Below are 274476 nucleotides of genomic sequence, written 5' to 3'. Positions count from 1 at the left end.
AGGGACATGTGGAAAATTGATTTCTCTTTCCTCTCTCCCCTTTCTATCTCTCCCTCCGTTCCCCGTCCCACGTGTAGGGTAGCATACTTGCCGTCGCCTAGTTGATTTCGCTTCCTTTTTTGTCTTTCTCTCTCTCTCGCTCTCTCAATATCATCCGCCCACCTAACTTCCTGCCGCCCCCTGCTACACTCCCTTTCTTTGGAATCCAGTCTGTTACACATAAGGACAATCGGTTTTCTTTCATTCGCATTACATGCCCTGCCCAATCCCATTTTAAAGCGTAGCTCCAGTCACCGGGCTGCAATTTCGGAAAACGCCTCTTTCCGGTTCTTTGACCTTCAAGGTCATCTAAAGTCATAACATAATTTCCTCGATTTGGCTACTGTTTAGCTGTGTGCCTAAGCATTGTATATGCCACGTCAACAACCATGAGTTTGGATCATTGCTTAATTCTGCAGTTATGTCGAGCAATTACTAGGCCGAATGAATTTTCTTTACTAGTTAATTGCAAACAAAACCAGCCTTTGAGCTCAGCATTGAGTCATATACAGCTGAAAATAGGTGCAGTGCAAATGCGCAGTGCTAGTTAGCGAGCCGAAATAATTTACGTTGAGTTAATTGCGACTAAATCCGAACTTTGTGCTATAGCATCGAGTCATATACCGTTTAAAAGATTAGGTCAAGTGTGAATACACTGTGCTAGTTAGCGACACACACTAATTAGAATAAATAGGTTAATTGCAATCGAAATCCATTCATAACTACTGATGCGGTGTTCCCGGGTTCGAACCCGACCGCGGTGGCTGCGTTTTTATGGAGGAAAAACGCTATGGCGCCCGTGTATGTGCGATGTCACTGCACGTTAAGGATCCCCAGGTGGTCGAAATTAATCCGGAGCCCTCCACTACGGCACCTCTTTCTTCTTTCACTCCCTCCTTTATCCCTTCCCTTCCGGCGCGGTTCAGGTGTCCAACGATATATGAGGCAGATACAGTGCCATTTCCTTTCCACAAAAAAATTATATATATATATATATATATATATATATATATATATATATATATATATATATATATATATATATATATATGTATATATATATATATATATATATATATATATATATATATATATATATATATATATATATTATAGATATATATATGCCTCACTTCGTTTGCCTTGTCTGCTAATAGCTTAACGGGGGTCTCGGTTCTGGCAGTCTTGATGCCATAGGTAGCATAGGAGGGCTCTCGCACAGTTTCTGCCCTCGCCGTTAGTTGACGTTCTACGTCACACTTGCGGTATTACAGGACGTGCTACATCCACCGCTATGGACGAGGGTGGCGCTGGTGAACACTCTCAAGGTTCGCTTACACGCAAAACATAAATACCCACGAAAGCAGCAGATGGAACAGCCGGCGCCGTAGCTCAGTTGGTAAGAGCACCGGACGCGATATTCGGATGTCGTGGGTTCGGATACCACCGCCGGCATGGTTGTTTTTTCTGCTGCTTTATAAGTAATTTTCTTTAAAAGCTAATTGATTGGCCTTAGATATTAAGAAAAAAAGACACATTCCCCCTTGCACCTTGGTTTCGGTGACTGTTGGATTCCTTAATATGTCTGTCAAACAAGCCCCTCACTTCATTTGCCTTGTCTATATATATTGTGAGCACAGTGCGTGACCCTCGTCTTCATCTGTGAATATTCATCATCATCTCGCATCTTCGTCTCTTGAGGAGTGGCCGCCATATTTGCCAGCGGGAATAAAGAGTTCGCCTGGTCCACAGTCTCACAAGTGGTGGAGGCTGCTCTAGATCCCGCGTCCTCTCCGTCGCCACACTGCAGCTCCGTTCCGGTCGTCACCTCGTCGGACCATCTCCGAAGATGGAAACCGTCGACCAACAACGCCGTGACGATTCCGCAGGCCTTGCCGGTGCCTAAGCAGGTGTGCTGCCCCTACCTGCTGATCCCTCCGCCCGCAACCCTGACTCCAACGCCCCCGCTGCTCCTATGTCACCTGGACACCCGACATGGACCGTCACGACCCTTCAACGCGAGCCTCCTACATTTGCGGGTCTCCGTGGTGATGATGTCGAGGACTGGCTCGATCAGTACAATCAGGTCAGTGCCTACAATCGCTGGGACTCTGCCATGAAGCTTCTCCACGTGCCATTCTATTTAACCGCCGTGGCTAAGACTTGGTTCGTAAACCATAAAGATACCATCCCGGACTGGACCCACTTTACATCGCAGCTTCGGCAAATTTTTGGCACTGTTGGTGCCAGCCCGGCCATCTACAAACAAAAGTTAGATGCGCGTGCCCAGCTGCCCGGCGAATCTTGCACGTCTTACATTGAAGATGTCTTGAGCCTGTGTCGACGTGTCAACAGTGCCATGTCCGAGTACGATCTGGTCCGTCACATTCTTAAAGGCATCGGCTCCTTTGCTTTCACCACGCTGGCTTGCCAACACCCTGCCTCAGTCAACGATATCCGCACCACATGTCACCGTCTTGGCGACCTCCAATCCCTCCGCTTGCAAGACGCTTGGGACCCTCGCCTTTCAACTGATGTGGACTTGCGCTCTCTCATCCGCTTCATCATCCGCGAGGAGCTGCACGGCTCCACCTTACCGCCGCTGGATTCCCATCAGCACCGGCCTCCGACCTCGCCATTGCGTGATCTAATCAAGGACCAGCTCGCTTACGTCACTCGTCCCGCGGCGTCTGAACCATCTGTGCCTCTTTGTGCGCCCACGTATGCCCAGGTCGCTGCGTCTCCTGCTCCTCCCGTCTATGCCTCACATTCGCCGCCCGTACAGCCGACTGTCGCCTCCTTATCCCAGCGACCCCCAATGTAGCCAGCGGTTTGGCGGCCGCCTTCGCCTCGTCATATCTGCTACTACTGCGGAATTCGTGGACATGTTGCCCGCGTTTGTCGTCGGCGTCAGCGCGACGAGCGTAACCAGTTTGGTACCGTTCGCAACGACGAAACCTACTCATCGTGTGGTTACCGCCCTACTTTTGCCTCCAATACTCCTCATCACGACGACACATACTCATCGTTTCCTTACCGGCCAACGTTTCACCCCAACGATTCTCCCCGCTTCTTTTCTCCATCGACCTCTCCCGACCGTTCGCCGATTGTCCGCTCGTCGCGCCGCCGCTCCCCGTCACCGTTCCGGCGCTCTTCATCGCCTCTACGTCCAGCTTCTCAGGCACCTGGTCGCAATACGGGAAACTAAATTGTACACTTTACGGAGGTAAAGCTGCACCACTCGCCCACCTTTCAATTCCTCCTACGCTGCCATCGAACTTGTTAGATGTTAATGTTGAAGGCAGTATTGTAGACGCATTGATTGACACCGGCGCCGCTGTTTCCGTCATCAGTTCTGCTTTGTGTTCCCATCTTCGTAAAGTGCGCACTCCTTACTGCGGTCCTTCTCTCCGTGCTGCTAATGAAGAATCCATGCAACCTTCCGGTCTGTGTACTGCACGCGTCCTTATCAACGGCATCCTGCACCACATCGAGTTCGCTGTACTTCCATACTGTGCTCACCCTCTCATCCTCGGCTGGGATTTCCTCCACTCCGCGCAAGCTGTCATTACATGTTGCCCTCCTACTCTGGGAGTTGCTGACTCCGACCCTTCTGACGCTCCTGCAATTCAATCTCATCACTTGATCAACACCGCGGACCATGTGCTTTCCCCCGGCTCCGAAGATGTCATCTCAGTTGCTTCTGCTTACGTACATGCTGGGGACGTTTTCGCCACAGCCGTGCCCCGTCTTCTCTCCAGGGGCATTCTCCTCGTCGCATCCCTTCTTCGCTTCGACAATGGGACTGCCCTTCTGACTGCGCTCAATACTACGTCGGAGCCCATTCTTCTGCGCGCTGGTACTAAAGTGGCTTCTGTGTCTACCATTCAACCTGTCACCGTTCTTTCCTCGCCACCATCCAGTTTCGCCATTTCGTCCCATCCTTCTTCTCCGGCAGCTATTTCCGCTACTATCAGCGACGATCTCACGCCTGCTCAAAAAGCAGAATTGCTTGCCCTCTTGAACAAACACACCGCTTCTTTCGATACCCAGTCGAAAATTTTGGGCCAAACATCGGCAGCTACGCATCGCATCCACACTGACGGTTCGCACATCATTCGCCGCCGCCCGTATCGTGTGTCTTCTAGTGAACGAAACATTATTCGAGATAATGTCACCGACATGCTCAAGCGCCGCATCATACGACCTTCTTCAAGTCCTTGGTCCTCACCAGTCGTGCTGGTACAAAAGAAGGATGGTTCCGTACGCTTTTGTGTCGACTATCGCGCCCTCAATAAGATCACTCGAAAGGATGTTTATCCACTTCCTCGGATTGACGACGCCCTCGACTGTCTCCAAGGTGCTCAATTTTTCTCTAGTCTTGACCTCCGATCCGGCTACTGGCAAATCCCCATGCATAAAGAGGACAAAGAGAAGACAGCTTTCGCCACGCCAGATGGCTTATATGAATTTAACGATATGCCGTTCGGCTTGTGCAATGCTCCGGCCACGTTTGAACGCATGATTGATTTGACACCGTACTCCGCGGGCTGAAATGGAAAACTTTCCTCTGCTACCTGGACGACATCGTAATTTTCTCCTCGACTTTTTCTGAGCACCTCGCCCGCCTCGATGAAGTTGTAAGTGCTCTTTCCGCGGCCGGACTTCAGTTAAACACAAAGAAATGTTGCTTTTCTTCCACTTCTATCAAAGTTCTCGGACACGTCGTTAGTTGCAGAGGCATAAAACCAGATCCTGATAAAGTTGCTGCAGTACTACATTTTCCCCGCCCCACACGGATTAAAGACCTGCGCAGTTTTCTAGGACTCGCATCATACTTTCGTCGTTTCATCCAAGGTTTCGCATCCATCGCCGCACCTTTGCATCAGCTTCTTGGAGTCAGCACGCCCTTCGTTTGGTCTGAGGCCTGCGAGGCCGCCTTTACTTCTTTAAAGCAGGCTCTCACATCTGATCCGATTCTGGCTCATTTTGATGACAGCGCTACAACGATTTTGCACACTGACGCCAGTGGACACGGCATTGGTGCCGTTCTTCTGCAGAGCCAGCAATCTTCGACTGAGCGCGTGATTGCATACGCAAGTCGTACCCTGACTGCAGCGGAGCAGAACTACACGATCACTGAACAAGAGTGTCTTGCAGTTGTCTGGGCCGTTCAAAACTTTCGCCCCTATTTGTACGGTCGCCAGTTCCCCATTGTAACTGACCATCATGCGCTGTGCTGGTTGTCGTCACAGAAGAACTTGTCTGGGCGCCTCGGCCGCTGGATTCTCCGACTCCAGGAGTATGATCACAGTCACCTACAAATCGGGAAAAAAACACAAAGACGCCGATGCGCTCTCTCGTTGCGCCCTCGCCTCCGCAGAACCTCTGTGCTCTCCTCCTGTTTCTTCATCCCTCCCAACTACTAATTTCATCGCTACCCACGCCTCGACGGCCGCAGCCACTGATCTGGTGCCCGCTCCCGCTCTCGGCGATCTCGCTTCAGCACAGCGGGCCGACCCCTACTGCCGGACTCTCATTGAACGCCTGAGTGGCGCTATGCGGCCTCCAAATGCCCGCCTCCGACGCCAACTCAACTGTTTCAAGCTGGTTGACGGCACCCTTCTTTGGCACAATTATAGCCCCCTGGGTCACGCCTGAGTGCCTGTCATTCCCCATTCTCTTCGCCGTGAGGTTTTGCGGGCGCTTCATGACGACCCCGTGGCCGGCCACTTAGGATTCCAGAAAACGTATGACCGTATAAAGCGCCGTTTCTTTTGGCTTGGTCTCTCCATTTCTGTCGCCAAATATATTGCATCTTGCATCCCTTGATAACGCCGCAAACGCTCCACGTCTCCTCCTGCTGGCCTTCTACAACCTCTTCTCTGTCCTTTCTCACCCTTTGAAGTCGTTGGTATCGACCTGTATGGTCCCTTGCCACTAACCTCATCGGGCAACAGCTGGATCGTCACAGCAGTCGACCACTCAACACTGTACGCTGAAACAGCCCCCGTTCCGTCTGGCTCTGCCTCCGAAATCCCCCATTTCTTCCTCAACGCCATTCTTCTGCGCCATGGAGCCCCACGTGTCCTTATCAGTGACCGCGGCAAGTCATTCCTCTCCAGCATCCTTGCCGAAGTTCTTCATGCTTCCCGGACCGCCCATAAAACAACTTCAGCATATCACCCCCCGACCAATGGGCTCGCCGAACGGTTTCGCCGCACCCTGTCAGATATGCTGTCTATGTACTTCACCCCGCCCACACCAACTGGGATGCCATGCTCCCCTTTGTAACCTTTGCCTACAATACTGTCGTGCAACGAACAACCAGTTTCTCCCCGTTTTTCCTTGTGTTCGATCGCCCCCCCCCCCCCTACCTTCACTCTCAAAGCATCTTCTCTGCCAGCGCAACCTCTTCCGGCCTTTCCTATTACGAATTTATTTCCCGTCTTGCCTACTGTCGCACCATTGCCCGCCTGAACACTGACGCCTGCCAAGCCTCCCGGAAAACAACCTATGACTTCAAACACCGTGGAGTGCGTTTCTTCCCTTGGTGATGAAGTGTTGCTGTGGACTCCTGTGCGTACCCCCGGATTGTGCGAAAAATTTCTCAGCCGCTTTATTGGTCCGTACACTGTACTCGAACAAACGTCCCCCGTGAACTATCGCGTTGCTCCTGTCCATCCTGCCCATGACCGGCGTTGTCGCGGTGAAGAGATTGTTCATGTGTCGCGCTTAAAGCCCTTCACCCGTCGCCCTACTTCCCTCTAACGTGCGCCCGGGACGGTTGCTTTCGCCCATAGGGGGAGAAAGCGTGAGCACAGTGCGTGACCTTCGTCTTCATCTGTGAATATTCATCATCATCTCGCATCTTCGTTTTTTGAGGAGTGGCCTCCATATTTGCCAGCGGGAATAAAGAGCTCGCTTGGTCCACAGTCTCACAATATATATATACAACCACAAAGGTAACGCTCTACGAACTTGGCTTAGCAGAGTTTAAACTTTTTTTTCACCTTATTTCGACCAGGATGTCATTAAACGATGTTTGATCACTGGCCCACTCCGCCCTCTTCCGGTCTCTTAAAGTTACAGCTAGCATTTTTCTTACCATAGCTCGATGAGCAGTCCTTATGCTGAACCCTTTTCGTTAGTCTCCACGTTTCCACCGCATAGTGAGGACCACTAAGATACAGCCTAGCAATAGAACATGCATTAAATTTTCTGATCATTGCCACGCAAATTTATAAGTGTCTCATTTGTATTTATTTCTACCAAAAAAAATGGTGAAGTTGGCGTAAAAGCTGCACAGGACAGCTTGAAATTCGCCACTCGTGAATACTAGCTGGACTATTTTTAAATCCAACGTCAACGAATTGATATCAAAACACGTACCGAAACGTGTATTCACTTCGGATGCTAGCACACCCTGGTTTAACTCCTCCTTGCGCCGACTATCTAACCGAAAGAAGCGCTTTTATCGAGCGGCTATGCTGGCTCCTTCTGGTGATCGTTGGACAGTGCATAAAGAAGCTAACAAAACTTACGCTGTGGCATTGAAACAAGCAAAAACTTACTTCATGCAGACGACACTACCACGCATGCTCACTGATAACCTTAAAAAATTCTGGCGAGTTGGTAATCCTTCTTCAAAGACCTCAATAACACTAACTTATTCTAGCGGAGCTTCTATCACTGAGTCTGAATGTCCAACCATTTTGAATAGTATATTTTGCAAGAATTTTGTGTCTTGCGACGGGTCATTTTTAACGAATCCGCCCTTTTACAAGTATTTGCCTATGAATTCAGCTGTTATTAATACTTGTGGTATCGAGAACATAATTGAGTCTTTGAAGGTTTCTGCAAGTCCAGGTGTCGACCTTTTTAATGTCAAGTTTCTGAAGGGTACAAAGGTATACTCTTCACTGTGTTTATTACGAATTTTTCAACAGTGCATTGATTCAGGTAAAAGTACCGACGACTGGCGAGTTGGGAAGGTGGTACCACTTCTTAAATTCGGTAGTTCCGCTTCCCCATAATTACCTTCCAATATCACTTACCAGTACCATGCAAAATCTTAGAGCACATTTTTTGGTCTGAAATTTTCCACTTTCTGGATTCAAATTCATTTTTTCCATCGCACAACACGGCTTCCGAAAAACATTGTATTGTGAAACGCAACTAATTACCTTTACGCATAAGCTCCACCAAATCCTTGACCGACGCTCCCTCGCCGATTGCATTTTCTTAGATTTTGCCAAGGCATTCGACAAAGTTTTCCACAAACTACTACTCTTAAAATTAGCGCAACTTAACCTTGACCCCAAAATTAATACATGGCTAGAACACTTCCTTTGTCATCGTTCTCAGTTCCGATCTTGTAACGAACATACTTCATCTTGTAGCGCGGTCAACTCTGGAGTGCCTCAAGGCTCGGTTTTGGGTCCCCTTCTTTTCTTAATCTACGTTAATGACTTACCCCAGCACGTTACTTCTAACTTGTATCTTTTTGCCGATGACTGCCTTGTGCTCAGAGAAATTACTATTTACCAGAATGTTAGCACGTTACAAACTGATCTTAACGCTATTTTGGATTGATGCAATCACTGGCTCAGTCACGTAATATCAAGAAAAGTAAAGTCTTGCGCGCATCTCGTAGAGAGTCGAATCCAGGTGCTTACCTCCTTAATGACAATATCCTTGAGTCAGTACCATCTTACCGCTACCTTGGCGTACATATTACGTCAGAACTATCATGGTCCTTTCATATTAACCAAATAATATCAAAAGCTAATTGAATGCTCGGATATCTCCAGCGTAATTTTTCTTCTGCCCCAGTATCACTAAAATTCCTCCTTTACAAAACATTACTCCGCACTAAACTTGAGTATGCCTCCCCTGTAAAGGATCCGAGCTGTGCTAGGGTTACTCACTCGAACTTATTCAGCATAATTATACTCGGTTCATTCCTCATAACATACAATCGGACTGCCAGTATCTGTACCATGAAACAAACCGTAAGTCTACCGTCACTTGCCTCTCGGCGCTATAATTCTCGCCTTTGCCTTTTTCACAAAATATACTTCCATAACACCCACCTGCGCAATGAACTAACCTCTAATCCGTCCTAATGTTCTGCCCGCGCTGGCCACTCTCAAAAAGTTGGTATTATTTCTTGCCGCACGAATGCCTGTTCTCAGTTTTATTCCCCGCACATCACAGGATTGGAACCGCCTTCCCGGACTTATCGCCGCCATTGAAGATAAGCATTGTTTTAAAAATGTACAAGCTAAAATTGTATAATTAAGAGCCTAACAACTTGTATTTTTTATTCTTTCTTGCGTTGCTTGCTTTTGTTTAATGTGTAATGTTTTTAATCACTCCCGTCTGCAATGCCAAACGGCCCTCAGGGTATTATTAATGAAAATGAAATTAAAGCCTAGTACAATGACAGCAGGGCAGAGCACATACAGGATGTCCCAGCTATGTTTAGCCAGGGTTTTAAAATATGCCGATGCACTCAATGATGAAGCGACTAAATGCATGTTCCTGACTACTGTATGCAGCAACTCACTCTGTTTTCTGTACTGGACTCGACTGCATAATTGGTCTATATTAATTACCCTACTTCGCAAGCAACGAAGATAGGAGAAAAATTCCGATGACAAAGTTGTAGAACAGGTCCGCGAAATGTGCCGCTGGACAGTTTCTAACTTTGCATCTATTTCGTATCGGCTTTTTTTCGCTCTCTGTAGACGACCACGACACACAAAGAATTTTACGTGAAATGTCCGCTTGCGCACCACGATTGCGGTGCTCTCAAACGTTCCGCCCAACAAGCCAACAGCTCATTTAGCCGCGTGTTCTGTTTCTTAATAAGATGGCAGGGCTGCGACGCACGCGCTGGCTGTGCGATTTACGCGAGCGCAAGCAATAACGACTCTGCTTGTCGCTATCATCAAACGCCGCCACGGAAGCACACCGCTGACGTAAATCGCAGTCAGCTGCGTTGTCGCTGCCCTGTCACCTTTTAAATGGCAGCACATCGGGCAAAATTATCTGCTCGTTCCTACGCGCAACGTTTCACAACACTGCAATCGCGGGCATCTCGCGTGGTATTTTTTGCATTTTGCGAGCACTTGCAGTGGGCGAAAAAAGCTGATGCGTTATAGATGTAAAGTTAACGACTTCAACCGGACGTTTTGCGGGCCATTCTACAACTTCCTCATTGGACTTTTTCGCCTATCTTCGTTGTTTCTGGAGTTGGTTAATTAACCTCGACTAAACATCGAATTAAGCACAATACAAAAATAATTCGACTTGCTCCATACAATAGCCAGCACCATGTATTTGGTCGCGTCGCCTTACAGTGCCTCGGCGTATTTTCAAACCGCGGCTAAATTTGGCTGGCGCACCCTGTATATACACAAATTTCTGCGTAACAGTGAGCAGCAAAAAATGAGTAAGTTCTTAAATACTTGTAAGTTAGTACATTGAAAATATTACATCTATTTCGCACATATGTGCAAATATTGTTCTGGAAGTTTCGTGTTAATGCAAATAATGCGCATATAAAACAATACACACATTTTGCGCGCATTTTCAAAGAAAAATAGACAGCATGGAATATAATTTAGGAAAAATTTGTAAGCTGGGCTCAGTGGAGTTTAAATTTTAGAGTCACCAAGAAAAAGGCTGGTGACATAGTAACCTAGTACTAAGGCTAGCGAAATATGAGCTTAGTAATATGAGAACGTATTAGCTGGCTTGTGATACCAATAATTAGCGAATAAGGAACACTGTATATTACGAGAGAACGAGTGACATACGAAGTAAAATTTTCATTTAGATTTGCCACCTCTAATAGCGTCGCGTTATTGCGCTTGGTGTGCAATATTTTTTTTTCAGCAAGCTTTTCTTTAAGAGGTGTACCTTCGTTATATTGCATTGTTTAAACAAGTGATTGCAGTGCTCCTCGTAGAAAGCGTTCGCTACAACACAGTTTTTTTGTATTGGGAACTGTTTCTTTAGGCTTGTGTCATTGGTAGTTCCCCTGACAAGGTGACAGTAACGAATATCTGTTTGGGAGAGTGCGTGGTACACTAATCATTTGACCTAAATAAATTCTTCTTAAGTTTTGTAGGCTGGTGGAATGAATCATCTTCTTCAGAACGCAATCAACATCTTCGACCCAGTTTAGTCTGTTTTTAAAGATAACTACAAGAACTTCTACTTTTAAGACCTATTTCTATTTAATACCTCTATTTTTCTTGAGCCCATGACTATGCTGCGGACAACAGGAATATATGGACCTTTTGTACGAAGAATTGTGGCTTAAGTGTTCTACAAATTCACATTTACGGCATATTCCATTGACGAAACGCAAAGTTTATATCGGAATTCATATGAGTGACTGATCAAGCTCAAATAAGAGTGGCGTCCAAAAAATATACTGTATCGTTGACATACATTAGAAACTTTGCTCTACGTTTATGGACACGATATCATTTGTATACAATATAAAGTTTGGAAATTTTTATTATAGAACCAACTTTAATTTGTAGATTTCTCATGCGTTATACAGTGAATGATGCAAGATTATTGAGGTTATTCACAAGGAGGCATTTTTTTTTCGTGCGTATTGCGGGCCTCCTTAAGTTCCTAGCCTAAGCTGTGGAAGGTTTTTTCGTTATGGAGGGTTTAACGTCCCGAAGCGACTCAGGCTATGAGGGACACCGTAGTGAAGGTCTCCGGAAGTTTCGACCACCTGTGGTTCTTTAACGTGCAATGGCATCGCACCGTACACGGGCCTCTAGAATTTCGCCTCCATCGAAATTCGACCGCAACGGCCGGGATCGAACCCGCTTCTATCGGGACAGCAGAAGAGTGTCATAATCACTGAGCCACCACGGCGGCCGTGTGGAAGGGTTTTGAGTGCCAATTCGTGTTCTATATCATTATGTCGCAGACTGTACCCTGCCGTTTTTATTCCCTGATCACAAGAAGAATATTTTCAGCTGATGGATTTCACAGAGGCATCTAGCGTTCGTTGTTAATTGCGGTAGTCATAACCAACTAGCTCCGAAGATGTTTTGCTAACTGCACTGCTGCTTTTGAGTGCCTTATACTAAAATGCTCTCCATATTCAGGATTTCGCCAGTATGCTCCAAACGCACCAAAGAATGATGTGAGTCAGGGTTTTTGTCATTCGGTACAAACCTCTAGCCAATAATTCACCAATGAGAGAAAATTTTCAGAGTGTCATGATCAAGCGCAGCAGCACATCTCATGATGCTTGAGAGTTAACTCACCGAGTTAGGTGTGAAAATATAAGAACAAGAACTTAATTACTTTCAACATAGAGTTCAATTAGTTGTAAAACCTCTTGTTCGTGGTAACCGGTTATATACTCATTTGGTGGCAGTCGGCACATGTATTCTCAGAGATACGGCTGAGGATAGGGCGAGGAAAAAGGTCGGGAGGGCAGCGCATGCCGTCTTTCATCTCTGCAGCCTGTTCGGTTCTTAAGCCGCGAGCCGCTGGAGGAGAGCGGTGTGCGGATGACTTGACAGGCGGCTGCAGATATGTTCTATCGGGTTCATGCTGGTACGCGGGTGTTCTACGCTAGCTCGTAAGGGAATGCAATGGTTCTTTATCGTCGCATCAGGAGAGATTCTGGTGTAGACGGCCCATGGTCAGCGCGAATTCGACTAAAACGCCATAGAATTTCAAGCCTTGTAAAACGCGCGTACTTTTTGTGGTTATAGACCAATAGCGTATTTACAAACATTGGAGGAGCTCGCACACAGCGGAGTCGTCCGTGTTACCGTCACTGTTGTCGTCTAGTGCACTGTGTTGTTCACTTGCCATGTCTTTCGAGAACTGCCTTATATATAAACCTATGTAGGCAGTCTAGTTTCAACAAAATCGTTTTTTCAGAAGTATAGTGCACGCATCATCTTGTCGGACTTGACGAGTAGCTTGTACTATTCGCAAAACCACCAAGCTTACTGAGCGTCTAATACATACTGATGTATGCTAGATTTTTAAGGAAGTGCGATGGTTTATTGTTTATTCAGGTTTAACGTCCCAAAGCAATTCAGGTTATGAGGGATGCCATGGCAAAGGGCTACGGATAGTTCCGACCACTAGGGGTTTTTTAACGTGCACTGACATCGCGCAATAAGCAGGCCTCCAGAATTTCGCCTCCATTGAAATTCAACCACCGTGGCCAGGATCGAACCCGCGTCTTTCAGGTCAGCAGCCGAGCGCTGTAAGCACTGAGACATCGGGGCAGCTCCTTAAGGAAGTGTGAGTTTCTTGGTTATAAAATTGCCTAATAAAACTGTGGAGATGGATCTCTAAAGTGAAACTAACATGAAACCTCTCAGTATAAATGGATGAAGATTGTGCTCACACACTGAACTCCCAGGGTCGTTTTTTTTTCGTAGCGATTCGTTATTTATATATTAAAAACGCAAAAAAAAATTATATGCCGCTAATAACTATTCAAACAGATTGTTATCATGCATAGCTGGAGCGCACAGAATTTTGGGCAAAAGGCGAGTAGCTGTCAAATTTTGTTAAAAATTTTCATACTTGCTTGAGCAGGCGGGAGTTCGGCAGGCACCAGGAAAATTAACACGCCGAAACTGTGATAATACTTCCACATGAGAGACATATCAGGTGTAGATAGGCAAGTAGGGGCAACCTGTTTTAGCAAGCGGCTTCCAAAAGATATCCTAATCTCTTACACATCCAGCTGTAGCTCCGGGTCAAGTAGCTTTGATACCCGTATTCGCAAGCAAGGAGTATGCTGGTCTTGAGCAACACTTCGAGAAAAATTATGCCCCATTAGCGAAACTGATGACGGAATTCCTAAAAGTATAGTTCTGCTTGAAGAGAAAGCAAAAAAGACGAACTGCGCAACAAGAACACGGACGAAAGGGAGGCAGACACACACTAACGCAGTGTTAGTGTGTGTCTGCCTCCCTTTCGTCCGTGTTCTTGTTGCGCAGTTCGTCTTTTTTGCATTATGATCAACCAACTAGCCCGACAAGTCCTGTTGAAGAAAAAGTCTTCCTCATTTAGTTTTAAAATTCGCCGAATATTGCTGTGCATTTGGGAACTAATGAGAAAAATGAATCGAATCTTTATGCAGTTGGATACACTTTTGTTCATTTGAGGCTGAATATTTCTCTTCTACCAAGAAGAAATGCTCATCAGCTGAGTACATGATGAAAGGTGTTCGACACACCACAAGTGTTCGACACGCCACTTCCTTAAAACGTTGGTTGTTTTTTACTGAAGTAGGCGACCGATCCATCTTAGCTCTATACACAAGTGCTGACCTTTTGAAAATAAGTCCCAATGAGGCGTAATCTTCCTGATTCCTTGAAATGGTGGTTCAGCGGCAAGGCTAAAGAAAATTTTCGTGATCGAGACCTATTTATTTTGCTACAACGCCAGTCACTTAGAGAGCGACACCAGCTACCATGTTTACGTCAAAGTACTTCAAAGCGAAAACACACTCCATCCAGTAGTACAAAAAAGAAAACTCAGAATGACGCATAATTTTAGCAGATGATGTGCGCAATTCTTTCAAGTGTACAAGCCCTGGAAGTGAAAGAAGCAATACCTAACGGAAACCTTTTGTATTATGCATAAAATATGTTTGGACACATGATCGCCACACACACACTGCACTATGACAATTAGAGTGTGTAGTTTTTATTTCGTCGCTATAGGACACTTGTATGCATCATTTATATTCACATTTAATGTCGTTTTAGTCTGCGATTATTGTCGCCTCCAACTTAAATTTTCACATACGCTGTAAACCCGGTGGTAATCGTGGTAGATCTGATTGTATGCATTGATACCTGTCTCATAGTAATTTGTTATTATTATGTAAGCTTCATTTCACAAACTACGGGAGAACTAAAAGACGTTAGAACGGATGCTTGAGCGAGTTGGTAAGCCATTTTAAAACAGAACAGCGCACACTTTGACAGGGACACGAGGAAAACACGACACAGACGAGCGCTGACTTGCAACTGAAGTTTATTTCTTGGAACGAGGCATATATACACTTCCAACAAAAAGAATAAAACACACAACCATTCATAGATTCAAGACATTCAAACATGCTGCACAAAACAGGGACGATAACTGAAATTGTAATTTCCCCCCCCCCCCCGCTAAAAATGCCAGTTCTTTGGGACCAATCGATAAAGAGGGGCTGCTGACGCAGGCGTCTTTTGACCAGGCGATGTGCGCTGCTTCAATTATTTCACGTGTTAGTTGGTTACTGTGCTTGGTTAAAACTTGTGTGCGAGTGAAGTCAGGGTGGCAAGTCTTGCTGTCAAAGTCTCTACAGTGGATGCCAAGAGGCCTTTTAGAGTGTTATGCACATTGTAGTTGTGCTCCTTCAGGCGTTCATTGAGGCATCTCCCCGTCTGAGCTACATAAAGCTTGCCACATTACAAAGGAATAGCGTAGACTACACCTTCTTCACAGGAGACGAATTGGTTTTCATGATTGATGTCGCACTCTCTAGGAACGAAATCAGTATTAACCATTTTGCACATCTTCTCAAGCTTATCAGGAGCCGAAAAAATGACTTTGACACATGCTCTATTTGCTATCTTTTTTTAATCTGTGGGAGAAATGATGAATGTAAGGCACAACAGTGGTTTTTTTTTCCTTTCGCGTCAATGAGCCCACCCGTTCCCCTTTTCTGTTTTTGCTCAAACTACTCAAAATAGATTCTGACACTGACACTAGCAGCTGCTTGGGATAACCAGCCTTTATGTGCCGATCAGATTGATAAAAGAAGCTATCGTGCATGGAGTTCATGCAAGATTTGTTAAGCGCATTGTAAAAGCATGATTTTGCCACGGCATGTTTAACCAGCTTAGAATGAGATTACATAAAGGGGAGCAATGCCTTGCTGCTTCGTGGATCGTAAGACTAACCCGTGTGAAAGTACATTAATCTGAGTTTCATGTCTAAAAACAGGATGACATGATTCTCTGGCACTTCAGTAGTTAGTATGAGGAGATGGAGGCACTGAACAAAGATAGCTTTGACCTGCATAAAGACTGCGTCAACATTTTCTACACTTGTGTATATAAGAACAAGAAAGTCATCAACATAGCGAAAACACTTTACGACCTTAGAACCTATCAGTTTTTCTTGAAGCCTTCTACCCTTTTCTGCTAACAACAAGTCACTAAGCACAGAAGCTATGCATGACCCGATGCAAACTCCTCGTTTTTGCAGGTAAAACTCGTCATCCCAAGAAATGAAAGTAGAAGTTAAATACACGTGAAATATTTATAAAAAAAACTCGCGACGGAAATGCCGTTCTTGTTTTGGAATTCAATTAATTCTTGCCTGTCAATACATTTTTCTATGCACGCTAAAAGCTCATCATGTGGTAGTGAATAATTTAAGACTTTAACGTCAAAACAGCAGGCCATCAGTCCTTTGTTCTTGTTAGTTTCTAAAAACTGGATTGCATCCAGCGAATTTTTTACCTGGTAAGGATCGTCCAACGTGAACGAATTTAAAATCTTCTTTAGAAAAACAGCTACAGTTTTCTGCCAAGTGCCTCTCTCTGATACGATGACACGAAACGGACACTCTGGTTTGTGGGTCTTTGCGCTAAAAAACACTTGTAAACAAAGTCCTTTACTTCTATCGGCTCCCTTCGTTAACAATTCAAGGTTAAGTTTTTTGCACACTTTCTTGGCCTTAGCTTTAATTTTTTTCAAGGAATAATTCTTGGCCACAGAAAACGAAGACAAAATAGCTTCCCTACCTTTCTTGACGTACAATTGAGAGGGTAGCTTTAGAAATCCTCCTTCCTTGTCGGCTGGGAGCAAACGTTTTCCTCGTGTCCCTGTCAAAGTGCGCGCTGTTCGGTTTTAAAAAATACAGACAATTTTCTGTTTTTTTTACTTACGTGCAGTTGTAATGAACGCCCCAACTAGCTCAGATGCCCACCCAGTTGAAGAAAATTTCGTGCGTAAGATGCCATGATTGCGCACAAAAGATACAGCAAAAGGTATTCTGTCAAATAATGTACACTACTGAGAACTTTAGTATCAACATTTGGTGCCGAAGGATTCGAATCTCTCTTCCGAGGATGAAACTAGGTAGAAGAGTGCCAAAGCATTTTGCCCTTGTAGAAATGATTATCCGGTAATAGCACGCGACTACACTAATTCATACAAATTAAAAGCGCTTGAAAGATTCTTTTAGTTGACGCAGGAGAAAAGTCGGTGTTCTAGCCTCCTTTCAGTGTCAGTTTCTGTGAAGCTATGTCTTTGCACTGTGATAGTTGAATAAACACATGTGGAAATTTGTGCGTGATTAAACCGACCCAGAGGAAAAGAAAATAGAATGAAATCGTAAAAGGGCAAATTCGCCACGCTTCCAGCGCTGCTGCGCCGTCGAAGTGTAATAATCACAAAGGACTGATTAGAAAAGATATTAAGAAATAAATTACATATCCATTCAGTCGGACCATATTGGTAGGCACCTCCTTCGTGTACCACACCGCTAAGTAGACTACGGAATCAGATAATTTATAGAAGCCAAAGCCACTTGATATGCACCTGCTTGTTGTACCACAACGCTACGAAGACTACAGAAAGCAGACAATTTATAGAACGCCAAACCACTAGCACCTCAATCCTGCGAAAGAGATAACTTATAAAAGCCCAAACCACTTAGCATGTACCTCCTTGGTGTACCAAAATGAAGCCAAGACTACAGAAAGCTTAAAATTTATAGAAGAAGGAATAGCCACTTAATATGCACCTCTTCGTGCACGTACCACAACGCTAGAAAGGCTACAGAAAGAAGACAAATACTTGAGGAACTTCAAACCACTTTCTTAGCACCTCGTTGGTACAACACAATGTTACAAAGACTAAAGAAAGCAGACAATTTATAGAAGCCCAGACGACTTGGTATGCACCTCCTTCGTTGACCACAACGCTAGGAAGACCGCAGAAAGCAAACAAATTACAGAAGAAGCCAAAACCACTTGCTGAGCATCTTGTTGGTGTGCCACAGCGCAATAAAGACTAAAGAAAGCAGAAAGTTTAAAAATGCCTAAACCACATGTATGCACCTCCTTCGTGTACCACAACGCTAGGAAGACTGCAGAAAGCAGACAATTTATAGAAGAAGCCCAAACCACTTTCTGGGCGTCTTGTTGGTGAGCCACAACGCTATAAAGACTAAAGAAAGCAGAAAATTTACAAATGCCAAAACCACTTTGTATGCACCTCCTTCGCGTACCACAACGCTAGGAAGACTGCAGGAAGCAGACAATTTATAGAAGCCCAAATCACTTGCTGAGCATCTTGTGGATGTGCCACAACATTATAAAGGCTAAACAAAGCAGAAAATTTACAAATGCCCAATCCACTTTGTATGCACCTCCTTCATGTACCACAACGCTAGGAACACTGCAGAAAGCAGACAATTTATAGAAGAAGTCCAAATTACTTTCTGAGCATCTTGTTGGTGTGCCGCAACGCTATAAAGACTAGAAAAGGAAGAAAATTTACAAATGACCAAGTCAGTTTGTATGCACATCCTTCGTGTACCACAACGCTTGGAAGACTGCAGAAAGCAGACAATTTATAGAAGCCCAAACCACTTGCTGCGCATCTTGTTGGTGTGCCGCAACGCTATAAAAACTAAAGAAAGCAGAAAATTTACAAATGCCCAAACCACTTTGTATGCACCACCTTCGTGTGTCACAACGCTAGGAAGACTGCAGAAAGCAGACAATTTATAGAAGCCCAAATCACTTGCTGAGCGTCTTGTTGGTGTGCCACAACGCTATAAAGACTAAAGAAAGCAGAAAATTTGCAAATGCGCAAACCACTTGGTATGCACCTCCTTCGTGTACCACAACGCTAAGCAGACGGCAGAAAGCAAAAATTTATAGAAGCCCAAACCACTTGCTGAGCATCTTGTTGGTGTGCCGCAACGCTATCAAGACTAAAGCAAGCAGAAATTTTACAAATGCCCAAACCACTTTGTATGCACCTCCTTCATGTACCACAGCGCTAGGAAGACTGCAGAAAGCAGAAAATTTATAGAAGCCCAAACCACTTGCTGAGTGTCTTGTTGGTGTGCCACAACACTATAAAGACTAAAGAAAGCAGAAAATTTGCAAATGCGCAAACCACTTGGTATGCACCTCCTTCGTGTACCACAACGCTAAGCAGACGGTAGAAAGCAAAAATTTATAGAAGCCCAAACCACTTGCTGAGCATCTTGTTGGTGTGCCGCAACACTATAAAGACTAAAGCAAGCAGAAAATTTACAAATGCCCAAACCACTTTGTATGCACCTCGTTCATGTACCACAACGCTAGGAAGACTGCAGAAAGCAGAAAATTTATAGAAGCCCAAACCACTTGCTGAGTGTCTTGTTGGTGTGCCACAACACTATAAAGACTAAAGAAAGCAGAAAATTAACAAACGCCCAAACCACTTGGTATGCACCTCCTTCGTGTACCACAACGCTAGGAAGACTACAGAAAGCAGACAATTTATAGAAGCAAAAACCACTTGCTGAGCATCTTGTTGGTGTGCCACAACGTTATAACGACTAATGAAAGCAGAAAATTTTCAAATGTCCAAACCACTTTATATGCACCTCCTTCGTATACCACAACGCTAGGAAGACCGCAGAAAGCAGAAAATTTATAGAAGCCCAAACCACTTGCTGAGCACCTTGTTGGTGTGCCACAACGCAATAAAGACTGAAGAAAGCAGCAACTTTACAAATGCCCAAACCACTTTGTATGCACCTCCTTCGTGTACCACAACGCTAGGAAGACTGCAGAAAGCAGACAATTTATAGAAGAAGCAAAAACCACTTGCTGAGCATCTTGTTGGTGTGCCAAAACGCTATAAAAAATAATAAAGCAGAAAATTTACAAATGCCCAAACCACTTTGTATGCACCTCCTTCGTGCACCACAACGCTTGGAAGACTACAGAAAGCAGAAAATTTATAGAAGCCCAAACCACTTGCTGAGCAGCTTCTTCGTGTGCCACAACGCTCTAAAGACTTAAGAAAGCAGAAAATTTACAAATGCGCAAACCACTTGGTATGCACCTCCTTCGTGTACCACAACGCCAAGCAGACTGCAGAAAGTAGACAATTTATAGAAGAAGCCCAAACCACTTGCTGTGCATCTTGTTGGTAGGCCACAACGCAATAAAGACTAAAGAAAGCCGAAAATTTACAAATGCCCAAACCACATTGTATGCACCTCCTTCGTGTACCAAAACGCTAGGAAGACTGAAGAAAGCAGACAATTTATAGAAGAAGCCCAAACCACTTGCTGAGCATCTTGTTGGTGTGCCGCAAAGCTGTAAAGACTAAATAAAGCAGAAAATTTACAAGTGCGCAAACCACTTGGTATGCACCTGCTTCGTGTACCACAACACTAGGAAGACTGCAGAAAGCAGAAAATTTATAGAAGACCAAACCACTTGCTGAGCACCTTGTTGGTGTGCCGCAACGCTATAAAGACTAAAGAAAGCAGAAAATTTACAAATGCCCAAATCACTTTGTATGCACCTCCTTCGTTTACCACAACGCTAGGAAGACTGCAGAAAGCAGACAATTTATAGAAGCCCAAACCACTTTCTGAGCATCTTGTTGGTGTGCCACAACGCTACAAGGACTAAAGAAAGCAGAAAATTTACAAATGCCCAAACCACATTGTATGCACCTCCTTCGTGTACCACAACGCAAGGAAGACTGCAGAAAGCAGACAATTTACAGAAGAATCCCAAACAATTTGCTGAGTATCTTGTTGGCGTGCCACATTACTATAAAGACTAAACAAAGCAGAAAAATTGCAAACGCCCAAACCACTTTGTATGCCCCTCCTTCGTGTCCCACAACGCTAGGAAGACTGCATAAACCAGACAATTTATAGAAGCCCAAACCACTTCCTGAGCATCTTGTTGGTGGGCCACAACGCTATAAAGACTAAAGAAAGCAGAAAATTTACAAATGCCCAAACCAATTGGTATGCACCTGCTTCGTGTACCACAATGCTAGGAAGACTGCAGTAAGCAGATAATTTATAGAAGAAGCCCCACCCACTTGCTGAGCATCTTGTTGGTGTGCCACAACGCTGTAAAAGACTTAAGAAAGCAGAAAATTTGCAAATGCGCAAACCACTTGGTATGCACCTCCTTCGTGTACCACAACGCTAAGCAGACTGCAGAAAGCAGAAAACTTCTAGAAGCCCAAACCACTTGCTGAGCATCTTGTTGGTGTGCCGAAACGCTATAAAGACTAAAGAAAGCAGAAAATTTACAAATGCCCAAACCACTTTGTATGCACCTCCTTCGTGTACCAAAACGCTAGGAAGACTGAAGAAAGCAGACAATTTATAGAAGAAGCCCAAACCACTTGCTGAGCATCTTGTTGGTGTGCCGCAACGCTGTAAGACTAAATAAAGCAGAAAATTTACAAGTGCGCAAACCACTTGGTATGCACCTGCTTCGTGTACCACAACGCTAGGAAGACTGCAGAAAGCAGAAAATTTATAGAAGCCCAAACCACTTGCTGAGCACCTTGTTGGTGTGCCGCAACGCTATAAAGACTAAAGAAAGCAGAAAATTTACAAATTCCCAAATCACTTTGTGTGCACCTCCTTCGTTTACCACAACGCTAGGAAGACTGTAAAAAGCAGACAATTTATAGAAGCCCAAACCACTTGCTGAGCATCTTGTTGGTGTGCCACAACGCTTTGAAGACTGAAGAAAGCAGAGAATTTACAAATGCCCAAACCACTTTTATGCAGTTCCTTCGTGTACCACAACACTAGGAAGACTGCAGAAAGCCGACAATTTATAGAAGAAGCCCAAAGCACTTGCTGACCATCTTGTTAGTGTGGCACAACGCTATAAAGACTAAATAAAGCAGAAAATTTACTAATGACCAAACTAGTTTGTATGCACCTCCTTCGTGTAGAACAACGCTTGGAAGACTGCAGAAAGCAGAAAATTTATAGAAGAAGCCCAAACCACTTGCTGAGCAGCTTCTTCGTGTGCCACAACGCTATAAAGACTTAAGAAAGCAAAACATTTACAAGTGCCCAAACCACTTTGTATGCCCCTACTTCGTGTACCACAACGCTAGGAAGACTGAAGAAAGCAGACAATTTATAGAAGCCCAAACCACTTGCTGAGCGTCTTGTTCGTGTGCCACAGCGCTATCAAGACTAAAGAAAGCAGAAAATTTACAAATGCCCAAACCACTTTGTATGCACCTGCTTCGTGTACCACAACGCTAGGATGACTGCAGAAAACAGACATTTTATAGAAGCCCAAACCACTTGCTGAGCGTCTTGTTCGTGTGCCACAGCGCTATCAAGACTAAAGAAAGCAGAAAATTTACAAATGCCCAAACCACTTTGTATGCACCTGCTTCGTGTACCACAACGCTAGGATGACTGCAGAAAACAGACATTTTATAGAAGCCCAAACCACTTGCTGAGCGTCTTGTTGGTGTGCCACCACGCTTTAAAGACTAAGGAAAGCAGAAAATTTACAAATGCCCAAACCACTTTGTATGCACCTCCTTCGTGTACCACAACGCTAGGAAGACTGCAGAAAGCAGACAATTTATAGAAGAATCCCAAACCATTTGCTGAGTATCTTGTTTGTGTGCCACAACGCAATAAGACTAAAGAAAGCAGAAAAATTACAAATGCCCAAACCAGTTGGTATGCACCTGCTTCGTGTGCCACAACGCTAGGAAGACTGCATAAAGCAGACAATTTGTACAAGCGCAGACCACTTGGTATGCACCTCCTTCGTGTACCACGATGCTTAGAAGGCTACAGAAAGCAGAAAATTCATATATAACCCCAAACTGCTTTGTGTGCTCCTCCTTGGTGTGCCACAAGGCTAAGATGACTACAGAGCGCAGAAAATTCACAGAAGCACCAACCACTAGGTACGCCCGTCCTTGGTGTACCAAAACGGTACAAAAATACAGAAAACAGAAAATTTATACATCCGAAACCACTTGGTAAGCACCCCCTCGCTGTACTCACAATACTACGAACACAACAGAAATAAGATTATTTCTAGAAAAAGTGCAAGTTAACTCTCACTTCCCATGGTTTACGGAAGAACGCCTAAAGTTACAAGACACTAATAATATCCACTGAGCAGAAGCTGTTCAAAACGCCAGCCTCTGAAGAGCAGGCGCCTTAACACGCCTTGAGCTGAATACTAATGTAACCACAGCTATATCCTCCTTAGACCGTAGCCCAGCTTCTCGCACCGGCCCTAACTTTTCCGAAACTGCCATAGTGGATTTGGCGTTTGCCTGCAGATCTCAAGACAGCGGGCTCTATCTCTGTCGCGGCAAGCCTTTTTCTAAAATGCAAAAGCTGCCATTTTATATGCGATCCTTCATTTCCTTCCGTTAACCTGTGCTTCTTAAGGACTTTAAACGCGACAGCGTTAAGGAGCTCGCGTCCCAGAGAATCTGGCGTCATCGGCATCGGCGACGATGTTCGTGTGTAAAATATCCACGTAATATGCCCAAAAAACTAACCTCGAAGGTAGGCGGGCCAAGTAGGTGATGTTACCTAGTTAATCACTGCACCACTGCGCCAGAACTAGTATGAGGACCCCCCGTTGTCTATGAATGTAAAGGAGAAAATCGCAACTAACCTATCAACCCTTAAGGAGGCGCTTGAGTGCCGGAGTGGACTCCAAGAGAAGGCAAGAGCAGCAGGGGCGGCAGAAAGTTAGGTGGGCTAATGAGGTTAAGTTTGCGAGGATACGGTGGCAGCAGCTGGAAAAGGGAAGGGTTTATTGGAAAGACAAGGGAGTGGGAGCGGCGTTCGCCCTGCCGTGGGCTTAGTGAGGCTGATGATGATAAATTTCCCCTGCTATTTTTTATCGCAAAAGCACTACTTCACTAGCAATCCTGGGAATCCGGTGTCTGTCGAAAGCCTCTTTCATAGCTGCAGAAAGAAAATGCATATTGCCGCGACTAGGTTTCGAAGCGCGGCGGTGTAAGCAGATAAGCTTCGCAGGCCACTGCACGAGAGTACTTTTCTAGCGCCGCAGCCATTCACTCCGTGTGCTAAAGTGCGACTCTCTCTCGCTGTGCATTGTACATCGTCTTCGTCAACTTCCATCCGTGCGCAAAATTATCGAAGGAAAGGAAACGTTCATAATTGCAGCTCCCTCAGAGGGCACCTCAATCGCGCTTTCAGTTGCGTGGCTGTGGTACAAAACTGTAAAAAACTGCTTTCGCACTTTATTCCGTGCCTAGCAATTCCAGACCGCCAGCAACAGTTTTGCCTCCTTGGTATTATGCGGATGGCATAGAACACGCGGAATGATGATGTGTTGTTTGTGACAGAAAAATGCCAGTAATGTCACTTGTTTAAAAGCGCCAGCCTCATGCAGCATTGGGGGGGGGGGGGGGGGGGGGGGCAGCGTCAACGAATTACGATCAAATTTTTCGGTTGCCTCCCTTTCGCCCCAAAAGTTTCCAATGTGAGGCAGAATTGACTTTTTGTTGTTCAGCAAGATCGGGTTCATATTCTTTCATTCTTAGACGCTGTTTGCCTGATTTTGCTGAGAATAAGGACAAAAAGGTTCTTTACTCCTTCTTCATTATCAGCCGGACTACGCTCACTGCAGAGCCAAAGGCTCTTCCATATCTCGCCATTAACTCTGTCCTGTGCGATCTGCGGCCCCTTATCCCCACGAACTTCTTAATCACATCTGCCCACCTAAGTCCCTGTCGCCCCCTATTAAGCTTACCTTCTCCTGGAATGTATTCCGATAACCATAAAGACCAGGGGTTGTTTTGCCTTCTTTCGTTTTAGCCTTACTGCGACGCTCCTCTTATAGGTCGCTGATGCGAGAAGCAACAATGCCGCGTAGTTAATATTGGTCCATGTGATACTGGCATGCACTGAAAATATCAAAAACAGATTAAGATATGGAAGACGTCGACACAGGCATCCAGTTAGCAACTGTTTGTTCACAAGGCTGCCGGGTGTATAGGCACGCATCTAAAAACGAAAACAAGTTTACAAAGCACGAAAAAAAAGCAATGCTGCTTACTTTCTGGTAAAAACACGTTTTTCAAGTACATAAATCCTTCTTTTTACATTTTCCGAAGGTGCACTAGGCTGTCATCCATAATTGTAGCGTGCGGAAAAGATAGTTTTAAGAAATTCTCGGCGCATTTATCATCATTGATGGGAATTCGTGCATTACTGCTCCCTCGCTATCTTCAAGGAAAGAAATACAAATAGGGTATTGGAAATTGAGTTGAAACTTCACAGTACATACAACCTTTGTCCATAAAGTTTCGAGACATTTAGTTTCTTCTCTAGAAATTATTCCCCAAAACTAATATTGGTCCGTATGTGTAGCGCCAACTTTTCGGACTAACCTGACCTATTTATGTTAATTGCTGTGGCAGCCGCTAGATTGCACTACATGTAAAAAATACGTTGTCACTAGGCGTCTGCTCACTCTACTGTGAGTGAAAGCAGAGAGATGGACATCCACCTCAAAAGACCATGTAAACATAAAATTTTGTGTGAAGCTTGGCAAGACACCCACACAGAGGTATGTTCTCCTTCGTGACGCTTACGGCAGCGAGACATCGCAGGCGCTAGTTTTCGTGTGGCTTAAGAGGTTCGTTTCCGGGAGAACATCGGTGGAAGACGACACAAGGCAGGGGCGCCCTTGAACCTCGCGTAATGAAAACAACTTGGCTCGGATCAGGTCAATCGTACAGCAAGACGCCACCATTACAGTCCGCATGCTATCAGATGTTCTCAAAATTATTAAGACAACATTCCGCCACATATCTGCGTGAGAGCATGGGGAAACGAAAGCTGAATTCCAGATTTGTGCCGCACTCCCTCACACAGGACCAGAAGGACACGCGGGCATCAGTGAGCACTGATTTGCTCGACGAGGCTCAAAAGGATGCTGCTTTCGTTGACAGCATTATTGCTGAAGACGAAACATGGCGTTTTCAATACGATCCTCAAACAAAGAGGCAGAGCGCCGAATGACGGTCCACAAGCTCTGCGGCGTTGAGAAGGGTGCGGCGACAGAAGACCGAAACAAAGACGGTGCTGGTATTTTTTTTTATGCCACAGGTGTCATACACCAGGAGCTCGTCCCACAAGGGCAGATGGTGAATCAGGAGTTTTATATCTGCGTGCTCCAACATTTGTGTGACGCACTGCGACGCCATCTCCCTTACTTATGGGCATCTGAAGAATGGAGCCTTCTTCACGATAACGCAAGGCCGCACACTCCTCTCAGCGCGACAAAATTTCTCGTCAAGCATAGAATTACTGTACTTCGCCATCTGCTATACTCGCATGACCTCTCCCCATGCGATCTTTTTCTATTTCCCTGTGTGAGGAGAGGCCTAGAAGGTCGTGGGATGGCGAGTGTGGAGGCCATTCAAGACGCCACAACAAAGAAACTGACAGCCCTGCCAAAAGAAGCGTTTCCCAACTGTTTCCAAGACCTCTAGAACCGTTGGAAACTGTGTATAGACTGCAAGGAACACTATTTCTAAGAGGTGCTGCACAAATGATTTAAATGTTAAGCGCATTTTTTAATAGACTCAGTCTCGGAACTTTAAAGCCAAAGGTTATGTCACATTATTGTGTGAGGCCCGTGTACTGTGCGACGTCAGTACACGTTAAAGAACCCCACTTGGTCGAAATTTCTAGAGCCCTTATCTACGGCGTCCCTCATAGCCTGAGTTTGGTTTGGGACGTTAAACCCTATAAACCATAAAGTATAAACTTTATTGTGTGTTTATTTCCTTGCATTTATCTTAGGCTGTTAGGCTTTTGAATAAAGAGCTGAAAGTTTGCGCTACATATCGCCACTGCGTAGAGTTTCATTTGTTTCCTTCGTTTTTCCTATAGACAATACCACGCAGATTAAAAGCAATTTCTTTACTCTGCCAACGCTGCCATGTGTACTTGAAGTTACTCTCTGCCTGGCGACCACATGTGAATGGCGCGTAGTGTACTTGCTGCCACCAGTTATGTTCTCTGCGTGATCTGTGCTTGGGTTGTGTTGGAGAAGGGTTCATCTGACTGGCGTGAAGTGCTGTGATACCTACACCAAAGATAGGTCTTTCTATGCAAAACCGCATAGAAGCTGGTCAGAGACGCATTTGACGGAGGTCAAGTCGGCGCTTGTAACTGCATTTTCTCGGGAGATCTCGCTACATTGACGAAGCGTGACGCCCCCAGCTTTTAAGCGGCGCATAAATTCCGCGCATACACGCGGAAGGCAGGAGCCGCCAAACCAGCTCCTGAGGCATTAGCCTAGAAATATTGCCTGAAACAGCGTAAAATATTTTTTTCTCTGAATAAGACTCATACCATGGACACACCGCGGAGCTCTTGAACTCATATCATATTGACACGTGTACTTATCTTTATCGGGCGACCACGCTCCGCCGCCTAACAAGTGTTACCGCAGAGCGCGGGAAGCGCCTGCATCTATCCGAAGTATCTGGCAAGTCATCGATGCTTCTATTCGCTGTCCGTTGTAGCCGAAACTTATGTTATCTGATTTCATCGCCTGACGCGAATTGTGTAGAACTTTATGGAAGGCGCACGGGTCCCAACGATTAGCATGGAACATTCGACGACTGCTATATAACAGCCGACGCGCTTGACCCGCGGATCAGATTTTCGACGATCGCCGACCGTGTTCGCCGCAACCGTTGTTCTGTAAGTGTAGCCTCTTTTTGTGGCCACAGGTTCACCCAATAAAAGTTAGTTTTGTCTTTCACAGTATTGCTACTGTGTTCTTCAACGTCACCACCACGTTACATCTGGTGGAGGTGCTTTTTCTTTGTTCATGTATCGGACGCCCCCGACAAGCCGTGATCCAAGCCCGGACCGCAAAGAGAACACCAACGTAGTCCCGGACAATCGAGCAAGCCGCCGTCTTCAACAGCTGCCCCCGGAGCACGGACTTCTACCTAAGAAGACCAAGAATATTGTGGCCGAGGGAACCCCAATGGCAGCCCCAGCGTCCCCCATCGTGCTGCAGCAGCCCAGGGAACCACCGATATTCCGCGGTTCCACATTTGAGGACCCGGAAAGCTGGCTGGAAACGTATGAGAGGCTCGCTCCGTTTAACAGCTGGGCAAGCGACGACAAGCTGCGACATGTCTATTTCGCATTGGAGGACGCCGCCAGGACGTGGTTCGAGAATCGAGAAGCCACCTTAACGACGTGGGACCTGTTCCGAAGCAGCTTCCTGCAAATATTTACAAGCGTCCTACGAAAATAGCGAGCCCAAGCTCTACTGGAGCCAGAGTGCAGCTGCCGAATGAGACGATCGCAATCTTCACTGAGGAAATGAGCCGTCTGTTCCGCCACGCCGACCCGCAAATGTCCGAAGAGAAGAATGTCCGCCTACTGATGCGTGGTGTAAAGGAGGAACTTTTCGGCGCAATGATACGAAGCCCACCGACGACCGTAGAAGAGTTCCTTCGCGAGGCCACCAGCATTGTAAAGACACTCGAAATGCGGAACCGACAATTCAAACGCCACACGAACTCGACAAACTACGCCGGAGTTCAGTCACTGGCCACCGAGAACCTGCGCGAGACCATCAGGGCAGTCATTCGTACGAGAGGAGCTTCAAAGGATCTTCCCTTCATCGCAACCTCAAGTGGCCTCAGTTGACGAAATTGTCAAAGAAGTCCAGTGATCGCTGGGAGTTCCCGAGGTACAACCACAATCATCGCAGCCCCAGCCAGAAGCGATGACATACGCCGCCGTCGCCCGACGTCAAGGTCCCCCCCCCCCCCCTCCACGACCGCTCCAGGACCCTGTAACGCCGCAATTCCGTCGACCACCGCCGCCGCCGCCAACACGCCCACCCGTCGCCCAGCGCAGCTACCCGAGGAAGACCGACGTTTGGCGCGCACCTGACCACCGCCCGCTCTGCTACCACTGCGGGGAAGCCGGCCATGTGTACCGCCGATGCCCATACCGCGACCTGAGATTGCGGGGGTTCGCAGTGGACGCACCGCGCCCTCGGGGAGGCGAACGCCCTCGTGACATCGCCGACTACCTCGCCGCTACTCAGTGCAGCCCTCGATGGCCGTCTCGGTCGCCGTCTCCAGGCCGCTACCTCTCGCCGCAGCGCCGTCCATACACTGGCCCAGCACAGGCCCGCTCTGCGAGTCCATATCCGGAAAACTAAAAGCAGCAACCGATGGAGGTTCGGTTGCTGTTCGTCGAACTGACGAAGATCCTCCACCGCCGACGAAGACGACGCCGAGACCATCTCGACGACATAATAACGCCATGCCGCCGTCCCGACGAAGTCAGCAAGCCAAGACTACACCGACGAAGGACAACTTGACGACGCGACGTTCCAACTTCAGTTCAACACGACGCAGCCATGATCCGGCGCCAAGACCTAACTGCAACGCCAGACAAAGAACCACCGACCTCGACGTGCATCTCGACGGCCACGCAGTTACCGCCTGAGTGGACACAGGGGCTGATTACTCCGTAATGAGTCGACACATCGCCGCCCAGTTTAAGAAAGTTAAGACCGCATGGGAAGGCGCTCAAATTCGGACCCCTGGAAGACACCTCATCACGCCGACTGGAATCTGCACGGCAAGAATAACCATTCATGACCGCACTTACCCTGCCACCTTCGTTATTCTCCAAAAGTGTTCACGAGACGTCATTCTCGGTATGGACTTCCTGAACCAACACGGCGCAATCATCAACCTGAAGTCGAAGTCAATAACACTGTCGGAAGATAAATCAATACCGCCGTAGAGCCCTCGTAGTCACCACTCTTTGAGTGTGCTCGAAGATCAAGTGAGCATCCCGCCTCGCTCCAGCATTGTTATTTCGGTCGGCACCGAAACACCCGCTGACGTAGAAGGTGTCATCGAAGGCGACCAACGTCTACTGCAAGACCGTGAAATTAGCGTCGCAAGAGGGATCTCTCGACTGCATGGAGGGAAAACTGAAGTGTTGCTGACAAACTTCAGCCAGGAGTTCAAGCACATCAACAAGGGCACCATGATCGCGTACATCGAGGAAATTCTGGAAACCAGCATTGCGTTTGTCCTCTCGGATTCCGCCGCATCTACCCTGACGACCATGGTTCCCGAACCAGACTACGACATTAATCCAAGTATCCCCGTGATTAAGCAACAGCAGATCAGAAATCTGCTCCGACGATATAAAGGCTGCTTTTCGACATCATCGAGGATTCGACAAACACCAGTCGCCAAGCATCGCATAATCGCCGAGGAGCGCGCTCGACCACTCCGCCAGAGCCCTTACGGAATTTCGCCGCGAGAACGTGAAGCTATAAGAGAACAAGTCGACGAAATGCATTGCGACGACATCATCTAGCCATCGAAAAGCCCGTAGGCATCCCCTGTTGTCCTGGTGAAGAACAAGGACGGAACCCTACGTTTCTGCGTCGATTATCGTCGCCTGAACAAGATCGCGAAGAAGGACGTATATCTCCTCCCACGGATAGACAACGCATTGGATCGGCTCTGCAACGCAAAATACTTTTCGTATCTGGACCTCAAGTCTGGCTGTTGGCAAATAGAAGTCGACGAAAAAGATCGCGAAAAGACCGCCTTCATCACCCCGGACGGCGTCTACGAGTTCAAGGTTATGCCATTTGGACTGTGCTCGGCGCCTGCAACGTTCCAGCGCGTGATGGACACGGTTTCAGCAGGATTGAAGTGGCAGACCTGTCTCGTTCACTTGGATGACGTCGTTGTCTTCGCCGCAAATTTCGACGATCACTTTAGGCGACTTGCCACAGTACTAGAGGCCATCAAGTCATCAGGGCTTACTCTGAAGCCAGAAAAGTGCTGCTTCGCTTACGATGAGCTTCTGTTCCTAGGCCACATCATCAGCAAGTCTGGAGTCCGCCCTGACCCGCAGAAGACAGCTGCCATTGCACAGTTCCCGCAGCCCATCGACAAGAAGGCAATGCGTAGATTTCTTGGCATGTGTGCCTACTACAGGCGATTTGTCAAGGACTTTTCACGCATCGCTGAGCCGCTGACACAGCTAACTAAATGTGACATCGAGTTCAAGTGGGAAACGCCGCAGGCCGACGCATTTCAAGAACTCAAACGATGCATGCAGTCGCCGCCCGTACTTGCGCACTTCGACGAGCACGCCGATACCGAAATCCACACTGATGCCAGTAGCCTATGCATCGGTGCCGTCCTAGTCCAGAGAAATGATTGGCATGAACACGTGAAAGCTTACGCTAGTCGGTCGTTATCAAAAGCGAAAGGCAATTATTCTACAACCGAAAAGAAATGCCTCGCCATCGTTTGGGACACAGCGAAATTTCGCCCTTACCTATATGGCAGGCCGTTCAAAGTGGTCAGCGACCATCACGCATTGTGTTGGCTAGCTAACTTAAAAGACCCTTCACGACGGCTGGTACGGTGGAGCCTCAGACTACAAGAATACATCACTGTAATCTACAAGTCCGGACGAAAACACTCAGATGCCGATTGCCTATCACGCGCCCCCATTCACCCGCCGCCTCAAGATGACGAGGATGACGACGCCTACCTTGGAATAATAAGCGCGGAAGACTTCGCCGAACAGCAACGAGGAGACACGGAGCTAAAAGCCCTAATCGAATATTTGGAAGGGCACACCGACGTTCTCTCTAGGGCATTTAAGCGTGGATTGTCTTCGTTCACGCTTGAAAACAACCTACTCGTGAAGAACTTCTCACCAGTCCGCGCCAACTATCTTCTTGTTGTTCCGTCGGCGCTGCGTGCAGAAGTACAGCACGCCCTACATGACGATCCGACCGCTGGGTGCCTCGGTTTCTCCCGGACGCTATCAAGGATACAAGAAAGATATTACTGGCCGCACCTAACCGCCGATGTCACCCGTTACGTCACGACATGCCCAAACTGTCAGCGACGCAAGACACTACCGACAAGGCCAGCGGGATTACTACAGCCGATCAAGCCTCCTTACCGACCTTTTCAGCAGATCGGGATGGACTTGTTGGGACCGTTTCCGACATCAACTTCCGGAAATAAGTGGATCGTCGTGGCGACGGACTAACTCACCCGCTTCGCTGAAACTAAAGCTCTGCCGAAAGGCAGCGCAGCCGAAGTGGCGAAATTTTTCGTCGAGAACATCTGCTGCGACATGGTGCTCCAGAAGTCCTCGTCACCGACAGAGGAACTGCTTTTACAGCAGAGCTCACGCAAGCCATTCTGCAATACAGCCAGACAAGTCACAGGAGGACAACTGCCTGCCATCCGTAGACGAATGGTCTCACGAAGCGCCTGAACAAGACCCTCCCCGCTCATGCAAGCAATGTACGTCGACGTCGAGCACAAGACATGGGATGCGGTCCTGCCGTACGTAACATTCGCTTACAACACGGCGGTGAAAGAAACAACACAGATCACACCATTTAAACTGGTTTACGGCAGGAACCCGACGGCGACGCTCAACGCCATGCAGCCGCACGTCACCTACGAGGAAAATCTTGACGTCGCTAGCTATCTCCAGCGCGCTGAAGAAGCTCGACAGCTCGTCCGCCTACGGATCAAGAACCAGCAGCGTACCGACAGCCGACACTGCAACCTGCGACGACACTTCGTCGAGTACCAGCCCGGCGACCGTGTTTGGGTATGGACCCCGATACGCCGACGAGGACTGAGTGAGAAACTATTGCGACGCTATTTCGGACCTTACAAGGTCATTCGACGTATTGGCTCACTGGACTATGAGGTCGTGCCAGACGGCATTTCGCATTCACAGCGGCGCCGCGCACGATCTGAAGTAGTCCACGTGGTGCGCCTTAAATACTTTTACGGACGATGACGAACTTCCTTATTTCTGTTGTTTTCTTTGCTACGAGTGCTTTTCTTTATTTCGTTTGTTTGCAGCATCGGGTCGATGCTTTTCAAGAGGGGGTAATGACACGTGTCATTTACCTTTATCGGGCGACCACGTTTCGCCGCCTAACAAGTGTTATCGCACAGCGCGGGACGCGCCTGCATCTATCCGAAGTTTCTGGCAAGTCATCGATGCTTCTATTCGGTGTCCGTTGTAGCCGAACCTTATGTTATCTGATTTCATCACCCGACGCGAATGGTGTAGAACTTTGTGGAAGGCACGCGGGTCCCAACAATTAGTCTGGAACATTTGACGACTGCTATATAACAGCCGACGCGCTTGACCCGCGGATCAGATTTTCGACGATCGTCGACCGTGTTCGCCGCTACCGTTGTTCTGTAAGTGTAGCCTCTTTTGTGGGCATAGGTTCGCCCCAAAAAAGTTAGTTTTGTCTTTCGCAGTATTGCTACTGTGTTCTTCAACGTCACCACCACGTTACAATATTCGCTAGAAATGCTACTGTTCGGAAATTACAATACTTCACAAATTTGTCGGAACAAACGGCGCTAACAATAGCGTATTATATAAACATTGTCATCATCTCGATATGCATTGTGCCGTTGTTCCTTTAATTATTTCGTAAGGCAGGTAGCAGTAACGCTCGTCGTATCCTGAGGATAGCACCTGTGAATGGTTTCGGGATATAGCAGTATAGTATGAGTTGCGTTTCCCCTTCCGGTGGCGATGAGAGGAAACTACTTGATGATGAAATTGGGGTTTCTTGGTGACCCGGTGGTTCTACTCGCAAACATTCACATTACTCAAGGAAAGGAGAAGGTTAACTATTTATTTACAACGTAGGTAAAAAAAAAGGAGAAGAAACAAAGCAAGGAGAAAACTATTTACATGACTAAATCGTGGATCAGACGAATTCTGCCCCCGCTCAACCCAGAGCGCTTGGTTTTAAACCCTCTAGCGGAGACAGCAACCAATAAGATAACAAACGACCCATCTCGCCAATCAGTGGTTAGGGAAAGGAAAGTAAGGTCCGCCCACTGATCAGAGATTGGGGAAAAAGTTCTGATTAAAACATTTGGGAAGGAGGTTTCAAATTACCACACAAACAACACAAATGCGACTTCAGTTCCCCACGCCACCCACGGCACCACAGATGCTAGAAACATGTGCCGACGAGGCGATGACTCAGGTTGTTGACAGCAACAAAGAGAACACAGTCGTTAAGGGAATAATCCGTTTCCTGGTCACCCAGCACTCGGTCCCCACCCAGCTGTATCTCTCCCGCATCGCCGAAGTCTCGTCACCCCTTGACGACGCACACATGTCGACAGCTGTATCTGGTTAGGCTTTTTCAAGGCGGATTATGCCCGAGGCGGCGCGGGTAAACAAGGACGTCCGCTGCAAGACGGAGGAAGTAGGGACCAGACGGCTCCCTTTGATGCGGCACGCGGCGCCGACACTGGCGCGGCCTTTCTCAGTCTTCGTTCGAAGAACGGTCAGCGAACTCCACACCTCCCAACCAAGAATGTCACGCGGACACTTGCTGTCAGTGTGACATAAAAGTTCAGTCACAATTGGCCGGAACACAAAAAAATCACACAACCGTGCACACACACACGCATATTGTGGTTAATACAATCCGCCCACACCAGGTTAGGACACCAATCTGCACATTCCAGAATCCACCATGTCAGATCGGTGCACCAAATTAGCAGAAATGATTTCTAGCCGCCTACATCTCGAAACAGAAGCTTATGTTTCTTTTTAGTTTCGTCAACCAGATTGGCTCTACATTTCGAATTATCCGGCACATCGCCGGTTGCAAAGGCTGCCGCCGCTTTCGGATTTGCATTGTCAGCTTGCCCAAAATCGACAGAGCTCACCAGCTCCCTGAACTCCACAAAGATTGCTGCTGTCATCGCGTCTGCATTCTCCCGTTCTCTGAATCTCGCACTAAAGTTAGTTCTCAGATCTGCTACTTCACATGCAGCTTCACATCGGGTTTAAGGTGAGGCGAGCTCTTTGCAGAGCCTGCAGCCGATGTTCTCATGAAGAAAAACCATCTCCTCAAGCATTCTTACCCCACAATTACCTTGACCAGCTTGGTTCCGCACTTCTGGTAGTGAGGTATCATGCTTCATGTTTAGACTTACAGGTATGAATGCAGTATCCGAATCTCCGATTTCCCTACCTGCTGTGAAACTCTTTGCAGCTATCGCTGTTAACTCCCAATCTGCTGCAGAGACATTTGCAGCTTCCGAATCTGCTTGAAGCTCTACTGAAGCCTCAGGTTTGTCACTAACGGATTCGTGCGGAATTTTGAAATGCTCTTTGACATCAGCTTTCTCATTTTCTTCCTGCAGCTGCACCTTTTCTGGCTGCTCTAGCAGCGCGGGCGTCTCAAGTGTTATCAACTTCCCTACACCTGCAGCTACATCTGCTGTCACTGCGCACAGTGTCAGCTCCAGCTTGCTAACCAACTCATTTTTGGCAGCTAGCTTACCTTCACCTGCAAGGAGTGTGCCCGCTATCAGATCCTGATTTACATCTTCCTCGCCCGTTCCCGCTGCCTCAGAGCTAGCGCCGACCTGCTCTTGGGCAACGCTGAACGCTTGTTCACGAGAAGTCCACTCCTGCGCCTCCTGGGTCAGCTCTATATCTGCTCGCTCTGACAGTGCGTGCTTCACAGGTGTTTCTAACGCCTCTATGCCTTCAGCGATCTGTTCTGGCATGGCACACAGCGTTAGATCAGCTTGTGCTCTTTGGAGAACCACACATTCCCGTTTTGTTATTTTGTTCCCTGAATCCACACAGGCTTCAGAATTTTGACCTTCGGATTCCAAGTTGCGGCATGCCAGATCGTCAACCCTATCTGGTTGACTGACCTTATCAACAGCCATCTCCGACTGGGAGCTTGGTTTATCAGGCGCCGGTATCTCCACATGAGATACTAGCTCGCACACCTCTTTTCTCACCGCGGTAATATCTTGTTCCTGCTTTTTCGGACACTCAATCATCGAATGCCCAAATTCCATGCAGTTAAAACATTGAACTGCTGCGAATAAGGCCTCGCTATCGACTTTCGCCCCCTGCCTTAACTTCAATTGCATCTGTGCAAGTTTTTTCTTTTCTAGTTCAATTTAGAGTTTCAAATTTTCAATTTCACTCAGCTGTTCAGCCTCCTCCTGCTCAACACGCCGCATCCTGCCCTCCTGATCATACCGTACGGCAGCCACCTCCGTTTTCCGTGGTATCGTTTCTAGCACTAAACACTACACCGATATGGTGAATTCGGAGAAAGCAGAAAGGTCTCCTACCTTACTGGTTGCTCTCTGCCCCGGTGATCTCGTCTTCCTCAGTGATTACGACAGGCTCCTCGATGCGGACGACTTGAGCTCTGGATCTCTCAGCAGCTCGCTGACTTCTGCCTCGTTTGACTGGCCTGACTTGGTCTCCTGGTTACTTTTCAGCAGCTCGCTGACTCGAACCCTTTCGAGGTGGACGCCTGGTTCTTTTCAGCAGCTCGCTGACCCGAACCTTCGATGGTTTGTTGTTGCCCGGCTCCTTCAGCTCCTCGCTGACCTGAGCCTCCGACGTCCACTCGACCACGACCAGTGATCCTGAAGCTCTCGACGTCGCCTTTTGACGCAGCTTCACGTTTTCTCCTTTAGGACAAACAGCTTGTCCACCGACTTGTTCTTCTCACCTTCCGTCCAATGCCTCGAGTAGAAAGAAATTGCGATCCTGTGTCGACTGCGCCAGTTGCGTTTCCCCTTCCGGAGGCGATGAGAGGAAACTACTTGATGATGAAATCGGAATTTCTTGATGACCCGGTGGTTCTACGCGCAAACATTCACATTACTCAAGGAAAGGAGAAGGTTAACTATTTATTTACAACGTAGGTAAAAAAAAGGAGGAGAAACAAAGCAAGGAGAAAACTATTTACATGACTAAATCGTGGATCAGACGAATTCAGCCCCCGCTCAACCCAGAGCGCTTTGTTTTAAACCCTCTGTCTCCGCCCTTAACGGGGACAGCAACCAATAAGATAACAAACAACCCATCTCGCCAATCAGTGGTTAGGGAAAGGAAAATAAGGTCCGCCCACTGATCAGAGATTGGGGAAAAAGTTCTGATTAAAACATTTGGGAAGGAGGTTTCAAATAACCACACAAACAACACAAATGCGACTTCCGTTCCCCACGCCACCCACGACACCACAGATGCTAGAAACATGTGCCAACGAGGCGATGACTCAGGTTGTTGACAGCAACAAAGAGAACACAGTCGTTAAGGGAATAATCCGTTTCCTGGTCACCCAGCACTCGGTCCCCACCCAGCTGTATCTCTCCCGCATCGCCGAAGTCTCGTCACCCCTTGACGACGCACACATGTCGACAGCTGTATCTGGTTAGGCTTTTTCAAGGCGGATTATGCCCGAGGCGGCGCGGGTAAACAAGGACGTCCGCTGCAAGACGGAGGAAGTAGGGACCAGACGGCTCCCTTTGATACGGCACGCGGCGCCGACACTGGCGCGGCCTTTCTCAGTCTTCGTTCGAAGAAAGGTCAGCGAACTCCACAGTATGATTGACATTCTTTAGTATAAGCGACGCAACCATTAGGCTGTAGGCCGTGGCAGTAGGTCGGGATAGAAGACGGCTTTCTCTACCAGCCGGAAAAGGAGCATTGTCAATGAGATATTTTGCTTATCATGAGCAATGCTATCACAGCGTAGAAACGTATTCCATCTTCGCTTCGTTGGACAAAATATATTGCACCACCCCACTAGTTAGCAGAGACTTTTAACACCACCATATCATATCAGAATTCGGTGTAGTGTGGAGCACGCAAATACGAGAGACATATACGTCTCTGGTTCTATGTCTCCCGTCCTTGTGTGTATCGTGCTTCAAAGTCAATATAATAATGTTTCCCGCTTTTACCGAGAAACGCTGCCAAACGAAACATCCAACATTCTTCTTCCGCATTAGGTCGCCAAGTCCCAATCGCCTTCCCCAATCTGTCGTCGAAATATCTGTTCATACAGTTGTTAAATCTGCTGTAAATAACCCGTTGCTGCCTTAAGCAGGTGTTATTTTTTCTGTCTGCACATTTGCGTTGATTTTAGCTCTTAACTCGTTGACCCAATGCTTAGGAATTCTCTGTTTCCTTTCCTGCTGTAGGCATATGGCACTGGTACCCTTTCTTTAGCGTCCATTTTATGATGACAACGACAATCCGTATGTGTGTTTCATAGTCAAAAAAGGATCCATAGAGTTCAAACTGATTGCGCAGTATGTCTACCCCTCCTCTCAATTGGACTAGGAGGGTTTGAAGACAATTATGGAGGCAACCCGGGCTCCTTGAATCATTAGCAGAGATTTCAACGCCCACCACCAACTGTGGGGAAGTCTTATAGTCAACGCCAGAGGGAGGAATATGGCGTTATTTGCTTCAGAAAAAGAACTTTACGCAATGAATAGCGGCTGCCCGACATACCTGCGAGGCAGTTGATATAGTAGTTGCTTAGACCTGACGCAAGTTTCGCGGTCCCTGCGCCGGCGTGTCCAGTGCTTTTGTGATGTGGAGACACATGGGAGTGACCACATACCCAGGTGCCTCAAGATTGCATGTCTTGGGGCTTCCGGCCCAGCTCAACACGCGCACATTGATTGGACGGCATTTAAAACTCGAATGGAAGAGGCGTGGAAAGAAGCCCTAACTTCCAGTTTGGAGGGCATTATAGCAACAGCAATGAAGGCTGCTATAGGCTTTCTCACGTCAACTAGAATGCGCACCGCATTTGATATCGAGTGAGACCACTTTCGTGCCATTCGTCGGCGTGCAGAAAGACGTTACAGACGGACCAAATACGTAAGGAACCTCAAAGAGGCGCGTCGTTTCCAGAGGGAATTCAAGCGACGAATGGACACGCTGACGAAGTAGCGCTGGAAGTCCTTCTGTCAATCTCTGGATCCTCGAAAGGCCCGGTCCCTCATTTGGCGGACAGTTCGGGAGCTTCCAACGCTTTCACAGCAAAGACAGTCTTTCTATGCGTTGGCTTTACATCAAAACCGTCACCAGATTGAAGTTGCAACTGACATCTGCAGGACAATTGCGGGTGCAGTGACTACCTCGGGTTCCCAGCGTGTTCCTCCTGATTCACGGGATTCACCGATGGATGTTGTCTTTACTCGTGAGGAACTTGATGCTGCTCTTGCAGAATGTAAGCGTTCGTCTGCACCAGGTCCAGACGGCATTACATATGCTGCGCTGTGCCACCTTCGCCGGGACGCGCGTAGAGGGCTACTCAACCTTTACAACCACTCGTGGCAAAACGGAGTTGTTGCCCCCAGTGGAAATCCAGTCGCGTGATACCATTACTAAAACCAAAAAAATCCCCGCTCGAGCTGTCATCATACAGGAAAATAGCTTTGGCCAGTTGTGTGGGAAAAGTTATGGAAAGAATGCTTGTGGCACGTCTTGAGGGGTGTCTTCAGCAGCACATTAACGTGTATCCTAATGTCATGGCGGGTTTCCGACGGGGTCGCTCCTCTATAGAGAACGTCATTGATCGTGTGTCCACAGTACAGCAACAGGAACGCCAGAAGCGCATGTGTGCGGCACTTTTTCTTGATATCAAAGGTTCATACGACAACGTGACACATGAGGTCATTCTTGATGCGCTACAGGCTGTTGGAATCGGTGGACGGATGTATAGGTGGATCCAAAGCTATCTCACCAAAAGGAGATTCTTTATTATGTGTGAAGATGGCTCCACACCCGTTCGTTACACCTAGCGGGGCGTGCCCCAGGGCGGAGTGCTCAGTCCTACTTTGTTTAATCTAACAATTAATTATAAGACCCCCATAGTACCTACCTAATACCGTCCAAATCTATGTATGCCGATGACATCTGCATCTGGGCCTCCTCTCTGACGCGTCTCCAGGTGCGAGCAAGACTTCAGAGGGCAGCAAACATAACTTCCTCCTATCTCCGAGAGCAAGGTCTGAGCCTGTCATTTATGCTCAAAAGTATGACTAGTTATCCGCTAACTATTGACGGCCATGTCTTTGCCTATCGTGCATGTCATCGTTTTTTCGGGATTGTTATAGATCGTAATTCATCATGGAGCCCGGATTGCAGCATCGTAAAGAAGAAGCTAATCTCTATCAAACACCTGCTCAGATTTCTTGGCGACAAATCATGGGGCTTGTCGATTCTATCAATGCTGCAACTCTATAGAGCACTCTTATTAGGATTTTTGCGGTATAGTCCACCAGTGCTTTCAAGCACATGCAATACGAATTTGCGTGCCCTCCAAACAATACAAGGTCAGGCACTTCGCACATGCCTGGGTCTCTCTCGAAGCGCATCAACAGTTCCTGTCATTGCAATCGGCCAGGACTTCCCACTCTCGACGTATATACCCCTTGAAAGCCTGCGGATCCACATGCGGTACCTAACAAGGATTCCCCAGCACCACCTTGTGTCAGTGCCGGATCAATTACCACACGCAGTGTTTTCAAAGGTTATAGCAGCCCACCAGTCGTCCATCCCATCACAGTTCACCCCAGCAGCACGGCCTTCCTCTGCGCTTTGGTGTCTGCGGGAGCCATGCCTGCGCCTTACAATTCCGGGCATAACGAAAAAACCGAACTTATCGACACCGGCCAATAAACAGGCCTCTACCTACTCCACGGCGCATATAGTGACCGCGCTCATGTATATACAGATGGTTCGGTCTCAGGTACAAGTTCAACCTACGCCGTGGTCATTCCTGCGAGACATACCAGTCCTATCCAGCAAACTTTGCATCGGACAACCTCTACCGAGTCAGAGTTGGCGGCTCTTCGTGCGGCTGTGCAGTACATCGGTGCACAAACACCCCCCAAATGGACTGTGTTCTGCGACTCAAAAGCAGCCCAACAGTGTCTTAATTCTGCTTTACGCCATGGCGATCACAATCAACTCGTAGCTTAATTAAGACATCTCCAACACCAAACGCAGGAAGAGGGTCATGGTATCGTTTTCCAGTTGATACCGGGACACTCTGGCGTTTATATTATAAACAAAAACGTAGCATATGGACGGGACGAAGAAGGGCGAAGACAGGACGGTTGCTACACTCACAACTCAAATGAATGAAATGCGACAGTAAACCACACCCCATCCCAGAGCAACAACACGCATGCGCATAACATAAAACAAGGTAAAAACAAACTGATAATATTAAAACGTGTGGGAAAAGAAATAAAATTGGAAAAGAGAAAGAGAGATAGATAATAAAAGGTGCTAAGAAAACTCAATGGCGTTTTAAAAACTTCAATTCCATCTCCATCAGATACACAGATGGGGTACTAATGCACGTGCGTTCACTACATTTCGAAATTTCCTGGACTTCCAAGATTTCCATAGCCAATTGGATTTTACCACGCCCTACAATCTTAGTACGATTAAGCAGGGGAAAACAACCATTGCACCTCTTGCAATGCACTGGTACATGTTCCCCAGTTTGTTGGCGAAGTGAAGAGGCATGTTCACCCAGCCTCACGTTTAGACACCTGCTCGTCTACCCAACGTACACAGACCCACATCGGAGAGGGAACTGATAAAGAATATCTGTTGCGCATGAGACGTACGGTTTTCTATGTTTTGTGCCACAACCTGGTTCTCTTTCTCTCTCTCGATCTGCTGAAGCACATAGCATTGCCAGCTTGAGGGGCGTAGAAAACACGACGTCAACCCCAAATTTCGCTTCCACTCTCTTCAAGTTGTGGGAGAGCCTGTGTACATATGGCATAACCTCAAACTTCCTATTCTTTTGGTCACCTGGTGTGATATGTCGTAACAGAAGCTCTTGTTTTTCTTTTAGCAGTTTCTTTCTGAGAGAATCTGCAACTGCCACAAGAACATCGGCAAGGAAGCCTGCTTCCTTAAGTCTCTCGGCCTGAATGTCAAAACTTTTTCCCTTTTCGGAACTTTTCGGAAATGATGCAGCTGACGGTAGAGCTCGGGCGGCTCACGGCAGTGCCAACATTGTCCATATACCGTTGACAAGAGCCGACGCAGCAAGACATCTACGAATGCTTGGCCGAAGAAAGCTTTTAGCGTCATGGTCTTTTCCTGGCAAGTCCACATGCCGTCTGCACCGCCTAGACCCCTTACTTTAACTCAGTCCTCCATCCGGCCTCTCCCGCTGCGATGCTACGCACTTGTGTCGCCTGTGGCTGGGAGTGGCATTCACAAATGCCTACTCCCAATTATCGCAATGGCAGACTTTCCTGCGTGTGAGATCTGTGGGTTCGACGAAACTATAGAACACCTTCTTTGTAACTGCCCTCCGTTTCAGCGTGAGCGTGCCCTCCTGCTGCAACATTCCGCCGTTTAGATCCTTGGCCCCATACTGAAGCCAAGATTCTGGGTCCTTGGAGTAAGCCTGCATCGCAGAAGACAGCTTTGAAGGCACTTTTCAAGTTATTGAAGGACTCAGGACTGACTGAAAGGTTGTGAACTATCAGTGTGTGCCCTGTGTACCCTGCAAGTAATGGCCAACGGGCATGTGGAAAAGCGATCATCTCCCTTTGTTCTCTCCCCTTTCTATCTTTCCCTCTGTTCCCCTCCCCACGTGTAAAGTAGCATTCCGGGCGCTGCCTAGTTAACCTCCCTGCCTTTCCGTTTGTCTTTCTCCCTCTCTCTCTCTTTATTTTGTTGTTTATCTCTATGTGTTTTTTCAATTTTTTATTGATGCTTTCAATGCAGTTTGTACCCTACATTATTGATCAATTGTTTATGCAGTTTGTACTTTTCGTGTTTATTTCGATTAGTTTTGCCAGCCTAGTCTAGTCTAAGTGAGCCTCATTCATATATAAATGTATTTAGTTCACTCTGCTGCTACACATTATATACTTATTCTACTGTCCTTCTAATTACCATTGGGGACAGGGTACCAGCAAAATAAATAGGTCGTGAAATTTGCTGCATTGACGTAAGAGAGAGGGTGCTTGACGAAGTCAACCTATTGCTACCAGTGCTTGGTCGCCAAAGAAAGGTAAAATTCTCATGTATTTGTTTTCATTTTATTGGTATACATAATTATACCCAGAAAATTGCAATTCTCATCGGAAAAGCACAAACAGGAGGATTTTTTTGTTTATTTTCTGGACCGTTTTCTCCTGATTTCGCAGGACAGAATCTTTGACGTCTTTGGCAACTATTTTAACCGGCACAGGATTTTTATAGGTTCCTGAAACGTTGACTATAGATGTGGATGCTTTGTCCAGGACAGTTTTGCCTGTACAGAGATTGGCAATCAAATGGACATGTGGGTCCACTGTGCTCTCGGTCTGAAGCAGTTGGCAAGTTCCGCATAAAAGAGAGAAAATACAGAGATTTCATTACTTCAGTTCACTCACGACTACATGAATGAAGATTTGACGGAAACCTACGGAAAAGCATGGTCAAAACAAAATAAATATGTTAAAAGTTGTTGAAATAAATGTCCGCATTTATATAGTGGCTTCATTGCAATTTCCTTTGAAGGTACCGACGCTATCTTTAAAAGCATATGCAGTGAGCGCCTGTTCATTAAAAATTCGTCTCCGCTCCTCCTTGATTACTTGGATCGTGTTATCAAATTAATAATATAGAGCAGACCTTAATTCCTCTATCCACCGCGAACATCAGTCAAATTCCTATTTCTGTGACGACGCACTCTTTTATTGGGCCCTAGAGGTATAAAAATTACAAAAGTCGCTGGGCCTCTGGGCATTTATATGTATGTTGATATATATGGATGCAGTTGCACCTTAGAATCACAAGCCTAAATGTCATAAAACAACAAATTTTGAATACTCTACAGTGTGCTTTTATTACAAAATTTCGGTAATGGTTTCTTCTAAAGATGTATTGCGTTTACCTCATTGTTTTATCATCTATATAATGAGGCGCTTTAGGCAGCGCACAACACTCTTTAATTCCTGATGCGTTGAAGGATCTCAGCATTACCTACAGAAACAAGCATTAGTACCATCTATCACACCACTTCTCATAACAAAAATAAATTATCCATCTTTGTGACCCGACTCCAATCTCTATTTTGCCTCTTCGAAATAAATTTTTTGCTTCATCATCATCATCATTATGAGCCTGACTACACCCAATGCATGCCAAAAACCTCTCCCATATCTCTCCAATTAACTCTGTCCTTTCTCAGCTGCGCCCACCCGGTGCCTGCAAACTTCCTAATCTGATCCGCCCACCTAACCTTCTGCAGCGCACTGCTACGCTTGCCTTGTCTTGGAATCCACTCCATTACTATTAAGGACCTGCGGTTATCTTGCCTTCACGTTACATGCCCTGCCCAATCCTATTTGTTCCTCTTGATTTCGACTAGGATGTCATTAACCCGCGTTTGGTCCCTCACCAACTTTCCCCGCTTCTTGTCCCATAGCGTTACACCTATCACTTTTCTTTCCATGACTCGATACGTTGTCCTTAACTGAAGCTGAACTCGTTTCGTTAGCCACCACGTTTCTGCCCTGTAGGTGAGTACCGGTAAGATACAGCGCTTATACAGCTTTCTCTTGAGGGATTTTGGTAAACTGCCATTCATGATCTCAAAGAACCTGCTATATGCGCTCCACCCCATTCTTATCCTTCTAGTTATTTCCCTCTCATGATCCGGGTCAGCTGTCACTACCTGTCCTAAGTAGACCTTTACTACTTCCAGCACCTCGCTGCTAATTGTAAACGGCTGTCCTCTTGCTGGAGTGTTGAACGTTACTTTGGTTTTCTGCATGTTAATTTTTAGACCAACCATTCTTCTCTACCTGCCTTACTCATTGATCATGCTTTGCAGTTCACCTCCTGAGTGGCTCATCAAGGCAATCATATCACCGAATTTCAGATTATTTAGGTATTTTTCATTAACTCCTATCACCAACTGTTCCCAAATTAGGCCACGGAATACCTCCTGTAAACAGGCGGTGAATAGCATTGGCGAGGTTGTGCCTCCCTGCCTAACGCCCTTGCTTACAGGAATTTTATTGCGCAATTTATAAAGGAATATAATAGCTGTTGAGTTGCAATATATATCTTCCAGTATTTTTACATGAGCGTCTTCTACACCTTGATTAAGCAATGCCTCCATGCCCACCGAGGCTTCAGCTGAGTGAAATGCCTAAAGTCAAAAGCACAATACAGTGATGGCGTAGAGGCAAAGCGTCCGCCCCGCGTGCAAGAGGGCTGGGGGCCGAATCCCGGTGCCGCGCAATTCTTCACCGTGTTTGAAAAAAAAAAAAAACTCCGCGTGTGGATGGAATTTCATAAGCAGGCCTGGGGTGCGACCTGACCTCGGTGATCAGAACCGAAATCGCACTCCCTCACCAAACTGGATTTTGCCGCCCTGGTGTAGTACTTGGCCACAACCTCCTATCATCAAACCAATTAACCCATGGTCCTCAGTCGCCAGCTCCTGCGGAGTAACTGATCAAGGCGGCGGCCAGTCCTGTGATGCAGCGGAGGGTGCTAAGAATCTCCAGCTCCGGACAGGTCGTCATTGGAATTTGAACCTGCAAACGTTTAACGCTAGAATCATATCTACTGAGGATAGCCTAGCAGTCCTGTTCTAGTAGCTAGGGGGCATTATATGGGATGTCATAGGGCTTAGTGAAGTTAGGAGGACAAGTTAGGCGCCTACAGTACTAAAGGGCGGGCACATAGTATGCTATCGAGGATTAGCGACTAAATAAGGAATAGGTGTGGATTTCCCCATCAATCAGCATATAGCTGGCAACATATAGAGTTGCGAAGCATAACGATAAGGTGGAAGGTCTGGAAATTAGGCTAATCAAGAGGTACGAGCTGAAGGTGGTACAGGCCTACGTACCTGTATCAAGTCATGATGACCAGACTGCTGAACGCTTCTAATAAGACGTGGAATCGGCAATGAACAAAGTAAAATCACGATGCACTATACTGGTAGACGACTTCAGTGCGATGGTGGGCAAGAAGGCGACTATAGGTTATTTTCTAGGAATAGCAGGGGAGAGTTATTAGTGGAATTTGCAGATAGAAATAATTTACGGATCATGAATACCGTCTAATGCAAACGAGAGAACAGGAAGAGGACTCTATTTTAATGTGCCCTGTTATATCGGTGAACTGATGGCCAAAATACCGAAGGTGAACTCTGCATTTTGATGCTTTTAAAGCCGTAATGACATTCGAAATCAATACCGAAGGCTTAATATACCTTTTCGAAGCTTGTTCAGTTGTCTTTCCGTATTATCAAATCCAAAATAGCGGCACAATGCCTAGTAATGTCACCGAAAACAAATTGCCGTCCTTTAGATTGTCATTCCTTAAGTATAACAAGTGTTAGAGACACCTCGAGACACAGTTTTATAGATAGACAATGCTGGAGAAGCTAATCAGAGTTTTTAAAGGCTCTTTTTTAACGTTCCATATTTGGAAACACGTTGGTCTTTAAGGTAATTTCAAAACGCAGCCCACCATTGTTTCTCACGGACATCAATTTCGCAGTATAACCTTGCTCCCTGAAATCAACGCTAACAATGGTTATTTGTTAATTTTAGTTATTTATTAACCGTAATATATGTCCGTCTGAGGCACATTACGGTCGCATTGCTGTACGCTCTAGCTCACCAGAACGCATCACGTTCCTCTCACAGTTATTAAAATAAAAACCATGAATGCTAAAACACGTCCCCATGCACATCCGTTCGACAAGTGATTTGCACATGGGCTTGGTATTCTAGCACTATTACAAAGCATTAGCAGGCATATAGGGTTAAAGAAATGCAAAGGAGAAAATATCCATCTAAGATTCTCGAAAACGGGCCACAAGGTACGTAAGCAGCCTGCAAGAAATGCTCTTGCGTGCCAGCCCTGGACAAGACAAAGGTCCCGAAAAGATATCACGAAAAGCGCACACATGAGATACATGAAGCTTACCTAATTCAAAACCGGGGCGACACGTGTGTCAGCAGTGCATCCATCAACCTGATGTCTAAGGAGACTGCCTATCTAGGCAAGTGATTTTATCTCGCTTTTTAAGCTTTTAACTGTTTTACACCAAGTGTTAGCCACGCTCCCGTTTTTTACCTTACCGCATGCCCATCTTCCATCCTTCACCTGCATCTTGTTGTTTGCTTTCTCTCATATCACCCTTCCCACGGGCATCGTTTCTTGTCAAAACTTTGAAACATTTATAGCTCTTAAGATTTTATCGCTTTTTTCCGGCCCTTTACACCGCCCCTGACGTTGACTCAGCTGACAGCTTGCCGCGAGACTATTTATGTTTCTGCACCTTTCGAATAAACATCAGTTGTAAGTCAGCGCCTGTGTCGTACGTTCCTCTCTTCGTCCTGTGTTCGCGCTGTTCCCTTTTCAGCAATCATTATGAGGAACCAAGTACTCTTATGTTAGCTTTGTAACATTCTTCATGGTTCTAAATGTTATTCCTTTCATTCACTTTTGCATCCGTCATGGTGGCTCAGTGTTTATGGCGCTCGACTACAGATTCGGAGTTCCAGTTCGAACCCGACCGCGGCGACAGCGTTTTGATAGAGGTGAAACTCAAAAGGCATTCATGTACAGTGCGTTGTCTGTGCACGTTTAAGATCATCAGGTGGACGAAATTATTCGGATCCCTCCACTACGGCACCTCTTCGTTCTTTTCTTCTCTCAGTCCCTACTTTATTCCTTCCCTAACGGCGCGGTTAAGTTGTCCGCCGAGATATGAGACAGATACTGCGCCATTTCTTTTCCCCAAAACACCAATATTACAATATTCATTCACATTTGCCTGGCCGCTGTGTGGTCCACAGATTAAATACTTTTCGAGTACTGGTCTGCAATACGCTCAGCATCAAGGTTCAGAGCTCTCTGGACAAAGACACCGTAAATATCTTTGTCTTTGTTGCAAAGCTCTCGGATTCTATATGACCTTTTTAGACACATGAGGCTGGTTTTCTTGGTTAATATCCGCATTATGAAACTACACGGTGAATTGCACAGATGAACAAGTTCTCGGCCACTTTCGCGGCCTATCACACGATGTCATCAATCTTGCAGCCTGTCGTGCTAGCGTTGGTAATCGTCGTATTCCTCGTCTTTCCGCCGTTCGTTCCCCTCTTTTATGCGCCTGGTGCAAACAGCAGTTCCACAGTGGTCGTGCAAAGGAGCCGTTTGTGTCAAGAGACAGAAAATTGCGATATTTCTTCGAAAGCCCCTTTGTGCAACCACACGCAATCGTAAGAGTGGTTTGGCCAGGTCGGCCAAACACTTCATTAAAACCTTTGCAAAGTAGGTTTTAGCAAAGCTGCGTAAAACTCGGAAAGCAATGGGAGATCCTGAGCGCACTGTTTTCTCCGAAGAGCAGATACAACTTAACTCGTTGGTACGTCAAGCGCTAGAAGCGGCAACGGAAGCAGAGCCCTGGCTTGCGCTAAGCAAAGCGGCTTTTTTCAAGGGCTGTTCAATTTTTGAATGTAGACTAAGATACTACGCATTCTGCATAGCTAGAAGTACAGAACAGGGTGAAACCGGGTGCACGTATAATAACGAATGCCTTTAGCTATGCCATACCAGTGTGTGGCTACCACCATGTATAAGTTGTTCTAGAATGCGCTACGCACTCCGAAGTGTCTTTCAGTCTTACAGCGGATCTCGAACATTAGACAGGCAAATTGATGTACCTGGATTTTTCTTACCGTGGTATTTGGTGTTTTAGGTTAATATTCGGGTTACAGAGACATCTTCTGTCAAAATTTTCGTTGCGTTTCATCAGCCATGCGCTTAAATTTAGTTGGCAGGCTAAAAAACTTCGTTTTTTATACCATATATATTTGTTACTAGCCGTTGTATTTTCGTATCTGGCCGCCGCGGTGGCTGAGTGGTTATGGCGCTCGGCTGCTGGCCCGAAAGACGCTGGTTCGATTCCGGCAGCTGCGGTCGAATTTCGATGGAGGCGAAATTCTAGAGGTCCGCGTACTGTGCGATGTCAGTTCACTTAAAGAACCCAAGGTGGTCGAAATTTCCGGAGCCCACCACTACGGCGTCTCTCATAGCATGAGTCGATTTGGGACGTTAAACCCCCATAAAGCTTAAAACAAACTATTTTCGTATTTGTGCCTGCATCAAACCCATCTTACACGATCACTTGTATAAATGATCGTAGAGGGGAGCATAAGCGCACACAAAGAGATAGGGATAAAAACGCGAATACAGAACATGCGAATGCAGGCCACGACTTTGAGATTACAATTCTTGGCAGCAATGTGTGAAAAAGCCAGTGAAAAATTTTAGTACCTGGCCACAGGTAGGCACAATATTGACACGTGTACTTATCTTTATCGGGCGACCACGTTTCGCCGCCTAACAAGTGTTATCGCAGAGCGCGGGACGCGCCCGCATCTATCCGAAGTTTCTAGCAAGTCATCGATGTTTCTATTCGCTGATTTCATCGCCTGACGCGAATGATGTAGAACTTTGTGGAAGGCACGCCGGTCCCAACGATTAGTCTGGAACATTCGACGACTGCTATATAACAGCCGACGCGCTTGACCCGTGGATCAGATTTTCGACGATCGCCGACCGTGTTCGCCGCTACCGTTGTGCTGTAAGTGTAGCCTCTTTTGTGGGCACAGGTTCGCCCAATAGAAGTTCGTTTTGTCTTTCACAGTATTGCTACTGTGTTCTTCAACGTCACCACCACGTTACATCTGGTGGAAGTGCTTCTTTTTTTTGTTCATGTACCGGACGCCCCCAACAAGCCGTGATCCAAGCCCGGACCGCTAAGAAAACACCAACGTAGTCCCGGACAATCAAGCAGGCCGCCGTCTTCAACAGCTGCCCCCGGAGCACGGACTTCTACCTGGGAAGACCAAGAAGATCGTGGCCGAGGCAACCCCAATGGCAGCCCCAGCGTCCCCCATCGTGCTGCAGCAGCCCAGGGAACCACCGACGTTCAGCGGTTTCACATTTGAGGGCCCGGAAGCTGGCTGGAAACGTATGAGAGGGTCGCTACGTTTACCAGCTGGTCAAGCGACGACAAGCTGCAACATGTCTATTTCGCATTGGAGGACGCCGCCAGGACGTTGTTCGAGAATCGAGAAGCCACCTTAACGACGTGGGACCTGTTCCGAAGCAGCTTCCTGCAAATATTTACAAGCGTCCTACGAAAAGAGCGAGCCCAAGCTCTACTGGAGCCAGAGCGCAGCTGCCGAATGAGACGATCGCAATCTTCACTGAGGAAATGAGCCGTCTATTCGGCCACGCCGACCCGGAACTGTCCGAAGAGAAGAAAGTCCGCCAAATGATGCGTGGTGTAAAGGAGGAACTTTTCGGCGCAATGATACGAAGCCCACCGACGACCGTAGAAGAGTTCCTTCGCGAGGCCACCAGCATTGAGAAGACACTCGAAGTGCGGAATCGACAATTCAACCGCCGCACGAACTCGACAAACTGCGCCGGAGTTCAGTCACTGGCGACCGACGACCTGCGCGAGGCCATCAGGGCAGTCGTACGAGAGCAGCATCAAAGGATCTTCCCATCATCGCAACCTCAAGTGGCCTCAGTCACCGAAATTGTCAAAGAGGAAGTCCAGCGATCGCTCGGAGTTCCCGAGGTACAACCACAATCATCGCAGCCCCAGCCAGAAGCGATGACTTACGCCGCCGTCACCCGCCGTCAAGGTCCCCCTCCAAGACCGCGCCATGGCCCTGTAACGCCGCAATTCCGTCGACCACCGTCAACACGCCCACCCGTCGCCCAGCGCAGCTACCCGACGAAGACACGTTTGGCGCGCTCCTGACCACCGCCCGCTCTGCTACCACTGCGGGGAAGCCGGCCATGCGTACCGCCGATGCCCATACCGCGACCTGGGATTGCGGGGGTTCGCAGTGGACGCACCGCGCCCTCGGGGAGGCGAACGCCCTCGTGACATCGCCGACTACCTCGCCGCTACTCAGTGCAGCCCTCGACGGCCGTCTCGGTCGCCGTCTCCAGGCCGCTACCTCTCGCCGCAGCGCCGTCCATACACTGGCCCAGCACGGGCCCGCTCTGCGAGCCCATATCCGGAAAACTAAAAGCAGCAACCGATGGAGGTGCGATTGCTGTTCGTCAAACTGACGAAGTTCCTCCGCCGCCGACGAAGACGACGCAGAGACCATCTCGACGACATAATAATGACATGCCGCCGTCCCAACGAAGTCAGGAAGCCAAGACTACACCGACGAAAGACGACTTGACGACGCGATGTTCCACCTTCAGTTCAACACGACGCATCCGTGATTCGGCGCCAACACCTAACTAACTACAACGCCAGACAAAGAACCATCGACCTCGACGTGCTTCTCGACGGCCACGCAGTTACCGCCTTAGAGGACACAGGGGCTGATTACTCCGTAATGAGTCGACACATCGCCGCCCAGTTTAAGAAAGTTAAGACCGCATGGGAAGGCGCTCAAATTCGGACCCCTGGAAGACACCTCATCACGCCGACTGGAATCTGCACGGCAAGAATAACCATTCATGACCGCACTTACCCTGCCACATTCGTTATTCTCCAACAGTGTTCACGAGACGTCATTCTCGGTATGGACTTCCTGAACCAAGACGGCGCAATCATCGACCTGAAGTCGAAATCAATAACACTGTCGGAAGATAAATCAATACCGCCGTAGAGCCCTCGTAGTCACCACTCTTTGAGTGTGCTCGAAAATCAAGTGAGCATCCCGCCTCGCTCCAGCATTGTTATTTCGGTCGGCACCGAAATACCCGCTGACGTAGAAGGTGTCATCTAAGGCGACCAACATCTACAGCAAGACCGTGAAATTAGCGTCGCAAGAGGGATCTCTCGACTACATGGAGGGAAAACTGAAGTGTTGCTGACAAACTTCAGCCAGGAGTTCAAGCACATCAACAAGGGCACCATGATCGCGCACATCGGGGAAATTCTGGAAACCAGCATTGCGTTTGTCCTCTCGGATTCCGCCGCATCTACCCTGACGTCCATGGTTCCCGAACCAGACTACGACATTAATCCAAGTATCCCCGTGATTAAGCAACAGCAGCTCAGATATCTGCTCCGACGATACAAAGGCTGCTTTTCGACATCATCGAGGATTCGACAAACACCAGTCGCCAAGCATCGCATAATCACCGAGGAGTGCGCTCGACCACTCCGCCAGAGCCCTTACCGAATTTCGCCGCGAGAACGTGAAGCTATAAGAGAACAAGTCGACGAAATGCTGTGCGACGACATCATCTAGCCATCGAAAAGCCCGTAGGCATCCCCTGTTGTCCTGGTGAAGAACAAGGACGGAACCCTACGTTTCTGCGTCGATTATCGTCGTCTGAACAAGATCGCGAAGAAGGACGTATATCTCCTCCCACGGATAGACGACGCATTGGATCGGCTCTGCAACGCAAAATACTTCTCGTATCTGGACCTCAAGTCTGGCTATTGGCAAATAGAAGTCGACGAAAAAGATCTCGAAAAGACCGCCTTCATCACCCCGGACGGCGTCTACGAGTTCAAGGTTATGCCATTTGGACTGTGCTCGGCGCCTGCAACGTTCCAGCGCGTGATGGACACGGTTTCAGCAGGATTGAAGTGGCAGACCTGTCTCGTTCACTTGGATGACGTCGTTGTCTTCGCCGCAAATTTCGACGATCACTTTAGGCGACTTGCCACAGTACTAGAGGCCATCAAGTCATCAGGGCTTACTCTGAAGCCAGAAAAGTGCTGCTTCGCTTACGATGAGCTTCTGTTCCTAGGCCACATCATCAGCAAGTCTGGAGTCCGCCCTGACCCGCAGAAGACAGCTGCCATTGCACAGTTCCCGCAGCCCATCGACAAGAAGGCAGTGCGTAGATTTCTTGGCATGTGTTCCTACTACAGGTGATTTGTCAAGGACTTTTCACGCATCGCTGAGCCGCTGACATAGCTAACTAAATGTGACGTCGTGTTCAAGTGGGAAACGCCGCAGACTGACGCATTTCAGTAACTCAAACGATGCATGCAGTCGCCGCCCGTACTTGCGCACTTCGACGAGCACGCCGATAACGAAATCCACACTGACGCCAGTAGCCTAGGCCTCGGTGCCGTCCTAGTCCAGAGAAAAGATGGGCATGAACACGGGATAGCTTACGCTAGCCGGTCGTTATCAAAAGCGGAAGGCAATTATTCTACAACCGAAAAGGAATGCCTCGCCATCGTTTGGGCCACAGCGAAATTTCGCCCTTGCCTATATGGCAGGCCATTCAAAGTCCATCACGCATTGTGTTGGCTAGCTAACTTAAAGGACCCTTCAGGACGGCTGGCACGGTGGAGCCTCAGGCTACAAGAATACGACATCACTGTAACCTACAAGTCCGGACGAAAACACTCAGATGCCGATTGCCTATCACGCGCCCCCATTGACCCGCTGCCGCAAGATGACGAGGATGACGACGCCTACCTTGGAATAATAAGCGCGGAAGACTTCGCCAAACAGCAACGAGGAGACCCGGAGCTAAAAGCGCTAGTCGCAGATCGGGATGGACTTGTTGGGACCGTTTCCGACATCAACTTCCGGAAATAAGTGGATCGTCGTGGCGACGGACTATCTCTCCCGCTTCGCTGAAACTAAAGCTCTGCCGAAAGGAAGCGCAGCCGAAGTGGCGAAATTTTTCGTCGATAACATCATGTACATCAAGGACATGGCCCGTCTATTCAAGCGTGCCGACCCCAACATGACGCCATCTGATGCGAGGGGTTAAGCAGGAGCTCTTCGCAGGCCTCGTACGCAGCCGACCCCGCACTGTAGCGGAGACGACGCTCCAACAACGGGCCCGCCAGTGCAATCAGGACATCAACAGCATTGTGCCCAAAACCTTTTCGTCGTGCCTCGGCGGCACTGCAGGCACCTTGCGCGAACTGATTCGGGCAGCTGTCCGGGAGGAACTCCAATGGTTCCGCCTGCCCCAAGTTGCGCCTGCATGACTGGCAGCGCTGACAGAAGTCGTCAGGGACGAAGTGCGGCAGGTTGCGCAGGCACCTCCTGTTCCCGAAGCGCCGGCCCAGTTCGATTCCAGATCCACATACGCATCACAACCAACTCGCCCAATCCTCAGTTCTTCGTTGTACGTCACACAGCTGGCTACGGTCCCGCTACTCCGACGCCTACCATGAGCAGCACCGGCACATGTCACACAACCGCACCTGGCAACGGTATCACCTCGCCGTCTCCCGTCAGTAGCACCGCCCCATATTATGCAACTGCTCCTGCTAACGCTGAGCCAGGTCCTCAGAAGTCGGATTTGTGCCCTACGCCGGGCCGTAGGCCTCTGTGCTATCACCGTGGGGAGCCCGGTCATCTCTACCGAGCCTGTCCGTGCCGCCAAGTTGGTCTTCGCGGTTTCCGTCCCGACGCACCTTTTCCTCAGAACGGTGAACGGCCGCTACAGATTTCGGAGCATCTCTTGGCGCGCCAGAACCGTGTTTACTCTGGAAGGCGCGAGTCCCGTTCGCCTCTCCGCTATCGTGCGTCCAGCCCCGGCCGCCAAGTAGCTCTACTGGCCGTCGCTCGCCCAGTCCTCGTCCGGAAAACTAACACCAGCGACCTCTGCAAGCAAGGCCGCTGACGTCGAGATGTGTCAAGATCCTGCATCGCGGAACCATCGAGCCGACGATACTTGGACAAAGAGAGGCAGCGACAGTACCCGATACGCTGCATCCGAATTGCGGGTGAAAATTGATGGCACTGAGGTTACCGCGCTGCTCGTTACCGGTGCTGATTATTTCGTTATGAGCCCCGCATTTGCTGGAGACCTTAAAAAGGTTCTGACACCGTGAACGGGGACCCCCATGCGCACCGCTGGTTGCCACTTAATTTTCCCTGTTGGCAAATGCACGGCTAGGGTTGTAATTTGTGGTTTCACGTACGTTGGTGAATTTGTAGTGCTATCTCAGTGTTCCAGAGACTTGATTCTGGGGATCGATTTTCTGCAGGCGAACGGTGCTGTGATCGACTTTACGGACGCACGCGTCACGTTCTCGACCAAACGGGCCGTGGCCCGCTTTTACTCCCGAGATCCTTGCAGCAACGCTCTGCGCATTGTCCAGAATGACGTCACGGTGCCGCCGCGGTGCAGTGCCCTGGTGCTCATGCGGAACGACCTATTCCACGACTACGAGGGCCTGGCAGATGACCATATTCCACTGCTGCTTGAGCGGGGCTTTGTTGTTGCCCGAGGTCTCGTCCAACTACGTGACAGCCGTACCAACGTCCTCCTGACCAACTTTTGCAACGAATATCAGCACCTCGACAGAGGCACGGCTATTGCCTTCCTTCACGACGTTGCTGAGGTCCAAGGTTTGTGCACCGTGGGAGGACCCACTCCAGAGAATGCTGGCCCAAACCACGCTCTTAAGTCAGTCAAAATAAATCCGGCCTTGCCATCTGTTCTGAAGGATCTTTTGCCGGACCTCTTGGTAGACTTTGCGGACTGTTTCGCTACGTGTTCGTAGGTCGGCCGCACTCCACTCGCCAAGCACCGTATCATCACTGATGCGCTTACGCGACCCGTCTGCCGGCGCCCCTACCGTGTTTCGCTGATGGAGCGAGAAACCATTCAAACTCTAGTTGCCGAAATGCTTGCGGACGATGTCATTCAGCCGTCCACCAGCCCATGGGCATCGCCTGTGTTTCTTGTCAAAAAAAGGACAACACTTTCCGTTTCGGTGTTGACTGTCGAAAACTTAATAACGTGACCAAAAAGGACGTTTACCCACTGCCCAGGATAGACGATGCGCTCGACCGATTGCGGGACGCCCTATACTTCTCGTCCTTAGATCTTAAGTGGGTACTGGCAGATCGAAGTGGACGAAAGAGACCTGGAGAAGACAGCTTTCGTGACGCCCGACGGCCTCTATGAGTTTAAGATGCTCCCATTTGGTCTGTGCTCAGCACCGGCCACTTTCCAACGCATGATGAACACCGTTCTCTCCGGCTTGAAGTGGCAGTCCTGCCTGGTGTACCTGGACGATGTCGTTATATATTCGACCACGTTTGACCAACACTTGGAGTGGTTGCGCATTGTGCTACAAGCACTCAAATCCGCACAACTCACCATCAAAGCCGAGAAATGCAATTTTGGCTTTGAAGAACTTCGCTTTCTTGGTCACGTTGTCAGCGCACAAGGTGTTCGCCCGGACCCTGACAAGACCGCTGCCGTCTCAGGTTTTCCACGCCCAAGTGACATGAAGGCCGTTCGCCGGTTTTTGGGTGTGTGCTCGTATTATCGGCGCTTTGTTCAAGATTTTTCGCGAATCGCCGAACCGTTAAACTCACTGACTCGAGACTACACACCCTTCGTGTGGGGAAGCGACCAAGAGGCTGCATTTGTCGAGCTTCGCAACCGTCTACAACGTACTGCGATACTCGCCCATTTCGATGAACACGCTGCCACGGACATCCACACTGAGGCCAACAATGTTGGCCATGGTGCGGTACTGATCCAGTGGCAAGACGGTGCAGAACGGGTCATCAGTTATGCCAGCCGAACACTTACGCGCGCCGAGACCAATTATTCTACGACGGAGAAAGAGTGCCTTGCAGTGATATGGGCCATCAGAAAGTTCCAGCCGTACCTCTACGGGCGACCCTTCTGTGTGGTAAGCGACCTTCACTCCTTATGCTAGCTAGCGAGCCTCAAAGACCCCTCAGGACGCTTAGCTACATGGAGCTTACGCTTGCAAGAATACGACTTAACAGTCGTCTACAAGTCGGGCCGTAAGCATCAGGATGCAGATTGTCGCGTGCGCGTGTCACAATCGGTCTCGAGGAACCCGCCGATGATTTTCTTTTCCTGGGCGCTATTAGTACCACCCGAATGGCACAGCTTCAGCGGGCGGACTCTGAGTTCGCGCCGCTCACCGATTACCTCGAAGCCGTCGACGCTCGCATCCCGCGTGTTTTTCGTCGCGGGCTGCACACCTTCACTTTAGAATCTAATGTTCTCTGCAAGCGCAACTTTTCCCGCTACAGAGAAGAGTTCCTGCTTGTCGTACCAGCACAGCTGCGGCCAGAGATTTTGAGTGCCTGTCATGAAGCACCCTCCGCCGGCCATCTCAGATTAATTCGTACACTCGCGCGCATTAAGCAGAAGTGTTGTTGGCCCAGGTTACTCCCATCAGTGCGGGCCTACGTAAAAACATTCCGCGACTGCCAACGTCTTAAGTCTCCTCCGTTGAAACCAGCCGGATTTCTTCACCCCGTCGAACCACCGAAGACCCCTTTTCACCAAGTGGACGTGGACCTCCTTGGCCCTTTCCCGAAGTCTTCATCTGGAAAGCGTTGGATCATCGTTGCCACCGACTACCTGGCACGGTACGCTGAGACCACGTCTCAATTGTCAAAGGCACTGCTGCTGAAGTGGCGCAGTTCTTCGTACACAACATTGTCCTGCGTCATGGAGGCCCCGCTGTTCTTGTTACCGACCGGGGAGCTGCTTTCACTGCCCGCTTAACCCAGTGCGTAATGACTGATGCACACCAGCCATCAACGTGCTCCGGCCAATCACCCACAGAAAAACGGATTGGTAGAGCAACTCAACCGCACTCTAGCCGACATGCTTTCTATGTATGTTGACGTCGAGCATTCAACTTGCGATACCATTCTGGCGTACGTAATGTTTGCGTACAACACCGCCCTGCAGGAGACAACCCGACTGACCCCCTTTCAGCTTGTCTTCGGTCGGCAAGTGACCACTCCGTTGGATGCTATGTTGCCCGTTGACCCCTACGGCGACTCTGACGCTGACCTCGAAGCAGACACCTTCGTTCAGCGTGCTGAGGAAGCGCGGCAATTAGCTCGCCTGCGAATTAACCGCCAACAGGAGACTGATGCCGCTAGGTACAATCTCAGACGCCACTTCGTCAGTTACACGCGTGGCGACATGGTGTTGGTGTGGACACCTGGTCGTCGCCGCGGCCTTTCTGAAAAGTTGCTGCGCAGATACTTCGGCCCTTACGAAGTAGTGCGCCGCATCAGTGATGTGACGTATGCAGTTACTCCCGTCCAAGCGGCTTGCTCATCGCGCCGGTCGCACATTGTTCTCATGAAGTCTTACCACGACAGACTCCCTGACTGAACAGCGGTTCACTGCAGCTGTATTTTGCTGATATTTCCCTCCTAGCCGCATCGTGGCAATGCTGCAGAAGGGGGAGGGCAGTGATACGTGCAACTGTGGAAGAAAAAGAAAAAGCGCCTGCATCCGTGGAGAGAGAAGGTGGTTCTCTCACGCTCGCGCGCTAGGACCACTTAGGGACGGCCAAAGTTTTGCGACTTGTCCCAGAAGGTTCTCCTGCGAATTGCCCGTAACAATATATATATATATATATATATATATATATATATATATATATATATATATATATATATATATATATATATATATATATATATATATATATATATATATATATATATATAATAGAGAGAGAGAGAGAGAGAGAGAGAGAGAGAGAAGGGCGGTTTATTTTAGAGCTGGAACGGCTGGCGGTGTAATCGTGGAATAAACTGACCCAGGCACCGGAACGGACTTCCAGGGTAAGCTCGAGCTCTCCAACGCGCACGGCAGCCGGTCACCGGACGAGGTACTAAGAATTCGACGACATACAGAAACATCCGCGATGATGACACGTGCTGTGCAAGCAGTGGAAGGATGAACCGTCTCGGCGCTAGCGGTGCAAAGAGATAGTCCTGAAGGTGTGGTGGTGACTTTACGCAGCGAACGACAGAAGTTTTCGTATATAACAGAAACGGTAGCACCTGTGTCCACAAGCGCAAGTGCTCGAACGCTGTGAACTAACACATTTAAAAAGTTCTGTGGAGAAAGGCGAGGACTTGAGCTGGTCGAAGTGTGTGCAGTTCGTGCCCCAGGAACTGCGGCTCCTAGTTTTCCTGTTCCGCAGGAACACATCGACGCCGCATGGATGACAAGGAGCGACGGCGAGGGGAAGGTGAGCGGTGCGAAGCGAATGGCTGGCGGCCGGGAGCAGGGTCAGAAGGGGGCGCTCGGGATGGTGGTCTTGAAGATAGGTGAAAGGTGTGGTATGACGGCGTGTAAGCCGGCAGAGGTGGCACAAGGGAAAGCAGAGTACGGCGACATAGGCAAGCGACATGGCCCGGTAAACCGCGAACGTAGCAAATCGGCCGGTTATCAGCCGTGTACCAAGGATTGCATGCAGCCGGCGCTGGCTGAAATCGGGGAGCAACAGGCGGATGCATTGGGGCGAGATCGTAGGCCAAGGCCTACGGCTGCGATGGGCGTGCGACGACTTCGGCATATGTGAGAGGCCCAGGCATAGGGGCAGGAGGCTTCGCAACGGTTTCACCGTAGCCCAAAGGTGCAGCAACGGGAGCGGGCTGCATCCCGAGAAGGTTGACTTGAGGAGTTACGGGAACCGGCTGCCGACGAACAGAAAGTGCATCGGCTACCTCCTGGGTGATGGTGTGCCGCAACTCAGGAGTCAGGACCGGGGGCGAAGAGTGTGTGCCCGAGAGGTGTGAAAGCTGCCGGACCACCTCGTCGCGTACGAAGTCCTTGATTCGACCCAACAGGTCACTGTTGACGGCCAGGCTGGATATGGACTAGCCAGGAACGACGGGTGAGCGACGAGCGCCAAGGCGTCGCTTGCGCAAATCATCATAGCCCTGGCAGAAGTTGTACACGGAAGCGACGGTAGTTGTACTTTTCGCCACCAGCAGGTGGAAAGCGTCGTCGTCAATTCTCTTTATAATATGAATGATCATGTCGGCCTCAGGCATAGACGGGTCGACACGTTTGCAGAGATCGACGACATCATCGATGTAGGCGGTGAAGCTCTTACCCGCATGCTGAGCCCGAACGCGCAAACATTGCTCAGCGCGAAGTTTCCGTACTGTCGGCCGGCCAAAAACTTCTGCAAACGGCGTATTGAAATTAGCCCAGGTGGTTTCAGCCTCGTGGTTCCGAAACCAGGGGTTGGCGACGTCTCTCAGATAGAATATGACATTGTTGAGCTTCATGCGGTCGTTCCACTTGTTACGGCGGCTCACCCGCTCGTACGAGACCAGCCAGTCTTCAACATCTTGATCGCAGTGCCCGTTGAAGACGACGGGGTATGGCTGCCGGACGGCACCGGAGCAGAGGACGGGGGAGACAACGTGCACGGCTTGGCGGTTGGCTACAGGCTGAGCAGGCATAGCGGGGGTCGGTAGTGTGCGGTTGCGGAGGTACAGGGCGGTACGAGGACGGGAAACCAAACCGCCACCATGTGAAGAGCGGTTTATCGTAGAGCTGAAAGGGCTGGCCGCGTAACAGTTGCACAAACTGACCTGGCAGCGGCACCACCAGAACGGACTTCCAGAGCGAGCTCGAGCGCTCCAACGCGCGCGGCAGCCGGTCGCCGAGGCTGGCCGAACCTCTTCGTCGTTGTTGATGGTGGCGCACTGTCGTCTTCTTCATTTCAGTATATATATATATATATATATATATATATATATATATATATATATATATATATATATATATATATATATATATATATATATATATATATATATATATATATTAGCAGACAAGTGAAGGTAGCTGAGGGGCTTGTTTGAAAAACATACGACGGAAGCCAACAGCCATGGAAACAAAGGTGCAGAGGGCACTGTTTGTATTCTTTTTAATTTTCAGTGCTTCACAATGGTAGAATAATATTTTCATTACTCTGTCGCTTCAATAAAATTTACGATACAGCTGTAGAAAAAACAACCATGGCGCCGGTGGTATATATAACCCACGACCTCCGAATTTCGCGTCCGGTGCATTCGATGCATCCGGCGCACTAGGCCGTTACCATTGCTTCGGAAAACGAAAAGCCCATAAGCTAAAACATTATTTTCATTTTCTATAAAATTTAATCAAGTAATTTGACAAGCAGTGCCGTTCAGGTTCAAAACTACTGCTGTAAACGCGAACAGCCTAACTTTTTATCATCGCATCAGCGATACTACGACGGTTTCTCATGGTAACGGGGCGGCCGTTGTTAAAGGTCTCTACCCACATTGTGGTAGGCAGAATTTGCACCGTGGAAGCCTCCACACATCCACAAAAGCCTTTTTATCTACCACTTACCTCCTGGCAACTCCACCCCCTATCCGTCTCCCCCTGGAAAAGTCTTAAACCTCAAGACAGTGGGATTACGGTAACAAAATTGCATTAAGCTTTGTTTTGAAGATACTACGACAATTTGTCAATGTGCCTGGGCGTCCACCGTGATTAACAACATTGAGCGAAGCCAATGCGGTGTGCACTCGAGGTGGAGAAACGCCCCCCGAAAGTGCTCCTGCTGCGTGCTCGCACAGCTCTCCTCCAGTGTTTCGAACTCAAAGATTTAGTGATGCCTACACATCTGGCCCAAACGAAAGTGGTTGTTCAGTAAAACATGCTGCTAGGCAAGTTTGTATTAGATCGTTAGCTCTTCGAGTTTGTTCCTCCGCTTCGTGCCGTTGTCATCGGCGTCCGCAATACTCCCTGCCCCGGTTGGCAGGTGACGAAGTGCAGAGAAGGAAATTTCTCTCGGTTCTCAGGGGAATTGAGAGAGAAAAAGCAGGAGAGGGAAGATTGATAGAGAGTGGGAAGCAATGACACGCCTAGTGGCTTCAGCGTCTGCCTCGGTTGGGAAGTGGTTCGTTCGAAACTCACCGAAACACAACGTAAAGCATCACTGCTGTCCTGGACAGCGCCATATTCACTTCTGGCTGATATTGAGGGGAAAAAATTATTTGCTATCGCACCAGACCTAACGTTCAAACATCCGCGTCACACACTCGTAATCTTCCTATGTTTTAGAGCGTTAGGTCTGTTTAGCTCGGTCCTCTGTTTGGCACATTCGTCAGCATCGGCAGTTTCACCTGCCACGATTTGCAGATGACAAAAGTGACCTTTTCATATTCAGAGGAGAGGAAGAGAGGAAGAGAGAGCGAATACGAAGAGAGGATTAGAGGTGGTGGGTAGCGACGTGAAAATGGAAAGAGGAATCCCCGTCTCTCCAGATTCAAAACAATGAGGAAGATGATTTTAGGCTTAACATCTCAAAGTGACTAAGGATATGAGAGGCGCCGTAGTGGATTCCTACGGATAATACCGACCACCTGGGATTCTTTAACGCGCACTGACATCGCACACTGCATCGGCCTCTAGAATTTCACCTCCATCAAAATGCGACCGCCGTGGCCGGGATCAAAGCCGCGTATTGCGGGTTAGGAGCCAAGCACCATAACCATTGAGCTGTCGCGGAACTTGGAGGCCACGGGTGGCCTAGTAGCTTTAGCGTCCACGTCGGATGCCAGAAATCGTTGTTTAGACACCTACCGCTGAACAAGGATGGATACAAGCGTCCCCTGGAATGGTGCCCAGGTTTTTCTTCTTTTATTGCTAATCTTTAAGACCATGCAGTACACACACATTTGGTTGGACCCATATCCTTAGGGCTAGCAGTGGATACAAATGTTTAACAAGCACAATAATACTGGTAGACTTCACTATGACAGGACACAATCACAGCACACTTCAGTCATGCCCAAAAAAGTGGAGGGCTGAACTACAAAACTATGGGGTATAGACAATTAGATGACAACAAAGTCAGCTGTAAGCAATATTTCCCAATTATATCACACAAACTTCATCATTCCTACATTTCCATGGAAAATAGCAAAAAATGTCTTAAAGGTGAGGAAAATGATTTTTTTGCTTCATTCGGGACTTCATTCCTTACATGGGGTCCGTTATATTCTAAGATTTTCTGCCCGTACGTATTATGACAAGACGGTAAGTTAAATAGTTACTTGTTGCTTTTCTGTGTTTCACTGGTAATATATTTTGGTAATATAATTGTGTGTTTCACTGGTAAGTAAACTAAGGGGCAAGAGGTTGTTATATCTTATTATAGCGCTTAATATTCCAGCTGTCTTCAATTTATATGCCATCGATAGTGGTTGTATACGAAAACGCTGAGAAACTGGCCTCCTGGTGCAGGTATGGCTTGAATAAGTCGTTATACGAAGAGCACATTTCTGAAGAAATTACAAAAGCTGCCACCCTCTCGATAATACTGTGCAACTCCTCTAGAGTTACCAGCTATATCCTTATTTATGAGGAATCCCACACCTAGTTCTCGTCTAACCGCTTATCAGCGCTAGCACAGTATGTGCCCTTCCTTTAGTACTGTATATGCCCCACCTGTCCTCCTAACCTCGCTAAGCCCTATGACATCCCATATAATGCCGAATAGTTCCTCAAGCAGCACTGCTAGGCTACCCTCACTGCATAAGGTTCTAGTGTGAAAAGTTGGAGGTTCAGATTCCAATGGCCGCCTGCCAGGAGCCACTGATTTTAGTACCCTCAGTTCCGTGACAGGACTGGAAGGCGTCTTGGTCAGTTGATGCGCAGCTGCTGGGAACTGAGGGCCGAGGGTTAATTGGTTAGGGCAGGAAGTGACCGCTGGTCTGGATCATGAAAGGGAAATAATTAGGAGAATAAGAATGGGGTGAAGTGCATATGGCAGCTTTTCTGGGATCATGAATAGTAGTTTAGCAAAATCCCTCAAGAGAAATGTATACAACAGCTGTATCTTCCCAGTACTTCCCTACGGGGCAGAAACGTGGAGGCTATCGAAAAGGTTCAGCTTAACTCAAGGACAACCAAGCAAGCTATGGAATGAAAAATGATCGGTGTAGCGATAAGGGAGACCGGAAGCGGGCAGAGTGGAGAGGTAAAAAACGCGGGTTAATGACATTCTAGTCGAAATCAAGTGGAAGAAATGGGAATGGGTAGCACATGTAATGCGAAAGCAAGATAACCGCTCGTCTTTAACGGTAACGAAGTGGATTCCAAGAGAAGGCAAGCGTAGCAGGAGACGGCAGAGGGTTAGGTGGGTGGATGAGATTAAGAAATTTGCAGGCATGCGATGGGCGCAACTGGCAAAGGACATGGTTAATTGGAGATACATGGGAGAGGCCTTTGCCCAGCAGTGGGCCTAGTCAAGGTGATAATGATTGTGATGATGGGAGTAATGATGACATTTTTGAAGGCAAGAAATGGGATCTGGACATGTTTTATATGTATTGCCCCATGTTTCCGGGCAGTATGATAATTGGCTCTGCACAAAGGCGAAATACAGAAAACGTAAATTAAGAAGACCAAAGCAGTCTCTGACCCTAAGTTAAACTTGCCAACCATAGCGTAATTTGGAGCAGACAGTATTAATTTGTTCTTTCTGGTGCGTATCAGACATGAACAAGACACCAAGATACATGCATTTAGTAATCCTCAGCTGATTTGTATTGTTGACAGTGGTATCTGTTCTGCATTTATGTTCTTCCTGCGCGAGTGCGACAGGTCCTACTTTATTTCCTCAGTATTAAGAGTTAGCCGGTTACTTTCAAACCACTGTGAAGCTTCGCTAAATTATTCCTTGAAAAATAATGGAGTGTAATCAACATATATTACACCTTTGGAATATTTCAGCGTTGATGGGAGATCATTTGTTGATACGAAAAAACACTGGTGGTTGATATTAACTTTTGGGGCCTGAAACCAAGCTGATTATGACCAATTAAGTTATATTTATTTCGAAAATTTTGTACACGCTGAGCAAAGCACCTTTCAAAAACTGTATTATTGCATTTAACACCGATATCTGTTAATAGTTTCACAGGTTGGATCGCTCACCACCTTTATACATAGGTATATCCTTTGCAAGCTTCAGTTCGTCAGGGTGCATTGTATTTGCCGATTAATGGTTATATTTCGGATCTTTGGGATGAGTGCTCTTAAGTAGCTCCGCCAACCCAGCTACGCCCCTTCCAAAGTGCCCCTTTGGAACTTTGAAACATCTCAACGTCCAACTGCGCTTCGTGTTAGGACTGTGTGCAACTCGAATTACTCAGCGTTAGGTGCGGTGTGAGAGCAAAAATATCTCACACACATGTTATGTTCTTTTTTTTTCTCGCAAGTCAAACAGGCGGAGGGGAATCCAAACTTGCCCGGAAAAGCAGTGAGAAATTGAAGTGAACCATGTTCTAATCTCCGCTTACAGCAGTGGCAGTTAACCGATACATTTTGTTAGCTACCCCGGTGAGCACGTGTTCACACTCGAATAAAAGTTCACTTTCCTACGTGCTCACCGGCGTAGCTAAAGAAATGTATCAGTTAACTGTCACTGCTGTAAGCGGAGATTAGAACATGGTTCACTTCAATTTCTCACTGCAGTTCTGGGCAAGTTTTGATTCATCTCCGGCTGTCTGACTTGCGAGAAAAAAAAACTTAACATGTGTGTAAAATATTTTTCTCTCACACCGCACCTAACGCTGAGTAATTCGAGTTGCACACTCGCAGTATTCGTGTGTTTTTTCGCGTTTAATTGAATTAAATGCAGTAAAAATAAATTAAACAAGAAGACAGGATGAAAGAAGACAGATATGAAACAGTCACAAGTAAATTAATTCCTGTATTGAAAAGAATAGAGCCTCATAGGTGCGAATCGTCTTTTCTTGGGCTAGTTGGTTTTTCATGCTGTAGGTGTTTGCAGCGCACACGAAACACGGACGAACAGAAACAGCGCTGTGTTTCTTCCCTTTTCTGTCCGTCCGTGTTTCGTGTGCGCTGCAAACACCTACTCATAGGTGCATATGTGCCGTAGAAATCCTTCCCTTCTCGAGTAGTTTTTTAAAGGTATCTATGCATTTAAACATATAAACACGGGTGCAAAGCACGTGTTTTTACTGTCCCGTCATCGTACCCAAGTGCACAAATGCAATTTTTTTTATTATTGTACTTAGTGTAAATATTGTAATTATTCTAATTGACACTGACGGCAAATCTGTTTGGGTAAACTCAGCTTGGGATCGCAGTGGTAAGCCCAACAGATTGGTGGGTGATTTGCTGATGATTCGACGCAGTTTCTACGGCGTAGGTACAAACGACATAATGAGAAGCGCACCATATCTGCTGAGATATGAGCTTATTTTTTATTGTATAATGACTGTCTCAGAAGAACGTGAGATTCTGACTAAGAGCGGTTATAGTTTCGTGCGCCTGTCATATCTGCTTCATTTCTTTGTTATTAAATTCCGCAAAAACGCCGTTAAAGACCGTTTCTCTTTAATTCGAAGCTACTGTGCTTTGCAATCAGAACGGCGCTGGTATTCGTTTGAAACAGCACACTCATCGGCACACAATCCCGGTAAGGCAAAAAAAAAGCACAGGAAAAAAATATTGTTCTTCCAACCTTCCTATCTCTGCAGAAATCGAAAGACAACCTGTGCGGTACAACGTACCCTCCTGCTACTTCATGTTACACCGCATGAAACAAGATGCATCGGAGGAGTATAGGAGCTGCCTCTGTACCCTATACCCATGCACAGATTGGCACCTCTAGCTTGCAGCCTGCTTCTATAAGGCATACTGCTATACCGTGGAACTGGGTTGTTCAATTTGGTCGCTAAGAATCAACTCTCGGCCAAAAATAGTATTCTCTCGGAAATGAGGTTTCAACTTGTCATCTGCTGCGCTTCGCTTCTTTTAACGGGTAAGTGTTTTAACAAGTAACAGGTAAGTTAATGGAGTGGAGCGCACATAGCAGGTTCTCTCAGATCATGAATGGCAGTTTACCAATATCCCTTAAGAGAAAAGTGCAAAACAGCTGTATCTTACCGGTACTCACCTACGGGTAAGAAACGTAGAGGCTAACGAAAAGGGTTCAGCTCAAGTTAAGGACAACGCATCGAGACATGGAAAGAGAAATGATACAGGTAACGTTAAGAGACCAGAAGCGGGTAAAGTTGGTTGAGGGACCAAACGCGAGTTAATGACATCCTAGTCCATATCATGAGGAAGAAATGGGCTTGAGCAGGGCATGTAATGCGAAGGCAAGATAACCGCTGGTCCTTAAGGGTAACGGAGTGGATTCCAAGAGAAGACAATCGTAGCAGAGGGCGACAGAAGGTTAGGTGGGCGGATGAGACTAAGAAGTTCGCAGGCATAGGGTGGGCACAGCTGGCCACGAACAGGATTAATTGGAGAGACTTGCGAGAGGTCACTGCTCTACAGCGAGTGTATTCAGGCTGGTGATTGTGTTTCTATGTGGGGCGAAATGTGTGTCACCGTGCTTTGTGCGTAGTATTAACTTCATCAAAAGGCTTTCTTTTTTTCTAAACGCTGCAGGTGACGCGAGCACAATCAATGACATCGTTACTACTGTAAACACAAAGAAGGTATTCACGAGCAAAGGAAACCCTAGCTGCGACCTCAAAACAGATGGTATAAGATGGCTTAACCACAATGTGACAAAGCTGCGGCTTAGCGGACCAGCTTCGGTGGAAGTTCTTCAAGTGAAATCAGATGCCAAGCACACAAGAGGACTACTTCGGCTGAAAGTGGTGAGCCATGTAGTATTAATAACGGTATTGAATAAAAAATTCGCAAGAATTATACGTACTGTATGTAGTAATTTTCAGTAGCTCCTGTTCATTTTGCATACCACGCCGCCTCTTTGCGGTGTTTTTGTGAAACAGTAAATCCTACGCCCCTTCTGGTATATCTCGTTTTCCGGAACTTTTTTGTATGCTTAAACCAGAGTTGAGCACATATCGCTTTTTAAAAACCTGCTTCAAAAATGTACGGCTAGAAACTATATTTACATTAGGGGCAAGAAAATATGGAATAAGGGCCTATTGTCATACCACATTTCACTTCCAGATCAAAGTGGAATGCGCTATAACAACTGACTTTTGGCTTGAAGAACGCACAAATATTGTTAATGCAAGAATAGGAAGCATGGACATAGAGGTAAAAATTTCCACCGATTCACCGAGAGCACCTCCTAAGATTCTGGTGAGTTCGAGAGTTCGTAAGAACATAAGTGATAGCCTAGAATTGCGGGCCACTCTACTTTATTGCTTGATTTGTTCAGTTATATGTTAAGAAATGGTGCATGTGCATTTTGTAAAACTTCTTGAGAGCAGCGCGTGGCAAGCCAGCTATAATTTGGCTTTCTGTTATTTGTCATTTGTGTTTGAACACAGCTACACAGAGAAAGAGTTTTCGACGATAACGCAGGCGCTCACTTTCAAAAGCCTGCTTCGCTGCCTTCTCACCTTTAAGCGCCAGCGCATGCGGTTAAATCATCTGATAGTGTGTACGCAGAGTGTTTTGGGAGCACTGCAATCGTGGCGCTTAAGCGGAAATACCAGGTGGTATTTTTTATTTCGCCGGCATGTGCAGTGAACGGAAGAAAATCTAATTCTTATTAGACGAAAACTTAGAAGCTGTTCACTTGGGCGTTTTGTGGATCGTTCTACATTTTTCTGATTGCAGTTTTTTGCCTGACTTCGTTGCTTGCGAAGCTGGTTAGCTAATCTTCAGTAATTATGAAACTGACCAAGATACAAAAAATAGGGTGCCTTATTTCTAACAATAGCCACCGACATGTGCTTGATCGAGTCATCTTGCCACGGCATATCTTTATATCTTGCCACGGCATATTTTTAAACCCTAGCTAGACATAGCTGGGACGCCCTGTACGTAGCCTTTCTAGATTACGAATAAGCATTTGACGCATTCGGAATCTCAGCATCTATGCATGCATTTTGGAACCAGGATGTTCCCCCGCACCGGTGCCTCAGTGGTTAGGGCACTGGATTGCTGAGCCCGAGGACGCAGGCTCGATGCCGGTCGCGGCTGCCGCGTTTCGACAGAGGCGAAACGCAAAAGGCGCCCATGTGCTGTGCGATGTCGGTTTACGTTAAATACCACAGATGGTCGAAATTATTCCCGAACCCTCTGCTGAAAATGTCGCTCTTAGGCCATGCCGCTCTCGGATGTCAATACTAAGGCTAAGGTTGCACGGAACCAGGTCCCATAAGACGCGTATGTAAAGCTGGAATGTATCCACACAGGAGACCCATCCTGCACAGTCTTCCTCAGGTAAAGCGATAGAATCTTAATCAGAATGAATGCCAGCGAGGGAGACCCGATCTGTCTATTACTATTTACTGCGAGTTTACAGGAGGCGAATAAACTGGGCTGGAAAGATTTTGGTATCTCTGACTTTCTGGGGATCTTGATTTGCTACTTAACCAAGCGGACGAATTTAAAAAAGTGATACAGAACCGGGAAAGCATAACGGAGGGCTTAAGCATTATTATCAAATATATAAAACGATGCTCAGAAATGTCGGAAGGGCACAGCAAGTCTGGATATCCAGAGAAGCATTGAAAGTAATTGCAAAAGAATGGATCTGCTCAGAACAGGTACTAACCGCAGATCTCTGCTACGGAAGTCAAGAAATAAAGAATAAGAATGATGTAGACAGCCATCAGTAGGTACTCTTAGGTAACGAATAGCAACCCCGTCATATCCCCCAAAAAGAAAGTGTACAATGGTTTTGTATTTCTAGCATTCAGCTGTAAGGCGGAAGTTTTGAGGCTCACGAAAAAGCTTCGAAATGAAGTTGAGAACTGCGCAGTCAGCTATGGAAAGAATGGTTTTTAAGGTTAACAGGGAGGAAGAGGGCTGAAAGGGTCAACAACGAACTCGAGTTCATGACTTCGTTGTTGAAACCAAGTCCTAAATAATTTCAAATTACTAAGACATTGCTAGGTCGTTACTTACTGTTTACTGACACATATTTAGCGCACATAGTAGGCGCTACTATTTTTTTACTGCCACAATCTGGAGTTCAAGTAGTAACCAGCATTTGTACTAATCAAGGTAGGATGCGTAGTAAAGATAACTAGTCGAACAATACATTACAGAGCAGCTAGTAAGGAATATTCAGTGCTATGAAATGCTCCAAACCGTTTTATAACGTTGTCACGTTATGTAAAATATTACCTATGTTATGCACCAAGAGGGCTCCCTGAGAGAACCAAAACCATGCACATGAATCGTACTTCAAAAGAGGAATGTTTACCTCGGATTTTATGTTACACCATTCAAAGGAGGCTGCCAAAAGCTTGGAAGTGGAATTGTTGACTAAGTCTTTATTCTTTGTTACTTCCCTTGACGCAATTGACGCACTTAGGCTGCTACTGATGTTGGTCATAAAACATCTTACGAACAGGAAGAGAGCACCGCAGTCTAACCCTCTCACCACCTGTTTGATTCCCGAAGACGGTTCTAATGTGAAATGAAATTGAAATTGTTGTTTGAAGAAAGCAAACGGCGCTATAATTCTGTAACATCTTGGTAGACACCCGAAACACGCTGTAAGGGAAGAGAGGAAGGTAGGAGTGAAAGAAGAAAGAGAGAAAGAAAAGCCGTAGTGGAGGGCTCCGGAATAATTTCGACCATTTGGGGACATTTAACGCGCACTGACATCGTACCGCACGCATGCGTCTTTTGCGCTGCAGCTCCATCGAAATGCGGCCGTCGTGGCTTGGTTTGAACCAGGGACCTCCAGTACCAAAATCATCATTTTTTAAGTAGTCATACGTTCTAATGTACTCTGATCCTGAAAATATAATACTTTATTGGTTTCTTGTCGGGATTATTACAAAAATTAAGAGAAAGCGGCTTTTGAGAACAGCTTTCCCTGAGCACATGCATTCTTGATGGGTTACAACGTACACAAAGGCTCCATTTTTATTTGGTTCGACATGCTGTAACACGCTGCAAAGTGCATAGAGGTGTGTTCGTCCTAACACAAATAAGGTTTCATCATTTATAATTTACGTGCCCTACACAGCGCATCAGTGTCGTCACTGTCGCTTTGGTCATCATCTGAAGCTCCAGTTCGCAAACGAAGTCAGAGCCACTGTAGCAAACAAATTTTTGCGCATTAGCAATGCTGCTGTCCAAACTTCGCCAATAAGTAGCTCTTTTTCGTGAGAGATCACCGCCGCCGGCACTACTCACGTGTGACGCCAATGTTAAATGACTTGTTAGGCTTAAAATATGAGTTAAAGGCGCCCTCTATGGTTGAAAATTGCAAGTTACGACATACGCAGCCGCCACTCATCTCAGGAGGTGGGAGTAGCACAACATATGGTGAAGCGAGTATGTCTTGTCATCGTGATATTGGTAAAATCTCCCACTACGTGGATAGCTCGAAGGTGGTCGGGTTAAAGGGTAAGTGACAAATACAAGAGGATGATATCGTCACCTACAATCATGAAGCGCAAGTGTTCGAGGGTGGTACAAGACTCGCAAGAGAGAAGTGGCGATTAGGTAGAGTACCGAGGTGGACTCAGTCTCGGTGGCCGTAAGCTGTTGCGAACTTTGCGCAGACTTAGTGGGGCAGCTGCAGTAGGATGTGGCTAAAGGGCAGGCGAAGAGCCCTTTGTCTTCCATTTGGTTTGCCCGAACTGACGATGGTGATCATGCATATGAGGCGGACTCAATTTGTCTAAAACATGGGAAGCAAATTGCATTTGAGCGGATCCACTGCAAGCGCCATGAGAAGGCGCTGGATTTGCATGCCACGTTCTTAACCCAGAATATTAAGGCCCTCTGAACGCGAGTTCGAGAGTGGTTTAGTAAGACCGGTCAACTTGAAGCATCGAAGACAATGCCAGAAATTCCCACCTATGAGCCGAGTATTTCATGAAGCTCAACTCTATTAGTTCTGACCAGATGATCCTCTTAAAGAGCACATGCTGGACATTGGCCAAGTATCTTAGTTTCGGGTCAAGCAGCTGGACCTCGTGTAACAAGGAAGTGATTGGGATTAGGCTAGTTGGAGCAGCATTGTTATGAGAGCGGCGCTGCTGTTACTGACACGTACATACACAACATACATACATACATACATACATACATACATACATACATACATACATACATACATACATACATACATACATACATACATACATACATACATACATACATACATACATACATACATACATACATACATACATACATACATACATACATACATACATACATACATACATACATACATACATACATACATACATACATACATACATACATACATACATACATACATACATACATACATACATACATACATACATACATACATACATACATACATACATACATACATACATACATACATACATACATACATACATACATACATACATACATACATACATACATACATACATACATACATAAATAGGAACAGTTAAGCGTTCTCAGTGCGCTTAATCGTTCCTGCATCTGTCTGTCTGAGCTAGCTGTGTGCGTTTCAATTCAAGCAGCTTAGATCCCGTAAAAAAGTAGCACACGAAACTCTTGATCATGGGCCTAAACCAGCCAACACAGCATAAAGCCTCAACCTTGCATATACGCTTATCTGGCGCCACACACAGTTCACTTCCATGCCAAGAAGATGTTGAATAGGTATTCAGCAACTCCTAAGCCACAAACCAAATGTTAGGAATGTGGCTCATTTGCCATGCATTTCTGTCTTTTAACTAACATTAGTAGCGTGACCTAGTCTAAATAAATTTTCTACTCTTTTCTGACTAGAAACCAGTAAGACTCAGAGCCTTGAATAAGTTTTTTATTTATTTTCGGCATTCTATGTTCGCTCTTCACTTGAGAATGGCAACTTTTCATTGCGATGTCAGCGCAAGTGCAACTTTTGCAGGTCATCAACGTGGAAGACGTCACTATTTCCGAAGTACCTCTCATACTCAGTGGAGTACTAAGCCAAGCTGAAGATTCTCTCAACGAGAGCGGGCCAATGATACAAGAGAGCATCGAAGCTATTGTTAACGCAGCTCTAGGCGCAAAGAAAAGCCCGCACTGCCTGTAAAGCTGGACTTGCCATTGCGCCTTTTTTTTTTACCCCAAACATCTAATTTTTCTTCTCGCATCGATAGGTCATGACTGCAATACGCTTTCATATTAACTATACCCTGCAATTTCTTTCATTATTGGCAACTCAGGGGCATCTAATCAAGAGCTGTACTCTACAAAAGCAACAAACAAAACAAAATGTCAACCATGTTGCCGTAAGCATTAATGTCTTTGCGATATGACTGCTCCGTCAGCATTAGATCTCTGATAACTGTTTCCTGGCTAAATAGCAGAAACATTCCACTTCCTTAGGACTCCGGTGGCTACCGGAAAAGTGGTAAATTAAAGTTTTATGTTCCTGTTCGTGGTCAACATATTTCTGTGAATCACTCAAAGCAGCCGACTTTCATCAGATGAGCCATGAACTATGAGCATTTCCACGAAGAATTAGAAACAGTGGTAACTACAGAACATTTCAGTAAACATGAGCAGCAAAAACCTGTAGTCAGTAAGGAACTCCACAGTTTCTGTCAAAGAAATAAACCTATAACGGGAAAGATATGCGTCACGCCATCAAAATCTGTGATGTGCAGAGTTCTACAGTGTTATCCTATATGCCCCTCTATGTACAGGTTCAATTACTTCCAGTGAAGCACTTGGGAAGGGTTATTTATAATTTTTAAAGTACGACCATTGCGCATATAGTTTTTGCAAACATGTGTTATTAAAATTTTCGGTAAAACTGATTCAGAAAGCTTGCCCAGTTGCGCAGTTACACAGAACAATGTTTAATTCCGGTGTAAATCATATATACAGTGCCTAAAACTTGCTGGCGGTGTGCCTGCTGTGACCTAGTCGGTTTGGGGACAGTCTGCAAGCCCGTGCACTCTTTGTTTTGTATTATAATGTTCATTTGCCGACAAATGTTTAGTTTCAGCTGCAAATAGAGCATCTTCATCTCGCTCAACTGTGCCTTCTATGTTGGGATGTTAAATTACGCTCCAGACAGCAAGTAAACTATCTTGGCTCAAATACAGTTCGGCACACCAGGAAAGATGGGACAGGATCCCTGCTGTAGCGAACTGATGGTTGAACACAAAATCCTCGGACGTACACCGAAGGTATTTGGCCTAGACAAAGGTTATATTTCTGTAATAAACGATTTGCGGTGTACTACGTGGTACGCGTGTACTATGCCATGCAGGAATGCACGCCTACTACGCCACGATTTATTGCCATGTATACAAACAGAACGTTTCCAGTAAAAAAGCTTTCATGTACTTCTGTCTTCGTGCTTGTTTTTCGTGCCGTCGCCCAGAACGCCGTCCAGGTGATGACCTGTGCAAACCTCGCCTGCCGGTCCGGCTTCCGCCGTGGCCAAATGCACAACAGCTTCATGAAACCTGCAGAGCACAATGCGAGAAAGCGAAAGCACCTCTTTATGAGCCAAGGAAAAGGAGCAGCGCAAAATCATGCAACCACACAATAAGAAATGACAAGACGCAAGAGCAGCGCTTGTGTCGTGTCCTTTCTTCTTGTGTGGTTGCATGCTTTTGCGTTGCTCCCTTTCCTTGGCTCAAAATGCACCAACTAGCCGAAGAAGAAGTTCTACTGAAGTATCTTTACGAATTCCGCTTCTTTCCTCGGCTCTCGAGTACTTCCTTGCGAAGGCACTTCTGTGCTTGCTCTGACGCGACAGAAGCTCTCACTAGGGACTCATTGCGCCGTGCGATATAGCGCTTCCTCCTCTATATTCGATTATTTCCAGCACCCTAACGAAGGCTGTACGTTGAAGAGGGAAGACATGGTAAAGCTGAATGTCTTGGCTTCTTGGGGCCGAACCTGAATATTTAGAGATGCACTGTTTAACTAACGCAAGATATTGCAGAGCACATCCAACAGTTTTCGGCTCTAATCTTAGACTGCTGCGCACTAAGCTTATTCGTTATTCCCGCGTTGCGAAAACTTTCACGTTACACGTCAAACCGCAAAAAGTGGTAGGGACGCCGAAAGCGTAGCCTCGCTTGACGAACTGCGGCTGGCGGCGGCGGCTCCGCAACCAACGAAATCAGGCAGGCAGACCATGTTCGCTGCAAAGCCTGATAGAACACAATCAGATGAAAGCGTTGGTACTACGAATTGCCAAAAGCAGAGCTCTTTGCTGGCCTCGTTTGACTGTCATAATATTTGAAGTTTCTTTGCGCTATGTTCAACAGAAGTCACGGGATAAACCAAGAGGTTAACAGCGACAAAGCAAAATACACAATGCGAAACAAGCGTTTGCCTGAAAAATACGGTTTTTAGCCACCACCACGACATTTTCCTGCTATCTTAGAAAGTATCAAAGTGTGTTGCTGGTCGAGTTGATGACTGAACGTCTTGGAATGAGAAAGAGCGCTGAAATACTAGACGAAAAATGAGCAGGCACGCACGATCGCTGACTGGCATTTGATTGTATTTAGTGCGTGGTCGCATAAATACCCTGAATGACAGGTGCGCGGAAACGTTTGAAGGGAAGCAACAGCGCCCACAGCAATAAAACACAAGGCTCGTCAAACATTAGTAAATATATGTCAACGTTTGGCGGGAGAGTAAAATTGAATGTTTTCTTAAACATGAAGCCCCTTTGCGCACGATGACAACGGTGTCATAGACTTCCTTCGTGCGTTGCTCGGAGTAGCATTTCAGGAATGCGCCCTGCTCAAAAAGCGGAACGCAATTTGCGCACGATTTATAGTGGAGCTATGGGTTTTTGGGAATATTATATAGAGACGATGCATGTTATCTGAAGCGATCATTAATGCATCGCTTTTTCTGACCAACATACCAGGCCCCGCAAGAAAAAGGCACATCGTAAACTACGTGCGTTCGGCCGAAGACAAAACGCTTTTCATGCCTCTTGCCGCATACTACCCATCAAGGTCCTGAAAAATTCACTTTTCTGCACAGATGCTGTAGTTTGTATGTATGGGGCGCTAACCACAACATTTAACCCCCTCTACGCGCTACACGCTTAAGCTTATGCGATACCTGGTGAACGTATGACACTGCCGCAACATTTTCCTATTCCTTGATTTATTTTTTTTTATTGTCCAGGAATAGCCCACGAATAGTCCAGCCTTAACCACGAATCGTCCACTCTTCACTGTTTCAAGCAGAAACTTAAAAGCGAGACTTATTTTAAGCCAAGCTGACATAAAGCGACAAAACCATTACACACCAGGCAAGCCACAAAACAGGCAGCTGCGCTGTAGCATGGTGAAACCGAAAAGCTGTTGCTCTCGGTTCTAGTGGATGTCCTTGATGGCTGCTTTCGAAGAATCATTGCTGTGGGCACTGACACATGCATAGAAAAATGTTGCCTGATTTTTTTTAATGTTTTCAGACGGCGCCTGCCGTTTGCAGGGAAACACAAACAGTATTATTTCCGTGAAAGAGTTCACAGGAAACAGGTGAAAGGGGTTTCACCACCAACGGCAACCACTTTTTGATGCTAAGTGCAGGCACTTCCCCGCTCATGTGCAACGTAACTATGATTTCTTCTATATGCGAGACACTGGAAATAACGAAAATCGAAAGCTGGGTTTCATACTATAATAACAAAGTGGATATGAAACTGCAATGCCCCCACGTGATGTATAGAGCTGAACAAGAGGTATACCTTAAAGGTAACCTCTATTTTACAGAAAAGTTATTCTTCAACTTGAATTATCAGCGATTGGAAAAATATTTTTATCGTTCGAAACGAAAGGGAAAATGAACAACAGTTCTGGTACTCACAAAGATTAAATTTTGTCCTATAATTTCGGTGTTATTTACGCTACAAAACGTGACCACATAATATAACTCCGGGTGACGTCTGTGCTGTTTAAGAACAGACAGGTGCATTATTTTCACAGCCTTAAGCATTTCTGTGTATCGCGGTAACAGTGTGGTTTTTAGCTGCTATTTATTAAAATTTGATGTTCACAAAACAAAGGCTCCCAGTTAGCTATAGCTGACGATTTCCGGTATGCCAGGTGTCTCAGAGAAGACTAAGTAATTTTAAATAACCGGCTTTGTGAGATAAAATTATGGATTTTGCAGCATAGCATTGCCAGTGTCGGCGGACACTGAAAAGCCGGTGAATAGCCTTAAGTAGTAAGCTGGTAAAATAATTTCTGATAATTAACTCTTTAACTATCACAGGTAGGCAACTGGTTGCAATTAAAGATTTGTTGCTGGTCGTTTGTAATAGGCATATCAGTTTTTACAGTATCGAAAATGCGATTATTCCCGGCGCTGTGCCTCTATAAATTATGACTACACAATGTCAAAAAAGCACGCACTCAAAGCAGCCTCTCCAGTGCACGTAGCTAGACTAAAAAGCCAAATTTTGTCGCGCCACATCGACAAGGGCAATCACGTTTTCTTTATTATATAAACTGACATGGCTATTACTAACGGCAGGACACAAATTTGTAACTGCAACTAGGCGCCTAACTCTATTAGTTAAAAAGAAAATTATTAAATATTATGTTAACCAGCTCACTACATAAAATGATTCACCGGTTTTCTTGTGTCTGCCAACATCGGTAATACTATGCTGGGAAAGCCATATTTTGGCCTGAAGAAACTTATTTTTGAGAAATACACAGTCTTCGCTGAAACACCTGTTATAGGGGGAGGCACCGTAACCTCCCTGTTGGAAGGTAAAACGTGGCGGCTGGATCGGACGCGCTTGGCGCGCTGTGATAAAGTCATCTCATTCTCTAGGCGCCACATAGTAACCTTTAGCTCAGCGCCCGATTTTGGCGCCTTATTTGAACCTGTTAAGAACCAGCTGGTAAGAACCAGCGCTTTCATGACAAAACAGTAACTCTCGCGTTGTGTTTTTTTTTTTTTATTTTGGAGTCCAGCGCGTTTGTCTTGTGTCCTAAACTATACATCCCACAGAGTGATTCGGCAGCATGCGCTGAGGTCCACGTTGATCGCAGCACCGTAACGCATAGACTATGGAGAGGAGCACGCTTTTTTTTTTTTTTGGAACACAGCTTTTCCACACCACGTGTCTCCGCTTATAAGAATAAGCTTCGGCGCTCTATCGAAGCCACGGGCCGGTTGATTAGCCTGCGCCGAGCGTATCTAGGCAAGGAGTGCTATCAGCTGTGCTCAAATTTTCAGCCGTTCGGAACATAGTCGCGCGTACGTAGCGGGCCAAGCGGCTGCCAGAAGCAGTCTTTAGGTGCGCAGTGGAAGGACTCCTTTGAAGCCTGGACACTGGAGGTTGCCTGCGGGCAGGCTCATTAATCATACCAGACTGCACCTTCTCCTAAAAAGGCCATCTTTTCCCCGAAGCCGCTTTTGCGTAGGTAACCAGACGGTCACCCCGCCAGAGACCTGGGCTGCCTGCTATCGCTGACGCCATGCGGCTTTCATTTCTCTGCTATTTTCGTGTTCCGAACAGCGCACAACAAAGCATCTGAATGATGCCGACAGTCCCAGTTTTGGCCTAATCAGTGCCTGCTTGCACGAACGCGAGCCTCAATGCGCAGACTCTGATGCGAACCAAGTATCATTCCAATCTAAAACAATACTGGACTATCCTTCAGACGCAGTGGAAATGCACGAACCAATAATGCTAATCTAAAATCTACGCCTACTGATGATTGTACGTATTTTTATATGCAAGCGCAGAACCTCACCGCCGGCAGGGAATGAAACGTGGAATGCCCCGGAAGTCGGACGCAGGCGATCGCGCTGTCCAATAGCTGACTGCAAATCGACATGAGCATCTGATCACACTCTCACGCTTTTTTAACAGCTGTTTGGTTGGAAATGACCTCTGGTGTCGACACTGGCAGTGCGGCTTGGCTCAGATGCGTTTCACTCTCCCTTCCCGATTTCAAAGCTGGGAGGACGTATTCCACCTGAGGAGCAGTAGCTTAGAGGAGCAGTGCTTACTCCGATAATACCGACTGGAACGCAGAACAGAAATATGTGGAGCCACGTTTACATGAGGCTGAGAGCAGAGGTGGAGTCATGCGTTCAGCTGAGCAAGTTTGCTCCAGAATCGATGACTGTCTGTTTACATGAAGCCGATCTTAGCAAGTCAAGACGGGGGCAACTGCGGCAACACACAGCGTCGAGTAGCGCTCTGCGAGCATGCAATGCTAGTTTCGTAGAAAAGAGGCGTGCTACCGTGGTCTCTAAAGTGTGACGGCGGAAGCGAGAAGCATGTTGCCATTATTTTATCCTCCCAAATAACCTGACTTTTTGGGTCCACGGCGTTTACAAGCACCTCGTCTACCGGGCCGGGCTTAGTCACCTTACCCCGTGCAGTCGAGCTGACTCAACTCGACCCGACCATCCGTTAGCCGTACCCTTAAAGTATAAATTAGGCCACAGGCGGCCCAGAGCCGACATCTTCGGGCTCTTGTAAACGCACAGTAGGAAAGGCGCTCTGCATTATCCGAAAATAGATGCCTTTCGATCTAGAATCGTCCAAAGGATTTACTACTGGAAGAGGTTGCTGCTAGGGGCCTGGCATATTCAAAGCTCTCCGAACAATGTACGCACGATGCAACCTCGCCCTTATGTATGAGCCTGGACTTCGCTGCGTGTTCTCACAAATGTAAAGCAACAACATGCTGCACCCCTCGCCGCAAACCCCTCGCAAAAGTTACCAGGGCACTCAAGTCAGCTTACGTGCAAGAATGCGAATGCATGGAACGTCCTAGAACGCGATTTTTTCCCAGTATGCGTTCTTTTTCTATTTGTTATTTACCTTGTTCATTAGATTTTTTATTTAGAATCTTTATTCTTCGATGTATTTTAATGTGTCTTGTTTTTAAATATGTTTGTTTTTTACTTAATTTCACTTTTCACGTCCAGGTGCAATGCCGACGTCAGTGGCTATTGTGTCGTCGAAGTGTTATTAATTAGGCAATAGCAGTTCATCAAGCAAATGTTCTCCACAGCAAGATCTCATCACGCAATATCTAACCCAATTCAGCTTTTGCACATTTATCTTCACAGAACGAAGTAATCGTGCGGAGAAAATTTTGCTGACATGAAACACGGAACATAGACATAGGCTGTTGTGACGTCAAAGTGTAATTTTCGCGTTTAATTTTTAACTAACAACAATTCATCAACCAAACAATTCCCACAGCAAGATTTAATCACGTATCATCTAACACAGTCAAACTTTTCCACATATATCTCTATAGAACGACACAATCATGAGAACAAGCTATGTCGAAGTCCGTTGCTATTGTGACGTCGAATTGTAATTTTCGCTTTTAAATAAATACCTGATTGTACGAAATCGACCAATTTTTCTCACAGTGAGGTCACATCATACTCTATCTGACACAACCAAACATTTGCACATTTATCTTCACAGAACGGCGTAATAGGGCGAAGAAATTTTTGTTGTCACGAAACTCGGGACATAGCCGTCTAATGCTTCCGCATCAGAAAGCCACAACGACTGGCAGCCGTGTGACTGAAGTCTAAACCATCTCCCTAATGTCCACAGCACTGCTCTCCGCTCCCAAGCTTCAATTCGGTTTATATCGTAAGAAAAAAAACGGCGGCTTTTTTAACCTGGTAAAGTTCAGCTGTGATTGGAAAAGAAAAAGGTGAGCAAGCTTGGCCACGCTTTCGCCAAAAACTAAAGTCTCACTGGTTGTCCAGAACGAAGAGAAAAGTCAAAGGACTAAAAAGTCCGCAACGAAATCCCAAACAATAGCTGAAGACGGCCCTTCAGCGCATTCGCTAGCATGAAAGGCAAACTGGTAAAGGATTTCACAACCCCTTCTCTTTGCACATGGGACAATATCCGCTGCGTTACCGATTCCTGCGGCCCATTTTGTGCAACTTGAACGCCTTAGAGGACTGTTTCAGTGCTCGCGATATCGCAAAAAAAATTGTGGCTTTCTGCACCTGCATTGAGAACATAGTAGCGCTCTGGCACGTGGCTTTCAAACGATTCGTTCAGCAGATGCGCTCCGCTTGACGGTGTAATGAAAGCGCTGCTCAGAAAGCGGAGTTGCGCCATGGCTTCCAAAGCGAACTTTTGCGGTTTTCCTCCACTCGACCGCACCTGGCTGAAACATTCTTCACTTGCTGTTGTCGTTCTTGTCGTCGTCGTCGTCGTTCTTGTCGTCGTCGTCGTCGTCGTCGTCGTCGTCGTCGTTGTTGTTGTTGTTGTTGTTGTTGTTGTTGTTGTTGTTGTTGTTGTTGTTGTTGTTGTTGTTGTTGTTGTTGTTGTTGTTGTTGTTGTTGTTGTTGTTGTTGTTGTTGTTGTTGTTGTTGTTGTTGTTGTTGTTGTTGTTGTTGTTGTTGTTGTTGTTGTTGTTGTTGTTGTTGTTGTTGTTGTTGTTGTTGTTGTTGTTGTTGTTGTTGTTGTTGTTGTTGTTGTTGTTGTTGTTGTTGTTGTTGTTGTTGTTGTTGTTGTTGTTGTTGTTGTTGTTGTTGTTGTTGTTGTTGTTGTTGTTGTTGTTGTTGTTGTTGTTGTTGTTGTTGTTGTTGTTGTTGTTGTTGTTGTTGTTGTTGTTGTTGTTGTTGTTGTTGTTGTTTCGTTTAATGGCACATAGGCAGCTATAAAGCCATCATGCGCCAAGCACAAGGTACAGGAAAGTTTACTGAAGAATTTTAGACAAATGTGCACAATCATCTACGCTTGCATCAGTCGAATGTAAAGCATGCGAACACCGCAACCCAGCGCACTGCTCGGCTTGATGTAGACTCGTAGGCCCTGATCATGTCAGCCGTGATAATAAAAAAAGACGATAGCAAAAAAAAAATATCAGCGCCAGCATGACGTGCAGCTCGGCGTCCTCGGGTGCTCGATCTCAAAGTGAACAAACTCGCAGAGAAAGGCCGCCACTCAGCTCCAAGTGTAAATGTCGCTGCAGCTTTTCCTCGCTGAACCCGTTTAGAGGGTTTGTCCTGTCGAAAAATACGCGTTTGCTGCACAACAGGTGTTGGTCGGGCGTCTTGAGAGGAAACAAGCAGAGAACAGTCATGTTGAATGACTGGTCTCAAGATTCTTATCAGAACGCTCGAAGCTTCCTTCTTTTCAATATTATTCGAGTGTTCACTTCCTGCCTTGCTTCCGTCTATTTTGTTTTGTAGAAGTACGCTATTGGCTGGGGAAGATTTATACCCCGATGAAATCCCATCAAGCCTGAAGATTAGAATAAAAATTAGGAGGAAGCTATAGCGCCTGTTCCTTCTTTTTTCATTCTTTAATTACTATAACAGCAGTGCATATCTCCAACACACTTAACCGTCCTCAAATTGGCTCACTTTGTGCTCCTCTAACACTCTTGAATCAACGACCTTTTGTGTCATAGGAAAAAAAAGAGAATTTTTGTGTTCACAGTAAATTTCCGCCTTTGTGATGTTAAAGAAACGATTTAACATTGTTTCAATGATTGCCAATATGCAGTACTTCTTTGTGATATTTTCCAATCGACATTGAAAAAACATTTAAATGACTGCATTCTCGACGACACCTCACTGCACTGCCACTTGTTGATGAGCCCTTAGACATGTTGTTTCTCATTGGACTACACAGCCGCTGGAAAATGCGCATGATGGACAGACATTGCGAATCTGTTGTTTCTTCAAAAGTCCACTTCAGCAAACTGATTGTTCCTCGAAATCAACCGTACGCCAAACGGAGTTTGAACCGGAGCAGGAACCACTGCTACTGCTGCGCTCTCCATTGCCCTTTCTCTAGTACATCGTTGCTAAGATGTGTCGAATTATGCATTGTATTGATTTGCGTTTGATTTCTTCGTGGTTTGTTTATGGTTAATGTACATAGAATACTGCTTCACTTCAAAAAATGCAGCGTTTCAAAAAGAAAACCGCAATGCCGGCGCATTTTTTTCATTTTAAACTTCTGGCAATATTTCTGTCCTGTTTCTGAGGCCTTCATGCCAATCCTAGGTCACGACAGCGGTTTTTCTTCGGAGTCAGCTGTATAAGCTATCGCGTAAAATTGGATTAGATTACGCAGCTCTGTGGAAGCTAGCCCAGTCTGCCGGGTGTCAATATATGGGCGCAAAGGTGAACTTCGCTTATGCTGTTATCAATGTGCGTGTGAGTAGTGCAGATTTTGCGTGGCGTGAAGAAACAACAGGTTTAACGATGGTATAGTCGGATACAACGCGAGAACGCAGCGTCCTTTCCCCGTCAAAGGACCCTCTTCCAGCCAATGGCTTCGGCCCATTCTCATGACCCTGCTAGAGTGAGAGTGCAGGGAGCGGCGCTACAATAGGCAGACTGGTCTATAAGGATTATCCCCTTTCATTTACCCCTCCCTGGTTTGTCACACAGGGTCACGAGAATCACCCGACGCCATTAGTTTGAAGGGGGTCCCTTGACGGGGAAAATCCGCTGCGTTCTTATGCTGTATGCGACTATAGTGTTACTTAAAATCACAATGGAAAATCTACCAAACGCTCTAGAGCTAGGATTGTTTTCTGGCGGTCCAGTCGGTGTGATTCGTTCGTCTTCCAAACTGCGCGACAGCACGAAGATAAAAGGAAGAGGACACACAAACACAGCGCACGCACAACACAGGTGCAACGGAGGATCCTGTGCAGATACCTCCTTTTCAACGCAAATGTGCTCTTCGGGGCAAATCGCCGTCGAGGCAAGCTAAACGTCCAGCAGTTCGAGGCAATAATTCATGCAGTTGTCAGCTTCATTCCGCAAGTTGACTTCGCCATGTCCTTCAATGTTTCACCTGGTCGCTGTAAACAACGTTTCATGCGGAATGGAATAAAAAGAAACTTTGAAAGTCTACCGAGATGGGCTAGTGCTAGATGTCATGTCAATCTTATGAGCAGGTACAAATTCTTCAAACTGCGTGCCAGAAAACAGCCCGGCTGCACTGATTTTTTCGATCGATCTTTAAGAAACTCCTCCTAAACGCCGCCAGCTGCCTTATTCGAAACTTTCACCCGAAAGGCGAAATAAACCTCTACGGTTTTGACAATGAAATCCGCATTGCAGGAAGGCATTCAGATAGCCCTTAACAGCTTTGGAGTTGAAATCAACCATTATCTTCTAAAAGACATTCCTGGCACCTTGTTTTTCACTCTTCTTGCAAAATTCTAAGTCCCAAATACTTTCTGATCGTCTGAATATCATTTCTTTTCATACAATCTAGCTAGGATAAGAATAGAGGCACCTCCTTTATCAGCCGCGATAATTCTAAGGCCTTCGTATTCCAGACAGTTTCTTTGGCGAAGGCTTCTTTGATGGCTACTTACCGTGCGGCTGAGGCAGTCCACACCAGCGCCGATAATACGTCCCTTGTCTTGTTTCGGTCCAAATTTGTCACACGATTGCGAAAAGTTTAGAGCGGCTGCGTCACAATTAAAATGAGAACTTCAGGCTCTTTGCCACGGCACTATGGATATTTCCAGGGATAGTATTGTTGTCGTGTTTTCGTATCGTGCTGGCTGCCTTGCTTTACAAGTCTTCGAAGGAAGCATCACTTTGAGCTGCTGCCATAGAAACGTTCGGTGGAACAGTCAGCCATCACTTCCGCAAGGGATAGTTTGCCAAGAACTGATCACCTTCTTCCTAGACAACATTGCGCAGCTAGTCAATGTAAGAAACCCACATGTCTGCAATATTCTGCTTTTGTAGTCCTCCTCTTGTCACGACGGCTAAAACGTGGGGAATATAATTCTTTATAGTCTGTATGTACTGGTGCGGACAGAAGAAAACGGAGCGCGCCGCACAAGAATGGATGGATGGATGGATGGATGGATGGATGGATGGATGGATGGATGGATGGATGGATGGATGGATGGGCGGACGGACGGACGGACGGACGGACGGACGGACGGACGGACGGATGGATGGACGGATGGACGGACGGACGGACGGACGGACGGACGGATGGACGGATGGATGGCTGGATGGATGGATGGATGGATGGATGGATGGATGGATGGATGGATGGATGGATGGATGGATGGATGGATGGATGGATGGACGGACGGACGGACGGATGGATGGATGGATGGATGGATGGATGGATGGATGGAAGGACGGACGGACGGACGGACGGACGGACGGACGGACGGACGGACGGACGGACGGATGGATGGATGGATGGATGGATGGATGGATGGATGGATGGATGGATGGATGGATGGATGGGCGGACGGACGGACGGATGGATGGACGGATGGACGGACGGACGGATGGACGGATGGATGGCTGGATGGATGGATGGATGGATGGAAGGATGGATGGATGGATGGATGGACGGACGGACGGACGGACGGACGGACGGACGGACGGATGGATGGATGGATGGATGGATGGATGGACGGACGGACGGACGGACGGACGGACGGATGGACGGACGGACGGACGGACGGACGGACGGACGGACGGATGGATGGATGGATGGATGGATGGATGGATGGATGGATGGATGGATGGATGGATGGATGGATGGATGGATACGGCTCAACCCTTTAAATCGGGCGTTGGCTTAAGCCACCTAGCCATGACTTATGAAAGTTTACTTTTCGCTTAATTTTAGCCACCAATCAGATAAACTTCGCTTGGTTACTTCTACCCACTTAATATCTACTTTCCTTTCACTGTCCTTAAACCCCAGTGCCTTGTATAAATCAGCCCCGCTGCTTTCCACTGTAGGGTGACGCCCTGTGCAGAAAAGTATCAAGTGTTCAGCCGTTTCCTCCTCCTCCTCTCCGCACGCAACGCGCAACGTGTCTATTTCGTGGTACCTGACTCTATATGTCTTAGTCCGCAAAACTCCCGTCCTGGCCTCCAACAACAAAGAGCTTCGCCTACAATTATCATAGATATTTTCTTTGGCAATTTCCAGCTTATAAATCCTGTATGTTCCCAGTGCTGATTTCGTGAGCATTCCTGTTTTCCACAGAGCCCTCTCTGTTTCTTTAACCATTTTCTTAACCGATAATTGCTGATTTGCGCTGCTGCTGCTGTCCAGATATTTGCTTGTCAATTTTCTAGTTCGCTTTCTCCATTTCGTATCAACATTCCTTACATACAGGTATCTGAAAACTTTCCTTGCCCACTGCTTTTCCCCATTTCTCTCCATCGCTCCTCAAATGCTATGTTACTGCTAGCTACTCTGCTGTCGAACGACGCCCGTCCCATATCACCTTGTACCCCCTGATTTGGTGTATTGTCATGTGCTCCCAAAGCTAGCCTCCTTACGCCACGTTGTTTCATTTTTAACCCTGCTTGAACATCTGGTCTCATGCACAGGTCCGCATTACCGAAAGTCAGGCTAGCAACCATCACCCCTTTCCACATCCCCATTACCACTTCACACCTACTGTAATTTCACAGTGCCCTAATTTTCATGACAGCTGCATTCCTACTAGCTTTTTTCATCACATATTTTTCATGCTTTGTCAGATACTCAACACCGTTATTTCTCCACACACCAAGATACTGGTACTCATCCACTACTTCTAGCGTGAACTTCTGTATTCTATGCTCGCCGACCTCATCATTAAATATCATGACCGCAGATTTTTCTTTACTAAACTTGAAACCTAACCTCTCTCTCTCTCTGTACCACATATGTCTATCAACTTCTGAAAATCTTCCTTGTTGTAAACCATTAGCACTATATCATCGGCGCATGTCCGTCCCGCTAATGACTGTTTAATCCATTCTCCTTGCTTTGAAAAAGAAAGGTTGAAGCCTAGACCGCTCCTCTCTAGCTTGGTCTCCATCCCTTGCAGGTACAACATTAACAACAAAGGAGACAGAGGACGTCCTTGCCTAAGCCCCCGCTGTATCTCTACAAGCTCTGATAATTTTTTTCCTATTTTATAAGCACTCTAGTAACTTTATATATATCTTTTAAAATATTATTTACTCCATCTTCCCCATCCAATTCGCCCAGTATGTCCCACAGATACTCTTGAATACCGTTGTCGCAGGCTCCCTTAATATCCAGAAATGATGGCCATAGTGGCCTGTGTTCCTTTTCAGCAATCTCTATACACTGCGTCAATGAAAACAAATTGTCCCCCAACCTCCTCAGTTTCCGGAACCCATTTTGTAGCTCCCCTAGCACCCCCTCCTTCTCCACGCAAGCCTGCAATCTGTCCTTTATAATCTGCATCACCACCCTGTAAACCACAGATGTCACAGTTATGGGACGGTAGTTACTTACGTCAGCTTTGTGCCCCTTTCCCTTATATATCATGTTCATCCTACTTAATCGCTATTCATCGGGTACTTTCCCATCCACAATCATTTTATTCACTACCTGTATTAATGTTTACTTGAATTCTGGTCCTAGCTTTTTTATTAACATATTCGGAATACTATCTGGTCCTGTTTATGTGCCCCTAGGAACCTTCTTCTCTGCCTTTTCCCACTCTCTTTGCTCAAGTGAATCTATTGAAGTAACCGGTCTATCCCCCATCGATAAATTATGTGCAACATTTCTTTCTTTAAATTTTTCTGTCATCCTTGTTCCTCTGTGTTTTATCGCTTCATACCCTTTTAGTCGAATACCCTGTACTGTAACAATAAACCTTTGTTCTAGCCTAGTCTTATTACTCATTGCATTTAGATGCTTCCAGAATTTCTGAGCTGCTTTTCTATCGTTTTGATTTAAGTTTAACATCCATTGGGCACCCTTTCTTCTAATTGCCTCATTAATCAAATAAGATGCTTCCCTTATACACTTAATGAAGGTATCCCATTTCCTGTCTACTTCAACTTCTGGTTCCCCCCTCTTCTCGGAATATCTGTGTTCCCTGGACGCTTCCTGACGTTCCTCTATCGCCCTCTTGACCTCCTCATCCCACCAACTCTTGGGTTTGCGTGTTTTCAGCTGCGTGTCAACGCCTCCTAGCCGAACCAGGCGACAGCTAGGAATCGCCGCGCGAATGTGCAGGCCCCCTACCGGTGCGGCCCTCTCATTGCTCCGCTTCCCTCGCATTCATACGGAGCCTGTGTCGTGCTGGTGATGATCATGATCGGATGGTCGCTGTCTCTATAGCTAGTGGGCATTTCGGAATATTCAGACCGCTGTCTTGATAAGGCAAATTGCGCGGGTATGAATCAACCATTAAGCCGCTTCGTGTGATACTGCTGGAGGCGCGTTTACGCAGCAAATAAGCCGCGTGTTTCGAACTTCTGCGTATCGTTCACAACCAAACGAGCTCGAAACACTCGGCGTACTGCCGCAGTTTCGTGTTAATTTTCTATAGTCATCACACTAGTCTTGTACTGCCAGGCGCTCACCCAGCACCAGTGCATGCACCCTTCCTGTCTCCCGCGAAGCACACTGTCCCTATATTTGAACCTGCTCTTATCGCCACCGAGACAGGGCGCTGCGTATCGCGCTGTCATGTGCGGAGAAAAGCTCAGGTAATCAACTTGCGTGCACCTTCGGATCTGAGGTTGACTACAAGCACCCGGGGGCCTATTCTCGACAATTCGCCATTTGCTATAAATTGCGACGTAGTCCTGACGTGACCATCAACGCTGCGCCAGGTTACGTACCCACAGAATGTGATTACGTTGAATGAAAAATGTCAAAAGTTGATCTATAAATAAATACCCGTCGCCTGCTACTATTTGCGCCAGGTACGAAACAGAACGCCGCTACGGGAGCTTGCGCTGAGCCTCTGCTTTGCAATCTTCGGTGCATACGCGTCGAGCGGCAGTGCGAGACAGTGAAATATGTTGCGGTCTCTTGCGTGTCATGTCGGACGTCCGACAGCAGCTATGAACAGACCTAGTGGGTTTACTCAGTGCGAAAGACTCGCACGCCGGTTTTCAAACGATTCATCTAGTTCGATGCGGGGGTGCGAGCGAGGGCGCAGCCTAGACGACTTTTCAGTTGAGGTAAAGTGATGGCGTACCCGCGAGTCACGAGCATAGTCACCCGCGTGCGTACTGTTGCGCAGAGAAACTGGTGCACATCTGGAACGGGGCCAGGTTATTCGTAATGACGTACATACCGAATGGGAGCGGAAAGTGAAAGCTTTGGCCGGCATGATGTCTTCATGGCATTGCTCCTCATACGGATCGACGACAGCTTCGCACATTCGCTTACCAGCCACAGCTGAATGCAGCAACTGGGACGTTATAAAGCACTTTTCTTCACGAAAAGTAATCTCGTCCGGGACAGGAAAGGAAGCAGCCACAGCTAGATTTTTAGAGTGATGCCGCGACTGCTGAAAAGGCCGCCCGAAGTGGCGCCTAAATCCGCACAGGCCAGCATCCCCTGCCCGAGGACAACACTCGCATTATTCTTAGCCTTGGCAACTGGCTGCGGAAACCCACTGTTTCCTAAGCGCCGCGTCAGATACCGTCAGGTCAGCAAGAGTGCTAAAGTTTTGAAGCGCTGCGTATCGGCCCTAGCGGAGAGCGGGTGCAGCGGAGTAGTATCTGTGTGCGATTGGAAGGCCTCCGCGATGTGTTTTGTCCTGAAATGCATGCTTAGCAAGGCAAGCCGGTGTGTACATTTTAGGCAACGTATGCACCAAACTCTGTTTTTGGTCCAGTTTGCATGTACCTGCGCAAGAAAGGAAACTGCAAAACGCGAAACATCGGAGTAAATCTTGTCAAGGAGAACGCACAGAGCGCGCATCCCTTATGGTCAACTCAAATATGCAAAACAGAAAAAAGGTTCTTTTCTGGCATTAATAAAAACGATATAAAACAAAGCGAAAACGCCCCCCCCCCCCCCCCCTAACATAATTTCAATAGAGCGTACCCTCACAACATTCAGTTAAGTACTCATATTTTGCTTTGTAAGCCTGCATGCAGTTTTGTGGTGTACGTGGCACATATATTACTTCATAAAAATGAAAAATGCTGTCAGCAATTTTTCTTGTTTTTTCCTTCCTGGAAAGGCATAAATTTTTTCTACTTGTTCGAGTGAATGCGTACCACTTACCATAACCACACAGGGGCAGCTGCACTGTACAGGTGCGATATAAAGAAATGCGAACAGCGCGGCGCCGACGCGTTGCGCAGTTGGAATTTATCTTCAATGCACTTGTACCTGGGTGGTAACAAAAAGATGCTAGAGTGGTACATTATTCTATCGTGGATGTCTATAGAACATCTGTGTTGCGAGCCAAGTATAATCGTGATGCTAATGGTATAGGAGCCGCGCTGTTCGCATTTCTTTCTATCGCGACAGTGCGTGCGATGCAAGTGCGCACAACATTCTATGAGCTGGAGCAAAACTATCGTCTTGAGCCTTCACAGGCACCCTCACCTCCCTTGCTGTCCACACAAGCAGCACGAGTCAGGCAGTGTCCTGAAGTTTCTTCGTTGTAGGATAACAGTTATGCGCCTACCATAAAATCAAGCAGCTCGTTTCAATGCCTCATCAAGCACAGCACAGCAAGTCTCCATGAAAGAGAGAAGGATATAATGCCAGAAAATATGAAGATGTCGGATACAGAAAAGATTCTTCACCTGTTATTCAACAAAGGGGCAGGGAAGGAACATAGAGGTAGAGAGGTAAGGTCGGTGGTGACGCCATATTACAGTGAGACGCATGCACTGTGCAAGATGCTTGCTTTATTTCTTTGGTTTTATGGGTTTTATCATCCCAAAGCAGCTCAGGCTATGAGGGAGGCTGTAGTAGAGAGGTCTCGATAACTTCGACCCCTCGAGTCCTTCGCCGTGAACTGACATCGCACAGTACACGGGCCTCTACCGCTGCGGCTGGGTTTGAAGCTGCGTCTTTCGGGTCGCAGCCAACCAACATAACCACTGAGCCACCGCGGCGGCTTTATTTGTGTTATGCAAGAAACTGTTACTTTTTATGTTCATGTATGCACACCCATTGCCTAGCACATGTCACAAAAAGCCTGAACATGTGTTTTGGGGCCAGGCATTCTGGCTGGTCTGGCACGCAGTGTTTAAAGCTACAACTAAGTGGCACGATAAGCCGAAGAGCTGAATTAAGGAGAACAAAAACATGAGAATAAACTTATGATCACTACACACAAGGAGGAAATGGAAATAATATATTTCCATACTCTGAAGGCATGGAGGCATACAAAGAAGAGTGGGGAAACATAAAATTGGTAACCGCTTTTTCGAATTTAATACAGCCAGTGATTGCACCAATTGAGGCAGGAACATGGCAGCAAAAGCACAAGCATAAGATTCGACAGAAAATAGGCAACACGTTCAAGGTTGATGTGGCCCACAAGACAATACATGGGAGGCACCAATGCAGACAGCGGTAGTGTTCTGGTTAGCGTACTATTAAGATAAAGGCCTCCAGGATGCACAAAAAGCAATCTAGCCAGCGAGGGTAGCCACTGGCTTTCAATACTTTCGGTAGGTTTTTTGATGTGTTCACCTCATAGTATGTATCCATGACAATTAAAAAAGCAAAGGAGAATGTTCCAAACGAAACAAAATGTCCTCACAGCACCATACATTAGACAGCTGAAAGAAGAGATGAGTAGTAGAAATTGCAATGATACAGTGCATGTACACCCCTACGTTAAGACTTCACGAAACAGGGTTCAGTTTTTAGCTGTGTAGTGGAGTATTCAAGACCCCCATCTCGCTGTAAATTTCTGATGGATGAGGAAAATCCTTGTATAAGCCTTTCAAGGCCCTTTAAACTTCAAGGACACTGAGTGTTGCACTAAGGGAAAAAAAGCAGACCATGTGGCCTGAAGACTTTTGACTACAACCCTACAATTCATTAAAATTGAGAACAGCTGGCGCAACATTCGAAACCAAAAAAAAATTGAGGACGCTTATGCTTAGCCTTTAAAAGTGGAACGCGAAAACGTGTTGCAGCAAAGGCAGGTAGACCCGCCGCGGTGGCTCAGTGGTTAGGGCGCTCGACTACTGATCCGGAGTTCCCGGGTTCGAACCCGACCGCGGCGGCTGCGTTTTTATGGATGAAAAACGCTAAGGCGCCCATGTGCTGTGCGATGTCGGTGCACGTTAAAGATCCCCAGGTGATCGAAATTATTCCGGAGCCCTCCACTACGGCACCCCTTTCTTCCTTTCTTCTTTCACTCCCTCCCTTATCCCTTCCCTTACGGCGCGGTTCAGGTGTCCAACGATATATGAGACACATACTGAGCCATTTCCTTTCCCCCAAAACCAATTATTATTAAAGCCAGGTAGGTCACGGAACGCCATCGCCCGTTCGGCGCCTTGCCGAAACGCGCGGGACACAAGTTGCAGCCGTAGTTCGTCGGCAAATCGTTCTCGACAAACCCGATGCCATGAACGCCACCACAGCTTCCGCTACGAATGAACGGGCAGCAACCCGCAAGCTTCGTGGTGAACGCGCTTTGGATGTGCGCTGCGTTGTTCGCTGCTTACCGCGTGATTCCTGCGTGCCCGCACGGCCCCACTGCGCCCAAACGAGAGATATGTAATCCGCGTCACTTTCTTTCCTTAAAACCAATCTTGATTTCATTTTCCTTCCCTTGCGGTGCGGTCCGGGTTGTCCACCGAAATATGTGACAGGCCTCTCTTCCTTTCCTTAAGCTGCCGTCGCGCGCTATCTGTTCGGGCAGTGGCGTACATTGCGAGGAGGAGGAGGAGGAGGAGGGATTTTTCGCTCACGGGCAGGAAGAGGAATTATTCGCTCACGGCCAACGCCGACAACACCGGCATTTCTGCAACACGAGCTCCTTAACGCTCTCGCGTTAAAAGAGATGTCGAAAACGGAGCACAGCAAACGTTCCTAACCCGCCACGGTGGCTCAGTGGTTAGGGCGCTCGGCTACTGATCCGGAGCTCCCGGGTTCGAACCCGACCGCGGTGGCTGCGTTTTTACGGAGGCAAAACGCTAAGGCGCCCGTGTGCTGTGCGATGTCAGTACATGTTAAAGATCCTCAGGTGGTTGAAATTATGCCGGAGCCCTTCACTACGGCACCTCTTTCTTCCTTTCTTCTTTAACTCCCTCCTTTATTCCTTCCCTTACGGCACGGTTCAGGTGTCCAACGATATATGAGACAGATACTGCGCCATTTACTTTCCCCAAAAACCAATTATTATAAATTATTGTTAGCAAACGTTCCAATTTTTTATCTAGGTATTTTTTTAGAAGCATACATACCGGATCAGTTGCTATGCTGTTGTATTCTGAGAAAGAAAAGTGCGCCGCAACTGTAAAAAGCAACCTATTTAGAGGACGATGGATGCTAAATTTAACAGAAAAAAACAAATCAGTGACAACTAGAGCAAAGTGTGAAAAAAATGAGTTCGCAATGTACGCAGTTTTGTAAAAAGTGCCCTCAATGGTAGAAAGAAATTTTCTCGTGCATTTAGTCTTTTGTATACTTTTTGCCGAACATCAACATAGCCACGCATACACAGATAATTTTACACAGACGCGGGATTAGACATTGGTGACACTGACACAGTCAATCGCAAAGGAAGGCTCGCGTACTGGGTAAGGTAGAGGATAAACTGGTCTGCAGGATATATGTAACTGAAGCTGGTGCGTTTCATGGACTAAATAAATCAGCAGTAACACAGCGGCAGAAAAAACTTTAACACGTTAGTGAAAATTAAGTGCAGCGGAAGTAATACTGGATGAAATTTAAGCACACTGAAATATTAGCTTGTACTAGAAAATTAACTGTTTTGCTGCTAATTTTGATTTTAAACTCAAAGAAAATATCAGAGCAAGTCAGCAGTAGAACAGACTTCCGTTCTGCAAAGTGTCACAACTAACAAATTTGTTTTTGATACACAAGAAACTTTCAAGACTTCTGCAGGACATGTGATGGCAATGACAATAGTGAGTCAACTGCTGCTACCACAAAGCAAAAGTGGTAAAGGCCGCACACATCAGGGTCACAGAGGCAGATTTCTCCGGGAGCAAGACAAGTTGCAACGTGTAAAAGAAGCGTGATGCGGTATATGTGCGCATTAATACTACCCATTTCACAAAGTGGCAAACCCAGTAGATTCTTTGTTGCACCAAAAAATTGCAATGCGTCCATTGATACCCCAGTCATAGCAAAGAAACATAGGGTGAGCAGATTATCTAGGCTTTTTGTCAAATTCGCCTAACAGCATTAGCAGCAGCCGAGAAGCAAAGCGCCAGCATCAAGGTTGGTAAGAGCGGGGCCTTACACAGCGAAACTGGTCGAATAAGCAGACAGCTGCCTTGTCTTTCATTCACACAAGCTTGGCAGATAGAAAACATGAGAAAGTTGCCTCACTTTTTGCTGAGATCAAAACTAGTGGATTGCTTTATCACTACACGTAGCATGTATAAGCAACCGTAGAAAACAGGCACAGAGGCAAATAAATGTCAGGGGACAAAGCGTGCTTTGTTCTGTGGGCATATGCAAATGACACATTAGGGACATTAGATGCAGTAAATGCCTGCATACACATCCCTATGGTTTGTGCATGTAAAAAAATTTCACTGAAGCAGTAATCACGTCATGAAGCAGAAACTTTTAACAGAAATGAAAGCAAACAGTGAAGTACTGGTTGAAAGTTCTGGTGGCAGCAGAAAAACATTTTGGTGACTTAATTCGTTTCACTGCACTGAAGCACCAAGTAACATACACATTCTGCATAAAGCGAGCATACAGCAATGCAGTACGTCAAGAAATGGCAACTCTTCAGTACTGTTAAAGCACACATCGGACCAATTTGCAGATGGTAGGAGAAAAGTTCCTTAGACGCTTCCTGTCGTGTGAAGAACTGCAGCACTAATGAAAAGCCTAGTCTACGCATCAAACTCACCTACCATTACACACTCTAGTGGCAAACTGAAGGCAAAATTTTATCCTTTTTGAAAGAACAGCGCCAAAATAGACTTGAATAGCTTTCCTGCTGCTTGCAATCAAACTTGAAGCATTAAAATTGTTCACATAGACTGATCGTAACATGACTACATGCGCAAACTATGGCAGCTGAGTGCGGATTCATGCAATGTGTCACACAGTTCATGTTGTGAACACATCTGAAAAGAACCCTATTCCATATGTAAAGCACTTGACACCTGTGAAGACATCCGATGCAACCCTTCCAAAGAATGATTCCCCGCTTGAGAAGCACTCTAGCTGAGAGGTGAAGGATGTTGAACCTTGCAGCAGTATTCCCCAGCACATCACTTCCTAGGATAGCAGCTTGATGCCTCAGTGATGAAGGGGTTTACTTGATGTAACAGGATGTCTATAAAATAATGGCATGGTGTAATATTGACATGGTTTAATGACATAAACCATGTCATAATAATAATAATGACATGGTTTAATATGGTTTAATATACACATTAACAAGAGAAACTCCATTAATTTGCTTCCGCCGTCCTCATTGGCACATTGCGGTGTGATCCCATCTTTACGTGCACAGTGATGACTGTCGAAAATTTAGATGCACCAGTGGCGATATTTCAAAAACCTGAAGTGTCTAGGACTGTTATCTTACTGGCACTTTCAATGGACACTCTCCAGCCGCCGCGGTGGCTGAGTGGTTATGACGCTCGCCTGCTGGCCCGAAAGTCGCGGGTTCGATCCCGGCCACGGCGGTTGAATTTCGATGGAGGCGAAATTCTAGAGGCCCGTGTACTGTGCGATGTTAGTGCACGTTAAAGAACCCCAGGTGGTCGAACTTTCCGGAGCCCTTCACTACGGTGTCTTTCGTAGCCTGAGTCGCTTTGGGACGTTAAACCCTCATAAATCAAACCAAACTAAGGGCCACTCCATATCGAATACCTCGCTGAGCCATTAAGAACTGGTTTTGCAATTATAAACAGATAAATATCAATCTATCGCATAGCACTTCGTCAATCTGCATTGAGATATGGTGCAACAGTCTATGGGTGGACTGCGCAGTGCAGGTTGAATGTCTTGGACACAATGTTACATAAATAACACGAAGGAATGCTTATATAAAAAAATAAGAATAACCATGTCATTGCAGAACATACGAAACAGCTTTCAGTACTTGCAGTTCAGGAACTGGTATTAAATATTGTACGCACTAAGTATTTCCTTCACAGTAAATTGAAAATAAAAAAGACGAAAATGGCACACTGCGCACTTTAGAAACGCTTCTTTTGCCTGGAGGCTCCACTAACTGTGGCAAACTAGAGAATTTAATATTGTATCTTACTTCAGTCACAAAAATGTACATCCGAGAAAAGCCCGAGGCGAAAAGCCAAACTTATAGTGTATGAACGGTTTTCGACGAATATTAAGTAAAAAGAGTAGAGTTCGTTTTCTACTTCTTTGTTGATTTCGCAAACCTTGATGTCTGTTGTCATTTCGCTAGTTTTAATGGACACAGACAGAAGCGCTCCTCCTTGTGCTGTTGAACACTGCCTCCGTATGAACACTGCCTCCGTATACCGTTGGTCAGCAAAAAAGTCGCCGTTCTTGAATTCGGCACTGCTTATCCACTTAAAAGATAACGGGGCCTGTTACAACCATCTAGTTTGCGGTACCAGTTTGCAGCACACCTGCAGGAGGCCTTCATAAGATTTTTCAGCCAACGTGTGGTCCAAAGAAGACCGCACCTAGGCTATTATTGGTTCCGTGCGTTGACGAAGCAGCTGGGCAAGGCCTCCGCCTCTGGCGCTGCGTCGAAGGTCAGAGCTTGAGGCTTCATACACACCGCGGGCACTTTAGTCTTGTTTGTGAAGAAGTGCTTTCGCACTAAAAAATAAAAGTGTGGTGAAAGTTCTAGCGATCAGTGCGATTGAAATGCGAAATTTAGTGGGTGCAAATCAAACACAGGGAAGACCGGAAGACCGCTCGTCCAGTCTTGTGTGTCTCTGTGGTCGATTTTCGCCACCACAGTTTGCATACAAGCTTTGCGACAACATATGTCCTACTGATGTAGAAAACGCCGGTTTGCAAAATGATGAAAGGATGCGTAAGCATGAGGCACAGCAACCGCGACACTGATGCGAAAAAATGTTTGTTTATTAGGGTGTTTGGTAAACCTACGTAATACGCATTATAAATAAAGAAATGGCCGCATTTTAACTTCTGTGGCCACCTTTCCTTACACATTGAAGAATTAACTGCGTCAAACAGCTGGCGTCCATCCAACGAAGCAGCATGAACAATAGAAAGTTTACAGTGGCGCCTCCTCGCGTTGTCTGTGTGGCACTGCGCGCGTCTGGGTTGCCATTCGTGCCAGTCGACGATATTTCTACTTCAGCGTGCGCCCCATGAATACATATAATTGTGGTTGCGTCACAATCCTAAGGCGGGGATTCTACTCGGAAAATCTAACGTGTATTCTTAGCCCCACTCAGCGCAATTACTGAATGAGTGCAGTCACCTTAGTAGCCCCCAACCGACGGAGTTGCAGTACCAATTGACGAATACACGCGGTAGACCAATACACCCGGCAGACCCCAATATACCAGAACCTATAGGCTTGAAGGCAGAAATTCGATGTCCCGCGTTCACCTTTTAGCGTTTTGTGTTAACGTATCACTACGCTCTAAAGAATTTAAACTCGCGTTACATGAAATCGATGGCCGTCTTTACCGACTGAAAGGGCTTAAAGTCGTTATATCGCTTAAACGTGCACTGTCGGGGTCACTCATCCACCGTCAATGTTAAGAACTCGACAGTCATTTTCTTTAAGTTTGAAAAGCACGCAGAACAAATGGCGATAACACGTTCTTTGTAACCCGCATGATGACAGCTAACTAGTTTCACCTGTGTCTGGCGGGCTGGTTCTACTTAGAGACTTAGAGAAGCAGTACATGAAGATCTTTACGCCTTCCACTGCTAGCTTGGAGCCCTCAGGCCCGCACCTCGGGGATCGCCCGAGCCTGAGGTCTGGCATCGGCGCATTGCGCCTGCCGCGAATGCTCCTGTGAATATGACGGCCGTTACACCGCTTGAGATCCCCGGCGGCTCATTTATTCATTCATGCGCCGCGTCCTTCACCCGAGGTTCTGCATGACGTTGTCACTGCATGCGAATGACCCACGAGGCAACTGTGGAACAGGCTACAAAACGTCACCGCAGACCCGCTGCTTGTCGACGCAAGCGCATCACTCACATTCGGTATAGGTGGCGCGCCCTCCACTCCGTTGCTACTCTCTTCAGATCTCTTCAGATCAACGCGGCGCCAAGCCGGAGGACACGGGTTCATGCCCGGACGCGGCGGGAGCGATTGAATGGATGCTTAACGCAAAGATGTCCGTGTGCTGTGCAATGTCAGCGCAAGTTTAAAAAGTACAGTTGGTTCTCCTTTTTGTTTAGTCCGTTGGCACTTCTGTTAGCGCTCTACCGCTTATGCTTTGTCCGTGGGATCCCTCTGTGTTCTCGTCGGGTTGTGGACAACCTGCGCTATGTGGACCTGCGGTGGCAGATGGGTCACCAAGGTCATGTGACCTTGTGATGGCATCACGGCTTGTTCACAGTATTTTCAGAAAACTGGCCGCTGTGACAAGTGGCGGTACAATAACTGATTGGTCGCAAGAGGTTGCCTGGGTCTCACAAGATCCATCGGGGGCAGCAGCTGCCATCGCAGGGCAGTGGCACCGCTTAACCGCTGCACCACAGCGCGAGGAGTGGTATGACGACTACTAGAGATCTATGAATGTGATGTATAGGATAACCAATTCCCCTCACCCTTGCTACCATAAACCATAAACCTTATTACCCTTCAGGCGAAGCTGAATACCGATTTCGTCGATCTTTGTCAGAAGCCTGCTTGACCGTGAAAACTGAGCATCGAACAGAAACCGAAGTGCGAGAACACTTCATTCTTATTTGGCCTAACAAGGCTAAATCTTCACTGATCTTTGCCTTGAAAGAAACCTGAAGGGTATAGTAATCATAAAAGTTAGCCCTAAACACCACAGCGCCGACTGATCAATTAATTATAAACGATTATGTTCCAGCAGGGATCACCCTAAGCGCTCAAGTGCACTTTAATGCCACGGTCGACCCTACAGCCTGGCCTAGCACAATGTCGGCGTCGCCCGCATGCGTTGGTTCTTCCTCTTAACAATCAGATTTTGGGCAAAAGCACCTTGAAGTCGCTCGATGCTGCTGGAAATGCCGAGCCGTTCCTGGGAAAACATTCGAAATCATGTAAAATATAGTTCCACTGAACACCAGCGACTGCAACTAGCTAGAATGCCTCTCTTTACGCCCTCAAAACAAATCATGTCATTTGTTTGCGTTCAGAGGTCTGTGCCGGTAGCTCTTTCAGTCACAAAATGTAGTCTAAATTATGCCAGATAGCTCCACTTATGAGCCTCATTCTGACTTCCTTCTTTCAATCATTACCTTATCACTTCTCCCCCTCCCCCCGCATTTCATCTGGTATCAACCGAAAAGTAGGAAAGAGACTGCTGCTATCCTTTTCAAGAACGGCTTATGATGGGCGAATGCTTGGTGTTTCCAGGCTCGACTTCTGCACTGAGAGAAATTATTGTGTCCCCACAGGCTGTTCAAAGCAAACATATCATCTCCCTAGGGGATCACACAAACAGAGAAAACAGTGCGATACAAATCACATACACATAGGCCGGGAACCTCCGCCTTAAGAGCTAGCTCTCTAATAACACGTCATACATGTGCACACGCTGTTTGCTCGTGCGCCGCGAATGGTCCCGAGCTGGCTAACGCAAAAGTGCTGGTTAAGCAAAAGTGTGGAGTGAAAGCTCCACAGAGAGCTTCAGTTCAATCGCCAACAGACTAAACTACCCTTAACCCTTTTTAGGGCACTGCAAAATACGAGAACGCCTTCTTGCACATCGAGAACATATCATTACAAATTCAGAATGATGAGATGCGTAATGTAAAACTGTAAACCTTTAACCTGTCAGAAAAGGGTTGCTGGTAATGCTTGCGGATAGTTTTCGTGACAGCGCTTATTGCTCTTCCGTCACCTGTCTTATACTTCTGCTGTTTGGTGAAATCACATTTTTCCTGACTGCTTGGTCTGGAGTCTTCTTTTAAGGGGACGGGTGTCTCAAAAACCCGCCACAGATGAAATCCTTAAAATAGTGGTGAAATACAATTACAGCACTATTTCGGTTACGTTGTTGCGTTGAAAGTCAGTTAGGTTACAAACATCAACTAAGTCAGGAGCATTGCCACAGTAACTTTGTTTTTAAATGAAGGTATAAGCAGGCACCGTGGACTACCGGGTTATTCACTAATGATGTGCGGTAAAATTTAAAAACAGCCTTCTTGAGTTGGCGGACCGCTTGTTTTTTGCGCGTCGGATTGCCAGCAATGCATCGCATCCGACTGAATTTAAGACGTGCTAACTAGCAGCAAGCTTTATTAATAGCGAATTGTTAACTTTTGACTACTGCTATTAGTCGCCTTGTTTAATGAACGCTGTGTAGCCCACCGTAAGTAATTCTCGTACATTTTTAGCACTTTGAAGATGCAGTTACCACGGCGCCATGGCCCAACAAAATTTGGCCACATCGCGCCAAAAAACATGCGGTTTCCAGAAGTTTGTATGCAAAGCAACCCCTCTAGTGCCGGTGACTCGTCGAGGTAGTCAAAATTTTGTTGCGCCATAGCCCCGGGGGTAACTCTTTTCGGAAATGTAAAACCTAATATAGCTATTGCTTACGGTGGGCTACATCTCTCTCACAAATACGGAGACTAACACTACTACTTACAAAGTCACTACTATATATTTCTCAAGCTAGCTAGTAAGCACGTTTCAGGTGCATTCTGACGCGCTATACCGCTTATACTGCTATGCCGAAAAAATACCCCTCCACAATCAAGAACCCTATTTTTAAAAATTGCAGAACATCTCACATGAAACACTCGGTACATTCCGCTACCCTTCAAGATGGTGTGTTTCTGGCCACCGGCTTTTTCTGGATTTCCAAGAAAAAGTTCAATAAGGTATAGATAATAGGATTTCTTTTTTATTTCGTGTGCCCTTGAGTACAGTCTTTTCAGACAGGCATCTACGTTTTGTTGAGAAGTGAAGTTGCCCGCAACCTGTCGCACTATAGCTGTTGTTTAAACAGGGCAAAATGCGGTATTTATTGCGATGGCATAAATCTCTGTAGGACGCTCGTGATAGAACATATAACGCATAACACATCCTTTCATAATCCGATTACCTTCTATATAGACAGCTCTCTAACTGCGCACGTAGATTTACGGCTGACATCCACGCTTCACAAAAAAAAACTAAAACTAGAGAAGATTTTTTTTTTTGCTTGTGCTATTTTTCTTCCTCGCAGCGACCGATTTATTCTGTGAAACAGAGGTTTCGACATAACCTGCGCTCGTCGCGCAGAGCTGAACATAGAGCGCTAACTACCAAAGTTGTTTTTATTAGCGTTTTTTCTCATCAGCGCCGAATGAACCAGTTTTTTGTAGCGATAGCCACTTTACACTAGCACTTCGAGCCTTCACTGTGGCACCCCTTCAGCTGCGTGGCCACCCTTGAGCCCCGTGGCGGCGCCACTTGATGACGTGTTTTGACACGTGGTGCGGAGCAGCTGCCGGCGGTGCGGAACGCCGACGAAACCGAATGGGGGTGGTATGGCGATGGGGAGAGAGAGTGAATCCACATTCAGAGACGAAGATGAAGAAGGAAACGGCCAGCGAAACGGAGCGATAGCCACACCTGCTTTCCGAAAAACCTGGAGTGACGCGATAGCTACAGCTGGCCGCGAGGAATTCGCTCAGTCTAATTGCAAAGTCAGCCTTTCGCCGCTCCGTTTGTTGTTGCCTCAAATACGGCGGCACCATGGGTATGTTCTATCGCATATGAGGCAACAACAACGAACGGAGCGGCGAAAGGCTGACTTTGCCATTCGACTGAGCGAATTCCTCGCGGCCAGCTGTAGCTATCGCGTCACTCCAGGTTTTTCGGAAAGCAGGTGTGGCATTTTTTAAGCCTTTATACCTGTTCCTCCCATGCTGAAAAAAATTGGGGCAGACATGAAAAAATTCGCGAAACAAGCTCAGACGCTACATAATATCAAAAAGAACAAAAAGTTCGCTATAACTGCAGCAGCTTATCGGCCTTCATAAGCGCGTGCTAGCGGCAGCAACACTATACACTGCACAAACATGCGACGGTCGTTTCATGACGAGGGTTTTTCTATGTGGGTCCTCGGTGTTCTGTTCGCTTTGCAAGGTTGCAGTTGGAGCGTTTCTGGCACTGACGTGGACCGACAAGCCAAGCTTACTACCGTGAGTTTTCCGTATTACAGTCCTTGGTCCCCGTGTGGGGATAACAGAGGTGTAGTTCTTTAGAGCCACAAGAAGGCAGACACACACGTCGATGTGGTGCGTGTGTTTCTTAGAAACGCCGCGCGTTATAACGACTAGCCAAAATGGCAGGCTGCACAAAAAGCTAATTGCCATCGTGCGGTTTCAATACCAAATTCCCATCCCCTTTTCGTTTTGGTTTCATGTCGCTGCAGGAAATCTACGTAGCAAAACTGTGCTATTTTTCTGTTCTTTTGCCGAATTCTTAGCGCTTAAATATTGGGTTGTGTTTGTGGATTAAATGTGAAATACGTTTAATGGTTAATCTCGGTAGAACCATGCCAACATTCTTCAAGAGCGGAGGTGAATATGATGCCAAACATGAAGCCAAACTGGATGACGGAGTTTCCGAATCGTTCTCTTCGAATGGTATCCAGGTTACCGGCTGCGATTCCCTATCCATATCATTCGGAAGTCACGCAGTTGGGGCGACTCATACGACGAGGGGAGGGTGAGAGCGCGTTTTAGCCATCATGGTTGTGTTCTAGTTAGCCACAACTAAACAACAAAACGACGCAGCGAGCCACTAAAACAATAAGGCTTAGTAGAGATAGCTAGCGCGTTCACTTAATACATCGTTCTGCGCGTGTACGAACGGATGCTACAGCGGGACAACCGTGTAAGCACCACTCCTGCTAAGTGCGTCGAACCACAGGAGAAAATCGCTCCTTTCTTGGAGCTAACATATTCGAGATTTAACTCCTCAGGAAGATGCTACGCCTTCCCTGCAATGCATTTCATGCTCAAACCTAATTATAATGAAGAAATAAGTCTCAACGTCTTTTTCTGACAACTCTTTTCATCTCAAAGTGCCTTACACACGTTGTTTTCAAAATATGCTGTGTTGCCCAATCCTTTCCTCAAGACTGTCATTAATGTTATGCTGTGTTGTTACGGGGTTAGTTTTGTGCGAGGTATGTACAGGGGTCAGAATTCGCAAAACCGCTAGAGGGCTTTCCGCCTGGACTCCTGAGCATTGTATTTACATTTTGGGGAGCATGTCTAACCACCGGGTGGCTGAGTGGTTAGTGGTCTCGGCTACTGAGGAAACAGGTTTAATAATTGATTCATTCACTGAAGAAATTTTTATTCATTCGTTACTTAACTGATTTGTTTGTTTTATATATTTGTTCACTTAATGTGTTAATTTTAAAACGGTACTTACGGCCAAATGGTCCGCCTCCGCAGCGGATATGTGAGAATGTCGCGAATCGGTAACGGGTCCCCGACTTTCCGGAATACTATCGCGTGCAGCTTCGAACAAGAAAACAAACAAATCAAACAAAACAAAACGAAGCCGTATTTATAAATTAAAAAAGCAGCCAATAAGAAACGAAAACACAAATAAAACACACACTCAACACGCGTACAACACCACAGAATAAAGGAAAGAATTCACCAGGTACTGAGCGTCCCAGGTGAAGCGGGGATGCCTTGCAATGAGGACGGAACGCTGGTTGATGGACTGCGACGTGTAGCTGGCGTTGCGTCGACGTAAGTGGCGTAAGACAGCCAGGTGGTATCAGGAGCGGAGAAAACTGCACGAAGACGCCGGTGGTCTTCAGTCAACAGCCCAAAGAACTTGGCAGCGGCAGGAAAAACGTAGCCAGGTCTCGTCGACGGCGTCACGAAATGCCGGAGGCATGAAGCAGGCTATCCAAGAGTGCCTTTCGGCAGCAGGGACCCTCAGTACATCGGCCGTCACCTCCACGCTTGAATGACACGATCTTCGCTGCTCTGTCTTCCTTAATAATAATAATTGGTTTTGGAGGATAGGAAATGGCGCAGTATCTGTGTCATAAATCGTTCGACACCTGAACCGCGCCGTAAGGGAAGGGATAAAGGAGGGAGTGAAAGAAGAAAGGAAGAATAGGTGCCGTAGTGGAGGGCTCCGGAATAATTTCGACCACCTGGGGATCTTTAACGAGCACTGACATCGCACAGCACACGGGCGCCTTAGCGTTTTTCCTCCATAAAAACGCAGCCGCAGCGGTCTGTCTCCCTTCACACCTCGGTTTTCTGACACGTCAGCTCTCCGCTCCTCGTGCTCGCCACGCTCTTAGTCGCCGTCGCCTCGCACACACTATTCGCACGCCCACACGCGCAACGCTGGGCTGGCACGCACATGCTCCGCTGTCCGACGCACCACGCACCACTGTCGACGCACCGCGTCTGAAAATCCCCCGCAGATTTCGTGTGCACATCAAAGAGAACGTTGCCCTGTTTTTGGCCCAGTTATTCAACGTATACAACAGGGGCGACGTTCATACTTCTTCGGAGATCTCGTCTCACTTGCGCTCCTTAAAATTCATTGCAGTCTCGGATAGCTGTTTTCGCCGAATGGATCATGGCCACTATAGCGAAAGCCTAGCGTTCTGCTTCTGCCGCGAACGCCCCATTCATCGCACGAGACTTCCCAAACTGATGACTTCTACCAAGCCTATGCCGTCTTCAACTGCGTGCTTCCCTGGAAAACAGTTACTCCGAATACATTAGTGATGCGGGTGAGGCTCCCTCCTCTCAGCTGCTGGCTACACTATCTGTGCTTTCCTTGCATCGGCATAAGGTCTAGCCGCCGATCAGCTGAGTTGCCCTGGCTGCGTGTCCTTTCGGCTATTTTTCTTCCCTTTTAGTTGCTCTAGAACATGTAAACTGCAGGTTTTTATGGCTATAGCCTTGAATGGCTCATACTCGCGGTGACCGTCCGTCCGTTACATTACCACCTAGGTCACGTGACATTCTGAAGTCAAGTGAGCTTGTGGTGTCACGTGATCTTAAGGTCACGAGGCCGTAAGATCACCGGAAGATCTATAATTTGGGTAAAAATTGCAAAAGGCTCTCGCCTTCTGCGAGGAGCGCCTTCCAAATTTTTTTGTCATTCCATCCCTAAGCTTCTTTCTTCAATGATTATACCCCTCATTTTTTTACCGCTAGGCTCATCGCTGTCTACCGCCTATTATGCCAATTCCGGCCTCTTTCGCTGCTTCGTACCAATCAGCCCACATATCACAGGTGGCGGCTGCTACTCGTAGAGGGATGCAAGAATTATCCTGTAAAGGGAACGCCTCGAGCTTTTACTGGTCTATGTTTTTTTGTTGTTGTTGTTGCAGTTACACCTAGAGATGGGTCGCTCAGGAGTGAGCCGGATCTTCTGAGCCGCTCTTTTAAAAGAGCCGGTGAGCCGTGGCTCAGTAAAAGTGAGCGGCGGTTCTTTTGGAGATCCGGCTCACTGATCCATACGACCGTAGTCCCGCGTAGTGATCCGTGCCGAACGGCGAACTGTCCCGTCAGAGCTGGGTCGCTGGGTCTTCTGCCGGGTGCGATTTGCGCGCCATCTGTTAGCAGTGCGAGAAAGCTGGTTTGTCGTTCAGTTAGCCGTGTCGAGCAAAACTTGGTGCTGGACTAGTTGGTTAAGCATTTCGTTTGAAACAGGTCAGCGCTAAAAAAGACAAACACGGCGAGAGAACGACGACACAAGGGATGAGCGCTCATCCCTTGTGTCGTCGTTCTCTCGCCGTGTTTGTCTTTTTTAGCGCTGACCGGTTTAATAGCCGTGTCGAACCGTCCGTCAGAGCTGCTGGGTGTAGGGTGCCTCGATGCGCGCGCCCTCTCCGCCGCTCCGTGCAGGGTGGGGACAACCGCGTCGTCTGCTGCAGTGTCCGCCATATTTGAGCCCACTCGTTTCAGAACACTGGAGGTAAGCTTCTCTGCGCAGCGAAGGCCCCTTCACCATCGCGGCGAAACAGGTTTTGGAGGCAGAAATAGGGTGCATCGCTGGGGACATCTATTGTTGCCGAACCCTTTCCTACAGGCTTCTGCCCTGTGTTGCTTTCACAATAAAGAGATTAGGGGCCGCTCTCCCAAGCCATTGCTGCGGTTACAATGCACCCTCCCCGGGCTGCATTCCTGAAGGAAATTTGAAACGCAGCTGTGCCAAGGTGCTCGCCTGGCCGTGCACACCATAACATAAAGGAATAAAAGTCGTTTGCGCTGCACCCAACTCTTCTCCCTCGGACAGTTCGCGTCGCAATCGTAAAGGTGTTTTTTTTTTTATGCAGAAAAGCTGACTTACGGAGTTTTGTAAATTGTCTGGGACTCAGTGCGCTGACTCGCAAAAACAGAGTTTATCTCGTTCGCCGCAACGTATTAGTCAATATTAAATGCTGAGAATGATAAGGCTTATTAATGAAACATTTTACCCCCTCAGAATCAAATGGACGCAATCTGTAGGCCCTTGGACATTCGTAGTCGTTTTATCCTTGGCATCGCTTGTTTTTGTTTGTTAATTTGTGCAGGTAAAAAAAAAGAAACAATGCTGTGGTACAGGAGTTTGCACTGTAGCTGTAATATACAATGCAGCTGCATAATTCGTGCAGCTTTTTTTCATGTAAAGTAACCACTTTAACAAAGCATGGGATAATTTCGGCGCCTTCATACCTTCACCGAAAACATTAAGTGAACGCAAACTTGACTGTGAAAAATACTCTCATGAAAAGGCAAAAAAATAACATCTATCAACAGAGCCTATATTGGGAAAATGCGCGTGTCTCATCGACTGAGGAAGTTTTTCTTATATAGTGTGAAGAGTTAATGAGAAACGTAAGTGCATAAATTTCACTTACTTAGGAGTTGTAATAATGCAGTTTATTTATGTTGTAAATTATTAAAGCTACTGTCAAAAAATATGAGACAAGCGAACTATGGTGAATTTGACATTTATACACAATATTTACAAATCTCTTCACGGCAAGCTGACGCCAGCACACGTTTTGCTTGCATGTCCATTGACTTTTTTTTCTTCCAGTTGTCGCAGGTGAATTCGCAGCCTCGTTCGAGCGTAGGTCGAGTATAACAACTTCTGAATGATTTCGTTGTGAACCTGGCATGTTTCAACATTAAACGGAACCATTTGTCTTAGGTATGTTATCACAGCCTGCACTGGAGATTTCATAGTTAGAAGGCTTTCCGCCCATTCTGTGATGCCCTTAAAATGCTCCTCGCACGACTTCAGCACTTTCATCACTTCAGGACTGGGGTAATGCAGGTTGTCGCCATTTTCGAGGTACTCCTTCAGCCTTGTGAGATATGCATTTTCAGCGTCACTAGAACCGAGCAGAGTAGCTTTGCACTGCTCGCAATTATTTATGGCTTTCAGAATACCTTTAACGAGGAATCCGGCAATATGGAACAGAATGCTGCATTCAGTCGATGTTAGCGCTTCAATGAAAAGAACCTCCGAGTCATCGATTTCCTTTACCTCGGCTTCAGCGAGTTCACGTTTCCCGTTTGACAGAAGGTCAACCAGGTACTCAGAATCGTCAACACTGTAGCTGGTGGTAGACGGCGTGTGCAAAAATTGGCTTATGCACACAAGTTTCAGTGCGCATTTTATATCATAGGCGTCTGGGACAGGCTTCCTGAGACGAACCACATAGAAAAGATTCTCAAGGCAATCTTGTAGCAGCCTGCTGGTGAGTAAGAAGCTGTAGCCCTCCGAGTTCAAAAGAATGTCTTGCAGGCGAAGCACGACCGTTGTGGAGATCAGGAGGCCCGCCTGCGATGGCTTCCACTGAGACGTGCTGCCCATGCTCATCCCTTGAAAGGTGTTTAGAGCCAGGTTTAGAGTTTCCAGAGCTCTATGATGCTTCGCCACATCGTGCAGACTTAGGGCAACAGATGGATGACGCGACGACATTAATGCGTACCATCTTGATACCAGCTCTAAAAACCAAGCTGTTGTTTCTGCCTCTATGTCCAGCACTTTTTCCTTGATGAGGTATCGGATTGCACTGGGAGCTTCTCTGAAACATTGCACGGCAAGTCCGACTTTCATTTTCGTAAAATGTCCAGATGAGACATGGGCTTCAGAGAGCTTCGGTGCGAGCTTTAGCTCCCTTTCCTTGTCAAACTCCAGCACAGCATGCACATGATCCAGTTTCACTTCGCGTGAGGGAAGATCGCACTGGCTGGCTGTTGCTTTACTTAATGTAAATGCATGAGATGTTATCAACTGACCTTTAATATTCTTCAAAACATGAGCAGCGTCTGCGTTGAAGAACAACTCCATATCATTGAGCGAAGGGTGTGGTATTGAGCAGGTTGTCTTCGAATTTCGGTGGCTAGAAAATCCCAGCTCACGCCACATCGCTCGATTTGAGGCGCCCATGTCGGACGTTACAACCCGAACTCTGAGGGAAATATCGGCGCAGAGTTGGACAACTTGCAGAACAATGTCCTTGAGCGTGCGGCCATCCACATGGCTTCCAGTGAAATGATAAGCTATCACCTGCTTCCATCGCTGGTTGAGACCTCCAACCATAAACACCAGAGCGTGATTAGCAGGCTCATCTGGCTTTTGTGGCAATGTCACTCCCCCATACACAATGTCTTCAGCGCGGTCAAGCTGAAACCCTCTGGCAATCTCCATCTCATCGATAAAGAGGACGCAGTCTTTTTCTACATCTTCCATGCCTTGTGCCTTCGCTTGGAGAAGTTCTACAACGTCTGTAAGAATTCCTGGTGAGAACTTGAGCCAGTGGAGGCGACGAGATAGAGTTCTTTCTGCCGGAAGTGGATAGCCGAGCTGTCTGAGAGTTCTGTAACCAGACTTCCCACAAGAAAACTTCAGTTGAAGCCCCTGTTTAATAGTCTGCGGCGACCAGATGCTTCCCTTGTTGCTTTTTCGGGAAAGGGCACGAACTTGATCTTTATTTAAAAATTTTATCCTTTTTTTAAAGTGCTCTACGGCGCTTTTTAGCTTTCGCACCTTCTTTCTAAGAGAGTTAATAGTCAAGTTGGCTTTTTTATGCACTTCTTGAAGTTGTCTGTGGTTCTTTCTCACATCTTCCAGTTGTTTTCTCAGTTGAGCGCAACAACTACTGGATGAATGTGCATCGCAGCCTTCATTTTGCTCTGTTTGTCCATCGCTAGGCTGATAGACAACCTCTTCACTTAAGTTCGTTCCCCCAGGCTCATCGCAATCCGCAAAAACGCCAGGTCCTTGTTCCTGCACTGTTGAGTTTGATGTAGCTGGTAGAGCGGGTGTGCCTCTCTCCTTAGGAGCCTTTCTTTGGTGGTGGACCATAGCTGCACAAACAAAAGGAAATGCAAGAGCAGAAATGAGTGAAGTTCGTCAGAATTGCTCAGTCTCGGCAGTTATTTCATAGCTGCGCGAACCATAACCTAAAAGCGAAAATTTTAAGCTTGAAAAGTTCCAATTCCAATTCAATTCCAATTCCAATTTATTTCAACATCAATACCCACAGACACTGATGTCACGGACAGTGGGCAAAAAGCCACAAAAATAGGGCTTGGCAGCGCCCACTGACCGTCTTCTTGACAGCGACACAGCAGTGCAAATATACATTAGATATGAGCAAGACATGAAATCAATGAAAAGAACTTGTGCAAAAAAACTAGGCAGGTAACACTTTGCATACAAAAAATAATGATAGGAAAGTAACAATATCACCACACATCTGAACAAACAGTCAATAAATAAGTGCAAAAAACACAGAGGCGAACGCGTTGTAACTTGAAAAAAAAAATATATATATATATATGTGTGCGTAATCAGTTAAGTAATTTCGGCAGTTGAAATCGCAGCATCTGGTCACCATATTTTGTGCGGTTACACGGAACCTCCCAAATCTCGTGATAGCGAGTGTCCCGAACATTTCTGTTTAGTGTTAGACTCGATATAATTTCAAGAGTTTTGTTTTTCTTTCTGATACCTGTTTGATAACGCTTTCTGAGAGTATGGTGATAAAGTTCAGGAAGCGGCACTAATTTTAACTCCCTGAATAGTGGTTCGGAATGAGCAAGGTATGGGACATTCATGATCGCTCGAACAGCCTTCTTTTGTATTATATGTAACTGATTAATGTTTGATAAAGTGGTTGTCCCCAGACTAAATAACAGTAGTTTATTATTGACATAAAAAGAGAGTTATATATAAAGCGTTTTACACATGTAGGGAGGCAATGTCTCAATTTAGAAAGTACTCCGGATACTCTGGATATTTTCCTAATGATTGTATCTACTTGCAGATCCCAAGACGTGTGCTGTTCAAAGAGCACTCCCAAACATTTGGCAACAGGCACAATTTCAATGACAAAGTTTTAAAATTGCAATTGGTAATGCAATTGGTACTGCATTTAGAAGGCCAGATTTTAAGCGCTATTATTCTAACTCATGAGTCACAACAGTGATGCACATCATATTTGCCATCAATAATAAAATATAGTGCAACTTACGTCTGAACGAAAAAATGGTTGGAACAGCGTTTGACTTTAGCAGCTTCCTTCCATCCGCGCGGTGATTCTCGTAGCAGTTGTCTTCGAAATGGGCCTGCATAAGAAAATTAATTCAGGCGTCCAGTATGTAGTACAAACAGAAAGAAATGCCCCTTTTGAAAGATACACAAGTTCTGGCACTGCTCCAGCGATGTTAAGGAGTCGCGCACACTCGGCAGCTGCATTTATCAAATCCTAAAAGTCAGACTAATAATGGCTGCGCACAAGGGAAATAGCCGGCACTGCACAATAACTGCGCCAACGTTAGAAATGCCAGATAGAAGCAACAAGTTCTTAGCGAAGCTACTATATACGAAAGCTCACATTCACGGGAGTTTTACCAAAAGTAACTAATTCCTGGCTTCGTCAAACAGCCTTGGAACAAATAAAAACTCTACAAAACTATTGTCAAAGTTTCTGACGCTTCTGACGCATGTCTCTTGATGCGTTTGCTTTTAGGGCCATTTGAAAAATTAATCAAGAACCTGTCGGCTCTAAGCTAACCGACTACAAGCAAGCAGTCTGTTATTGCATAAATGCCGAGTGCTTCTGCAACGCTTCACTGTATATAACTAATATTACCGTTAGTTGTGTTTATTAGCCTGTGCACAGAAATACAAAATCCATGTCCACACCTGCGAGTTATGAAAATGATTTTCCGCCACTCATCTGCTGTATAATTCCTCCTTATATATGTTTCATAAAAGATGTAGTCACGTAGCGTGCGTAGTTACAGCCTTTCCAGGAACACTAACACAACTTCCAGCGCACATATTAAATGTAAACCTGCAGCGACAGACATAACTACAAAAAATCGCAACCGTCCAAATAATCACTGTACTTACATTGCATATGCGCGAAGAGTTTGCAGGCTGCCATTTGTCCCGCTTTATCTTCACCGTCCAGAGGAGCCTTCTTTTAGGGTCTCTTGGGAATGAAAACATTCTCCAGCCATTTCTGGAGTGGTTTGAGCACAGTGGCACGCAACAGCCAGGCATCTTGCGAGTTTTGAAACCGAAGAAAACTGCGACCGGGCGGACGCGCGACCACGCACGTGCAACCGGCCCGTGGGGAAGCGAGGAGTGGGCTCAAATATGGCTGCCCTCTTCCGCGGCGGCGGCACTGACCCTGTCAAAGGATGGCTCCACCCTGCACGGAGCGGCGGAGAGGGAGGGCGCGCGCATCGAGGCACCCTAGCTGGGTGCGATTTGCGCGCCATCTATTAGCAGTGCGAGAAAGCTGGTTGACTGAACCACGGCCGGTCTTGATGCGCGCTTTCTCTCTCCGTACGGCCTGAGCAGGCTCCAAGGGGACAATGCGTTTTTTTCTTCGCTGCTCCGCCGCTGATGTCCGCGAGAGGGCGCAGCGAGCCAACCCTTGTTGCGGGGGCGCCGGAGCCGGTTTTGAGCAGCAAGTCGCCGCGCGCGTGTGCCCATTTTTTCACGTGCTGGTTTTGTCGCTGTGCTTAAACGTGTGAGCGAAAGGCTTGCCACGTGAAGTTATCAATACTCTGCCTCATGCTTCGCTCGCCATGCTGACAAGGTCACCTTTCCCACTAAGTTTCTGCGTCGGACTTCTCATGGATACTCGTCTCACAAACTTGTGAAATGAAGCTTCGCTATAGTGTGGCCATGGTGTACTGTTGTGTGCCATTCTGTCAATCGAGGGCCGGAAGAACCCCCGGTGTGTCGTTTCACCAGTTTCTAGTTGACCAGGAACTGTGCACCAAATAGCAAAAAAAAACATTCCTCGGGAGAATCTCGTCATTAATTAAAAATCACCGTCGACTACAGTATGCAGCAAGCATTTCTTAGTGTGTGACTACGTAAGTGATTCTAAAATAAGAAAGCTGATTCTCGGTGTGGCTCCAACCGTATTTTAAGGGCATCCTTCAACTTAGCACCCACTGCAAAGAAAGCACGCAGGACTCTAAAGGTCAGAGACACTGCTCCTTCCAGGAAGCCAGAAAAACGAAAGGCAGAGCCGGAAAATTGCGAGCATGCATTAGAGCCGCCGGAAGGTGAAACCAAGCAGATGGCTACTATATGCACGCAAACAGCGATGCGCAGCGAGCTAGCCGATACCTTTTAACGAGAGCGAGGCTTCGTTCACAGGTAGGGTACTATCGCTCCAAGGCCTCAAAAGCACAGCAGCAACTAGAAGCAGAAAGGAAGGTGGTATTCACATATCGCGACAACAAGCTCTACTCATCTCTTAAAAATATTGCTTAAGACGCTGAAAAGGGGGAGAAAAAGGCTGTCTTCCTGCTTCACCAAATCGATGGGTATCAGAATAAATTCCAGTCTTATCCCGAAGAAGTAATCAGAGATTGCTTCATATGGCGATTTCTTTCGCCGAAGGGTTATGATCATGCCCGTGCTACTCTGCTAACACTGCCACATAAGTGCACACTGCAGCGCTACGTTGGTCCTAGCTCAACTTCTTCTGGGATGAGTTACGCCATGAAAGGAAGGTTATTTCAGGAGGCTTCCCTTCTCAGCGACACAAACAGCACATGACTTCATTAATAATCTATGAAGCAGCAATAAAGCCGAAGTGCATACATGATCGGAAGTCCGACGTGGATTTTGGGATAAGAGACAAGCCAGGAAACGGTGCGCCACGTACCAAGAACGAAACGCTTGCTAACCGAGTGCTATGTTTCGTGCTCCACGGAGTGGTCAGCTGGTACAAGATACCATGCTCATATTACTTTACGAAGCAACTCAGCGGGAGAGACTTGTATGCGTGCACGAAGGACGTCATCTCTGCAGCTGAGGAATGCGGCTTTGTAGTCATTCGTATCGTTACGGATAACTACTCAGCCAACAGAACAATGTTTAAGCACATGGGGAACGGTTCATTGCCAACTATAGTGAATCATCCTCAGGACGATGAAAGAGTAATTTTTTTAAGCTTCGATCCTTGCCATGTTTTCAAGGATGTCCGCAGACAAGTTTTAGAACGGGAGCTCACAGACTGCACTGGCGTCATCAGCGGTGCATTTGTGCAGAAAATGTATCAGCACCAGAAGGAAATGACGGTAATGTTGGCCAGAAATCTGACACGAAAGCATGTGTATCCGCCAAACCTAGAGAAAATGAACATGCTACGCGCCGTGCAAGTGTTTTCGCTCCAAGCCACCGCGGCTCACCTCCAGCAGAACTGGCGAGTCAGCTCCATTCTCTTTGCTTTCAAGGACTCAACATCTACTATCAAGTTCATGAAAGTGATGAAAAAATGGTTAGACATTCATGACACAACATACAAGGGAAGTGACTGCAAAACGCCCATCTCCAAGGAAGACGATGGCCGGCTACCTTGGCTGCAAACTGAGTTTTGCGGCTACGTGAAAAATATTCAAGACTGCTCCATCGCCACTGGCGTTGGGAACTTCACAGAGGAAACGTACAGGGCCCTACTTTTCACCACGAAATCCACAGTGGAGGTAACTCAATTTCTACTGAGAAGAGGCGTCAACTACGTTCTCACTAGAAAGTTCAACAGTGATCCTGTCGGGGCATTGTTCGGAAAATTGCACTTTATGTGATTAGGTAACGACGCGCTGGACGCAAGAGCCGTTACAGCAGCTCTGGATCACATTGTAAAGAAAAAAGCACTGCCATCGAAAGAAGCCACTAATCAAGGTGAAAACGCTTAAGAAGCGGCCGCCTCTGTTCCCCAAGATGTAGTTGAAGAACTGAAAGCTCTGCGAGCACATCTTCCAGCTCCGCCTGCGTCTGTTGCTTATTCAGGCATGGTGTACGTAGGCGGCTATATTGCCAAACTTATCAGTGATCTTGGGTGTGACGCCTGCGTTATGCTTGTGATGACGAACAATACTACCAGCCCCTTTTAAAAACTTCTGCGTGCCCAGGAGAATGGTGAACTTCACTATCCAAAGCCAGAATTTCTAGCTCTCTTGGAAATTGTTTCGACGTTTTTTTGAAAAGGCGTTCAAGGATATTCCACGATCAAATATAATTTAAACCTAGCAACTAATCTTTGAGGCACATCTTGAAGGCTCTCCCCGCCTATGCTGCCCGGAAGGTGTTGACAGGAGCAACGCCAAACGCTTAGCACATCTGATCCCTGAAAAGTTTCTCCGATTTCTTCTCGTCAATTACACAACGAAATTGACAGACCAAAATGACAAGCCGTCTGGGTTTATCCACAAACCAACGCGAAAGAATTTCAGGCTATAAACGACCTCACTCGGAACTGTCAGTAACATGACAATGTTGTATAATTCAATACATGCAGTTCTTGTTATTGGTGTAAGTTTTTTTAAGTATGTGAAACGTTGTCGGAGTTTCAAAGAGCAAATGGTCTGTCTTATCTTATAGAGTTTCGTACAGTGCGAACACATTGAACAGGTGCGTTTGAGCACATTGCAGTGGCAAATGCTATTATCGCCAGAATACATTTTGAAGTACCGACAGAGGCTGTGCCGGCCTTTGAGATGAAAGAATGTTTCCTAACCATGGTTGTTACTGATATACCTTGCTTCAATTTTACTCGAGCCAGTCCCAAATGATCCAGCCGAGCTATGCGCCATCATTGCATGCCAACTTCAATGTTTTGAGATCCATCTACTACTTCCCTGCTTTGCATGCCTACAGCGATGGCTGCATACGACACGGTTGCCAAGTTCTTGTTTAACGCTGGGAGCAGCCGTTCAGTAACATGTGCAAGATGTCAGAACCAGCGCGCCGAGGCTGCCTCCAGCGAACATTTCAGCGCCTCTCTTCGAGCGGATAGGGTTGGCTCGCAGCGCCGCCGGAGAGATGCGGTGGTAGGTCGCAACTTCCCCTCTTGCGCAGGCCGTAAGAGAGAGCGCGCGCTCCTCTTGAGACCGGCCGTGACTGAACGGGTCGGGTCGCCCGCTCGCTGGACGAGAGATCCGGATCTCCAAAGGAGCTAATCGGCTCACTGAGCCGAAGACCCGGCTCTTCAAAAGATCCGGATCTTTTGAAGAGCCGGGTCTTTGGCTCAGTGAGCCGTTTGGCTCCTTTGGAGATCCGGATCTTTTGAGGAGCCGGGTCTTTGGCTCAGTGAGCCGTTTGGCTCTTTTGGAGAGCCGCTCTTCTGGTGAACCGATTCTCTCGTTCAGTGAGCCGTTTGGCTCTTTTGGAGAGTCGCTCTTTTGGTGAACTGCTTCTCTCGTGCAGTGAGCCGTGCGGCTCTTTTGGAGAGGCGCTTCTCTCGTTCAGTGAGCCGTGCGGCTCTTTTGGAGATCCGCTTCTCTCTCGTTCAGTGAGCCGTGCGGCTGTTTTGGAGGGCCGCTTCTCTCTCGTTCAGTGAGCCGTTCGAGGAACCGTTCAATCAGAGCCGGCTCTTCTGGCAAAGTGCGTATTTCTGGGCGAGTTGGTTGAGATACATTCTGAGCAAAAGAGCGCTCGCAGAGCTTGTCCTCGCTTTGTGTTGTCCTGCGGTGTTGTGTCTTCCTTGTTGTCGTCCGTTGTCTGCGAGCGCTGTTTCGCTCAGAACGTGTCTTCTGGCAAATCATTGGCAAAGGATGGCGCCGTTCGTTGACAGCTGTTGTTCGAGCGATGTCTCACTACTCCCACCGATCGTGCATCGTGAGCTGGTGCAACATTTCGAGGGTATTAGTTAAAATACCTATAACACGGTTATTCTACTAATGCACATATCGTTTTTTTTTAAAGCCAAATAACTAAACTCTATAGCAGAGGTTACAGTGTAATCTGCTAGTTATTTGGCTTTCATGAAAACAAAACGATATATGCATCAGTAAAATAGCCGTGTAGTAAATTCAGGCATGGTCTCTTCCTTTTCTTAAGAGAGAAACAGGGCCTCTCCAGGCAGTGTTTGATGATGGGGACGATTGTCGAATGCAGATTATGAAGAGAGGAAATATATCTACATAAATGTACAAAGGCAAACTGAGTTACAGAAGCAGATCTCACACAGACGGTCGAACTAACTGTAACTAAAAAAAGGTAATTCTCACACAGAGAACATACACTACAAGACCTTACTTATCGACCCACGTGTTAAAGCCTAGGTATATTTGCAGAATTACAAGCCACTGCACGGAGCCTCTAGCTAAACTAGGCAATACCGACTTGTGATTTGTAATGCACTTGCTTGCGTTTTTGTAAGTTTTATAAACAAAGAAATTAGAGCGGCCGTATTTCGAGGCCCGTCCCAAGTTTCGATAACCAATGAAGGTAGCCACGTACAGCCCTGAAGTTTGATACAACCTCGAGCCCAGGGCTTGGATAAAAGAAAAACACATAACGAAAATTTCCGAAAAACCTATTATTACGGGAGCCCTTACCTTTCCTGCGTGATGCTCTTTTCCTTCCCCGCCCCACCTGCGCGTCGCCTCTCGAAGGATGACAACTTTTCTTTCTTTTTTTTCTCAGCTAACTGGCGGTGCCACTAACCCACTGTCTCGTCCCAGAAATATCAGATAGCGGAGGCCCGCGACGCCTCGGCGCCATCAAGAATGCCAGCAAAGAAAAGGGCCCTTCGCGGAACACGTGGAAGTGCGCATATTTCCGCAGAATAAGCGGCATCGAGCAGCAGCAAGCGAACGAAGTGCGGAACGGCAGCCGCGCGGCGCCTACGGTCCTACGCCCTGTCTCGATCGTTTTCTTTTTATGCCGACTCAATCTCCCCCCCCCCCCCTTCTTCTTTTCTCTGCCGCGTGTACTTTTTTTTTCTTGTGCTTGCGCGCGATACTGGCGACCATGCCGTCATGCGCCTGTCCTATTACAGCACAACCGATGTCTGGCCTCGTTTTATTGATGTGCTAATGATACACGCTTAGAAATTGCACAGAAGCGGATGACAAGGGCGACATTTTCACGACTACACTAATGAGAACAAATGAAGACCAGGACGTAAAATGTGCTTCACCTATTGTATTTAAACACACGGAAGACTTCGTCTTCGAATAGTGTTGTTGCACCAGCGCACGTTCAACTATTGTATTTAAACACACGGAAGACTTCGTCTTCGAATAGTGTTGTTGCACCAGCGCACGATGCACGACCGGTGAGTGGCGTAAGACGTCATTCGAACAGCGCAGGCAAAGTACGGCGCCATCCTTTGCCTATTAAGGCTTCTTTATTCCTCCCTTCAGTGGTATCGGGTGTCACACTATAAAACGCATACAAAACCAAACAGACGGCCATGCACACCGTACACAGCGGGTGAGTACGAGTAGCACGAGTCTACACACGCCGACCACCACTCATCGGTCAGAAAACGAAACTACAAAACTTCAGGACAAAAAAAAAAAGAAACCAAAAACTCGGCGCCAGCGGCCGTGCACCCGCGGGGATATCCGGCTCTGGCTGAACGGTTCGGCACGGCTCACTGAACGAGAGAGACTGGCTCTCTAAAAGAACGGCTCTGTCTGAACGGTTCAGCGTGGCTCACTGAACGAGACAGCCACTCTCCAAAAGAGCCGCCGCTCACTTTTACTGAGCCACGGCTCACTCGCTCTTTTGAAAGCGCGGCACAAAAAGACATCTCAAGGCGAGGAGGTGGTTGCGACTGCTAGGGGAGGGGATGGTCGCTGCGCTGTTTGGGGGGGGGGGGGGGGGGACAGAAAGGAAGGGAAGTTAGAGGATGAATGGATGGATGGATACGGCTGAACCCTTTGAATCGGGCGGTGGTTCAAGCCACCTATCCATGACTTATCAAATTTTACTCCTGTCTTGATTTTAGCCACCAATCAGCTAACCTTCGCGTGGTTATCTCTACCCGTTTAAAATCTACTTTCCCTGCGCTGTCCTTAAACCCCAATGCCTTGGATAAATCATCCCCGCTGCTTTCCACTGTGGGGTGAAGGAAGTGCTCGCCGCGCGCCACGTCGCGGGGGAGAGGGGGTTAGAGTGAGAGAATGAGGCGGAGGTGCAAGGGAGAGAAAAAAAATAAAGAGCTAGAGACGCGCTTGAAGGAGCCGGTAGCATGCAGAAGGAAAAGAAAAAAAAGTGATGGTCCCTGCGCCGCACTTGTGGAGAGAAGGAGTGGAAAGGAAAGAACCACGGCTCACTCGTTCTTTAAAGGAGTTGCTCAAAAGACCCGGCTCTTTCCTGAGCGACCCAAGTGAGCGGGTGAGCCGTTCAAATGATCCGGCTCACTTCAGAGAGCGGGGCCGTTCTAATCTGAGCCGCTCACTGAAGTGAGCCGTGCTGCCCATCTCTAGTTACACCTACAGCTTTTCCATGTATGTGTCTCTGTGTAGCGATATAGAAAATCCTCGAACTTCTACACTCCTGTTCCTCAGCGACCAGAAACAATTCACCCCTTGTGCTGGAATCATACTTAGCTTGAAACGCTGCCTCCTATTATGAGGGAGACCCGCCGCGGTGGCTCAGTGGTTAGGGCGCTCGGCTACTGATCCGGAGTTCCCGGGTTCAAACCGACCGCGGCAGCTGCGTTTTTATGGAAACAAGACGCTAAGGCGCCTTTGTGCTGTGCGATGTCAGTGTACATTAAAGATCCCCAGGTGGTCGAAATTATTCCGGAGCCCTCCACTACGGCACCTATTCTTCCTTTCCTCTTTCACTCCCTCCTTTATCCCTTCCCTTACGGCGCGGTTCAGGTGTTCAAAGATATATGAGAGAGATACTGCGCCATTTCCTTTCCCCAAAAACCAATTATTATTATTATTATTATTATTATTATTATTATTATTATTATTATTATTATTATTATTATTATTATTATTATTATTATTATTATTATTATTATTCATAATAATAATAATAATAATAATTTTTATTCACAAGTCTACAAATGCAATCACAGATACCAGGCTCGCCTAAGCCATCACATGTGGCTTGTCACGCGAAGCCTGTCAGTCGACAGCAAGACTCGGCCGCAAAAATTGACTATTTTTGGGGGGGAAAAAAAGGTAGAAACCGAAAATTTTCACAATGGCATAAATAATAATTGTTTTTTTTTGGTGGAAAGGAAATGGCAGTATCTGTTTCATATATCGTTGGACACCTGAACCGCGCCGTAAGGGAAGGGATAAAGGAGGGAGTGAAAGAAGAAAGAGAAAAATAGGTGCCTTAGTGGAGGGCTCCGGAATAATTTCGACCACCTGGGGATCTTTAACGTGCACTGACATCGCACTGCGCACAATGGCACAAAAATCAATGTGTACAGCACAATCATTCTAAGTACAATTTCTTTAGTTTTATGCGAATATCACGTACAGACTCACAGGAATTAATTTCAGGGGGAAGAGCATTGAATATATCTGGAACATAATAAGCTCGACTATATTTACCAAATCTGGTCCGTGTCCGAGGAACTGAAAATGCAGGCACATGACGTAAAGGCCTGGGAAGCACAGTAGGGACTTTAAATGTATCGCTCCAGAAATGTTTGAGTACAACTGTATGGACAAAAAGGGATCGAAAATTGGGCATCTTTAGCATCTGAAAAAGGTTCACATTTTGCGGAGTACACACATCGTAAGTAACACTTTTTAACATGCATTTTAACAATCTATTTTCACGTTGATGCCAGATACCAGAACAATGAACAAAAGTTGTGATTCCATACCTGAGTACACTGTAGGCTAAGGAATGAACCAATAATTTCCTCACCGAAATTGGTAGAAACATCTTAATACGATACAAAATACAGACGACTTTACGAAGTTTTGCACACACGTAGGATAAGTGAGTAGAAAAAAGAAGACCGGAATCAACCCAAATCCCTAAATACTTAACAGAATCCGAAAACTGTACTGGAGGGCAAGTGCAGTACTTACATCGGGATGAGTGTAGATAAAGGGGGTAAGAAAGTGACACACTCTTGAGTGGGCTGCGTAAGCAAACTAATTTTGATTTAGAATGATTAATATCTATTAAATTCATATCAAACCAATCAATTAATTTTCTGACGTCAGTTTGAAGCATTGAAAATGCGTTAGAAAAGTTCACGTAGCTATTATTATTATTATTATTATTATTATTATTATTATTATTATTATTATTATTATTATTATTATTATTATTATTATTATTATTATTATTATTATTATTATGAGGGCACGATGCTCGAACAAGACGGCATTTTTGCAAGGAAGAGAGCAGCCCTAATTTTATGTCACATCGGTTCCATTTTTTGCTGTTCACAGCCCTGGCTGAAATAATCGCAGCCACACGCAACTGATTCCGCATAGTTCCAGACTGTTGTAGTTACCTTGGCGCCGTATCTCGATGACTCCTCGCGAGCTTTAAATTAAGCGTGGCCGAGAGCGGCAAACATTATTTCCGTCCGACGACCGCCGAGCACGCATGCTGCTATATCGACGCCGCCAGGCCATTCAGTTTTTTGTGGGCAGCAGTCATCCCAATGAAGAAATTATTTTGGAACCCTTTTCGATGTCTTCGCTGTGGCCGAACTGCCGTCACTACACTGTGATAATATATTCTCTCTCTGAGTGGCTAACTGAAACGGCATAGCTCCGAATGAGCTGCAAATTTTCATAATACATAACACGCTTCCTTCTCCCTCTTTGGCAACGTTCCACATCTTCCCTCGTCCTCTACGTACATCAGAGTGCCCACGTCCCGCACTGCCGCTACTTTCTCCACATCAATGCGATTCCGGCGATCGGCGCGTTCATTTGGCGCACGACTCATATTATTGAAAGAAGTTAGGACGGCGCTAAAACGACAAAGAGGCACGAACACAACAGGACGGGCGCCAACTTGCAACTTGCAACAGTTGCAAGTTGGCGCCCGTCCTGTTGTGTTCCTGCCTCTTTGTCTTTGTCGTTTTAGCGCCGTCCTAACTTCTTTCAAGATATGAACCAACTAGCCCAAATCAAAGTACTTCTTGACTCATATTAAATGAAAATTCTCGGTTTTGCCATTCATATTCTTCTGGTATATCCTGTCGCCCAGCTAGGCCAGCTCTGGAATGCTCCATTGCTTTACAAAATTGCAATTCTTATTTTACGGTACGTAAAACTGGACGCCTGTTTGGTTTTTCAGATTAACCTTAAGGATTAGACAGTAACCTGGGGTACTGATAATAGATTGCGTAACAAAACTCGTGGGCCTTGAAGTTATGGCTTGGCGCGTCTAATAGCCTGAGTCAGATGTTCTCATAAGAACCTTTCAAAAACGTTAAGTAATTTTGGAGACCATAAGCAATCTACATCTAGAACCTATAATGAATAAGAAATTTTACCGAACACATGTTGTATAGAAATCACTGCCATTGCACGCAAAGTGGGCAAAAAGTCTTTACCAACAAAAGCATCATCAAACCAATGATGAATAAAATTTTGCTACATAAAGCGCAATCTAAATTCATTTCAGCAACAACCTCAAAAGAACTGACTATCTGGAGGTAAGAAGATCCCTACAATCATCAGCGTTACGGACTGGGGACGCCAGGAGCTAAAAACAGCTCTGAACAAAATGAAAATGGTAATAATTATTGGTTTTGGGGGAAAGTAAATGGTGCAGTATCTGTCTCATATATCGTTGGACACCTGAACCGCGCCGTATGGGAAGGAATAACGAGGGAGTGAAAGAAGAAAGGAAGAAAGAGGTACCGTAGTGGAGGGCTCCGGAATAATTTCGACCACCTGGGAATCTTTAACTTGCAATGACATCGCACAGCTCACGGGCGCCTTAGCGTTTTGTTTCCATAAAAACGCAGCCGCCGCGGTCGGGTTCGAACCCGGTAACTCCGGATCAAAGAACCGAAAAGCTTTAGCTGTGTGCGAAGTCACTTACAGATGCTTTGGAACGCCATCGTATTGACCAACGGCCCACCGCCCCAATGGCTCTGAAACAAGTCCTCAAGTCGCTGGTCAGACATGTAACAGATGTTAGACATTGCTGTTCGCTTGAGAAGGGTTAATTGCGGGATGCGGTAGAAGTCTGTGCTGTAATTTTTTTTTCTTGGGATGTAAGTTGTTTACAAGCATTCATTAACGTGAACAGGCTTCCTTCTAGAATGTTGCTCGTAGTTTTGTAGCGATAGCTAAATCACAGTAGCATTTCGAGCCTTCAGCGTGGCGGCGGCACATGACGGTGGCTGCGCTGCCACTGCCACGTGGTCACCTAGTTAGTCACGTGGGGCGGACCAGCTGCTGCTGCCGGCGGCGCGGGGCGCCGGCGAAACCGCGCTGCAACAGCTTTGCGCATGTGCCGTGTCAAGTCTGACGAAAATGAAGAAACGCCCAGCGAAACAGAGCGGCAAAGGACTGACTTTGCAATTCAACTGAGCAAATTCCACTCGGCCAGCTGTAGCTATCGCGTCAGTCCTTGGATTAACCAGAGCTAAACCATCGCCAATATTTTAGCAGTCGTTTTACTCATTGAGTTCTGTTGCGTCGGGTTTTATAACGACTAAGCAACTGGGGTCATCATGCGCCAACCACAGGTCATTTTATTCATTGTTCAACTGTTCATTCTTGTACTTTTCTTTTGACTTAAAATGACATTGTTTTCTAAAGATACATCGATCTACGGTGCACACAACTCTCCAGCGTGTCATTTTACCCCCTCCCGTTTTCAAACCATCTCCATAGATGACAGGGTTTCAAGCGGTCGTTACTGTATTTCATGATAACCTCTTTAACTAGTCATAAATGGCATTGCAATTACATCGAAATGTGCGATTCGGCATCAGACTCTTCCAAAGTCAAGTACTTGCCAAAAGATATTGTGTTCAATTAACGAGGCTGGTGCACAATAGTAAATATTCTTGGGAGGGATTGCGTAGGTAAGTACAGAACAGCCCCTAGAAAATTTTTAAACATATATAATTTATTCTACTTGAAATACGAGTCCCAAATAGGATGTCTCTGCAAATAGACATAATTAAAACACGCAATAAAAACCGCAACGGCGTCATTCACATGGCCCATTGAAAAGAGATTGCCTCACAAGGGTTCAAATTATTTCACTGAAACCGTCATTTAATTTTCACTAATTCACCCAATGGCTATGTAAACTAAAACGTTTCCAATATGTGTCGGCCCGCCGCGGAGTCTCAATGGTTAAGGCGCTCGTCTAGTGAGCCGGAGTACTCTGGTTGGAACCCGAGTCCGGAGAGCGCGTTTCGATGGAGGCGAAACGCAAAGGCGCCCGTGTGCTGTGCAATATCATTGTACGGTAAAGATTCCCAGGTGGTCGAAGTTAATCCGGAGCCCTCCACTACGGCGCCGCTTTCTCCTGTTTCCTCTCACTCCTCAATTTATCCCTTTCCTTACGGCGCAGTTCAGGTGTCCACCGATATGTCAGATAGATACTGCGCCGTTTACTTTCGAGCCCTCGACTACAGCACCTCTTTCTCCCTTCTCTCACTCCATCCTTTATCATATTCCTTACGGCGCGGTTCACGTGTCCACTGTTATACGAGAGAGATACCGCGCCATTCACTTTCATCGAAAACCAGTTCTATTTTTGCCAATATGCGTTGCTCAATCTGGGTTCTGCCTAGACCGAGGTTTTTGACGTTGGAAAGAAGGTGTGCATGTGCATTCTCTCTTGTGGCTAGGCTGATCAATTTTTTTGTCGACTATCAGCGCAACGCCGTGGCTTCCTAATACATCGGCCGCACCGGCCGGTGTTTACATTGCTCTAAATTAAAGGAAAAGAGTTGACCATGACACCCTAGGCATTGTTGTGATGTATGCTGCGTTGCTTGTACTGTATTTAGAATGTTGTTGCTTGTGAAACGCAAAAAATTGGCGGTGGTTTAGCTTTGGTTAAACCTCGAGTGACGCGATAGCTTCAGCTGGCCGAGTTGAACTTCGTCACGTGACCAACCACGTGACGAAGCCACAGCGCCGCGCCGGCGGCTGCTCCGTACCACGTGACCAAACACGCGACAGCGTGGCCACAGCGTGGCGGCGCCACCCCCGCTACGGCGCCGCCACGCTGAAGCCTCGATATGCTACCGTAATGTAGCTATCACTAGAAAAACAATCCAGAGAAGGACGCGGCTCTTATAATACGGTTGTCTGATTTGTACTGAGCCCTCTTTTGCTTAGCTTTGTAACGTTATATATGCTGCATAATGAATGGGTCTATTCCGGTCTCTATGTCCATTGTTTTGACTGTCGATAAATGCTGTAAAAAATGATTGCTTCTACTCGGCGGTTTCTTGCCTATATCGCGAACGGCTGATAGTCTATCCAGTGGTGCAATATATTTGAAGACGAGGCACCGTCAGGCGTGCACTAAACGTCTTTTTCCTCATCGACCATGGCAGTATTCTGTGAGTTATCTAAGTTACTCCTACATTGTAGTAGTTCCGTCAAAATAAAACAACAGCAACAGCACTCTGACATTAGGCAAATTTTTGTGCTGCCGCTAGTGCTGCAAGTCTATTTTCCCTTTCTAGGTGGCAGTACGGGCACATAAGGAATGTTTACCTTTTACTACAATTTAAAACACGGCGTAAAACTTTGCCTGGTGGCAACATTCTTCATTTTATGCAAGACCTCTTGGGTGCAGGCCAAAATTACAGGACAGATATTCATTGCAGACAATATTTATTTTTTTGGTGTTGTATAAATTCTCTCCGGGAATAAATTCAAGCAGGGCAGCCCGCAAAAACACTGCTATACAATCATAGGTACTGTAATTTTTAACCTAGTTCTCAGCGAGTTAAACCAGAATCCGTCGACCTATCTCTTTTATACTAGCAGGACCTCGCTTTCACAGTGATTTGTTTCTTATTCCTCTCTTTATCCCCCTCCCCCCGCTTCCACTGCAAAGCCTTATTTTCCGGTCGTCTCCCAGAAACTTCTATCGTGTTCCACAACACTATCTTGTTCATCACAAAGTGTTACCATTCTTTTCAGGCCAATCCCCCAGCTAAGGTTAAGCCATGTTAGGTTAGGTTCGAAACAGGTCTCATGGTTACTTCTTCACTTGGATCGGAAACCGAATTCGCGCAGTAAGGAAGGTGATTAAGGATGTTTAAAGGAGAATGAACCAGAGAGCGGTACAAATTCATACCACACAAGGTATACAGCACACTAAATGAGTCCAAATTCACTAGCGCTCGGGACCATGGCATAGCAAATCATTACGCTTCTGCACGTGGCAGACGGGGATGCTTAGGTTCTACAATGGGCATGACTTGTTAGCGGCGACGCACTCGCGTTATCTGGAAAATGTTGGGATATACTTATACTAGATCTGAATCCCTCAGCCGTGAATATTGTGATTAACACGGCTCTAAAGCCTGCATTGCTGTCCTCACCGAAAAGCTTTATTTTGCTCTGATCACAACTTCGTGCAGCAGGGAGGCCGGGCCCGATATTCTTGTCCGCCTTTATCCCTGAATGCTTTTCTACCACGCGCCCGCGTAGTTTCATCATAATTTTATCTCATATTTTTATCAGTACCCATGCAAGCTAGGCTTAAAAGTGGAGCGCATGCCGTGTGTGCCAGAGAAATTTTTGTTCGAATCTCAGTGCTTTCGTAACTCTCCATCAGTCAAAAACCCTTATTGCAATGGCAGTGAAAAACATAGCGTAGAGTGTGGCCCGATCCTGGCTAAGAGCACCACTACATATGAGGATGTGCTTGTCAAAAGTACGACCCCCGTAGGAAAGGCTAATTGAATGAACATCAAACACACGCTCAATCACTAAAGCTGGAGCTGTCCGTCGTGCTACAGTACTTGGCCACCTTCTTAAGACATTCGAATGTAAATAATTACTAGTATCTTTCATTCGCTCTTCTGGCGCTTTCTCTCATTCACAATAAATTGGGCCCTTAAATTGGACCCTTAAATAACTTTTTTACTGCGCAGTCAATTAAAGCACAGGTCCCCGCTACTACGAGCTAAGCGGCGATGGCTGCGGCCGTGAAGCCAGAGCGTCGCCCATGATGTCACCATTCCGTGTAGATAGGCAGTGCCACGCGTCTTGCACTAAATTCGTAATCACGTGCAGCGCGGGGTCGCAAGAACAACCTTCCAAAGGGCTTGAAACGCTACCGAACGAAACTTCCTGAAATTATTGGATGGCGTGCCGGAGCAGTGGCAGTATCCGCTGCTATTATAGTTGTGATGAAATCGCCAGCTGCTACGCGCCACATCAATCGCGCTGGTAGAACGCCATTGTTTCAGTCGAGGCGAAGTGTCTTGTTTTGAACTCTGCGCGTATGAGAAAGGCCAGAGCCACAAACCTGTGGCGGGTCCAGGACAAACGCTCTCGGGACGCCGCCTTCGAGTGCGAGGTAAAAGTTGCTTAAGTGGCTGCCAACGTATTTCTCACGTCGTAAACATGTTTGGCCTTCACAAAACGGAAACACTATTGTCACAGACTCCTGTGCCATGGCACCAGCATTCCAAAGAAATGTAACGTTTTCTTTATCTCAGTGCGGACAAACTAGCGCTGGTCATTATTGCTATCGGTGCAATCGTCATTTATTATCCTATTCTGATAATCGACCAAGCATTGAAAATCATTTGCAACTACCTTATGCACGAAGTACTTTGCCTTGCACCGCCGTTGTTCATAATCCTCCGCTGCAGCCGAAGTTTACCTAGCTGAGCGCACAAATAACTGTACAGATGCCCCTAAGCGGCAATTCACTTTAAGACCAGAGTGCCGAAGCTCCAGAAAAACTACCACCGCAAGCCAACCAGGCGCATTGTGAGGAAGAGTGAGAGCCGCTGTACAAGGCGGATACCTTCTTTGTGCTTCGTCCAACGAAACTCAGAAGTCCCAGAAATGCCCTTTGCCACTCTCTGTCGTCTTAGCGTGCAAAACTACGTTGGCAGCAAAGGCCTCAACCAGCTTTTCGCCCAGCATTCGTCGCAGATGTCTGTAATATATTGGCGAACAATTACGACCCCGTACAAGGGAACCAGGCGCGAAGAGATTACGGCATCCACGAACACACGCATTGGGTAAGGCAGCCACTTTTTTAATGGCGTGTCGATTATTGCGAATACTGCCGTGAAGTCATGTTAAGTTCCTTTATTTGAATGTCGTACCTCTTTGCCATATCCAGAGCTCGGTCTTATCGCTCTGCCTTTGTCATGAGGCACGATTTATCTTGAATGTGCTCGTGACATGCAGTTGACCAGTTTGATAAGGACTGCGATCACTCGTAGTCATCCTTAAAGTCCTCGCTTAAGTTTAGAAAGAACGTGGCCGATAGCAACGCCCGTTCTCATCCCGACGACTGCGATCTGCAAGTGAATTCATCGTTCCCGCTCGTATGCTTTTATATTTCAGAGATCACAGGTTGATGAAATCAATTTCTTTTTGCCCTGATGTTCATCCGCATTCCCACTCGCTTCCATTGCCACATTACCATATTTTTAACTATCCCACATATTTTCCTGCACGTGTATGCCACAGCTCTGCAAGTGTATGGATAATTCACCTAGAATATTCCTCTCTCTGGAATATATCTGGAATTGTGGAATATTCTTTCTTTTTATAAATTATACGCTCCAGTCGACGCTTCTCTTTTCAGGGTTATTTTTTCTTTACATCGTCCACTGTGGTGTCTTTTGTATCACTTTAATATTTTTGTCCACCTCGTTCCATTTCGAGTGATGACAAGTGGTAAGATCCGTTTATGCCACTAGTGTGCTTCGCCTCTATTGTAATCGAGCAACAGGTGATATCGAATAAATCGAAGCCACACAGCTCAATTTCACTGCAATTCCACTGTCAGAAAGTTGCTTTAAAAATGCAAATTAATGGTTGATCGCGAGACGTTCGTCACCCAGTGACCGCTGTGGCCTAAATATCCCCCGGACTGACAGCACAACGGCAGTTTCTATCGCCTGACATCACGCGGTTGTCACGTGACTATTCTACTGCCCTCTACCGGCGAATCGAAAGGTCAAAGGTCCAAGGTTGCCACACCAAGGTGGTTCACTTATGGTAAGGCTAATATCCACGCTTCACCTCTGGCTCACTAAAGGTCAACCGGCAACTAACGGTGAAATCGGCTTTACCTAGTGTAGTGAAGCTTTCGCTTCAGAACTCGGAATTCATCTCGGGTGTTGTGAGCGCATCTGTGCTAACGTTAAAAATCTTCGGGTGAGACAGGCGCTCGTCAGACACAGCAAACGCTTCAAAATGCTTTCAGCGTGGTCCGGGCTTTGAGGGAGCACCCAGTAATAGCCCAGTCACACGGGCACTTTCGATCCTCATTGAGTCAATGCTCATCGAACTCAGTGCACATCGACGGTTTTCACACGGCCACTTTCAAGCGCAACCGAACTCGATCCTGCTTGACTAAATGCCGATTCCTCAAGAATGCTTGAGGTTCCAAGCACAATCGAAAGCACTCTCGCTCTCATGAAGCTATAAAAATAAGCACAAGTTAACAAAACAAAACTACAACTGTTGTTGCTGTAATCAATTAAAATGTACGACAGAACATTTTTCAGGTACTATGCCTGCTTATATACAAACATTTGAAAATAATCCTTACACCACGCTCCAAGCTTCGCCGTCAGTGTGAACAAAGATGGCGTCCTTCTGCTCGTCGACGCGGAAAATATAGAGCGAGCGCGAGACAGCCGCTCTCATCGACTGCTGTCAGGACCGCCTAAATGATTTGCAGCGCCAGAAGAGAAACTGCGCAGTCTATGTAGAAATTGCAGAGGCGTTGCGGACCCTCGGGTTCCATCGCACAGCAGCAGAGGTGCGCCACAAGTTTAGAAACCTGACGGAGATGCGCAGATGTACCTATTTGGCTACGGATTTGGCTGCCGCTGCCCCCGACTGCACACTGTTGCCGGACATCGTCATGTTATGACTGTCGGCGGAACATTTGGCGCCACCTAACACACATGAGGGAAACTTCTCAATGAGCATTGAAAATGCCCGTGTAGCACCGGATGTTTCGAGCGTGCTCGAAAATCTCGATACAGTTCGAGTTCAATGAGGATCGAAAGTGCCCGTGTGACAGGGGTATAAAAATCCTACCAATGGCGTCGATCTCGTTGCCGGTCAGGCGCAGCCGCACCTCTGTTTGACAAGCCGGTGTGCACAAGGTCTGTGCTTGAGGAGGCCAACGGCCGCCGCCTACAGAGGAGGAATATACACAATGTCTGCTTCTATATGAATTGCTTTCAATAAACGAGGTGCCGCAATAATTGTCTCACTTTTATGTGGATACCTCAATCGTACCCTGAGCGACGTGGCTCAGTTGTTAGGATGTTCAGCTACTGATCCGGTGGACCCGGATTCAACCCCGGCCGCGGCGGCCTCTTTTCGATGGAGGCGAAACGGTCGAGGCACCTGTGTGCTCTGCGACGTCTGTGGCCGTTAAAGATCCCCAGTAGCTCAAAATTATTCCGAGACCCTCCACACCAGCAGAGCCAGGACCCAGCTAGGAGAAATATAGATATTCCATATTGTGCAAAGACAGAAGTTCGCCCCACAAACAATTACGCAGTACGTCCAACACGAAATATGACTCCATGATGTGGCAACTCGGAGCAACACAAGTGCTTCGCTAAGGCGCACAACCGTAGTATAGCGCACAACCCACCGGCTACTACCGCCATCCATATACACCGATGTGGCAGAGACTCTAATATACATGGCCGGTGAGACAATAACAGCGAGAATGTAGTTCCCAAGGTACAGTGGCGTGTGTTGACATCACCTATCGCGTGGTTATTGCGGTTATACTCCCCATCACAAACGACGTCGCCACTATGCAAGTAGAACTTGCACCTTTCCTAAAAGCAGCGCAGCACGCCTTGCAAACATTTCTGCAATATGACTCTAGGCACAGACTCTCCCTCCTCTTCACGGATTCGTCTCACGCATGTGACACGCGCAGACAAGTGACCGCAGGCCCGTCTACGTACCTTACCATTGTCGGTGATCTATCAACGATGTTTCCGGAACTCACCCTTAAACTAGGCATTTCAGCGACGATTTCCTCGGGGCCTGCACACGAAGCCATCGAACGCAGTGAGTGGACTAACAGCGAGGCGCGAGCAGGAGCACACAAAATAGCAACCACACAGACCGAAAATGCCACTTTGGCAGGTATACACACACCTGCCTGCTGTACCTCTAAGCCTTCAAAGAAATCCCGAAGAAGCAACGCCGCAATGCCGTTCAGAACCTCTGCGGAGAAACAAAGAAACGCGCGTAGAAGCAGGTGTGTTCTTTTTTCCTGTGCCGTAGGAGCTATATACCCAGGAACACGCTGACTCTATAGTCCGCCGCCTCGCAGGCAAGACCTACGTGAACCCCGTCATTAAAATGTTTAACAATGACCCCAACGAGGAGATGGGCTGTCGCTGCCGAAGTCCGCTACTACCATTGTCTGGGAAATCACGAATATAAGGAGCTTCGCAAAGGAAAGGTCGCAGAAGTTCCTATTACGCGATAGCATAAGAGCATCGTTGGAACGAAAAGCCGGCATCGTCTGGTGACCAGTGTCGCGCCGACTATATTGTGAAACAAAAGAATAGAAAAGTATTTAGAAGTTAAAATAGCTTCAATTGGCGTTTCTCAGTTGCTGTGGCAAAATACTTGGTCTGTCTTATATATTATCATCATCATCATCATTTATTAACCGTTAAGGGCCCCGTAGGGACATTACATAAGGGGAGGGGGATACAAAGTGTCCGACGGTCATACATATGAAAACGCAAACAAAATTGAGAAAACTAGGCAAAGCAAAAGAGAACCAAATTATTATAGTCAGTTGAAGAAAATTTGAAGAACAACGCAGATATACACGCTACAGTAATAAAACGTGTCCAATAACGTGTTTTATCGTTTTGCTGTGTATCGTAGCGGACAAAGGGTATAGGAATGTTTTATTCTTCTTTGAAATGGTCAATGAGTAGCTCCTAAAGTTGGAAAGATTTGTTTCAACAAAAATTTTTTGGGGCAGGTTATCCCAGAATTGATATATGAAATATGATATATGTTCAGAAAGGGGACGTAAAATCTTGTCCTATGAAGCGGTTTTTGTTCATAGAGTGTGCGCACTCAAAATATCACCCGACTGCGGGAGATTGCGTCCGAATCTGCGTGAAACGTAGCACAGAACTCCTACTCGCAAGTTGGGTCAGCCATCAGCCGTGAGCCGCGCCATCAGCCAACACCTGCGCGGATGTCAGTCGGATGGAGATAGATTAAAGTATGCGCAATGTCTCAAAAAACAATTATGCGAAGGGATACGCTAAGGATTGCGCTTTTGTCGTGTGTGTGTGTGTGTTGTCTTCTTGTGCCGCTTTTAGCGCATTCCTTCGCATAATGATCAACCAACTGGCCCCGGTAACAGCTGTGCTATCTTCAAAACACAATGTGTGGTATGCCGCGTCGTCAGCCAACACATCCGCGGATGTCTGTGGGAGGGAGATAGATTAAAATATGCGCAATGTCCCATCAAACAATGTACGGTATGTGGTGGTGTACAAGGGCACACAACGAGGCTATATGCCATCGCATAGTTTTACGTGATCAGAGATTACTTGTCCCCCCAATTTCGCCTTTCTGCCCGGTTATGTATATCGACTGCGTCCTTCCACTAACCCACGAACGCACGTTGCCCACTGTTCTGTGGTCAAAGCTACATGAATTTTTGGCAAAAAGCCCGAGCACCAAGTTTCACGGTAGTCGGCAACGCCCTAATCAGCGCCTACCACGGCCAACGTGACACTGTAAGGTAACATGCACGCACAGATGTCTGGAGCAATGCGCACGTGATGGATTTAATTAAATGACGTCTTTAATTCGATAAATGAACTTTCACTCCCATCTCATCTCTGCTCCCGCAGATAGCTGAATTGCACCTATGTCATCTTGTAAAGAATCCTTTTCCTCCATTAACATTATTTCCATAGATAACCTATACGACTTTCGTTTATTACAAGCAGCCTGCTACTCCTTCCCACAAATAAAAAGCACTATAGCATCCATTGTTGGCGTCTTTAAAACAGCGCATTACCAATTCAAACAGAAACACAAGAAACAGACACAAATGGGCAATCCCGCGCTTTCGCACTTTTTATAAACATCAGTCCTTGACACATAACTTTCCTTTTGCGCTCAACAAATACTATTGTATTCATGAATACAATGTCAAGCAGCTGCATTCCTATTTTGCTAATATATGATTTATACTCCTCTTTTTGTTCTGTTACCGATATTTCATATTGAATTTCACTTTGATGTTATTGCTCTTTTGTTGTTGTTTTGCTTTTTGTGAGATCTCTTTTTTGTGATATGCATCATGTATGCTAAATGCTGTTTGTATGCTTTGGAAATACAATAGAAGTTTTCGTTTGTGAACTTTTTGGGTGAATGTTTATTTATCTCTTTTTTTAAACACACGCTACTGCTTTCTATTAGGTCTCCTGGGCCTAGTCAAGCTTATAACGTTTAGCTCTGGAGGCCTTCCCAATTTCTGGAAAAAATAAAATGTGTAAGTATAAAAATATATGTATATGTAATGTCCACCTGCTTCTAAGCAGTCCGGTACAACTGCAGCTGGCCGAACCCCTGAGGATATCTTGTGTAATGAGCCTTGTTTAAACAGCGATCGCAGTGAAAGGCGCGCTAACCACAGAAACGCTAGCGTCGTCTTCCCAGACCACGCAACCCGCTGCAGGGATTCAGTGGCTTTGGCGATAGGCTGCTGGCCCAAGCCGCAGGACAAAATTCCGGCCGCGGCGGCCACATTTCGATGAAGGCGAATTGGAAAGACGGCCGTGTGCTGTAGGATGTCCAAGACCGGTGAAAGCTCCATGCGGTCTAAATTTAATCCGGAACCCTTTACTACCGCACCCTTCATAGACAATGAGTAGCTTGGGGCACTTAAACCGTACATACAAATACCACTAAGTAAACGTTCCAGGAAGCGCTCAACGGCCAATAGGTCAGCTGGTTGAAGAGTATCTCGACCAAGAGCGCGAACACAAACTCTGAAGAAGTGGTCTGAGGAGCTGCTGTGCGTCTTTTAGTTTGTCGTAGATTTTTTTTTTTTTTGCACGGTTGCTCATCACTTGTTAGTGACTTACTTTCTGTTTTTCATAGATCTTGGAATTCTCTTTCGTGTTAGTCGGCACAGAAAAAAAAAGGCACTTATGCTAGCTACATTGTGCACTACGCGGCCTGCGGTGTTACAGCCGCAGGATATTTCGCTAGTCACCGCCGCAATCCACTACTTTCAAGCGTATACTTTCACATTGCTGGAAAAAAAGATGCATCTTTGCTGTCACTTTTTCCCTGATAGTTGTTGGCCAGTCACTGATATGGCGGTCACAACTACGGCAATTGCGCTGGCAGAAGAACGGTTACACTCTCATCTTGAAGCATTGCAGTAACTGTTCAAACTAAAAGCAGCAAGTGCACGGCATTACCATTTTGTGACGGGAGGTGCGACGAGGTTTATCTCAAAGGCTTGCCACCGCATACAGCTCCTTCTACACTGCTCGAGGCTATTGTAGCTGCTTTTGGCGTTTTATGTCAAAATTTCTTAGCTAGCTTAAAATGACTTCGGCTGTGAGCGGCGAAGAATCTGCTCTTCGACTACAGCCGAGGATGCGGCTATCGCCGCCGCCAAGTCGTTCGGTTTTTTGTGCCCCATAGAGGTTTTGTTTCAGCGTCCTCTGTCTGCTCCTCTGTTCTCTTTGCGTTGTCATCACCATGTATCACTATCCACCTTTTGGTGCGACGTCACGACGCAAGTAGACCCAACCGCAGTGTGAGCGACGGGTCGGAAGATTTGTAACGGGGACCCAAAGATGGAATGCAGGAGCATAATTCCACCTGGTGTTTGAATGCTGGTGTTACACATGTTCCCTCTTCTCATTTACTAACAATTGTCTCCACCTGACTCGTATACCAGCGATTTGCTACCGTTCTCTATTTTCGCATTAGCCATGAGCGTGCAGCGCGCTTGTCGGGCTAATTGGGACTTCCTCATTATTATTTAAGAATAACGTGAATTTTTTTTTCACACGCTCATTAAGAGACTGATGAAATGCATCCCGTAACAACTTTTACCAATAAACCAGAAGAATGAGCCACGATATTCTCTGTAATACATTTCTTGCAGGCCATATTCCATCGAAACTCATGCGTCCTTCCACCGGTTATCTCATCCAGTGGCATGGACACCATGTCGCTACACATAGACTTCATCGCCATATATCCTAACGACTAATTGTACCGTCCGTGTTTAGGGCGGCACTGGTAATATGATTCGTCACTGTACAGGGGTACGCGTCAGCGATAAATTTTCTGGGAGATTTCCTTACCTTCATCCGAAATGAAGTAGACCACAGCCTGTGTGTGTCCGGAACTGATATTTAATCCTGCGCAGTGCGCTATAGCGTGGTCGCATAAATCTATGGACTGTCGGGGACATTAGTGGTACACTCCACGCAGCGGGAGCCAGATCAACGGCAAACTGCATCGTAATGCCATCTAAAGCACGAAACATTGAAACGACTCCGTCGACATGCCTGCAGATAATAAAGGGCTCCCACTGGCTGTCTCGATCCCAGCTGCCGCCTGTAGCTGGCGCTACGACGCAGTTTTCCGTTGCTCCGGCAACCCCTGCGTGGCGTATTCACCATTTTACGAGGAGCGGGCAGGAGAGGGAGAAATACTCTCAAACACGTGCGCTGCGTGACACCCCACGGATGTCATCCTCCCCTGGACAGATAATCCGGTGAGCGGAGCAACGTTCGGCTGGTTAGCCACCGGTCAAGCGCGTGTTTGCGTTTGTACAACGAAAGCTGCAATGTTTTACGGAAAGCCAACGTCCTCTAGACATCAATGTTTTATTTCCGGTTGCTGCAATAGTCGACGGAAGTAAAAAAAAAAAAGCCGCAAGTACGTACGCGCACAATGTTATGGGAAGGTCTCAACGTGTCTGCGATGTGTGTTTCTTCACCGGCCCCAAGTTGCATTGGTAGTGGACGTAGTTGGCGAACAGAAAATACTTGCGCCAACAACAAGCTTACGCATCAGCGCATTTTGTGAGTGAAAAACAGACAGAATCAAACCCATTGCCCGTGCTTAATATCGGGCGCGGAACGAAGCACAGCGCCTGGTTTGCCAAGCTATACCCTGTACATAATTTTAAGAGAACAAGCTTTTGGATGGTCTTGGCAATGCTGTTTTAATTCAGCAGTACACGATGTAAGGACTTTGCAAATGTGGCCACAACTTCGTTTCGCCATCCCACATGTTCACGAATATCGGGAGCGGGTGGGCATCGCAACCTGAAAAAAAAAGCATGCTGTTAGTACAAAATTACTAATTTCATTTGGAAAATCACATGAATGATAGAGGCGACACGAACTTTTACCCAACTGCAAAGTGAGCATTCAAAAATGCAGCCACGGCAACGTAAGAAGAAAGAACATAAGGCATGCGCGGGAAATCACATCTAATGCACTGTAAGAATATCCCTTATGCATGCCCGTGCCAGAGATAAGACAAACGCAACGACTTGAGCAGTGCCCCTACCCGACTGAGTTTGTAATTCTCAACACAGGTGCGGCTATTCGGCCTGTCAATAAGCGGTAACAGCATTCCATTAGCGTACCAAGCTTTCAGTCCGTGTAATTACACATTTTGTGGTATTTGTGGGCCAGTGAGTACTGGCGGGAGCAGAGTATGCAAGAATGCGTGTTGCTGCCAGTGAACTGGCTTGTAACGCTCGCAGCATGAACAACCCTACGCGAGCGGCAGGAGGGAGCGATAAAATTTATTGCGCATATCGCCGCAAACAAAGGCTGCAATGATCAGACGTCGATTAGTTTCGGTCACAGAGCTCGCTGTTGTCCCGCGAATGTTCGGTTTGTGAACAGAGTACTCTGTCGTAAGCTCTGCATTTAAATTGTGACACTCGCTATGTCCAAGCAGGAAGCGCAAGCGTAAATTAGAAACTGTGCTCCACGAAAAACGAGATATTCGACTGGTCTATGCGATCTTGAGTTTCAGCACATTTCGCTTTCGTTTTTCCTACATGCAACACGGTGCAGCGTTTGCCGTACAGGCAACCGGCGAGAAAAACTACACGCGTGAACTGCGAGTATGGCACCAACCAATGCTGATCGTTCGCTCCGTCGAAGCATGGTCGCTTGCTCCCGCTGGTTGTTGCAGGCGCTAATGGCACGACACACACAAGGATTAACACGAGGTGAACCCCCGCGCGCCATTTTTACGCTTGGCAGGAATAAAACGGGCGGATGACACTGCAAGAAACCACACGCTGTTTCGTCTGCGGCCCACGGGCTGCACATTATCAGCCCATGATGGCGTCGGCGGCAGGTGGCGCTCGGGTAAAACAAGCATGGCGGCGCCCAGGTATCGAAACTAAAATCCTGTGCACCACTTTTGGCCCCGACAGTACGTCGCACAAGACACGCAAGGACTTGTGACCGGTATTCCTTGATGTCCAATTACAAAATTTACTCAGATCTCCAACCTTCAGTGAGCGCCTACATTTATAGCAGAAGCCCTTCCTTCACTAAAACAAGACTTTAATGTAGAGCAAGTTTTTTCGAACTTGTTCGTAAACTTCTTTCCCCATTGTTCTTGGTTTGTTCACTGAATCAGACGTTAAACGAACGTTTCAGACTTCCCCCGATTATCCGAACATGATAGAAAAAACTTCCAAGTTTTTCTACATTTATTACGTTTTTTAAGTCAGGCGAGTGAGTCAGAATTATAGCAAGCGCCGCTTTCACTAAGCAACTAGCCCTAATGTAAGCTAGCTGAGACGAAGCATTATATGTGCGGGGAAGGTGTACAATAACCTCACATAGTGCATATATTAAAAAAAGTGTCTCGCTCTCTGTATATTGTAGCATGTGACGCATATTAATAAGCGCTTGTTGCACACGCTCCACAGACTCTGCTAACATGCTACAGCGGCATCCACTCAACCACTTTTCTATGCCGATTACTGCTCTTCTGTTGCCTCTACTGAGCTCTAAGGTCAGTGTCACTGTCTTGGATCGGCAAGCCTGGCTCACTACCATGAATTAGGCTTTTTCGCAGTCTTTAGAGTTTGTCACCGAAGGTCGTATTCTTGTGACAACACAACGCACAACACAGGCGCGCGAGAAATATTGGAGGCACTAAATATTAATTGCCAAAATGAGGTCCTAAAAACGCAATTCAATCAAACTTTCTGCTTTTGTGTAGTTTTTCACATGAAGGCCAGGTAGGCAAGCCTTGCCGCTCTTTCCATACGCTCTAAAATATTTTCGCTCCAAGATTAATTTCTAGTCTTTAATGTATTCACATATCTGGAAATCAGGACCCATTAAACACATGCCTGCGGTTCTCGTAACAGTCTAACACTTGGCTTTAAGTACATTCTGCTGAGTCCTCCATTTTCGGGTTAAACCCGCTTTTACCCCATTCTTGCACTCCGAATAGATAGCCAAAGGTCGGGTGAAACCCCATTTCTACCCAAAAATGCACTTTCAATATAGCGGAGTTTGTCACACCACTATTGCGAAGGTGTCACAGCACAGAACTGAGGAAATATCTTGTATTTGTTCGACAAAACTCTTTTGGGGTAACTTCAGCACAGACGTCCGTTCGTTCTTTGTTGTTGCGTCGAAGTTCGGACTTTCGTTCAGCAGGACCGCGGCACTGCAAAAGAAAGAAACTGACATGCTTCCGCATAGGAAAAGATGTACATTCTGTCTTGATCCCGGCCGCGAGGTGGCACTGTCAGTCGGGCTCTGAGCATGGTGGCAACTGCCACTACCCAGTTTCAAAAAAGACGCTCCCAACTTCAGGGCCAAACTATGAAAAATAGGGACCCTGGGCTAATGCGCATGCAGGCCCCATTTCCCCATACTGAGCCCCCCCCCCTCCCCTGTCGCGTGCTACGCCACTGAAAATATGACATGTTTCATTTTAATTCCACCAAATTAAAAAGATCGAAGTGCGATCAACGGGATTATAATTATTGTTATTATAAGAAGGAAAACAACAAAACTTGTTTGAAACGCGTGCTGTTGTAAACACCAACGCATATGTTCACTTTGTGATTAATGTGCGTTCTGCTTGCGACAAAAGCTAGGCTTTAAAGAAAAGTTCAGTGCACTCAAGACGAACAAGAACGTAGAAAAGACAACACAGCTCAGATGTTTAGGTGTCGATCCTTCTGAAGCTAGGCTTTGTTTTCATCACTAAGTTGAATCCCGTTAGTCAGACGCGACCGCACATGTCCAACGGTGGCCGTCCCGATGACTGGCGCACGCTGCCTGGACGGTCCGTGGCTGGCCGAGAGTGGTGTGTCCCCCGGGAGCTCCTCAGCGGGAACGCTTATGCAAGGTTAACCGACGGCTCGGGGCTGAATCGCAGCCCGCGATCAACTCTCTTTCATAGACGCGCGCCGCGTCTGTCTGTTACTAGCGCCAAAGCAGGCGTTCACATACGCATAGAGTTCCTTGTACAAATTCCCTCCTTCTCCGTACAAACTCACTCCTGCTCCCGTTCCGGTCTCGTCTTCCTATTGGCTAGGAGCAATCGTCTGTTCTGGGAGCTTCTCGATTTTTCTTTCGCCAAGTCGACGCCAAGCGCGAGAACGAAGTGGAGATGGCGACTCCCAGCGTGGGCGAAGAACGCGCCCTCCGCCGCCTCTGAGTCATCTTTTTCTACTTCTTTCTGGAAAGTTCGGCAGCCAGTTTGACCTACTTTTTTCCGTCGAGTGCGCGCGAGGGTGCGCAGCCACTAGGCAGGAATTGGCCCTGGAGACAGGCCTTTGTGTACAGCTCTCCAACTTCCCCCTTCACTCTTCCACAACCCTAGCCCGAACAGTGAACATTCCATGCCCCACGGCACGCGGACATAAGCACGCTTGACGTCTTCTTTCCTTTCCAGGCTAGACTCTGCCATCAGACTCATCATCATCTGCTATCGGACTCATCCTTCCCACCGAAATTACCATCACGGTAAAGAAAAGTCGAATGGGAGGCACTGTTTGGTACTGCAGCACATCTTTTCTATGAGGACAGCGGCATAACTATTTCAGAGGTGGAGGGTGGCGTGGTGGTGACGAGGGGCAAGGGAGATTTAGGTCCTCATCCCACATTACATGTTTTAGGTGTTTCCCCCTTACCCCCTCTCCAGACAGCACTGGACAGACGGACTGACAGGAAACCATGAAAACTCGTCCAAGCAAACGCACCTCGATTCGTACGAAAGAGTGCCCCGCCGGGGTGGCGGGGGATTCCTGTTTTTGCAGCTCGACAAGCTCTCCCCAAATGATCAGGCTAAACGCATGCTGTTACATTAGGCGGGGGACCCCGCCTGCTCGTTCTGGTTTTCTCGCTTCATACATGTCGCTCGAAGTTCCGTTGCCCATGGTTCCGTATACTAAGCAGGTTAGAATAAATGGGCCCCCTTCTACTGTCCGAGGCGAGGCCCTGGGCTGCAGTCCCCCACCCTTAATCCAGCGCTGCCCAGCTTCAATCTATCCGGTCATTCATCCTTTAGGGTGCGCGATGAGGCAGCGCCGGAAGCGGAGGCGCAGGTACCGAAGCCCCCCTAGTTTCCTTTCAATTTTCAAGCCGGTCGCCTGGTGTACAAAACTTTTCCTCCCAAACAGTACAAACTAAAGAAGACTAATACACAATAGAACGCCACCGCGAAAACGTCCGACTCGGTCAGCGTCCCTGATTTACCACAATAACCATTTCGTTCACAGGCTTTTCCACGCACAGAATAAGAGGGAGGATCTAGAGGCCAGCCCCATCACGGCTACCGCGCTCCGCGGTGGTGTACCGTTTTAAGCATTCACTTCTCGGCGGTTGCATTCGCCAGGCATCTGCGATGCATTGCTTGGGAGCATTGCCGTTGCCCCTATTCTCAGGGATTCTTGGGCTGCTGTTCGTTCCGGGCTGCTGAGAGCTCGGCCGGACTGTCTTCCTGGCCAAGCTCTACCTTGTAGGTTGCTCCCTGTCAGTCTTCTCGGAAATCACCGTAGAAAAGCTTTCTGTCCATGCAGCGGTTGCATGCCGCTGGCCTGCACACGTGCGAGCACAAAAGTACCCATGGATTCCTGTCATCCGGCAGTTCAGATGATTTGTCATACGTAATGAGCCTATCGAGCCCGACAGCTGTGATGGGGCAAGCCGGTCATATCTGGCTCCACAACATACAGGTACCAGCGGCTCTGTTTGAATCTTACTTATTACCATCGGCCGTTATGGATGATGGTGGAAGCGGTTGATGGATTTCACAGCAGCACCACTTTTATCTGACATCAGTTTTTTTTCTTTTCGTCTTTCGTAAGGGCTTTCAATCAAACAATTCGTACGCTGCTATCGGCTTACATCTTTTGACCAGTTTGTTGTTTGAGATATCCGCCTGAACTCTTCGAAGTGTCGTCGTCCGTATTACACGCTCTACTTTTTTTCATCTCGGAATGGGTCAAGTGCCTACTCCACTAACCTTAGTATCATCATCAGCAGCAGCCTGACTACACCCAGTGCAGGGCAAAGGCCTCACCCATCTCTTTCCAATTACCCCGTCATTTTCCAGCTGCGGCCACCGTATGCCCCCAAACTTCTTAATCTCATCCTCCCCCCTAATACTCTGCCGCCTTCTGCCACACTTTCCTTCTCTTGGGATCCACTCCGTTACTCTTAAGGTCCATCAGGTGTCTTGCCGGCACATTACCTGCCCTGCTCAAGCCCATTTCTTCCTATTGATTTCCACTAGAACGTCAATAACCCGCGTTTGGTCCAGCGCAAACTCTGCCCGCTTCCGGTCTCTTAATGTTACGCCTATCATTTTTCTTTCCATAGCTCGCTGCGTTGTCCCTAAGTGAAGTTGAACCCTTTTCGCTAGCCTCCACGTTAATGCCTTATAGGTGGGTACCGGTAACTTAAGACTTTTCACTATTCTAAACAATAGGCTGTTTGAGTTAGAAGAGTGGCTTTTTCGGCATATCACTGTGAGGGGCATAGTACGGCAGAAAAGAGCTAAGACGTGCTAACTAGCAGGCTGATTAGCTACTATTAATGATTTAACTTTTTAACTATTACTGTTAGGCTCCATTATTATTGAAAGGCATGCAGCCCGCCGTAGTTAATATTCGTATCGTTTCTAAAATTTCTGAATCGCGGTGACTTTTGCCGCTGTCGCCCGGCGTGCTTTTCGAAAGCACATGTATTTTGGCACGATGTAGCCATGTTTTATTAAGCCGCCGCTAGTTCAGAAAACGTATACGCCTATTACTAGAGACCGGCTGCAAGTCTGTAAGTGCAACAAGTTTTCTGGCTGTGAAAATTAAAAGTTAATTATCACAAATTAGCAATCTTACTACTTAAGTCTATCCACCGCCCACGAATTTGCGGTGTCCCCAACACTCGTAATATTATGCCTCAAAAGCCATATATTTAGCCCAAAAAGCCTACTTTTGAAAATTCCGATTTTGAAAAGTCTTCTCTGAAACATCTGGTATAGACGGATAGAAAAACTAATAGACCGGCAATGAATTCATCGTCACTACTGCGAATTAGTGTTCAAGACCAACACCACCCAGAAGCGCGCCATTTCTTTCTGCCGCCCCTCCATACAAGAGCAAAACTTTGTTCTGCACTACTACGCGATAGCGCATATAGCCCGTTCGGTCGAAAAGCCGACGGCGTAGTGCTATTTGGCACCGCGTGTCGGAAATAAGGGGAGGCTGCGTAAAAACAATTGTGTCACAGTAATTTGTGAGTCCAGTTATTGATGACTGATTGGTGTTTGATAGGTGATGACGAGTTAATCAAAACTTCGTAATTAATAATTGATGATTTAAGAAAATGAAAACATGAAAAAAAAAGAGAAATGAGTGTTCAAAGGTACCAAAATGCTCAGAATGAAGCGCCAATGCTTATTTTTGCTACTTAAGAAAATTTAGAGTGCGTAATTGATTCATAATTTCAAGCAATTTAAAAAATGCTAATGCATTCAAAGGTGTCAAACTGCTCAGAATGGAAAGCCGATGTTTTGCTGATGCTGTGTATCAGTGTATATCATAGTTCTAATAACCGAATGGTGTAAAAAACACTAAAGAGTCACATTAGCATAAGATGACACACCAATCGGCGTACACTATCCTGTCAACTCATGAGCACAGCATAGGACTCCTCCAACGTTTCAAACTTCAGACACTCTCCTCGTGTCATGCTGGATTTGAAGACGAGTGTCATGTTCTCGTCCTACACCTAAACGTTCACTGAAAACTGAGTTAGGGTGCCAGTGCCAGGAGTCCACTGTCCAGCATTGAGCGCAGGCGTTTCAAGGGCACTCGTGTTTTAGACTAGGAGATAAACTAGCCACAGATACCAAACTATAGCCGGAAACGTGACGGCAGCTCGCCCAGCTTAATACGCTATCCCAACCGCCTTGCTAAATATGTTCAGGGTAGCTGAGCTACGTTGTAAATGAGTCGTTGAGTGGTCTTACTTGCAAAAGAAGCCTAATTAACTGAACTCTCACGGAAGACAGTGGGGACTGCCGCCGCTCTTCTCTGTGCTTTCTTCTAATAATAGAACGCGGATCATAAGAAAAGCGCTGGAGAAGCTACAATTTAATTATAGAGCCTACAAAAAAGCAGCATATCTAGCATTCAACAAAAGCCGGCATTTTATAAACAACAACTACCAAAAAAGGCTCAACAGTTCAGAAGCAATCCAAAGATAGAAGTAGCAGTCACTGACTAGAGCCGCATAAACGAAAGTCCGATTGGTGCAGCAGTTTTTAGAATAGCAAAAATTTATCCAAATAAAAGAGAAACTAATAGAAAATCTTAATTCTTTTTCAAACTTGGTATTTTCCAGCAGCCATCATGCGTGAAAAGTTTCGCACTTTAATTCCGCATGCATAAAGTTTAGTTTCAAAAGGCTGTCGGAACCGAAACTATTTGAGGAATAAAATGTGTTTTATGAGTCTGAACTAACTTATAAACTAAAAATATCATTCTTTAAAGATGTCATGATCTCACACAAAAGCACAATTTAGGGAGAGCGATTTTGAAGAAATGGGGATCAAGCAACAACCTCTTTCTTTTTTTTTTTGTCCTGCGCTGAATGCTTTCTATGAGGTAGCTATGTGAAACAGTGAGCATAAAAACAGTGATTCGATGCACACTCTTTTTCCTTTCCCACGCTGACATCCCTTTTTGGTCATTCTTGTCTGTACAACGTGTTTCGGGATTGCTGCTGATTTTCGAGCAATCGAAACCAGCCTAGACGACTGTCTGTTGTCTCCCGGCGCATGCACCAGTCGTTCCTTCCTTCTTGCTTCTCCCCCTCCCCGCCCACTTCATCCCTCTGGTAGCATATTATTTAGAGACATTAAACAATCTTTTATTGCCTGCTGAGGCCATAAACACGTGGCAGAGCTCCTGGTACAAAGCTTACATTGTAATGCAGTCCACTAAAACAACGACCCTTTCTCGAGACAGTTTCATAAACGTAGTTCCAGCGATTCTAATGTTGTCCGTTAAGCCTAGCTAACTTAGCTTTGAAGCACCACTGCTAGCGCCATCGTCTTTTCAAAACATCATGTTAAGGTCGCAATGCTGTGACCTAATTATGCAATCGGCGATTGGTATGGTGCGCAAAGTAGTTGAGGCAGTAGTTGCACAGTCTTAAGTCGTGGCCCAGTCCGTAGCATGATCATGCCAGATTCCAGAGGCCGGTACTTAGATTTCACCGCCTTTTCATATTGGTATTCGCTTCTTCATTTGAAGACTGGAAAAGCCTAGGGAGTCTCATGGCTCGCCACACTTTCAGTATTCTTGCTACCGCTTTCAGGTTCTGGCTAGATTACTGCACAGCCAACCCGAGTTCCGCTTCTTCATCACAGTTGTTTGCTACCCGAAGGCGAAGTCGAGCGGCATTGTCGGTAGCAGGGAGGGGAAACATCTCCCTGAAGACGATTCGTAGCCCTCTGGGAAGAGAGTAACGGAGGAGAGGTGATGCTCGAAACCTGCGTTGTGTCTTCCCCACCCCGAGTGCGATGCCTCCAAGAGCACAAGAAGATATCATCGCAACGTTCCGGTACTGGAGGAGAAATGGGCACTGCAAACAAAATGTGACTCCCCGCTGTGGCTCAGTGCTTAGGGCGCTCGGCTACCGATTAGGAGTACCCGGGTGCAAACCCGACCGCGGAGACCGCGTTTTGATGGAGGCGAAACGCTAAGGCACCCGTGTGCTGTGCGATGTCAGTGCACCTTAAAGATCCCCAAGTGGTCGAAATTATTCCGGAGACCTCCACTGCGGCACCTCTTTCTTCCTTTCTTCTCATTGTCCCTTCTTTATCCATTCCCTTACGGCGGGGTTCAGGTGTCCGCCGATATGTGAGACAGATGCTGCGCCATTTCCTTTCCTCAAAAACATATTTTCAATTTTCAACAAATTGTAAACAATGCATGCAAGCCAATTATTAGCTTTCTGTAGCGGTGTGAAAGCAAAGCAGAAGTGAGGTCTAAAAAAAGCGTCATTGCTCTTGTTATTCCGCCCTGTTTATTTTCTCCTGAGCTGCGAGCTCTACCGGGTGAAGAACTAAGTGACTGCCATCGAAAAAAATTCGCTCAACTCGCTTTACCCTCTATGTTTACGCTTATGTGAGAAGAGCTGGCCCTGACATTGTACAACTACGCAGATGTCATTCACAGCTTTTGCGTCGCTCTGAAGTATCCTCCCTCGTCACTAGAAACTCGCACAACACATGAGCCTGCAACAAGAAAAATGCAGCAGGGGACCACATTTCATTCTTGATGGTAGGAATTATATAAACGGCATGGATTTACAAACACATAACTACATAACTACGCAAAAAAAAATTAGCTTGCAAGGTTTGTCTCAAGGTGTGCTGTTTTTTACAAATAAAAACAAAACGTAGGCGGCTTCTTTCACGCTATGTTTAATGTTGAACACTTACGAAAATTTCTTTAAGCATTCAATAGACTGTCGATAGACTTTTGTCTATAAAGTCTAAAGACACTCTGTAGACAAACCTTAGAGAAACGTCTATAGGCAATACAAATCCTATAGACAGTCTATAAACAATCTATAGATTGATGGCAATACAATTCTTGTAGGCTTTTGTCTATGGACTGTCCATAGTCTATGAATAGAAAAAACAAGTATCTATAGCAAGGCATTAGAGTCTATAAGAAGTCTAAAGACTGTCTATAGACCATTTTTGTAAGGAAATGGCTGGTCAAAGAAATTCCGCAGTATAAAAACAAAATTGCACACCACTGAATGGCCTTCTTTGAAAATGAATGTTTGGTCCAATATTCGCATTAGTAACGCGCACACCGTTGTGAGAATGTAGGCGCCTTTTAGTTTGAACCCTTTCGAGTGTGAGCTTAAGCGAGCTGCATCAAGCTTAGTCTCACTGGGTGTCAGTGCGAGGCTGTACGCGAGAGTGATGCCAGTGTAACAGCCAGCTAGCCCGATACAGTGGGAGTGACAGCTGTTGTAAATATTAGTTTGAATGCACGCCAGCCCATGCAAGCACACCAGCAAGTGAGCACGTGTCGCTGCAAGTTCTTGTAGACAGTGAATGAATGGAAGAAAATTTCATATCTTTCATTTATAGCAGAAATTTCGCAAAATCTTCAACCAACTTGATACATTTTCAGCTAAGTGGATTGCTCATTAATTTTTGCTATTTCGTTACAGTGGTCCACGTAATTGAGTGATTGACATCTGAGATCAATGCTTATGCTGTAATTCTTTGAAGTTGTAATAAAACCTTTAATAAACTCGGCCTCGAACTCATATTCTCTAACGTTTATTCGTGACGTGACTTGGGAAGCACTCATTAACTTTTCGCTCCGAATATAGCTTCCTTGAACCTGAGGAGAGTTTTTGTGCGTTTTACTGAAGCCCATTCCTTACATATAAACAAACCGATAAAGTAAGACAAAAAACAACACTATGCTGTAAAGGTATCAAACTCGCGTCCTAATGACGCAGGAGCCTCGAGTTCTGGGTGCTTTTTTTTCCTGATACTGGCCTCATTCTGAACCAATTAACCATATAATTGTAAAATTCAGTACCTAGCTATCACATTGTTGCTGGCATTTCCTGCCTTTATTTGAACAACCTGGCATCAATATGGCATCAGGAAAACGAACACAAATGTGCAGCCTCTGGTATGAACTTTTCCTAAAAACACAGTCCAGAAATATTCTTGAAAAGAGATCAACTACCATAATAAGTACCATAATAATTACCATGATACACTAAAAAATAATTTGGCACAAAGATCCATGGCACTCAAATAAGAATAATGTGAGCACAGTGCGACATGTTTGCTGTACGCCTGTGCAGCGTAAATGTTGCGATGTTTATTGAACTGTGCTCGCCTTTGGTTGCCACCTTCGTAACTAAAGGAGTTAGTTTCCAAATACCTCTGAGAGATTGGAGGCTGTCAGTCAGCAACTCTGCCCGTTCTCGCTTATCATCCCGTTAAGGTGCTTGCTGCCACAAAACTGGATTATGAACGAAAAGCTATTTATTTCTGCAGCGCCGGCCACTGGCTAGAGTGGTCGTTGAAGCATTGGATGCTAGTCCGAAAGGAGAGCCGTGGTGCAGCCCTCCTTGTTACCATGCAACAGTCCACGCTTCAGACATCGGAATGCGTTCGTGTTTGTGTTTGTGTCTGCTAGTGTGCGTTATTTTGCGCTGCTTTTATATATTTCTCCACTCTATTTGATGCAGAGATTCTATATATATATATATATAATGAATGGGCGTGTATCGATGCATATGCACGTATTGAACGCCAGCGCACCGCTCCTCACCCGATAAAGAAAGTCACGAGTCTAGTGCGCCCCCACACGAGAGACGTGTACTAAAGTCGTCCGTGTCAGCGCTCAAGGCCACACGGCTTTGGTATGACGTGCATTATCGATATTTGTAGCGGCGCTCGCATCGCCAGCGGCGCTGAAGATGAAGCTGGGAACGCGACCTGGCTCGCGCAGATCAGAACGCTTTCAGCAACCGGCCTGGCCAGCAACGTCAACAGCCCGCTCCGCCGGCTCACCATCCGCGGCTACCGGGACGTCCAATAAATGTGGTTCACCTTCCACATCTGGTGACACCGGACGACAGCCCCGACGCACGCAACGCCGCTCCCACCGGCTCGGCGCTCCTGCCCGTCCTGTCCCGCCATTTGGCCTTGCCGCTGCACGCCCACTGTTCGCACCCGGTTTTCGGCAGTTTCTTCTCGCCGCTATGTCCGCGCCTACCATCGCACGCGGTGAGCACCTCCAGCCATATCAGCGCTCCTTCCTTCCTCGGCAGCCCGGCCTGCCCGCTTTTAAGAGCGTTAGCTCTTACCCATCACGTTTCAAGATTTCGTGGGGTCTGCTACACTCTTGATCACAGCGCCAAGTGAGGCACCAACTACTCATCACGTTTCGAGATTTCTTGAAGTCTCCCACCACCCTGAGATCAAAGCGCTATCTGTGCCTCCAACAAGAAAACAGCGCATCTCGCATTGAGACTTGTAGCGCCGTCTACATTATCATTGTAGAAAGAACCACTTTCCGTGTGCCAATAATGACGTCACGGTCTGAACTGAACTGAACTTGATCTTTATTTACCAGAAAGGCTGGTGCGTCACCTGGGCTAAAAGCTGTAATCAAGTAGCTTCAGAAGGCCTAGGCAACCCTTACAAGGCAGCGTAGACTAGACCACTAAATAATAACAATACTAATAATAATGATGAAAAAAAGGTTAACATGAAATATTCAGCCTTACAAAAGAATAAGAAACACAAGTTGGTTAGTTGCAAATGTGTACACAAACACTCAATTTTCTTTGTTACAGACTGACACAAATCGCATGAATAATGAGAAGGCATCTTCGTGAGGATTTGGAAGGAAATTGTGCAAGAATAACAAGAAAACACTGTAGCGAAAAACTGCATTACCAATTGGAAAAAAGCTGCAGCAGTTGAACAGGTGTTAAGCATTTGATGTGTTGATACTTGTTTAATATGGACGAAAGATTGTGAAGTAAACACTGGAGCTTGTAATCGGTGCGGAAAAAGGGCACGAGCCGTGTGTCTTTACTGCGTGTGTTTAGGATATTAGTGTGATGCTGCAATAGACCAGGAATTGCTAAAAGTAGCCGAAAGCTGACAGGTGAAAAGTAATGTGAGCGTAAGAGTCTGTATTCATACATGTAGTTTACATGAAGAATATTGTACTGCTGGAAAAAATATAAGGTGGAAGATAATAATCTAGACAAAATATATGACGAATAGCCTTTTTTGTAGCACGGAAATTTTGTTTAGGTTCTCTTTAGTTGTTGTTCGCCACACCAAGCTGCAGTAATTGTGAGGCGAACAAAGCGTAATATATTTGAACTTTTATTTTTACAGGAAGAATAGCGCGTGTACGTGATATTGCTCTAGTTGCAGAGGAAAGCTTCTTACAGATTTTCTCAACGTGTAAATCCCATGTTAAATATGAGGAGAATGTAACGCCAAGAATCTTGTCGTGCTCAACCACTTCAGTATCCTGTCCATCAAATTTAATTGGTTCATCTAAAACAAATACTTTATTTCGAGACCGGAAAAGCATGACCTTGTTTTTTTTTTTAGGATTGATATGATTTTGACCAATGACCAATTTTTTCAAACAAATGATTACATCTGATCACTAAATTATTTGCATCCGTACATTAAAAAATAATATTGTAATCATCAGCATATATAACGAAATTAACTGTCGTGTCGACACAAACTATGTCGTCAATGAATGGATTAAATAAAATAGGTCCTAACACGCTCCCTTGTGGGACGCCATTTAATATCTGTGATGGGGATGACATTTGATTGTTAATACATACGCATTTTGATCTGTTTTCCAAATATGGCTTGAATAGCTGAAGGGGTGTACACGAACGCCATTTATTAGAGTTTTCCAGTCAAAATATCATGATGAAGAGAGTCAAAAGCCTTGCTAAAGTCTTGAAACAACCCAAGGGTAATTTGTCGGTTTTCAACCTTTAGTATAATGTGGTTAGGGGTGCAATTATGTCAGTAAAACGACAGGGGACGAAATGGCGGCATAGTTTTGGTTTCTCGAATCTAAGATGGCGGTCATTAAAATTAAATGTGCCCTCTCATCTCATTCCCACATCTCTCATCTCATTCTCATCTCATTCCCTCGGTCCCACATCCGCTTTCCCTGCGCTTGGACACCTGAGCGGCCGCAGTCGCGCTCTTCAGCACTCTGGCCTTCTGCAAGCCCAGACGCTTTCACGTCATCCGAGCTCTGCCTCCCATGACCCGTGCACTGTGCCTGCTACTTTCGCGCACAACAGTGTCTCCTTCCCGTCTCCGAAAGCCTCCTGCCACCGAGACACTTTCGGCTTTCAACAGTGATTTTTTATGGGTCACCTCCTAGCGCGCCATTTCGCACGTGAGCAGTGTGCCGTTCGCCCGTGCCTACTGGGACACCCATATTCTGATTTCGTCCTACTCCCCGTGGCCCTTCCTCGGCCACCGCCTTTAAGCCTGGCTGAAAAAATATGAGCACGTTGTGCTTCCCGGCTATGTTGTGTTATCTCATCCGAGAGAATAAAAAACCCGTGGTGGTGGTGTCGCCTTTTTCCTTAAAAATAATCTGCCTTTCTCCTTTTTGGCGCCAGTTACCATCAGTAATACAGACATAGAAACACTGCTCATAAAAATGCCCCGGTCATTCACTGTTGGAGTTATTTATCGTCCACCAAATCCACGCCTTTCGTCCTTTCTTAAAAATTTTGAAGGAATTTTTGAAACGCTTACTGCACACTCAAAACGCATAAATATTGTTGGCGATTTCAATATTGGTACAAGTGCTGAATGCCACAAAGACTACGTGAACCTGTTAACATCGTACAATTTCAGAAACATGATTAACACACCCACGCATGTAACTACCTCCTCTTCATCTATCATCATCATTAACAAATATACCGACTAGGATACGCGCTGGGGTTTACAGCGAACCCATCTCCGATCACCTCCCACTTTTTGTTGCTGCTGACACTGACATAAAACCAGAGTGTGAGAGCAAGAAGTACGTATCTAAAATAGATTATGCCCTTCTAAGTGAAAATCCACTGGCCGTCGCCCCAGTGTATATACCATGACGACGTCGATACAGAGTTTAGTGACTTAATATACACGCTTTCGCAAATGGTTACTAACTGCAGCAGAAATATTAGTGTTCGCTCTTATGAAGCGCTACTATGCCCTTGAATGACTGAGCCAATCCTCGGCGTTCTAAAAGAAAAAGATTCATGATACCGCAAATTCACCCCTCCTCCCCCCCCCCCCCCCAACACAAATATAATGTTTACTATATAAACCAATTTAAGACCCTGCGCAACGGGTCCGTATCGATGACGAGGGCACGAAAAAAAGCATATTACACTCGTCTCGTTGAACAGGCTTCTGGCAATTCGCATAAGGTCTGGAAAATAATAAATGAAGTCGCTGACAAAGCCAGTTTGAGCCGTGTTCTCCCGGAGAGAATAGATGGCAGTACTACAGAACGATTTAATTCCTTTTTCACCAATATCGGCCCGTCCTTAGCTGCTCAACTCCATGAATCACAACAACAAAATGTTGCATCCCATCCAGTTCTCAATACTTTTGGAATGTTTGAAATCAAACCCGATGAAGTTACATCCATTATTCTCAGCTTACCAGGCAATAAATCTGCCAGAGTGGACGGAATTTACCCATGCATACTTAATGAAAACACTGATATCTTGGTACACATCTTATGCAAACTTTTTAATTATTCATTAAAATGTGCAAAGTACCCCTCCGCACTAATAATTGCCAAAGTTGTCCCGGTATACAAAGATGGAGACCGATCCAATCCGTCAAGCTACAAACCCATTTCTGTCCTAAGCGTTATTAATATTATTTACGAAAAGATTTTATCCAACAATATTTGCAAATTCTTTGAAAAGTATAACTTACTCTGCCAACAGCAGCATGGATTTCGAGAACATTATTCAACGGCATCTGCTGTCCTAAGCTTGACTCAATTAATTCAGCATTACATGAAAACAAACTGGCCGCCGTTGTATTTGTTGATTTAAAGAAAGCGTTTCATACCGTGAATCACGCTATTATGCTCCACAAATTAAGCAATTATGGATTCCGCGGTGTAGTCTACAACTTACTTTCTAGTTACATCGAAAACCGTCAACAAGCTGTAGTTATGAATAACATTATATCATCACTTCAATATTTACAGACCGGGGTTCCTCAGATTCGTTTTAGGGCCCGTGTTGTTTTCGTTATATTTGAATGATTTGCCGAAGGCCCTAAGTTCATTTTATGTCTGCAGATGACACTGCGATCATGGTTACAGCTGACAACCATGAGGATTTCGAAGCAAAAACAAACGCTGAACTGAAAAAAAATTCAAGCTGGTTTTTTACTACCAGGCTAACGATTAATTCAAGCAAAACCAAATATATAGTATTTAGCTCACGAGCAAAAGTCATTGACTGCAACCAAATTAACATTTTCATTAACGACCGCTCACTTGAACGAACACACTCATTTGAGTATCTTGGTGTGATTCTAGATGAACACCTTCACTGGAAAAATCAGATTAGCGCCGTCGGTTTGGCTTCTGGCTGTTATGCCTTATTACAGGCCCGCGATTGTTATAATACACATACACTGCGTACCCTTTATTTTTCCCTTATTAACAGTCATTTAACATACTGTGTAGAATCATGGAGTTTGACATACAACACTTACCTTGATCCTATCCGGCGATTACAAAAACGGGCTATCCGAATTATAACACAAAGCAAGTATAACGAGCCAAGTAGACCACTTTTCCAGTTAATAAATATCCTTCCTTTTGACCTCTTGCGGACTTTAAAGCTAGCGGTGTGGGTAAACAACATAGTAAAATATAATCAACCTTTCAATGCTTCTCTGTTTCGCTCTCCTTCTCGACTCACAAGAAACCTCACACATGGTATCTTTAATCTGCCACCGAATAATAACATCTACAGCGAAAGATTGCTGCAGTTTTCAGGAGCTAAGGTTTGGAATGCTTTACCCGCAGAAATAAAACAGTCCAATGAAACAAATAAAACATTAATAACATATTTTATGAGCCTTATTTGACCTCTGTGGTAGTTGTTTTCGGGTTGTATTTCTTGTACAGTGTTGTTCTTGATAGATCTTTACTCATTCTGCTGTAAAATGTACATTATTTTGTTTTATTTTCATTGTATGCGGTATTTTGGTCTTTCGCCGTTGATTTAGTGCTTTTCATTTTACACAAGTGCTGTGTCATTGCCATTATGTATTTTGTTTCTGAACCCACACTAGCCTCTGGCTATGGGTTCAGTCATTGTTTTGATAATTTGTATGGCAAGATTATGAATAAATGAAAATAAAAATGAAATGAACCCTTGTCCGCCCCCCCCCCCCCCCCCCCGCCCCCGCCCCTCGCATCATCGACTTCCGCTTCTCCCTGGATATTATGTGCTCAACCAAATTCCCAGGCCCTCTCCGGGACTTGTACGTAGGTCTCTTCTGTTTTATTGTTTCTTTTATCGCGCATCGCGCTGTGGGGGGCATAGAGTTTCTTACTATTAACTAGAAGGAAAGCTGGCGCCCCGCCTATGGTAGTTTGCATGGAGCTTGCTCGAGACCACCTGTACCACCATGGGCGCTCTAAGCATCATGGGGCGGAGAGCTACCGACTGCAGAACTACAACTTTTGGCCAAAAAAGAATGAAAAAAATAAATGTTGTTCGATAATTAAGGATGTCCTGTCATTCAATATCCTGTCTATAAATCGTAACAAACGAGCAGAAAAGCATGTAAATGCAAATTTTGCTCAAAATAAGCAACTACTGATCCGGAGTTCCCGGGTTCGAACCCGACCGCGGCGGCTGCGTTTTTATGGAGGAAAAACGCTAAGGCGCCCGTGTGCTGTGCGATGTCAGTGCACGTTAAAGATCCCCAGGTGGTCGAAATTATTCCGGAGCCCTCCACTACGGCACCTATTCTTCCTTTCTTCTTTCACTCCCCCCTTTATCCCTTCCCTTACGGCGCGGTTCAGGTGTCCAAAGATATGAGACAGATACTGCGCCATTTCCTTTCCCCAAAAACCAATTATTATTATTATTATTAAAATAAGCAATGGCTTGCCCTCCTATTGTGCAAGCATTGCAGACCACAAAATCCAATATTTCGTGTCTAACAGGCGCACTTTTAAAAAGAGATATGTTTATGAAAAAATGTCACTTCAGCATTTTAAATGGTTTTTCCACAGCATTACGGAAAACAAAAACCTTTTATTGGCGTCGCGTGCTGTTCCGTTTTCGCTACCATGGCTTTCGCACACTACTTTTACGCCGAAGGCGTCTCCGCGCGAAGCGCGCCCTGGATACGGAATGGGACATCTCAGTAACGCCACTCTGTTCCTGAGAAAAACCTACTGTCCCGCACCAAATAGCTCATCGCCCCATGATGTGTTGCACGCCCATGGAGGCTCAGGTGCAGCGCCGCCAGCTTTCCCTCTCGTTAATTGTAAGACACTCTATGAGGGGGGGGGGGGGGGGGGGCGCATCTGTAGCGGCGCTGAAGATGAAGCTGGGAACACGTCCTGGCTCGCGCAGATCAGAACGCTTTCAGCAACCGGCCTGACCAGCAACGTCAGCAGCTTGCTCCGCCGGCTCACCAGTGGCGGCTACCGGGACCCCAAATAAATGTGGATCGCCTTCCACACATTATCTATTGCGCAAATAGTGAATATCTTATGGAACTGCTGAAAATATCTTATGTATTTTGTTTCTGAACCCCACACTAGCCTCTTGCTATGGATTCAGTCAGTGTTTTGATCATTTATATGGCAAGAATATCAATAAATGAAAATGAAATGAACCAGGTGCCTAACAGTAGTGGTTATAAAGCTAGTTACTCAAATTTAGGCAACTAACTCAATACTTCACACAATTCATACTTTGTTCTGTTGCCCTCCGCTGCTGTTATCACTATACTTCAAAACACATTCGTGGACACCAAAATCCAATTTTAGCAGTTATTGGTGGAATAACGTGATATACCCAGTGTAGCAAATCCGACAGAGTGCTTTGTTTTAAGTCGCAATCTCGCTTTCACTCACAGTGCGAGTTGGTCAGGGATTTCGGCTACTCCTGCGAGACACTCACGGCCACCACGGACGACGGCTACGTCCTCGAAGTGGACAGGGTGGGCGCGGGAACCCAAGACAACGAAAGCACGTCGACACCTGGTGCCACACGCGGGAAGCCAGTTCTTCTGGTGCCAGGAATACTTGCCGAGTCAGGCACATGGTTCATCAACTTCCCTACGCAGTCCCCAGGTGACAAAATGGTGAAATATAAAAGGAGTCTACCCACGACAAATGCGCAGAGCTCTCAAAATCCATGAAATAAAGCGTAATGGTTCACTAGCACAAAATGCGCTGATTAATGCCCGATTCATATGCCAAGTCCAGCGTGCCTCTTTGTGGTTTGCTTCGTGCATTTTGAGAATCGAAAGTACCTTTCTTCAAGCGTGCCCATGCCTGTTGTTCGAATGTCGACCGCGAGTGGACGTAGCATGAATAATTCTCGAGTATTTTCTCAGAGAAAGTAGGTTTTGTATGTTCTCTCATTTGTATGCCAACAATAAGTTAGCATCAGATGACAAAAACACTTTTTTTTCTAAGCGGCTGTCTTTCATGTGGTCAGTGCCACACATACGACATAGTTTTCATATGCCTTCACAAGACAGTGGGACGCTTATCTCCCACTTTTTCCTCGAGAACCCATAACACTAGAGCGCTCAAATTACGTATATTTAATAAGATAGCAGTAAGCATGACTATGCAACCATTAGTAGGCGGCGTGCATTATTGGCAACCCTTTTATCCACAAAGTAATAAATTGACTATACTGCTTCACGGTGGTCTCGAAACTAGAAACGTGTACAGTATACAACTCAATCATAACTCCACTGGTCATCACTACAAATTAAAAAAAAAATCATTCCCCTATGCACCTTAGCTATATATATATATATATATATATATATATATATATATATATATATATATATATATATATATATATATATATATATATATATATATATATATATATATATATATATATATATATATATATATATATATATATAATCACCAAAAATTGAAGAAACATAACAGGATTTCATTCACGACGTTTCGGCTGGAGGACCAGCCTTTTTCCTCCAGCCGAAACGTCGTGAATTAAATCCTGTTATGTTTCTTCAATTTCTGGTGATTTTATATTATATTGACCAAATCAGCTGCCAGAAATCACTTCTGGTATATATATACAGGACGTTCTACGTCCACAGCTATGGACGAGGGTGGCACTGGTGAACACTCTCAAGGTTCGCTTACACGCTAAACATAAATACCCACGAAAGCAGCAATTTGGACAGCCGTCGCCGTAGCTCAGTTACAGTTAGTTTACAGGAAACTAACACGACACCGTCACTCAGGGGATATACGTGCTACGATAGCGGACGCACGGCAACCTTGGTCAGCAAAAAGTTGGTAGCCATAGCCCATGACCCAATTCCCAACACCAAAATTGAACACTTAGTGACGGAAATTATTCCCAAAAAGAAGCGTAAGGAAAAGAGTGTCTTTCTAGTAAACCTCTATAGCCCGCCTCGCCAGCGGGACGCGCATTTTGATATACTCTTTCTAGGGGCCAGCAAACTTGCGAAAAGCAACTCGTTGCTCATTGTAGGCGACTTCAACGCTCGCGGACAGCAATGGGGATACCCCACTAATAATCGCAAAGGTATAGAGGTCGAGGACGCGGCGGAAGCGATCCAATGTACCCTCTTAACAGACCAACTTCATCCCACGCGCCTTGGCACTTCGATCTGCCCGGATACGTGTCCGGACTTGACGTTTGTCAGGGGAGTGAAGCACGCAACGTGGGAGAATCTGCTGGAGAATCTAGGCAGTGACCACTATATCCTGAAGACCACGATAGCAGCCACCAACATCAAGCGCAAGCTCGGCACGGCCAAGATCACCAACTGGCCGGCTTTCCGCAAGGCTTGCGCGGACCTGGAAGGGGGGATTACTTCCATAGATGATTGGTGTCAACAACTTAAAGACATCCAGAAGCGGTACACTCAGGAAGTGGATCGCACCGAGCAAACACCTGAGGTGGACCCTCGGCTCATCAGGCTGTGGGAGGCACGTCGAGGACTCACCAAGCGCTGGAAGAAGCAGCGCTTTAACAGGAAGCTCAAGCTCAAGATCGCAGAAGTCACCAAGATAGCGGAGGAGTACGCGACCCAACTGGCCAGGCAGAGCTGGCAGCAGTTCAGTAGCTCGCTGGACGGCACCCTCAGCACGGCCAAAACGTGGCGTATACTCAAGACCCTCCTCGACCCTACCCAAACCAGGGCCGAAAGCGGGAAAGCTATCCGCAGACTCGTCCACACCTTCGAGGGTACGGAAGAGGAACTGCTAGATAAGGCCAAAGAGAAATGCTACGGCACGACCTTGCCTGCGGCATACGCGAAACCATACCTGGGGAAACCGAACACCCACTTAGACAGGCCGATCACCAGGGAAGAAGTGTTCGCTACCATAAAGGCATGCACGCGCAACACTGCGGCGGGAGCAGACAAGATCCAGAACGCACTCATACGCAACCTCTGCGACGAGGCGGTCGACCAACTGACCACCTTCCTCAACGGGCACTGGGCCGCAGGAACGGTTCCTGAAGAGTGGAAGCATGCAGAGGTCGTAATGATCCCCAAACCGGGTAAGAAACTCCAGATCGAAAATCTCCGACCTATCTCACTCACCTCCTGCCTAGGCAAGCTCTACGAGCGAGTCGTTACTCGGAGGCTCCAAAGCTAGATGGAAGACGAAGACCTGTACCCCCACAGTATGTTCGGCTTCCGAGCCTACCTCTCCACCCAGGACATCCTCTTACAACTCAAAGAGGAAGTCCTCACCAACGTCCCGAGCGTAGGCGAGAACGTGGTTATGGCCCTCGACATCAAAGGAGCCTTTGACAACGTTAGCCACACGGCTGTAATGGAAGGACTCGACAACCTCCACTGCGGCGAGAACATTCACAGCTACGTGAAGGCCTTTCTCTCCAACCGCACTGCAACGGTTGGGCTCGGATACCTTCGTAGCGCTAAATTTTCGACCCCAAACAAAGGCACACCTCAAGGGTCTTTCATCTCGCCACTACTTTTCAACGTGGCCATGATCGGCCTCGCAAGACCACTCGAGAAGATCGAAGGCATACAGCACGCAATATACGCTGACGACGTCACGGTCTGGGTTACCACTGGGTCGCTCGGCCAGAAAGAAGAACGACTGCAAGCAGCGGCTACCTGCGTGGAAGAATAAGTCAGTGCACGAGGCCTCACCTGCTCCACCGAAAAATCAGAACTCCTGCGAGTCCACAAAGGGAAACACAAGGAAGGGTGCCTCAATGTCTCCCTCGAAGGACAGCCAATTCCCGAACGAGACAAGATACGAGTCTTGGGAATGTGGCTGCAGAGCAACCAGCGATGCGGCCATACGCTTGGCCTTCTCAAGCAATCGACCACTCAGGTCGCCAGAATGATCACGTGCGTGTCGCAGAAGCGGAGCGGCATGCGAGAGGGGGATACCCTGCGCCTGGTTCAGAGCCTGGTGGTTAGTCGCGTGGGTTACGCCCTCCCGTACTTCAACCTCAACAAAGGAGAAGTGGATAGTGCAGACACCATACTCCGCAATGCTTACAAGACAGCCCTGCATCTACCAATGAACACCTCCAACGAAAAACTATTGGCTCTTGGAATTCACAACACCTTCGAAGAGATCAAAGAAGCCCAACTGGTCACGCAGTTAGCTAGGCTCCAGCAGACTCCTACGGGGCGCTCGCTCCTTAGCCGACTGGGGCTAGGCGGAACTGCGGAATTCGAGAATCGTACTGCGAGCATACCGGACGCAATCCGCCAGACGCTAAAGGTTCGCTCCCTTCCCCGGAACATGGACCCCAACTTGCATGCGGCCCGTAGGGCAGCCCGGGCGAGGTATGTACAACAAAATCTAGCTACAAAATCCACAACGGTATACACGGACGCGGCTCCGTATACAAGAAGCTCACATAACAGCACAGTGGCGGTAGTTATTGATTCGAACTTAAAGGAATTAGCTAGCGCCTCAGTGAGGGATTGCATGGTAACCGAAGGGGAGGAGCTGGCCGTAGCTCTAGCGGAGGTAGCCGGTTATCGAAGCAACATGTCCCTTACCATCCTTACAGATTCGAGAGAAGCGTGCCGTAACTACATGAACGGCCGCATAGGTCGCGCCGCGCTCCGGCTCCTCCAGAGCGCGACCCCACCAAAAGTCATACATAGCATTTACTGGGTGCCAGGACACACCGACATAGCGGGGAACGAACGCGCCGACGAGGCAGCTCGAGGGTATACGAGCCGAGCTTCCTCCCAATTGGACGATCTACCCGACCGAGTCAGTCCTACGTACTCAGACATTCTCAACTACTATAAGGGGGTACGGATCCGCTATCCGCCGCCTCATCCTGATCTAAATCAACTAGAGGCAGTGTATTGGCAAAGATTACAGACAGGAACATTCCCAAACCTGCATATCCTTAGCAAGATTTACCCGACGCAATATCGGGACACTTGCCCGTGGTGTGGCAGCAAACCATCGTTGTACCACATCACGTGGGAATGCAGTAAAAACGACAGCTTTCGCAAAGACCCGAGTGCGGAACAGTGGGAGAGCCGGCTCTCCAGCGGCGATCTGGGTTGCCAACAAGGTCTGATCCAGCACGCCCAACGAGCAGCGAAGCTCAGCGGAGCCCTGGAATAGGGGCACCGACCCTGTGAGAAGAAGGAAGATGGACCTCTTCTTTCTCGTCTGCTACTAGCACCTTTCTAGAGCATTAAATGTCTTTCCTACCTACCTACCTATCAGTTCGTAAGAGCACCGGACGCGATATTCGGAGGTCGTGGGTTCGGATCCCACCGGCGGCATGGTTCTTTTTTCTGCTGCTTGATAAGTAATTTTCTTTAAAAACTAATCGATTGGCACTAGATATTAAAAAAATAGAAACATTCCCCTATGCACCTCGGTTTCAATGACTGTTGGCTTCCTTAATATGTTTGTCAAACGAGCCCTTCACTTCATTTGCCTTGTCTGCTAATAGCTTAACGAGGGTCTCGGTTCTGGCAGTATTGATGCCATAGGTAGCATAAGAGGGCTCTCGCACAGTTTCCGCCCTCGTCGTTCGATAACGTTCTACGTCACACTTGCGGTATTACAGGACGTGCTACGTCCACCGTTATGGACGAGGGTCGCGCTGGTGAACACTCTCAAGGTTCGCTTACACGCTAAACATAAATACCCACGAAAGCAGCAGATTGGACAGCCGTCGCCGTAGCTCAGTTGGTAAGAGCACCGGACGCGATATTCGGAGGTCGTGGGTTCGGATCCCACCGGCGGCATGGTTGTTTTTTCTGCTGCTTTTATAAGTAATTTTATTTAATTATTAATCTAAGTAATAATATTCCACTGATAAGCACAACACATTAAATAAAAAAACATAACGTTCCCATATGCACCTTGGTTTCGGTGACTTAGCTCCCTTCATACATTTGTCAAACGGGCCCCTCATTTACTTTACCTTGTCTGCTAATATATATATATATATATATATATATATATATATATATATATATATATATATATATATATATATATATATATATATATATATATATATATATATATATATAAGGTAAGGTAAATTAGGGGCTTGTATGACAAATACGTGAACGAAGCCAACTGTCACCGAAACCGAGGTGCATAGAGGATTTTTTTTTAATTCATAGTGCGAATAATACTTTGAATAATCTGTCACATAAAAAAAATACAAAGCAGAACAAAAAAAACAATGCTGTCGGTGGGATCCGAACCCATGACCTCCGAATATCGCGTCCGGTGCTCTACCAACTGAACTACGGCGACAGCTATCTAATCTGCTGCTGTCGTGGGTATTTATGTTTATTGCATGTAAGCGAACCTTGAGAGTGTTCTCCAGCGCCACCCTCGTCCATAGCGGTGGACGTAGCACGTCCTGTAATACAGCGAGTGTGACGTAGAACGTCATCTAAAGGCGAGGGCGGAAACTGAGCGAGAGCCCTCTTATGCTACCTATGGCATCAAGACTGCCAGAGCCGAGACCCTCGTTAAGCTATTAGCAGACAAGGTAAGAGAAATAAGGGGCTCGATTGACAAATACGTGAAGGAAACCAACAGTCACCGAAACCAAGGTGCATAGGAGATTTTTTTAATTATTTTATATAACTTTTTATATTTTTATAGTTCATTAAATCAAAGATTAATCGAAGTATTATTCTCCAACTAATCCGCACTATAAATTTAAAAAAAATTCTTTATGTACGACCCTGGCCGGAAGAAGAACTCTCACAGCCACGACGAATGTCGTGTTACTTGAAGCGTACAGGTAACATAGTCTGTGCGGCAATACAGCGGCACTGCCTGCGGAATTTTTCATGACGTCGTCGTAGGTGGCGTAAGCGAAAAGAAGATATGGACGACTTTAAAACTCCGCCTCCGTTGACGCCATGGAAAGCTACCGCGCGCTCGCCTCTAAAACCTCCGCATGTCGCCCAGTGAGTTGAGCCTTGCGCCAAGCATGGGCCAGGAAGAATGGGCAACGCCTTGGCATGTCTTAGTTTCTTAAACGCGCCACTGCTGCGAATAAAAGCAAAACAATGATACGGTGGGAAGAAGAAGGTGTTGGCAGTTGTTAAGCAGAAGTTTATTTATTATTTATTTATTTTACAATAATGCCGCTCTCAGCCGAGAGCCTAGCAGAAGGGCATAAAAAATTATTTCTTGTACGCGTACAAGTATACGTGTGAGTGACACAAATCACGAAGAAGCAACATAATTCATCAAAATACAAGCGACAAGGCAATAGAAGCATACAATAGAAAACAACGTAGTATATAATAACAACTCTGCACGTCATAGTCATAAGCAAAAACGAGAAAGTTTAAAGAAGCAACTGCATTTCAATTCTACTTATTGAGAGTGCTACCTAATATAGAATCGCGAACAAACATTAGAAGATCTTAATAATCTTTTGTGATTAACTCTAACTGTGAAACAAACCCGGATAATTAATTTGTTGTTGTTAATGATGAGCTAAGTTCATTCCATTCTCCGATCACGCGAGGAAAAAATGAGTATCTGAATGTGTCGTTAGAGAAAGAATACTCAGCGTATGCTCGTGTTGATGCCGTGTTTTTCTAGCTTGCGAATATGAAATGTACTGGGTGGTATCTATTTTATGCAGACAATGCAGAATTTGAAAAACGAACTTAAGTCGAGCTTGTTTTGCTCTCGTCAATAGTGTGTTAAGGCCTGAACAAGCTAAGAGACGCGAGGGTGAGTCAGTAGGACGGTATTTGCTGTGAATGAACCTTACGGCTTTTCTTTGTACTTCTTCAAGTTTAGCTATGTTAGTTGCTGTGTAAGGAAACGGAACTGTATTAGCGTATTCTAAAATAGGTCTCACAAATGTTTGTACGCCAGAAGCTTAATATTCATTCGAGGAAGCTTTACGCGTCTTTTTAGATAAAATATCTTTAGCAGTGCAGTAGTTGTAATATTAGTTATGTGTCTTTCCCATTTGAGGTTTGATGTAAATGTTATGCCTAAGTATTTGTGTTGATCAACCTTCGAAAGAGGCATGTTATTAACGGTATAGGTGAAGTGAGATGGGTGTTTTTTTTTGTTGTCGCCATTGACACTGATTTATTTACAATTATAGACATTTTCCACTTGGAGCACCACTCGACTAGCGTGTTAAGAGAACCAGAAAGAGCAAGATGTTCGTCATGGCTGTTAATTTCTTTATATATCAAAAAGTCATCAGCAAAGAGTTTAATTTTGCACCCTATAATATCGGTTAAAGCGTTAATAAATATAATAAATAGCAGTGGCCCAAGAACTGAGCCTTGTGGTACTCCAGATATGACAGGCACTATATCAGATGACGTATGATCGAACAGAACAAGCTCAGAGCGGTTTGCTAAATAATCTGTAATCCAAGCGGAAACCTCTCTTCCCAATAGCTTGTTCCAGTTTTGCGATGAGCTTGGCGTGACTTACGCAATCAAAGGCTTTAGAAAAATCAAGTAATATCATGTCAATTTGAGAACGATTATTAACACAAAAAGCAATGTCATGAACTACCTCTGTTAGTTGAGTGATGGTTGATAAGCCTGATCAAAAACCATGCTGGTGGGGCGAGAGTATATTTTCGCGTTCTAGAAAGACTGTTATGTGTTTTAAAATGATATGCTCTAGTATTTTGCATGAAGTGCTGGTGAGGGATATAGGTCTGAAATTAGCAACATTATTTTTGTCTCCTGTCTTGTGGATCGGCACTATTTTAGCCTTTTTCCAATCATGTGGCAGATTAGCAGTTGATAGTGACTTGCGAAAAATCTGCCCTAGATACCTACTGCACCACTCAGCGTATTTTTTTCGGAATTCATTTGGAATTTCGTCGGGACCGTTTGCTTTTTTAGGGTCAATGTTGAGGAGAAGATTAGGAATTCCGGCGTCTGTTATTGTTAAGGGATCAAGCACCGAGGCACGGGGTGGCGGGAGAGGGGGAAGTGAATCGTTGTCTTTCGTGAGGACCGACTGGAAGAAATTGTATTGATTAGCCATTGTACTTTTCTCGTCTTTGGTTAGTTTGGTTGTCGTTGGCTGGGTAGTGCGCAGATGTTTCCAGAATCTTTGTGGACTGTTCCTCAAGAAGCTAGGTAAAGTGACAGTGTAGTAGTATTGTTAAGAGCGAATAAAAAAAGGCGGTTGCAATGACAAACAAAAGGTGTTTGCAGTGGTTTGAAAAATAGCCAAGCAGTCGTTTATGTATCGAATTGCTTGCTGGTGCATCCTAACCTTGCTCTTTCTGAGTGTGACCCGTCATTTTTTTATATTTACTTATTTATGGTTGAAATTATTATTGTTAAACTGCTTCAGAGGTATTTCAAATCTTTTTTAGCCGAAATGTTATTTGCAGTGTACGCAACGTGGGGAAAAGCAGGCTTCATGCTGAGGCAGAAGCGGTTTCTAAACCCACTATTCTGCTAGACGGTCGCGAAACCTATCTTTCTCTGCGCGAAGGGCGTCAATATTTTCCTTGCAGTCGCATGTCGCAACAACATACTCCAGCGCTCACCCATTCGCGCAGAACAGCGATTACTAGCTGGTTTTGAGTTTTAGCGGCCGTGTGTACCTGGAAGCTGGCGCTATTCAGAACCTGCCCTGTGAAACGTTTCATCTGAAAATTCCCATATTTTTGCACGCTTTTTACATGGCTCTCGTGGAAGCCACCGGGAACGTACTATTGATATGAGCTATACATGCGATACATTTGGAAACGTTTAAATTCATACGCACCCCGTATGACGTTAAGCCTAGCATCTAGAAAACACCTCTAAGTTACAGAGAAAGGATAAGGGAACCACATGGAAAAGATATGAACGCCATATTCCCATAATTCTGAGGCGCTCATAAACTTTTACTGGGGCAATCAATGCTCACATATTTCCCGTGGATTCTGCCATGCGTGCTTTCGGGAAGTGAAAATCTGAAATAATTTCTGTCGTGATTGGGCTGGGCGGCACAAAAAAAACGCTGTAAACTCCGCTAAGAGCCAGACTTATAACAGCACACAAAAAAATGACTGAAGGTGGTAGGTGACGAGAATTCTTTCTTCAATTCTTCATTTTTTTCATTTAACTGCAGTCTCTACGATGGAATATTTACAGGACCAAACACCTGCTTTAGTCAATAAATGTCCTTCATATGTACAACCCTCCGTGCAAAAACGACACACCCGGGATAGAGCTGGTCGGTGGTCTGTTATAAGTTCATTTTTATTCATTTTCAATGGATCTATTGTTACGTGACGGCAAGCCGATGGAAAGGACTACATGACGGATGACGATGGAATGATTTAATGGCGGTGGGCATAGCGCAAGCGCTCTCTGACGCGCCACTGCTCACTTTGTCGTATCCCAGTCCGTGACACTACCTGGGGCTGCCGAGCGATCGTCCAGATCGCACGAGCTAGGAGAATGCAGTGACGCTGAAACGTAAGACGTGGCGATGGGCGTGGTAGAAAGTATGAACAGAGAAGAGAAGATGAAGGGCTTGCCGTCACGATGAAAGAGATGAGCAGATGATGAGCGGGCGAAGCCAGGTCCACGAAGGCTGAGGAGCCGCCGGTCTCGGGAAGCAGCGCCGAGGCTCGTGGAGGCAGCCAACAGTTAGGGGCCGGGGTACTGTGTTCTCATGTGTGGCTGGGTAGTCAGTGGTGTCTATGGTCAGTAGCGCCGGTCTCGGTTCAGTAGGGTCGTAGGTCGTCGGTTCTCGCGTGTGGGAGGTCAGTGGGGACTCAGGTCAGTGGCGCCGGTCGTCGTGTCTTCTCGTCGGGGCGTGGGGCGAGGACGATGAGAGCGGCGGCGTCGGGGCATAGCTGGCAGGCTGGAGCAGCGCCGCGAGGTGGGAAGCCACGAGCACTCCACAGAAGACCTCGATGGACAGCAGGCTCCTGAGCCCCGGAACCGGGATGATGAAGGTGCCCACCACCTTATACCAAATTTTACATGACGGAGAGCCAATGAAAAGAGGACTACAGGACAGATGGCGATGATATGATTTGTTATTTTTGTTGTTACTGTTAATGGCGGTGGGCCTAGCACGAGCGCACCGTGCCGCGCTACTGCCCACTTTGTCGTGCTCCAGTCTGCGACACTATGTTGTTGTTGTCGCTTTAAGAACGATGGCACATACCCACGGTGGGGGATTGGCCATTGTTTGGTGCGGAACCAAACAGGAGAAAATTAATAGAGGTTTATCTCAATCGGCTGACAAATATCAATAGAGGAATCTGTGAATATAGATATCAAATTTGGAAAGATCGTGAGGAAATTGGAATGATAATTGAGGAAACAAAGCGGCAATACATAAATTTTAAAGGAATAATCATAAATAAGATAATTTTTCAGAGAAAAGTAAATGCAGCAAAAAGTTACTACAAAAGTCTCCCGGTTGCAATGACATACCCGAAAAGAAACTCACACACCTTCCTAAGGGTACACCCTTTGGCGGTTGCATTGAAGGAGAGAAGGACGGGAAGAGTAAACGGCAGCCCTAATTGAGCGAGAGGATTTAGCAAAAACTGAATTATATGCCGTGCAAACCACCGGCAGTAGAGAATGAAATGATTATCGTTTCAAAGACCTGCATGACGCACATAGATTGGATGGCGTGAACCCAGAGCGGCGTAAATAAAGATTGAGAGAAGGAATCCTGCAGCGCGACAGCGTCATGGAAACATCACATTGCCTTGAAGCGCATGAGCGTATGTTCTAAGGGAATTTTAAATGTTCAAAGTCAGCTGTAGCAAGGAGGGGCTCGTGGCTCAGGCACTAGTGAATTTGGTAACGTTGATACCGGGTCGTGGTCAGCACGGTGAGGTTCGGAACGACATGGGCAACAGGCCCATTGATGGCTGATTTCTTAGCGAAATCAGCCATCGAATTTGAATTAACGCCACAGCCCCCTGAGATCCACTGAAAACGCACTTCTTTCACATGAAGGGACACAGTGTACATGAGGGACCGGTACAAGAGACTAGTTCTCGAGCTTTCAAGCGCTGCCAACACTGAGAGACAGTCCGAAAGAATGATTACTTGAGTAACATAGCGGGGAACTTTTTCAAGGGCCAAACCAATAGCAAGAAATTCCGCAGCCAAAAGTGGTGTATAATAAGGGACTCGGATAGAATAACACCAATCTAGTGTGTGGGAATAAACACCTACTGCTGCCTTTTCGCCTTCTTTAGAGGCATCTGTGAAAATAACAGCATGGCTCGGACATTGGGGCAGTTGTTCCTCCAGGAGACCATTTAACACATTGGCAGATAAGTGCTTTGCATAAAGCGGCAGCGTATGGTCGAAGCAAACAGCTACTGCAGCCTACACATTGCTAACGCATTGCACGGACCTAAGCGAAAGTGCAATTCTAGACAACAGGTGCTCTGTAAACACAAATTGAGGCAGTTTGTAGAGCGGTAAATGTTTATCTAAAAACAAAGTTGGGTTAGTCAAAAATATGGAGGAGCCACTCCAGGAATAAGCTCAATTCCCCGTAAGAAAGTGCGCACTGTGAGAAGCTGGAAGCGAGAGTTCAAGTCCCGTACGCGGCCTTCGAGAAAGAGGACACAATTTGCCAATGATTTTGGTAGACCCAGGCTAAGCTGTAGAGCGCGCCTCTGCAAAAGCACGAGAGGTTGAATTTTGTATCAAGTACAACCGGAGAACAGAACACAACCGAACTCAAGATTGGGTCTTACGTAAGTCTTATAGAGAAATACGAAAGTGTCTCTGCACATACCGAATTTATTATTACTGATTCGCGTCAGACGACCGAGAGCTGGCTCAACTTCGAGGGCTATACTTCCGATATGAGGTCGGCAGTCTAGATAAGAGTCGTATATTACACCTGGGTACTTTAAGGACTCAACTTGCGGGATTTCGGCGCCACCATACAGTAGGCAGGTATAAAGAGGGGACGCTGGAAGAAAAACGAGAACGGAGAATTTCTTCATGTTAAGAAATAAATGTAACTTACCCAACCATACTTCCAGGGAATTGAGGTAGGCCTGCAATAGCTGGTATAGTGAATGAATGTCTCTAGCAGAAGCAAGGAAGACTTTGTCATCTGCATGCACATACACTTTGATGTCACACTGAATAGGTACGTCCCGCATAAGTATGTTAAAAAATAAAGGGGACAGAACCGATCTCTGAGGCACACCACTAGTCTGACAAAATGTGTTGGAAGTAAAGAAACCGTCGGAACAGAAGAAACGCCTGCTTTTTTTAGGAATTTCTGCACCCATGCAAGATATAAGAAGGCGGCCGAATTTCGTCAAGCTTGGTCAATAGTATAGAGTGCTTTACGCAGTCATATGCTTTAGCGGTATCCAAAGTTACTAAAGCCGCCTCTTTCTTCTCCATTGCGACCCCAATTCTGCTTTCCAAATCTAAATGAACAGTCCAGATCGAGCACCCACGACGAAACCCTATCTTAGAAGTACTGAAGGCTTGTAATGCAATAACGTTATCTGTAAGACGGCTGTGAACAACGCGTTCAATAAGTTGTACTAAATTAGACAAGAGGGGAATCAGCCTAATGTTATCGATCCCAAAGCCCTTCGTAGGATCTTGAGAAGTAAGATTATTTTCGCAATATTCCACTCAGGAGGGAACCAAACTGTCTCAAGGGACACAATAACAATATGCAATATATCAGTGGTAAAGTCTTCCACAAGAGACTTCCACATACTGATAGATGCCCCATCGCATCCAGGAGCTGCAGGTTTGAGGCCAGTAACTACTAAAAATAATTCAGAGGGTGTGACCGCAATGAAGTCTGCGCGCGGAGGGGGCAGGACATATTAAACCACCAACCGCGCTTGAAATCGCAGAGCAAGGCCTTGCACTATCTGGTCAAGTTGAGTTTTTGCACCCTGGGGTGGTAACACCACAGACTCGTCAACCTGAGAGGAAGGCGAATTATAATTGCGTTCTATGAATAGGTACAAAGCGTTCCTTCCCGACATCCATGACCATAGAAGCTGCCCACATGCATCTGTGCAAAAACCCCATATTACATAATGAGAAATGAAATCACCAGCATTCAACACTCTTTTAGAACTCAAAAGAATATTTAAATGATCTGCGCTGTGAACACCTGATAGACATTAGCAACGGTAAGGGGAGCACACTGTGGAACCGCGATATCAACAGCCAACAATTCGCAGTCAGGTTTCTGAATTTGGTGTGACATATGCGCCCAATGAAAAAATATAGAAGAAATTAATGTATCGCAGAAGGCCACAGCTGGTCTAAGGAAAAATAGGCTACAGCACTGAGTATGTCTGACTGGGGAGGCTCTGCGTGCGTTCGGTCGATTGCCTCCAGCAGATTAAATGGATTATGATAAGGCAAAAGTAGCCCTGCTCCAACATTTTCCGTTTACAGCAGACGGTTATCGCGAAAGGTTTTGTGAAAGTAAGCTGCTCGATAAAGAAACAGGTAAGCAATACGCAGCTTGTTTGCTCAGTCTTTTCGATCGATGGGTCGGGAATGGCCACAACGTACAACGATTTACGAGACTTGGTGGTGGCCAAACGGTTCTTGAGGAACTGTCATAGTCGTCTGGAGATTTTTCTTCGAGAAAGAGAGTGTAAAACTCTGGACAAAATGGCTGAGGCAGCAGCGAAATTTCTGGAGGCCCAACGGCAAAGAAACTTGCCTAAGTTCAAAGAATCGTTCGAGGTGGGCATCCAGAAAGAGAAGGATGTACCATCCAGTAGACAGTCAGGAAGGTGCCTCATTTGTAATCGATTTGACGATAAGGATTCCGACTGTCGCTCAAAGCCAAAACAGCTTTATTGCGTTTATTCTAGAAAAACAGGGCATGATGCAAGCTCCTGCTCATGAAAGCACGAAAACTAGAAGCAGTGGTCCTGCTGTGTTCAGCCAGAGAGTGCGCCTGAAACGGGGGGTCCACACAGAAGCTAGGCTTGAACCAGCTGAGGATAAGGTAGTGGTCGGACTTGTCCGGAAAATGCCTGCAGACGCCCGAGACATGCCTGTACTAGAGGGAGAGCTCCGAGGCCTATCCGTACGTGTTTTACGGGACACGGGGAGCAATACGGTGGTTGTGCGGAGAGCCCTAGTTCCTGACTCAGCTCTTACCGGCTCGAGATCTACGGTGTTCCTTGTTGATGGCAGTATCCTGGAAGTTCCTGAGGCAGAATAAGTCTATATCGCTTTTACTTATTTCACTGCCACGGCCCTGGTAAAGTGCATAGAGACACCATTGTACGATGTCATAATTGGAAATATACGAGAGGCCCGTGAGCCATCAAATCCCGATATTAATTGGAAGAAATCGGAGGGCGTTGGCTTAGTCAATGATGAGGTCGCAGGGAATATGGTGAGGGCGAGTGCCCAAAAATGGTGCTGGCTGGAAAGGAAGTTTCTGGACGAAGGAAGGAAAGTACTGCTTTAAGCGTTGGTCCCATGAGGTTCACCAAGAAAATGCTAGAAACAGATCCAAGAGACGATGAGTCATTGAAGGCGTGTTTGGTGAAAGTAGGGAAGGTTTTCTATGGCAGGCGCGGCACTTCGCAATCGTTTTCTGTTGAAAGGGGTTTCCTGTACCGCCTCTTTCATCTCGCCTCTGGCAATGAGGTTCGACAGGTAGTACTTCCCAAGTCTTGCTGATCACCGGCGTTAAGGCTTGCCCACAATAGCCCATTGGCGGTGCATCAGGACATTAAGAAGACTACAGATCGAGTTCTGGAAGACTTCTACTAGTCGGGAGTGCATGAGGAGATTAAGAGGTATGTCAGGTCGTGCGACTCCTGTCAAAGGATGTGCCCGAAAGGCAGAGTAGGGAAAGCTCCGTTGGGACGCATGCCTCTTATTGACACTCCATTTGATCGGGTCGCTGTCGATATTGTCGGTCCGCTGTCGCCCACATCGGTGAAAGGGAATAGATATATTCTGGCTCTCATCGACATTGCCACGCCGTATCCCGACGCCGTGGTCTGCCAAAGATAGATCAGTAACCGTGGCGGAAGGTTTGGTGATGATGTTTTCACGAACAGGTTTTCCGAGATCCTTTGTGACCAGGGCTCTTGTATCACTTTCGAAATGACGAGAGAGCTCAATGATCTCTTGGCGGTGAAACATCTCAGCACGACCCCTTACCATCCAAAGTGCAATGGGATGGCGGAAAAATTTAACGGCACACTCAAGCAGATGCTGCGGAAGCTCAATCAGAAGCAGCCGAAAACTTGGGATTATTATATCCCTCCGCTTCTGTTCACATACAGAGAGATTCCGCAGGCAAGTCTGGGGTTTTCTCCGTTTCACTTGATATTTGGACATGTGCGGGGACCGCTCGCAGTCCTCAGAGAGCTCTGGACAAGGGAAGAGCTTGGAGAAGACGCGAAGGCCACGTATGGTTACGTTCTCGATCTGAGAGAACGTCTCTATCTAACTGTGAGAGCGGCACATCAAAATTTGTTGCGTACCCAACAGTCTCAGAAGATATACTATGTCAGGAACAGCACGAAACGGTAGTTTAGAGTTGGAGACCGTGCCCTCATTCTTTCGCCGAGTAGCCACAATTGGCTGCTAATGCAGTGGCAAGGTACATTCGTGGTTTCTGGCAAAAAGATTATTGGATCGACTTGGGCCACACTAAGAAGCTCTTCGACATCAATATGCTTGAACGATACGAAGAGCGTGCGCCCCAAGAGACCGTCCAGGCGTCATCTTTCGTTCTAATCGAAAAGGTTTGTCATGCTCGGAAAACGTAGGCGCTGTTTGCAGGAGTCATTTGTAAGTTGCCGGAGGGTGATGCCCAGCGTACAGTGCTACTGTCCGGTGTTCGCAATTGTAACCTGTGCAAATGTAGCCTGGTAGCGTTTGTGCATTATTCTTTCCCTCAGTCTCCGGTTATGGGTTCTTCAGTGTGTACGTATTCACCTTCATGGTACAGACAGGTTTGAAATTTGTGTGTGATATTTTGTACTCTTTTTATTTTAGTTTTGCCAGATTTATAAGGTTTGATCCCATGTTCTCTCTGTGCGCATTTTCATGTGCCTCCATGTGTCACCGTGTAAAGTGCCTCCGGTGACTTCGGCGGCATCTAACTTGTCCGTTTATGACGTGAACATTAGTGTTTGTGCATCAACGCCGTTTGTCTGCTTTCCACGTGAACATTCGTGTTGTGTTCACCGACGGCAGTATTTCCTGCGAAAACATTTTTCAAAGAGGGACATATGTGAGGTGCACAAAAGATCCTCGGAGGATTTGTGGACGCGGTGCGTCGTCGACAGTTGTGCGTAGGACAGCGGAGCGCTGCGCCTGCCAGCCCAGCTTTTCGTGTGTGCGCGTGCGGAGGGTGTGTGCGAGGCGACGGCGACAAAGAGCGTGGCGAGCACGAGGAGCGGAGAGCTGACGTGTCAGAAAACTGAGGTGTGAAGGAAGACAGAGCCGCAGAGATCGTTTCATTCAAGCGTGGAGGTGCCAGCCGCCGGACTCTCGGTCCGTGCAGTCGTGACCTCCCTTCGATCACCGACGCAAGCCTCCTGCCTTCATTGCAAGCGTGTAGGTGGCAGCCGATGTACTGAGGGTCCCTGCTGCCGAAAGGCACTCTTGGATAGCCTACTTCATGCCTCCGGCATTTCGTGACACCGTCGACGAGACCTGACTACGTTTTTCCTGCCGCTGCCAAGTTCTTTGGGCTGTTGACTGAAGACCACCGGCGTCTTCCTGCAGTTTTCTCTGCTCCTAATACCACCTGGCTCTCTTGCGCCGCTTACGTCGACGCAACACCAGCTGCACGTCGCAGTTCATCAACCAGCGTTCCGTCCTCTTTTCAAGGCACCCCTGCTTCACCTGGGACGCTCAGTACCCGGTGAATTCTTTCCTTTATTCTGTAGTGTTGTACGCGTGTTGAGTGTGTGTATTTCTTGTTCTCGTTTTGATTTCTTACTGGCCCTTTTCCTTTAAGTCATAAATACTGCTTCGTTTTGTTTTGTTTGATCTCTTTGTTTTCTTGTTCTCTTGTTCTAACCTGCATGCGATAGCCTTCTCCTTCTGAAAGTCGGGGGTGCGCTTCCGATTTGCAACTGGGCCCCTCATATGTGCAAACGTCTGCGGAATGGTTGTCCCCGCCTAATCGGCAACGCGTCACAAATTTGAAAGCTTTGCTGCTATGATCAAAGCGCCAGCAATTCCTGCATTGCAAAGGATGAGGTTGTAACGGGTCGACGCTGTAAACTATGGGCGAAACCTTAAGCTCAGACGGGCACGAAGATCCTGCAAATGTTGCAATCACAGACTCTGTCGGCACACGTGAGCCATTAGCATCTCTGGTGCAGCGGTAAACTGATAACACGCCAACACCGGCGTCCTGAAAGCCTTCAAGCCTTTCCTGGGGAGAGGCCGATGGGTCCACGCCGCGGATGATTCCTTTTGAACATGCGAGTTGCTCTGGTATGAAGGGCTTAACTGGAAACGACGCCAAGGATGTGCAATGCAGCAACTCCGACAAGCACTGCACATCCGAGGATCGGCACAGAACGCGCCTACGGCCGAAAGGGCGCACTTCAGAGATCTCCAGATGGTGGCTGGTAACAGCCTTCAGTTGCTCCTGAGTCATTTTAGAATTTTTCAATTTTAGGTCCCCGTCTCCACTAGGTACAAGCTCCACGGGAATGTCGCTGTCGCCATTCCGTCTGAAAGAATCCAAAGGCAAACTTTGGGCCGAAAGGCTAGCGAACAATGGAGCCGGACCTCCACCCGGGGAAGCTAAAACATAGCTCGAGGCCTAAGGGTACATTAAACCTAACATGTGGAGCGGCCTCGCCGTAGAAGAAAGAGGGGGACCAGATGAGGCAACAAGATCAAACACAGGAACAATGGCGTTCCTCTAACCTGCCTTCATATGCAGCTCTCAATCAGGTATGTGGAGATATGGGGACATTGGTATGGCGAACCACAACTAATACCAAGTACAACAAGTTATTAATCTTACAAAAACGTGTTCTACGTTTGCGTTAAAATTATCAAAAGCCGTACGCAAATATAAGAACAGCTCCATTTTTCTATCTATATTCTATACTGCGTGCCAACCAGATTTACTATGTAAAATTGCTCCACGTTCTACATAAAGAAAAATTGTACGTTCAGCAAGATGACAGTGATAGAGGATACAATCACATACATACTCCGCGACCAACACTTAAAATAAGAACGAATTATAGAAAACAATTTCTTCTCTACCAGTCAGTGCTGCATGTGTCTACATGTGCTTAATAAATTTGAAACATTTCTCTAATATTCGTGCTCTAAAAAGGCCTTCAGAAAAAGATTAAGGAATTATTGTTTCCTCAAAATATTTGCTTTATAGACTAAAGTGATCCATTGGTATTTGTATTTAATGAAATGCAATAATGGCATTATTATTTGGTTGATTTCTGCTTTCATTGAAAAACTTGCGTACGTTTTAGCGCTTGTTCTCTTTCATTATTTTTCTTGTCCTTCATAAGCTGTTCATTGTGCTCTATCTTTGATTTCGTATTAATACTGCATGTTTTCAAATTATTTTACAGGTGTAAAGGCTTGGTTTTCGAATTTTTGTCGTCCTTATTTTTCATAATATCTCGGCTTAAGTGCATATCTGTGTAGTTTATGTATAGGTTGCTATCTTCGTATAAATTTTGTGTAATATGTTGCTTATTCTGAATGACAAGTGTGTGGTCGGTCCTGTTGAATTCTGCACGAGGTGGCTGGGACCGCCGTCCTGCATATGCATATGCCTTTAGTGCCAGCGTCTCCTCGTGCATCTGCGACGGTGGGAATGAATCTTCTTCTTCTAAATTATCAGGGTCATGTCACGAGGTGTGCAGGTAACATGAAGAAAAGGCACGAGCAAATAAGAAACTCAGGGATGACCGCAGAAACTGTAGCATATTTCGAAAAGAATACCGGGACAAGACTGCTACTTAGCAGCCGCTGGCTTCCCATTTTACCGAATGCAATTGGGGCTCACAACACGTGGAGTTAGGTGTCTTGCCCAGTGTCATTGTTAAGATGCCCTCTCCAATAATGATTAAAGACTGTTAGAAACGCTAAGACCGACTGATACAAAACAAAAAGAGTCAAGCGACGATTACAACCAACCGGCGCTAAGATACTTAACTACCGTATTATGTCGCATAATACACCCTATTTTCCCCAAACAGATCCCTCAAAGTCTAGAGGGGGGAGGAGGGCGTCATTACGTGAAGTGAAACACAAAAAATTTTGAAGCGGCGAGAATGGGACCAATAATAGCCTGGCGGAATAAACACCACCTTGACCATGGATTCTACGCTCAAGAGCAGACGCAAGACGTTTTCTGTTAAAGTGGCACTTATATCTCGCCCACCGGCCCATAATGCGGTCTATAGACGGGACTTCACTTCACTCATTCCACCTCAGAGCATTCTGTGCGAAGATCTAAGAAACATCTGCATACAAGCATTGCTTCTGTTCATTCTCAAATTCCACGTGGAACATGCTTATTTGGTGGCCGTCCCGCCGAACGATATAATAGTCTTTGTATTGGATAAATTCTTCTTTAGAGCATTCCGTAGTTCCTTCGGCTTTAAAAAATGGACGATCATTCACAATCATCAGTAGAAGACAAGGCGCCAAAAGAATGGGGTGCGTCTGGTAGGGCAAGCGAAAAAATGCTCTTTTTTGATAGGAAAATTGGCGGGTGCGTTTACAATGCGAGCCTGTTAACCAAGCAGAACAGTTAATCAGCCCAATATTGGGAATATATGGCATCCCATTGCTCTTTTGTAGGACCGGCCTTTCCCAATGTAACTGCGGTATGCGGAACCGATTCGCCAAAAACATGCTTAACTAAGTTCCGGAGCAACAAGGTTCCTAATTTATCTTACTGACGACACTCAGTTTCTGATCTTCAACGCTGCCAGCGCTCATTGCTGCTATTTCCCCTTATAAGAGTATGAGAAACAGAAACTCTCTTGAACTTTACGTCCAAACGGAAGTAAAATTTGCCGAGTAATCGATAAAGTTGCTAGACCGCAGCGGTGGCCAAGTGGTTTAGCATCTGCCTCGAATGGTGAAGATGCGGGGCTCGATCCCCAGTGCCGCCGGCTACCCACCGGTGATATAACGGGTACAAGCTTTCGCCTGGTCTGGTGCTCGGCTTATTTAGGGTGAAATCCTTGGGAAATGCGTCTTTGACCCCCACCTTGAGAAGTTGAAAATGCTTTGTGCCGTGGCGTTCTTTGCGCATAGATACTCTTGCGCCATAAAAATCCATAATCATCATCAAAAAAGTTACCCTATTCTGCTGCTCTTCTCACAGGCTTCCTTCTGGCCGACGCTGGCTACGACGTGTGGGTGATGAACACGAGGGAAATTGCATACCGTTCCAGCCACCTCGAGCTGAAGCAGGACGACGACCGGTACTGGCAATGGAGGCAAGTTGTGAGTCATGAGCCTTGTCTTACGTACAAGGCTCATGGCCGCTAATAGGGTGCGAATCGCTATCCAGATAATTTTATTGACAATGTGGCTAGCATTCTGTTGATGTAAAAATACTGCTTAAGCTTAGCATACTCCTAACGATCCAATAAAAAATGTACAATCTGCTGAGGAGCTTAACCAGGACTAAAGCATGTGCTTTACGGCAACCAAGGATCTATATTCATTTCGCTGAAGCAGAATACAATCCAACTTATTTATATGCTTGGCTGCTTCCGTGAGTGGCATTGTGTAAGTATTGTCAGATCTATCGAAACTACTTGATAATAATATATTTATTTTCATTCTACTGCAGTTTTTACGGAAAAACCTGATTTTTTTGTCGTCCTGTTACTTTTTGGCCTTTCAGCACGCGGGCTATAACTACAGCAAGAAAGCGAAGAACTCTTCCGTTTCGTGTTTATTAACAGCTTCATTGTACTAATTTGTCGTAGAAATTTCTTGAAATTATTGCACGCATAAACCAGTTTTTTATTTTGTATATCATGCATACGCATAATAACATCTACTGCCGAAACTCGGTCCCTCACCTCCTATTTCCAACAATACCTTGTGCGTTAATTATGTTTCACTCTAGCCGTCTTACTTTCGCGCCTCTTTTAGAGCGGCAAACTATTGATGTGTGGTCCGTGTAATCCACAGTAGTGTTCGAAAAGCACATGATCCCGTATATCCGGCATCATCGCTAGAAGGGGGGTAGCATTCCTATGACCACTATAACCTGGTCACAATTCCTTCAGAATATCACTGACATACAATGAGCAGCTCATAGTTTACGGGAGGAACGCGAGCTGAGGCCACAGCAGCGTTGTGAATCAGCTTAAGGAGCTATATGGCCGGGTGCAACCATCTGTCTAGAAACAACAAGGTAGGTAGTGTGCTGAAATAACAGCTGCTAGTAATTTCTGCCGGATTGGTCATGACGGTAGTGGAAGTGTAAAAAAGCTCGAATCATCGGTTTTTCATTATTGGTTTGTTCAGAAAAATAGCATCCCTCTTTCCTGGAATCTGCAACGCCTAAGGGTGCGCGGGATTGTCGTGGACATAAAAACATCCGCATCTATATCACAACTTTGTCCCAAAGCATACAAAGATTTCTTTCCCTTCTGGCTTTTGTTACCTGCAGAGAGTAGGCGTCTAAGCAGTAAAATGTCCTTACACTACTTAAAGCTATTTTTATAAAAGGAATGACTGTAAGACGCAGCCCAGTTGCGTTCTGAAGCATAAATTCGCTGCACTTTTTCTACTGAAACCGCTTCTTTTGTGTAACTCCTTTACGCACTTGTTAAAGTGCAGGTAAAATCACTACAGTGGGTTGGTACTGCGGTGAGCAGCATTGCTGTAAACAAATAAATAATGACGTTGATAGCATCAAATTTATTCCTGCTATATTAGGATGAGAGTGGGGTGTGACTTCCTAATATAGCATCGGCATGCAATGCTCCGTTTAGGGTTCAGTAACGTTAGACAGAAATACATAGTGCTTCGTCTATCTTTGTGAGCATATCGACACTTTATGAACACCTCATCATGTCGCCATTTGCGAAGACGTCGGTGCTGCCGGGGAGGCCAAAGACGGTTTAACTCACATTTGATATTGTCCGCCTTTTCTCAGGATATAAATGCCCTAATAATCTTCATCGCTCCTTTTCCTTGTATTGATATCTTGGTGCAGCTTTGACGAGATCGGTCGCTGGGATATACCTGCGTTCATCGACCTCGTACTCAACGTGACCGGTGTAGACAAGCTTCCTCTGCTGGTCTACTCGCAGGGATTCACATCTAGCCTTGTCCTCCTCTCCACGAGGCCCGAGTACAACGACAAGGTGCGTACATCATAGGAAGAATGTAAGAAAACAATGACGTTCTAGTCAGTATTCCTGTTTTGAGCAAGCGCTGCCTATTTAAGGCTCTGTTCGCGTTGTTCGGACTAAAAAAACAAAACGCCTTGCATCCAGTCGGTGGCGCGGTGAGATTGGGACTGCGATTTTAAGCGACATATATTAATCTTTATTCATTCTTATATTTCTCATCAGCATTTTTTTTTCACTTCAATGGCATTTAGTATCTCCTTGACAAGGGTGTACATTGCTTGCAACTCTGAAATTTTGTTGTTTTTAGTGTTGTTTTCTGTAGGCCTTCGAATTAATAGTAGAGTCTTATATGCTATAAATTAGAGACAGGCGGTGATCCTTGGCGTAGAGCTTGGTCCCGGGTTTTTTCAGCCACCCAGGGTTCGTTCTATGACAAACGTTTTTCTTGTTTTTTTTTTGCTTCCCGCATTTCTCTAGAGCTTTCATCGGAGGTCCTCCTAGGCATCTGTGATGCTTTGTAAAAAAGTTTCAGAACCAGTCCCCTTTCAGATTCAGAGCAAATGCGTTTTAAAATTTTCGCTTTCATTGCCACAACAATACGATTTCTGCTGGCAGCCTTTCGTTTGTGACGTCATGAACAAACAGCCCTATGATATTACTTCTGTTTTTACTGACTGAGACAATTACTATTTTCTATTTGGTCATTTTATACACGCACTCAGGCGAGTTGTCACTTAAGATACTGTTCGTGACGGTGACGGAACTGGTGCCTACTCGTAAAGTCATACTTTGGTCGAAACTCAGTTTAGGTTTCTCTTGCTGTGAAATTGTTTTGTCGTTAGTTTTAGAAACCATTTAGCGCAACTAACTTGGGGAAAGGAGGGACATCTAATAAATATATCACAAAGATCAGCTCAGAATAGCCACATATCAACCGCAGTTGCATTTTAACGCCTCTCGTAACCTAAGCATACGACCCCGTTTCCATACCGTCTACCTGTTATGCTCTTCGAGCGGTCGACACGTAATCAAAATATCGCAGAGTGCCCAAATTCTACAACCTCCGAACCAACGTGGCTGGACTTAGTTCATTTCGAGAAATGTCTACAACGGTCGTGATTAGTAGTCCCCGACGTCAGATCTGCTTCTTGATAAGAACATGACGGAAAATTTCCACTATGCAGAAACTACAGGAAAGGTAGAATCTGCAGAGCCGCCCTAAATATCCTCCGTAAAGAAGGGCATCTCAAACACAACACAACCCACAGGATAATCTGGATTCCAGCACACATCGGAATAGAGGGTAACGAAAAGGCGGATAGCTTAACTCGCGAGATAACGTACCGAGCTGAGCAGCCGCAAACCCTGGGTCACCACTATACCGTTGAGATCGGATATTCGGAGATATTGAATTTTCACAGACGAAGGAGGATTAGATACTCTCCTCCGCATAAGTCTCTAACACAGCAAGAAGCAGCTAGTTGGCGGAGGCTGCAAACGGGAACATTCTTTAACTTACACATCCTACACAAAATGTATCCTACACAATTCAGGGACACATGCCCGTGGTGCGGGGCAACCCCCACGCAATACCATATCACCTGGGAGTGCGAACGCAACTACGCATTCCACCAACACAAAACCCCGAGTGCGGAGCAATGGGAGAGCCGGCTCGCCAGCTGCGAGCTCACTGCCCAAAGGGTACTAGTGCAGCACGCAAGCGAAGCAGCTAGGCTCAGTGGATCCCTGGAATAGGGGCCCAACCTTTCTGAAAGAGGTCAAGCGTCGACAGCGAAGAAGACGAAGACCGAACTGCCAATCTCTTAAGAGACCTCAATAAACTTTTTATCTCTCTCTCTCGCATAGTATTGCGACTAGTATGATGCTTTCCTGAAACGTAGGTAGCATAGTGTCGAAAAGAAGTGGCATTGTTAACTGCATGTCTTCGTTTGCATATTTTTATGCACGTCAATTTTAATTCGCTCACTTCCCGGCACATATTTTCTTTAAAATATGCCCACACCACATTAATAACTATCGCTCTCTATCTAGGCTCTGCTTCAAAAAGGGAAAAATTGTTTCAAGGTTCATTGTATAAATTTCTTCTCGGAGTGCTTCAAAACTGAGTGTTTCGTGTTTCTCTGAAAATGATTTTAGCGGCAATTTTTAAATTACGCGCCATAAATATCAATTCGTTTAAAACATTAATGGTGGTATATGGTATGTGGGGTTTTAACGTCCCAAAGCGACTCAGGCTATGAGGGATGCCATAGAAAAGGGCTCCGTGAATATCGACCTCCTCGGGTTCTTCAATGTGCACTGACATCAAACAGTACACGGGCCTGTAGAATTTCGCCTCCATCAAAATTCAACCACCGTGGCCTTGATCGAACACGCGTCTTTCGGGACAGCAGCCGAACGCTGTAACCACTAAGCCACCGCGCCGGATCAGTACATTGATGAAAAAATTATCAACCAATCCATCGTAATAGCGCGTGTGATCGGTCCATCTAATTAAAACAAATAAAGCAGGCACTTGTTTATGAATGCTATGGCACGTTTAGTAAGTCGTCTTTTCGGAGTCGAAAATTCTCACTTGTGTGATAGCTTCTAAGAGCACTTTGAATACATGTTGGAGTCAATGAGGATATAAAGCATCGAATCTGTTCTGTGACCGTCTTTTTGATGTGGCTGTAATTTTTTTTTTTAGGGGGGGGGGGCAAAGAATATAGAGCTTTGCATCAGTTTTGTAACACTTTAATACACCTAATGTAAAGGACCGTCGTCCGTTTGAAGGGCATAAAAACATTTTCAGCGCATTAACTTCATGCGAAGGCTCTTTGCTTTGCAGGTCGATATCTTGCTTGGCTACGGTCCGGTAGCGAACATCAGTCATGCGAGGTTTCCTTTTCCAACACTGTTCGGCATCTCGGATGAATTGTTTGTGAGTACAACTTACTGAACGTCTACGTTGCCGTGACTGTAGTGCGACATAGGCGGGCTGCAAAAATGTGTGAAAATGTTTTGCAGCAGGAAAGTTCTGAGCATGTACCTGAAAGAGGCTATAATGCGGTCGACCAACCTATTGCAGTTTTGTGTTCAGTATATAATGCTGTCTTTTCCTTAGTTTCTTTTTGAAGTATCAGTGCCCACGACACCCTCTCGGGCACTGAACGCGGACCCCAAACCCACCAGTGGTGGCCGGGACTTTAAAACGTTTCTTGTGTCGTCATGCGCCTATTCGCAGCGTGATGCTGTATGCAATGCTGGATCCGATAAGTTGCCGACACAAGGCACAAGCACTTCTCTCAATTTGTACTGTAAATGCCGCTTTTCGTGCAACTCCTAATGACAACTCGCCACTTTAGTCAGAACGGCTTCCAGATTTACAAGCCCCGAAGCTAGCATTCTTTCTGCACGTCGACCATTCTATGCAACCGGTGGAATTTCAAGCGACAATGACAGCAGCATGAGGAGGTTTCAAGATTTGCGAATGTGGCTAGCTTTGAAAGCGTTGTGCAGTTTGCTGCGCGGCACAGCTAAATTTGATCTGGTGTGCATTGCTTAGTGCAACTCCGTTAAACCGGGTACGGTTTTACTAAAGCTTATGTTGTGACTAACCTTATCACCTTGTTTATTTCCGAGCAGGCTTCCGAAGCGAGCTGTACTTGCGCTTTCGCTTACTGTGTTTGATTAAAAAACGCTATGGACAATTCTATGAAATATTTACTCTTTGCAAAACGCGATCCTGTGCCTATTTATCTCTAGATTGATGTTTTCCGACAGCAAAAAAGAAATTGTTGCCAGGAAAAAAAATTAAAAATTACCCTGCCATTCTGTTCAAACTCATGATTCCTGCACCGAAAAGGACTCTCTGTTCACCGCTTGGAAGTTAATGGAGGTGTAGCCTATAGTCTCTGGGATCTGCGCTAAAATTGCGGTGTCGGTACTACGCTGCTTAGTTGCGAAATCTTGCGGTATTGACAACACCGATATTTCATTATTTTACCTGTTTCTTGTTTATAACAGCTCCGTTTTCACAGGAAGTTCCCTCTTTCTCATGAGAACGTGTAATGTATCGACAAAGGCCACTTCAATTTGCCTTCAGCGGCCCTTTAAAGTCGCCTTTGTTTTAACAGAATATGCACAAGCATGGCTTACAAAAACAACTCCTGCTGCTTAGTAAAGCTCGAAGCACCAGGAACCGCTTACGTCTTGTAATTTCTTTGCAAGAACCATCGCACAACTAACACTAACAGCAACTGAAACAGCTTTTTTTCTTTCCGGGCCACAATGTTTTTCAAATACACTCGCTGTCCTGACATCATCGCAACTGCAGGAAGCCGGAAGCATAGCCATTCAAATCGGTTCTGTAATGTCCTCCCTTGAAAATGCTGAATAGAAGCACTTCAATAAAAACGTTTATAACCTACATGAGCTTGAATGCAAGGCCGCTGGCTCGCACCCAGAGGATATCGTTGGTTGGAAGTGCATTCTGCAGCAGTTTGGCGCAGAACGCTTCAGAGCTGCCCCTGTTTGGTCTCGCACCAATTGAGCCTTGAACTTTGTGCGTCTCCCTTGTGTCTTTCTCCGCCTCGTTTGTGCTGCTTTAAGATCAGATCTCGAACTACTAGGCATGCCTTTCTTGGTGAGCGCCGTCATGCGATTCCAAGGAGAATGCCAGCATCTTGTTGCCGCGATGGTTTGTAACAAGCCGGAATGAAATCACGTCAGGAAGTACAGTGCGTACGCACAGGGACGAATTTTTCTTGAACTGCGAAGTTTATGTAACAGCTCTATAGGTTTTCTTTGTAGCCGTACGGCTGCACCTGGGTTGATGCTAATCAACAATTAATCCCTGATTGATAACCGCTCTGCGTGCTTGGTTCTTAATGGGTGTCTTTCACAATCAGCGTTCATCTTTTTCTCTGTCAAACGAGGGGCTTCGTTATCGCTTCTTCTGTTTGCACCTTCCTTAGAGCCGCTATGTATAACTATTCTGAACAGCAGTGTTGTCAGAGATTTTTGTATTCTGGATAACGAGCTCAAGGCACTAGCTTAAATAGATAAATCCGCGTTTTTCAGTCCAGACACGCCCAATGTGAACGAGGTTGTTCATTTGAGCCAGCAGCTTGGCCCAGTTTATTGTGTTCAGATGAGCTATTCAAGGCGCGGCGTTCTGAAGTTTGGTATGGCGGCTTAATTTTCCCTCGACGAAGGATTCCTAAAACCGTTCCTAGTTGAGCTATACGTGTACTCGTCATGAACGCAGATCAGCGAATACGGGCGGCAGGTGGCGCCGCTGACGCTAGGTGTGTTCTATCTGTCGTGAGTACTTTTCTCACCACCCATTTACCGCTCAGTGTATTTTGGATTGCCGGGGCTTAATGCTTGCGCGGGTCAGAAAAATGCAACACTCACACTACACCGACCATTTCTTCTATAAGCTGCGCCCGAAGACATTTTCCGTGAACGCATGGCTTCAGAAAAGGGGCATTTTTGTGTCGTGGGTTAACAGCCCTATATTTGTGTATCAGAAACGGTAAGACGTCTTGATGATTACAAAGATACAATCCTGCTCTGGGATTTTCTACAGCGCACCTTGATGCTGAGCGAGCACAAGGCAGAGATCCAGCTGTAGGTGAGGAGGTGTAGGTGATCGCCATCTTCAGGTCTCTTATGAACGCCATACGTGTGATGCTGTCTAGCCTTCACTCGCCAGCAGCACGCAATACCTTGTAGGTACTGTACGCGCTAAATCCAGTCTTTGCAGCTTTCCAGTAGCAGACACAATGGCTCTCTGCATTACCATTTGAAAGCGAAGTGAGAGAAGCATCCATTTTCCAGTGGAATGCCCGTGGACTCAATTCCAGCATTTCGAGCATAAAAGAGGCTATGGAAAACGCGAGATGCTTCTTCACTCCAATGCCAAAGTTCACAGGCTTCGATGTGGAGCTGCAGCGCCTCCGATAACTTCGACGAAGAGCAGAGAGGAGATGCAGGCGCACAAAGTCACTGCTAGATTTAAGGGATGCAAGGCGCACGCAGCACAAAATCCAGCAAATAATTCAAATCTTGCAGACTGACCGTTGCAAGGCATTCTGTGAATCACTGCATCCTCGAAAGCCTCTCTCGCATCTGAAGTGTGGTACGTGGTCTAAGAACATCATCGCATTGCATTTCCCGTGGGGTCCCACAGGGCTCCACCCTGTGGGACCCCACAGGGTGTTAGCCCAATGTTTTTCAATCTTGCGCTTGTAGGCCTTTCCGATGTACTACTACAGTCGGCGCCAGTCTCAGTCTATGAGGACGATATTTGTATCTAGGCATCAGGAGTTACGTGATCGAAAGTTCGAGCAAGACTTCAAAAGATGGCAGGCATTCTTATGGCGTACCTTCGACTGCAAGGTCTGGAGATTTCTACAGAAATATTCCCTTTTGCCTTTACACGCAAGAGCATGTCCCATTACCCCGTATACAAAAATTGCTCAACAATACCCTACGAAAGAAGCCATCGCTACTTTGGAGTAATCATCGATCGTAATCTAAAATGGAGCCCACATGCCTCGTACATGAAAAGGCGACTGACATCGATCGTTCACGTTCTCTCCTTTCTCGGAAGGAAGTCGTGGGGAGAATCAGTGCAGTCGATGCTACAGCTGTACATCGCATTATTCATGGGATTCCTTCGGTACAGTATCCCTGCACTAGGAAACTTGAGAAAAACGGACATACGGTGTCTACAAAGTGTTCGAGCTCAAGCTCTCTGGACGAGCCTAGGACAGCCAAAATGCGCGTCTGCAGCCGCAACAGCACTCATCGCCCAGGAGATTCCAGTGGCTGCCTATGTAACAATCGAAGCCTTGAGAGCGTATATTGGTCACCTCTCTCGGATTCCTGCACACCATCTTGCCAGACATCCTGCTAACCGACCAGGTACGTCGTTTGGGAAAATTATTGCTGCCCATCGCGACTATCAACCAGCCCCATTTACACCAGACTCCAGACCGTCTTCTTCGTTATGGAGTCTGCACCAACCTCGTGTGCTTCTTTCCATACCGGGTATCAAAAGGAAGGCTGATTTATCGTCGACAGCATTAAAACACACCACTCTAGAATATTTGCGCATGAGAAGCATGTACAACGACTTCACATATACACCGATGGCTCAGTGACCCCTTCCAGTTCCTCGGGCTCTGTGGTCGTCTCCGTAAGGACCATAGTTAAGAAAGTGAAAACATCCCACCAAACTTCATCGACTAGTGCAGAACATACTGCCATTCGTGTCACCATTGAGCATAGCAGTGAAGAAACACCTCAGCAGTGGTCTGTTTCCACTGATTCAAAGCCAGCACTCCAAGCCTTACAGTCTGCTCTTCGTCACGGGCCCCATGACAACTGGTCACAGAAATCCGAGAGCTCCACCACACCGCCATCAACAAAGGGCACGATATTGTTTGCCAATTGCTGCCAGTACACAGCGGCATCGCAGGCAATCACCGCGCGTACGACGCCGCTCGAAATTCTCAGTATGAGGGTGATTGTGAGTCCATCCCCATCTCAAGAGCCCACGCAGCGGGTAGTCTTAGACCACTCGCGCGGGACATCACGCTTGCCGGGCGGAATTCAGGCCGACCACGACGTGAAGCAACTTTGCTGTGTCGCCTGTGGCTTGGTGTAGCTTTCACCAGACATTACTCGTTCTTAATCAGAACTGCTGACAGCCTTGCATGTGCCACCTGCGGGTATGACGAGATTATAGCCCACATCCTTTGTGAATGCCCTGCTTACAGCGCCGAAAGACAGTCTCTCTGCCGTGCATTGCAGCGTCTAGATCCATGCCCACTGACAGAAATGAAGATCCTCGGCCACTGGCCGCGGCGATTGTCGGTGGTAAAGACCTCCAAGGCACTGCTCCGCTTCTTGAGAACTTCTGGCCTGCACGTGACTTTACCAAACGCTTGCTGACTTTGCATAGTGACTTCGTTCTCCTTCATCTTTTTATCCCCCAACCCTTTCATTCATTCACGGTAGCAAACCGGTTATTCTTCCGGTTAACCTCCCTCCTCTTCCTCCTCCTCCTGCTTGATGAAGAATTAATATTACTTCTGCTTTTCAATACCTTACTGCCCTGAAAATGATAAATAAGTACTGTCGTTTGGGCGAGCTGGTTAATACTACATAAAATTGAATAGTATGATAATAATAATAATAATAATAATAATAATAATAATAATAATAATTTATTTCCATCACCATGCAGTGTTGGAGGGGATGGGGATAAAAGCGGTTAACGCTTGACAAGGTCCCCACCCCCGTACAGCAAGTGGGCAGTGGCATGCGACGACACTTCACTGCAATAACAATAAAAGCAACAAAAAAAGAAACAAAGAGCGCTGTTATAAAGATTGTAAGAAGAGCGAAAAAAAATGTTCAAATTATGAATACTAGGAAAATGTGGCTTCAGAAATAAAGTAGTCGAGGAGGTCAGAGCTGCTAATGTTTTCTATATCAATATTTGCAGCGATTAATCCAATCAGAAGTGAGGGAAGTTGAAATGTTACCATTTGGCATCCATAGTTTGTTCTCACTACAGGTACTACACAGTGTGGTTTGCGACGGCGTGGGTATGTGCACTGAAATAACTGAATCGGGGCTAAGTCAGATATATTTTTTATGCATCTTCTTCGTTCTATTTTATAGGTGCGCAATAGTTTATAAGCATACAGGTTGAAAACATTAATAGTCTTGTGCCTGCAAAATAAGTTTTTAGTTGAGCATCTATGTGGCAGGTTATGAACAATTCTGAGGGCCCTGTTTTCAAGAACAGAAAGTTTTTTCAGTCTCGTTCGTGTAGCAGTACCCCATAGTAATGAGCAGTAGTTTAGATGTGAGCGAAATAATGCACGATACAACAGAAGTTTTACCTTTTGTGGGAGACAAATTTAAAGCGCGTCATAAATCCTATGGCTCGAGATGTCTTTAATGCTATATGATTTATGTGATTGTCCCATAACATATCTTCAGTGAATATTACGCCAAGTGATTTAAATGATTTTACTAACTCCATCTGGTCTCAGTTCTAACGTAGTTCACCGAATTCGCTGCACTTTTTGTTTTTTGGATGAAAAAGTATTGCCTTAAATTTTGTTGCATTAACTGAAAGAAGGCTGTTATCGGACCATGTCTTTATTTTTTCCAGGAGTATGTTTCCATTTTCAAGTAACTTACTACCAGAACCATCGGATAGAATAAACTGGTGTCATCAGCATAAATTATAAAGCGAGCGTTGTCATCCACACTAATGATGATAATGATTATGGATATTTATGGCGCTAGGGCATCTGTGGCCAAAGAGCGCCATGACACAAGGTATTTTCTTTTTCTCAAGGTGGGGTCAAGGATCCATTTCCCAAGCATTTAACCCTAAATAACCCGAGCACTAGGCCAGAAAAAAGCTGGTACCCATTGTATCACAGGGGGGTACCCGGAGGCACTGGGGATCGAACACCGCACCTCCCGCATGCGAGGCGGACGCTCCACCGCTTGGCCAGTACTGCAGTATAAAATTGAATATATTTGCGCAAAAAATCGGGAGCAAAACAGACGAGACAGAGACGTGACAGGACAGAGCGCTCTGTCCTGTCGTCACGTCCTTTTTCCTCCCCATTTTTTGCACAAGTATATTCGATTTACTAAAAATGGGGATGAACCTGTAAAAAGAGAGAATAGCACTTCATTAATCAGCGCCACATTAAGCGCGCTGGAAAGATATTTTGTACATACTCTTTCTGATTGGACTCCACAGCTTATGGAAAACTCCTATGATATCCTGTAATTACGAATATGTTGTTTGAACAAAGTTCCATTACAGCCGAAAAATATTGTTCATATTAGCGAGGTAAATGACCAGATAGACGTCAAGCCGGCGTGGCACTCATATCCTGAGTCTTGCCTTCTAGGGCTGTTATCCGGACGTTTTTGTTTTTAAATGGCTTTGTTAACATTTCCTAACGGTTCTGTGCATAGTCCATGTAGATAGCACAATATTTCTTTATCATAGACGCCGTGTAAAAATAAGCAAACGCGCACTGTGTTGCTCCAGTCTGAGTAAGCTCCCACCGCCCTAAGGTAGCAGTTTTTTTATCTTTCTATTTTTATTCTGAAATCCGTTTCCAGCGGTGAACTCCTTGTAACAGCCAATCACAAAATTCATGTTAACCAGCTGCGTACTGGGTTTTTGAAAAGTGCTCCTGCCACAAAAGTGTTCCTATGTACTGATGCAGTACATTGTTGCATAGCCGTCTGCTCTAACCTGCAGTGACGGCAGGGCTAGGCGATAGATTTACACATTCTGCATGAGGTTCGTAACTTCCTGCATGCGTTTAGGCACTTGAATTCAGGCAACTGAAGCAGCTCCTTCTTGTGTATGTAAAGTGACTGCTTCCGGCTGCTTGTTGCTTCGGCTTCCATCCGCCCGACCACGGCGTGAAGAAATTTTGCTGCGCCGCCTGTGGCTTGGTGTAGCTTCCACCAACCATTACTCGCTCTTAACCGGTCGGGATGATAGCCCTGCATGTGTCATCTGCGGGTGTATAGAGACTGTATCCCACATTTTTTGTGACTGCCCTGCCTACAGCGCCGAAAGGCAGTCGCTCTGACGTGCACTGGAGTGTCTAGATCTACGTCCACTGACAGAAATGGGGATTCTCGGCCACTGGCCGCGGCAATCGTCGGCGGTAAAGGCCTCCAAGGCACTGCTCCGTTTCTTACGAACTTCTGGCATGCACGATAGGCTGCAACTTTTACGAACGCTGGGACTTTGCATATGACTCTCCTTTCTCTTTCATTTTTATCCCCTCACCCCTTTCTTTCCGTGTACGGTAGCAAACCGATTATTCTTCCGGTTAACCCCCCTGCCTTTCCTCTTGTTCCTAATCCTCCGGCTGTCTGATGTTTTTTTAATTACCATGGTCTGATTGAAAAACCCGAAAACTGAAAAACCTTCAACAGCAGAGGTTGTCTCTGCCACAAATGGCACCATTAAGTAATTGCATTTCGGCGCGTTAGCCGTCCTCGGTCTACGATGAACTACGGGCTAAGATAATAATAATAATTGGTTTTGGGGGAAAGGAAATGGCGCAGTATCTGTCTCGTATATCTTTGGACACCTGAACCGCGCCGTAAGGGAAGGGATGAAGGAGGGAGTGAAAGAAGAAAGAGAAATAGGTGCCGTAGTGGAGGGCTCCGGCATAATTTCGACCACCTGGGGATCTTTAACGTGCAATGACATCGCACAGCACACGGGCGCCTTAGCGTTTTTCCGCCATAAAAACGCAGCCGCCGCGGTCGGGTTCGAACCCGGGAACTCCGGATCAGTAGTCGAGCGCCCTAACCACTGAGCCACCGCGGCGGGGTACGGGCTAAGATACCATGCAGAATATTTGGCCCCTGAGGTTTGTTTCAGTCAAACGTAACAATTTGCAGTTTGGGATGATAAAGAGACATCCTAAAAACTTTTACCCACTATGTATCTTTTGCAGTAATCGAAAGCTCCTTGCTGAAATAAACAAGTACCCGGCTGTGGCTATAAGAAACTGGGCAGGTCAAATGAAAACTTAATTTTTCTAAATGCTATTTTAACAAGTTCGCTAGTTAGGTATTTGGTGCTTGCAAATACTGACATCGGGCGTGCGATCTTTTTGGTTATTGTCGTAACTCTGTCCAAGTCTATAGGCATGAGGACTGCTGGGCTTCCTACGGGGCATGCAGCGGCTGTAATGAAATTTACATTAGCAGAGATATACAGGTTTAATTAAAATAAAAGTAGTGAGAACTAAGGTGGTTTTAAGAATGCTATCAATAAAATTTACTGATGATATTTCTCACAATATCTGCAACCACTTTTTCCAGCAGCAGCGCTACTGATGGCAGCGCCGCTGGCAGCATAGCAGAAATCTTCCGTTCTTCAAAAAACTAGAAGGCCAGGAAAGAATGCTTGTCTATATCGTGCAAGAAACAATGACATGTTCCAAGCGAACAAAAATTAAGGAGCCTTAACCCGTTTTTAATTTTTGCGTTGTTAGTCTTGTTCTCACAGAAGTTATTAGCTACGTGATCCGCATCCGTAGCGCCTTCCTTTTTTAGATTAATTTCTTTTCCACAGAAAGACAGAAGTGGCTGGAACCACATCTTGTAAGGTTCGCCGAACCCCCCTCGGCGTGGAATCAGCTCAGTCTTTTCGTCTCCGCCACTTAGATGAGCTCCTCTTCAGCCGGAGCTGTCCCTGGTGTTCATCGACCATGTACCACCCCACCGCGGCGAGCTGCATCCTTGAACTGAAGCACTTGAACGAGAAACTTACCCAGGAGCAAGATTTTAATTTTCTCACTATTGTCCGGCATCGGCGACCATTTCAATTCTCCCATCATGTGCTCCAGCAACCAAGGTGGTCCAGCTAGGTCACGTGACCATGCGGCATCCTCACAACCTGCCCACCGGATTGTACCCGCCGCGGTGGCTCAGTGGTTAGGGCGCTGGACTACTGATCCGGAGTTCCCGGGTTTGAACCCGACCTCGGCGGCTGCGTTTTTATGCAGGAAAAACGCTATGGCGCCCGTGTGCTGTGCGATGTCAGTGCACGATAAAGATCCCCAGGTGGTCGAAATTATCCCGGAGCACTCCACTACGGCACCTCTTTCTTCCTTTCTTCTTTCGCTCCCTCCTTTCCCCGTCCCTTATGGCGCGGTTCAGGTGTCCAATGATATATGAGACAGATACGGCGCCATTTCCTTTCCCCAAAAAACCAATTATTATTATTATTATTTCGAACCCGACCGCGGCTGCCGCGTTTTTATGGAGGAAAAACGCTACGACGCACGTGTGCTGTGCGATGTCAGTGCACGTTAAAGATTCCCAGGTGGTCAAAATTTTTCCAGAGCCCTCCACTACGGCACCTCGCTCTTCCTTTCTTCATTCACTTCCTCCTTTATTCCTTCCCTTACAGCGCGGTTCAAGTGTCCAACGATATAAGAGACAGATACTGCTCCATTTCGTTCACCCCAAAACGAATTATTATATTATTATTATTATTATTATTATTATTATTATTATTATTATTATTATTATTATTATTATTATTATTATTATTAATATTATTATTATTATTATCATCATCCACCGGATTGTGAGAAAATTTACCAACGTGGCAGCTGGAAGCTATAATAATGACTGACCGTGAGAGATTGCTCAGAAAAAGCAACCGAGGTACAACAAATCCCACCGCCGACAGCTCATGACACGTTTAGCTTACCATGCAGTGGCGCCCCTCAGGGGCCCGCGTAAACAGTAGCGCCGTCTGGTGACAAGATATCACAGCACAACTGTGGGTTGAAGAAATTTTCATCCGTATTTAGTGATAGCTAGGGTGGGTGCATTGCGAGCCTTTCTTTTTTGTTCCATGAAGAAAAAGTACGCAAACAGATTAAAATATAACAACTGACTAAAAGCTGGAGAACTGCTTCTCCAGGTGTCGTTGCTACGAGGAAAATGCACTGCATTTTGTTTAGGCCGATGAGCTTGAAAATCGTCAAATTATCTGAAAAACAGGGGCCAGTTATCGCTTATACCTCTACGTGTAGGCGACAGTTTGCGAAATGAAAGTGAACCGCTACCATTTGAGGGAGCTATTGAGTCGGAGAACCGAGTGGCGACATGTAGTTATTCCGAAGCAGGTGAGCTGGCCATCCATCCATAGTGCTAATTACATTGCCCTCCTTGTCTTTTAACGCATACATCTCATTGCTACGTATGCCTAGTTTCGTCTTCGCCGCTTTTAGGTTACCTCCGCTCATTAGAGCATGCTCGATTCTGTCCATGTTAAACTTCATTATGTGTGCTACCTTGCACTTATTTATTAACTTCGAAAGTTCTGCTAGTTATGTTTTGTCTCTAGGGCCAGACGCCCTCATGCTGGGGAGTTTCTTCATCAGAACTTTTGTCTCCTGAGATAGCTTGCCGGCATTCTGTCGAACCATTCTACCACCTACTTCTGCGGCGCACTCTGCAATGATAACAGTGAGATTATGATTCGTTGTTTGAACGTTAAGATCGTCTTCATCGGTTAAATATTAATATCTTTTCAGCAGCGATGCCCTGAATTCCTCTATTTTCCCTCTTACCGCTACCCCCTTAATGGACTTCCTCTTCACTAGCTTCTTCCGTTCTCTCCTCAAGTCTAAGCTAATTCGAGACCTTACCATTCTGTGGTTGCTACAGCGCACCTTTCCGAGGACCTCCACATCCTGCACGATACCAGAGTGAGCGCATAGTATGAAGCCAATTTCATTTTTGGCCTCGCTATTGGGGCTCTTCCAAGTCCACTTACTGTTCTCTCGTTTGCGGAATAAGATATTCATGATCCGTAAATTATTTCTATCTGCGAACTCTACTAATAACTCTCCGGTGCTATTTCTAGAACTTCGCCCAACTTCGCATTGAAGTCGCCCATTAGTACAGCCTTACTGTGATTTTAGTTTCTTCATTGCCGATTCCAAGTCTTCATAGAAGCTCTTGAACGGTCTGTTCATCACGGCTGGATGTAGACGCGTATGCCTGCACAACCTTCAGCTTGTACCTCCTATTGAGCCTAATTAGCATAGCTGCCACCCTCTCGCTAATACTATACAACTTACCTACGTTACCAGAAATATACTGATTAATGAGGAATCAAACCTAGTTCTCGTCTATACGCTAATCCGCGATATCACAGTATTTGTCCGTTCTTTAGTACGGTATACGCCTCACCTGTCCTCCTAACTTCACTAAGCCTTATCACATCTCATTTAATGCCCGCTAGTTCCTCGGACAGCACTGCTAGTCTAGCCTCACTAGATAAGGTTCCAGCGTTAAACGTTACCAGGTTCAGATTCCAATGGCGGCCTGTCCGGAGCCAGGGATTCTTAGCACCCTCCACTGCGTCACAGGTCTTACCGCCGCCTTGCTCAGTTGCTCCACAGCACGCAAGAGACTTACAGCCGAAGGTTTACTGGTATGCTCTTAGAAGCCTTAGGAGCAATGCAAAATGTAAACGCAGCTGGTGAGGATTAGGTAAACGCAGATATATTGAAGGACGGAGGAGAGACTTCTAGAGAAGCTAGCCACCCTGTATACGCAATGCCTTCTGACCTCGACCGTACCAGAAGCTTGGACGGACCGAAATATTATCTTAATTCATAAGATAGGAGATGCTATGGGCTGGAAAGATTACAGACCGATCAGCTTACTGTCCGTTGCCTAAAATGCATTTACTAAGGTAGTTGCTAATAGAGTCAGGACATCCTCAGACTTCAACGGAATGACCAGGCAGGTCTTTGCAAAGGATACTCCAAAATAGACCATATTCACACTATCAATGAGGTGATAGAGAAATGCCCAGAATATAGCCAACCCCCATATCGTTGATTAAGAGCAAGCATTTGACTCAGTGAAAACCTAAGCAGTCGTACAGGCATTGCGGAATCAGGGTGTAGAAGAGACTTATGTCAAAATACTGGAAGATATATATGTAGCAACTGCACAGCTACAGCAGTCCATTATAAAGTCAGCAATAAAATTCCAATAAGGATGGTTGTCAGGCAAGGAGACACGATCTCGCCAATGCTATTCACCGCCTGTTTACAGAAGGTATTCCGAGGCGTGAATTGGGAACAGTTAACATGTTAACAGTTAACAGTTCTGCGTGTTAAACTAACATGCAGAAAACCAAAGTAATGTTCGAGAGTGTAGCAAAGGAACAGCAGTTCACAATTGATAGCGACCTGCTGGAAGTGGTAAGAGAATAAATCTACTTAGGGTAGGTAGTAATCTCTGATCCGGATCATGAGAGGGAAATAACTGGAAGAATAAGAATGGGGTAGAGCGCATATGGCAGGTTCTCGCAGATCATGAATGGCAATTTACCATATCTCTCAAGAGAAAAGTGTGCAACAGCTGTATCTTACCGGTACTCTCCTACGGCGCAGAAACGTGGAAGCTAACGAAAAGGGTTCAGCTTAACTTAAGGACAACGCAGCTAGCTGGGGACCGAAAAATGATAGATGTAACGTTAAGAAACCGGAAGCGGGCAGAATGACTGAGGGAACAAACGCGCGTTAATGACACCTAAGAGTTGATTCCAAGAGAAGGCAAGCGTAACAGGAGGCGACAGATGGTTAGGTGGGCGGATGAGATTAAGAAGTGTGCAGGCATAGGGTGGGCGCAGCTAGCAAAGAAAAGGGTTAATTGGAGACACATGGGAGAGCATTTGCCCTGGAGTGGGTGTAGTCAGGCTGATTATAATTATGATAATGACGATGCATGCTTACTGCGTACGCCTAACTAAAAATGTATAGTGCGCTTCTGGCTGGTCGACAGCGTGAAGCCGTTTCTGTGGAGAGTTGAAGGTCTCAAGGGGTTTTCTTTTTTTTCGTTTTCTTTGTTTCCCTTTTTTTATTTCCTCTGAGTCGTACTGGTGGTGTAGTTTTAACTATTGATTTCTTGGCAATTTGATACCGGCCGCTCTGCTGATTACTTGTTTTGTAACACACATCGTCTTGTACATCTCGTTTTTTACACGTAAGCTTGCGCGCAGTCATGAATTTCGGACCTAACATCTGAATTTGTTCCCTCGCAGCTACTTCTCGATCCACTTGGAGACAGCGGGTACCTGCACGTACCCAGTGCTCCCAATGAGGTCACCAAGCTTATCTGCGGACTATTACGTGGCCAGCCCTGCTCTTTGTTGCTCGCCATTACACTTCTCACGAGTGCACAGCAACTGAACAATGTAAGACGCTTACAATCTCCACAAATTATTGAAAACTAGCAGACCTGGGCCTGCTTAGATGCCTCACAGAGGCAATGCCGCTCTGTAACTTGCAACAGCCTCCAGAATGAGCCCTCGAGGTCAAAACTACAGCGGAGAGGCTCTGCACTGTGTAATCGAGAACACAATGCAGACGACAGCACGTCATGAGAACTAACGAAAACACATTCCCAATCGCGTGAGCGAATGTAAAACCTCGCCTAAGAAACAAGTAATATTTTTCTGTACCTATGTGTACGATCGAAATTCTCGGCAGACCCTCCTGCAGTGTTTCGAAATGGTCGTTGACTGCCCTCTTCTAAAAGGCGCCGACAAATACTTTGTAAAGTAATTGTAATTGCACCATGAACACGTTACTTGGGGGTGACTCTTATAGAGACTCAGGTAACTGAAATGAGATGTAGATGAGCCGGACATTTAGTTACTTAATGATCACGTTATATAAAGCAGCCGAAATCGCACACGAATACAAGCGGGGAACATGACGCGGACACTGCTGCGTGAACCAGTTCTCGTGCCGTGGTTTCTTCCTGGTGTCCATAGTTCCAGTGGTGCGCGCGCTGAAAGCCCTTCTGAGATTTCTAACGGACACCCAATCGCATGCCCCCATGATTGATGCAATGTGTGCATGTGACAATTTAGCGCAATGGCGTTAATGTTCCCGTTCTGTAGAATATCCGCCTCCTTCGGTGCCGCCGTCGGCGACGAGCCGTTGGGAGTGAAAAAGCAGGCTGCTCACCTTTCATGTAGGGGACGTGACTGCGTGACGTCATCACAAACTTCCCACCGGACTGTGGGGAAACTGCCCACTATGGCAGGTGGCAGTTAAATTAATTACTAGTCTTGGTCTCCCAAGCCCAACAAGTGGCTGCTTTCTAAAGAGCCACCTGACGGGGCTGTGGCGCATCGCATAACCGCTCCAACACTGCGCCAGGAGTCGTATGAGGACTCCTCAGGATCTTTGAATGTAACGTAGAAAGTGAACAATTCCCCGTAGATGGGCATGTAGACAGATCCGAGGTGAAGTGATACGCAAAGAGTATCCCAAGCCGCTGAAGAGACCCATTAAAGCTGTCGCGTCATACCGTTATGGCGGAACTTAAGATTCACCGCAATTTTTTTTTTTGTATAAGCGCCGTCACTTCATGCTTCACCATCCCCCTTTGTAGTAGCCACTCAGACACATTGCAGGGCAAACACTTTTAATTGTGATTCTAGGGTGTGTGGTGTGCCGGTAAAACAATGTAGTAAAAAAAAAAAAGTCAGCGCTCACCGTCATATCATGCATGTGCTCCTGTCGCTGTAATGGAGTCAAGAGTACAAGAGGTGCGACGCTGTTTTTTTAATCATTTTAAACTTGTCACCAATGTGTAAAACAGTGTGTCTAATCAGTCTTTGATGGTATTTTAATTTCTGTTCATATTTATTTCATATCCTGCTTTCACGGGTTGTTCCTTCTCTTTATGATTTGAATTAATCAGTGCATTACACGGAAAGCAGAAGTAAGCCAGGATTTTTTAAGTTGCTTAAGGCTGTAAAAGTTCTGCTGAACTGTAGGAAAGAACAGTTCGGCAAACTGTTGCAGCTTCCTCGGTCTAACTAACCAAGGGTGGGTAAAATATAAGTTGTAAACGGGTATTTAATGTGTCAAAGAAAGGGCTGCAAAGTGCTGAATGACTTCAACACCAAAACCAAACAAATGTGAACTGAACAATTCTAGATGCATTTTTGTGGGCATTACACCACTGTATGCCCAGTGATAGAATTATAGAAATCGAATGCAAAGAGTTTAATGTGCTGTAGAATGCTTGGAGATTCCACGTCTTGTCTGCGAAATTACTTGAAGTCAAAAACTGTGAAGCCCACTTTCCTTTTTTCAGACAAGAGTACCCGCAGCTTTGGCCCACTATCCCGCCGGAACTTCTTACCAGAACCTTCGCCACTTCGTCCAGGTGAGGTTCACAATAAAATTTCACGTTCTAAAGTTCACGCGCGCTGTTCTACAATCACAGGAGATGCACTCCTTATAGTTTCATGCTGCAGGAAATGATCAGTTGCGTATATGACATGAAGCTCAAAATGCTGTCTTCATGAAAATGGGACGAACACAATGTGTCGAAGAAGTGCTTTATTTCTGCTAAAAGCAAACACGTACTCACCATCGCACTAAATTAAACTAAACTTTAAAAAAACTTAGTTTGCGAACTTCCCATAAACAAAGTCGAAGCTCCAAATTTTCGTTCTATAATAACGGCAGCTTAGATGACGTAGCCAAATTGCGAGTATCATTTCTTATTAAACCCAGCATTTAAAGCAGGAAAGCAGAAGCCAGGTTAGGGTTTCGACTCAGATGGATTATAACTAGTGTTTATCAACAAGGAGTAAGACAGAGAATAAGATAGCAGGAATATTAGACTTAAACTAATTTCATTCAATAAACAATGCGCAAATATAAAGGCAGAGCAAACATACCTACAGGATGGAACACTAAGCCGCATGCGCAATGGCACCCTCCGCTTCAAGTAATACATTTTTTTTTAGATAAGTGATAATGAATGCTTACTACCATACGACTCTTTCAAGTGAATTGAATAAGGAAATCTTCCAGCACTTCGCCCTCCTTTCGGTGCGTATTCAATAAAAAGACGTGTCTCTTCACAGAGCGGCACACAATCATCCTTACGGCGTTAACAGTACGAAGCTGAGGGCCCTGGTCCCGATAGTTCCTCTACAGTCACCTTGTGTTACATTAGCCGAACATTAATGCAACACCCAGTTTAGCCGATGCACCAATTTCCGCAAAACAGTGTTCTGTAGACCACAGTTATCCTGCAAGCCATATACGGCTTTGCATGCTTTATTGCGCAAGGCAGTTATTAGTGTAGGTGACATCACAAACAACTTTGTACAATTTTGCCGTTTTTGTCTGCTGAAGTAAACACAACTTGGACGCTCTCCTTCTACGCCAACTTCTAAAGTACTGTGTCAGCTAGCGAACATAGCCCATTGCCACGCATCTAGGCCTCGCTTGAGCATGTCACTAAACCGTAGTGGTCCGTTCACCAGTTTTTAACGTTTTTATCAGGCATCCAGCCACGGATGCCACAAATTTCTTATAGAAAACTGGCTTTGCCAATCGATCGGCATCGGCTTTGCCATGCGATCCAGAGGTCTTGTTCCTTATAAAAATGGTCTATAAAGAATCTACAGACTTCTTATAGACTTTTGCGTTCCTCTAGATATGCCTTTTTGTCTGTTCATAGTCTATAGACTGTATTGACAAAAGTCTACTAAATATGTCTGGCCATAAATCGATACATTTTCCATGCACTGTATAGAATTTGTATTCCCTATAGACGGTTGTTTAGGATTTTTCTATACAGAGTCTATAGACTTTAGAGACAGAAGTCTATAGACATTCTATAGACTGTCTAAAGAAATTTTTGTAAAGGGTGCGAGCTGGACACGTGCTTTCGAGGAGAACCAACATATATTTGCATTTACATAGGTCAAGATCCCGTTAAAGAATTAAGTGATATTGGTATTTCTTAGGTATTTCTTGCAATTTCTTTGTTCCACGAAGATTTTTAGAGTAAATATATGGTAAATACATATTCGCAGCTGTGATTATCAAGGCCGGGAACATTTCCCGGCCACGAGTGAAAGACAACACGCCAGTCGAGGGCATCCTGCGCACTGACTAGCCCAGTCATGCTTTCCTTTTTATTTACCGACGCAGTGGCGCCCTCTGGTGATAAATAACGTCACATCCCTCCCACCCTAAGATAATAAAAAACACTTATATGGTGATTATGTGTAACAGTGGCAGAACTTGAGTTATGGGCAGTAGCTCTGTACAGGCCGATGAACCCTGGTGCCCCTTCGGGGAGGCGTGGTGACAGGTGTTTGACGAGGGGACGCTGTACCTTCTGCAGCCCTTGGCTGCTTAGGTTCCTCAGTTGATGCCCCTGGACAAGAGAATTCAGAGCTCTGGTCTGACAAGTCCGGTGCCACAACCTGCCCTGCCGGCTTGGATATGCCAGGACTGGGCCCAGGAACGTCAGGGTCCGTGACTGTGCTGGACGGTTGGCTATGCTCAACCTGGGGTAGCGGGTTTGCCTGTCGGAGATGATCATGATGGCACGTCGAACGTCGTCTGTATTCCAGTTGGAGGTGCGATGAAAACGCTCCCTGAGCTGTGACTACCGCCGGCACCCAAGCAGGCCTTGGCCGAAAGTTTCTGGCGTATACCTGATCCCCAAGCAGTCTGCTTGAGCTGTTTTTGCTACACGGTGGTCCTTAGATCCGGTCGAAGCAGGACCATTGTAGTCTTCATTTTTCGTCCCAGCAGTAGCTCTGCGGACTACATCCCGTGGCTTCATGTGGTGTCGATCGATAACTCAGCAAGAAACGTGTAATTTGTGTCCGAAGGTCCCCAGGACCAGCCTTCTGTAACTGCGCTTTACAGTTGAACGGAACGTTCTGCAGCGCCATTAGACGCTGGGTGCTACGGCGGTACCAGCATCCGTCTCATTTCATTCTTCTGCAAGAATGTTGCATTCACGTCACTAATAAACACTGGACTATTGTCGGAGACCACAATGTCGGGTAACCGCTGGTTCGTGAGCATGACTCTCAGACACGTAATGGTGGCTTCTGCAGATGGCGAAGAAACTGGTAACACCACAATTCATTTAGAAAATGCATCCACTTCAATAAAAAATTAAGTGTTCCGTTATGGCCCAGCATAGTCCACATGATGTCTTGACCAGGGTCTGTCCGTGAACGGCGAGGATATGACGGGTATTTGCCGTGACGCTCGCTGCTGCTCCTGGCACGTGGGGCACCCTTGGACGGCAGCAACGATATCGTCATCCATTGCAGGCCACCATACGTGGCTCCGCGCTACAGTTTTCACGTTCGATATCCCTGAATGACCCCCATGAAGCAGCCTCAAGACGTCACCCTGGGGCGACGCAGGGACCAAGATATGGTTGCCCCAGAGCACGCAAATCCTTTGCACACTGATCTCAGAGAACCATGTCTCATACGGTTTTCCCTCAGGTCCTATGTCGAGGTGGCGGCCGGTGCACAAAGCTTCCCTCACTCACGAAGCCACTAGATCCCGGGCAGTGGCGTCAGCAACAGCAGCCGACGGCAGCGTTCGCGGGAATACTCCCGCCAGCATAAAGCCGTCAGCAGGGCAGTCCACGGGAAATTCTTTTGTGGGAAATGGCAGGCGACTCAGTCCGTCCGCATGGGCTATGTGGCTACCAGACTTGTAACTTAGTGTATATCGGTACACAGACAACAGCACGGCCCATCGTAGCATCCTGGGAGAGCAGGACTCTGGGACAGGTCTGTCTGCTGCGAGCAAGTCTAGTAGTGGCTTGTAATCAGTGACGGCTTCGAACGGTCGACCCCACAAATACTGTCTGGACTTTGGGACCCCAGACACGAGCGCTAACGCTTCCTTGTCCAACTGGCTGTATTTCCTTTCTGCAGCCGCCAGACTTCGAGACGCAAAAGCAAGGGGACGCTCTTCCCCTGACGTCTCGCGCTGTGCCAAGACTGCCCCAGCCCATAAGGTGAGGCATCTGTGATCAGCACAGTCGGCCTTGCAGGGTCGAAATGTGCTAAAACTCTAGCGGACGTAAGCAGCTTTTTGCTTTACCTTAAAGCTTGCTCCTCCTCAGACGTCCAGCACCACCGGTCCCCTGCCCCCAGCAAGCGGTCAGGGAGTGCAACACACTTGACACGTTTGGCATGAGCCGTCTATAAACGTTGACCATGCCCAGGTAGCTCCATAGCTCCTTCACATTCCGAGGCACTTGTGCTGCCAGCACTGCTTCGGTCTTCGTTGGGTTCGGTTGAAGTCTGGCTGCACTGGTGACCTGCCCCAGATGCTCCACCTTAAGTACAAGGAACTCGCATTTAGAAAGCTTCAGCCGCAGCCCGGCTCTCCTCAGTCGCTCCATGACTCGGCATACATTAGCCCAATGGTCGCTGTCGTTGGCGCCGGTCACCAGTATATCGTCAAAGTATACCGTGACATGGTCAAGATTGCGCACAAGGTTCTCCATCTCGCGTTGAAATAAAGCCGGGGCTGACGACACCCCAAATGGAAGTTGGGTGAACTGGTACAAGCCCTTCGGGGTGTTGATGGTGACAAATTTTTTTATCTTCGTGCAGCTTAACCTGCTGGCACGCATCTCTCAGGCCGAGCTTTGTAAACTTAGTGCCTCCCGTTAGCCTTGCAAACAGCTCCTCGATGCGAGGGATTGGGGACGACTGTCATCTTGAAGTCGCCGCACAGGCGAACGCGGCCATCCCCCTTTACTACGGGAACGATGGGTGCGCCCATTCGGACGTTTTAGAGCGCGGATGACTCCCTCCCGCTTCATCCTGTGCAACTCCTGGGCAACTCTGTCTCGTAGCGCCAACTGGACGACCCGCGGCCTAAAAAACCTTGGCTTAGCACCTTCTTTGGCGGTAATCTGGGCGGTCACGCCGTCAAGGGCGTCCAGTCCCTCCGAGAATCATCATCATCATCATCAGCCTTACTACACCCACTGCAGGGCAAAGGCCTCTCCCATGTCTCTCCAATTAACCCTATCCTTTGCCAGCTGCATCCACCCTTTGCCTGCAAACTTCTTAATCTCATCCGCCCATCTAACCTTCTGCCGCCCCCTGCTACGCTTACTTTCTCTTGGAACCCACTCCGTTACCCTTAAAGACCAGCGGTTATCTTGCCTTCGCAATACATGCCCTGCCCAAGCCCATTTCTTTCTCTTGATTTCGACTAGGATGTCATTAACCCGTGTTTGTTCCCTCACCCACTCGGCCCGCTTCCGATCTCTTAACGTTACACCTATCATTTTTCTTTCCATGGCTCGCTGCGTAGTCCTTAACTTAAGCTGAACTCTTTTCGTTAGCCTCCACGTTTCTGCCCCGTAGGTGAGTACCGGTAAGATTATGCTGTTGTACACTTTCCTCTTGAGGGAAATTGGTAAACTGCCACTCATGATCTGCGAGAATTTGCCATATGCGCTCCACCCCATTCTTATCCTTCTAGTTATCTCCCTCTCATGATCCGGATCAGCTGTCACTACCTGCCCTAAGTAGACGTATTCCGGCACAATTTCAAGGCTCTCGCTGCCAATTGTGAACTGTTGTTCCCTTGCTAGGCTGTTGAATATTACCTTGGTTTTCTGCATGTTAATTTTTAGACCCATCGATCTGCTCTGCCTGTCTAACTCGTTGATCATGATTTGCAGTTCACCTCCTGAGTGACTCAGCAAGGCAATGTCATCAGCAAATCTGAGATTATTTAGGTATTCTCCATTTATTCTTATTCCCAACTGTTCCCAATTCAGGCCTCGAAATACCTCCTGCAAACATGCGGTTAACAGCATTGGCGAGATCGTGTCTCCTTGCCTGACGCCCTTCCTTATTGGAATTTTATTGCTGACTTTATGGAGGACTATAGTAGCTGTGCAGTTGCTATATATATCCTCCAGTATTTTGACATAAGGCTCTTCTACCCCCTGATTACGCAGTGCCTGTATGACTAGTGAGGTTTCCACTGAGTCGAATGCTTTCTCGTAATCAATGAAAGCTATATATAGAGGTTGGTTATATTCTGCGCATTTCTCTATCACCTGATTGATAGTGTGAATATGATCTATTGTGGAATATCCTTTACGAAAGCCTGCCTGATCATTTGGTTGATTAAAGTCTAACGTTGCCCTGACTCTATTAGCGATTACCTTAGTAAATACTTTGTAGGCAACGGATAGTAAGCTGATCGGCCTGTAATTTTTCAAGTCCTTGGCGTCTCCCTTCTTATGAATTAAGATAATGTTTGCATTCTTCCAAGCCTCTGGTACAGTCGAGGTCATAAGGCATTGCGTATACAGGGTGGCTAGTTTTTCTAGCACGATGTCCCCTCCATCCTTCAACAGATCTGCTGTTACCTGATCCTCCCCAGCTGCTTTTCCCCTTTTCATTGCTTCTAAGGCTTTCTTTACTTCATCTTTCGTTACTGGCGGGATGACGCATTGCTGTGCATTGCTGTATTTCTCATTAGCGCTCTGATTACATTGGCTACTCCGAGAATACTTCATGGAATTTACTAACCACTTCTTCCACGGACGTCACCGCATTGACTGTTTCTGGCTTGCCGATTCCGAGCAAAAATTGTTTCATCCAACTTCTTCCGAACAGCGTTGGGCACGGGCCGTTCACGACGAACAAAGGCAGCACACATTCGCTCTCACTGAGCTTCACTTTTGCCACGAACTTGCCTACCACCGGCTTCCTGTCGCCAAAAATCCTCTGAGCTGGACCTCCGATGTCTCTAGTCTCGCCGAGGGAAACTGCTGCGTAAACTTCCTCTGGCTTATAGTTGACATACTGGCGCCGATATCAAGCATCCGCTCACGAAATGATGAGAGCTTGCAGTCATCGGCAAGCTTCTTTAGTGATGCGATGAACTCGCTGATTCTCCGTCCCGCCGGTGTCGAGAAAAAAACATGAAACTGGCCACCACCTCAACACGCATTGGCTCTGGCTCGGCCGCTTGAAGCGTCCATAGGTCGTACGCTGCCTCCTTCTCCGGCCTGTATTCAGTCGCCGGCAGCTCGTCGACCAGGTTGTGGACAGGTTTCGGTCCATTCCGGAACCTCGTTTTTGCAACCTGTGACGTGCTTGACCGGCATACTCTGGCCAGATGACCTCTCTGCTCGCACTTGAAGCAAACGCTGCTCACGTGACGGCATTGGGGTGCCCGATGATTCCCCCCACAGCGGAAACAAGACCCACTTGCCTGCTGCTTGACTTTCACAACATTCGCAGACTTCTCGGATTGTACCAGCGTCGTTTGGGGTAGCAGTGTATACATAATGCACGGGAATCTTTCCGTGCTGCCATCATGGTAATGACGGTATTCTTTACGGTCTCGAACTTCAAATCTGCTGTTTCCAGCAGTCGAGTCTGCATTGTGACATCGTTGATTCCGCTCACGATTTAGTCCCGCAGCATCCGCTCAAGAAATGATGAGAACTTGCAGTCATCACTAAGCTTCTTTAGTGATGCGATGAAGTCGCTAACTGATTCTCCATCCCGCCGGTGAGAGAGAAAAAAAACTTGAAACTGGCCACAACCTCCGATACCTTTAGCGAGTAGTGCTTGTTCAGAGCGTCGAAAATCGCAGCCAAGGTGATGTCGGCAGGCTTCGTAGGGGCTAGCAGGCTTCGCAGCAGCGAGTACGTTTCTGATTCACAGCACGTCAGAAACACAGCAGTCTTCTTCGCCTCAGCAATGTCGTTCGCTGCTAAGTACATTTCCACCCGTTCACGATACTCGGTCGGATTCGGCGTACCCGCGTGGAATGGTTCCACCTTCGCGACAACAGAAATGGCCGATACAGAGGAGGCGTATAACGCAGACATGACCGTGGTTTATCGCTCGATAATCCGGGCTGGGAACATTTCCCAGCCACGAATGAAGGACAACACGCCCGTCGAGGGCATACCACGCGCTGACTAGCCGAATCATTCATGCCTTTTTATTTACCGAAGCGGTGGCGCCCTCCGGTGATCAATAACGTCACAACAGCCTTCAATGAAACGAAACCGTAGGTTCCAAGCTTAGGCATTTTGATGTATTAATACGGCGGCCCAGTGCTCCTATATGGTGGATGTCTAAAACAGGCGAATAGTGTAAGTAATAACCTGGAACTCTAGTGTTCAACGTATAACTACTCCGATTACACGCAAGACTGTGCTCAGACATTTCTCGCTGGGCGCTAGTGAAAGCCAAGTCTGTCTTTAAAATTTTTTAAACGCTATTCCAGGCGCCGTTGGGCACGACGAATCTCATCTGCGCGGCTCGCCAAACCAAAACCGCGCTCCCGCGGAGCGCCCTTATAATGGTGGTCTATAGACAGTCTATAGGCTTCTTATGGACTCTATTGCCTTCATAAAGATATTTCTTTTTGTCTACTCATAGTCTATAGACTGTCTATAAACAAGAGTCTACTAAATGTGTATGGCCATAAATCTACAGGATTTGTATTGCCTATAGACTGCTCTCTACGATTCGTCTTCAGAAAGTATATCGACTTAATAGACAGAAATCTACGGACAGTCCACAGACTGCGTAACGAAGTTTTTATAAGAGCGTACACCGTTACACTCAAACGCCAACGCTTTTCTGCGGCGCACATGACCTGGGCCGGGAGAAATAGGCTGGGACAGTGGCCGGCGGTGAGAATCTATTTTTGGGGCCAGAGAACGTGACGTAATACAAGAGCAACGGAGTGATGTTTTCTTGCGAGTGTGGCAGAGCGAGCACTGTTTGGGGAGGTTCAGTTTGGTCAACCGGGAGGCCGAGAATGCATTGCGGTGCTGCGAAAATTAGAATTTTTTTTTCGAAATTCTTAACACTGATGTGACCTCGGATGGTTACTAACTCTCAAGAGCTGGTTTTTTATTACAACCTGGCACGTAAGTGCACAAGTTCAAAAGTTGCCAATTATGATATCGTCCAACGTAGAGAGAGGGCAGTACTTGTATTGGTCTGCGCAAAGCGTTCATCATTGCCAGGGTTTAAATAGGGCCTTCCTCCTCGGAGTGATGATCCTATTTAAGCCCTGCCATTGATGAACACTTTGCCCAGTCGAAGACAAGTCGTCTCGACGAAACGTTGGCAAGCACCGTGGCTTTCCCCTCCCTTGTTCACTTTGTGTCTGTCATAATAAATTTATTCTGCTTACACTCACCACGATGCACCTTTTTTAATGACGTCTGCCTCAAACGGTATTACTATGCCGCTGGAGGCAACGTTTTTTGGACATCACTTTTAACTGTGAGGCAGCTGTGTATTTTTGTAAGATACTGTTATGAGCATATTGATAGAAATGATCCAACCTTCATATGCGGGCCGAAATCTTGCTTATAATGTTTTTTTTCTGCGCTTGCAGAGGCATTGGTATGCTAATCAGATTACGCTTCTTTTTAGCGGAACCCATAATGGGCTAATATGCATTTCGTTATTTCATCACAGATTAAATATTGCCACCAGGTTTGAAGTAGCACCGCAACTAATATCACTAAGTTTTTACGATTGCAGAAGAAGGCTGTTCGTGCAGTTGCTAACGCGCCTCGCCAAGCTCACACAGAACCACTTCTTAGCAGCCCTCACATAACCACCATGGAATCCATTTACGATGATTTATTATTTGAACGATGCCTAGGAAGCAAACAACAGGGCAACAGTTTGATTCAAGAGGTATCTATCCTCACAAAAAATGCTAACTTTTACCACACAAGGCATAATGAAACATGGTATGTTCCGAAAACTTGAACTAACTACGGAACCCATGCACTATGGTACACACTACCATAATTACACAACTCACTCAACAATGCTAATATTATTTGTTAGTTTTCAGCATTTATAACATTATGTGGAAAAAACTTTTACTCAGTTTGCTCTGTACTATGGCTATTTTCTGTACCATTTTTGTTTAACTGTGTTCTGTTTAGTATTCCTATTTCATGTCAATCTGTTAATTTGAATCGTGACCTATCTTGTAAGTGTTATCTTTATAATGTAATTTAATCATTGCAATGCCACATGGTTTTGTTAACAGACATGAACAAATTCAGTAGCCTGTACTTAGAGCCAACATGGGCCTCGTCAAGACCGACTTCTTCGGCTTTATGCCCATGCTCCTGCCATTGAATACGCATGATATCCAATAAATCTGCCTGTCTGTCCAGGTAACACGGCATAGAAAACCATTAGTGTGTGTTTTCTAAAATAATCGTGAGGAAACTCTGGGGATATTGTAAGATAGCGCTTCGAACATATTTATGGAAATGGTTTAATCATCCGATGCATAGCAATATCTTGCTAATCAAATTTGTCTTGCACTCGCACCGAGTAGTTAAGGCGCTCATAGAAAACAAATCGACTTTTTTTTACAATAAATACAGTCCCCCTCCCCCACTTATCTGCGCATGTATTGACAGTTATGGCTGAATATTACGTTATGAAAAAAGATTCGTTCGCAGACAACCTCAGGAAACAAAATGTTCTTATCTAGAATTCCAGGGCATGCTCCATCTTTCTATCGGGGTTTGCTGAAAAACGTTTATAATCGGAATGAAAATTTTTAGAGAATTCTTCATAAAATTGTGTATTTTATGCATGTGCTTAATTTACTCAAGAGTTATTTAATGTGTAACTGTTCACTACACGGGTAACAATTATTTAGGGAATTGAAGGTCAATTTTCAGCTTCCCCAGTGACGAAACCAAAGCACATCTTGTATTGTAGATCTTGTAGTTTTTTTTCTCCATGAAGGTGGTTTTTGCCTACTCATAACCCCTCTAAAACCCAAAAACCTCCTATCTTCCTCTTCACGTTAGAATAAATAGAAGAAAGCCTTATCAGCAAGTGCATTTCAAGTAAGAAACTTCTTTGGTGAGATGGGGGAAATCTTAAATAGAGCCCTGCGCGACAAGATTGCCATAATTGTTTATTTCGACATTAAGACGGCTTTTGATACCGTTCATTATACCATCCTACTTGATAAACTTCACAATTATTGTTTCATAGGCAAAATAGCAGAGGTATTTCCCAGCTATCTCACTGACTTCGAACAGCATGTTGTAATGAAGGCCTTGACCTCTAAACCGCAGGCCGCGTTGACTAAGGTGCCACAGGGCTCAGCACTGGGACCGATCTTTTTTTCGCTATACGTAAACCACTTTTCCGTTAACCTTAAAATATTTCCAGGCATTAATGTACGCTGAAGACACAGCGTTAGTATTTATAAGAGACTCAATAGGAGAATAGAACAAAACAGCAAAACAAACGAAGCACCAATTAGAGACCTAAAGTGGTTTACTGCCAACCAGCTCACAAAACACACTGTGCTCAGCTCCAAGGGAAAAATAACTACAACGATATCACCTTGTATGTAAACAATGAGCCGATACAATATGTAACAAGTTTTAAATGCCTAGGCGCGCATTTCGGTTCTGACATGCACTGGGGAAATCACATAAAATATACTTGCTATAAACTTGCATACGAATGTCATGTCCTCCCGAAAGCGCGAGAATGTTTTGATTACTCTATTCCACGCATAATATATTTTTCTTTTATGCACAGTCAGTCAAGTTACTGCACAGAATCTTATAGCAGCACGTACCCCTCATACCTTTACCCCTAGTCTGAGTACAAAAGAGAGCGCTAAGAATTATCACATATTCGAAATACACTTGCCCAGCAAGCCACTTTTTCAGTCTGCCCATATTTTACCTTCACAATCTATTTATACATAAAAACAAGCCAGAAAATTCATAAAAAACTGCAATCCACTGACCTGTTTTACCCTTGTAGCCTTATAACTCTTAAAAGGAACACGAGAGCTGCAGGTACAAAATATTTTAACTTACAAAGATGGCGCAATACTTACGGAAAAGTCTGACTGAGTTAACGGTGCTCTAATACGGAATGGCATTCCCAATGGTCTTTAAATAAAAATCAACTTTTTACAATTCCGCAAAACGTTCTTCCTGAGTCTGCAAATTTGAGGACCATTTAGTGTGTAAATAAATTATCGCGTTAAGATTATTATGTGCAACGAATGTCCGCATGAACAACACATGTATATACGGACATATCAATGAAACTGATGCGCAAAGAGCAGGTTTTGATTTTATTAATTTCAATTTATGTGAGAAGTGTTCTCTCCCCTGCTGCATTTGCAAGGTGTCTTTGTGATGGATCTGACACTAGCCTTGGCTATGGGTAAAGTACCATGGTAATAGTTTCACTGTACTTATATTGAGTTTTCAAATGACAAAAATCTGGTTGTAGCCACATAATAAAAATCTTGTGCTCAGCCCTACATGCAGATGAGGCCACTTCCTCAAGAGGTCTTCTCATTACCTATAAAAGGGCGTTTGTCGCGTGGGATCTCATCTGCCGCAACACCTCTTCATTTGTGGTTTGCGTAATATTATTTAAAAAATGTTTTCAGGTCTACAGGGCCAAGAACTTTGTCATGTATGACTACGGGTTCACGGAAAATAAGAAACGCTATGGAAAGGTGAGAAAATATCTTTTGTGCTAATTTATGGCGGCCCTTATAATTCCTAAAAGCCACTAATCTTCAATTAGTTTTCCACGATGATCGCATCATATCACTCAGCAAATGCATAATCTTCTTTAACTATGGAGACTTAATAGGCACACTAATATCGTTGAAATATTGCTTCAAATCCTGCATTTTGTATCAAAAGTGCTTGCCTTTAGCAGAAACTAAATCTTATTTAAAACCCCAAGGTGGCTCAGTGGTTATGGCGCTCGGCTGCTGACCCGAGAGAAACGGGTTCGGTCCCGGCCGTGGCATTCGAATTTCGATGGAGGCGAAATTCTAGAAGCCGTGTACTGTTCCATCTCAGTTAAAAATATTTGTGTACTGGAATATTTGTGTACTGTGCCAGCTCAGTGCACGTTAAAGAACCCCAGGTGGTCGAAATTTCCGAAGCCCTTCACTGTGACACCCCTCATAACCTGAGTCGCCTTAGGATGTTAAAGCCCCATAAACTAAACTAAGATGTTACTTGAGATATCGGATCTTCTATAAGCTATCATTATGAATAACTTTTGCAAGAAAAAGTTGCTCGATGACAGCGCACTTGCCATAAGGGCCTGAGGCTGATATGCAGGTCCATACCTGCACCACGTTAGTGGTTATGTGCACATCCACGGGCACCATGCCTGTTATGTACCCTAGTACCTGCAAATACCAAAAGCGAAAAGAACATGCGTAATATTAACATTTCTATACGCCTTACGTGTATTTTTACGCAGCAAGGTCGCAGGAGTTAATTGTACCTAGCCCTCTTCAGTCAGTTCAAGTTTCTTAAAGAACATCGTGAAACTACTCTACTATCTCTTCTGTGGCTGCGTTCTCGGCGGCCAAATCCTTATTATTTCTGAAGGCTCTGTAGCTAGTGCATGACCAAGTTCATTTAATCAAGCCCACGCCTCCTTCCTTAGACACCAAAGAGCACTGTCAATGCCATGCTATGTGCCCTCCTGCGACCCGTGACCTTGTAGAACCTCTTCCTCCTTTCTCACCTTGGGCTCTCCACCCTGCACCCCTACGCTTGTGCTCACTTCGCTTGTGTTCTAAATTTTTTACGAGACCAGAGGCTAACTGAACCTGTTCCTGAAACATTCTGCATGGATTATGGGTACAAGCCTCTAAATGAAACTTCATAGGCACTGAACAAACTTCTTTGCGGAAGAAGGAATAATCGATGCGTTTTATTGTGTGCGGGCACGGTTACTCTTGGTTGTGGATTATTTCTGAATATTTCTTTGTTCTTTCTTTATTCACTATGCAAACCTTGCTCAAGTCCCGTCAAGGTAAAGGAAAAAGATAAACAAAGAAATATAAACAACATTAATAAAATATATAACTCTAAAAGCGCGGCGACAGACACTAATGAATCATTCCAATCAGCTACAGTGCGAGAAAAAATTAAAATTTGAATAAATAGCTCGTGCAAATTACGGCGTCAGCGAATTTCGATGATGGAGGCGAGTGTTTATCGACATTAAAGTTGACAAGGATTGGATTAATTGCTAGATCTCGATTTCAAAGGAAGAAATAGAAATCAAGACGTAATGTTTTTCTTCATTGTTCGAGACGTTGAGTGCCATTAGCCTGCATTAATTCAGAGGGTGAGTCATCCGGTGAAAATATTGAGTAAATAAAGTTTACAATCCTTCCTCTGTATCTTTTCGAGACGACTAATATTGTGTTTAGTAAATGGGTCCCATACAACGCATGCGCATTCGAGTCTCGGTCCATTTTGTGAATTGTAAGCAAGTAATTTTACGCTAAGAGTAATTTTTAAGCTTGTGTCTTAAAAAATACAATTTGCGGAGAGCGAATGAGCCGATGTTAGCTATATGCAAGTTCCAAGACAAAGTATTAGAAAGTGTGACACTTAAGTACTTATATTTAGTCTCTTCGTGAGTAGAAACAAACCTAGCATACACGTAAAGGAAAGCAGAGCTCTTTGGCGAGAGAAGCAAATAAAGACGGTCTTATCTGCATTAAGCTTCGTACTCCACGCTTCACACCATTTAACAATTTTTGCAAGAGCGGAGTTAAGGTTGTTTTGATAGTTCTCAAAAGTGATTTTCTGAAACAGCACAAAATCATCAGCAAACAACCTGACTTGTACGTTAGGGTCAATTACAATGACAATATAGTTAACATAAAATAAAAAACCATAATGGTCAAAGCACACTCCCTTGGGAGACCCCGGAGCCGACCGGAACACCGCCTGACTTCGCTCACTAACTGCTACAAATTCATAGCGATTGGTTAAATGGTTAGTTATCTATACGATCAATATTTCTGGAAGGCCAATGCATCTGAGGTTTAGTATTAGTTTCTCATGTGGAACGTCATCGAAAGCTTTCCTGAAATCTAGAATTTTTGCATAAATCTGACCGTTCTTATTAAAAATAAAAGCGAATGAATGTATTACTGTCACTATATGTGTTCTGAACCCGTTCCAGAAATTAGACAGCACTGAGTTCTCATTCAGAAATTTATTAATCTGACTGGCAATAATCTGTTCGATTAGTTTACAACATGGTAACGTAAGAGATATTAAGCGGCAATTTTGCAAGCAAGCCCTGTCATCTTTCTTGTGTGCGGACAAAACTATGGCTACTTTCTAGACACTCGGTAATTTCTCTTGAAGTAATTACAAACGATAATTAACAACAAAAACTTTGCAATTCATTCAGCATACGCTTCAGAAACACGTTAGTAATCTTTTCAGGCCCACATGATGATTTAGTTTTTCAATTTAGTAGCATAGAAACTACTACAAAGTATGAAAAAAAATTAGTATTGGATGGATATGGCAGTATTAGAAAAGACACTGTGAATGTAATTATTGAAATGGCGTGCAATGTCACCGTGATCGCTAACAACAGAACCGTAAAAATAAATCTGAAACACTGGTTCCTTTTTTTGCTTCATAATTCGAAACTTTTTTTATTCATCGACAATGAAGTTTGGCAGCACTGTGTTAAAGCAGGCTTATTTCGATGAGTGCACTGCATTGGCAAGGGTTTCTTTTAGTCCCTTTAGATGGCCGGAATGGAAGCACCGTTTCTTTGAACTTTTTATCTTTCGCTTCAGGTGGATTATTTCACGCGTCATCCATGGTGTCAGTCTATGAATTAGTTTACGTTTGCTCGGCACAAACTTGTCTATACACTAGTGGCACACACTCCAAAACGGCACCAAAGTGTTCACATCATTATCTGTAAAATCAGTAAGGGATACTTACAATTCTTGCATAATGGATGCCACGTCTCCACGTGAATAACGCTTCACAGGGTTATTTGCTTGGATAAATCCTATCACCCCCTGTAATGCTCTTCCTCGCTTCCCTACTTACGGGACACGCCGTAGTACGGCTGGCGTTATGCTGCTAGGCCTAAGGCAGAGGAATGGGGTTTCGACTGAAGCGGCCATACTTCGCTGCGGACAAAGTACAGAATCGCCCTAGTGCTATGCGACGTCATTTCACGGCCAACAACCCTAGCTCGTCAAAATTCAACGGAGCCCTCCAATACGGCCTCTCATGTCCCATGTGGACCTTTTGCACATCAGAGCAGCCCTACTTTTACGCCTAACTGAATAGGTAGTACTAAAATGTATTGTCTTGAAATAAATAGAGAATTAAACTAAGCAGAATGGCGCTATCATTCTGGACCGTTGATATCGCTGTGCGTGCACTATTCTGACGAATTCTGTTACTGAAATTACTACAGTGAAACACAGATATATTCATATCGAATGGGGTCGCGAAATATTTCGGTATATGTAAAACTCGATATCTAAAAATGGTAATAAATAATGAAGTCCCCACCGTGGAAACAAGAATGCATAGCACCGGCGCCATTGTCGCACTTATTGAAACGACGTTCTCTCAATGGACGGTGTTTTAGAAAACTGGTGACTGCCAATCATCCAAGATCTAATCACAACCTACCTTCACCTTGTTGTACGGTTTCACAGCGCTTTCGCTGCCAGCACGTACCCAAGGCCGAGCACCATACCGTCTCTGCGCGCTGAATCTTATCGCAAAGTTCCACTAGGCGAAGCGCCAACTTCAGGAACAAGGCGCGCCGCTCGATGTATCGGTTGTCCCACTGATCGTTCCACGCAGCGATTCATGGAAAGCAAAATGATAGGTGTAGCGTTAAGAGACCGGAAGCGGGCAGAGTGGGTGAGAGAACAAACGCGGGTTAATGACATCCTAGTCGAAATAAAGAGGGAGAAATGGGCTTGGGCAGGGCATGTCATGCGAAGGCAAGATAACCGCTGGTCCTTAAGGGTAACGGAGTGGATTCCAAGAGAAGGCAAACGTAGCAGGGGGCGGCAGAAGGTTAGGTGGCCGGGTGAGATTAGGAAATTAGGAAGTTTGCAGGCATGGGGGGGGGCGCAACTCGCAAACGACACGGTTAATTGCAAAGACATGGGAGAGGCCATTTCCCTGCAGTGGGTGTAGTCGGGCTGATGATGATGGTGGGGATGATGAATATCGTCACATTTACTTCTCCATGTTTAAGGACCCTATATCTTTCTTCGGTAAGCGAAGCGAAGGCGCGCTGGAGCAGTTCTATCCTCTTTTGTGAAGAACATAAGCTTCGTACAGTTCTCGCCTTCATTTACTTGCGCATGTGCGAACCACTTTCATTGCTCAGAGTGAGGAATGCGTTTGCATGCCGTACCATGCTTGGCTGGTGTAATTCGTCTGCCAATTGCTGACATCCTCTGCGTGATCTCTTAATCTGTCATTTAAGCAATAGCCAGTCTGGGCGAGATAAGTGAGACCACATGACAAAAATTTCGCTTGTCGAAGAAAGAAATAGGCTTCTTATATATGGACCAGTAAGTGTGACGATATTGGACTGGTGTTATTTTTCCTTGTGTTGTATACCCCAGGTACACAATTGTTTGATTAAATCGCTTTTTTTCGTCGTAGGCAACGACTGTGCCTAATATTGCCACCTGGTGTTCTCAGGTGGCGCTGAAGTGTCTTCGAAGACGTTGAAGTGTCTCTCGCTGGCTGGCTGGCTGCTTGCTGTATTCTGCTGGTTAGCGACCTGTCTCCCTGTTTTCCGTTACAATATCTTGGCGAACAGGAGCTCCTTTCGCCTTACATAAGCCACGACAATAGTGAAATTAAGCGGAATAGTTAAAAATCTGTTTTTTTTTCATGTCAGCAAACGAGCAAACCACCTGAGCGCCCGGGACGCGTCTCGGGCTCCTTAAAGTGTGGATGAGATGGGAGGCATACAATAATACACTAAACGTAAGATCACATTGGATTACATCTTGAACTAACTGAAGTTGAACCTCCATAGCGTGTGATCAGTTAAGGCTTTAGTGCGCTGACTCTAATTCAGTCACGTCGCCAAAATAAATGCACACTGTGAAGAAAAAAAAAAGAAAAACAAAAGCGGGGTTGCAGTATGGGCAGTGGAAAGAGAAAAAAAAAAACAGCACAAGCACACAAAAATGTACAAGGGAGGTGGGCGAAGGTGTCCCACGCGAAAACTAGCAGAACACTGAGCGTACTATCCATTACCGCGTGAAGTAGGGTTTCATGCGGACAACGTGCACAACCTCAGAGCGGGGTGGACGACGCTGAGGCTGCACAGTCCCGTCAGGAAGAACTTCGTAGGTCACTTCGGTGACGCGGCGCAAAACTCGGTAGGGTCGGTACGTCACGTCCGTAGACCAGACGAAATGGTGTAAATCGGGTCGTCTCCTGGGTGGCCGTGTTGTAAGCGTATGTGACGTACGGGAGAATCTCGTCCCAGGTTTTGTGCTGCGAGTCTATGTACATTGCGATCATGTCGGCGATCGTTCTGTTGAGTCTCTCTGTGAGCCCGTTCGTCTGTGGGTGATAGGCAGTAGTTTTGCGATGGTTCGTGTGACTGAGCTCGAACACGTCGCGCATGAGCTGTGCCGTAAACGCCGTACCTCGATCAGTGATTACGTGGGACGGTGCGCCATGACGCAGCACGATTTGTTGCATAAAAAACTGGGCGATCTCAGATGACGTATCGCGCTGCACCGCTTTAGTTTCCGCATACCTTGTTAAATAGTCGGTCGCGACTATGATCCATTTATGACCGGCCGATGACACAGGGAATGGGCCCAGAAGATCGATGCCGACTTGATCAAAAGGCGTCCGAGGGGGTTCAATAGGTTGGAGCAAGCCCGCTGGCTTGAGAGGAGGCGCCTTACGACGTTGGCAATCGCGGCAGCCTCTGACGTAACGCTGGACGGCGTGAGAAAGTTTGGGCCAATAATACGCCTGGCGCACGCGTGCGAGTGTGCGGGCAAAGCCCAAGTGGCCGGAGGTCGGCTCATCGTGACAAGCAAGAAGGATATCGGCGCGGAGATCTGCCGGAACGACGAGGAGGTGCGCTCGGTCAACAGTGCTGGAGTTTTTCTTAAACAAAATGCCGTTCCGGAGACAGAAGGCCGGCAGGTTTCTAGAAAATTGTCGGGGTACGACAGAAGCTCGGCCCTCCAGATAATCAATGATAGGTCGCAGGTCTGGGTCAGCTCGCTGGCGGGTCATTAGGTCTAAGGCGCTGACAACTCCAATAAAACCACTCTCGTCCTCTATGCTATCATCCGCTAACCCGACGGGCGCGCGAGAGAGTGCGTCAGCGTCTTCGTGCGTCTGGCCAGATTTGTGCACAATGGTGTAATCGAATTCTTGGAGGCGGAGGCTCCATCGGGCTAGGCGCCCCGATGGGTCGCGAAGATTTGCAAGCCAGCACAACGAATGGTGGTCGGTAACTACTTTGAACGGGCGGCCGTAGAGGTACGGACGAAATTTCATGGTTGCCCACATAACCGCAAGGCATTCTTTTTCTGTGGTCGAATAGTTTGTTTCAGCGCGAGAAAGCGTGCGGCTTGCATACGCGATGACCCTTTCCACGCCACCTTGGTGTTGGACGAGTACGGCGCCGAGGCCGACGTTGCTCGCGTCGGTGTGGACTTCGGTTTCAGCCTCTTCATCAAAGTGCGCAAGAACAGGGGATGTTAGCAGTCGTCTGCGCAGCTCGGCAAAAGCCTCCTGCTGCTCGGCAGCCCACACGAACTGTGTATCATTGCGCGTGAGGTGGTACAGGGGTGCGGCAATCTTTGAAAAGTCGGCGATGAAGCGGCGGTAATATGCGCACAGACCCAAAAAACGTTGCACACTTTTCTTTGTTGCAGGAACAGGAAAGTTGGCGACGGCAGCAGTTTTCTCGGGGTCGGGCTTAACGCCATCGGCACTCACGAGGTGACCGAGAAACTTCAACTCTTTGTACCCAAAGTGGCACTTCTCGGGCTTTAGCGTTAAGTCGGCCGATAGGAGGGCATCTAATACTGTCCTCAGGCGTTCAAGGTGTTCGGCAAAGGTTTCGGAAAATACGACGACATCATCGAGATAAACCAAACAAGTTTGCCATTTTAGTCCAGCGAGAACGGTATCCATCATCCGCTGGAAAGTTGCCGGCGCTGAACATAGCCCAAAAGGTAGCACTTTAAATTCGTACAGTCCGTCGGGTGTCACGAACGCCGTTTTTTTCGCGGTCCCCGCTCGTCGACCTCTATCTGCCAGTACCCACTCTTTAAATCAATGGAGGAGAAGTACTGGGCGCGACGAAGTCTGTCGAGCGAGTCGTCGATACGAGGCAGCGGGTAGACGTCTTTTTTGGTGATGTTGTTCAGTTTCCGATAATCCACGCAGAAGCGGAGTGTCCCATCCTTTTTCTTCACCAGCACGACAGGTGAAGACCAGGGGCTGCTGGAAGGTTGAATGATTCCATCTGAAAGCATCTCCTTCACCTGCGTTTGGATCGCCTCACGCTCCTTCGGTGAGATACGGTACGGCTGCTGATGGATGGGCGGGCATTGTCGGGCGTAATGATGCGGTGCTTGAGAAGAGCCGTTTGCCGGACTTTCGACGAAGAAGCGAAACAGGAGGAGTATTCAAGTAGGAGGGCACGTAGTTCTCGCTGTTGAGTCACCGAAAGGTCCGGGCTGATGTCAAGGGATGGGCGCACAGGTCTAACAGCTTCGAACGCGAAACATTCAGAAAGCTCCAGTCCTTCGCTAGTGGACACCCCCGTGCACCGTGCTAGCCGGAGAAATCAAGGCCTACCTCCCGAACACGGGCTTTTGGAGTCTGCCAGAGCACCCACCCATCGACCTGTCATGCCAGCTGCTGCCTACTACACCTTGCAGAATCCGCGACTGCCCAAACCATTCCACGGCAGTCAGCTCGAAGACGTAGAGGACTGGCTTCTCGAGTTTGAACGCGTGGCCTCATTCAACCAGTGGGACGACGCCGCTAAACTTCGAAACGTCTTCTTTAGTCTCGAGGATGGTGCACGTACCTGGTACGAAAACCGAGAAGACGCCCTAACATCATGGCACGAGTTCCGCCGACGCCTGCTGGAGACCTACACCAGCACGGATCGTCGAGAACGGGCTGAACGGGCTTTGCAGTCTCGCATTCCGATGCCGAATGAGACTGTAAGCATGTACGTGGAGGATATGACTCGGCTCTTCCGGCGAGCTGACCCGGCCATGCCCGAAGATAAAAAGGTGCGCCATCTCATGCGCGGCGTTAAAGAGCAACTTTTCGCTGGCCTCGTGCGCAGTCCACCTGGGACTGTTGCTGAGTTTCTCTCGGAGGCGGTCACGATGGAGAAGATGCTCTTGCGGCGGTCTACCACCTACGACCGGCCGGTACTCGCCGCTTCACTTACAGAGCCGCTTCCTGCCTTCGGGGCTAACCCTGGTCTTCTCCGCGACCTGATCCGCTCCGTTGTGCGCGAAGAGCTCCAGGCGCTTTTCGGTGCTCCCCTGCCGACGGCCGGCTCTCTCGCTAGCCTGGTCCGCGAAGAGGTTCAAGCCTTGAGACCTTCGTTCCCGTCCGTTGACCCGCCGCCTTTACCAACGGAGTGCCGTCGTCCAACGTACGCTGAAGCCTTGCAACGTCCTGCGCCCTCTTCGGCGCAGTTTCCTCCGTCCAATCAAGGCTCGCTGTTTTCCGCACACCCCGACACGTACTACATCGACAATCGACGATCACCCCAGCGGAAGACGGACCTGTGGCGTGCTCCGGATCGGCGGCGTCTCTGCTTTCACTGCGGGGAACCCGGTCATCTGTATCGCCAGTGCCCGTATCGACAGCTTGGGCTGCAGGGGTTCCCTATCGACATGCCCCGTCCACCAAGAGGTCAACGACCCCGGGAGATCGAGGACTACGTAGCCCAGCAGCGCATGGCGACAATTCCCCAGCGGCAGTCTCGGTCTCCATCACCACGCCGACCTTCGCCACAGCCCCAAAGCTCCTCCTGGATGGCGCAGAGACGGTCGCCAAGTCCCCGCCGGGAAAACTAAAGAGAGCGACCTCAGGGGGCGAGGCCGCTGGCAATCGATACGAACAAGACCCCCCGACAACGCGAACAGCGACCGACCGCGATTTAAAGGCAACGACTGCAGTACCTGAACTCGGAGATCGATTCTCGTTGGATATACCCGTGCTTCTCGATGGCTATAAGGTTAGTGCTTTGGTGGACACTGGCGCTGATTTCTCGATTTTAAGCGGAAAGCTAGCGGCGCTTCTTAAAAAAGTAATGACACCATGGTCCGGCACGCAGATTCGCACGGCTGGCGGACATGTCGTAACTCCGCTTGGCCTATGCACAGCAAGAGTCCAAATTCGCTGCTCCACATTTGTTGTCAGCTGCCTAGTTCTACCGAACTGCTCCCGTGACTGTATCCTTGGCGTTGATTTTCTCCGAGAGTATGGAGCTATTATTGACCTCCGAAAGCGCACTGTCACATTTTCTACCGAGAAAGCTGATGTTTACTCCGAGGACTGTCCACGCCGCGCCGCCCTTAGAATATCCGCCGAGAGCGTTTGGATTCCGCCACGCGCCAGCGTTTTTGTGAGTGTTCACTGCGACGGACTACGTGAAGGGACAGCGGTCGCAGAGGGCAACCTGTCCCTTTTGCTCACCCACGGCATCTGCTCAGCGCGAGGTCTCATCCATCTCCGCGACGGCTGCTCTGAGCTCCTGGTGACTGACTTCTCTAACGAGCCCCGGCACCTTTTTCGTGCTACTGCCATCGCATTCGCCGACCCCTTAGCGGAGGTTTCTGAATGTTTCGCGTTCGAAGCTGTTAGACCTGTGCGCCCATCCCTTGACATCAGCCCGGACCTTTCGGTGACTCAACAGCGAGAACTACGTGCCCTCCTACTTGAATACTCCTCCTGTTTCGCTTCTTCGTCGAAAGTCCGGCAAACGGCTCTTCTCAAGCACCGCATCATTACGCCCGACGATGCCCGCCCCATCCATCAGCAGCCGTACCGTATCTCACCGAAGGAGCGTGAGGCGATCCAAACGCAGGTGAAGGAGATGCTTTCAGATGGAATCATTCAACCTTCCAGCAGCCCCTGGTCTTCACCTGTCGTGCTGGTGAAGAAAAAGGATGGGACACTCCGCTTCTGCGTGGATTATCGGAAACTGAACAACATCACCAAAAAAGACGTCTACCCGCTGCCTCGTATCGACGACTCGCTCGACAGACTTCGTCGCGCCCAGTACTTCTCCTCCATTGATTTAAAGAGTGGGTACTGGCAGATAGAGGTCGACGAGCGGGACCGCGAAAAAACGGCGTTCGTGACACCCGACGGACTGTACGAATTTAAAGTGCTACCTTTTGGGCTATGTTCAGCGCCGGCAACTTTCCAGCGGATGATGGATACCGTTCTCGCTGGACTAAAATGGCAAACTTGTTTGGTTTATCTCGATGATGTCGTCGTATTTTCCGAAACCTTTGCCGAACACCTTGAACGCCTGAGGACAGTATTAGATGCCCTCCGATCGGCCGACTTAACGCTAAAGCCCGAGAAGTGCCACTTTGGGTACAAAGAGTTGAAGTGTCTCGGTCACCTCGTGAGTGCCGATGGCGTTAAGCCCGACCCCGAGAAAACTGCTGCCGTCGCCAACTTTCCTGTTCCTGCAACAAAGAAAAGTGTGCAACGTTTTTTGGGTCTGTGCGCATATTACCGCCGCTTCATCGCCGACTTTTCAAAGATTGCCGCACCCCTGTACCACCTCACGCGCAATGATACACAGTTCGTGTGGGCTGCCGAGCAGCAGGAGGCTTTTGCCGAGCTGCGCAGACGACTGCTAACATCCCCTGTTCTTGCGCACTTTGATGAAGAGGCTGAAACCGAAGTCCACACCGACGCGAGCAACGTCGGCCTCGGCGCCGTACTCGTCCAACACCAAGGTGGCGTGGAAAGGGTCATCGCGTATGCAAGCCGCACGCTTTCTCGCGCTGAAACAAACTATTCGACCACAGAAAAAGAATGCCTTGCGGTTATGTGGGCAACAATGAAATTTCGTCCGTACCTCTACGGCCGCCCGTTCAAAGTAGTTACCGACCACCATTCGTTGTGCTGGCTTGCAAATCTTCGCGACCCATCGGGGCGCCTAGCCCGATGGAGCCTCCGCCTCCAAGAATTCGATTACACCATTGTGCACAAATCTGGCCAGACGCACGAAGACGCTGACGCACTCTCTCGCGCGCCCGTCGGGTTAGCGGATGATAGCATAGAGGACGAGAGTGGTTTTATTGGAGTTGTCAGCGCCTTAGACCTAATGACCCGCCAGCGAGCTGACCCAGACCTGCGACCTATCATTGATTATCTGGAGGGCCGAGCTTCTGTCGTACCCCGACAATTTTCTAGAAACCTGCCGGCCTTCTGTCTCCGGAACGGCATTTTGTTTAAGAAAAACTCCAGCACTGTTGACCGAGCGCACCTCCTCGTCATTCCGGCAGATCTCCGCGCCGATATCCTTCTTGCTTGTCACGATGAGCCGACCTCCGGCCACTTGGGCTTTGCCCGCACACTCGCACGCGTGCGCCAGGCGTATTATTGGCCCAAACTTTCTCACGCCGTCCAGCGTTACGTCAGAGGCTGCCGCGATTGCCAACGTCGTAAGGCGCCTCCTCTCAAGCCAGCGGGCTTGCTCCAACCTATTGAACCCCCTCGGACGCCTTTTGATCAAGTCGGCATCGATCTTCTGGGCCCATTCCCTGTGTCATCGGCCGGTCATAAATGGATCATAGTCGCGACCGACTATTTAACAAGGTATGCGGAAACTAAAGCGGTGCAGCGCGGTACGTCATCTGAGATCGCCCAGTTTTTTATGCAACAAATCGTGCTGCGTCATGGCGCACCGTCCCACGTAATCACTGATCGAGGTACGGCGTTTACGGCACAGCTCATGCGCGACGTGTTCGAGCTCAGTCACACGAACCATCGCAAAACTACTGCCTATCACCCACAGACGAACGGGCTCACAGAGAGACTCAACAGAACGATCGCCGACATGATCGCAATGTACATAGACTCGCAGCACAAAACCTGGGACGAGATTCTCCCGTACGTCACATACGCTTACAACACGGCCACCCAGGAGACGACCCGATTTACACCATTTCGTCTGGTCTACGGACGTGACGTTCAGACGATGCTGGATGCAATGCTTCCATGCAGCACTGATGACCACCCACTCACGCCAGACGCCGAGCAGTTCGCTCAGCGCGCCGAGGAAGCACGTCAACTTGCCCGTCTTCACATTCAGCGGCAGCAGGGCACGGATGCACGCCGCTACAACCTCCGTCATCGGCACGTCGAATACCATCCGGGAGACCAAGTTTGGGTGTGGACCCCGGTACGCCGCCCAGGCTTGTCTGAAAAACTGATGTGCCGTTACTTTGGACCGTACCGAGTTTTGCGCCGCGTCACCGAAGTGACCTACGAAGTTCTTCCTGACGGGACTGTGCAGCCTCAGCGTCGTCCACCCCGCTCTGAGGTTGTGCACGTTGTCCGCATGAAACCCTACTTCACGCGGTAATGGATAGTACGCTCAGTGTTCTGCTAGTTTTCGCGTGGGACACCTTCGCCCACCTCCCTTGTACATTTTTGTGTGCTTGTGCTGTTTTTTTTTTCTCTTTCCACTGCCCATACTGCAACCCCGCTTTTGTTTTTCTTTTTTTTTTGGAGGGGGAGTAATGCCACCTGGTGTTCTCAGGTGGCGCTGAAGTGTCTTCGAAGACGTTGAAGTGTCTCTCGCTGGCTGGCTGGCTGCTTGCTGTATTCTGCTGGTTAGCGACCTGTCTCCCTGTTTTCCGTTACAATATTAACACCTTGGGCGCGGTTATTTTCTTTCAGGCCAGGCCCCCTGCATACCCTGTGGAAAACATCACCGTTCCCGTGGCTCTGTTTTCGTCCAAAGGAGACACGCTCGCGGACCCTGACGACGTAGCGAGCCTCGCACAGAGGCTGGGCTCAGTGCTGCTCTTCAACAACATCTTACCGCAGGCGGACTTCCGCCACGTAGACTTTCTCTTCGGCTGCCGAGCGACGAATTTCCTCCACCAGCCAATGATCGACACTCTCGAAAGTCGTGCTGAAGGAGGATCCTGAAAAGAGACAATAAGGTTGCGCCCGTGCGCTCGGAGAATTTGCCGTTTTGAAGTGCGTCGCCAAGCGGTCGCTAAAGTCAGTGCATGTCGCAGCTAAAAATAAAACATAAAGCTTAAAGCTCTTCAACTGCGTTCATTAAGAGGATACTGCATTTAATTGCGACTTTCTGTAAAATCGCAGAAATTGGATTCAAAATGCGATTATCCAGAGTTTCAGCCTTTATTTCATTCATTTCGGCACGGTTGGCGTTATTTTGTAGGTTTTGATCGCGCGCGCCATTTGCCGCCCGCCCAGGCGGTAGGCGCGCGTGACGTCACACTTCTCGCGGCGGCGTACTCTCGTCGCACTGTGCTGACATCTGTTCAGCTGTCGCGCCTGGAAGTTCAGAGTTGGCAGCATGGAAACATGAAACAGATCGACAGTTGCAGCCTGGAAAGTGCCAGTGGTAGTAACGGTTATATCATTCAGATATCGAAATGACCACAGACTAGACATACGGCTACAACCCCGAAGCCTCGTCGAGCGACGACGAGTAAAACCAAGCCTGGAGGACGACGTTTTGCACAAGCGCGCTCCCCGTAGTGGTAGCTGTGCATATTATAACCTAAACCAGTTTGACATGGCCCAGACAAGGTTTCCTGAATTAAGTATTAAAACATTTCCTTTGCCGCAGGTAAATCAAGGCATCACCTTCATTCATTGCTTCAAAAAAAACTGCCGCGGCGCCGTGATGGGGCGAGGGGGATTTTAAATAGAACATGCATCACGTATAGGCGCCGCGCACAGCGGAGAGAGTGCTCGACATATAAAAGCCGCCAACTTAATTCCATCGGCATAGCAAAAAAGTATGCAGCCCGCAGTTTTTGTGACTGAAGCACTTTTACTATACTGCCAGACTTGCGTGCGTAACTCTCACGAACGAGATCTGTCGCGCGATTCTCATGGCATTGGCCTGTTAGTAAATTGTCAACGTTCTTGCTTTCTGGTGGTCCCGGGCGTGAGCGAAGAAGTTCTCCCTGAATTTTTCTTATATTTGCTCGCATGGGAACACTATTACATGATATATTTAATTTCTACCGGTTCAAGCATACACATATATTGCCTGCAAGTGGTTTGTTCGGCGAATGTACTGTAAATTCGGAATAAGAGAGAAGAGTGTATTTATAGTGCGTATTTCTGCTCTGTTGATTTTTCGTTGGAGGTTGTTTGAATGAGCGAAAAAGCTGGAACACGTGAAAAAGCTTCCCAACTGTCACATGACAAGAAAAATTCAGATGTAAGAAATGCTGCTGCATTTTTGGATATCCTCTGTGATTTGTTGCTCTAACATGTGCAACAGAGTGGATATTTTGTTGCAGTAAACTCCGCACTCTTTATAAGTGACTTGTAATTTTCATATAGTTTAGGTCCCCTTTTCTCTAAAGCGCAGCTGTCATGCTTTCGGTATTTCACTTTCTAGGGAACACTGCCACCTAGTCTTGCGAGGTGCGCACAGCTGACCTGGAAGACAATGATGTAGCGCTTGCGCTATCGCTTAACGACCGCGATTGCCCCGATATCGAGGACAACAACAACCGCTACCTCCTGCCTGGCTGAAGATCTTCAATAACGTCTCCCTCAGAAACATACGTGACATTATGTACAGAAATGAGTCAGGGTTGAGGCATTGTCGTTTCATTCATGTGGATTCGCAACAGAGGAGAATTTGTATCTTGCCGCGGTCGATTAAATTATCGCGATAAAAATTCGGACCTAAGTTTGTCACGAAAGCTAACTACGCCACACGGATCCATTCTTCAGAGCTTAGCATTATTTGGGAAGGCATGACATGGCGTGTCCTTTCTATCGCCACTCTACTGTTACAACCTTTAGCGGAATAATACTTTGAAAACTAAACATTTCGACAGATTTGCCTGCCCGGTTGGGTATGAGGGCGTGTAACAAACTGCATATTCACAACCAAAAAACTATCGCCCGAATACAAAAAAAGGGGGTCTCCAGGTTCTGCACAAGACCACAAACATTTGCGCTTTGCCTACCTGTTCCCAAAGACTGGCCGCGGAGAGAAAGGGCCCAAGGCATTGTCTACAAAACTCCTTGCGCCGACTGCGACGCAAGCTGCATCGGCGAAACGGAAAATTTCAAAGAAAGAATTCGGCAACATAAAAACGACGTCCGCAACTTCGCAAGAGAGCGCAATCCAGTAGCTGAACATTCCGAAGACTCAAACCACAGAATAAACTTCGACTTAACCAGCATCCTCGGAACCGAAACAAATAACCACAAAAGGCTCCTTCTCAACACCTGCCACATCCAAACCACCACGAATAACATCAACCGCACAGAAGGAAACCTGCCCCCAGTATATGCCCAGGGATTTCGCTCTGCAACTCAACGAGTTAATCCTCGTTAGGCGCCACTGACCGCCTCCCCAAAGTGTGACAGCGTTACTCACAGCCTTAACCCTCTTCCCCCCCCCCCCACGCCTTGCGCATCGCAGCTTTCGCTACTTTGGCCCCCTCCTCCCCTCGATACTTAAAGACGCTAGCTACTGCCCCCATTCACCACTGGTGAAGGTGCAGAGGCGGCTTCGAAACGTTGGGTTTGTAATTAGTTGTGTAGCGCAAGCTACACTGGCCGAGGTTGACCAGTTTCGCGTGCATCCTGGAAAACCGTGCTGCGCATGCGCGACGAGCAGTGACGTCACAAAAGGGAATAAAAAAAGCCCTGTGTCGAAGCTGAGAATCGAACCAGGGCTTTGGTGTTTGAGGTGGAGACAGTTCCACTCCGCTACGATGGTACATTTTTCTTTAATGCATGAAAATAGTGCCGAAATGAAAAGTCTAAGCACGCTTACGCCACAAAACACCAGGCCACTTTACCCCTGCATGACCTCTCTCTCAAAGAAAACCATCAAAGGTCTGGGAGGCACACACATGCATCCAGATAGGGGAGCCAGCTAGGCAGCTCTTGCAGGGCAGCATATACTCCCCGCACCAAAGCGCATTGTTCACAAAACAAAGGTTTCGACGACAGTTGTGATTCGGCGTGGCGGTCCATCATATGGCTGTTCCAGAGACTAAATAGTCCCAGCAACATAAATAGATCATATGGCATAACACAGTTTTTCTCAACGGGCAAAAAACGGATACTGTTGGGTGTGATGTCAAAGTCCTTGTTAATTGTTCGTTGTAAAATGTCCCAGAAGAATATAGCATCAATGCACAGAATAAAACAATGGTCAATTGTATCTGGTGTAATGCACAGGCGGCAATTCACTGTCCATTTCGCAAGCATCTCCTCAGCATGAAGCCATGCCTTCACAGGCAGCGTGAATGTGTGCAGTATAAAAAATAATGTTGTTGCGCACAAGGAATGCAGATTTGCCTAACACGTTTTAAAACAGTGGTGTCGAGCAACATCAAAAAAGGTTGCCGATATACAGGGAACAAATACTCTAAGTGCCTGAGTCATCTGCCTTCTGGAGAGGCTACACAGGTAGTCTAAAGAAAAGTGCACAGTGAAAAAATTGAAGGTGTAAGCAACTTCCTTAAGGAATCCCCATAGAGGCCCCTCACGAGGCAAATGAGCACTGGGACGCCTAATAAGCACAGTTACGAAAAAGGTTGGTTTGACGTTTTGAAAAAGAAAAAAACGGGAAAGAAGCTGACGCACGAATAAATGAACAAGGCCGATTCCACCAGACTCTGGAAAAAGAAATAGGTTATCGCGACGCATCGGTTCCCATTGGGAACGCCATACGGATGTAGCAAATATTCTGTGCATCACCTACGCTTTCTTCCTCGCACAGTGGAGAACCTGCAGCACATAGGCAAGTTTTGCCAATAAAAAAATGTTGCAGACTTGAGCCCGAGCAACCACTGAGAGTTCCCTACCCATCCAAGCCACGACGGCTTGAAGTTCAACCGTGAATAAAGGCGCAAAATAAAAAAGCGCAAGGTATGCGACATAAGAAAGTTTAATATGGAGAGAATCGCGCATGCCCTAAAGAACGGAGGTAGCATGAAAGCGATGAAGAGGAAACTAGGCATAGGGAAAAACCAGATGTATGTGTTAAGAGACAAGGAGGGCAATGTCATTAGCAATATGAATAAGATAGCTAAAGTAAGTTGAAGTACCCGAATGGGGTGGGGCGCTTATGGCAGGTTCTCTCAGATCATGAATAGCAGGTTACTAATATCTCTCAAAAGAAAAGCGTACAACCGCTGTATCCTACCGGTGCTCACCTACGGGCCAGAAACGTGGATGCTAACGAAAAGGGTTCAGCTTGAGTTAAGGATAGCACAGCGAGCCATGGAAAGAAAATGGTAGGTGTAACGTTAAGAGACCGGAAGCGGGCAGAGTGGGCGAGCGAACTAACGCGGGTTAAAGACATCCTAGTCGAAACCAAGACGAAGAAATGGGCTTGGGCAGGGCATGTACTGCGAACGCAGAATAACCGCTGGTCCTTCAACGTAACGGAGTGGATTCCAAGAGAAGGCAAGCGTAGCAGGGGGCGGCAGAAGGTTAGGTGGGCGGATGAGATTAGGAAGTTTGCAGACATGGGGTGGACGCAGCTGGCAAAGGACAGGGTTAATTGGAGAGACATGAGAGAGGCCTTTGCCCTGCAGTAGGTGTGGTCAGGCTGATGATGATGATGATGATGATGATGATGGTGATGATGGTGATGATGATGATGATGATGAGGAGGAGGAGGAGGAGGAAGAGGAGGAGGAGGAGGAGGAGGAGGAGGAGAAGGAGGAGGAGGAGGAGGAGGAGGAGGAGGAGGAGGAGGAGGAGGAGGAGGAGGAGGAGGAGGAGGAGGAGGAGGAGGAGGAGGAGGAGGAGGAGGAGTGAATTCGTGCCTTTCATATATTAACTCTTCCGAACCAGATGTCGCGGCGCTTACGCTACGTGTATCCTGGCCTAGCAGGGCTAGGCCATCATCAATTTTTTTTGGTTGGAGATATGCAGTTTATTATAAATAAAACTTTGGCACCCCAACCCTTCGCGGGTCTAGCAGCTGCGTGGATCAAATTCGAGCTCAAAGTGTTCCGTACACAACCGGCGGCACTCTCAGCGCGTCCCCTGCGTGGGGCGTAGCGTCCAGGCAGCTGCAGCAGACGCACGCCGTGACGCCGAAGCGATCAAGCACGGAGGCAGGGAGATTCGTGACGTTACAGCTTCCATGGAGCAGTAATTCGGGGCGCTGCCGCCAGGTGCACCAGTTCAAGAAAAAAATGAGGGGATTAAGGCCTTTCCGCTGGCTTAAAAAACGATGCGGTTTCAGTCGTCTTAGAAACTCTAGCTTACATTCTAGCAAAGAATTACAGCGGCTAAAATTTAATGCAGTATCCTTTTAAGCATCAGTGATGCCCGGTCGCCTGGACAGTCTTTCACTTTGGGGCACGCTGGAAAACGGGCTAAAATCAGTGTCAACGCAGCCTGTGCGACCGTATAGTTAGCACCGTAGTTAGCACCGTAGTTAGTCAGCAGTTAGTCCGCCTCACTCTACAGCAACGCCTGCAATTTGCAGCGCTGTCAGCTTCCATGCGCAGTCGACGCTTGAAGTTAACTAATGAAGCATGGAACTGTGTCAGTACTTTACTCATTAAAATATTTCTTTTTAGACCACGGCATTCTTGTTCCATGTTCCACCAGCATTTCATGTGATACAGATGAAACCATAAATGTTACAAGAGGGGCGAACATTTCTGTTTGTTGTATATATTGAAGTTAGCTGGGATGTTCAATTTTTTTTTTGTTATCCTCCTGAACATCCAGTGATGTTGGACGTGAAATAACGCAACGGCACAAGGCTTAAGAAGTGAACAGAGGAAAGAGTAGAAACGAATACAACACAGTGTGACCGCAGTGGTGGCCAAGGGGTTGAGCATCCGCACCGCATGCGGGAGGGGCTGGGTTTGATCCCCGGTGCCTCCGGGTACCCACCGGTAATGCAATAGGCACAAGCTTTCCTGGCCCAGTGATCGGCTTATTCAGGGTGAAATGCTTGGGAAATGGGTCTTTGACCCCACCTTGAGCAAACAAGAATACCTTGTGCCATGGCGCTCTTTGGCCATAGACGCCCTTGCGCCATAAAAATCCATAATCACCATCATGCAACACAGTGCTGTACTTAGAACTGGAATTTGTTTGGCGCGCTGCGCTTATAATTATACATAAGGCAACCAATAAACTGAATGAGAAGTATCGCAATGAGCACAGTCATGCACCAGAAAACCCGCAGAGCAACAACTGCCAAATCGTACATTTCAAAGAACGAAATTTTTTTGTCATACATAAATCAACGAGGCACTTACGCAGCTATCACCCTACTTCCTGACTTATGTGGACTCAGTTATATCTCGGCACGACCGATGTATGTTTTTCGCATCAATTCACTAATTTTTGAACTGCTGGATGCACTTGCCGCCGCGACAATGGATACTAAAGTTGCAAGAATCTGCATTTTCAACTTTGTTGAGGTGCTGCCTGAGCCTGTCATTTAGGTACTGCCCTGTCTGGCCATTATAAAGTCTCTTACATAAGAGAGGAACTGAATACGCCAAATCTTTTTGACACTTCACAGATTTCGGTTCAAATTTTTTCGGGGCTCTTTACGCGCCCACACCAACTTGCTAGCTTTTCCACAGCCGAAAAAATAACGTCCACTCAGACTCTTTTTCTTTTCGACTCTTCAAAATATGCCACATTTAATTAATGTACAAAATTACTGCCAATTGTTTTTGTTTTTTTTTTGACATTCAGGGCTGGGGTGTTAGTTGAAGAATTCAAACGTTTTACGAACACATCGGCCGCTGACGAAAGAACATGAAGTTGGTCGCCAGAACCAATTGACTTATCCACCTGATCGCTAAAACATGTACTTTAGGGATATCGGAGCTTTTATAGTTTAAAAAAAGCGCGTATGCCCGAGATAGCACGTAAAGTAAAATCTTATATGTTATCTTTAGCTCTGAGCGCAAAAAAAAACTGTTCTACCGTTATAAAGAAAAATTGTTTTAATGAGCGCAAACACTATGTGCTGCTAGGCGTAATGACAAAACGGCGCAGCAACCTATGGCATACAAAATCTGTGCGTACAATCACTCGTAAGAGCCTACACGTTTGTGCGAACTCGAAAAAAAATGTTGCCAGAAAAGTAACACCTAATTTAAAGAGGTTACAAAAGATGTGAACATTTTGGGCAAAGAAGCCAAGTTCGTCTGTTCTTAGTCCTAGTACTTTGGTATCTATGGTCAGCCGAAAGAAGATGCAGTGTAATAAATAACTCAATAAGAAGGATAAGGTGCCTACCTCAGCGCTTCATTATCACCGCATGATCATTCACGATTGCGTGGAGCAGGCAAAGTGTTTTATTGCATTTCTTAGGTCAACATTTCCTGCTGTTGGAAGTAAAAAAATTGGCAGTGGCTTACCTCAGCTATGCCAGGATATACGTAGAGAGAGATACGTTTTCCTGGCTGAGCTTCTTTTCCGGAAACTCGAATGGTGTGATCAGTCACACGACGGGCCTTCACACATCCTCTTCTGTGTGTTCCCGTTGACTGACGCCTTCCATAGGCTCCATCCCGGCGGCTATGCGCCGTCTATTACGCTCGGCAGTCTGGCATCTCCGTTTGGCAAGGCGTTCCTCTCTCTGTTCGGGCGTCTCCGCTGCTCTCTCCGCCTTCTGACGCTCATTCTCTCGTTGTTGAGTAGCCAAGCTCCAGGCGACAACCTCAGTATCGGAAGAGTTAATGTTCACTTGTCTATAGCGCAGTTAGGAGCGGCTGGATTCTCCTTCTCAGCATGCATGTCAAACGTTGTGATACAGCCGCCCGTTACATCTCCGCCTTGTAAAAGCAATGATGCGCATGTAATAGAGCTTCTTTCGGCGAGGTGGCGACGAAGAAAGCGGCGCAGATGTAGGGTCTCTCTGGTCAACATGGTATCGACGCATGCGCACAACTCCTTATCCACGTGACGAGACGCTCGACTCTGACGGTGTTGCGTGCGCGCGGCCGCGGCGATGGCGAAGCGCTCGTCGTACCTTGCTCCTTTCCGGTTGCCATGGTAACGGCGCATGCGCACAACATTCTTCTCCCATGCACCACGAAATGCTCGACTGGTTGCCCATTGTAGCTCTTGCTACAACAGCACTGCCTGGTTATTCCGGGACGTTCTCTGTACCCATCCTGTGACAGACCTTTTGTTTCAGTAGAGAGAAATTGCGCCGTTCTTAACACTTCAAAGCAACCACTCCCACCGGACATAACGGTTAACCAGCGGTTCTGCGTTGTTATTCCAGATTCTTTCAATTCGAGCTACGTAGAGTCTGCCTCTACTACGCCAATACAAGAGAGGTGTTCGCCCGGAGAATAGATAAGTGAAAAGGGTTGGTATTATTCATAAATAAAGACGTGAATATATGTTATAAATATATCTCCGTGTTCTGAACTATTGTGACAAGAAAAGCTTTGCAGCACGTGTTTTATGATACTATTATGAATAAGCTAGTTCTTTAATGACCATTAGTGTGTGACTTGCCGCGGTTACTTGTCTGTCACTATGCTCATGAATTTTTTTTCTCGCTGCAATTCATGATGAAGATACTTATCAAGCCAAACTTGCGAAATTGGCTCATGCAGCCAAGCGCCTTGAAGCGCCTCTGAGTAATCCTGTAATGACTGCGGTGATGATGATGGTAAACATTTATTGACCATGAACAAGGAGGTGTATGGGCCCAGGACCTATGGCCTAGGCCCTCACAAATCCAGGTGGACCTTTCATTCCGGAGCTCCAATGGTGTATACCGCCGCTCGCGCCCTGGCGACCAAGGTCCGTTGGGACTGTAGGTCATGGCAGCTGAGCAGCGCCGCCTCCCAGGCCTCCCTAGAGGGGTGGGAGAAGGATTGTGAAGGGTGGGGAATGGAGGGGCAGGCCCAGACCATGTGGAAAACGTCCGAGAACGTCGTTCTGCACAGGCTGCAGCCACCATCACATTCTGAATTGAAGTGTTTCAATACTGCCGGGCGCAGCATTGTATTTGTAAAACTCTTCAGAAGCAGCTGTTCATTTGCTCTCCGGAGATCCTTACAGGGTTCCGGAAAGCGATGATGACTGTCCTTATAATATGTAGCGATGTCACCACACATGCGCAGTTTTGCGAGTGTTGTGTCCGGTCTGCGTTGTTCGTGAATAAAAAGGCCGATGATGTGGATCTCCTTGGCCTCTCTAATCTTACCCGAAGGGAGTGTGCGGTAAATTGAAGTGTCGTCTCGAGGAGAGGGTCGAATGTGGACAAATTATGATTTGGTAGGAGCACACTGGAGACCACAGTGTGCAGCGTAAGCGTCCACTACCTCCGCTGCCTATTGTAGGCAGGTCTCCATGTGTCCGAAATTGCCTTCCGTTGCCCAGATAGAGATATCATCCGCATATAGGGCATATCGAATGCCGGACATGGATCTTAATTTGGCGGGACGGTCTTTCATTGCTAGGTTGAAGAGGATAAGAGATAAAACCGCAACCTGTGGTGTACCCCCGGATCCGATGGTATACGGCCCATGTTCCTTGTCTTGAATTCGAATGTAGGCCTATCGACCAGTGAGAAATTGCCAGATGTAGCGGTATGTATACTGACCACAGTCGGTATCATAAAAGTGATAGAGAATTACTTCATGTTTCACATTATAAAAGCCTCCTTTCGAATCCAAGGCCAGGACTACCTTGTCATTGTGAGGGAGTTCTTTTGGATCTAATATGTCATGATACAGTTGTAGACGGACGTAAACCAAACATAGTGTCCGCAAACGTGTGATGTGTTTCGAGGTAAGTGGACAACCTTTCTCGCACCATAGTCTCCATCAGTTTGCCGACACAAGATGTGAGGGAGATAGGGCGCAGGTGCTCCACATAAAATGGCTTCTTTTCCTTATGAACAAACGTCACTAAGGCTGTTTTCCAATCCGAGGGGAGAGGAGTCTCTACAAGCCAGATATGGTTAATGAATTCAAGGAGGGTACGATAGGCTGCACCTGGAAGGTTCGCCAGAAGCTTTACGGAAACCCTGTCCTGGCCCGGTGCAGTACCGCATTTCATTTTGGCTAGGGCCTCCTTCAAATCATGGAGCTTGAAGGGGCGTCCAGCTCCATATTTGTCTGCCCTATGTATGAGCATTGAGAAACGGGTGGGTCCACCATAGTACAGAGATATCTGTCACACAATGTTCGGGCCAGTTGTGTTGTAGTACCGGGAAAGTTATGCACTGGACGTTGGAGGTGCCGCGCGGTTTCTGCATACGTTTGAGTGGGATCAATAAGAGCATGAATCAGACGCCAGGTGTTGCGACGCAGACATCTAGCGCTCAGCAGTGTTGCATCGATCCACCCAGTTAGTGTCGGCTAACTGAGCGGCATAGTCGGCAGCCTTGTGGGTGAGTTTTATAAATATTTTTTTCATATAAAAAATATGAAAATGTACCATTTTTGTGGTTTTTGCTCTCGGAAAATCAGAAATAGTCATTTTATTTTTCTAGACGTCTAGCACTTGTAATAAATGTTACAGGTGATGAAACTGCGTACATCAAAGAAAAAATATTAAAGTTGAAAAAATGCGTTTTCAGCCAAAAAAATTGCGGTGGTTTAGCTCTGGCTAAACCTGGAGTGACGCGATCGCTACAACTGGCTGAGTGGAACTTGGTCACGTGACCAATAAGTTACGAACCCCAGGATAAGCCACGGCGCCGCGCCGCCGGCAGCTGCTCCGCACCACGTGACCAACCACATGACAGCGCGGCGGCGCAGCCACAGGGTTCTAGTGCAGCCACAGGATGGCGGCGGCGCCACCGCCACGGCGCCTTCACGCTGAAGGCTCGAAATGCTGCAGTAGTGTAGCTATCGCTACAAAACAGTTGTTCATTTCTTCCTGGGGTGATTCAAGTAAAAATGCAACCAATAACGGGTTACGTAGAACTGTTTATTGCCTTTCATTTCTGAATTTTTTATTAAAGTATTTTTGTTTAAAGCGAGAAAAGATTTTTTGAATTTCAACTTTTGGGCTACAAATTGCGTTTTTTCTTAATGCCTCTTCTCCGCAGAACTCGGCACATGGCATGGCACGACACTTCTGGCCAGGTAACTTCGTTTGCTGTCGTTCGGTGTCATCCAATTTTTGGGCTGGAGCTAAAGAAGATATCGCGCGACATCCAGCGGATGGTATGCTATAAACGAGATTGTTTTTGCTTACGAAGTTCGAACTGACCCGCTTTGTCGCCGGTCGGACAAGAGCCGAGAAACAAGGGTATTCAACATGTTGTCTCGCATGGACAACGAGAAGGGATGACCAGCTGGCATGGCAGGCGTGTCACAAATGCTTTATTTATATCCGAATAAAATCGCGGAAAGCGCATGCCTCGGAGCGCACGTTAAGGTGCGAAGTGCGCACCGCTGCTGCGAGTAACGCGAGACACGTTGGCAGTGAACGCGGCCGGCTCGCACATAGACGCGTCGCTCGCATGAAGGTGCTTCGTCAGCATAGTGGCTCGTCTACAGTTATCGCTGGAGTATTAATGCAAAAATTTTACTGGCTAAATCAAATACAACAAACACATCACTACGGAAACAACCAGGCATGAGCCTCTGACGGCCACAAGGGTCAGGTACTACGTGGTGCTGCTGCGACGCGGATTTTTTCAACATCACATCATTCTGGTCATTTACAGATTGGCGTCCCCACAAGCTCTTATGCTGGTGATTACGTCTGTCATGGCGCCGACAAGAATGACCGACTGCGACAGAACCGCACCAACAACTAGCTCACTTGAGCATGTGCAGCCGTAGCAACGTTAAGAAAATATTTTCCCACGAATACCTGCTCGACTGCTCAACGTTCCCATGCTTGCCTGCAGTGCGAACCTCACTTAAGAACAAGAACTACATTTCGCGTGGCTACAGTGTCGGCAGTGTCGCGCTCTGCGGAACAGGCGTGAAGACGACGACGCAACTTGCTGCCCGAGAGCTCAACTTCAAAACTTTTTTTCTCGCTTTAACCAGAAATTACCGCAATAAAATCTTCAGAAATGAAAGGCATTAAACCGTTCTACGTAACTCGTTTTTGTTTGCATTTTTACATGGACCACGTCAGGGTGAAATTAACGAGTGCTGTTGGCTCAAAACGCGCTTTTTGCAACTTAGCTACTTTTTTTTACTTTTGTGCGCAATTTCATCACCTATAAACTTTATTATAGGTACCAGAACTAGACGCCGAGAGGAACAAAATGGCTACTTCTGAATCACCGAGAGCAAGTTGTTACGTTATGTTGTATTGGGTTTAATGGCACATAAGCAACTAAGGCTATCATGCGCCAAGCTCAAGGTATAAGGAATTGTTTTCAGTAGATTTTTACAAAGATAAAAAGTTAAGGCGGTGCAGAAAGCTTTAAAAAGTTATTTCCTGCTACCTAGTATTTCGAGGAAAAACATGATTTATAAATGGCTAACATTAAAATTGCAAAGGAGGTAGGCAGCCTCATCAGCTGTCCTTGGCTCGGCAAGGACTGGAGGCGTCTGACCAATCAAATAAAACAACCTCAGCCCTTTTCTCAGGAATGATAAAGTAGTTGAGGTGTACTAAAATACAAACAGACCAGAGGGTAAAAAATTTAGAGTCTCTTGAGAATTCCCTTTTCTTTAAGAAAGCTAACAACACATGATATATCAATAATTGCACCATCTCCTAAAACCAAGGCAGGATGAAAAGGAATGCATTCGTTATAAAATGGAGTACAGTACTTTTTCCTTTGTTTTTCTAGTTTCACACAAGAGACAAAAATGTGGTTAATCGTAACTTCGTCTCCGCATTTCTCGCAAACAGGTTTATCTTGTTTTGTCAGTAGGACATTGTGTGTGAGGTGCGTGTGTCCTATACAAAGACGGCAGATGATCGCTTCCTTAAAGCGTTCCTGGTGGGTGCAGGACTTCCATTCACTTATAACTGGTTTTACATTCTGTAGTTTGTTTTTTTACATTGTCGTTCCACGCGGACTGCCATTTCTGTCTTATGTTTCTAAGTATTAAGTTAATGCAATCTTTTAACGGAATATTTACATCTTGATTTGCTTGTCATGTGCTTGAGCAGCGCATACGTCTACTCTCTCGTTGCCTCTAATTCCGATATGACTCTGTACCCAGTTGAGTTTTATGCTTTCTCCTTTAGCTGTGGCTATTACTGCGTTGTGTATGATAGCAGCAAGTATAGGAGTGACTGCATTTCTAGAGTGGAAAGCTGTAAGTAAACTTACTGAGTCGGTGTAAATAATGCTGTTTTTGAGGTTCTCCTTTACTGTTTGTTTAATGGCTACATAGGCGGCGTAACATTCGGCAGTGAAGATTGATGCACACTGTGGAAGCCTTACTATATGACTGCAGTTCCCTTGTACCACTGCACTTCCAACGTAAACATCTGTTTTTGAGCCATCTGTATAAAAAGCTGTGCAAGTACTGTATTTTGCCTCGGGTGCAAACAAATTCTTGTATTATATGCTGCTGTGGAGTTTATTTTTTGCTGAAATGTGTATGAGTGAGATCACAAATTTCCAGGAAATTGCACCATGCCGGCAGTAAATCTCGTCTTCCAGCAATGCCAGGCAATGTGTCTAGTACACCGAGATTTTGGCACATCTCTTCAAAACGCAAGTGGAGTGGCCTGGTACTTTGCGGTTTGTTGTTAAAGTGTATTCTGGATGGGCACTTTGTGGCTATTTGGTGACAGATGTGTTTAGGTAGTGAACGAATTTTTAGAATGTACGAGCATGTGAGCATGGCTCATATGTCTGTAAGTGACGGTTTGTTGGTTTCAACTTAAAGACTGTTTATAGGTGACGCCCTGCAAGCCCAAGCTGAAAGGCGTAAGCCTAAATTGCGCACTGGGTCGAGTTGTTTCAAGTACCATGGCCTTGCTGAACCGTATACTATACTGTCATAGTCTAAGCAGGATCGTGCCATAGAACCATAAATTTTAGAAGGCTTTCCCTGTAAGAACCACATTATTTATGTTAAAGGACTTTGAGTATGTTCAGAGATAGAGAAGCTTTCTTTTCGAGGGTGTTTATGTGTGGTAGGAATGCGAGCTTTTTGTCAAAAGTTATTCTCAGAAGTTTGTGCGCATCTTTGACTGGTAATGCGACTTCATTTAGATACAGGGAGGGATCAGTGTGCAGTCCTCTTCTAGGCAAGAGCAGAACAGCTACCGACTTTTGCGTAGAAAACTTGAAACCACTTTTATCTGCCCATGTTATTAGTTTAATTACATTAAGCTGTATTTGCCTCTCACACAATGTAACGCTAGAGGATGTGTAAGAAATCTGGAGATCGTCGACATAGACTGAATACATGATGCACTTTGGAATTATTTTTGCTAGGGAAATCATTTTTACTATAAAAAGTGTGGTGCTTAAGATGAACCCCTGAGTCACTCATTTTTCTTGAATGAAGTACTTAGAGAGAGTGGCACCCAGGCGAACTTGAAATAAACGCTTGGTCAAAAAGTCACTCAAGCATTTCAGCATTCTACCGCGGATGCCGAGGTCTCCAAGGTCCCGCAGTATGCCAAACCTCCGTGTGGTGTCATAGGCTTACTGTAAATTGAAAAAGACAGCAAGGCAGTGTTACCTGTGGATAAATGCTTCTCGGACTGTGTTCTCTCGGCAGACTAGATGGTCTGTTGTAAAGCACGCCTTCTCGAACCCACACTGGATGTCAAGAAGATCACGGGATTTTAATAGAAACATTATTCTAATATTAAGGACGCCTTCAAAGGATTTGGCCAGTGCGCTTGTTAGGGCTATAGGGCTGTAATTGCCAGGGGAGGTAGGCATTTTTCCCGGCTTCGACAATGGTACAATAATGGATATCTCCGATGGATACAATGCTCGCAAGTTTTGTGGGTTGTACGTTGTCGCGGCGTTCGAGAAGTAAATCGCCACTAGCCATTTCTGACACTTCATAGCCAATGCCTCAGGCATCCGTCAAGTATTTTGAGACTTGGAATGGGGATATGGGTCTGGCTTTTTTATCCTCTGTTTCACTATGAACAACATGAAATTTGTGGAATGTTACTTTTCTTTTTTAAAAAGTTATCTGCCCCGTTCCGCCCTTTTTTGAGAGAGCGATCTGGTTTTCAAAGGATGGGAGCCATAAAAAAATTTAGTTTCTCGGTCATGGTGCCAGCCACTCACTACGGAGTCCAACAAAGGGACGGGACTGGAACTTGAAAGCAAGTTCTGCCCACGCCAGCTGTACACCTCAACTATAACCAAATATGACGCAAATCAGAGTAGTTGATCACACAAGGTTAACCGTCGCCGCCGAGAAAAAGGAAATAATCAAGAAGTAAGATATAAGACAGTAGTGAGAAATACAGGAAAGTGAAAGATGGAGGGGAGGATAGGAAAAGGCGACTACCGATTTTCCCCTTTAGGGTTAGGCCGGAGGTGCCGTCTACAGGAAGCTGGGGCCAAAGTGGTGTGTTGCCTCCACCGAGGGGCCTTAAAGGTCCAAGAGCTCGGCATCGTCTCAACCACTAGGATTTCCCTTTCTCCAGACACGGCGATGTCACACGCGGCTAGGCGCGGGTCCTCGGGTCCGTGGTGATGCACTGTTCACCATCATCCCCCTGCGGGGTTGTCCCTGCGGATGCTCGGGAACCCGTGGTGTCGCCACTCACCAACGTCTGCAAGCTGCAAGACGCCCCCTGCGGAGAAGCAAGCTGATATTTTAAACAAAATACCACCAATGTGATACATTCTCATACTTTTTTCGATTTTTTCTAAATATTTATTCCGTGTAAAGCTGCATCCTCCAAATTATATCGAAAGACAGAATCTGTGCAAATGTCAATGATAAGAGGCCGCCACCGTCTGGAAGACGTTGAAGTAACGAGCGTTAGCTGTTTGGTTTACTAGACGAAGAAAGCGAAGAAGAACGCGCCGCTCGTCTCGAGAAACAGAATGTAATACCCTTTGAAGCGGTGTGGATTGCCACCATGCTCGGCTACGCGTGCACGCACGCCGCCTAGCTAAACGATCCCGCCTAGCGCAATCTATCAGAGAAACTACGATGCACGTCCAAGCCGTTGTCGAGTTACACCCCCTGAAGATACGTCACAAACGGAATTTGCTTCGATTGGGGGGTCAAGATGGGCCTAGAATTCGGCTTGCAGTGCGATATGGTAACGTTTCAATTAGTAATTGCATGTATACAATGTTTACCTATTATGTAATCGTGACTTTACTTCTATACCACAACCTGTAGGGTTTTATTTGCCTAGCAAATTCGATGTACAACTGTCCCCGGATGGGTGCCCATTGTTGTCGGAGTATATATAGCTGAACGAATGTATACATGCACAGTGGTCCCGTAACGGGACAGTTCTCCTACCTGTTTTAGAATATTTTTGGTGAGGGGGGAAAGGGATGAGAGGGCACAACCAATTTGAATGACCGCCATCTTGGATACAATAAACCGAAATATGCTGCCATTTCATCCCCTGACGTCATACTCACATAGTTTCACCTCTATCCATCATATTGGACCGTCACGTCATCATTGGCTCGCGGCAGGTGGTTGTTTCTGCGATGTTCTGTAGATAGCGCCATAAGTCTCAATGCGAGGTGCGCTGTTTTCTAGTTGCAGCTACAGATGGCGCTTTGATGGCCCTTTGAAATTTAACGAAGATGACACATGTGCTGTGTGTGGTAAATCTGTAGAAACAACAGAACACCTCATCCTAAAATGCGATGGTATCCATCCTGATGTCGATGCAGGCACAGTCACTCTTCCTGGGGCCTTAGGGTTTAGAGATAACAATAGTCATGTAAATAAATCTGCGGTGGAAATTAGCAAAAAGCGATTGGAGGATTGGTGGCAAAAAAGTAGAGAGGTGACATAAGTTTTAAAGTGTAGGAAGACGTTTTTTTTTAAAGGAAATAGCGAATTGTATTAACAACTTAAAGCAGAGTAAACAAAAATAAAGGAAAAAAACTGAGCATAGTGGCAACAACCACTGCCCCGTTTCAAAGGGGATGCTCCTACCTTCCATCCATCCATTGGTGGAAATCTGCGGTGGAAATTAGCAAGAAGCGATTGGAGGATTGGTGACACAAAAGCAGAGAGGTGACATAAGTTTTAAACTGTAGGAAGACGTATTTTAAAGAAAATGGCGAATTTGATTAACAACTTACAGCAGAGTTAAACAAAAATAAAGGGGAAAAAATGAGCATAGTGGCAACGACCACTGCCCCGTTTCAAAGGGGGCGCTCCTACCTTCCATCCATCCACCATCCGGTAGGAGACCTCACGAGATCTCGAAACGTGATGAGTAGTGGCTGGCACAGACGGCGCTGTGATCAAGGGTGGCAGCAGACCCCACGAAATATCGAAACGTCATGAGTAAGAGCTAATGCTCTTAAACATTTTTTGAAGTGTTTTCTAAAGTTCTAACTTCTTATTAATTATTTAGCAGTGCCTGGTTTCTCGCCTTTTCTAAATATTCAAATTGCCTTCATCCCACGAGTAATTTTTTTTCAGCAAAAATATTCTGGGCTTTCATTACGCAAATTGCGATAATTTTCCATGAATTTTTTTGAAGAAATTGGAGATGGTTGAGCGCAACGCCTGGGACGTTTGGCGTGGAATGACCCTTATTAGTGTCAAGATATATTCTATTTACACCAACTATACAATTTACAAAGCTTTTATGATACGCCACGAAACACATCGCAAAAAGACAGCAAAAGAGCAGTAGACGCGAGGCATAGGCTGAGCGCATCACCAAGAAGGAGTGCCACTCCGGTTTTAGGTCGGTCGGTTCATACACTTCCTTAATTTGAAGAATCAGTTGGGAGAAATCCTAACATCCTGCCTGTACGAACTGCAGAGCTCTCGTGCTGTGCTTGCAATGTCGTCGTCTTCGTCACGTAGCCGTGTTCACAAGGGTTATTGTTGAAAGTGCCAGTCTCTCACACAGTATTTTCTTCTTCTTCTTCTTCTTCTCCTCATTTTGAAAGCGTGGTCTTCATCATCTTCCTTCCGGGCGCGTGGAAGCGTCATCAGACGAGCATGTAGCAAACCGCACGAAATGGTGGGAGATTAGAAGCAGTGAAATTCAGAAGACCCAGTGCAATCTCAATGTCATCTGGTAATGGTAATTAAGGGACCTACAAAATTTTCTTGTTCTCAGTTTATTCTGTGCTTAGCACTTATTGTAATTATCGAAGTAAGCGCTACTGGATTCTATTTTAAATACTCTTGACGTACATTAGTTTTTGTACACAGACAGAATAACGCGCTGACTGATTTTAGCAGTTCATTTTAGCCCAGTGGGCATGGCAGCAGCAAACGAGGCAGGATGTTAAGCGAACGTTTTTGCTTTGCTGTCCAGGTTAGTGATTCCAAACATGCACGTTGCTACAAGATTGACGATCGCTTTCTAGTGCTGCTGCGCTGACCACTGTGTGTTCAGCGTTTCCTTTCATGCGTGATTGCATTATCAAAAGATCTGTTGTCTTGTGGCGGTGTTGAAGCAAATCCTGAACCGATTGAAAAACAAATGCGATCGGAATTGCTAGAAGGCCAGAACAAGATTAATTCAACAATGAAGGGCGTGCAGGCATCTCAAAATATAACTAAAGTAAACTTTCCGCCTTAACTGAGCGAATTGATGGCACTGAGAAATAGTTGTCGGGCGTAAATGTCTCAGCCACGAAAGTAAAAGACATGGAATAGGCAGCATCAGAACTTCAGGAAGAGCTTAATACAGTTAGGAACGAGATAGACGATATAGAAAACATAAGGAAGAAGAAATAATCTGATCGTTTAAGGAATGAAACAGCTTAGCTAGGAGACTAGCGAAGAACTGGAAAAGGAAGTAATTCATGATGTTTTTTTTTCTGGAAGAAAGTTTAACAGTGAGTCGTGTCAAAAGATGCCAGAAGGTGGGTAAAAAGGACAGAAATAAGGCGCGACGAGTCGTTTTAAATCTCCTAGACTTCTGAAGAAAAAATTCAACATTACGTTCATGGTTTTAACTCAAAAACACCGAAATCCCCTTAAAATCCAAACACCAAAAAAGCTCTAAAATCATTAGCTGAGGACTTTCCTAAACGTGTTAGGAAAATACGAAAACCGTTCAAAAGCTCTGAAGTACAGGGGAAAGAGGGCGCCAGGTTTTAAAGCTAATCTATAATAAGGAAGTAATTACTCACTGGCATCCACCCAAGTGCAGCCACACGGCTACAAAGGAAAGCTGTGCAGCTTTCTCATAATTTCGCAGTGAAAGAAAAATCGTCCTGGTCCAGGGTTGGCAGAGCGACTGCTTCGTGAGGCGGTGGTCCCGGGTTCGTACCCCGGACTAGGACGAATTTTTCTTTCACTGCGAGGTATCTGAGAAAGCTGTATAGCTTTCCTCTCTAGCCGTACGGTTGCGCTTGGGTGGATGGCAATGAGTAACTACTCCTTTATTACAAATCTACTCGATCTTGGGGGATTCCCTTAAACATTTCACCAAAGCTAATCCATGATAAGCTAAGCGTTAATAGCGTACTTTATGGTTGGGATGAATCAAGGGCTCCTCGCTTTAGGCTTAGAAAGAAATCAAACTGACTCAGGAATAAGACATCTCCGGCCCTGAAAATACTAAATGTTAATTGCGGAAGTGCCCTAAACAAGACAACTGAGTTGGAGGCTGTTATGCTTCTGCATGACCCTTAAATAGCAGTTTTGACAGAAACTTGGCTTAACAATACAGTGTTTTATAGTGAGTTCGTTACCACTGGCTACAGTTCGTACCGAAAGGATCGTGATGGCCGAGGTGGAGATGTCAGCGTCCGGTCTAAATCATCCCTGCAAATTTTACCAATGCCTGATGTACCCAATGTAGAGTGCATTTCTTGCACAACGTACTATGGAAACGTTAGAGGTATTCTTAGAGCAACGTACAGGCTTCCCAACGTGTTAAAGGGACTGAAACAATATTTGTGCACGAATGTGTTGCTCGTCTAGTATTATCAAGACCAGGGCTCTACTGCGCTGGAGCAGTCAAGGTAGGGGAAGCGGAACACCACACTCCAAGGGAAAATTTTGGCCATGCAAAAGGGAGGACAGAAGAAGGCTGCCCATTCCAGACAAGAAGGAGCTAAGCTACAGAGAGTGCAAGATATTAAGAAGACTCCAAGCGAGAAACTACCCCTCCCCAAGACGGAGGGCATGGATCAAACCTAATCATCAGAAAATGCTAAGAGGCTCCAGGAAAAAGCAAATATGAAGACGATGAAATTTGGAATGAAGTATTAAGAAGCCCAGACTCTATGGTGCAAAAGGAACTGATCTAACTGGCAGCTGCAGCATCACTTAAGTATAAGCGGTAGTCTTGTAGTGAATGAACCCCTTACTCCTCTCCCGGAGGCCTGCGTGCCGTGCCGGAGATGGCAGGCAAGGGGGCTGGTTCAAACACCAGAAATTATTCTGAACTAAATGTTAAACCCGACAATCGTATTATACTGTCAGGATATTTTATTTGCCTAAAGTAGACTGGTCCAATTTTTCAGTTAAAAAGCATGACCACCAAGGTGAGGCTATGTTGGACATTGCTTTTGCCTTCGACTTACTGCAAATTGTAGAATAAAATACCATATTTCAGGGCAATTCTCAATCAATGATCGACCTCTTTTTTGTTAGCGGATCAATTACTGTCAAAACAATTGCCAGATAATAGATGCAATATGGGACCAAAAAGCCATACTGCCCACTGCGGCAGAAGCAGCCTTAGATGAGAAACCTAAATATTCATCCTATCGAAACCTTTCTCGAGCTTTTCTCAAGATACACTAGAAGTATCTCGGACTCTTGATCACTAATGACTTCACTTAGACTGAGTACATTGACTACACAGCGGCTAATGTAATCGCAAGTTCATTCTGTGGATAGCGTTCCGGCTTTCTACTCCTTCTGTCCAACTGCTCGCATACAAAAACGTGATTCTGCCGATACTATACTATGCATGCACTATTTGGGACAGTTTCACTAAACTAATGAGATAGAAATGGTGCTACAAAAACCAGCTCGCTTCATTTAAAATAGATTTGGATGTACGTCCGTGGCAAAACTTTTAACTAAAGCGGATTTGCCCCCATTAACGCAAAGAAACCTGTGTCACGACTAAAACAGCTCTTTCAATTTTTTAATGGCCACTATAACACAGATCTCACGATAATAATTTATTTTCATCTGGTTACGCCACTAGGCAAAGACATAGCCGCACAGTAACGCCCTTTACTGCACCTATAATGACCCGTTTTAGTGTTCTTTCTTTTCACGAACAGTAATTGAACGAAATCTCCTAAGCAATGACCACGTTTCAAAATAATCTATGTAGACATTTCTTTCCAGTATGGTTTAAAAATCTGTTGTGTATGCTTACTTTCCAAAATTTTCAAGCTACGTTGTTCTACATGGATCTTGTGTTCAATGAATGTGTTGTGTTTATTTTTCTGTATCCCACCCTGCTAAAATACCCAGTAGGGATTGCAGTATAAGACAAATAAATATAGATATCAATGAAATGTTATAAGCGCCGGGCATATGTATGCATGTAGTGTGTGACAGAAGTAAAGGCAGAGTGGCATTTTAGGGCCCAACTCGTAACTGCCTCGGTTTTCTCTCACCACAAATAGCTCACACACACGTCCCGCACACACACAACAGTATACGCATCTAGCCTTTCGTCCAACAGAGCATTGAGGGCTTGTATTATATGTTTATTACTCGGTAATATCATCAGAAGTTGCAGACTAGAAAATATAACTCGAATTTTAAAATGATTATAAGTGAGGATGAGGGCGAGGGAGGGCCATGGGTTCAAAAGTGACGGTGAGGGAAGAAAAGTAAAATAGAGGTCATCTGCCCACCTCTATCTGTGATTGGAGCGCGATCGACACCTTTTTGCTGACGTGGGCCGGGCGCTGGGTTCCCGGTACCGCCGCTGGATGGCGCGACCTTCTTGGGTTGGGTAGTGTTCCTGTATATGCTCACTGCGCGAGCATATACAGGAACACTAGGGTTGGGATGATACTGTTGCAGGCGCCCCTTGTATTGCTCGGAGGTGTTGGCGCAATCCCCTCGTTGCGCGTCTTAATTTGCACCGCCGGATGGCGTGTTCGCCGCCTTGTCCGATCGTCTTGGTCGTGGAGGTCTTTACCCCGCTTAGCGGGCCTGTTGGGTGAATGAAGTTTTCGGAATTTGCCTGTACATTCACCGGAGCTGGTGAGGTGACTACTCCCGCAAACAAGGCAGGTTGGCTTCCAGTCGTGCGGCGCCATTCCGTCTTCAGTGGCGCCGAGGTGTTGGCCGCATAGGCCACAGTATTCGCGTGCTAGAGCCGCACAGATGTCGACTCGATGTCCTAGTTCACCACACCGGTAGCAGGCTGGGATTGTATAACCTTTGTCCATAAAGTTACGTGAATGAGTCCATTTAAAAGATGCGTTTAACATTGAAATCGTTTGTGCAGCACCCCTTCGAAATAGTCTCTCTTGCAGTCCATAAACAGCTTTCAACCCTTCTTGAGGTCTTGGAAACGGTTGATAAACGCTTTTTTGGCAGGGCAGTCAGCTCCTTTGTCGTGGCGCCTTGAATGCCCTCCACGTTTCCCATCCAGCGACCTTTTAGGACTCTCTTCACAAGAGGAAACAGGAAAAAATCGCATGGGAAGAGGTTACGCGAGTATGGCGGATGGGGAAGTACAGTAATGCTGTGCTTGGCGAGAAATTTTGTCACGCTGAGAGCAGTGTGCGTCCTTGCGTTATCGTGGAAAAGGCTCCATTGTCCAGATGCCCATGAGTGAGGGCGACAGCGTCGCAGTGCATCACGCATGTGTTGGAGCACGCGGATATAAAACTCCTGATTCACCGCTGCCCTTGCGCGATGAAATCGTGGTGTATGACACCTCTGGCATCGAAAAAAACTATCAGCATCGTCTTTCCTTCGGTCTTCTGTCACCGCACCTTCCTCGACGCCGGAGAGCTTGTGGACCGCCATTCGGCGCTCTGCCTCTTTGTTTGAGGATCGTGTTGAAAACATCATGTTTCGTCTTCAGCAATGATGCTGTCGACGAATGCAGCATCCTTCTTTGCCTCAGAGCGCAAATCAGCGCTCACTGACGCCCGCGTGTCCTTCTGGTCCTGTGTGAGGGAGTGCTGCACCAGTCTGGCATTCAGCTTTCGTTTCCCCAAGTTCCCACTCCAAAATTCGTGGCATGTTGTCTCATTAATGTCGAGAGCATTTGATAGCATGCGGACTGTAATGATGCGGTCTTTCTACGATTTTCCTTATCCGAGCCACGTTGTTTTCATTCCGTGAGTTTGAAGGGCGCCCCTGCCTTGTGTCGTCTTCCACTGACGTTCTCCACGAAACGAACCTCTTGTGCCACTCAAAAACGCTCGCCCGCGATAATTTCTCGTCGCCATAAGCGTCACGAAGCAGCTCATACGTCTGTGTGGCAGTCTCAACAAGCTTCAGATAGAGTTTTGTTTACGCGCTGTTCGAGGTGGACGTCCATCTCTCCACATTCACTCACAGTATAATGCGTAGGCGACTAATGACAACGTATTTTTCTACATGCAGTGTCATCTAGCGGCTGCCACAGCAATTAACATAAATAGCTCAGGTTAGCCCGAAAAGATGGCACTACACATACGCACCAACATTTGTTTTGAGGAATCTTTGCTAGAGAAGAAAATAAATCAGTCTCGAAATATTACGGACAAAATTTGGACGTTTGTACTCACGAACTGGGGCAAACTCGCAGTTGTAGTCACGAAACGGGGGACAGTGCAGCTCCCAAAAATGAGCACGGCTAAGTTGGTGGTCCCCAGCTTGCGGATGGCTACGAGTTCCCCACTACGTCACTGGATTTTGGGTTGAAGTGATTCACCAGTTTTACAGTTTTGCACCGTGATAACCCCACGACACAAGTTCCCAGTCAGTTTTCTGTGTCCACGCGTGGCAATAAGGGCCTGACCGGGGGGGAGTTGAACGTCTTTGATCAGGCGTCGGACCATGTTTTCCTCTTGCGTGCCACACACCACTAGGTTCTCTTCCCCACTAGGGGAGATAGTTATGGCGTTTAGTTGAGTTGAGTTGTTCGCGCGTAATGAGTAAGGACAGCGCCCAACTCACCGGCTTGGAAAGCTGTTTTTAGAGAGATTGTTGTAGGCTTGACCACTATGACATAGTCCCCGTGTTGCATGCGCACTCGTTGTTTGGGCATCCACGAAGATGCCGGTGTCTTCTGTTTCTTCGTAGGAGCCTTGGAGGAGAAAACGCGATTCTCCCCATTCGGTGAGTTAAGTGTGGAGCCTGTAGCCGTGGTACCGCCCTTGACTTGTTGGCGACGGCGTCGCTGCATAAGTTGGAACGCGGCCTCTTGCGGAGGTGAAAGTGCTTCCGCTGGGCCCGCAAGGTGACTTGGAGGGATACCTGCCCATGACAGAGTCGTAGGGTCGTATCTGTGAAGAATTTATGCGGCCATGTTGTCACAGGAGCGCCGAGCGTGCTCCGCTGCCAGAGTCCGGGGAGCCGGAGCCGTTAGGCTCTGCTCCGTGTCCACATAGCAGACAAAGAAACACTCGTAAATTGGCCAAAATTAGGCCCATCTGGATGAGAATCATGTCTCCAGATGCCGGATGGGTTCGCGGATGTAATGAAACATTGGTTCGGGAGTCACAGCAATATTTCCGCGGCTCCTGCCGAAAGTTGGCGGAACCGATGCGCTGCACGACCAACTAGGCAGCGCGCTCGCAGCGTTTTTTTCTGTGGTGCTGCATCTTGCGCAGCTGCGCAATACAAGACAAGTACATATTGGTAAAAATGGCTACGGCTTAGCTCAGGTAACCCCGGTTATGCAAGCGAGCGCTGCAATGAACGCTGCGGCCTATAACTTGAAATGATGTTTGGTTCTGGGGAAAGGAAATTGGGCAGTATCTGTCTCATATATCGTTGGACACCTGCACCGTGCCATTAAGAGAAGGAATAAATGAGCGAGTGAAAGAACTGCCGTAGTGGAGGGCTCCGGAATAATTTCGACCACCTGGGGATCTTTAACGTGCACTGACATCGAACAGCACAAGGGCGCCTTTGCGTTTCGCCTCCATGGAAGCGCGGCCGCCGCGGTCGGGTTCGAACCCGGGTACCTATAGCTTCAGTGCTGCGTTTCTGCCACAGCGTTGTCAATGCTAACGCATGCAGCGCACATCTGTCACCCCCGCCACGTACCTTGAAGCGCAATTTAGTCATCCACTGACCTAGGGAGCCAGTAATGCGCCCTTCCTTTCCTCAAAATCATCGGAGTCTAGAACGTTGTGAAGGCCATCAGAAATGAAAGTGAACGCGACGATCTGTATACCTTCAGTGCCGAGTTTCTGCCACAACTGTGTCAATGCCAACGCATGCGGCGCACATATCTTGCTACCGCCACTTAAAGCTTAAAGCGCGACTGAGGTGTCCACGGTCCCAGGGGCCAGGTATGCGCCTTTCCTTTGCTTTCGAAGCTCCCGCTCTTCATCGGCTTCGGCTGGCCGTTTAGTGCGTTTACACTCCTTATCGATTGCTAAATCCCTCCCCCTGTTGGCATATGGAGCAGATGATCAGACTCGGCCCGTCTTCGAGTACCCACTCTCGAGGATGTCGGCTCAGGCAGCGCGAAGCGGCCACGGCGACGGCGGAGCTGCTGCATGTCACTGGTATATCCCGTGGTCACTTACGCAGCTTCGCTCTCCTGTTCAAGGTCATTCGTGCAGACACAGCGAAATCGGTGCCGCTAGGCTATTAATGCTTTCGCTTTAAAAAACAGCGCGCAAAAACTCGCCCTACTGAACGTTCTACAAGACAACAAGTTACGATGAAGTTGCGTTGCATGAGACCCATGGATGCAGCCGAAGTGAACAGTTGAGCTCTGGACGCTGCACGTATGCAGAGGGAAGGCCCACATACGTGCCGCCATTCGAACATCCCTGCCGAAATATTCCTATAGAATTAAGGGAGAACAGGTCCATGTCATGTGAAAAAAGATATGGAAATCGCTGTCTTTCATATCTTCTCCAAATTGTTTGCCTATCCCTATAGTTTCTATATAAAAACCATACGATGCGCATAACGTCGAGCAGGCATGTTTCCATATTCATACCCAATGCAGTTCATATTCATCGATCCATGCGGTCTATTTACGCTCTGTAGGGTCCATGTAGAAAATGTATGAAACTATGGGACTCCCAGTATGAAACGTTTCACCAGAGACAGGGCCGTTTGGGTTGACCGGCTTGCACGTTGCGACACTGGAGCAGAGATACCGACAGGGCACGCAGCTGACTTTCAGCTTTATTGAGGACTGGCGAAACCAAGCTCAATATCACCGCAGTGAGTACTGTTCACGAGAGCCTATGCCCATGAGAAAAAATAAAATATAAAAAATTAGAGGATTGCATTTGTCTGCTTAAGAGCGGAAATGCGAAAGCCTTCCTCTTTCCTCTCTTTCTCTCTTCATTTTTCAATGTATATTTTGTTATTTTTAATCATTTTTACTATTTCTATTCATTATTTCTATTGAATATTTTTATATTTAAAAACTCACATTTTTTTATTTCGGTTTTGTTCTCTATTTCTTCGATTTTTATTAATTTTCTTAATTTTCGTTTTTTATTTTTATTTTCTTCTATTTGATTAGATATCAGTTGCTTATCCACTGTTGTTTAATCAACTTTTACATTTTATTTTAATGGTCATACCACTTATGATCGACAGTTCGTGCGGACAACTACCGCCTACAACTTCCGTCCACGCCACTCATGAGCCAAGACAGGCTTACGCCTGAATAACCACAACGACGACATAGGACGAATGCTCTCGGGACGCAGACCACAACGCGAAACGCGACAAGACACGCGAGCCCGTGACAACCGAGTTTTGAAGCGAAAGCTGCCCTACGTTAGGTAAAGCCGATTTCGCCGCGAGTTGCCGGTTGACCTTCAAGTTAGCCAGAGGTCAAGTGTAGCTATAGGCCTTAGCATATGTGGTCCACCATGGTGTCGCACCACTTGACCTGTGGCCTTTGACCCTTCGATTCGCCGGTAGAGGGCGGCAGAATAGCCACATAACAATCGCGTGATGTCGTGCGATGGAAACTGCCGTTGTGACGTCAGTCTGGGGGAATCTATTGGCCGCAGCATTCATTGGGTGACCAACCTCTCGAGATCAACCATGTCGTCGTGGCTCAATGGTTATGGCGCTCGAAGCTGACCCGAAAGACGTGGGTTTGACCCGGCTGCTGCGGTTTAGTTTCGATGGAGGCGAAATTCTAGAGGCCCGTGTACTGTGCGATGTCAGTGCACGTTAAAGAACGCCAGGTAGTTAAAATTTCCGCCCTTCACCAGGGCGTTCCCCATAGCCTGAGTAGCTTTGAGACGTTAAACCCCTATAAACCAAACCAAACTATTAATTTAACTGCCACCTGCCATAGTGGCACGGAGGCGCGCTGCGAATGCAGTGCGCGGAACGCACTCAACGTTACAGACACCAAGCCGCGTCTAGTTGTCCAGTACACCACAGCTTTCGCTCTCTAACAAAGTTCAGCAGTAGGTGAACCGCAGCTATTTTTTTTCGTTTCGCACCGCGTACATGACATTGATGTTGCGCAAAGGTGTGCCATATGCAGCTACCGCTGTCGGCTCCTTGCTCGGTGCATCGCACTTTGAAAGCGGTGGGCCCGATTGCGCCCGCAGAAAAGCGCTTCCCGTGCACCCATTAGCACGCGAAACGACACCATGACGGGTGCGTATTTGAGGTCAACTGCCACAGAGAAGTCGCAAGGGCACCGTCTACTGTCAGCCACCGCAAATTCTTTGAAGGGTCCTCTAGGATGCAGCGGCCATCACTTTGTGGCGCTGTCTTCAGTGCAGACACACGCATTCCGGACAAGTTTTTGTCAGTACTGCATTTCGTTATGGAGAAAATATCAAGATGGTTCCCACCTCTTAAGAAAATTTGGGGGAAAACTTGGGTTTCACTGCGGCCTTCATGGTCTCACAGTAACTAACTGCCTCTCTCTCTCCTTCATTTTTATCCCCTGATCCATTTGCCCCGTGTAGGGTAGCAAACAGATTATTCTTCCAGTTAACCTCCCTGTGTTTCCTCTTCCTCCTCCTCCTCCACCTCCTCCTCTCTGTATACCTTATCTGTGCCGTGATTCAAGGTAAGAATTAGTGGATGAAAGAAATAGGCACCGCAAAGAACGACTTCGGAAGGATTTCGTCCACGTGGGGTTGTTCAAAGCGTACTACCACATCACGCTAATGGCCGAGTCTCGTACAGATCAGTGCAGCTCGTACGCCGTACCTTTTTCTCACGCCTTTCAGTCGGCTACACGAGCTTGCACGAGGCGTAGTTCAAGAAAATGTCCAAATGTTAGCGTTCGGCCGCGGAAAACGCTAACCTCAAACGGCAGGTACATTCATCTCGCTATAGGGATGCAAGCAGTGCACGGCGCCCCGTATACTCTTTATGTTCGGCCTATACCATCCTCATCTCCATCCCCGTGCTGGTAGCACTGATTCACCTCTTTGCCATCCTGGGCCTTTGAAGGACCTCCTTTCGTGTCATGTGTTATGACACATTGTCACAACGCATTTGTGACAGGTGTGACGTGTTGTACACCAAGCATCCACATTGGAGCTCGGTGCTATGTTGTTCTGCCCCCGTCACTGCACTGCCATGTTCCCAGTGATAGTACGAGAGAGCACAACCTGCTCTCGTAGGCCAAACCATCTCAGCCTTTCTCTCCGTCTACGCAAAACACGTACCCTCCAAAGTATTAATGTTCTGACACATGCTCCCGCAAGGAGCACAGTTGCGCGAAGGTCCTCGCTTATGTCCCAAGCTCTGAGGGATGGCCGCTCATCATGTGGCAAGAGCCGTGTTAAGGACATCGCCGGTGGTGTTCGGTACTTCGCTTGCTTTTAATAATAATAATTGTTTTTTTTGTGGGAAAGGAAATGGCGCTGTATCTGTCTCATATATCGTTGGACACCCGAGCCGTGCCGCAAGAGATGGGATAAAGCAGGGAGTTAAAGAACAAAGGAAGAGAGAGATACCTAGTGGAGGGCTCCGGAATAATTTCGACCACCTGGGGATCTTTAACGTGCACTGCAATCGCACAGCACACGGGCGCCTTAGCGTTTTTCCTCCATAAAAACGCAGCCGCCGCGGTCGGGTTCGAACCCGGGAACTCCGGATCAGTAGTCGAGCGCCCTAACCACTGAGCCACCGCGGCGGGGCGCTTGCTTTTACTCAGGCCGAAGTTAAGCTAAGATGAATGAGAAGCACCAGTTTTTCCTTTGATTGTTAAAATTCACCGCCACTAATGCAACTATACAGCATTCTTTCCAATAAAAACATTGCACTGACAACTCGATTGTCACTTTACCCGTTCGGAAATCTTGGCTGATTTGCCCTTCGTATTGCTGCATCATGCCGTAGACTAGCACCCCATGCATTTATTTACCTAACGTAACATCATAGACGCTATGCTTCAACAGGGACATTTAGCATAGCGTGTACCATCATTGCTGCCGCGTATCACTCGCCGCCAATGACGGCGCCAGTTAGTGAGAATAAAAAAAAACGTTTAATGCATAGATTCAATTGAGGTTAGTTGGATGGGCCCTCATTCCAAGAGCCCACGGACTTTTGCCGCCACTCTCCCCAGTACCAGCGCACACGGGCAGAACACACCAGGTGCCTTCACGTGGCGACTCAGGTAAATCTGCGCATGCGCAGAAGCAGCGCTGCGCCTGTTAAGTCAGTTGCTGTGTAACAAATTGGAACAAATGTCGTCAGCAGGATCATGTCACCGCCGTTCCGCGATTACTGACGCCAAAGTTGTCAGTACTATCCTTTTCCTAACTACTTACTGAACGGTTACACTATCTCGTCAGTCCACGCTTTGAAATATTTAGGCGTTCACATTTTCACCGATCTCAATTAATTATCTCACATGATAAATATTACGAACGACGCTAACCGCAATCTTGGCTTCCTTCGACCCTAGCTGATGCGCCTTCTCACGTAAAACAACTAGCATACGTAAGTCTTGTGAGGCCCAAACTTTAGTACGCATGCGCATTATGGGACCCGTATCACCATAATCTAATCGCTACCGTCAATTCAAAACTTTCCCGCCAGCTTTACCTTCTCTGCTTACTCCCGCGGTACAAGCTTGAATAATGTGAAAGTTAAAGCCGAGATTCGAAGCCCACAAGTGCGCTGAGAAATATCTATGCTCTGCTTTTTTCATAAATTCTATTATGTATTATCACCTAGCACTGCAGTCATCAAGCCAATTCACTAAACCTCCAACCGCATCACACACACCATGACCGTTCACCTGCCAAACTTCTCATCTCAACTCCTTTTTATGAGGACACCCATCGACTGAAACGATGGTCCCGCAGACATCATGCTTTACTCTAACTCCACCTGCTTCAAAACCATCTTCGCACCACTTTTCTGTTAATCAAATATATTCCACCACTCATGTAAAAGACCGCCCCCATTGGGCCCTTGATCTAATGGAAATAAATAAATAAATAACGTTACGAGCGACGCGGGAAAGACAGTCGGGTATCTCTGCTCCCTGCAGGAGTAAATACAGTCACGAGTAAAAAAGATTAGCATTAGTGACGTGCCGCCGGAGCGGCAGGCAGAAACACTCGGCGCTGAGGTTACGAACATTTTGATAACAAAAATTTGGAGGACGCTTAAGCTTCGCCTTTAAGAGCAGGACGCGACAGCGTGTTGCAGAATTGCCAAGGAATCCACGGAATCCACGGAATTGTTGGGTTTATGGGGGTTTAACGTACCAAAGTGACTCAGGTTATGAAAGACGCCGTAGTGAAGGGCTCCGGAAATTTCGACCACCTGGGGTTCTTTAACGTGCCCTGACATCGCACAGTACACGGGCCTCTAGAATTTCGCCTCCATCGAAATTCGACCACCGAGGCCGGGATCGAACCCGCGTCTTTCGGGTCAGCAGCCGAGCGTCATTCCACAGAATGCCATCGTCCTTCGGTGCGACCTTTTGCCCGGGCAACTTAAGGAAAGGAAACATATCTTGGTGGGCACCCGAACAACGCCGTAAGGCAAATAAAATAAAAACAATATTCCTTAAGGAAAGGAAATGACGCCTGTCTCACAATTCTCGCTAGACACCCGTACCGCGCCGTAAGGGAAGAAAAATCCCTTCCCTTACGGCGCGGTTAAGGTGTCCGCCGAGATACGCCACTTTTCGCCCACGGCCAAAGACGCCGACTACACCGGCTTTTCTGCGACATGAGCTCCTTGACGCTGTGGCGTTAAAAGTGGCAGGTGTGTTCGCAAAGCACGCCGCCACGCCAGCCGCACAGTGCGATTTTCGCCGCTGTGGTGACGTCCATTCTGCTAATCATCTTTACTCTCCACTGTACACGAACACTAGGGAGCATTCGCTCCCAGCGCTGTCTAGAGACAACATGGCCTACGCGTACTACACCAGCACGCCTAGAGCGTGCCGTTCAAGCCAGTGTAGACATACGCGCTCCTTGAAGCGTGACAGATGCGCCCATTATAATAAGCCACATATACCTTCGGCTATAAATTTGCCCTATTATACAGCCTTGCACAATGACGTATATTTCTGTCTTTCATATTTCAGTACCTTATTTCTTCATTGACTCTAAGAACGGTTCAGTTGTCCGTCAGGCTTTACAGAAATCGGCGGATGCGTGCGTTGGACGCGAAGCACGGCAGGCGCCCACGTGCAGATCATGATGATCGATATAATCTTGGCCCCCTTACTACGACGACCTTTATTCCTGATTTCACTTCATCCTTGCTTCTCTTCTACATGGAGGATGAAATGGTTACGGCGCTTTCCCTTTCGTAAAAATATAAACATATTTTGTACGAGAGGAGTTAACAAAGAAAGTAGAGATAATGGCGGTCCGAGGTCAAACAGTTCGACGATGATCTTGCGCTGAGCGATAGCAAGGCGCCGGGATCAAATGTCTGCATTCTTTGACTAACGGTAATGAGTTCCCTCGCTCGCTCTGAGGCACTCCTCGCTGAGAACGCCTTCCAAGAGGTGTCTAAAGGCTCACGGGATACCAATCGGTCCATGCGGCAGCCACATCTTCACTGGATAATATCTCATAAAGGAAAATCATAAACAAAAACACAAGACCGAAATTACATGCTACTCGCGGCACTGCCCACAGGACCTCAGCAGCGCTACCTAACAAACGTTGCCGCTGCGCGTCATGATACGGCAGCCTGGTATTCTATCAGCTGTTTATGCAGGCTTCCACACAGTCTGAATAGTTATCACGTATGTCCTTTGTTCTTATGCCACACCTAGATCCTACTTGTCGGGGTGGCTCACTGTTCAGGGGCCTCGGCTTCTAAGCCTGAGGCCGTGGTTTTAATACCTCTCGCGGCGGCTGCATTGTAATGTGTGTGAAGCTGAAAAGATGCCTTTGTGGTACTAACTACTGTTTTGGAATCTGAGAAAATATACTCAACTCCACAGGTGTTCAAAATCCTAGAAATATCCCCCTAGCCTAATCGTCTCATCATCCTCCTCTGGGTCTCTGCACAGAGCGAATACGCAGGCACCACAGCCGCTCACACCCAAACCAGAGCACTCGTCAACCCGTCTCGCAATGCCAGGGATCGACTTCTCAGCTACAAAGACCTCCCCCTTTTTATGTAAACTCCCGCCTAATGCACCCTCCACCACTTGCATCTCTTCCCATAAGAGACGCGACCCCTTTCCTTCTCTCCTTTATAACCCACTGTGAAACCTATCCTCACTGCCACTAGTGCGCTAGCGTCAGAGCTGACTTTAATCACATCTCTCTGAATTGCACGAACAAACCCAAGCCCCCGTGGCAAGGGAAAGAACATCAGGAGCAATGGGAGGCTGCTCTGCGCTGCTCGCAATGAGAGCGAACAGTTGGCTGAGGCACCTGGGGACGAGGGGTTATTGGTTTTTTTTTTTTTGAAAAAAAAGGGGGATCATCGAAGCACAAAAGTGTCCTGCTATTTAGAGCGGCCCAAGGGCCCGTCGTCCTGGTTTCTCTTGATTATATACTTACCTTCCCTATGGCACCCCTTTCTCTTTTCATTCTTTCACTCCCTAGTTCTTTTCTAATCCCACATGACGATTAAGGTGTTTGCCAGAATTGGGGCAGTTGCCTCGTCTTTCCATTCCCAAGAATAATTAATCGCACACATTTTGCTGCGTGTTCTTCAAATCCCCCACTAGTTTCCCCTGTGTGCTTTTTTTCATGGCCAGGTAGGCTGTTTAGGATAACAGGCGTTCGCCTTCATGGGAATGCATTGTCACTGGCGTATTCGCTGCGACGTTTAGATGTATTATTGGATACGGGCTTATAACAAAACCAGTCTTCATTGTTACATGCATGCAATATTTCTGGCATAACATTCAAGCGCCTGCGAACAGACCTTAAGCTGCGTCAGTGTTGGTGTGGTATGTAAAAATATTTCCCCATCGAAGGGAGCAGACGAGTTTTTTCGGCAGTGGTCGTGCCCATTTATTTTCCTTAGCAACGATCGTCTTCTTCTAGCTTGTGGTCCAATGTGATCCTACGGTCTTTTTTTTTTTCGTGTCAAACTATTGCCGTATCACTCCTCTGTGAGTAGATATGCTATCCCGTTTTACATCTCCCCCGAGCAATTCTTGTTAGTTACTCAAAGATATTTACAGTACCTCTTTAATTGGCTCGCCTTACATTTTTAGCGTCATGTCTACTTGTGGATGCCACTGTATCCGGCAACCTTGGCATATGTACATATTACCTTGTACCTTGGTATGTGTACATTTTTTTTCTAAACACCATATGGACCACTTAGTTTCCCTTCTTGGCATTGTTCCTACCGCCGGCTGGCGTCAGTGGCGGGTGTTCGGCTTTCTGAAGTGTGGTTTAGTTCGGGTGTCCTTTGGCTGGCGGGCGCTTCAAAATGATGAGCCAGCCACCTAAAAAGGCTCTGGCCTTTGACGTTGTTGTCCCTGAAGAGGCGTGTCCGGAGGATGTCGTCGACGCGACAGCCTCCGTCGTTGGTTTGGAAGAAGTATACTGCGTGCAGCACTTCGGTGCACGCAGTATACTTCGGTGCAGCACTTCGGTGCACGATGTAGCCTGACTTTAAGCGCAGCTTTAGCGTGGATGCTCTATTTTCGTACACCAGCCGCGCGTTCTAGCGGAGTTGACGTTTTTTTCTGAATCGCTTCCTTGTGCGCAAAGCAATCATCAACCCGCCGCGGTGTCTGAGTGGTTAAGGCGCTCGTCTACTGAGCCGGAGTACCCGAGTTCGTACCCGAGCGCGGCAGCCGCGTTTCGATGGAGGCGAAACGCAAAAGGCGCCCCTGTGCTGTGCGATGTCAGTGCACCATAAAGATCCCCAGCTGCTTGAAATTATACTGGAGAGCTCCACTACGGCATCTCTCTCTTCCTTTCTTCTTTAACTCTTTGCTTTATCCCATCTCTTCCGGCACGGCTCAGGTGTCCACCGAGATATTTGATACAGTTACTGCTTCATTTGCTTTCCTTAAAACCAATTTTCAATTTTTTTCAATTTTCAATCACGTGGTTTACATTGTATTTTGGCGCACGCTAGCTTTCAATTACACGTTTAAATCAATTCATCTTCACATTGTTTGTATTCATGTACCTACCGAATCTAATTCGCGTAATGCGTTTTTAGTGATCTGGATGTATATTTTTATGTCGTAGTGATGGGTGATTTCAAATACGTGCTCGACGCAGTCACTGACATTCAGTGCCCTGGCAGGGGCAGGCCAGGTTCGAATGCGGGCGAGCTTCATCACCTTGTGAAGCAGTATGCGCTCATTTACGCCTATCAGATAATACATGGTGGTGTCTATGCATAGACCTGACGGCCCGGTGCATCATCAAGCCGCCTGGACACCTATTCCTCGCGGCGAATAGGGTGTGTGCCGCTGACGTTCCTACGCTCCCCGCCTCGCCGGTGTTCGTTTCCGACCACCGTCCCTTTGCACTGACACTTGTGGTTACCGTGTCTGTTGTGTCTCTTCGCAGGTCATGACGTTTGGATGTCTGTATCCTTCACGATGCTGTCACAAGAGAAGGGTTTTCACGGGCTTTGAGGAATTCATTGGTTCGTGCCCAGCCCAGTGACTGGGACCGTTTGGAGGAGCAGTGGCGTCATCACTGTGCCACGTCCGGTAGCGCCCTCAGGCCTCGTGTGTCGGGTGAGGTGCACCTGGTGGCAGCCAAGCTCCGCATTGATCTGCGCACTCCCTCTCCCTCACCACTCATCTGTGTTTGGAGTGGGCAACTCACAGAGCGCTTCCAGCGGCTTTTGCGTACCTCCTCTATGACGTCGGCTGCGTGTCGGTGTCGGCACAACCTGACTAATCATCCCGAAGTTCTTCGTTTTGCTCACCGGGCCATGATACGCTCTTCTGGAGTCCCTGCATTTCCAGCTTCATCGAGTACTCCAGCTAATCCGAATGGAAGAAAATGTTTTGTCTTTTTTCGTCATTTTCCTGCAATTTCGCAGTCGCGTTTTCTAGTTTCTCTTGCTTACGTTTCAACATAGCCTTTCTTAATGGGCTTGCATTAAGTTGCCAGACGGTTAAGACGGTCTCCTTGCTCCACTGTCGCCGAGCTAAACCAAGGAGGCGTTGGATTTCATGACAGGATGTTCAGCAGCTGGGCCAGAAGGGCTCCCAGTCGAATTTCATATTGAGTTCTGCAACACTGCAGGTCTCGTTTTTACAGAGGCAATTACGTTTTTCTTCAATCAGCAGGTCTTCAAAGTCATTCAACACTGGTCGGATTGTTCTGATCCCTAAAATCAGTCCTCCCTCGTCTCACCCTGTGGATTGGCGCCCCACCACATTACTAAATTAGGATTACAGGTTGTTGGATAAAGTTATTGTCCGACGTCTCGGAGCTCTGCTCCCTTCTCTAATTAAAGGCACATTCCACAACGTATCTCTTTACACCATACAGGAGGGACTCAACTCCATCAGCTGTGGCGCCCGCCTCTTTCACTACATCACCACTTTCTTATCGAACCGCACTGCCACATTGGCATCGGCCGCACACGCTCAGCCTCATTCACCACACCCAACACAGGCACTCCCCACAGCGCAGTCATCTCCCTGCTCCATTTCAACATTGCCATGGTCAAGCTGGCACAAGAACTTTCCACGCTCCCTTACATCGTCTACACGCTTCACGCTGATGGCAATACCTTGTGGTTCACCCATGATTTCTTCGCTGAAAAAAAGACCGCTGTTCAATCCGCTACACGCAGAGTCGAAGCCTTTGTCCTCTCAAGAGGCATGCAATGTGCCTTCAAGAAATAGGAAGTCATCCGTATCCATGGCCACAGATACACATCACCAGCTGCCGCGGTGGCTAATTGGTTACGGCGCTCGGCTGCTGACCCGAAAGACGTGGGTTCAATGTCGGGCGCGGCGGTCGAATTTCGATGGAGGCGACATTCTAGAGTCCCGTGTACTCTGCGACGTCATTGCACGTTAAAGAATCCGAGGTGATAGAAATCTCGAAAGCCCTTCCCTACGGCATCCCTCATAGCTTGAGTCGCTTTGGGACGTTAAACCTCCATAAACCGAGACGCAGTGACTCCCAAATCCATAACAACCCCATTAAAGTGTGCCCACTTGTACACGTCCTTGGTCTCTGGCTAATAAGTTTACCTGGGGAAGATGTTAGCTTTATCTGGGCAGAGAGGGGAGAACCGTAGGGAAGTTAGGGGCTCGTTATGACATTCAAATGAAGGCCGCCAACATTCACTGAAATTAAGGAAGACACAGGGGAACGTTTCTGTTTCTTTTTCATTTTTGGCGTTAGTAGATGGTAAATAAGTAGCCTAATTATTTTATGCCTCAACATTACTGACTAGATCACATGATAGCCACATTCGAGGCCCTTAAAGGGGCTATGCAATAAATTATTTGAGATTACGTAAAGCAGACGAAAGATAGGCATTTCATCACTCGTCACCCCAACGCAAGAATCTTTAAGCTAGCATCATCAATAACAAAAGATAGAGACGATTAAAAATTACGCTCCCCCTCTCCCCCCTCAACCGGTACACGCGAGGCACCAGACAAAAAAATAAAAGAAAACAGCTCTGGGACTGGGCCTCGCCCATGAATACGTCATCCGCTGACGTTCCTTTTCCAATTTCCGGTTGTCGCTCCTAGCACCCCAGCAGCAGCGTCGGCGGCGTGATTGAGGCGCGCGTCAGGTTCCTTTGCTTGTCTGTTGTAGTTAGCAGTAATGGACCCGGACCTCGAGGCGCGACTGCTCGCTCTTACGGACGCGATGGGCATCGAGCCCTATGCGTTCACGCCGTACCGGCTGAACGCCAGCGACGACTCTAGCGACTCGGCGAGCCACTGCGAGTGGCTCCGGAACTCCCGACAGAAGGAGGCGGCAGAGGAAAATTAAAACCATATGCTCGAAGGCAATGCCCTGGCTCGCGCTTGCCCGAGAGGGTCGCGCGGCGGCACGAGCAGACGATTTTCACGACTACCGGTAGTGTGCCCGTGTTGTCGTGGCTGCCGTGGCTCCAGCGAATGACAGCGTTTGGTGACCTGGGGACGTCATGGTTACAGTGACATCTTTTTTTCACGATTTTAGTTTCAGAATCGGTCAATACGAGCACATCAATCGGCCCGCGAATTTTAGAAAACGCGGTTTTTAAAAATTCATATTAAATTGCCGGCTTAGTTCCGAAGACTCATACTTGGTGTGAATGCTTCTTAGCATCATTTCTAAGCATTGAAAACATTAACAAGCGACTTTTTACTCACTGCATAGTCCCTTTAACGAGGACCTCTGATCTGGCAGTCATGCAATACGTCGCATAAGCTTACTCTTGACATGTTTATTAATTGCGCCTATTAAATACGCGTGGGGGTCTTTTTTCATAAGAGGGTCTCATGCTACCTTACCCTGGGCATGTTTATAATTGCGCGTAATAGGCACAAGGGACTTTTTCAGTATATCCCTTGGGCATAGGTCTACATTCGGCTCTGTTCGTCTGCCAAGCCACTGCAGTAGGACCAGGATTGTGAGGCCGATTGTCGGTGCACTGTCGAGGAGTGCGCAGCGTTATATCATGAGGCGACAAAAAGACTGCCGCAAGATTTGTCAGTGTGTTAAGCTTGGCCCGCATGGGCCATTTTTACCACGCGAAATGACGCCGCATGTGTTTCCCACACTTTACGCGGGCCAGTCTTAACGCCAGCTTCGAGCGACAGCTGTGTACGCTGTGAGTATGATAGTTTGTTGATTACTACTTACGCCGCCATAGTATTGGTTATTATGCAGTGACGTCACGCGTGACGCCTGCGCATGTCGACCAATATTAGTGTTCAGCCATGCTGCAGAACAGGAGACTGACTGACCTTCAACAGCAGTCCCTGTACAAGAATGACGCCCACCACGCAGGCGCTGCTCTACAACTGCGAGCATATTCTTCGCGTGCAAGAATGAAGTGACGGCACATTTGTACAGTCATGGATAAAAGTTTGCAGGATGTGGATTTGCAGAAATAAAGTTTATTTCTGCGCGGTCAGGCAAAGCAATCAATGAAATGCATAGAATCGTCTGGGAACATTCTTGCTACTTCCACTGGAATAAGTGCGATCTCAATAGGCATAGCAGAAACCGAGAAATAATTTTTTTTTTACCGCCAATTCGCATACTACAAACTTTTCTCTATGACTGTACCTTTGGTTATTGCTAGTCCCATGTGTTGCCTGCCTAGTGTTCGAGTGTAGCGTCCTACAAGAGCCACTTGTTGCTAGTGAGCATATTTGTTTTGAGGCAACATACTGACACAATGCTCAACATGCGATAATGAGTACGTCGTGGCATTTCCCCTGCTCGAACACTAGGAAGTCTTTAATGCGTAGGTGCCCCATAACACTCATCATTATTTTTCCGCTGGTGCGTTGGCGATACTTCAAAAGCCCACTACAGCGCAGCTAACCAGCCTCTTCACAAAGAAGAGCGAAATATATTGCTTCCACTATGCCACGAGCGTCGTTTTGCGCAGTTATAGCGGTCGTCGTAGTAGTCAGTGTCACCACGGCAGCACTGCTCAGTGCGCGCATCCAATAGCCTACGGCCGACAATAATATGAATACCGGGACATGAAGGGATTACTGGTAATCTCCACGCGGACGATGGTACCCGACCACTTTCTCCCCGTTGAGCCAAAGAACGCCCTACGTGCGGATAACCTGACCCCTTTTTTCATGACTTATCCTGAAAGTACCGGTAAATTCGAGGGAACCAGAGAACTCAACCTGCACATACTGAACGAGGTGCATTCACCAAATTCCAAATATTTCCATGGTGCGGCGCCGGTTAGACTTAGATTAGAACATATAACATAGACATGCGACAAGCAAACATTACTGCCAGACCCCCACACCCAAACCGACATAGGAGAGTATGCTGGCCAGCGGTGATCCTCCCAGTTAAACTTTCCACAACCCCGGTCACGGTAGGAGTTAAACTTTGCACAATGCTTCGCTCTGATTGCCGGATTGGGCTAGTCGGTTGCTCTACGCGAGCGATGAATGATGATGGCACGCTGGCCGGTGATCGAATATACGGCGGTTAGCGGTATCAAGAGCACTTGAGGTCTTCGTCCGCTCGTCCGGCGACACGTTGCCGGTTGGGGCAGCAGATCCAACTTCTTAAAAACAAAACTGGTTCATTAAAGACGGGGTTCGAAATACAAAGAAAGGTTAGAAAAGGGCAGTTTTTAAAAAAAGGCTGTTTAAAAGCGGCCGAGCCTGGGACCCGGTGCGCTCTCCCAACTCTTTGTTTGTGGCAGGTTTTAAACCCTTCGATAAATGACCTTTTGCTGAAAAGTTTCTGCTCATGAGCGGTGAAGGCGCAGCCAGCGCCCTCAGTAGGCGATTTGGTTTTGGTTAGAAAACATGAGCCGGCCGTGCATTCCTGCGCTGTAGAGCGACGACTGGTGTGAGCTTTAACTACAACGTTTTTCTATCTGAACTAACCACGGATTTTGCTACTGCGAGACTTCGACGTAATAAAAGCCGCAACGAGATACAAGACGCAAAACACTAAGCCGTTGATCGAGCCAGTAAAACGCTCATCCAGTACGTTTGGAAACGGGTGTTCCTGCTATATTTCGCGCTTGTTGCCAAGTCTACACAGCTCGGTCGTTCTAGAAGAGTATTGGCATAGACGCATGCACGTATTCGGTGACAACCGTATGATATATATTCTAGTGCGATCATTCACCGTAAATGCTGCATTATCAAGCTGCGCTATCTGAACAGCGGGAGCACGGCAAAGCGCAGCCTCGCGTATATCCGCGCATTCTAACGCTCCCGCGGCCCGTTAGCACGCAAAGCAACGCTCTGTCGTATCAGCACGAGCCGGGGTTGAGATAGTACCAGAGGTCATTTACTAAACAGTTAAGTGTGGCCTCTGGCAAAAGGTGCTGTACAAAGTTAGCAGAAATTCCTGCCCTATCAAAGAAGCGCAAACGTAAACGTCTGTGCGCATTAGCAAAGTGCATCGTTAAACTCGCCCCCGCATAGGCGCACATTCATGCACATTTTTATTTAGTCATTCGACGTTCTGATGAGGTAGCAGAGTGCAGGTATTGCCACACATGGTCGTTTTTTAGGCTACAACTAAAGTGCTCCGCCCCGTTTCTAAAAACGGAAATGGCAAGTTCACTCCCTCCCTTATCCCAACGATATATGAGACAGATACTGCGCCATTTCCTTTCCACCAAAAACCAATTATTATTATTATTATTACTATTATTATTATTCACTCCCTCTCTTATCCCTTCCCTTAAGGCGCGGTTCAGGTGTCCAACGATATATGAGACAGATACTGCGCCATTTCCTTTCCCCAAAAAACCAATTATAATTATATATAATTCTCTGTCATCCCCGTTCGTTGGCAAACGCATGTTTCTGGAAAAGAAACAACACTAAAGCAACTAAACAAGCGCACGTGAACTGCTAAACGCTGCCTTTCTCGAGAGCCCATTTTGCTCGAGAGCCCATTTTCAACCCTAAGTGCCGGCGTAGCTTCCCAGTTTGCACGACGGGTGGCGCTCGCTTTTCCAGAAAATAGGAAAATAGGAAAATCGTAGAATGTATTGCAAACGACTTTGATGAGCCAGGAGGACAGGGCGAGATAATTATATTAGGCGACATGAATGCACACATAGAAGACCTGGATGGGCACACAGATTCGACAGGAAGCATGCTGCTGGATATGTGTACCAGGCATAATTTAGTTCTTTGCAACAGTACCGACAAGTGTGAAGGGCTCATAATATGGGAGGCAGGGAGTCTGCACTCGACGATTGATTATGCACTTAAGTCACATAGGATGTATAATAGATTACGACTAATGAGCGTAGATGAACATGGTTCCAGAAGTCTAAGTAGTGGTCACAAACGTATCATGTTCAGTTTCAAAAGAGAAACCAATGTAGGACTCAAGCAAGATGAACAATCAGACGGGAATTTTTACTCATAAAAGCAATTGGAAGTAGCAGCCAAACAAATTCAGATAGTAATTTTTGAGGATAGTGAAACAGAATGGACTTATATCAAATTAACTCAATTACTTGAGCTAGAGCTAGCTAAGGTGCGAGTCAAGCCAAAAGGAAAACACGCAAACCCAAGAGTTGGTGGGACGAGGAGGTCAAGAAGACGACAGAGAAACGTCTGGAAGCGTCCAGGGAACACAGATATCCCAAGAATAGGGGGAACCAGAAGCTGAAGAAGACAGAAAATGGAATACATTCATAAAGTGTAGAAGGGAAGCATCTTATTTGATTAATGAGGCAATTAGAAGAAAGGGTGCCCAATGGATGTTAAAAGTAAATAAAAACGATAGAAAAGCAACTCAGAAATTCTCGCAACATCTAAATACAATGAGTAATAAGACTAGGCTAGAGCAAAGGTTTATTGTTACAGATCAGGGTATTCGACATGAACAGGATGAAGCAATGATACACATAGGAACAAGGATGACAGAAAACTCTAAAGAAAGAAATGTTGCACATAATTTATCGAAGGAGGATAGACCGGTTACTGCAATTGCTTCACTTGAGTAAAGAGAGTGGGAAAGGGAAGAGAAGAAGGTTCCTAGTGACACGTCGAAAGGACAAGATGTTATTCCGGTTATGTTAATAAAGAAGCTAGGACCAAAATCCAAGCACACATTAATAGAGGTAGTGAACAAAATGATAGTGGATGGCAAAGGCCCGGATGAATGGCGATTAAGTAGAATGAACATGACTTATAAGCGAAAAGGAGACAAAACTGACTTAAGTAACTACCGTCCCAAAAGTGTGACATCTGTGGTTTACAGGGTGATGATGCAGATTATAAAGGACAGACTGCGGGCTTGGGTGGAGAAGGAGGGGCTGCTAGGGGAGCTACAAAATGGGTTCCAGAAACAAAGGAGGTTTTCATTGACGCAATGTATAGAGATTGCTGAAAAGGAACACAGGCCCCTATGGCTGGGATTTCTGGGTATTAAGGGAGCCTACGACAACGTTAATCAAGAGTATCTGTGGGACATACTGGGCACATTGGATGTGGAAGAGGGAGTAATTAATCTTTTAAAACATATATATAAAGGTAATCGAGTGCTTATAAAATGGGAGAAAAAATCTATCAGGGCCTAAAGAGATACATCATGGGCTTGGGCAAGGATGTCCTCTGTCTCCTTTGTTGTTCATGTTGTACCTGCAAGGGTTAGAGGCCAAGCTAGAGAGGAGCGAACTAGGCTTCAACCTTTTGTTTTTTCAAGCAAGGAGAATGAATTAAACAGTCATTACCGGAACTAATGTACGCGGATGATATAGTTCTAATGGCTGACAACAAGGATGATTTGCAGAAGTTGATAGACATTTGTGCTACAGAGGGAGATAGTTTAGGTTTCAAGTTTAGTACGAAGAAATCGGCCGGCATGATATTTAATGATGAGGGTGGCGAGCATAGAATACAAGAGCTAACGCTAGAAGTAGTGGATGAGTACAAGTATCTTGGGGTGTGGATAAATAACGGTGCTGAGTATTTGACAGAGCATGACAAATATGTAATGAATAAAGCTAGTTGGAATGCAGCTGTCATGAAAAATAGGGCACTGTGGAATTACAATAAGTATGAAGTGATAAGAGGGATCTGGAAAGGGTTTATAGTTCCTAGCCTAACTTTTGGCAATGCGGTCCTGGGCATGAGACCAGATGCTCAAGCAAGGTTAGAAATCAAACAACGCGGCGTAGGGAGGCTAGCTTTGGGAGCACGTGGCAATACACCAAATCAGGGGGTACAAGGTGATATGGGATGGGCGTCATTCGAGAGCTGAGAAGCTAGCAGTAAGATAGCATTTGAGGAGCGATTGAGAAAAAGGGGGGAAACGCAGTGGGCTAGGAAAGTTTTCAGATACCTGTATATAAGGAATGTTGACACGAAATTGAGAGAGCGAACTAGAAAATTGACAAGCAAATATCTCGAGAGCGGTAGGGGTTCAGGTCAGCAATTATCGGTTAAGAAAAAGGTTAAAGAAACAGAGAGAGCCCTGTGGGAAACAGAGATGCTGACAAAATCGGCACTGGGAACATACAGGATCTTTGGCAGGAAATTTCCAAAGAAAATATCTATGATAATTTTAGGGGAAGCCTTTTGTTGTTTGAGGCCAGGACGGGAGTTTTGCGGACTAAGACATATAGACCGCTCTTCACATGGCGGCAGTGGCGTGAGCAGCACGACCGACACAGAGGCTAACCCGACTGTTCGCTTTGCTGCGGGTTGGTCATTTTGCTTTATATATTTCGACATGCTGCAAGCTGCCACGCCGTTGCTGCCATTTGTAAACTGCTCCTCTCGTGATTTCGTCGCAACTTGCCTCACACTATCATGTCCAAAATCAACAAGGAACTAGCGCTAGCACTAGAAAGAATGCAGAAAGAAATCAGGGCTGAATATAAGGCTTTCAGGGAATCACTTGAACGCAACGTCCGCAGTGAGCTCAGAGAAATAAAAGCCAGTATGTCATTCATCAGTGAAAAATATGATGAGATGAAAGATGATCTCAAGAGCACATTCGAGGAAAATAAGAAATTGCGTGATGAAAATGCAATTTTAAGAGATCACACTGATTCGATCTCTTGCTGCCCAGCTCAAATTGTATGAGGCACGGCTGGTAAATTGTGAACAGTATTCGCGGAATGCAAATGTAGAAATAAAAGGGATACCCGTGACTACAGATGAAAACTTGCTTGATATCCTGGATAAACTTGGCGAAAAAGTGGGCGAAAGTGTTGCGCCTTCCGACATTGACGTATGTCATAGGGTGGCCGTTCATGGAAGCGAAACAGTGAAGTACATAGTCGCCCAATTTGTGCATCGAAAGAAGCAAGACGCTTTTCTTGAAAAGGCGCGAAAAATGAGGCTATCATGTACAGGCCTTGGGTTTAAGGAAACTAGTTCAGTGTCTGTGAACGAGCACCTGTGCCCAAATCGCAAGCGCTTGCTGGAGCTGGCTGTCAATAAGAAGCGCGAATCAAACTGGAAGTTTGTCTGGGTGCGTGGAGGCCATATCTATGCACGGAAATCTGAAAACAGCACGCTGCTAAAGATAACGAATAGCAGTGACGTGGCCAAGATTACCTAAGAAGTTATCCTTCATCGTGGATTGCTATCACCTGCTTACTTCAGCACAGTTAAACAAGCTAGTCAGCACAAATGACGTAAAACTTTTTCACTTGAACTGCCATTCAATCAACAACAAAGTTAATGAAATAGAAGCCCTTTTTTCTGTTTTCAAATTTTCTTTTGATGTAATTATGTTTACCGAGACCTGGTATCAAGATGACGCAAACTATTTAGTTCTAAGTAACTATACACATTGTGTTCTCAATAGACCTGGGAGCCGAGGTGGCGGATTGTCGTTACAGATATTGAACACACTAGCTGCAGTAGAAAACAAACTATTCACAGTTTCTACACCAGATATTGAAATACTGACAGTAGAAAGTGGAAATAACCTTTTCACTGTTCTATACCGTCCTCCTGATAGAAATTTGAGAGGCTGCCTAGACGTTCTCGAAAGCCTGTTTGATTTTAAAACAGCAAACCAGCAAGTATTATAATTATCGGGTGATTTGAATACTGATACGCAATGTGATCCAGCACCACAACGAGAATTGATAAGCTTACTAGATGCCTATGGCTTTTTCAATCTTATCGAAGTACCTACACGCATCACGTGCTCCACATCTTCCTCCATTGATATTGTAATCACTAACGCAGAAAAATGCGAAAAGAAAGCTGGCGCTGTACTGTCCGACTTAAGTGACCATCTCCCTGTTTTTGCTTTCGTCCAAGCTGAACGCCCTTATCGAGTTCCCGCAGCACCCTCTCCACATTTTCGACACATTGATATCACCACACTTGACCGTTTTCGTTCGATGCTATATGAAACTAGTTGGGACGATGTGCTATCTTTAAAAGACGTGAATGACGCGTATAATGCATTTTGGTTCAAAATAAAAGCTGTCTATGATAAATGTTTTCCGAAAGTCCGTCAGCGCAAACGCAATCTTAAGAAGCCGTGGGTTACGCAGGAACTGCTACGCAAAATCAAGACCAAAGAGGAAATGTTTGCGCAATTCACGAAATCTCGGCAGCCATCCAAGCTTGAGAAATATAAAATATACCGCGACCAGCTAAATTGAAAACTAAGAACTGCCAAGTTAAGGTATTTTAGTAATGCATTTTCCGAGGGATCTAAAAGAAATGTTCACAACCAGTGGGACCAACTGAACAAATTACTAAATCGCACCTCAAAAACAACTATTAAGGAGGAGGAGGAAACGGCTGATCACTTGATACTTTTCTGTAAAGGGCTGCACCCTTCTGTGGAACGCAGCGGGGCTGAATTATCCAAAGCATTGGGGTTTAAGGACACTGAAAGGAAAGTATATTTTAAGCGGGTAGAAGTAACCAAGCGAAGGCTATCTGATTGGCGGCTAAAATCAAGACAAGAGTAAAGTTTCACAAGCCATGGCTAGGTGGCTTGAACCTCCGCCCAATTTAAACGGTTCAGCCTTATCCACCCATCCATCCATCCATCCATCCATCCGTCCATGGCCTAGTCTTTTGCGATGATGTAGTGCTAATGGCAGAGACAAATGCGGAGCTCCGGGCAATCATCAACGTATGCGCTGAAGCCATGGCACCACATGGACTGAAGTTCAACGCAAAGTAGTCGGCAGTGCGGTGTTTCTCTGCTCCGCATGCAGCTGGTCCACTTTTCTAACGGGGACGTCATCGAGATGGCAATGGAATACCGATACCTCGGCGTTAGGTTCAACACGCAGCCAGAATATGCAGCAAGACATGAGGAGCACTTGAAGCAAGCTCCAGAGCGAGCGGGAAACATACTGCGAAAGCGGTGCCTGTGGGGCTGCAATCGCTCTGTTATGGTACGCGAGCTGTGGAAAGCAGTTCATGGACCTCCATTGTCATTTGCGAAGGCAGTCATTTTACGTGAAATCGTCCACAAAGGAATGGCTTGAGCATGGCCAACAAACGGTGGGACGTCTGGCGCCGGGGTGCCATGGGCGGGTAGCTAACGAGGCGGTGCAGGGAGACCTCGGTTGGTCTATGCCTTCGAGGCTGGCGAGGCAAGGAGCAAAATAGCCTACGAGGGAAGGCTGTCCCTGATGCACAAAGATAGATGGGCGCGCAAAGTCTTCGACTGTGTCAGCCAAAACTGCCTGCGGACTACGTGGGTGAAGCGTCTCCAACACCTTCGTCGCAAGTTCGGCTCCTACAGCAATGAAGTACAAGCAGACAGCGCGAGGAAATGGGCCAAGGCAGCTGACGCCCAAGTGCGTGCGCAGGAGCGAGAGGCGTGGAGGGCTGCCATGGAGGGGAAGTCGACGCTGGAAGTGCACCGGCCGGTCAGCCAAGCAGGACATCTGCGTCGAGAGCCTCGACGACAACAGTGTTGGCAGCCGCCTATTGTTTGAGGCACGTGCGGTTGCCATGCCAACGCTTACGTATCGAAAGCGCTTCGACACTACAGTCGAATGCTCCCTGTGTAGAGCCTGCGGAGCGCACGGAGAAACAACGGAGCACATCGTCCTGTTCTGCGAGAAGCTCACAATGCCACCGCATGAGAGCGCTGCGCTTCCGAAGGCGCTGGGTTTCCGCTCTTCGAACCAGGGCTGCACAACGGTTGCAGCAAACCATGTGGCAGTTGCAGCGACGAAGCGCCGATTCACTGAGTGCTGGACGCTCGTGCGACACTAGAACTGTTTTCATTGATACTTTTTCGTCGGTATTAGTGTGTGCATTTGCCCCTTCGCGCTTGATAGTGTGTGTGTGTGTGTGTGTGTGTGTGTGTGTGTGTGTGTGTGTGTGTGTGTGTGTGTGTGTGTGTGTGTGTGTGTGTGTGTGTGTGTGTGTGTGTGTGTGTGTGTGTGTGTGTGTGTGTGTGTGTGTGTGTGTGTGTGTGTGTGTGTGTGCGTGCGTGTGTGTGTGTGTGTGTGTGTGTGTGTGCGTGTGTGTGTGCGTGCGTGCGTGTGTGCGTGTGTGCGTGTGTGCGTGTGTGTGTGTGTGTGTGTGTGTGTGTGTGTGTGTGTGTGTGTGTGTGTGTGTGTGTGTGTGTGTGTGTGTGTGTGTGTGTGTGTGTGTGTGTGTGTGTGTGTGTGTGTGTGTGTGTGTGTGTGTGTGTGTGTGTGTGTGTTTCGAGCCAGGGGATCCTTGTCAGGCGCCAGCCAGTGGCACCACAGATACAAATGGGTGGAGCCCAGGGCTCGCCAGAGCCCGACTCTATGGAGCCCGAACCTCCTCGAACGTGCAGGGCACGCGGTTTCGCATACACTGCTCAATACACGTGGAACCCGTCGAGGCGCCATCGAGGCGCTCACGCGTCAGCTTTGCCGTCTCCGCTGAGAGTAAAATGAACCTCCTCAGCGGGGAAAGGTTGTCGGCCTCTTGCGACTCTGACAAAGTTGTTTGTGGTCCCACTCCCCATTTCCCACGGTCTTGACTACTGATCCGGAGTTCCCGGGTTCGAACCCTACCGCGGCGGCTGCGTTTTTATGGAGGAAAAACGCTAAGGCGCCCGTGTTCTGTGCGATGTCAGTGCACGTTAAAGATCCCCAGGTGGTCGAAATTATTCCGGAGCCCTCCACTACGGACCTATTTGTTCCTCTCTTCTTTCACTCCCTCCTTTATCCCTTCCCTTACGGCGTGGTTCAGGTGTCCAACGATATATGAGACAGATACTGCGCCATTTCCTTTCCACCAAAAACCAATTATTATTATTATTATTATTAATATCCCCCACAGGCTGCGTTGCTGTGGCCCAGAAACAGGGGTCAGCGCGCATGCATTGCTCCAGTCTGCGCGTAGCCCGAATTACACCTCGACGTCTTTTTAAGCTAGATGGGGCCGTTGGGACATCGGTGGTGGTGGTAGTGAAAGGCCTTTATTTAATGAAAGAGATGAGGCTCTTTAAAGAGCCCCGCAATGGGTGGAGTCCTTATTCCGGAACCCCATTGGTCGAAGCCGCCAGCTTAGCCCTCTTGACCAAAGCGTTTTGGGCCTGAAGGTCCGAACAGCCAAGCAGGGCCGCCTCCCATTCCTCTCTGGTAGGGTTGGGGTGGGGGGGGGGGAGAGCTGAGTTGCGCTGGCAAGCCCAAACCATGTGGTAGGCGTCAGCCACCTCCCCACAGTGTTTGCACCTGCCAGTGAACGCGGGATCGAAGTGCTTTAGTACTGCCGGGCACAGCATTATTTTCGTGAATAATAATCGGAGTAGAACGCGTTCGTTTGCTTTCCCCAGTCCCTTTGCGGGGGCCGGGTAGAGGCGATGCCTATCCTTATAATAGGATGTGATAGCTTTGAAGGAGAGTAAGCAGCTACCTTCAGGTTCCAGGTGCTCAGGAGCCAATGGGAACGCCCGGTGAATGAGTGCTCGGGCCGCCGCGTCTGCAGCTTCGTTTCCTGCTAGGCCCTGATGGCCCGGAGTCCAAACCAGGCAACGGGGAGTAGGATCGGTATCCCGGCTGCAGTTCCTTAGTATTCGTTCAGCTAGTGGAGTTATCCAGCCAGCCTCATAATTGCGACATGCCGAACGCGAGTCTGTTATTATGTGTTTGGATTTTGAATCAGAAGCAGCTAGGGCGATGGCAACCTCTTCAGCTTGTGTTGTGCCTGAGGCTCGAAAGGAAAGCCCATCCACCTGTATTTCTTGATGTATGACCGCGGCCGTGGACCACCCTCCGTGGGTCGGCCAGCTACATCTGCGTAAAAGACACCATGTTTGTTGCCACAGTGGCGCGCTAAGGCTTCCGCCCTAGCCTGACGACGACCACTATGATCCTCCTTGTCCATCTTAGTGGGGAGGTGTCGAACTCTGACGACGCGTCTCCAGATTTCGGGCATTCGGACCCGCTCCTGAATGTGAAAATCATGTTGGATGTGAAGGCGGGCTAGCAAGTGCCGACCCGACTTCGTTTGGGCTAGCCTCGTGTATTGATTTGTGAAATGGGATTCCTTGAGCTCCTGAAAAGTGTTCACCACTCCCAATGCAATAAGTCTCGCATTGGAGGTGGACACAGGAAGATCAAGTGCCCTCTTCATCATTTTGCGGAGTATTACCTCACCTTTGTCTTCGTCGTGTTTCCGCAAGGGTAGATAAGGGACCGAATAGAGGATTCGGCTGATTACGAAAGCATGGGCCAGCCGCACGGCATCCCTGCTTCGCAAACCCCCTCTCTTGTTGGAGACGCGACGGACCATACGGCCTACTTGGTCTCCAACTTTGCGGAGTTTGTGCAATGTTGTGTCTACTCTTCTTTGGTTATGGATGAAGAGCCCGAGTATTCGAATCTCTTTGGCCTCGTGTATGGAGCCACTTGTAAAGCAGAGATGTATTTGGGTAGTGTCCTTAGGGGATGCCCTAAGGTGCACAAATTCAGACTTGTTGGGTGCGCATTGGAGACCACAGTGCCCTACGTAGCGATCCACTACGTGAGCGGCTGTTTGCAGGCATTCCTCCATGCGCCTTAAGTTTCCCTCTGTTGCCCAGATCGTGATATCATCGGCATACAGCGCATGCCGTATGCCTTCGATACCATTCAACTTGTCTGGGAGATGGAGCATCGCCAAATTAAAGAGTAGAGGGATAGCACCGCACCTTGTGGTGTCCCCCGCGTACCCATTTGATACGGACCAAATTCTGCCTCTTGGATTCTGATTACTGCGGCTCGATCGGTTAGGAAGCCTTTGATATAGTTGAACGTGTTGCGGCCACAGTTGGTTTCATTGAGGTGTGTCAGTATGACTCTGTGTTTGATGTTGTCAAAGGCTCCTTTCAAGTTCAAGGCCAGGACGACCTTGTCATTGTGTGGGTGTTCGACTGGTTGTATTATGTCTCGTTACCAAAAGAATGGAAAGAAGCGGAGGTGCGTTTCATTCCCAAGCCGGGGAAACCACCCCACGACGACAACCTGCGCCCCGCCCCATCTCCCTCACGTCGTGTGTGGGGAAAGTGGTCGAGCGTATGGTTTTCAAGAGACTACAGAGACATTTGGACGTCACTGATCAGCTACCACCGACTATGTACGGATTCCGGAGGCACCTGAGCACGCAAGACGTCTTGGTGCAACTACACGAGCTAGTTATCAAGCAAGCGAAGCCTCATACGCCAAGAGCTATCCTGGCGATCGATCTGAAGGGGGCCTTCGATAACGCCACACACGAAAGTATCCTCCGCAACCTGCGCCAAACGGGGTGCGGGAAGCGCACCTTCAAGTATGTGCAGGATTTCTTAACCAACCGAACGGCAACAATCAAAATTGGAGAGGAGAAGTCGAAACCAATAGCCCTGGGAGACAGAGGCACCCCGCAAGGGTCGGTTCTTTTGCCGCTTCTCTTCAACCTGGCACTCCTCCCTCTCCCGACTTTGCTTCAAGACATAGAGGGCACAGATCACGCTCTTTACGCAGACGATATCACCGTGAGGACGTCGAGGGCAGGGTCGGAGAGTTGGATGGAGGAGACCCTTCAGAGAGTGGCAAAGGCCGTGCACGAGTTCGCTCAATCGTGCGGCCTCAGTTGCTCGCCCCAGAAGTCGGAGCTACTCGTCATCAAGCCCAGAAGAAAGCAACGAGACCAAGAGAACATCCGCATCACCATCGATGGGGCGAACATAACGCCAACCACGCAAGCACGTATTCTGGGTGTCATCTTCCAGAACAACGGCAAGGCGGGGGCGTCGATAGACAAGATCAAGGTTTCAACGGAACAAATTTCGCACATGATCAGAAGAGTAACGAAAAGAAAAAGAGGATTCAAGGAGGACGATGCACTGACGCTCGTCCAGGCCTTCGTGACGTCGCGCATCGTTTACCCGGCGCCGTACCTGAAGTTACTCAAGAAAGACCAGGACCAGTTGAACGTTATTATACGCAAGGAAACCAAGATGGCGCTGGGCATACCGACGCATTCCTCGACCGACAAGCTTCTCGGCATGGCCAAGCACAACAACGTTGAAGAGTTAATAGAAGCTCATCTGTCTAATCAAAGAGTCCGGCTCAGTCAAACTTCGGCGGGACGTCGCGTTCTTGCCAAGTTGGGCTGGCAAGAGGCAGACCGGAAGGAAACGGGACCGTTACCCAGGTTGTGGGCGCATAAAATCTACAGTAAACCGCTGCCTCAAAACATGAGGCCGGGTCGTAACGACGGCCGCAGAGCGGCTCGTATAGCGGCTTTGACGGAGACATTAGATCAAATAGAAGAAGAACAGGGCGTCACTCTCTTCACAGACGCTTCATTACCCAAGTTTTCATCGAAAGCCACGCTGGCAGTTACGACGCGGGATATGCTCGTAACCTGCGCCTCTATTGAGACGTCTTTTCCAGAGGTGGCAGAGGAGGCCGCGATAGCGCTAGCACTCGCGCAGCCCCAAGTGGGAAGAATTGTCACTGACTCGCAAAAGGCGTATAACAGTTACAGAAAGGGGTGGGTGTCCCTTGCGGCAAGTAAACGCGACGTTCCTGAAAGGAAAGTTGAGTTGATATGGACACCGGCTCACTCTGGGCTGTAGGGCAACGAACTTGCCCACCAGTTCGCCCGAGAGATGGAATACCGGGCAGATGAAGGTGAGCCACAGTCCATTAGTAGTTA

The 274476-nt window shown here is 46.8% G+C and overlaps 2 protein-coding genes and 1 pseudogene across 3 annotated transcripts; all 3 read left to right on the top strand.

Annotated features, from left to right (window-relative positions):
• The first annotated feature begins 27988 nt into the window (after positions 1 to 27988).
• LOC144103333 (uncharacterized) lies at positions 27989 to 50295 on the top strand (annotated as a pseudogene).
• Positions 50296 to 66532: 16237 nt separating this feature from the next.
• LOC144104908 (uncharacterized) lies at positions 66533 to 74058 on the top strand. The gene is made up of 4 exons (XM_077638141.1): positions 66533 to 66676; positions 67312 to 67526; positions 67846 to 67980; positions 72716 to 74058. Exons 1-4 carry the CDS (start codon positions 66631 to 66633, stop codon positions 72881 to 72883), a joined length of 564 nt encoding a protein of 187 aa, XP_077494267.1. The 5' UTR covers positions 66533 to 66630; the 3' UTR covers positions 72884 to 74058.
• Positions 74059 to 101935: 27877 nt separating this feature from the next.
• Positions 101936 to 222509, top strand: LOC144103823 (lipase lipl-1-like). 2 transcript variants are annotated; one of them, XM_077636524.1, is made up of 9 exons: positions 101936 to 102046; positions 154577 to 154793; positions 175548 to 175662; positions 177402 to 177552; positions 180392 to 180484; positions 194213 to 194365; positions 196285 to 196356; positions 208464 to 208532; positions 221806 to 222509. In XM_077636524.1, exons 1-9 carry the CDS (start codon positions 101957 to 101959, stop codon positions 222058 to 222060), a joined length of 1215 nt encoding a protein of 404 aa, XP_077492650.1. In that variant the 5' UTR covers positions 101936 to 101956; the 3' UTR covers positions 222061 to 222509. The 2 variants fall into 2 exon arrangements, with proteins under 2 accessions (XP_077492650.1, XP_077492651.1); XM_077636525.1 differs by lacking the exon at positions 101936 to 102046 and adding an exon at positions 147405 to 147661.
• The last annotated feature ends 51967 nt before the right edge of the window (positions 222510 to 274476 follow it).

This window comes from Amblyomma americanum, chromosome 9, assembly GCF_052857255.1.
Source record: "Amblyomma americanum isolate KBUSLIRL-KWMA chromosome 9, ASM5285725v1, whole genome shotgun sequence".
Taxonomy (NCBI): Eukaryota; Metazoa; Arthropoda; class Arachnida; order Ixodida; family Ixodidae; genus Amblyomma; species Amblyomma americanum.
This window is presented reverse-complemented; position numbering and strand designations above follow the sequence as displayed.

Coding starts and splice junctions, on each gene's coding strand:
- LOC144103823 (XM_077636524.1), top strand. CDS start 101,957: ATGTGGGTCCTCGGTGTTCTGTTCGCTTTGCAAGGTTGCAGTTGGAGC. Junction 154,794..175,547: donor CTTCCCTACGCAGTCCCCAG/GTGACAAAATGG, acceptor CTCTTCTCACAG/GCTTCCTTCTGGCCGACGCT. Junction 196,357..208,463: donor ACCTTCGCCACTTCGTCCAG/GTGAGGTTCACA, acceptor AAATGTTTTCAG/GTCTACAGGGCCAAGAACTT.
- LOC144104908 (XM_077638141.1), top strand. CDS start 66,631: ATGAGGTTTCAACTTGTCATCTGCTGCGCTTCGCTTCTTTTAACGG. Junction 66,677..67,311: donor CGCTTCGCTTCTTTTAACGG/GTAAGTGTTTTA, acceptor TAAACGCTGCAG/GTGACGCGAGCACAATCAAT. Junction 67,981..72,715: donor GAGCACCTCCTAAGATTCTG/GTGAGTTCGAGA, acceptor CAACTTTTGCAG/GTCATCAACGTGGAAGACGT.